The sequence below is a fragment of the Canis lupus genome, chromosome 25, assembly GCF_011100685.1.
Source record: "Canis lupus familiaris isolate Mischka breed German Shepherd chromosome 25, alternate assembly UU_Cfam_GSD_1.0, whole genome shotgun sequence".
Classification (NCBI taxonomy): Eukaryota; Metazoa; Chordata; class Mammalia; order Carnivora; family Canidae; genus Canis; species Canis lupus.
The window spans coordinates 331,157-578,050 of NC_049246.1; the positions used below are offsets into that span (position 1 = coordinate 331,157).

General features: G+C 40.0%; 2 protein-coding genes and 3 pseudogenes across 18 annotated transcripts; 2 read left to right on the forward strand and 3 right to left on the reverse strand.

Moving 5' to 3' along the window:
• Positions 1–13,197: 13,197 nt before the first annotated feature.
• On the reverse strand, positions 13,198–14,099 carry LOC100684545 (annotated as a pseudogene).
• Positions 14,100–43,936: 29,837 nt separating this feature from the next.
• On the forward strand, positions 43,937–204,339 carry LOC606856 (phosphatidylinositol 3,4,5-trisphosphate 3-phosphatase TPTE2). Of its 13 annotated transcripts, none has more exons than XM_038573132.1 (32): positions 43,937–43,956; positions 44,464–44,551; positions 45,369–45,458; positions 49,720–49,770; positions 50,803–50,856; positions 67,012–67,068; positions 77,786–77,839; positions 78,885–78,938; positions 79,715–79,765; positions 80,654–80,707; positions 81,554–81,607; positions 96,250–96,303; positions 97,667–97,720; positions 98,552–98,617; positions 116,528–116,578; positions 117,861–118,022; positions 119,317–119,436; positions 121,333–121,432; positions 121,573–121,636; positions 122,393–122,457; positions 150,134–150,194; positions 151,237–151,318; positions 151,422–151,510; positions 167,478–167,539; positions 169,078–169,158; positions 173,463–173,568; positions 192,308–192,399; positions 195,560–195,655; positions 196,974–197,044; positions 198,475–198,556; positions 202,903–203,102; positions 204,016–204,336. In XM_038573132.1, exons 3-31 carry the CDS (start codon positions 45,400–45,402, stop codon positions 203,077–203,079), a joined length of 2,223 nt encoding a protein of 740 aa, XP_038429060.1. In that variant the 5' UTR covers positions 43,937–43,956; positions 44,464–44,551; positions 45,369–45,399; the 3' UTR covers positions 203,080–203,102; positions 204,016–204,336. The 13 variants fall into 13 exon arrangements, with proteins under 13 accessions (XP_038429060.1, XP_038429061.1, XP_038429065.1 ...); XM_038573133.1 differs by lacking the exon at positions 43,937–43,956 and adding an exon at positions 43,959–44,049; XM_038573134.1 differs by lacking the exon at positions 43,937–43,956 and having other exon boundaries at positions 44,067–44,551; positions 49,723–49,770; positions 204,016–204,337.
• On the reverse strand, positions 71,096–72,047 carry LOC119877528 (annotated as a pseudogene).
• LOC102153262 lies at positions 123,614–124,566 on the forward strand (annotated as a pseudogene).
• On the reverse strand, positions 200,022–225,773 carry SLC25A15 (solute carrier family 25 member 15). 5 transcript variants are annotated; one of them, XM_038573147.1, is made up of 9 exons: positions 225,645–225,773; positions 224,328–224,466; positions 222,628–222,752; positions 215,677–215,792; positions 215,534–215,577; positions 209,085–209,222; positions 205,234–205,403; positions 203,962–204,120; positions 200,022–202,644 (listed from the first exon to the last, which is right to left on the reverse strand). In XM_038573147.1, exons 3-9 carry the CDS (start codon positions 222,680–222,682, stop codon positions 202,520–202,522), a joined length of 807 nt encoding a protein of 268 aa, XP_038429075.1. In that variant the 5' UTR covers positions 222,683–222,752; positions 224,328–224,466; positions 225,645–225,773; the 3' UTR covers positions 200,022–202,519. The 5 variants fall into 5 exon arrangements, with proteins under 5 accessions (XP_038429075.1, XP_038429072.1, XP_038429076.1 ...); XM_038573144.1 differs by having other exon boundaries at positions 215,534–215,792; XM_038573148.1 differs by lacking the exon at positions 203,962–204,120 and having other exon boundaries at positions 215,534–215,792.
• Between the last annotated feature and the right edge of the window lie 21,121 nt (positions 225,774–246,894).

A 246,894-nucleotide genomic window follows, 5' to 3' on the forward strand; every position in this document is an offset into this window, starting at 1 on the left:
AATAAATGAAGTTCATTGATGAACTATTATTAACTAGTAAACTCTTCATTGTCAAATCCCAGCAAATGTTTCTCCTTGGTGCTGATAATTCATTATATGGAAGATCCTATCATTTAACATGACATCTTATAAGTGATAGTTCATCTTCTGCAAATAATTTCTTGATATCAAGAGTTGTTTTTCTTTTTTGGAAGAATTTGTAATTTGTATGCCTCATATCTCCATCTAGTGAAGCAAATTGGTAATACAGCTATTAAAATATCTGTATAAGAACCACAGTTGTGAAAAACCATTTATGGGAAATTATCCTTGGTTCTCCGGATTCAAAAACCTCCCATTGTGACTACTTTGAACCTTCCAGAGTTCAACAAGTTTTTCTTTCCCAAGTGACCAGTTTCTAAATATCTGGACAGTGTCAATGCCACTGGAAAATAATATGGATGTATGAAAAAAATTTACAATTAGCCTGTCTTTCACCATTTTTAAATCAAAGAGCCATTGATATTTATTAACATGGATTGTTATTTAGATATTTTATAGAATAACAGTTTTGTAAATTATGCAAACAATGCCAGCATAAGTTAATTTAACTAATATTTATTGTGTGTTTTTAGTAATCAAGGTATGCTTCAAGGTAAATATTATTTCATAATGATATCCATTTTTATAAATTGAAATTAAACATAACAAAATAATATACTGTTTAGGTAAATCTCTGTCACTTATCTATCTATCAAGACTATAAAGAAAAGCAAAGGGTTTATGAACATAATAGTCAAATGAATGGTTACCTCTATGAAAAGGCAAGAGGAATGGATCAGGGAGGAACCTCTAATAGCTTCTCCAGAATGAAAAATGCTTTCATTGTATGTGAAGTCTTGGGTTTATGGATGTTTATTTTATTGTTATACTTCCTAACTTAGATGAATATATTCTCTGATCTAGAAATCCGACTTTTGAGAGATCTACAGAAACAAAACATTGGTATATAAGGATACGCATTAAAAAGGGAGAAGGAAGAAAGAAAAAATAAGGAATGAATACATTTGCTACATAAGCTCCATGTATACTCTACTTCTGTACTCTTATTTAAATGCAATATTTATTGGTTTTTCATAATGACAAAATTTAATAACTATTAAGAGTATTGTCATATGATATGCGTTAATAAAAATATTTGTTTTAAAATTTTAATTTTAAGCCATATAGAACTTAAATATTGAGATGAATAGATATATATGTATGCATAAATATAATAAAGTATATATATATAATATATATAAAAGTATATAAAAAGTATATAAAAAAGTATATAAAAGTATATATATATAATAAAAAAACATTGAATATGATGGAGTGGAGAAAGTCTAGTAGCATAAAAAAGAGGTAAATGAATTACAATGCTTTCACGTGATGATTCAAGAAACTTAAGTTTAAAATCATCTTTGCTGTATATTATAGAAACACAATGTTCCATAGTATTTTCTTCAGCCTGCCACTTTAATATGAATTGGTAATTGTTCCCACAACAATATTTTATATAAAGAATAAACGTCTCAGAAGAGTAGGATCTGGGTGCGGGGCAAGATGGCAGAAGAGTAGGGGTCCTCAACTTACCTGGTTGCACCAACATAACTAGATAACTATCAAAACATCCTGAACACCTACGAATCCAACATGAATTTTAAAGAGAGAACAGCTGGAATGCTACAGAGAGAAAAGTTTTTGCTTCTAGCAAGAATCATCTAGGCTGAAATTTATTTAGGTTGTGGTGATATTCTTGTCTGTGCCTGCTCTTACAGCCACTCTGCACTGAAAAAAATGACTAGAATGAAGAATTCACAACACACACAAAAAAAGAAGCAGAAACAGTACTCTCTTCCACAGAGATACAGAATATGAATTACAATTCGATGTCAGAAAGCCAATTCAGAACACAATTATAAAGCTCCTGGTGGATCTGGAAAAAAAAAAGCATAAAGGACTCTAGAGACTTCGTTATTGCAGAATTTAGATTTAATCATGCTGAAATAAAAGATAAACTAAATGAGATGCAATCCAAACTGGATATCCTAATGGCTAGGATTAATGAGGTGGAAGAAAGAGTGAGAGATAGGAGACAAGTTGATGGTAAGGAAGAAAGCTGATGAAAAAAAGAGAAAAACAATTAAGAGACCATGAGAAAAGGTTAAGAGAAATAAATGACAACAATTAAGAGACCATGAGAAAAGGTTAAGGGAAATAAATGACAGCCTCAGAAGGAAGAATCTACCTATAATTAGGGTTCCAGAAAATGCAGAAAGGGACAGAGGACCAGAAAGTATATTTGAACAAATCATTGCTGAGAACTTCCCTAATTTGGGGAGGGAAGCAGATATTCAGATCCAGGAGATAGAGAGGTCTCCCTCCCCAAAATCAATAAAAGCTGTTCAACACCTCGACATTTAATAGTGAAACTTGAAAATTCCAAAGATAAAGAGAAAATCCTTAAAGCAGCAAGATACAAAGATTCTTAACTGATAGAGGGAGAAATATCAGATTAATAGCAGACCTCTCCACAGAGACCTGGCAGGCCAGAAAGGGCCGGCAGGATATACTCAGGGTACTAAATAAGAAGAACATGCAGTCAAGAATACTTTATCCAGCAAGGCTCTCATTCAGAATAGAAGGAAAGATAAAGACTTCCAAGATAGGCAGAAACTGAAAGAATATGTGACTGCCACACCAGCTGTGCAAGAAATATTAAGGGGGGCTGTTAAAGAAAGAGGAAGCCCAAAGAAATAATCCACAAAAACAGGGACTGAATATGTATTACGATGACACTAAATTCAAATCTTTCATTAGTTACTCTGAACATGAATGGGCTTAATGATCCCATCAAAAGATGCATGCAGGGTATCGGACGGGAAAAAAAGCAAGACCCATCTATTTGCTGTCTACAAGAGACTCATTTTAGACTTAAAGACACCTACAGCCTGAAAATAGTGGAGAACCATTTACCATTCAAACGGTCCTCAAAAGAAAACTGGGGTAGCCATCCTCATATCAGATAAATTAAAGTTTATCCAAGACTGTAGTAAGAGATGAAGAGGGACACTATATCATACTTAAAGGGTCTATCCAACAAGAATACCTAACAATCATGAATATTTATGCTGCTAATGTGGGAGCTGCCAAGTATATCAATCAATTAGTAATTAAGTAAAGACGTACTTAGATAATAATACACTAATAGTAGGAGACTTCAAGACAGCACTTTCTGCAAATGACAGATTTTCTAAGGACAGCATCACCAAAGAAACAAGGGCTTTAAATGATACCCTAGACCAGATTGATTTCACAGATATATACAGAACTTTCCATCCAAATGCAATTGAATACATATTCTTCTCAAGTGCACATGGAACTTTCTCCAGAATAGACCCCATACTGGGTCACAAATCAGGTCTCAACCGGTACCAAAAGATTGGGATTGTCCCCTGCCATATTTTCATATGACAATGCTTTGAAACTAGAACTGAATCACAAGAAGAAATTTGAGGTGGAGGTTAAAGAGCATCCTGCTAAAAGATGAATGGGTCAACCAGGAAATTAGGGAAGAATTAAAAAGATTCCTGGGAACTAATGAGAATGGAGATACAACCATAAATCTTGGGGATACAGCAAAGCAGACCTTAGAGGGAAATACATCACAATGGAAGCATCCCTCAAAAAACTGGAAAAACTCAAATACACAAGCTAACCTCACACCTAAAGGACCTGGAGAAAGAACAGCAAGTAAAGCCTACACCAAGCAGAAGAGAGATAATAAAGATTAGAACAGAACTCAATGAAATAGAGACCAGAAGAACTGTAGAACAAAATCAACAGAGAACAGATCAACAAAACCAGGAGTTGGTTCTATAAAAGAATTAATAAGATAGATAAACCTCTAGCCAGCATTATTAAAAAGAAAAAAAACTCAAATTAATAAATTCACGAATGAAAGAGGAGAGATCACAACCAATACCAAGGAAATATAAACGATTTTAAAAACATATTATGAGCAGCTATATGACAACAAATTAGGCAATCTAGAAGAAATGAATGCATTTCTGGAAAACCACAAATTATGAAAACCAAAACAGGAAGAAATAGAAAACCTGAACAGGCCAATAACCAGAGAGGAAATTGAAGCAGTCGTCAAAAACCTCCCAAGACACAAAAGTCCAGGGCCAGATGGCTTCCCAGGGGAATTCTATCAAACATTTAAAGAAGGGGATCCCTGGGTGGCTCAGTGGTTTAGCGCCTGCCTTTGGCCCAGGGCGCGATCCTGGAGTCTCGGGATCGAGTCCCGCGTCAGGCTCCTGGCATGGAGCCTGCTTCTCCCTCCTCCTGTGTCTCTGCCTCTCTCTCTCTCTCTCTATGTCTATCATAAATAATAAATAAATAAATATTTTAAAAAAAACATTTAAAGAAGAAACAATACCTATTCTACTAAAGCTGTTCCGAAGGAAAGGGATGGAATACCTCCAAACTCATTTTATGAGGCTAGCATCACCTTGATTTCAAAACCAGACAATGACCCCACTTAAAAGGGGAATTATAGACCAATATCCCGATGAAGACAGATGCAAAAATTCTCAACAAGATCCTAGCCAACAGGATTCAATAGTACATTAAGAATATTATTCACCATGACCAAGTGGTATTTATCCTTGGGATGCAAGGTTGGTTTGACACTCATAAAACAATCATGTGATAGATCATATCAACAAAAGAAAAACCAAGAACTATATGATCCTCTCAATAGATGCAGAGAAAGCATTTGACAAAATACAGCATTCATTCCTGATCAAAACTCTTCAGAGAGTAGGGATAGAACATTCCTCAGCATCTTAAAAGCCATCTATGAAAAGCCCACAGCAAATATAATTCTCAATGGGGAAGCACTGGGAGCCTTTCCCCTAAGATCAGGAACAAGACAGGGATGTCCACTCTCACCACTGCTATTCAACATAGTACTGGAAGTCCTAGCCTCGGCAATCAGGCAACAAAAAGAAATCAAAGGCTTTCAAATTGGCAAAGAAGAAGTCAAACTCTCCCTCTTCACAGAATAACCTGAGGGGGGCACTTGATGGGATGAGCCCTTGGTGTTATACTATACATTGGTAAATCAAACTTCAATTAAAAAAATATTTAAAAAAAGAATAAATGTCTCAAAATCAATGGAGTATTGCTACTCATTAGTTTTTTGGATTTGTTTTATATTAATAGTAACACAATACTATTAGTGTTGTGAATAATCTAATATTTGCAGCTAGATGGATAATTATATAACTCATTAAATTATAAAAGGAAAACAATTGTGTTTCTATATGCTAGCAAGAAACTATTGAGGGGCGCCTGGCTGATTCAGTCAATGCAGCATGTGACTTCTGATCTTGGGTTGTGGGTTCAAGCCCCATGTTGGTTGTAGAGAGCACTTAAAAATAAAATCTTGAACAAAAAGAAACTATTGAGAAATGAAATAAAATTACCACTTGCAATATCATCAAATACATAGACCTATTTATAGAAGACACAAGCCTATGTAAATGGAGAGTTATGTCATGCTGATGGAGTGGAAGATTCAAGTTTGTTAGTCTTTCCAAAGTGATCTCTGGATTGAACACAATTCCAATAAAAATCCAAGCAGTACTTTTTTTTAAGATTTTATTTATTCATGGAGGCACACAGAGAGAGGCTGAGACATAGGCAGAGGGAGAAGAAGGCTTCTTATGGAGACCCTGATGTAGGACTCAATCCCAGGACCCTGGGGTCATGACCTGAGCTAAAGGCAGGCACTCAGCTACTGAGCCACCCAGGTGCCCCCCAAGCAATACTTTTTGTAGAAAACAACAAGCTGGTTCTAAAGTTAACATGGAAACACAAAGCAGAAGAATAGCCAAACCAATCTCAGAAAAGAAAAAAAGCTAGAGGATTATACTATTTAAGATTTCCTATTGAGATAGAGTAATCAAGACATTGTGGTTTAGTCATAATAATAGACAAAGAAGCCAATGGAACAGAATAGAGTCAAGAAAGAGACCCATACATATATAGTAGATGTTTTTTACAATGGTGCTAAGGTAATTCAATGGGGGAGAATATCTTTTCAACAAATGGTGCTGTTGAAAGTGGGTATACATATGCAAAATGAAAAAATGAAACTGGAAGCATGCCTTACACTACACACAAAAATAAATTTGAGATGGATCAAGTATCTAAGCCAATGTTTTGCTACCATTTTTCATTATTACCTTCTCCTCTTAGAAGTCTTTTAAGACATATTCGTCCCCTAATTACCCCTCCCCAATGGCCAAAATGAAAAAGAATAAACTATTTTAGTTTAGATTCCCACAGAAGTGGGCCCTGGAACAATTGGGGAATGGAAAAGTGAGAGGAGAAAAAAAAAAAAAAAAAAAAAAAGGAAAAGTGAGAGAAGGAAGGCAAAGCAGGGCAGGGAAACAAATAAGGGCTCCATTATCAAGCAAGTTGTCACTGTTGTCAGCTAGGGCTTAACTTCATTGGGAGACTCCAAGAGCAAGTTGTAGAAGAAGGAAAAGGATGTCTAGTCACGATAATATTGGGTGTCTTCTTACTATAGTGAATGTGGGTAAAGAGCCAGATTTAATTTCATTTGGAAAAATTAATCTGATGATTTTTGCATCTCAAGGTTGTGGAACAAATGCATGTTTTTAAAATTTATCATCTATGTATGCATTTATTTATTAAGATTTTATTTATTTATTATTTGAGAGAGAGAATGAATGAGTGGGAGGAAGAGGGAGAGAGAATCTGAAGCAGACTCCATGCTGAGTGCAGAGCTCAATGTGGGGCTGGATCCCACAACTGCCAGATCATGACCTGAGCCAAAAACAAGAGTCAGATGCTTAACCCACTGAGTCGCCCAGGCACCCCTAAATTGATCATCCATTTAACCATTCATCACAGTTGACAAAAAAAGGAAACTGAGGTACACAAAAGTTAATATTTATTTAGCAGGTTGGCTCAGAAGCAGGAGAAAACCTTCTGGTATTAAGGGGAATAATCTGGATGTAACTGATTCAAATATAGTTCAGTGTCCTAACACAAAAAAGACTATGACATATGTAACTGAAAAGTCTGAGTAAGGACTAGGTTTAGACAGCAGTGTTGCCAACCTTGTCAGGATCTTCAATTTATCAACCCTTCCACCTACATCAGCAACTTCATGTCTTAATTTCCACCCTCTGTAATAGATTTCAAGGTTTATCACTTAGCAGACGTCCTAAACACCTCCACCATTCCTTTTTCATCATTCCTACCTGGGAAAACCTCAACTCTGCTTCTTTGAGATCTGCCACTTCACAAAGGCACACCCATGAGGATACTGGTGCTAAACTATGGTCACAACTACCTGCTCCAACACCAAGTAAAAATCATTCATTCATTCACTACCTCATTTACTACATTGGTATTGACTACCTCCAGGGTGCTAGGCACTGTACCTAGCCCCTGTGAACCCAATAGGAAGCTTCCTGCCTCTGAAGTTTACATCACCATCTCTGTAGTCAATCCTTCCTCCATCCTATCAAGGCCATGTCAAATAGTCTCCACTTTCCCCAAATTTTTGTTCCTGTAGTAGATGGTTTGGATCTTCCACTTCACAGAAGAACCACAAGCTATCAGGTGGGAGCTTTTCATCAACAAACCTTCAATGAGTTTCACATCCTATCCTTCCTTTCCTCTTTTCTTCCCTTTACTGTGAAAGAGGTATCCCTCTGGGGGACCCTCCTTGCCCCTTGCTTTCTTCATCACACTGTATTGTGACTTTTGGCTTGGTTCTCTGTCGTGCACACTCACTGTCCTGCCCCCAGCACCTGGAGCTGCGCATATGGCTGGCACACTGATGACTCTTTGGGAAAATTAATAAACCATAGGAGGGATCCCTGGAAGGAGGCCTCGCCCAGCACGTACCCGGGCTGGGCCAACCAATGTCAGGAGCCCTGCCTTCTGGGTGCACTCCTCTGGCTTCCTGGTGGAGGTTTTCACTTCACCCTGTGAAGGGTGCTTCACCCCGCCACTGTCGCTTCTGTGAGATGAGAGTCAGGTACATAGCCTCCCAGAGCAGAATCAGGCAGGCTTTCTGGATGCCTGAGGATCCCTTCAGCCTGCATCATCTGGGAGGAGCCCTCCAGGGCTCCTGTGCTTCTGGCCCTCACACGCTGCTCCAGAAGCCTCCCTGGGGACTGGACCCCCAGGGTGTGGATTCCCTCTGCCTTGGAACTCCAGGGACATAGTGAGATAAGGTAGTAATCATACTGATTACTGTTTGTTGAACCCTCACTGGGCGGGGGTGGGGGGGGTGGGGCGGCTGTAGGGGATTGGGTGAGCCGGGAACCTAAGGCTCAGATTTCATCTGTCTGTTAATGCGGATCAAACAGCTGTGATAAGACAGGTGAGGGACACGAAACGTGCTTTAGACAGTGCCAGAGGTGAGGGCTTGGCCTGTGATCTTACTGCCCTTGCTGCCCTTGCCGCCCTTGCCATAGGGGCTTGAGGAACAGCCTCTGCCCACTCTGAGAGAAATCTGACCTGGTCCCAAGGATACAGAGATCTCACTCAGCCTTTGCCCCACACCCCAACCCCCTCGGCTGAGGGGTAAGTATCCCAAACTCTCTTTGCAGGACCCATGTTCAAAATGTGGAAGATCTGTGTTAGGACACAGCCCTGCTGGGCCTTGCTTCTGGGAAAGCTGATCTCCCATGATGCTCTCTATTGCCCAGCGAGGAAAAGCGTGGACAGGTGTTAAGGTTAAGACCAGAGACAAGACTACATACCCTACAGACTTCAGGACCACATCTGCTGAGGCTTATGTGACACCTGCAGTGTACCCAGGCAGAAAATCAGAGGCCACTTCCTTCATTCTTCATTTGATAGATTCTGCACTTAACTTGTGGAGGTCTTACCCAGCGTCAGACATGGTAGGAAGAGGATGTGTTTCTGTGTTTGTCTCCCCTGGGGGTGAGTGGAAATAAGGGTTTTTTAAAAAGCTCTTATTGACAAACCATAAGAGACTCTTAACTCTAGGAAATAAACTGAGGTTTGCAGGAGAGGAGGTGGGTAAGGGGAGTGGGGTAACCGAGTGATGGGCATTAAGGAGGGCATTTGATAGAATGAGCGCTGGGTGTTATATGGAGCTGATGAATCACCAAACTCTATCTCTGAAACTAATACACTATATGTTAATTAACTGAATTAAATAAAACTTTAAAAAATAAAGAGCTTTAATTAAGAGATAACTCATATACACTATGACTCACCCTTTTAAAGTATGCAGTTCAATGGATTTTAGTATATTTACATAGTTGCACGTTATCATCACAATCTAATTTTAGGACTTCTTCACCCCAAAAAGAAACCCCATACCTATTATTCTTCTCCCCACCCTCCACTGAACACCTGGGCAACCTCTAATCTATTTTCATTCCCTGTAGGTATGTAAGCCTATTCTGGGCATTTCATATAAATGGAATCCTACAACCTGTGGTTTTTTTATGCTTGGTTTCCTTCATATAGCATGTCATCCTCAAGATTCATCTAACTTGCAGCATATGTCAATACTTCATTCCCTTTTATTGCTGAATAATATCACATTATATGAATATCCCACATTGTAAATAACCATCAGTTGATCAACATTTGGGCTGTTTCTACTTTTTGGCTATTATGATTTTGCATGTCTTTGTGTGGATCTATGTTTTCATTTCTTTTACATATATACCTAGGAATTGCTAGGTCATGTGGTAGTTCTCTGTTTAACCTTTTGAGGACTGCCAAACAGTTTTCCAAAGTGGCCACACCATTTTAAAACATCTCCACTAGCGGTCTATGAGGATTTCAGTTTCTTCTGTCCTTGTCAACACTTGATACCATCTATTTGTCTTTATTATAGCCCTCCTACTGTGTGAGATATTATCTCACTGTGGAAAAATGCATTTTTAACAGTTGTTTTCCCATTATATAAATATAATTAGGGACAATTTTGAATAATTTGAAAACTTTTTTTAAAAAATAATTGCTTCTAATATATTTGTCTTTCCAACCTTGGCTATACATATTGTTGTATTATTTACACAATACATGCCTTTTTAAGTAAAGGTTAAAAAAAAAAAAACCTTAACATTTAATCAAAAACACATTGTGTTCATATTAACTCTTCCTACACATTACTTAAAAGAACTGATATTCTCTGAAGTGGATAAACTATATTAACTTAACCATTCTACCTTTCTTTGACATTTAGAAGGTTTTCAATATTTTGATATTATGGGAATTGTTTTACATTTTTCTGCATTATTGTTTTTGCCTAAAAACTGTCTTATTCCAAAAAGCACCAAGGGTTTCCTGAATTTCAGGAAAATCCAAGGTACTATCCATGGCTGCTATTTTTTTTTTTTTTAACCCTCTACACTTAGGTGAGTTATCCGCTCAAGTGGTTAGTTGTCAGTGCTGACTTCTCTGAGTTTCATATTTCAATTGTTTGTTAAACATTCCCAGCCTTGGTTTTCCACAAGCACCCCAAACCTAAAACTTTCAAAACTGAACCCATTATCTCTCTCTGCCACCAACCTATTATTCCTACTTATTTCCAGTATCAAGAAGGAGCAACTCATCATCTAGGGAAAAAACAGGGGAGCCATTTCCCCCTTTATCTTCCACATAACTAGCCATTCACAAGTTTTACAGATTTTTGTCTGCTATTTCTCAAGTCTATGTCTCCTCTCAATTCTTACTACTACCCTGGTTTTTCAGCCCTCAGTGTCTCTCACCTAAGCTGTGTAGTAGCCCACTACTAGATCTCTAATCCTTCAGTGTCATCCCTCCTAAATTCTTTCCTTCGCTGTTGCTCGATGGCCTGCCTAAAACATGAAATGCCTCTGCTTAAAATCCTTCAGTTGAGGGATCCCTGGGTGGCGCAGCGGTTTGGCGCCTGCCTTTGGCCCAGGGTGCAATCCTGGAGACCCGGGATCGAATCCCACATCAGACTCCCGGTGCATGGAGCCTGCTTCTCCCTCTGCGTATGTCTCTCCCTCTCTCTCTGACTATCATAAATAAAATTAAAAAAAAAATCCTTCAGTTGACCCTGTGTTGCCTACTAAACTCTGTGCTTTTTTATTTTTTATTTAAATTTGAGTTAGTTAACATACAGCATTATGTTAGTTCCAGGTGTACATGTAGTGATTCCACACTTCCATATAACTCATCACATCAAGTGCATTCCTTAATCCGCGTCACCTATTTCACTCATCCCCCTACCTACCTTCCTTCTGGTAGCCATGTTTATTCTCTTTACCTCTCTCCCTCTCTCTTTTTCCCTTTTGTTCATTGCTTTGTTTCTTAAATTCCAGATATGAAATCATGTAATATTTGCTTTTCTCTGCCTTATTTCACTTCATGTAATACTCTGTAGCTCCATCCATGTCATTTCAAATGGCAAGATTGTCTTCTTTTTATGGCCAAGTAATATTCCATTATGGAGATATATGTATTTCTCTCTCTGTCTCTCTCTCTCTACACAACCCGCCCCACGCACCCACAACTTTATCCATTCATCAATTGGTGGACACCTCAGCTGTTTCCATAATCTGAGTACATAATGCTGCCATAAACCTATAAATATGGGGGTGCATGTATTCCTGTGAATTGGTATTTTTATATTCCTTGAGTAAATACCTATTAGTGCAATTGCTTGATCATATAGTAGTTCCTTTTTTTTTTTTTTTTTTTTGGAATCTCCAAACTCTTTTCCAGAGTAGCTGCACCTGTTTGCATTCCCACCAATAATGTAATAAGGTTCTCCTTTCTCCATATCCTCAACAACACCTGTTAATTCCTATGTTGTTGATGTTAACTATTCTGACAAGTGTAAGTTGATATTGTAATTTTGATTTGCATTTTTCTGATAAATGATGTTGAGCATCTTTTATTGTGTCCATTGGCCATCTGTAGGCTCTTTGGAAAAATGTCTCTTCATGTCTTCAGCCTACTTTTTAATTGGATTATTCATCTTTGGGGGTGTTAAGTTGTATCAGTTCTTTATATATTTTGGATACTGCCCTTTATCACATATTTTACTTGCAAATATCTTCTCCCCTTCCATAGATTGCCTTTTAGTTTTGTTTATTGTTTCCTTTGCTGTACAGGAGATTTTTATTTTGATGTAGTTCCAGTAGTTTGTTTTTCCCTTTGTTTCCTTTGCCTCAGGAGACATATCTAGAAAGAAGTTGCTAAGGCCCATGTCAGAGAATGTACTTCTTTTTCTTTTTTAACTGAAATTAGTTTACTAATTACATTTTTTTTTTTAGATTTGAGAACGATTTCTTGTTATGATGAACCAGAAATACAAGATTCCACTGAAAATACTTAAACCTTCAAGAAAAATAAAGAGGTTCAAACAAAGCCAATGAATGGAGAGGCTCGGGATTGGTTTGGGATAAACATAAGGACAATAGCATTCCAGGGTGGGTATCTTCTGACTCCTAGAAGGTATGTGCTATCATTCTAGCCCTTTCTCTGAACAATCTGCCAAATCAAACGGCGATTTCCTCTCTATTGCAGGTGTAAGCCAACAGAACAGTAGCTCTTAGGACATGATACAAAGCCAAGAGCAAAGTTATTTCAGGGTCGAAGTGCACGGACCCAACCCACCAGCATACTTGTCATGTGGTGTCAACGTACACGGGAAGTTACTTTAATCAAATCTGAAGTGCTACCACGTGTAACCTGTTATGCGGCCCTGCGGCTATATCAGTGTCCCTAATTTACTACCCCAAAATATCAATGTGGCAGAATTCATTTTTGAGCTTCAGATTTTCTGAACAGTTCTAAGAAGCTATTAAAGATTATGTAGAACAGAACCGTTTCTCAGAAACCCAGGAAGTAACACTGATGAGCTCTTTCTGGGGCTTTATCCACGGGCACACAGAAATGACGAGAGGAAAGTCAGAATATCAGAGCATATGACAGATGAAGGGAGGCAGAGGTGGGAAGAGTGTGTTCTAGCCACAAGGCCACCACATTCATGTTCAAAGAGAAGTCAGAGCGATTGGGGAAAAAAACCCCAAACACAAAACAAAACCCAAATCAGAGGAAAGAAAGTTTTCATACAACAGTATCAAAAAATGTAAAAGGAACACACTAAATGCACAAACTGGTGGCAAATAAGTCCGTAGTCTATTGTGATAGGTCCTTCCAGCATCGATCAGGTTTCTTCTCCATCTGTTATCTCAAGGTTATTTACAGATGTGGTGACTTTTGAATAAGAGTCTCTCACAGTAGGGTGGGCAGGTTTCAATCATTGGCTTCGGGATCTGTTTGTGCCATGTAGGCATCCATCTGGCATCCAGGTGTCCTCTTGTGTTCGACATGTATGCATCCAACTGGTTGTCCGGCTGCTCCTTGGTCAGCCCAGGGCGAGTGAGGGCACCTCTCCCTCGTCCACGGCCTCGGCCTCGGCCTCCAAAGCCCCCTCTTCCCCGACCCATCATACCCCGACCTCTACCACCGATTCCGCCACGACCCATAGCTCCACGCCCTAGGCCGCCTCTCCCAGGACCTCCACGACCTCGAACACCGCCTCTTCTTAAGCCCATTCGGGGAGCTACGGCTCGTCCACCTCGGAGCAGGGTTTGACCCCGGAGCGACGTCCCGCCCCTAAGCAGGGTTCTGGTGGCGCGTCCCCCGCGCAGTCCTCCTCGGGGTCAGCCTCTCTGGATTATGGGCAGGCCTCGTCCACCGACTGCTGCCCTGGCCAGGGTCCCCATGGGTCGGCCTAACCGCGACTGGATGTTCCTCTTACCCAGGCGCTGCTTTAAGCTCTGCTTAAGTTTTAATGCCGCCCGGACCGAGGCTCTATTCTCCATCTGCTGGGCCAGCCTCGTTTCTGGCCCTGGCTAGCTGCTGCTGTTGCTGCGTCGAAGCCCGAGTATTCCTGGCATCGGCTGTTTGTTCTCCAGCATATTAGTAAAGCGCTCATGGAGAGACATCTTGGTGGTGCTTTGTAGCACAGCTCTCGGCGCCGACTGTGCAGCCATCCTCAAACCCCGGGCACGGCCGATCCGGGCCTGGAGGCCTCCGCCCGGGCCCCAGCGCCACGGAGCCTCCGCGCACACACGAGGGTCCGAAGGCCCAAAACTGATGACGTTAGTTTCAGGTGTGCAACACAGTAAGTGGACAAGTCTGTACCTTATGCTGTTCTCACAACGGTAGCTACCATCTCTCCCCATACAACATTATTACAATACTATTGATTATATTCTCTATATTGTACCTTTTATCTCCATCACTTATTCATTACATAACTAAAAGCCTGTATCTCCCACTCACCTTTAGTCAATTTACCCATTCCCATCACTCCCCTCTCCTTGGTAACCATCAATTTGTACTCTGTATTTATGGGTCTGATCCTTTTTGTTTACTTACTTTTTTTGTTTTTTTAGATTCCACATATAAGTGAAATCATGTATATTCATCTATTTGTGTCTTATTTCACACAATAAGCATAACATTCTCTGAGACCATGTTGTTGCCAATGACAAGATTTTATCCTTTTTATGGCTGAGTAGTATTCCACTGTGTGTGTACACACATACACCCCACCTCCTCTTTATCCATTCATCTATTGATGAATAATTGGATTGCTTACATATTGTGGCCATGGTGAAGTTAATAATATTGCAATAAACATAGGAGTGCAGAGTGCAGTATCTTTGAATTTGTGTTTTGTTTTCATTGGGTAAATGTCCAATAGTGGGATTACTGGATCTTATGGTATTTACATTTTCTATTTCTTGAGGAACCTCTATACTATTTTCCAGAGTGGCTGCACCAGTTTACACTCCCACCAAAAGTGCACAAGAGTTCCTTTTTCTCCACATCCTCACCAATACTTGTTTCTTGTGTTTTTTATTTTAGTCATTCTGACAAGTGTAAGGTGATATTTCATTGTGGTTTTGATTTGTATTTCCTTGGGTTGTGAGTAATGATCATCTTTTCATGTGTCTGTTGGCCATACATATGTTGTCTTTGGAAAAATGTCTATTCAAGTGTTCTGCTCATTTTTAAAATTGGATATTTTTTGGTATTGAGTTGTAGAAGTTTTATACACTTTTGATATTAACCCCTTTTCAAATATATCATTTGCAAATATCTTCTCCCATTCAGTAGATTGCCTTTTCAATTTGTTGATAGTTTCTTTTGCACGCAAAAGCTTTTTATTTTAGTGTAGCCCCAATAGTTTACTTTTGCTGTTGTTTCCCTAGCCTGAGGAGACCTATCTAGAAAAATGTTGTTACAGCTGATGTCAAAGAAATTACTGCCTGTGTTCTCTTCTAGTTTTACGGTTTGGGGTCTCACATTTAGGTCTTTAGTCCATTTTGAGTTTATTTGGGGGGTGGTGGTAATAAAGTGGTCTAGTTTCATTCTTTCCCATGTAGCTGTCCAGTTTTCTTAACACCATTTGTTGAAGAGACTGCCTTTTCCCCATTGTATATTCTTGCTTCCTTTGCTCTAGATTAGTTGACCATATGTGTGGGTTTATTTCTGGGCTCTCTATTCTGTTTCATTGATCTGTGTGTCTGTTTTTGTGCCTCTATGATACTGTTTTGATTATTACAGCTTTATTGTATATCTCAAAGTCTGGGATTGTAGTAACTCCAGCTTTGTGCTTCTTTAAAAAAAAAAAGATTTGTTTATTCATGAGAGATGCAGAAAAAGAGGGAGAGACACAGAGAAGCAGGCTCCCTACTGGGAACCTGATGCAGGACTCAATCCTGGACTTCTGGATCATGCCCTGAGCCAAAGGCAGACACTCAACCACTGAGCCACCCATGTGTCTCTGGCTTTGTTCTTCTTTCTCAAGATTCCTTTGCTATTCAGGATCTTTTGGGTTCTATACAAATTTTAGGATTCTTTGTTCTAGGTCTGTGAAAAATTGCTGTTGGTATTTTAAGAGAGATTACATTGAATCTGTAGATTGCTTTGGGTAGTAAGGACATTTTAATAAGATTAAATTTTCCTGAGGTGTCCTGCTGGCTCAATTGGTAGAACATGTGACTCTTGATTTTGGGGTTGTGAGTTCAAGCCCCATAGTGGGTGCAGAGATTATTTTTAAAAATCTTTGGGGGATCCCTGGGTGGCTCAGCGGTTTAGCGCCTGCCTCCAGCCCAGGGCGTGATCCTGGAGTCCCAGGATCGAGTCCCGCATCGGGCTCCCTGCATGGAGCCTGATTCTCCCTCTGCCTCTCTCTCTCTCTCTCTCTGTCTCTGATGAATAAATAAAATCTTTACAAAAAATCTTTGGAAAAATTAATCTTTTTTTAAAATCAATGAGCATGGAATATCTTTCCATTTGTTTGTGTCATCTTCAAATGTTTTAATCAGTATTTATAGTTTTCAGAGTACAGGTCTTCCATCTACTTTGTTAAGTTTATTCCTCACTATTTTACTGTTTTTGGTGCAATTATAAATGCACCAAACTTTTCTGGTACTTCATTATTTATATTATTATTTATTTATAATTTTTCAGGTACTTCATTATTAGTGTATAAAAACACAAATGATTTCTTTGTATTTATTTCTTATCCTGACACTTTACTAAATTAATTTATTTGAATAGTTTTTTGGTGGAGTCTAGGGTTTCCTATGTATAGTATTATGTCATTTGCAAAAAGTGACAATTAGACTTCTTCCATTCATTTTTGGATGCCGTGTATTTCTGGCCTGATTACTGTGGCCTGGACTTCCAGTACAATGTTGAATAAAAGTGGTAAGAATTGGACACCTTTTTTTTGTTCCTGATCTTAGAGGGAAAGCTCTGTTTTTCACCATTGAGTATGATGTTAGCTGTGGGTTTTCATGTATGCCTTTATAATATTGAGGTGTGTTTCCTCTAAACCCACTTTATTGAGTTTTTATCATGAACAGAAGTTGGTAGAGAAAAAGCATTTGACAAAATCCTATTGAGATGTTATTTTTATCCTTTTTTATGTGTATGGTATTGATTTGTGAATATTGAACCATCCTTGCATCTCCAGAATAAACCTCACTTGATGGTGGTGAATCATTTTAATGTATCACTGAATGAAGTTTGATAATATTTTGTTGAGAATTTTTCTATCTCTGTTCATCAGAGATTCTGGCCTGTGGTTTTCTTTTTTTGTAGTGTCTTTGCCTGATTTTAATATCAGGGTAATGCTGGCCTTGTAGACTATATCTGGAAACTTTCCTTCCTCTATTTTTTTAATATATTGAGGAGAATAGGCATTAACTCTTTTTTTTAATTCTATTTATATGATAGTCACACACACACAGAGAGAGAGAGAGAGAGAGAGAGAGAGGCAGATAGGGGGAGGAGCAAGATGGCGGAGGAGTAGGGTCCCCAAATCACCTGTCTCCACCAAATTACCTAGAAAACCTTCAAATTATCCTGAAAATCTATCAATTCGGCCTGAGATTTAAAGAGAGACCAGCTGGAATGCTACAGTGAGAAGAGTTCGCGCATCTATCAAGGTAGGAAGACGGGGAAAAAGAAATAAAGAAACAAAAGGCCTCCAAGGGGGAGGCGCCCCGCGAGGAGCCGGGCTGAGGCCGGGGCGAGTGTCCCCAGGACAGGAGAGCCCCGTCCCGGAGACGCAGGAGCTGCACCGACCTTCCTGGGGGAAAGGGGCTCGCGGGGAGGTGGAGCAGGACCCAGGAGGGCGGGGATGCCCTCGGGCTCCCGGGGACACTAACAGGCACCTGCGCCCCGGGAGATGCGCCGAGCTCCCTAAGGGCTGCAGCGCGCACGGCGGGACCCGGAGCAGCTCGGGGGGCTCGGGGGCGGCTCCGCGGAGGGGGATGCGGGGCGGGAGGAGCTCGGGGGGCTCGGGGGCGGCTCTGCAGAGGGGGCTGCGGGGGGGAGCAGCTCGGGGGGCTCGGGGGCGGCTCCGCGGAGGGGGGCTGCGGGGCGGGAGCAGCTCGGGGGGGCTCGGGCGGAGGAAGAGGCTCCGTGCGGAGGGGGCTGCGCGGTTCCAGGAGCAGCTCGGGGGGCTCGGGCGGCGGCTCCACGGAGGGGGTTGCGCGGCCCGGGAGCGCGAATCCACCAGCGCAGGCTCCGGAGCACAGGGCGCCGGGACACAGCCCAGGATCCCGCCTGCCCCGGGACAGGCAGAGGCCGGGAGGGCCCAGGACAGCAAGGACGCTCCTGCCCCAGCTGAGCAGATCAGCGCCCCGCCCCGGAGCCTCCAGGCCCTGCAGACGGAGTTCCTGCCGGAGCTGAATCCAGGTTTCCAGAGCTGCCCCGCCACTGGGGCTGTTCCTCCTGCGGCCTCACGGGGTAAACAACCCCCACTGAGCCCTGCACCAGGCAGGGGCACAGCAGCTCCCCCAAGTGCTCACACCTGAAAATCAGCACAGCAGGCCCCTCCCCCAGAACACCAGCTAGACTGACAACTTCCAGGAGAAGCCAAGGGACTTAAAGTACACAGAATCAGAAGATACTCCCCCGTGGTTCTTTTTGTTTTGTTTTGTTTTGTTTTGCTTTTTGATTTGTTTCCTTCCCCCACCCCCTTTTTTTCTCCTTTATTTTTCTTTCTCTTTTTCTTCTTTTTTTTTTTCGTTTTTTTTCCTTCCCTTTTTTTTCTCTTTCTCTTTTCTTTCCTTCTTTCTCTCCTCTCTTTTTCTCTTTTTCCCAATACAACTTGCTTTTGGCCACTCTGCACTGAGCAAAATGACTAGAAGGAAAACCTCACCTCAAAAGAAAGAATCAGAAACAGTCCTCTCTCCCACAGAGTTACAAAATCTGGATTACAATTCAATGTCAGAAAGCCAATTCAGGAGCACTATTATACAGCTACTGGTGGCTCTAGAAAAAAGCATAAAGGACTCAAGAAGCTTCATGACTGCAGAATTTAGATCTAATCAGGCAGAAATTAAAAATCAATTGAATGAGATGCAATCCAAACTAGAAGTCCTAACGACGAGGGTTAACGAGGTGGAAGAACGAGTGAGTGACATAGAAGACAAGTTGATAGCAAAGAGGGAAACTGAGGAAAAAAGAGACAAACAATTAAAAGACCATGAAGATAGATTAAGGGAAATAAACGACAGCCTGAGAAAGAAAAACCTACGTTTAATTGGGGTTCCCGAGGGCGTCGAAAGGGAGAGAGGGCCAGAATATGTATTTGAACAAATTCTAGCTGAAAACTTTCCTAATCTGGGAAGGGAAACAGGCATTCACATCCAGGAAATAGAGAGATCCCCCCCTAAAATCAATAAAAACCGTTCAACACCTCGACATTTAATAGTGAAGCTTGCAAATTCCAAAGACAAGGAGAAGATCCTTAAAGCAGCAAGAGACAAGAAATCCCTGACTTTTATGGGGAGGAGTATTAGAGTAACAGCAGACCTCTCCACAGAGACCTGGCAGGCCAGAAAGGGCTGGCAGGATATATTCAGGGTCCTAAATGAGAAGAACATGCAACCAAGAATTCTTTATCCAGCAAGGCTCTCATTCAAAATGGAAGGAGAGATAAAGAGCTTCCAAGACAGGCAGGAACTAAAAGAATATGTGACCTCCAAACAGCTCTGCAAGAAATTTTAAGGGGGACTCTTAAAATTCCCCTTTAAGAAGAAGTTCAGTGGAACATTCCACAAAAACAAGGACTGAATAGATATCATGATGACACTAAACTCATATCTCTCAATAGTAACTCTGAATGTGAACGGGCTTAATGACCCCATCAAAAGGCGCAGGGTTTCAGACTGGATAAAAAAGCAGGACCCATCTATTTGCTGTCTACAAGAGACTCATTTTAGACAGAAGGACACCTACAGCCTGAAAATAAAAGGTTGGAGAACCATTTACCATTCGAATGGTCCTCAAAAGAAAGCAGAGGTAGCCATCCTTATATCAGATAAACTAAAATTTACCCCAAAGACTGTAGTGAGAGATAAAGAGGGACACTATATCATACTTAAAGGATCTATTCAACAAGAGGACTTAACAATCCTCAATATATATGCCCCGAATGTGGGAGCTGCCAAATATATAAATCAATTATTAACCAAAGTGAAGATATACTTAGATAATAATACACTTATACTTGGTGACTTCAATCTAGCTCTTTCTATACTTGATAGGTCTTCTAAGCACAACATCTCCAAAAAACGAGAGCTTTAAATGATACACTGGACCAGATGGATTTCACAGATATCTACAGAACTTTACATCCAAACTCAACTGAATACACATTCTTCTCAAGCGCACATGGAACTTTCTCCAGAATAGACCACATATTGGGTCACAAATCGGGTCTGAACCGATACCAAAAGATTGGGATTGTCCCCTGCATATTCTCAGACCATAATGCCTTGAAATTAGAACTAAATCACAACAAGAAGTTTGGAAGGACCTCAAACACGTGGAGGTTAAGGACCATCCTGCTAAAAGATAAAAGGGTCAACCAGGAAATTAAGGAAGAATTAAAAAGATTCATGGAAACTAATGAGAATGAAGATACAACCGTTCAAAATCTTTGGGATGCAGCAAAAGCAGTCCTGAGGGGGAAATACATCGCAATACAAGCATCCATTCAAAAACTGGAAAGAACTCAAATACAAAAGCTAACCTTACACATAAAGGAGCTAGAGAAAAAACAGCAAATAGATCCTACACCCAAGAGAAGAAGGGAGTTAATAAAGATTCGAGCAGAACTCAACGAAATCGAGACCAGAAGAACTGTGGAACAGATCAACAGAACCAGGAGTTGGTTCTTTGAAAGAATTAATAAGATAGATAAACCATTAGCCAGCCTTATTAAAAAGAAGAGAGAGAAGACTCAAATTAATAAAATCATGAATGAGAAAGGAGAGATCACTACCAACACCAAGGAAATACAAACGATTTTAAAAACATATTATGAACAGCTATACGCCAATAAATTAGGCAATCTAGAAGAAATGGACGCATTCCTGGAAAGCCACAAACTACCAAAACTGGAACAGGAAGAAATAGAAAACCTGAACAGGCCAATAACCAGGGAGGAAATTGAAGCAGTCATCAAAAACCTCCCAAGACACAAGAGTCCAGGGCCAGACGGCTTCCCAGGAAAATTCTATCAAACGTTTAAAGAAGAAACCATACCTATTCTCCTAAAGCTGTTTGGAAAGATAGAAAGAGATGGAGCACTTCCAAATTCGTTCTATGAGGCCAGCATCACCTTAATTCCAAAACCAGACAAAGACCCCACCAAAAAGGAGAATTACAGACCAATATCCCTGATGAACATGGATGCAAAAATTCTCAACAAGATACTGGCCAATAGGATCCAACAGTACATTAAGAAAATTATTCACCATGACCAAGTAGGATTTATCCCTGGGACACAAGGCTGGTTCAACACCCGTAAAACAATCAATGTGATTCATCATATCAGCAAGAGAAAAACCAAGAACCATATGATCCTCTCATTGGATGCAGAGAAAGCATTAGACAAAATACAGCATCCATTCCTGATCAAAACTCTTCAGAGTGTAGGGATAGAGGGAACATTCCTCGACATCTTAAAAGCCATCTATGAAAAGCCCACAGCAAATATCATTCTCAATGGGGAAGCACTGGGAGCCTTTCCCCTAAGATTAGGAACAAGACAGGGATGTCCACTCTCACCACTGCTGTTCAACATAGTACTGGAAGTCCTAGCCTCAGCAATCAGACAACAAAAAGACATTAAAGGTATTCAAATTGGCAAAGAAGAAGTCAAACTCTCCCTCTTCACCGATGACATGATACTCTACATAGAAAACCCAAAAGTTTCCACCCCAAGATTGCTAGAACTCATACAGCAATTCGGTAGCATGGCAGGATACAAAATCAATGCCCAGAAGTCAGTGGCATTTCTATACACTAACCATGAGACTGAAGAAAGAGAAATTAAGGAGTCAATCCCATTTACAATTGCACCCAAAAGCATAAGATACCTAGGAATAAACCTAACCAAAGATGTAAAGGATCTATACCCTAAAAACTATAGAACACTTCTGAAAGAAATTGAGGAAGACACAAAGAGATGGAAAAATATTCCATGCTCATGGATTGGCAGAATTAATATTGTGAAAATGTCAATGTTACCCAGGGCAATATACACGTTTAATGCAATCCCTATCAAAATACCATGGACTTTCTTCAGAAAGTTAGAACAAATTATTTTAATTAAGATTTGTGTGGAATCAGAAAAGACCCCGAATAGCCAGGGGAATTTTAAAAAAGAAAACCATATCTGGGGGCATCACAATGCCAGATTTCAGGTTGTACTACAAAGCTGTGGTCATCAAGACTGTGTGGTACTGGCACACAGACACATAGATCAGTGGAACAGAATAGAGAATCCAGAAATGGACCCTGAACTTTATGGGCAACTAATATTTGATAAAGGAGGAAAGACTATCCATTGGAAGAAAGACAGTCTCTTCAATAAATGGTGCTGGGGAAATTGGACATCCACATGCAGAAGAATGAAACTAGACCACTCTCTTTCACCATACACAAAGATAAACTCAAAATGGATGAACGATCTAAATGTGAGACAAGATTCCATCAAAATCCTAGAGAAGAACACAGGCAACACCCTTTTTGAACTCGGCCATAGTAACTTCTTGCAAGATACATCCACGAAGGCAAAAGAAACAAAAGCAAAAATGAACTATTGGGACTTCATCAAGATAAGAAGCTTTTGCACAGCAAAGGATACAGTCAACAAAACTCAAAGACAACCTAGAGAATGGGAGATGATATTTGCAAATGACCTATCAGATAAAGGGCTAGTACCCAAGATCTATCAAGAACTTATTAAACTCAACACCAAAGAAACAAACAATCCAATCATGAAATGGGCAAAAGACATGAACAGAAATCTCACAGAGGAAGACATAGACATGGCCAACAAGCACATGAGCAAATGCCCTGCATCACTGGCCATCAGGGAAATACAAATCAGAACCACAATGAGATACCACCTCACACCAGTGAGAATGGAGAAAATTAACAAGGCTGGAAACCACCAATGTTGGAGAGGATGCAGAGAAAGGGAACCCTCTTGCACGCTTGGTTGGAATGTGAACTGGTGCAGCCACTCTGGAGAACTGTGTGGAGGTTCCTCAAAGAGTTAAAAATAGACCTGCCCTATGACCCAGCAATTGCACTGCTGGGGATTTACCCCAAAGATACAGATGCAGTGAAACGACGGGACACCTGCACCCTGATGTTTCTAGCAGCAATGTCCACAATAGCCAAACTGTGGAAGGAGCCTCGGTGTCCATCGAAAGATGAATGGATAAAGAAGATGTGAAAGGGAATAGAGGGGAAGGGAGAAGAAATGGATAGGAAATATCAGAAAGGGAGGCAGAACATGGAAGACTCTTAACTCTGGGAAACGAACTAGGGGTGGTGGACGGAGAGGAGGGCGGGGAGTGGGGGTGACTGGGTTGTGGGCACTGAGGGGGGCACTTGATGGGATGAGCACTGGGTGTTATTCTGTATGTTGGCATATTGAACAGCAATAAAAAATAAATTTTTATTAGAAAAAAAGAAAGAAAGAAAGAAGAAAGAAAGAAAGAAAGAAAAGGAAGAAATAAAGAAAGAAAAGAAGAAAGAAAGAAAGAAAGAAAAGGAAGAAATAAAGAAAGAAAAGAAAGAAAGAGAAATAAAGAAAGAAAGAAAGAAAGAAAAAGAAAGAAAGAAAGAAAGAAAGAAAGAGAAAGAAAGAAAGAAAGAAAAAAAAGAAAGAAAGAAAAGAAAGAAAGAAAGAAAGAAAGAAAGAAAGAAAGAAAGAAAGAAAGAAAGAAAAAAGGGATCCCTGGGTGGCGCAGCGATTTGGCGCCTGCCTTTGGCCCAGGGCGTGATCCTGGAGACCCGGGATCGAATCCCACATCGGGCTCCCGGTGCATGGAGCCTGCTTCTCCCTCTGCCTCTCTCTCTCTCTCTCTCTGTGTGACTATCATAAGAAAAAAGCAGTGGTTAATTTTTTGGAATAAGTTTAAAAAGGACATCAGAATTTTATGCTTTTTCAGAATTTCCTGCCTTATACTGAAATACAACATCCTTATTTCTAATGGTTCAGTTTGAATTGATATGCACAGCAAGGGACAAGAGGCCTAGGGGCCAAAAGCAAGACCGAGGGTAATTCAGGAGTGTCACAACCCTTCCAGGGATGAGTACCAAGTCAAAAAAGTGTTTTTCTCATCTCTTGAGAAGAGATGAAGAAATGAAACATCGTAAGTATGTCAGATGGGTTTTTTGTATGATACACTAGAAAACAATCTCTGAAATTTTATTCCAAGCTTTGTACACACTCCTTCAAATACTTCATCCACTCGAAACTAGCTAGGAGCTCAAAAGTATATTTGCTTGAATGCTAAGTGACCTCAACAGGAGCTATAGTCAGGGTGCCACCACCCAATTTATGTGACTGATAAGTTTTAAAAGGGGCAATATGAGAGTTTACAGACATCGATAATAGCTTCAAATATGACTCGCATATGTAAGGAAAACTTTTAAGGTATCTTAACCGGTCCAGAAACCCAGACAGTTAGTATTCTGTTTTCCATTTTCGTTTTCATTAAATCGTCATCAATCAGCAATGTGACTAAGATAAATAGACAGCAGTACACGAGATAAAAATAGGAAGGCTCCTCAAAAACTCTCCTTAAATTCTATGCATGATTCATATTCAGCTTGAAAACCATTAGTTAAGAATGAAATAGCCAAAGATTCTAGCATATGAAGTGTGATGTATACCAACTTCTTAACCCTACAATATAATGGTAGGAAAGCTAACTCTGAAACCAAAACTCCATACCTAAAATAATTAGTACCAATACTTAGAATATAGCAAGATTTATTTTTCTTCCATTGTCTCTTACTTTCCACACAATAAGACAGGATATTATCAGGGTTGCCTGAACTATGTATGAAGTCAAGTCTATTTTTTTCTATCTGGCTATCATTCATAAAAACAAAATTCAAGGTTCTATTTACTTTATTTTAAAAAATATATTTTATTTATTTATTCATGAGAGACACTGAGACAGAGAGGCAGAGACGTAGGCAGAGAGAGAAGCAGACTTTGTGCAGGGAGCCTGACGTGGGACTGGATCCTAGGACTCCAGGATAATGCCCTGAGCTGAAGGCAGACGCTCAACCGCTGAGCCACCCAGGCGTCCCTCTATTTACTTTCATTAATTCAGCTAATAGGAGCTTTTGGGGGAATGAGAAGGGTACTTAGAAAAAGAGAGAAAGATAACGGTTGTGCTTATGTGTCCCGGAGAAGTAATTCTCTTCCTCCTACTACTCCATATACTAGAGTTACTATAGTATTCTTTTCTCATGTTTTAAAGACTACTATTCAGCAATTTAGGGGTTTTAAGGATTTATAACCTCCAGTCAAAATAGTATTTCATGTATCAATTGTCATTTCCATATTGGCACTAGCTCCTAGTTTCATTCACAAAACTAGGGTTGTCAGGGCCTTAATGAGGCAATCCTTCTGCCTCCATCACCCCACTGGTTAGGCCAAACATATGCCTACCCATTCAGTTCTGAAACCACCTGCAGAGAGGAAGTTAAATGAAGAAAAGTAAAGCATCACACTGTCACCATCTTTAGATAAGCTCTAATTTTACCCAAAGGAGAAAACTTTAACCATGATAACAAAGCTGGCAATGACCATGATTAAATGATGTCTGTCATTCTGTCCTACCCCTGGGAGCTGCTCTCCACCCACTCCCAGGTGATGGATGTGTTTCTCTTGGTACACTGGGTTTAGATTGGCAAAGGAAGCAGACAGTTAAATTCATCAATCACCAGAGTGGGCAAAGCAGTATTTGATCTGCTCTGGAGAAAGGATGGGGACCTGAACAAAACTCATTGACAGCACAAAACCAAGGTCATCTCCCAGTACCATGAATACATCAAAGCAGGCTCATTTAGTCTCAAAGTGTGAGTCACAAATACTAAGCCTGGAAGAGATCTTAGAGAACCTGAAACCAATCCATTGACACACAAATCAGAGAATTCCCTCCCTCCACAACAATAAAACAAAACCAGACTCCATGACTCAGCATTTGTTATCCATACTCTTGAAATTTGTTATCTATTAGATGTCAATGTTCTGAATTCCAAAGCTATATCCAGTTACTGATTCCACATGGTATATACTTCCTGACCAGTAAATCTACATGAAAAAAAAAAGTTTAAATGTGAACAAATTTGCTGCTTATATCAACATGAAAAACAAAACAAACAGAATCCAACTTATCTCTGTCAACCCCCTCTTTTTTTTCCTTTTCCAAATTGCTTTTTAATGCCTGAAATTTGAAAACCAACAGCTACTTCTATAGGCTTTTTCAAGGCCCTGAAAACAATGACGTACTAGTAAATCTCTTATTAGTATCCTATAGATTCACAAGCTCAAGAAAACTCAAGATGACAGGTTTCATGAATATTTTCTTTCAAGAACTTTATAGTTTAACCATCCCATGAAAAATAAATCTCCTTATTATGATATCCTGCTAAAGAGATAGACCCAAAAGTGTGTCCCTTTGTACAAGTATGTACTTCTTAACAGTGGCCACAAAGGAACAATAGGCATACAAAACCAAATACTATATTTCCAAATATCTGAAAAGAAAAAAAAAGAATCATACCACCGCCTATTTTGTTCTCCTCATTACCTGTCACTCTTTTTTAGGGATAAATGGCCTGATGATTTTCTTACAATAGTTCCACAGCTTAAAGCAGCAAAAAAACATTTAAAATTTTTTTTAAAAAGCAAAAAAGTTATGATTTCAAAACTGAAATGAGAAATTCACTTTTGTTATTTGAATGTGTGCTGCATGGAAAATCATTATGATCCTTCCACTTGCAAATGTTTCGGACCCTTCGGTAAATATGTGTTTTCTAATTAAACAGTAACTCTCTGTTTAAAATAAAAATTGGTATGATAGGTCCATGTCCATTTTCAAAAAGTGTATTTTTCAATGACATCCAAGATAGGTCAGCATTTTCCCACTACTGCAAAAAACAGCAATGTGTATCCTCGACGCAGGTATTACAACACATAAATACACTGTTGCCCTGGCTCTCCCTCTGGTTCCATCTGCTCTCTTGCTGTGCAACAGCTATAGCATAAAAAAGCCTATTCTCACACGCTTTTGATATTACACTATTTAATCACATACAGCTGTGGCTTACAAGACTGCTACAAAACACAATTTTAATGTAGTACTCGAAGCCAATTGTGGATAAACATCAACCATTTACTCCGAATAAGAAGTCCAACACTAAAAAGATTTTCTTTTAAAGAAAGACTGGTTTTCTTAGAATTTGGCATGGACGTAATTGTGACTGAGCCCTCTCTCTGCCAAAAAGACTGATAATGTCAAAAAGGATTGTGTAAAATCATATTAGTGCAATAATGATGCTTTCCAGAATTCCTGGAGCCAGAAAGACCTGAAATGAACTTACATCCTACTTCTTTTCTTTTGTCTCCCTCCCTGCAAATCACCCCTACCTCCAACCCTCTAATAGATTTAATTACTTCAGAGAAATAATTTTGATTTATAATTCTATTGTTCTTTTCCCAAACTGAGAGAAAGCGAAAGGAAGCTGTTAGGAAGATACTGTTAGAACAAATTGACATGAGGTTTCTTTTGTTTTTTTTTTTTTGTTTTTTGTTTTTTTTTTTTAATTTTTTTTTTTATTTATTTATGATAGTCACAGAGAGAGAGAGAGAGGCAGAGACACAGGCAGAGGGAGAAGCAGGCTCCATGCACTGGGAGCCTGATGTGGGATTCGATCCCGGGTCTCCAGGATCACGCCCTGGGCCAAAGGCAGGCGCCAAACCGCTGCGCCACCCAGGGATCCCAATGAGGTTTCTTTTGAATTAAGAATGATTCTGGAGAGAAAGACAACAACAACATGAACTTTTTACATAGCTCCTCCTTTTAGCTAGGCACTAAACTTAGTACTGTGAAAACAATGGCTGCATTATAGAAAAGACAATTCCAAAGATAATTAAATATGGGGGAGGAGGTAAAGAAAACAGGACAACTAGAAAGGGAGAGTGGCCCCTTGTTACTATTTTTCTCTTATTCAAAACCAATTAAAATTGTGTACATTCTCAAATGAGACAAACAAGATTTATCATAGTTTCATGCTATCATATTACCCCCTGAAGCGAAAGAAATATTTGGAGTTGTACCTCAAGGTTCTATTGCTGGACAATTTTTAGAAAACCAGTTTTGTATGTTTCAGCCTTTCAAAGGAAAACAGAACTTGGGAGTTTTCAAGGCTGTTTTAAAACAGGCAAGTTACCAACTCTGGCTATCAATGCAAATCTGAGGCAGGAAGTACTAAGGAAATCGTAAACTCTTTCCCTCCCTCTGCAGGATTTTCTACATTTTCATGTGCAAGAAGCATGTTAAGGGGTTGTCCTGTTTTGCTTTTGAAGGATCTGTACATTCACATCTTTGAGAATATCCCTTGCCCCATAGGAGCCTCTCTCTTCCTTTCCCTACTCCTTAGTCCTTCGTGTTTCAAGTGTTTGCTCTTTCTATGGCACAATCAATCGGGCTCTAGCTAGACTTTGAGAGATGAGCAGCTGTCCAGGCTGCAGATGGTTGGAAACTCAGCCTGAAGTCAGTGTGCAGTTGATGAGTTACTCCCTATACCTGACCCCAACTTCACACCAGGTTCTGAATACGATCTGAGTACCAGCAGCCAGAAAAACTCTGTTGGGTCCCACAGATCTTTCTGCAAGATCTTCAGGGGAAGCAGATGGTCCAAGGTGGGAAAGCAATAGGCTGATGGAAAAGCAGCATGAGTAGAAACCATGCCCTGGATCGGTAGAAACATCGTGACCCGGTCAGGGTAAGGAAATGGAAGGAAGGACTAGCTTGCTGTGTGCGTTTGGATGCATTTTAAAGTTTTGGGAAGATGATAAAGTTTTCCAGATACCACACATGAGGGAAATATCTTTCTCAGCAACAAAGTATCAATTCACCAGGCTGTGACCATGTTTTACTCTTTTTAGCCTTCCTAGTTATGATTAAGTTGCTTTTCCAAGAAACCCTCCACAAAATAACTCAGATTGCGATTCACCCTGGGTCTCACAATGCAATAGCAACAGGTTGCTTGCTTTGAATGGGCTATAACAAAATTGCTGAGAAATATTAGGTTGTGACTCAATCAAACGTGATTATGGATATTATCATTAAGCTAATGAGCTATTTTTTGGTCCCCTTTCTCTAAAATTTGCTGATTATCCTGGTGGCCTTCAAAGAGCAAATTCGTTTTGATGAAGATTTTTTTTTTAAATCTGGCTATGGCTCTTATGTAAGTATTAAAACATGTCATCAAGATTGCTTCTTTTGGGATCCCTGGGTGGCGCAGTGGTTTGGCGCCTGCCTTTGGCCCAGGGCGCGATCCTGGAGGAGACCCGGGATCGAATCCCACGTCGAGCTCCCGGTGCATGGAGCCTGCTTCTCCCTCTGCCTGTGTCTCTGCCTCTCTCTCTCTCTCTGTGTGTGACTATCATAAAGAAATCAAAATTAAAAAAAAAAAAAAGATTGCTTCTTTTCTGCTCAATCACAATGTTTCTTTTTTAAATTGCTTCTTTTAATAGGGGGAAAAAATGGCCAAAAGAAAATTGACAAATGACAGCTTTTAATGCAAGGTCTTGGAAAGCATGCATCCTCGAACAATACCGCTACAAGATAGCTATCAGCTAGTCATTGGGTTTTCATTTTACTTCTATGTACATTTATCTAATATAATAATTTAAGCATTTGATGGGAAAATAAGAGGATCAGAGAAAGCAGGGAAGTGCCCCAAGTTTTTCTAAAACTTTAATTGCATTTGAGGAAAGGGAAACCTTTCCATTTATTTAGACACCCTACTCTCATTTTGTTTTATCATAAGAAAAGAGCAGCTGTATCTAACACACACATTTAAGTAGAAAGAAAAGGTTCAGTATTTTGTACTGTCTGAATAAATGCAATGATACACCTTGAGTTCTTTAAGAACCCCATAAAGATTCTTCACCCCAAACTAATGTCAGTAAATGGCTTTTGTTGATTAGTTAAGAACACCTGGTTTTACAGGACAGCTTAAGTTATGATGTCACCAGAATATGACTTTTATAGTCAACCACAGAACTCTATTTTTATCAACCATAAGTATTCTTTATGTATCAGTATCATTTTAAATAGCTCTGATTTTTAAAATAGATTATAACTATAAGCCAAGGCTAGGACTGTAGATTTTGTGAATTCCACCAAGGCTTGCTTACCAAATAAACATGAGCAGCATGTATTCCCCTCAGAATTATTATAGGTAATATTTTAAGATAAAAATATAAAAGGAGCAAAAAGACAACACTGAAATAACCCAGTTGTTTTCATGCTATACTGGGTCATGATAGTACTTTCTTACATAGTATTCATGCTGCCAGAAAGTCCCCACATTTTAAAGTATGATTGATCCTTATTCTTATTCCCTGTGTGCCCAAGTTTCAAAGCAGGGCAAGTTTTCACATCTTCAGCTTCCAGGAATGTTATTAATGTCTATCATTTCAGAGCCACCGAAACAGTATTCAACAACTTCACAGCTCTGTCGAAAGTTTGCAACATAATAATCAATATGAACTACCATGATAGCCAAAGTAGCTGATCCTATATTCCCCACCACCCTGATCTGATTGCCCGAATATCAGTTTAGGTCACCTAATGGATCTACCTTCTTTAAAAATGTTCCAGAAGTTGATGGCTTTGACTAGCTTGAAAGTAACAAGATCCAGATGCCGCCTGTCTACACACTAAACTACACAGGACCCCAAAACAGATTTTTTAAAAAATTCCCTCTATGTTTTTCAGGCTCTCCTCTTTTCCCTCACCACTGCACTTTCTTTACCTCAATCCCTCTCTCTCTCCCTCTCCCAGTCTCTCTCTTCACACACACACACACACACACACACACACACACACACACTTCCCATCAGTGTAGCTCATCCAACATCCTGTCCTTAATATAATGTGCAAGACATTATTTCCTGCTAGCAATAAGTTAAAAGAAATCTCAGGCAGGAAAGCAATTATTCCATTCATTTTTATCTAAAGTTTCCTTTCTGAATATGCTTCGTAGTCAAAAAAAGAACCAAAAAGAAAGCATGAATTTTGAAACATTTGGAAAAATTTAGCCAAATGAGTAAAAGGGATGGAATGTCCGATATTTTTCATGGAACCCTTGGGTTTGTTGTTTTTATTTCTTGGGGGGGGGGATGAGGAATGACTATAAATTTCCTCTTTTAGACTAGCCCTTGCTTTGCCATTTCCTTGAGGAAGGCAGACAGCATTCTCCACCCAATCCCCCAAAGAGTTAAAACACATTGCACTGCACGGGAGCAGGAGGGCTGGTCTACTAAAGCAGCAGCCCCACAAACTAAATGCTCACAAGGGCAAAAAGCAATGTGAGTAGACCTTGCAGGGGCAGGGCGAGTCATGGAGCGATTGAAAAAGAAAGAAAAAAAAGCAACAATTTTTAATAGAATTCGGAAAGTCTGCTGCCTCGTCTGGTTTACAAATAGGCATTGTTGGAGGAGACAGAATAAATAAGAGCTAACTACAGCATGAATTACCAAACACTAATCCCATCAACGAGTCCCGGTGGCAGCACAGATCACTCAGGCACGCCTTGGTCACTCTCCGCATATTTATTTATTAAGAAGACAGTGGAGTCTGGCTAATGCGATACAAAATTAATATCATCTGTAAAGAAACATAACCCATACATTCAAAGCGATAACTCTACCGACACCCTCCCCCCCAACTCAATCAAGTCCAATTTAACTGACAAATTGGAGCAGTGATTTCACACCTGAGAGCCTTTCAGGTCTGAACTGCAGGATCAAGTTCATGGTTGGCACTGCCCACTGCTTAGTTATGTGGGCTTTCCACTGGCCCCGTAATGGTCATTTGCGCACACACATAAAGACTAAAGTATTAAAATTTTTTTTTAAATTTTTTTATTTATTTATGATAGTCACACACAGAGAGAGAGGCAGAGACACAGGCAGAGGGAGAAGCAGGCTCCATGCACCGGGAGCCCGACGTGGGATTCGATCCCAGGTCTCCAGGATCATGCCCTGGGCCAAAGGCAGACACTCAACCACTGAGCCACCCATGTGTCTCTGGCTTTGTTCTTCTTTCTCAAGATTCCTTTGCTATTCAGGATCTTTTGGGTTCTATACAAATTTTAGGATTCTTTGTTCTAGGTCTGTGAAAAATTGCTGTTGGTATTTTAAGAGAGATTACATTGAATCTGTAGATTGCTTTGGGTAGTAAGGACATTTTAATAAGATTAAATTTTCCTGAGGTGTCCTGCTGGCTCAATTGGTAGAACATGTGACTCTTGATTTTGGGGTTGTGAGTTCAAGCCCCATAGTGGGTGCAGAGATTATTTTTAAAAATCTTTGGGGGATCCCTGGGTGGCTCAGCGGTTTAGCGCCTGCCTCCAGCCCAGGGCGTGATCCTGGAGTCCCAGGATCGAGTCCCGCATCGGGCTCCCTGCATGGAGCCTGATTCTCCCTCTGCCTCTCTCTCTCTCTCTCTCTGTCTCTGATGAATAAATAAAATCTTTACAAAAAATCTTTGGAAAAATTAATCTTTTTTTAAAATCAATGAGCATGGAATATCTTTCCATTTGTTTGTGTCATCTTCAAATGTTTTAATCAGTATTTATAGTTTTCAGAGTACAGGTCTTCCATCTACTTTGTTAAGTTTATTCCTCACTATTTTACTGTTTTTGGTGCAATTATAAATGCACCAAACTTTTCTGGTACTTCATTATTTATATTATTATTTATTTATAATTTTTCAGGTACTTCATTATTAGTGTATAAAAACACAAATGATTTCTTTGTATTTATTTCTTATCCTGACACTTTACTAAATTAATTTATTTGAATAGTTTTTTGGTGGAGTCTAGGGTTTCCTATGTATAGTATTATGTCATTTGCAAAAAGTGACAATTAGACTTCTTCCATTCATTTTTGGATGCCGTGTATTTCTGGCCTGATTACTGTGGCCTGGACTTCCAGTACAATGTTGAATAAAAGTGGTAAGAATTGGACACCTTTTTTTTGTTCCTGATCTTAGAGGGAAAGCTCTGTTTTTCACCATTGAGTATGATGTTAGCTGTGGGTTTTCATGTATGCCTTTATAATATTGAGGTGTGTTTCCTCTAAACCCACTTTATTGAGTTTTTATCATGAACAGAAGTTGGTAGAGAAAAAGCATTTGACAAAATCCTATTGAGATGTTATTTTTATCCTTTTTTATGTGTATGGTATTGATTTGTGAATATTGAACCATCCTTGCATCTCCAGAATAAACCTCACTTGATGGTGGTGAATCATTTTAATGTATCACTGAATGAAGTTTGATAATATTTTGTTGAGAATTTTTCTATCTCTGTTCATCAGAGATTCTGGCCTGTGGTTTTCTTTTTTTGTAGTGTCTTTGCCTGATTTTAATATCAGGGTAATGCTGGCCTTGTAGACTATATCTGGAAACTTTCCTTCCTCTATTTTTTTAATATATTGAGGAGAATAGGCATTAACTCTTTTTTTTAATTCTATTTATATGATAGTCACACACACACACAGAGAGAGAGAGAGAGAGAGAGAGAGAGGCAGATAGGGGGAGGAGCAAGATGGCGGAGGAGTAGGGTCCCCAAATCACCTGTCTCCACCAAATTACCTAGAAAACCTTCAAATTATCCTGAAAATCTATCAATTCGGCCTGAGATTTAAAGAGAGACCAGCTGGAATGCTACAGTGAGAAGAGTTCGCGCATCTATCAAGGTAGGAAGACGGGGAAAAAGAAATAAAGAAACAAAAGGCCTCCAAGGGGGAGGCGCCCCGCGAGGAGCCGGGCTGAGGCCGGGGCGAGTGTCCCCAGGACAGGAGAGCCCCGTCCCCGAGAAGCAGGAGCTGCACCGACCTTCCCGGGCGGAAAGGGGCTCGCGGGGAGGTGGAGCAGGACCCAGGAGGGCGGGGATGCCCTCGGGCTCCCGGGGACACTAACAGGCACCTGCGCCCCGGGAGATGCGCCGAGCTCCCTAAGGGCTGCAGCGCGCACGGCGGGACCCGGAGCAGCTCGGGGGGCTCGGGGGCGGCTCCGCGGAGGGGGATGCGGGGCGGGAGGAGCTCGGGGGGCTCGGGGGCGGCTCTGCAGAGGGGGCTGCGGGGGGGAGCAGCTCGGGGGGCTCGGGGGCGGCTCCGCGGAGGGGGCTGCGGGGCGGGAGCAGCTCGGGGGGGCTCGGGCGGAGGAAGAGGCTCCGTGCGGAGGGGGCTGCGCGGTTCCAGGAGCAGCTCGGGGGGCTCGGGCGGCGGCTCCACGGAGGGGGTTGCGCGGCCCGGGAGCGCGAATCCACCAGCGCAGGCTCCGGAGCACAGGGCGCCGGGACACAGCCCAGGATCCCGCCTGCCCCGGGACAGGCAGAGGCCGGGAGGGCCCAGGACAGCAAGGACGCTCCTGCCCCAGCTGAGCAGATCAGCGCCCCGCCCCGGAGCCTCCAGGCCCTGCAGACGGAGTTCCTGCCGGAGCTGAATCCAGGTTTCCAGAGCTGCCCCGCCACTGGGGCTGTTCCTCCTGCGGCCTCACGGGGTAAACAACCCCCACTGAGCCCTGCACCAGGCAGGGGCACAGCAGCTCCCCCAAGTGCTCACACCTGAAAATCAGCACAGCAGGCCCCTCCCCCAGAACACCAGCTAGACTGACAACTTCCAGGAGAAGCCAAGGGACTTAAAGTACACAGAATCAGAAGATACTCCCCCGTGGTTCTTTTTGTTTTGTTTTGTTTTGTTTTGCTTTTTGATTTGTTTCCTTCCCCCACCCCCTTTTTTTCTCCTTTATTTTTCTTTCTCTTTTTCTTCTTTTTTTTTTTCGTTTTTTTTCCTTCCCTTTTTTTTCTCTTTCTCTTTTCTTTCCTTCTTTCTCTCCTCTCTTTTTCTCTTTTTCCCAATACAACTTGCTTTTGGCCACTCTGCACTGAGCAAAATGACTAGAAGGAAAACCTCACCTCAAAAGAAAGAATCAGAAACAGTCCTCTCTCCCACAGAGTTACAAAATCTGGATTACAATTCAATGTCAGAAAGCCAATTCAGGAGCACTATTATACAGCTACTGGTGGCTCTAGAAAAAAGCATAAAGGACTCAAGAAGCTTCATGACTGCAGAATTTAGATCTAATCAGGCAGAAATTAAAAATCAATTGAATGAGATGCAATCCAAACTAGAAGTCCTAACGACGAGGGTTAACGAGGTGGAAGAACGAGTGAGTGACATAGAAGACAAGTTGATAGCAAAGAGGGAAACTGAGGAAAAAAGAGACAAACAATTAAAAGACCATGAAGATAGATTAAGGGAAATAAACGACAGCCTGAGAAAGAAAAACCTACGTTTAATTGGGGTTCCCGAGGGCGTCGAAAGGGAGAGAGGGCCAGAATATGTATTTGAACAAATTCTAGCTGAAAACTTTCCTAATCTGGGAAGGGAAACAGGCATTCACATCCAGGAAATAGAGAGATCCCCCCCTAAAATCAATAAAAACCGTTCAACACCTCGACATTTAATAGTGAAGCTTGCAAATTCCAAAGACAAGGAGAAGATCCTTAAAGCAGCAAGAGACAAGAAATCCCTGACTTTTATGGGGAGGAGTATTAGAGTAACAGCAGACCTCTCCACAGAGACCTGGCAGGCCAGAAAGGGCTGGCAGGATATATTCAGGGTCCTAAATGAGAAGAACATGCAACCAAGAATTCTTTATCCAGCAAGGCTCTCATTCAAAATGGAAGGAGAGATAAAGAGCTTCCAAGACAGGCAGGAACTAAAAGAATATGTGACCTCCAAACAGCTCTGCAAGAAATTTTAAGGGGGACTCTTAAAATTCCCCTTTAAGAAGAAGTTCAGTGGAACATTCCACAAAAACAAGGACTGAATAGATATCATGATGACACTAAACTCATATCTCTCAATAGTAACTCTGAATGTGAACGGGCTTAATGACCCCATCAAAAGGCGCAGGGTTTCAGACTGGATAAAAAAGCAGGACCCATCTATTTGCTGTCTACAAGAGACTCATTTTAGACAGAAGGACACCTACAGCCTGAAAATAAAAGGTTGGAGAACCATTTACCATTCGAATGGTCCTCAAAAGAAAGCAGAGGTAGCCATCCTTATATCAGATAAACTAAAATTTACCCCAAAGACTGTAGTGAGAGATAAAGAGGGACACTATATCATACTTAAAGGATCTATTCAACAAGAGGACTTAACAATCCTCAATATATATGCCCCGAATGTGGGAGCTGCCAAATATATAAATCAATTATTAACCAAAGTGAAGATATACTTAGATAATAATACACTTATACTTGGTGACTTCAATCTAGCTCTTTCTATACTTGATAGGTCTTCTAAGCACAACATCTCCAAAAAACGAGAGCTTTAAATGATACACTGGACCAGATGGATTTCACAGATATCTACAGAACTTTACATCCAAACTCAACTGAATACACATTCTTCTCAAGCGCACATGGAACTTTCTCCAGAATAGACCACATATTGGGTCACAAATCGGGTCTGAACCGATACCAAAAGATTGGGATTGTCCCCTGCATATTCTCAGACCATAATGCCTTGAAATTAGAACTAAATCACAACAAGAAGTTTGGAAGGACCTCAAACACGTGGAGGTTAAGGACCATCCTGCTAAAAGATAAAAGGGTCAACCAGGAAATTAAGGAAGAATTAAAAAGATTCATGGAAACTAATGAGAATGAAGATACAACCGTTCAAAATCTTTGGGATGCAGCAAAAGCAGTCCTGAGGGGGAAATACATCGCAATACAAGCATCCATTCAAAAACTGGAAAGAACTCAAATACAAAAGCTAACCTTACACATAAAGGAGCTAGAGAAAAAACAGCAAATAGATCCTACACCCAAGAGAAGAAGGGAGTTAATAAAGATTCGAGCAGAACTCAACGAAATCGAGACCAGAAGAACTGTGGAACAGATCAACAGAACCAGGAGTTGGTTCTTTGAAAGAATTAATAAGATAGATAAACCATTAGCCAGCCTTATTAAAAAGAAGAGAGAGAAGACTCAAATTAATAAAATCATGAATGAGAAAGGAGAGATCACTACCAACACCAAGGAAATACAAACGATTTTAAAAACATATTATGAACAGCTATACGCCAATAAATTAGGCAATCTAGAAGAAATGGACGCATTCCTGGAAAGCCACAAACTACCAAAACTGGAACAGGAAGAAATAGAAAACCTGAACAGGCCAATAACCAGGGAGGAAATTGAAGCAGTCATCAAAAACCTCCCAAGACACAAGAGTCCAGGGCCAGACGGCTTCCCAGGGGAATTCTATCAAACGTTTAAAGAAGAAACCATACCTATTCTCCTAAAGCTGTTTGGAAAGATAGAAAGAGATGGAGCACTTCCAAATTCGTTCTATGAGGCCAGCATCACCTTAATTCCAAAACCAGACAAAGACCCCACCAAAAAGGAGAATTACAGACCAATATCCCTGATGAACATGGATGCAAAAATTCTCAACAAGATACTGGCCAATAGGATCCAACAGTACATTAAGAAAATTATTCACCATGACCAAGTAGGATTTATCCCTGGGACACAAGGCTGGTTCAACACCCGTAAAACAATCAATGTGATTCATCATATCAGCAAGAGAAAAACCAAGAACCATATGATCCTCTCATTGGATGCAGAGAAAGCATTAGACAAAATACAGCATCCATTCCTGATCAAAACTCTTCAGAGTGTAGGGATAGAGGGAACATTCCTCGACATCTTAAAAGCCATCTATGAAAAGCCCACAGCAAATATCATTCTCAATGGGGAAGCACTGGGAGCCTTTCCCCTAAGATCAGGAACAAGACAGGGATGTCCACTCTCACCACTGCTGTTCAACATAGTACTGGAAGTCCTAGCCTCAGCAATCAGACAACAAAAAGACATTAAAGGTATTCAAATTGGCAAAGAAGAAGTCAAACTCTCCCTCTTCACCGATGACATGATACTCTACATAGAAAACCCAAAAGTTTCCACCCCAAGATTGCTAGAACTCATACAGCAATTCGGTAGCATGGCAGGATACAAAATCAATGCCCAGAAGTCAGTGGCATTTCTATACACTAACCATGAGACTGAAGAAAGAGAAATTAAGGAGTCAATCCCATTTACAATTGCACCCAAAAGCATAAGATACCTAGGAATAAACCTAACCAAAGATGTAAAGGATCTATACCCTAAAAACTATAGAACACTTCTGAAAGAAATTGAGGAAGACACAAAGAGATGGAAAAATATTCCATGCTCATGGATTGGCAGAATTAATATTGTGAAAATGTCAATGTTACCCAGGGCAATATACACGTTTAATGCAATCCCTATCAAAATACCATGGACTTTCTTCAGAAAGTTAGAACAAATTATTTTAAGATTTGTGTGGAATCAGAAAAGACCCCGAATAGCCAGGGGAATTTTAAAAAAGAAAACCATATCTGGGGGCATCACAATGCCAGATTTCAGGTTGTACTACAAAGCTGTGGTCATCAAGACTGTGTGGTACTGGCACACAGACACATAGATCAGTGGAACAGAATAGAGAATCCAGAAATGGACCCTGAACTTTATGGGCAACTAATATTTGATAAAGGAGGAAAGACTATCCATTGGAAGAAAGACAGTCTCTTCAATAAATGGTGCTGGGGAAATTGGACATCCACATGCAGAAGAATGAAACTAGACCACTCTCTTTCACCATACACAAAGATAAACTCAAAATGGATGAACGATCTAAATGTGAGACAAGATTCCATCAAAATCCTAGAGAAGAACACAGGCAACACCCTTTTTGAACTCGGCCATAGTAACTTCTTGCAAGATACATCCACGAAGGCAAAAGAAACAAAAGCAAAAATGAACTATTGGGACTTCATCAAGATAAGAAGCTTTTGCACAGCAAAGGATACAGTCAACAAAACTCAAAGACAACCTAGAGAATGGGAGATGATATTTGCAAATGACCTATCAGATAAAGGGCTAGTACCCAAGATCTATCAAGAACTTATTAAACTCAACACCAAAGAAACAAACAATCCAATCATGAAATGGGCAAAAGACATGAACAGAAATCTCACAGAGGAAGACATAGACATGGCCAACATGCACATGAGAAAATGCTCTGCATCACTTGCCATCAGGGAAATACAAATCAAAACCACAATGAGATACCACCTCACACCAGTGAGAATGGGGAAAATTAAGAAGGCAGGAAACAACAAATGTTGGAGAGGATGCGGAGAAAAGGGAACCCTCATACACTGTTGGTGGGAATGTGAACTGGTGCAGCCACTCTGGAGAACTGTGTGGAGGTTCCTCAAACAGTTAAAAATAGACCTGCCCTACGACCCAGCAATTGCACTGTTGGGGATTTACCCCAAAGATACAAATGCAGTGAAACGCCGGGACACCTGCACCCCGATGTTTATAGCAGCAATGGCCACGATAGCCAAACTGTGGAAGGAGCCTCGGTGTCCAACGAAAGATGAATGGATAAAGAAGATGTGGTTTATGTATACAATGGAATATTACTCAGCTATTAGAAATGACAAATACCCACCATTTGCTTCAACGTGGATGGAACTGGAGGGTATTATGCTGAGTGAAGTAAGTCAGTCGGAGAAGGACAAACATTATATGTTCTCATTCATTTGGGGAATATAAATAATAGTGAAAGGGAATATAAGGGAAGGGAGAAGAAATGTGTGGGAAATATCAGAAAGGGAGACAGAACGTAAAGACTGCTAACTCTGGGAAACGAACTAGGGGTGGTAGAAGGGGAGGAGGGCGGGGGGTGGGAGTGAATGGGTGATGGGCACTGGGGGTTATTCTGTATGTTAGTAAATTGAACACCAATAAAAAATAAATTAAAAAAAAAAGAGAGAGAGAGGCAGAGACATAGGCAGAAGGAGAAGCAGGCTCCATGCAGGGAGCCCGACGTGGGATTTTATCCTGGGTCTCCAGGATCGTGCCCTGGGCCAAAGGCAGGCGCTAAACTGCTGCGCCACCCAGGGATCCCGGTATTAACTCTTCTTAAAATATTTGGTAGAATTCACTGGTGAATTCATCTGATCCTGGCTTTGTTTGGGAATTTTTGGATTACTGATACAATTTCATTGCTAGAAATACAAAATCTGAACAGACCTATTACTCCCTGATTCAGTTTTGGAATATTATATGTGTCTGAGAATTTATCCAGTTCTTCTAGGTTGTCCAGTTTGTTGACTTATAAAGTCTGTATTTCTTAATATGAGGTACAGGGCTGTTTTTGCAACTTCTGCTACTCCCTCCCCATGTTATTTATGGGAGCATTAGATAATGTTTATGGTTTCCCCAAAAGTTCCCATACTGTCCAGGGCTTCCATGTAATCATTTTTTATGATTTTCCCGTGTGAAATATCCTCACCACTTTTTTCTTCCTAGCTTTTTTATTTTTTTTACTGTTCTTTAGATCTAAGCTCTAGTGTGATCTTCTTCAAAAAACCAGTTTTGAAGTTCCAGAGGAGGCCAATGGCCCTTCTTTCTGTTCCAGGGAGTGTTGACCTCTATCTTTCATTTCAAACATATTTTTAAACCTATTTCCTGAGCATAAACTTTCTTGCTTTAATATCTGTAGTCTTTCCATGTGTTTTTCTTTTTATAATTTCTTTTGACTTCTGTACATGAGGGTATGCATCCTCACATACTTCTTAGGTTGTGTTAAGAGTTCATATTTGGTTGAACTTTAGTTTTGGGAATCTTGAGGGATCTAAGTTGAGATGATTTGCCTTGGTTTCTGCTGGGTGCTAGGGTTACTACCAATAGAACCATTTCAATTTAATTGATCAGATTGGAGTTTCTTGGACTATGAATGTGGCATCAATTCAAATCTCAGGGAGAGTATAAAGCTGGTTATAAAACATTATGGAGACTATTCAAATTAAAATTATTAATATTTTAAAATCCAATGCCAACAGAGACAGAATGATTTGCTTGTAGGTCACTCTGTCAGCTTATAAGTTTTTTTTCAAGATCCAGGCATCTGAGGGAATCTCTATTCATTTATTAGCTGACCATTATGATAATCAAGCTGAGTTCAATGGCCACACTTTACAAAGAATAGAGACTTTACAGAATTTTGAATTAGAATTTTCTTTTTTTAATTTAAATTAAATTAAGTTTAATTTAATTTACTTTTATGAGAGACACAGAAAGAGAGACAGAGACATAGGCAGAGAGAGAGAGGCAGGCCCCTGCAGGGAGCCTGATGGAGGACTCAATCCTGGTTCCCCCAGGAACATGACTGAGCCAAAGGCAGACACTCAACCACTAAGCTACCCAGGCATCCCTAAATTAGAAATTTCTAATCAGAATTCAGAAAAGTCACTAAACACTTGGACAGCTATGTGCAGAAGAATGAAACTAGACCATTCTCTTACACCATACACAAAGATAAACTCAAAATGAATGAAAGATCTAATGTGAGACAAGAAGAATCCATCAAAATCCTAGAGGAGAACACAGGCAACACCCTTTTTGAACTTGGCCACAGCAACTTCTTGCAAGATACATCTATGAAGGCAAGGGAAACAAAAGCAAAAATGAACTATTGGGGCTTAATCAAGATAAGAAGCTTCTGCACAGCAAAATAAACAGTTAACAAAACTAAAAGACACCCTACACAATGGGAGAAGATATCTGCACATGAAATGTCAGATAAAGGGCTAGTATCCAAGATCTATAAAGAACTTATTAAATTCAACAGCAAAGAAACAAACAATCCAATCATGAAATGGGCAGAAGACATGAAGAGAAATCTCCCAGAGGAAGACATAGACATGGCCAATAAGCACATGAGAAAATGCTCCGCATCACTTGCCATCAGGGAAATACAAATCAAAACCACAATGAAAAAAAAAAAAAAACCACAATGAGATACCACCTCACACCAGTAAGAATGGGGAAAATTAACAAGACAGGAAACAACAAGTGTTGGAGAGGCTGTGGTGAAAGGGGAACCCTCTTGCACTGTTGGTGGGAATGTGAGCTGGTGCAGCCACTCTGGAAAACTGTGTGGAGGTTCCTCAAAGAGTTAAAAATAGACCTGCCCTATGACCCAGCAATTGCACTGTTGGGGATTTACCCCAAAGATACAGATGCAATGAAACGCCAGAATACCGGCACCACAATGTTTATAGCAGCAATGTCCACAATAGCCAACCTGTGGAAGGAGCCTCAGTGTCCATCGAAAGATGAATGGATAAAGGAGATGTGGTCTGTATATACAATGGACTATTACTCAGCCATTAGAAATGACAAATACCCACCATTTGCTTCAATGTGGATAGAATTGGAGGCTATTATGCTAAGGGAAGTAAGTCAGTCAAAGAAGGACAAGGATTATATGGTCTCATTCATTTGGGGAATATAAAAAACAGTGAAAGGGAATAAAGGGGAAAGGAGAGAAAATGAATGGGAAATATCAGAAGGTGACAGAACATGACAGACTCCCAACTCTGGGAAACGAAAAGGGGTAGTGGAAAGGGAGGTGGGTAGGGGAATGAGGTGACTGGTTGATGGGCACTGAGGGGTCACTTGGCGAGATGAGCACTGGGTGTTATGCTATATGTTGGCAAATTGAATTCTGATTTAAAAAATATACAAAAAAGTCACTAAACAAACAACAATAAACCCTGGGGAAAGGGAAAAATTAGAGATTTGCAGTTATTTTAAAAGTCCAGTTTTCAATAAAATATTGAGACATGAAACAAGTACTGTGATCTTCAAAATAGTTTCTTCGTCTCTTTTTCATCTTCTTATGGGAGAATGGAAGGCTAGAAGGAACTAAGGCTGTCTTTTTGTCCTTCCCTTAGGTCAGGCAAGGCTCTGGTAAAGTAGTTTCTCCTTAGGACAAGTCTTTCTCACATAGAACGGAATGCTCTGGGCATATTTCAAAATGGTATGGCCTTGAGGTCATCTGAATTGAGTGACCATGTATTACTCAGTTTTGTATCTTGTGAAGTACTTTTAGAAATATTAAACATAAAAAAAAAGAAATATTAAACATGACCTTAATTTCTTTTCCCTGCCTTCAGCTGTGACCATTTATTCAGCATCAGAACATGTACCAACACAGACTGTCAAACAGATGTTTCTTATTTCTTTTTGTGGTAATTCTTATATTGTAATTTTCATATAGAAATTTCTAATGTTTCATCTACATTTTTAAAATTTTCTTTTCACATTTTTTCCCTTTCTTTGGCATTTGTTTCCACCTTCTCAGATTTACTCTACCAGGAAAATGGGTGTTTTAAATTTAAAACTAATAACTAATTGCTTCCTCTCAATCCTATGAAATGATAGCTTGCATAAATAATTTTTGTTCTGAGTCCTGTAACAACTTTGCCTATTTTAGTCTTATTTGATATTTACCAGAAAACATTTGGCTCTCTGATCATTCTCTTTCTCGCAGAATAAAAGATATAAAATAAGACAGTCTGCTCTGAGATTATTATCCTGGGTTCTTTGATCTTGGTACTCCCCTATCCCCCATCTTTAAGGGGATCTGCATCTATTTTTAAGACCCTGTAGCCTGGAACCAAATTCACTGTATTCCCCACTCTACTACTATCTCAGGACCCCCTGGAATCTGTTGTTTGGGGTTGCCATGGACACAGAGTTCTTATTCCAGTACTGGCTTATTACCAGCACCAGGTAGAGACCTAGGGGTGGTGGGGGTCTCTGGACAGGGGCATCCTGTACTCTTCCCTCTATGTTAGCTATTGTTGCCCCTCATCCTCATAGAGAGTGAGAAGAACATAATGTTTTAGAGGGAGGGCTGGAGGGTGGGGGGAGAGGGCAGGATGGAGGTATTTGTGGCCATAGACAGGACGTTTTGCCTTGTGCTCATCTTTGGGGAGCATTGATAAATGTTTGTCTCTTTCCTGGAGACCTCCCAGAACCTCCTCACTTTCAGGGAACCAGAGTGGTGGGGGTGTGGGGTGAAGATATGTGGGCAGGATAGGCGTGCACTAGGCGGATGTAGGACCAAATAGCAGTAACCTTGTTGCTGGCCAGGAATTGGGACAAATATGACTTAACAGACTTGGTTTGGGAAATTAAAAATTTATAAAAAGGGAAAGAAGTTAAAGCCACTATCCTGAAAGGCAGCGGGAAAGAAGACTACTATTAGGAGCTCTAGTAATGTTTGCTCCCACTTAGGAAAAGTTGTATCCAAGGCACAATATCTGAGTTATTCTGTTCCTGCCACGCTTCTACTGCAGCTCCTCAGAAGCAGCCCTGTCTGCAGGTAAGCAGATCCAGGGTTTGTGGGGAGGAAGTATCCTTAGATATGCAGCTCTGCCTTGGTCCATCCCGCTTTTCTGGCCACCTCTGGAACAGAAGGTAGTAGCCTCAGAACTTTGGGGTTCCTCTTCCTGCTGCCTGTGAGGTGGTATTCCTTGAAGGCACAGAATTTACAGATGGCTGGCCCTTAAAGCCAAAACTCAAAATTAACATTTATGCCCAAACTGATGTGTTTATGAAAGTATTTTTTTCTATTTGTTTTCATTTTTCTCTCCTTGTCCAGAATTTAGGACCTTGTGGCACTCAAGTCTGCCTCCTTGATAACTTGGCAATGTACTTGGCAATGTCTTATTCTCCAATGACTTCTCATTGTTCTGTAAAATGTTGAAGGATGCATCTTTGCTTTCCTACTCCTTTGATTTATGCTAGATATTTCAGGATGGAAATATCATAAATCCCTATGATGGTGTAAAATTGGTTTGAAACAAATTTTGTTTCACTTGCAGGGTCCTATGTATTAAGAGAACAAACTTTAAAGTGTCCTGTCTTTGAACTAAACTTTAATTGCATGTTCAGAAAACTTTTTCTTCCATTTCTCTATCCAAAATTAAATACTGAGGGGAAAATACAAAAATGCATATTTCACAGGATTGATAAAATTGTACAATATTGTATATTTTATAACTTTGTGGATTCAAGATTTTAGAAATGCTGATCTATACCCAGTAAGTTCTATGTGTAATTTTCTTTATAATTGGGCAAATAGCTTATTGTTTTAAATATACTGAATATAAAATTCATATGTGCCTTTCTTTTTTTAGATGAATTGTAAGTTAAATATAAGACAACATCATGCAGAGATTAAAGAAGAACCCTTTATATCTCTGGCTCATGCATCAAAAAAATAATAAGTAAGTGATAAAACTCAAATTTACTAAATTTTGATCATAATTCTCAGCCTTGGTTAATAGAATAGGGAATATATGTATACCTTCTTTCATAATGAATGTAAACTGTATATAAATGAAATTTGACAAACTCGAAATTTAAAGACCTTGTATTATGCTTATAATTTCTGTAAAATACTACAGCTTAGGCAGTATGCCAGTAACAATATGCACTTGGCAGTCACAGTCACTTTTTTAAAAATTTAAATTCAATTTAATTAACAAATAATGTATTATTGGTTCCAGAGATAGAATTTAGTGATTCATCAGTTGCGTAAAATACCCAGTGCTCATTCCATCAAGTGTTCTCCTTAATGCCCATCACCCATTTAGAGCATCCTTCCCACTCTATTCTGCTCCAGCAACCTTCAGTTTGTTTCTTATAGTTAAGACTCTCGTATGGTTTGTCTCTCTTTTTCCTCTTATTTTTTCTTCCCTTCCCCTATGTTTATCTGTTTGTTTCTTAAATTCCACATATGAGTGAAAGAATATAATTGGCTTTTTCTGGCTTATTTCACTTAGCATAATACCCTCTAGTTCCATCCATGTCATTGCAAATGGTAAGATTTCTTTTTTTATGGCTGAGTAATATTCTACAGTATATATATCTATATATCTATATATACCTGTGTATGCATACATATATATGCATGTATATATATACACACCACATCATCTTTATCCATTCATCTGTCAGTGGACATCTGGGATCTTTCCATAGTTTGGCTATTGTGAACATTGCTGCTATAAATATGGGGGTGCATGTACTCCTTCTAATGTTTATATTCTTTGAATAAATACCTAGTAGCAATTGCTGGGTCATAGGGTAGTTCTATTTTTAACTTTTTGAGGAACCTCCATACTGTTTTTCCAGAGTGGATACACCAGTTTGCATTCCCACCAATGGTGTAAGAGGGTTCCCCTTTCTCCACATCCTCACCATTAATTTTAGCCTTTGTAACTGGCATGAGGTGGTACCTCATTTTGGTTTTGATTTGTATTTCCCTGATGCCCAGGGATGTTGAGCATTTTTTCATGTCTTGGACATTTGTACATCCTTTGGAAAAATGTCTGTTCATGTCTTCTGCCCATTTCTTGACCGGATTTTTTGTTTATCTGATAAGACATTTGCAAACATCTTCTTCCATTCCAGATGTTGCCTTTTAGTTTTGTTGACTGTTTCCTTTGCTGAGTCACTGTCACTTTAAGCTTCTCCTCTGGGACAGCTGAATGCTCTATTGGGGCTGCTCTGTCCATGGGGATATGTTTGACTATTTTGGGATAGCCACTACAGAGGCTTTAGTTGTCCCATCTCAATCAATACTTGAAACACTGTTAATTACCTCAGAGAAGGCCACAGATTTTTATTAGCAATGAGTGGCTTACAAATCAGCATGATGGATGTTGGAAACATATGACTATTCAAGATCTGTGAATTGGTTAAAACAAATAATAATAGTAACTATCACAAGGATTGTAATGAGGACCAATTAAAATATTTATGAAGCATCAGGACAATGCCTGGCACTTAGTTAATACCATTTAAATGTTTGTTAAATGAAACATCACTTTTATAATATTCTTTTTTAATTTGGGGAAATTTATTACTTTTCAAACATTTTCTTTTTATTTTTTCTTAGATATCTATAATCCACGTGTTAGAGATCTGTTTTTTTTTTATCCTATATATCAACTGGCTTTTCTGTTGTATGTTCTATCGTTTTCTACTATTTTCTGGGAGAGTTTCTCAATCTCCTCTTCCAACTCCAGATTAATTTGCTTTCCACATGTATCCAAACTACTATTTATCCCATGAAATGATTCTTTATTTCAACAATTAGACTTTTACATTTAAGATATCTTCTTGTGTGTGTGTGTGTTTAAAAGTTCCCTTTAATGAATATATAAGCAGAGGGTAGTAACCTGATATATATATATATAATTTAGTGATTTACCAGTTGTGTGTAACACCCAGGCTCATTATATCAAGTGCCTTCCTTAATGCCCATCACTCAATTATCCCTTCCCTCTACCCATCTCCCCTCCAGCAACCCTCAGTTTGTTTCTTAGAGTTCAGTGTCTCTTATGGTTTGCCTCCCTCTCATTTTTCATCTTATTTTATTTTTCCTTCCCTTCTTCTAGGTTCATTTGTTTTGTTTCTTAAATTCCACATATGAGTGAAATCATATGGTATTTGTCTTTCTCTGACTGACTTATTTTGCTTGGGTATTTCCTTAGGATTTCTTTTTTTTTTTTTTTTCCTTAGGATTTCTTATGCTCGTTTCCTTTAGTAACATCTTCCCCTGTATTTTTAAGTGTACTCTAATGCTTACTTAAAAATCTTGGTGAGTATGTTCCAGGAGGTCTGTTTCAGATGGTATATGTTGTTCAGTTTGTTGTATTTTTCAGTGGTTGTACCCCTCAGGTATCTAATTACATTGGCCCCTCTGTCTGGAAACTTGTATTAGGCAAGGGCTGAAGATTTGCGTGGGAAAATTTCAGTTTGTGGCTGTTGTCTGATCATAATTATTAATAGCATGTCCTTTCTGCTTTCAAAAGTATCCTGGGTTGGATGAGGTAATATAAGTCACTCTTGTTGAAAGCTAGGACTTAAGGTATGTTTTTCTCAGTAAATTTAACATGAGGGGAGGTGATAGTCTGGGGACAGAGAGTCTGTAGAACAGTGAAACACTGTAATCCAGGTAATTTCTCCAGTCAGAGTATGTCACTTCTAAGGTCTTGGGCAAAAGCAGCAATGGAGAAAGTAGCTTTCTGCATTATTCAACTGGGCTTTGGAAATAGGGGAGAGGTAAAGGCCCAAGAATTGCTCTTCAGCCCATCCCTGTTTTCATCAGCTAGCCTAATGCTACCCAAATTTTATCCTAACTGCATCTGGGTACTTGCTTCTAAGAACTGCAGTGATTGTCTCCAAGCATCTCAGAAGAAAGGCAAAACTTAAAATTTCCCCTCCTACTCAGCCCCTCAGGATTGTCCAGAGCAGCCCTTTTCCTATCTGTCTGCCAGTTAAGGGACAGCTCTCACTCCTTTGGAGACTCCCAGGGTTTGTGTTATTGTTAGTTTTAGAAATCCATACTTTGGTTTAATTTCTATAGTTTTGGGGGGAAGACTATCTTATGGATAGGAATCCAAAATTTCCCAGGAAATCATGAGAATGTAGTACTTTGAGAATCTTGAAGTGTTTTTGAAATTTAAATATGTATCTGTTTATATTGTTGTCACTGATTTTTTTTCATGTTGTCACTGATTTTTTTTCGTATTGTTTGTCACATTGATATTTTTGGTATAACATTTGGTGAAGAGGCAGGCTGCCTAAAAACCAGTAATGTTTGTGAAATGATGAACAATCAGCATGAAGCTGACAGATACAAAGAGCATTTTTAATGTGTCTTATTTTACAGATGAGGAAATTAAATGTAGAGAGATTAAATTATTGAACCCAGTAGTTTGGTGGTGGGAAGTCTTGACTTTAATAATTTAACCAGATACCTTTTGTGATGATTTGAGAGAAAAATCATTCTGGACCCTTGTTCTCCTTTCAGTTCAGAGAAATCTTTTAAACGTTATTTAGGTCTGTGGCGCCTGGGTGGCTCAGTGGTTGACAGTCTGACTTTGGTTCTGGCTGTGGTCCCAGGGTCCTGAGATGGAGTTCCACATTGGGCTCCCCTTATGGAGCCTGCTTCTCCCTCTGCCTCTGTCTCTGCCTCTGTCTCTCTCATGAATAAATGAATAAAATCTTAAAAAGAAACACATTATTTAGGCCATTCTTGACATACCTATTTCTTCTCTACTAAATGGTGACCAAGGACTAGCTCTTGACATTGGAATATTTATTGTTCTTGCATTTTCTTTATTTCTGTGTCCTTTGTTACCTATTACCTGGATCCAGCTCCTTGTCCCTATGCCCAGATCATTCACATTGCCCAAATTTATTCCAGAATGCATAAGTTGAAAAAATGGAGAAGAAAGGAGGTTTAATCATGAAAGCAATACCTCCCTTAATTCTTTCCTTCTCTTTCCAGTGAACACACAACACACAGCCAAGAGGCTGTCTCAGATGTTCCATTGCTGTACCCTGAAACTGTTTCTGCTGTTTCTGTCATGTTTCCTCATGATTTTACTTTTCATGTCCTAAAACTCAGGAAAAAGAACCTGATTGCTTTCCAAAATGTCTGACTTTATTTTTTGTATGCTTTTTACTCTTTAGCAGAGTTATGGATTCCTCTATAGGATCTGCTGACAACAGTGACGACAAGAGGTAAGTTGACTTGACTGATCTGAGTACCAAAAGCTAACAGAGAGCATTGGTGCCAATAAGAGGTTTCCATAAGAGATTGTAAGCTTCTGTAGGTAACTTTCTTTTGGGTTCTAAGTGGAAAAAAGAACAGGTCATAAGAGTGAGACTTTCTACTTAATGTTTGTTTGGGATTCTTAGTAACCAGTAACTAAAGCTCTTAGGAAACTCTCATAATGTCTGTGGTGAAACACTGATAGAGTGGGCCAGGTAAAGAGAGGATCCTATTGTTTGAGCATGGAGAGGTGGCAGTGGACAGGGAGATGAGTCCCTCTTGGTCTGTCCCCTTACCCTCTAGAGCTTTGCAACCATCTAAAGCTCATGTCCCAAACATTAGCCCATCATCATATTAAAAGAAGCCCCTGCCTCAAGCATGCAGTTTTTTGAACCAAATTGAGGAATAGAAAAGAATTTAGTGACACATGAAAAGTAAGGATATTTGATAATCAGGAAATAAGAAGCCAAAAGGCTGTGTACCTACAAACTAAGGTTATATTTTGAAGTAAATTCAACTTCAGGGATCCCTGGGTGGCTTAGCGGTTTGGCGCCTGCCTTTGGCCCAGGGCGCGATCCTGGAGACCCGGGATCGAATCCCACATCGGGCTCCCGGTGCACAGAGTCTGCTTCTCCCTCTGCCTGTGTCTCTGCCTCTCTCTCTCTCTCTCTCTCTGTGCGACTATCATAAATAAAAAATTAAAAAAAAATTCAACTTCAGTGTAGTTCCTTAGGAGAGTTGAGTTTAGCAATAAAGAATTGTTCTTGTCTTGATTTGTTAGGCTTTTTTGACAAGCCTGAGATTTTCAATACAACTATATAAAGCCCTATTCCTAAGGAAAATTGGGTACTGGTTTCCAAATAACTAATTTACAAATAGTTTTGTTTGTTTGTTTGTTTAGAATTCAATCAGTCTACAAATTGAACTACCTGTAACTAAATTCAAAAAAGTTTGGCTATGGAGTCACTGGGGTCTGATCATACATGTATTTAATTCTTTAGAAATGATTCCAATGAATTCATATCAGGAACCTCTAATGAAGCCATCACTGAAAGGTAAGATATATATTGGAGGGGGTGAAGAAATTCAATCTGGAGTATCCATAGCAGTATAGAATTTTCTGAACAGTGATCTAAAATTTATTCTGAAAAGTTAGGACTTGCTGCAAGCTAGGTCATGTTTACCATAACTTTTAGATTCAGTAAATTCTTGTTAATCAGATAAATTGATCACATCATAAGTCCATGTAGGAAATCTCTAATGATAATTTTTTCCATTTGTTGATGTTTAAAATAAGCTAAACCAACTCTCTAGCCTCAAAGATGGTGATGAAGGCATTGATTTTCCTAATTCATGTGAGTAAGTCAGGTTAAACTCTGGGAGGAGGGAACTATAGATGGATCTCTTATTTTGTTTTTTTGTTTTTTTGTTTTTTTGGATCTCTTATTTTGGAGGAGATACAGCTTATCCTGAGGCAGGAAGAAAATGGAAAACTACAAAAAGATATCAGTGTGTGTGTGGGAAGGATATATAATAATTCGTTCTAATTTAGAGGAAAGTACCATATTTATGTATTTATTTTTTAATAATAAATTTATTTTTTATTGGTGTTCAATTTGCCAACATACATAATAACACCCAGTGCTCATCCCATCAAGTGCCCCCCTCAGTGCCTGTCACCCATTCACCCCCACCCCCCATCCTCCTCCCCTTCCAGCACCCCCAGTTCGCTTCCCAGAGTTAGGAGTCTTCATGTTCTTTTATGGTCTCATTCATTTGGGGAATATAAATAATAGTGAGAGGGAATAGAAGGGAAGGGAGAAGAAATGGGTGGGAAATGTCAGAAAAGGAGACAGAAAGTACCATATTTAAAATTTTTTCCATTTAACATACTTAAATGATCTAGATTGAAAATATGAATATATCTTTGAGAGTAATTTTATCAGTCTTTTAAAATAGAGAAATGTAGACTACTACTGGCTCTTCAGTTGTGTTCCTTTCTCATTTTTTGCTGGATGTATTCTGATTCCCCATTTTGTTGATTTTGTCTAAGTAATGAGACTAATAGAATGTGAACATGTTTTGTTGATTACATTTTTACTCATTGGAGTTCATTTTGACTTCTTTCCAATTATTCTCTGACTGAGAATACTCAGAGCTATTGCTCTGATCTGAAGGCATTTTTACTGTGTACTCAAGCCAAGAAAAAAATACATTTAAAAAATCACATATGTCTGAGCAGAAATAGTCATGGGATTTTTTTGTTTCTCTCCTGGCCAGTTACTCAACCATTTAATGTCAATGTTGGAGAATGAGCAGTGCTAAAGAGGAAATTAACTGGTCACTGTTGGAATTTTTTCTGTCTAGACAGAGATTACATGGGAGATAAAGGACCAACTAATGACTACAAATACTTCTTCAAATTACCCATAATTTTCCCTTAAAATTTTTTAAAATTCCAGTATAATGAACATACAGTGTTACTAGTTTCAAGTATACAATATAGTGATTCAACAATTCTATACATTACTCAGTGCTGGTCATAATATACTCTTTAATCCCCTTCACCCATTTCGCCTGACCCCTTCCTACACATATTTAGAAAAATGTTTCTATGGGCAATATCACAGAAATTACTGTCTGTATATATACTCTTCCAAGATTTTTATGGTTTAAGGTTTCACATTTAGATCTTTAATCTCTTGTGAGTTTATTTTTGTGAATGGTGTAAGTAAGCCATGCGGTTTTCCCAGCACCATTTGTTGAAGATATTATCTTTTCCTCATTACTATTCTTTCCTCCTTTGTCAAGGATTAACTGATCATATAATTGTGGGTTTATTTCTGGCTCCTCAGTTTTGTTCTGTTAATCTATGTGTCTATTTTTGTCCCAGTACCAATACTACAGGCTTTGTAATATAACTCAAAATCTAGAGTTGTGATACCTCTGGTTTTATTTTCCAAAATCATTTTGGTTATTTGGGGTTGTTTGTAGTTCCACACAAATTTTAGGATTGTTTGTTCTAGTTCTGTGAAAAATGTTATTTTGTTTTGTTGTTGTTGTTGTTGTTGGCATTTTAATAGGAGTTGCGTTAAATCTGTAAATTGGTTTGTATATTGTATTGGTTTGTAAATTGTATATTGTAAAATGGACATTTTAACAATTATTTTTTCCTCTAAACATGAGCATGGAATATTTTTCCATTTCTTTTTGTAATTTTTAGTGTTTTTCATCAGTGTTTTATAGTTTTCAGAGTATAGATCTTTCACCTCCTGGTTAAGTTTATTCCTAGGTATTTTACTGTTTTTGATACAATTGTAAATGAGACTGTTTTCTTAGTTTCTCTTTCTGCTGCTTCATTATGAGTATATAAATTTGAAACATATTTCTGTACATTGTTTTTGTATCCTGTGGCTTTACCGAATTCATTTATCAGTTCTGGTAGTTTTTTGGTGAGGTCTTTATGGCTTTCTCTATATAGTATCATGTACAAATAGAGTTTTACTTCTTCCTTACCAATTTGGGTACCTTTTATTCTTTTCTCTTGTCTGAATGCTATTACTAGGACTTCTAGTATTATGTTGAATAAAAGTGGTGAAAGTAGAAATTCTTGTCTTATTTTTTAAAGATTTTATTTATTTATTCACGACAGAGAGAGAGAGAGAGAGAGAGAGAGAGGCAGAGACACAGGCAGAGGGAGAAGCAGGCTCCATGCAGAGAGCCTGACGTGGGACTCAATCCCAGGTCTCCAGATCACACCCCGCACCAAAGGTGGCGCTAAACCACTGGGCCACCGGGGCTGCCCCATCCTTGTCTTATTCTAACATTAGGGGAAGAGCTCTCAATTTTTCCCCATTGAGTATGAAGTTTGCTGCAGGTTTTTATATATGGCCTTTGTGATGTCGAGATATGTTGCCTCTAAATCTACTTTGTTGAGGATTTTTGTCATGAATGGATGTTGTACTTTGTCAAATGCTTTTTCGGTACCTATGGAGATGATCATATGGTTATTATCCTTTCTCTTACTGATGTAATGTATTATGTTGATTGATTTGCAAGTATTGAATCACCCTTGCACCCTGGGAATAAATCCCACTTGATTGTGGTGAACGATTCTTTAAATGTATTGTTGGATTTGGTTTGGTAGTATTTTATATGGAATTTCTGCATCTATGTTCATCAGGGCAATTGACCTGTAGCACTCATTCTCTCTCTCTCTCTCTCTCTCTCTCTCTGTGTGTGTGTGTGTGTGTGTGTGTGTGTGTGTGTCAGTGTCTTTATGGATTTTGGTATCAGGCCTCATAGAATGAATTTGGAAGTTTTCCTTCCTTTTTTTATTTTTATTTTTTGGAGTAGTTTGAAAAGACTAGGTATTAGTTAATACTAATTAACTAGTATTAATTAACTAATTAATTAACTAATTAATTAATTAATTAACTAATTAACTTCCTTAAATGTTTGGTAGAATTTACCTGTGAAGCTGTCCGGACCTGGACTTTTGTTTTTTGGAAGTTTGTTTATTTCATTGCTGGCAACTGGTCTATTTGAGAAACTCTTTATCTCTCCTTCTATGCTGAATGATAGCCTAGCTGGTTGGGGCATTCATGGCTGCTTATTTTTCCCTTTCAGCACATTGAATATATCATGAAATTTCTCCTGGCCTCTAAAGTTTCTGCTGAAAAATCTGCCAATAGCTTCTGGAGTTTTCCTTGTATATAACTGTCATCTTTTATCTTGCTGCTTTTAAAATTCTCTCCTTATCACTACCTTTTGCCATTTAATTACTTCCCTGGTCTTGATGTGTTCTTCCTTGGTTCATTTTAATGGAGGCCCTCTGTGTTTTCTGGACCTGGATTTGTGTTTCCATCCCCAGATTAGGGAAGTTTTCACCTATTACTTCTTCAAATAATTTTCTGCCTTTCTCTCTTTTCCTTCTGAGATCTCCATAATGTGAATCTTATTATGCTTGATGGTGTTACTGAGTTCCATAATATGTTCTCATTTTTTATTATTGGTTTTTTTTCCTCTATGGAGAGGAGTCCAGTTTGATTACTTTTCATTACTCTGTCCTCCCAAGTTGCTAATTGATCCGTTTCCTCCTGCTAGTATATTTATTCCCTCTAGTATATTTTTAATTCCAGCAATTGAGTTCTTTTTTTATTGGAGTTCAATTTGCCAGCATATAGCATAACACCCAGTGCTCATCCTGCCAAGGGCCTCCCTCAGTGCCCATCACCCAGTCACCCCAACCCCCCCCCCCCACCTCTCTTTCCACTACCCCTTGTTCATTTCCCAGAGTTAGGTGTTGCTCATGTTTTGTCACCCTCACTGATATTTTCACTCATTTTCTCTCCTTTCTCCTTTATTCCCTTTCACTATTTTTTATATTCCCCAAATAAATGAGACCATATAATGTTTGTCCTTCTCTGATTGACTTACTTCACTCAGCATAATACCCTCCAGTTCCATCCATCTTGAAGCAAATGGTGGTTATCTGTCGTTTCTAATGGCTGAGGAATATTCCATTGTCTACATAGACCACATCTTTATCCATTTCTCTATTGATGGACACCGAGGCTCCTTCCACAGTTTTGCTATTGTGGACGTTGCTGCTATAAACATTGGGGTGCAGGTGTTCTAGCGTTTCACTGCATCTGTATCTTTGGGGTAAATCCCCAGCAGTGCAATTGCTGGGTCGTAGGGCAGCTCTATTTTTAACTCTTTGAGAAACCTCCACACAGTTTTCCAGAGTGGCTGCACCAGTTCACATTCCCACCAACAGTGCAAGAGGGTTCCCCTTTCTCCACATCCTCTCCAACATTTGTTGTTTCCTGTCCTGTTAACTGTACTAATCTCACTGGTGTGAGGTGGTATCTCATTGTGGTTTTGATTTGTATTTCCCTGATGGCAAGTGATGCAGAGCATTTTCTCATGTGCATGTTGGCCATGTCTATGTCTTCCTCTGGGAGATTTCTCTTCATGTCTTTTGCCCATTTCATGATTGGATTGTTGTCTCTTTGCTGTTGAGTTTAATAAGTTCTTTATAGATCTTGGAAACTAGCCCTTTATCTGATATGTCATGTGCAGATATCTTCTCCCATTGTGTAGGGTGTCTTTTAGATTTGTTCACTGTTTCTTTTGCTGTGCAGAAGCTTTTAACTTGATTAAGCCCCAATAATTCCTTTTTGATTTTGTTTCCCTTGCCTTCAAGGATGTAACTTGCAAGAAGTTGCTGTGGCCAAGTTCAAAAAGGGTGTTGCCTGTGTTCTCCTCTAGGATTTTGATGGAATCTTGTCTCACATTTAGATCTTTCATCCATTTTGAGTTTATCTTTGTGTATGGTGTAAGAGAGTGGTCTAGTTTCATTCTTCTGCATGTGGATGTCCAATTTTCCCAGCACTATTTATTGAAGAGACTGTAGTTTTCCAGTGGATTCTCTTTCCTGCTTTATCGAATATTAGTTGACCATAGAGTTCAGGGTCCAGTTCTGGGTTCTCTATTCTGTTCCATTGATCTATGTGTCTGTTTTTATGCCAGTACCACACTGTCTTGAAGATCACAGCTTTATAGTAAAACCTGAAATATGGCATTGTGATGCCCCCAGCTCTGGTTTTCTTGGCTATTTGGAGAAAATATTTTTTTAGTATTCCCCTGGCTATTTGGAGTCTCTTCTTTTATCTTATTTTTTATTCTTTTATAAATTTATTTTTTATGGCGTTCAATTTGCCAACATATAGAATAACACCCAGTGCTCATCCCATCAAGTGCCCACCTCAATGTCCATCACCCACTCACCCCCAACCACTGCCCACCTCCCCTTCCACCACCCCTAGTTCCCAGAGTTAGGAATCTATCATGTTCTGTCTCCCTTTCTGATATTTCCCACTCAGTTTTTCTCCTTTCCCCTTTATTCCCTTTCACTATTTTTTATATTCCCCAAATGAATGAGACCATATAATGTTTGTCCTTCTCCAATTGACTTATTTCACTCAGCATAATACCCTCCAGTTCCATCCACATCAGAGCAAATGGTGGGTATCTGTCGTTTGAATGGCTGAGTAATAGTCCATTGTATACATAAACCACATCTTCTTTATCCATTCATCTGTCGAAGGACACCGAGGCTCCTTCCACAGTTTGGCTATTGTGGACATTGCTGCCATAAACATCGGGGTGCAGCTGTCCCAGTGTTTCATTGCATCTGTATCTTTGGGGAAAATCCCCAGCAGTACAATTGCTGGGTCGTAGGGCAGGTCTATTTTTAACTCTTTGAGGAACCTCCACATAGTTTTCCAGAGTGGCTGCACCAGTTCACATTCCCAAAAACAGTGCAGGAGGGTTCCCCTTTCTCCACATCCTCTCCAACATTTGTTGTATCCTGCCCTGTTAATTTTCCCCATTCTCACTGGTGTGAGGTGGTATCTCATTGTGGTTTTGATTTGTATTTCCCTGATGGCAAGTGATGCAGAGCATCTTCTCATGTGCTTGTTGGCCACGTTTTTGTCTTCCTCTGTGAGATTTCTGTTCACGTCTTTTGCCCATTTCATGATTGGATTGTTTGTTTCTTTGCTGTTGAGTTTAATAACTTCTTTATAGATATTGGAAACTAGCCCTTTATCTGATTGGTCATTTACAAATATATTCTCCCATTCTGTAGGTTGTCTTTGAGTTTTGTTGACGGTATCTTTTGCTGTGAAAAAGCTTCTTATCTTGATGAAGTCCCAATAGTTCATTTTTTATTTTGTTTCTCTTGCCTTCATGGATGTATCTTGCAAGAAGTTACTGTGGCCAAGTTCAAAAAGGGTGTTGCCTGTGTTCTCCTCTAGGATTTTGATGGAATCTTGTCTCACATTTAGATCTTTCATCCATTTTGAGTTTATCTTTGTGTATGGTGCAAGGGAGTGGTCTAGTTTCATTCTTCTGCATGTGGATGTCCAATTTTCCCAGCACCATTTATTGAAGAGACTGTCTTTTTTCCAGTGGATAGTCTTTCCTGCTTTGTCAAATATTAGTTGGCCTTAAAGTTGAGGGTCAAATTCTGGATTCTCTATTCTGTTCCATTGATCTATGTGTCTGTTTTTGTGCCAGTACCACACTGTCTTGATGACCACAGCTTTGAAGTACAACCTGAAATCTGGCATTGTGATGCCCCCAGCTATGGTTTTCTTTTTTAATATTCCCCTGGCTATTCGGGGTCTTTTCTGATTCCACACAAATCTTAAAATAATTTGTTCCAAATCTCTGAAGAAAGTCCATGGTATTTAGATAGGGATTGCATTAAATGTGTAACTTGCCCTGGGTAGCATTGACATTTTCACAATATTAATTCTTCCAATCCATGAGCATGGAATACTTTTCTATCTTTGTGTGTCTTCCTCAATTTCTTTCAGACGTGTTCTGCAGTTTTTAGGGTATAGATCCTTTACCTCTTTGGTTAGGTTTATTCCTAGGGATCTTATGCTTTTGGGTGCAATTGTAAATGGGATTGACTCCTTAATTTCTCTTTCTTCAGTCTCATTGATAATGTTTAGAAATGCCACTGATTGCTGGGAATATCCTGCCACACTGCTGAATTGCTGTATGTGTTCTAGCAATCTTGGGGTGGAGTCTTTTGGGTTTTCTATATAGAGTATCATGTCATCTGTGAAGAGGGAGAGTTTGACTTCTTCTTTGCCAATTTGAATGCCTTTAATGTCTTTTTGTTGTCTGATTGCTGAGGCTAGGACTTCTAGTACTATGTTGAATAGCAGTGGTGAGAGTGGACATCCCTGTCGTGTTCCTGGCCTTAGGGGAAAGGCTCCCAGTGTTTCCCCATTGAGAATGGTATTTGCTGTGGGCTTTTCATAGATGGCTTTTAAGATGCTGAGGAATGTTCCCTCTATCCCTACACACTGAAGAGTTTTGATCAGGAATGGATGCTGTATTGTATCAAATGCTTTCCCTGCATCTATTGAGAAGATCATATTGTTCTTGTTTTTTCTCTAGTTGATATGATCTATCATGTTGATTGCTCTACGAGTGTTGAACCAGCCTTGCATCCCGGGGATAAATCCCACTTGGTCATGGTGAATAATCTTCTTAATGTATTGTTGGATCTTATTGGCTAGTATCTTGGTGAAAAATTTTGCATCTGTGTTCATCAAGGATATTGGTCTATAATTCTCCTTTTTGGTGGGGTCTTTGTCTGGTTTTGGAATTAAGGTGATGCTGGCCTCATAGGACGAATTTAGTATTCCATCTCTTTCTATCTTTCCGAACAGCTTTAGTAGAATAGGTATGGTTTCTTCTTTAAACGTTTGATAGAATTCCCCAGGGAAGCCATCTGGCCCTGGACTTTTGTGTCTTGGGAGGTTTTTGATGACTGCTTCAATTTCCTCCCTGGTTATTGGCCTGTTCAGGTTTTCTCTGTCTTCCTGTTCCAGTTTTGGCAGTTTGTGATTTTCCAGAAATGCATCCATTTCTTCTAGATTCTCTAACTTATTGGCATATAGCTGTTCATATGTTTTTAAAATCGTTTGTATTTCGTTGGTATTGGTGGTGATCTCTCCTTTTTCATTCATGATTTTATTAATTTGAGTCTTTTCTCTCTTCTTTTTAATAAGGCTGGCTAATGGTTTATCTATCTTATTAATTCTTTCAAAGAACCAACTACTGGTTTTATTAATCTCTTCCACAGTTCTTCTGGTCTCGATTTCATTGAGTTCTGCTCGAATCTTTATTAACTGTCTTCTTCTGCTGGGTGTAGGATCTATTTGCTGTTTTTTCTCTAGCTCCGTTAGGCGTAAGGTTAGCTTTTGTATTTGAGTTCTTTCCAGTTTTTGGATGGCTGCTTGTATTGCGATGTATTTCCCCCTCAGGACTGCTTTTGCTGTATCCCAAAGATTTTGAACAGTTGTATCTTCATTCTCATTAGTTTCCATGAATCTTTTTAATTCTTCTCTAATTTCCTGGTTGACCCTTTCATCTTTTAGCAGGATGGTCTTTAACCTCCAGTGTTTGAATTCCTTCCAAACTTCTTCTTGTGGTTTAGTTCTAGTTTGAAAGCATTATAGTCTGAAAATATGCAGGGGACAATCCCAATCCCAAAAGGTATCAGTTAAGACCTGATTTGTGACCCGGTATGTGGTCTATTCTGGAGAAAATTCCACGTGCACTTGAGAAGAATGTGTATTCAGTTGCGTTTGAATGTAAAGTTCTATAAATATCTGTGAAATCCATCTGATCCAGTGTATCATTTAAAGCTCTTGTTTCTTTGGAGATGTTGTGCTTAGAAGTCCTGTTGATTGTAGAAAGCACTACTACATTCAAGTCACCAAGTATAAGTGTAGTATTATCCCAGTATGTCTTAACTTTGGTTATTAATTGATTGATATACTTGGCAGCTCCCACATTAGGGGCGTAAATATTCGTGATTGTAAGTCCTCTTGTGGGGTAGATCCTCTAAGTATGATATAGTGTCCTTCTTCATCTCTTACTACAGTCTTTGAGATAAACCTTAATTTATCTGATATGAGGATGGCTACCCCTGCTTTCTTTTGAGGACCATTTTAATGGTAAATGGTTCTCCAACCTTTTATTTTCAGGCTGGAGGTGTTCTTAGGTCTAAAATGAGTCTCTTGTAGACAGCAAATAGATGGGTCTTGCTTTTTTATCCAGTCTGAAACCCTGCGCCTTTTGATTGGATCAATAAGCCCATTCATGTTCAGAGTTACTATTGAAAGATATGAATTTAGTGTCATCATAATACCTATTCAGTCTTGTTTTTGTGGGTTATTTCTTTGGACTTCCTTTTTCTTTTACAGAGTCCCCTTTAATATTTCTTGCAGAGCTGGTTTGGTGGTCACATATTCTTTCAGTTTCTGCCTATCTTAGAAGCTCTTTAATCTTCCTCTATTCTGAATGAGAGCCTTGCTGGATAGAGTATTCTTGGCTGCATATTCTTCTCACTTAGTACCCTGAATATCCTGCCAGTCCTTTCTGGCCTGCCAGTTCTGTAGATAGATCTGCTGTTAACCTGATACTTCTCCCCATAAAGGTTAGGGATTTCTCGTCTCTTGCTGCTTTAAGGATCTTCTTTTTATCTTTGAAATTTGCAAGTTTCACTATTAAATGTCGGGGTGTTGAACGGTTTTTATTGATTTTAGGGGGGGATCTTTATATATCCTGGATCTGAATGCCTGTTTCCCTCCCCCCCAAGTTAGGGAAGTTATCAGCTACATTTGTACAAATACACTTTTGGTCCTCTGTCCCTTTCAGTGCCCTCTGGAACCACAATTAAACACAGATTTTTCCTTCTGATGCTGTCATTTATTTCCCTTAACCTTTCCTTGTGGTCTTTTATTTGTTTTTCTCTTTTTTCCTCAGCTTCCTTCCTTGCCATCAACTTGTTTTCTATATCTCTCACTCATTCTTCTACCTCATTAACCCTCGTCGGTAGGACCTCCAGTTGGATTGCATCTCATTTAATTGATTTTTAATTTCGGCCTGATTAGATCTAAATTCTGCAGTCATGTAACTCTTGATTCCTTTATGCTCTTTCCCAGAGCCACCAGTAGCTTTATAATTGTGCTTTGAATTGGCTTTCTGACATCAAATTGTAATCCAAATTTTGTAACTCTGTGGGAGAGAGTACTATTTCTGATTCTTTCTTTTGTGGTGAGTTCTTCCTTCTAGTCATTTTGCTTAGTGCAGAGTGGCTAAAAACCAGTTGTACTGGATGAAGGAAGAAAAAAGAGAAAAAAGGGGGGGGGAACAAACAAAAAACAAGGAGGGATATCCTCTGATTCTATATACTGTAAGTCCCTCGACTTCCCCTGGAACTTTTCAATACCTCTTGCTCAAGAACTTGCTCCTCCCCTATCCTTCCAGCTGGTCTTCTGGGGGAAGGGCCTGCTGTGCTGATTCTCAGGTGTGTGCACCTGGGGGAGCTGCCCCGCCCCCCCTGCCATGTGCACAGTTCAGTGAGAGCTCTTTATCCTGTGAGGCCCATGCTCCCTGGTGGCCCCACTCAGTCCAGGCACAAGGTGACACCAGAAGGAACAACAACAGTGGTGGCAGCCAGCTCTCTAGCCCTGGAGGCAGCAGTATCTACCGTAGTCTCCCAGTCCTCAGGGGCCTGGATGCTCCGGGGTCGGGGGTGCCAATCTGCACAGGTCAGGGCCACCCGGCGGCAGGAGCGTCCTCGCTGTCCTGTGTCCTCCCGGCCTCCGCCTGTCCTGGGGAAGCCCTGGATCCTGGGCTGTGTCCCCTGGTGCCCTGGGCTCCCGGGCCTGAGCCACTGGAATCGCGCTCCCGGGCCGCGCAGCCCCCTCGGCGCGGAGCCGCCACCTGAGCCGCCCCCCTAGCTGCTCCCAGGCCCCCCCGGGCACACGCTGCAGCCCTTTAGGGAGCTCGACCGCGGGGTGTGGCCGCTCTGCCCCGGGGTGCAGGTCCTCTGTTAGTGCCCCTGGGAACCTGGGGGCTCCACTGCCCCTCCTGGGATCCTGCCTGAGTTCCCTGCGAGCGCCTTTCCCTCCGGGAAAATTGGGAAAGCTCCTGCTTCTCCGGGCCTGGGCTTTCCTGTCCTGGGGCGCTGGCGGCGCGGCCTTAGCCCGGCTCCTCTCCTCGCGGGGCCCCTCCCCCTCGGATGCTTATTTATTTATTCCTCCCCCGCCCCCTGGCTTCCTACCTTGATAGAAGCGTGAACTCTTCTCACTGTAGCATTCCAGCTGTTCTCTCTTTAAAGATTTTATTCATTCATGAGAGACACAGGCAGAGGGAGAAGCAGGCTCCATGCCGGGAGCCCGACGTGGGACTCGATCCTGGGACTCCAGGATCACACCCCCGGGCCTAAGGCAGGCGCTAAACCGCTGAGGCACCCAGGGATCCCCGCTTCTCTCTTTAAATCTCAGGCCAAATTTGTAGGTTTTCAGGATGATTTGAAAGTTATCTAGGTAAGTTGGTGGGGACAACTCTTGGTGATCCTACTCTTCCACCATCTTGCCCCGCCCCGAGCAACTGAGTTCTAAAGATTCTGAGTTCTGTGGCTGATTTTGTTTTATGTTTTCTATTTACTTATTGAGGGTCTCAATAAGTCCTCCACTCTGCTTTCAAGTCCAGTGAATAGCTTCATGACCATTACTTTAAATTCTCTGTCAGTCATGTTTCTTCTTTCATTTAGCTCTCTTGCTGTGATTTTGTCTTGTTCTTTCTTTTGGGACATATTCTTCTGTCTCCTCATTTGTCCAACTCTGTGTCTGTTTCTGTGTTGGGAAAGTAGCTGCATCTCCTGATCTTGAAAAAAAGAGGTCCTGGGGCACCTGGGTGGCTCAGTAGTTGAGCATCTGCCTTTGGCTCAGGTCATGATCCTGGGGTTCTGTGATTGAGTCCTGCATCAGGCTCCCTACATGGAGCCTGCTTCTCCCTATGCCTGTGTCTCTGCCTCTCTGTATGCATCTCTTATGAATAAATACATAAAATCTTTTAAAAAAAGAAAAAGAAAAAAAAAGGTCCTGTAGTGCAGTGCAGTGTCTCCTGTTCACCAGAACCTGGCACTTCAGAGGTGTCTTCTATGGGTTGTGTGTGCCCAACTGTTGCAGCTGAGCTGTGTTTGCCTTCACTCTAATCATTTGCAACGACTCTCTTTGTCTGTTGTGGGTATCAGAGGTTTGACTATCTTAGTCAATGTTGTATAATAAAAAATTAACAGGAAAAGTGAAATGATGTATGTGAAAATCTAAAGCACCATAAATAAGTTTATGCTAATATTCAAAACAGAGGTAAAGATAAATAGAAGAAGCACAGAGGATTTTTAGGGCAGTCAGAATACTCTGTATGATATTATAATGATGGATCCATGTCATTATACATTTGTATAGGATGTACAACACCAAGTGAACCATAATGTAAACTATGGACTTTGGGTGATAATGATGTGTCTCTATATGTCTATCAATGATAACAAACATACTATTCTGGTGGAGGATGTTGCTAATAGAGGAGGCAATACGTATGTGGGGACAGGGGGCATATGGGAAATCTTTGTATCCTCCTCTTAATTCTGCTATTAACCTAAAAATGCTTTAAAACATAAAGTCTTTAAAAACAAAGCACAACTACCTCCTAATGTAGATGTCACCTGTTGAATTGGGATTACAGGGGTTGTTTCTTCTTCACTCTGGTATATCTGGAGCCACCAGAATCTTGACACAATGAAGCACTCCGAAAACTATTGTTGAAATAATAAATGTGCTATAAAGTGCTACAGCTTTTGTATTTTGGAATTGCCAGGTAACATTACTTCTAATGTTTCTGTGAGAGGAGAACCAGGCAATATATACATATATACATACAATAGCAGAAAGCTATTTTTTGCTTTTTTAAGGTAAGTGCATTGTTCCTCCTTAAAAAAAAGGCAAACAACACCATGAAAATTTGTTATAGCAAAATCAGAAAACACAATCAATAAATCCATCCACAAATAATCATTCTTAATTTCTGACACATATCCTTCTAGTTTTTTAAGGCATATACATTTTTTGTTTGCAGATAATAAATCACATTCCTTTAAAAATTGCTTAATGACGTATCATGAATATATTTCCTTGTTAATAAACATACATATGCATTTAAAACATTTTTTCCAGGTTTATGAAGGTATAATCAACAAAATATATTTAAAGTGTACAAAGTAATGATTTGGTATACATTGTAAAAAGATTATTCAATTGGATTAACATAGCCATCACCTCATATATATACTTTATGTGTGAGATCATTTAAGTCTACTCTCTTAGCAAATTTCAATTATACAATACAGTGTTATCAACTATAGCCACTATATTATACATTAGGTCCTCAGACCCTAATTTATTTTATGACTGAAAGTTTGTATTCTTTTACCAACTTCTGCCTATTTCTTTGATTTCCCACTCCTTGATAACTATTTTTTACTGTCTGCTTCTATGAGTTCAACCTTCCTTCCTTCCTTTATTTCTTCTTTCTTTTCTTTCTTTCTTTCTTTCTTTCTTTCTTTCTTTCTTTCTTTCTTTCTTTCTTTCTTTCTTTCTTTCTTTTCTTTCTTTCTTTCTTTCTTTCTTTTTTCTTTCTTTCTTTTCTTTCTTTTCTTTCTTTTTTTTTTTTCTTTTAAAGGTCCCACATATAAGTGACACCAAGAAGCATTTGTCTTTGTCTGGCTTATTTCACATAGCTTAATACTTTCAGGTTCATTCATGTTGTTACAAATGGCAAAAATTCCTTTTTAAGGTTGAGTAATACTCTATTTTATATATGTATATATCACATTTTCTTTATCCATTCATGCATAAGTTGTTTCCATATCTTGACTATTTTTTTAATCAATGCTTCAATGAACATGGGGGTACAGATGGCTTTGTGAGATAATGATTTCATTTCCTTTGAATATATACCCACAGGTGAGATTAGTAGATCATATTGTAGTTCCATTTTTATTTTTTTGAACCCTGCATACTGTTTTCCTTAGTGGCTGTACAGTTATATTCTACCACCAGTGCCCAAAGGCTTCCTCTTCTCTGAATCCTCACCAGAATTTTGTTATCTTTTGTTGTTTTGATAAAAGATATCCAAACAGGTATGAGGTACTATCTCATTGTGGTTTTGATTTGCATTTCCCTCATGATGATTAGTGATGTTGAGCACCTTTTTATGTACCTGTTGGCCTTTTGTAGGTCTTCTTGGAAAAAATGTTTATTTTAGTTCTTTGCTTATTTTTAAATTGGGTTATTTGGGGGTTTTGCTATTAAGTTGAATGAGTTCCTTCTATATTTTGGATATAAACCCTTTATCTGATATGTAGTTTGAAAGTGGTTTGTTTTTTTGTTTTTTTGGTTTTTTTGAAAGTGTTTTCTCCTACTCCATAGGATGCCTTTTCATTTTTAAAAAAGATTTTATTTATTTATTCATGAGACACACACACACACACACACACACACACAGAGGCAGGTCTCTTTCAGGCAGAGGGAGAAGCAGGCTCCATGCAGGGATCCCAATGTGGGACTTGACCCTGAGATTCCGGGATCATGCCTTGAGCCAAAGGCAGACATTCAACTGCTATTTCCTCTAAACCCTTCTTTTAATTTTTTTCTCTTTTTGCTCTCTGGTTAGATGAATTCCACTGCCCTGTATTTGAGTTCACTGAATGTTTCTTCCACTTGGGTGATGGGGGTCCAAAGTTACAACTCTCTAGTCATAAAATAAATAGATTATGGGGGGCAGCCCCGGTGGCGCAGCGGTTTAGCGCCGCCTGCAGCTCAGGACGTGATCCTGGAGACCGGGGATCGAGTCCCACATCAGGCTCCCTGCATGGAGCCTGCTCCTCCCTCTGCCTTGTGTCTCTGCCTCTCTCTCTCTAGCTGTGTCTCTATGAATAAATAAATAAAACCTTAAAATAAATAGATTATGGGGATGTAATATGCAGCATGGTGACTATAGTTAAAACTGTATTGCATATTCATAAATTGCTAGGAGAGTACATCTTAAAACTCCTTATAATGAGAAAAATTCTATAAGTATTGTGACAGATGATGTGCACCTGAACCTAGCATAATGTATGTCAGTTATATCTTCATATATCTTAATAAAATTTTTTTTAAAGAACTAACAGAAAGAAAAGTCATTCTGATGATATGCTCTCTACTTTCAACTTAAAAACTCTTGTAAACAAAATTTAGGCAAATTCTAATATAGAATTTAGGGCAAAATTCTTTCTGCCCTACCAAATAATGCGTAGGAACTGGTCTTGCCATGGAAATTCTCATCTGGCGTTTTCTTCCCATTCTCTTTATATTCTTTCATTAACTGTCACCTGGATCCACCTCCCCATCCCTACTCTCATGTCTCTGACTCTCTTCCCAAATTTATTCAACAGATACCAGAATGGTAAAAAATTTGGGAAAGAAGCAAGGATAACTTAATCATCACTGCTGCTTCTCTCTTGCTTCTTGCTATTTCCAGTAAATATGCATGCGCATGTGTACACACACACACACACACACACACACACACCCCAGAGAGAGGCTGGCTTACAGATCCCATTGTGGTAACTCAAAGCTATTTCTTCAGTTTCTGTCACCTCGCCTCAGGATTTGTGATGTGCTGTTTACTTTTCTTGCCTGAAATTCCTGTCAGGAAAGAGCATGATTTCTTTCCAGTTATCTGACTTAATTTTTTGTGTATTTTTTCCCCTTTGGCAGAAGTCAGAATGCTCGAGGGTCATCTTTGGTGTCCCCTGGCCACAATACCAACAATAGGTGAGTTGATTTTCTGTCATCTGAGTGGGAAAATCATATAGCTTGTTCAGATAGCCTGTCAGCTTCTATATGTAACTTTTTTTTTCTGTTTTGGATCTAGATGTAAAAAGAAGGAACAATCAAAGAGGGAGAACATTTACTAAGGGTCTGTTTGTGAGCTTTAGGGACTACCAGTTAAAATGCTGGGGAAACCATCAGAGTGTCTGTATGTGACATTATATTTGTGTGGGCCAAAGGAAGAGAGAATACTACTTGGAAGCAAAAAAGACAATAACAGTGGACAGGGAGCAGAGGAGCCCTTGTCAGAAAAATAAAGGAGCTAACCCACCTTCATATTGGATGGAGCCTCAGCCCTAGGCCTGAAATTAGTTGGCCATATCTGAGGAGCAAGAAAAACATCCATGAAGCATGAAAAGTAAAGAAGTGGTAGAGGGACTTGGAATCAGAAAATTAAATGGGGTAGGAAGGACAGGTACCTACAAACTATAGTTGAATTTGAAATCGATGCAATTGCAAAAGCAGATACACTTTGGGGTTAGGTTCAGTAGTCAAGAAATGTTTTAAAATCTTGATCCATTAAGAATTCTTTTACAGGTCTAAGAATTTTATTTCTACCAAAAAAAGAGCTGCATTTCTAGGGGAAAGTGAAATACTTCTTTTCAAATAACCAAATTATATTAGAATATTTTTAGTGTTCAACCACATTAACAGTTGTAGATAAATTATAGTTAATTTGAATGAGAAAAGTATGTAAGATGTCACAGGGTGTTTGATCAGATACATTTTATCCTTTAGTTCTGATTGGAATGAATTGACATCAATAACTGATAAGGCAGTTATCAATGAAAGATGAGAGAAATACATGTAAAGATACACCCAGAAATATTCAATGCAGAGTTTCTTAGACACTCTTCCTAATGCGTTGGCAGTGTCACCTTCTATATGTAACATATTTTTTATCTAGATGGATAGAAGAGGAACAGGTCCTCCTATCTGGGTTACCAGCAGTCAAAATTCTTAGAAAACTATTGGATTGTTGTATGAGATTCTACGAGATGGGGCTGTATTATTTGCTGGGGCTACTGTAGCAAAATATCACAAAATTTAATAGTTTAAACAACAGAAATTTATTGTCTCAGTCTCAGAGGCTAGAAGTTGATATCAGGGTGTCAGTAGGATTGTTTCCTACAGAAGGCTGTGAGAAAGAATCTATTCCATGCCTTTCTCCTAGCTTCTGGTGATTGCTGTCAATATTTGCTGTTCCATGGTATGTAGAACCAATCGCTCTAATCTCTACCTTAATCTCTACATGGATGAAGTATGTATGTCTGTGTTTAAATTTTTCCTTTGTATAAGGGCACTGGTCAAACTGGATTAGTAGCCCACTCTAAACTATTATGACTGTATCTTAAGCACATCTACAGCAACCCTATTTCCAGTAAATTCATATTCTAAGTTATAGGGGATAGGATTTCAATGTATCTATTTTGGTGGGACAATATTCAACTTACAATATGTGACAAGTAAGGAGAGATTCCTATTTGTAGCCAGGAGAATAATAGCAGTAGACTGGGAACAGAAGAGGCCTCTACAGGAAATAATGGAACTAATAGACATTGGTTTGCCCACAGCCTCCAGGGCTCTGCCACCATGTGAGAGATAGCCCTCAGACTCAAACCCACTATCATAGTGGGTAGAGTCACTGCCTCAGACCTATAGTCTGAGGGGCAGGGAAGATGACTATAATGGGTGAAAGTAAGGAGGTAATGGAAGGACTTGAGAATCAGGAATTTAGATGGAGTAAGAGGGTTGTGTACATTATAAACTGCAATTAAAGTGAAATAAATGCCACCACAAAAGACTGTTACATATTGGATTAGGGACAAGTAAAGAACATTACTTAAACCTTGATGCTTACTATTTTCACAAGCCTAAGATATATCATCATATGAAATCTTATTCCTTTTTTTAGAAAAATTAATTTCAGTATAATTAACATACAGCATTATGTTAGTTTCAGATGTACAACAGTGATTCCACAATTCTATACATTACTCAGTGCTCATCACAATAAGTGTGCTTTTAATTCTCTTTGACCTGTTTCACTCATCCCCCTGCCCACTTCCCCTCTGGTAACCTAGTTAAGAGTCTGTTGTATTGTGTGTGTGTTTTTTTAAGTTTTTTAGGGAACCTTCATACTGTTTTCCGGAGTGGCTATACTAGCTTGCATTCTCTCCAACAGTGTAAGAGGATTCCCCTTTCTCCACACCTTTGCCAACATTTATTGTTTCCCAACTTGTTAATTTTAGCCATTCTGACTGGTGTGAGGTGGTATCTCATTGTGGTTTTGATTTGTATTTCCCTGATGCTGAGGGACGTTGAGCATTTTTTCATGTCCATGGACAAATGATTGGATAAAGAACATGTGGTGTAGATATATAATGGAATATTACTCAGCCATAAAAAAAGAAATCTTATAATTTGCAATGATGTGAGTGGAACTAGAGGGCATTAAGCTAAGTGAAATAAGTCAGTCAGAGAAAGACAATCATCATGATTTCACTCATATGTGGAATTTAAGAAACAAAACAGAGGATCATAGAGGAAGGGAGGGAAAATAAAATAAGACAAAATCAGAGAGGGAAACAAACCATAAGTGACTCTTAACTATAGGAAACAAACTCAGAATTACTGGGAGGGGAGATGGGTGAGGGGATGGAGTAACTGGGTGATGGGCATTAAGGAAAACACATGATCTAATGAGCACTGGGTATTATATGCAACTGATGAATCACTGAACTCTACCTCTGAAACTAATGATACACCATATGTTAATTGAATTTAAATAAATTTTAAAATTCTCTTTTTCCTTTGTTGGTTTGTTTTGTTTCTTAAGTTCTACATATGAGTGAAATCATATGGTATTTGTCTTTCATTATACTCTCTATGTCCATCCATGTTGTTGCAAATGGCAAGATTTCACTATTTTCTATAGCTGAGCAATATTCGTGTGTGTGTATGTGTGTATTATATATATATAATGGTGGCAGGGCCTACACACACACACACACACACACACACACACATATAATCTCACATCTTTATCCATTCATCTATCAATGGACACTTGGATTTAGCTATTCTGAAAACTGTGAGATGATATCTCATTTTTCATTGTAGTTTTAATTTGCATTTCCCTGATGATGATATTGAGCATCTTTTCATGTGCCTGTTTGTCATCTGGATATCTTCTTTGGAGAAAAGTCTGTTCATGTCTTCTGCCCATTATTAAATTGGATTATTTGATTTTAGTGTTGGGTTGTATGATTCTTCACATATTTTAGGTACTAACCCTTTATTGGATATGTCACTTGCAAATATCTTCTCCTATTCCTTAGATTGTCTTTTAGTTTTGTTGATTTTTTTCCTTTGTTGTACAGAAGACCTATGAATCAATCTACTTTGTTGAGAGTTTTTATCATGAATAGATGTTGTGCTTTATCAAATCCTTTTTCTGTATTGACGGAAATAATAATATGGTTTTTATTTCTCCTATTGATGTGCTTTATCATAATGATTTTCAAATATTGAACCACTTTTGCAGACCTAGAATAAATAATAGTTGATTGGGATGAATGACCTTATTACTGGAATATTGGATTCATTTTGGTAATATTTTGTTGTGGATTTTTTTTAAGACACATTAATTCAGCGTCATGATCAGACTATTACATTTAGCAATCAACAGCATGGGTGCAAAAAAAATCTACATTAAAACCCCTTGTTGGAATGCTTTACACTTTCCACAGAACAGAAACTAAAATAATCTGTTATACAGTTAGTCACAAATACAGTCCTTGAGTTTTTTGCCCATACACATGAGTATTGTCTAAAACATGTCTTTTTTTGTATCAGCTAGGCCCTGCTTGGCTGAGTTCACAAATCTGTTGTAACCTGTAGCTTCCTTGTCACTTCTCTGGCTCTCCTCTTCTGCTAAGCTTTGTTTCCTGGGAGTAATTAAAAACCTTCTGCCACTGCCATAGCTGCTGCTGCTTCTGGAACTGCCATAGCCACCTTGGTTTTGTGGTTTGGCAAAGTATTGGCCTCCACCACCATAGGGGCCAGAGCTTCTGCCTCCAAAATTTCCTCCTTTCATGGGTCCAAAATTTGAGGATTGATTGCTATAATTGCCAAAATCATTATAGCTTCCACCACCTCCAAAGTTGCTTCCATCATTACCAAATCTGTTATAGCCATCCCCACTGCCACCATATCCACCACCACCTCCACTACCACCAAAGCCACCTCGACCACTAAAGTTCCCTCTACAACCAAAGTTGTCATTCCCACCAAAACCACCTCCATGACCACCACCAAAGTTTCCAGAACCACTTCGGCCTCTTTGGCTGGATGAAGCACTAGCTATCTCTTGCTTCAGTAGGGCTTTACTTAATTCACAGTTGTGGCTATTCACAGTATGGTATTTTTTAATGACAATCTTGTCTACAGAGTCATGGTCATCAAATGTCACAAAAGTAAAACCTCTCTTTTTGCCACTGCCTCAGTCAGTCATGATCTCAATCATTTCAATTTTCCCATATGTTCAAAATAATCTCTTAGATGGTGTTCTTCAGTGTCTTCTTTAATGCCACCAACAAAAATCTTTTTCACAGTTAAGTGGGCACCAGGTCTTTGAGAATATTCTCATGAGACAGCCCTCTTTGGTTCCACAACTCTTCCATCCCCCTTGTGTAGCCTTACATTCATGGCTTCATCCACCTTCTCCACGGTGGCATACATGCCAAACTCAAAGCCTTTGGAGCGCTTGGTGTTTGGATCTCTCATTACCACACAGTCCATAAGTGTCCCCCATTGCTAAAATGGCTCCTCAGACTCTCATCGGTTGTTTCAAAGCTCAAACCTCCAATGAAGAGCCTCCTCAACTGCTCAGGCTCTTTGGGAGACTCTGACTTAGACATGATGGCCGTGGGAGGGGAGACTTTAATGATGCTTACTCGAAGGTGTCCAGGGGCAGAAAGGAATAATCTAACGAACGTATCTTGTTGCGGATTTTTGCATCTATGTTCATCAAAGGTATTGGCCTGTAGTTCTCTCTCTCTCTCTCTCTCTCTCTCTCTTTTGTACTGTCTTTATCTGGTTTTGGTATCAAGGTAAGGGTAGCCTTCTGAAATGAATTTGAAAGCTTTTCTTCCTCTTCTATTTTTGGAATAGCTTGAAGAGAATAAGTATTAATTCTTCTTTAATGTTTCATTGGCGTCAACTGTGAAGATATATGGTCCTGGAATTTCGTTTGTTGAAAGATTTTGATTACTGAGTCAATTTAATTGCTGGTAATCAGTCTATTCAAATTTTCTATTTCTTTCTCATTCATTTTTGGAAGATTATGTATTCTAGGAATGCATACAATTCTTCTGGGTTATCCAATTTGTTGGCATATAATTTTCATAATATTATCTTAGAATCCAATGTATGTCTGTGGTATTGGTTATTATTTCTCATCTTTTATTTATGATTTTGAGCCCTCTCTGTCTGTCTGTCTGTCTCTCTCTCTCTTTTCTCTTTTTTTTAATGAGTCTGGCTAAAAGTTTATTAATTTTGTTGATCTTTAAAAAAAAAAAACAGTTCCAGGTTTCATTGATCTGTTTCATTGTAATCTTTATTATTCCCTTCCTTCTACTGGTGTGGGGTTTTGCTTTCTTTTTCTAGTTCTGTTAGGTGTCACATTAGGTTGTTTATTTGAGATTTTTCTTGCTTCCTGATGTAGGCCTGTATTAGCATAAACTTCTCTCTTAAGACTGGCTTTGCTGTATTCCAAAGATTTTGGACCATTGTATTCTTGTTTTCATTTGTCCCCATGTTTTCTTGATTTCTGATTTATTTTTTGGTTGACTCATTAATTATTTAGTAGCATGGTATTTAATCTCCATGTATTTGTGTTCTTTCCAGATTTCTTCTTCTGGTTGGTTTCTAGTTTCATAGTGTTATAGTCAGAAAAGATTCATGGCATGCATTCAGTCTTTTTAAATTTGTTGAGACTTGTTTTACGGCCTAAACTGTGATCGATTCTGGATAATACTGTATGTGCAATTGAGAAGAATGTGTATTCTACTGTTTTAAGATGAAATGCTCTGAATATATCTGTTCCATCTGATCCAATGTGTTGTTTAAGGCCACTGTTTCCAGGGCACCTGGGAGGCTCAGTCAGTTAAGTGTCCAACTTAATTTCTGCTCAGGTCATGATCTCAGGTTGTGAGATTGAGCCCTGCATTGAACTCCACACTCAGCACAGAGTCTGCTTCAGATTCTCTCTCTCCCTTCATCCTTCCCCCTTCTGGTGCTCTCTTTCTATGTCTCTATCTCTCCCTAAATAATAAATGAGTAGATAAATATCTTTAAAAAATAAAGCCACTGTTTTCTTGTTGATTTTCTATTTGGATGATCTGTCCATTGATGTAAGTGGAGTGGTAAAGTCCCCTACTATTATTGTATTACTAACAATTATTTTATGTTTGTTATGAACTGCTTTGTGTATTTGGGTATTCGCATGTTGGATGCATACATATTTTCAATTGTTATATATTCTTGTTGAATTGTTCCCTTTATGATTATTATATAGTGTTCTTCTATGTTTCTTATTACATTCCTTGTTTTAACATCTATTTTGTCTGATATGAGTATTGCTATCCTAGCTTTCTTTCTACTTCCATTTGTATGATAATGCTTTTCCATCCCTTCATTTTGGATCTGCACATGTCTTTAGTTCTGACATGTGTCTCCTATAGGCAGCAAATAAATAAGTCTTGCTTTTTTATGCATTCCATCATTCTATGCATTTTGACAGAAGCATTTAGCCTGTTTACATTCAAAGTCAATAGTGATGGATATGTACTTATTGATAGGTATGCCATTTGTTCCTTGTTTTATGGTTATTTCTGTAGTTCTTTTTTTAATAATAAATTTATTTTTTATTGGTGTTCAATTTGCCAACATACAGAATAACACTCAGTGCTCATCCCGTCAAGTACCCACCTCAGTGCCCGCCACCCAGTCACCCCCACCCCCAGCCCTCCTCCCTTCCCACCACCCCTAGTTTGTTTCCCAGAGTTAGGAGTCTTCCATGTTCTGTCTCCCTTTCTGATATTTCCCACTTATTTTTTCTCCTTTCCTCTTTATTCCCTTTCACTATTATTTATATTCCCCGAATGAATGAGACCATATAATGTTTGTCCTTCTCCGATTGACTTATTTCACTCAGCATAATACCCTCCAGTTCCATCCACGTCGAAGCAAATGGTGGGTATTTGTCGTTTCTAATGGCTGAGTAATATTCCATTGTATACATAAACCACATCTTCTTCTGTTTGTTGTCAAATTGAACACCAATAAAAAATAAATTTATTTAAAAAAACCCACATCTTCTTTATCCATCATCTGTAGTTCTTCTGTTCCTTTCTTGTTTCCTCTCATGGCTAGTTGCCTTTCTTTAGTGATATGCTTGGATTTCTCTCTTTCTCTCTATTTTTTTACATATCTATTACCAGTTTTTGATTTGCAGCTCCATTAGGTTTATGTATAACATCTAATGCATATAGCAGTCTATATGAAGATGATGGTTGCTTAAATTTGAATCCATTTTAAAAGCCCTAAATTTTTACTCCTCTCCCCACATTTTAGGTGTATAGTGTCATACTTACAACCTTTATATTGTGAATCCCTTGACTGATTGTATAGATATATTTTGCTTTTGTGCTTCTTACTTTTCTTATTCCTGGTTATGATCTCTTCTTTTCACCCAGAGTCCCCTTTAAATCTCTTATAAGGTTGGTTTAGTGATGATTAATTAGTTTAACTTTTGTTTGTCTGGGAAACTCTTGATATCTCCTTCTATTCTGAATGATAGCATTGTTAGATAGAGTACTCTTGGTTGCAATTTTTTTTTTCTTTCAGCACTTTGAATATATCAACCACTCTCTTCAGCCTGCAAAATTTCTGCTTAAAAGATCAGTTAATAGTTGTATGGGATTTCTTTTGTATGTAACTGTTTACTTTTCTCTTTCTGTTTAAAAATTCTCTATCACAATTTTTTTTTGCCATTTTAATTACTACGCATCTTGATGTGGACCTCCTTGAGTTGATATTGTTGAGGGCTCTATGCCTCCCTCCTGGATCTGGATTTCTGGATTTCCTCCTTAAGGTTAGGGAAGTTTTCCACATTATTTCTTCAGATAAATTTTCTGCCCCCTTTTGTCTCTCTTTACCCTTTCGGAATCCTTATAATGTGAATGTTATGCTTGATGATGGCATTGAGTTCTCTTAATATATTCCCATTTTTATTATTGTTTTCTTTCCTCTCTCATATTCAGATTGATTGATTTGCATTGCTCTGTCCTCCAGGTTGCTGATCCATTTCTCTTCCTTTAGTACATACTCCCTCTAACGTGTTTTTAATCTCAGCTGCTGAATTTTTCATTTTGATTGGTTCTGTTTTATGATTGCTTTCTCTTTTTTGAAGGTCCTACTGAAGTCCTGCACTCTTTTCTCAAGTCCAATGAGTGTCTTTATGACAATTACTTTATATTCTCTATTAGGCATGTTACTAATCTCTGTTCTGTTTAGCTCTCTTGCTGTGATATTTGTCCTGTTTTTTCATTTATGACATATTCCTTTGTCTTCTCCTTTTTGTATATTTTTTATTGGAGTTCAATTTGCCAACATATAGTATAACACCCAGTGCTCATCCCATCAAGCGCTCCCCTCAGTGCCTGTCACCCAGTCACCCCATTCCCTTGCCCACCTCCCCTTCCACTACCCCTTGTTCATTTCCCAGAGTTAGGAGTCTCTCATGTTCTGTCACCCTCTCTGATATTCCCCACTCATTTTCTCTCTTTTCCCCTTTAATCACTTTCACTATTTTTTATATTCCCCAAATGAATGAGACCATATAATGTTTGTCCTTCTTTGATTGACTTACTTCACTCAGCATAATACCCTCCAGTTCCATCCACGTTGAAGCAATTGGTGGGTATTTGTCATTTCTAATGGCTGAGTAATATTGCACTGTGTATATAGACCACATCTTCTTTATCCATTCATCTTTCAATGGACACTGAGGCTTCTTCCATAGTTTGGCTATTGTGGACATTGCTGCCATAAACTCTCATTTGTCTATATCTGTTTCCATGTGTCAGGAAAGTAGCTACATGTTCTGCTCTTGAAGAGGTCCAGTGGTGTGCTGCAATGCAGTGTCCCATTCACCAGAACCTGGAACTTCAGGGTTGTCTTCTATGTGTTGTGTATGCCTTACTATTGTGGCTGAGCTGTGTTTACCTTTAGTCCAGTCATCTGCAATGGCTCTCTTTGCCTGTTGTGGGCAGGGATTTTTCCCTGTGTTATTAATGGGCCAGTCTGGGGCCACCTTGGGCTTGAGTTGAGTTAGAACAGGCATTGCCAGAGTTGCTGTAGGACCAAATTGCAAGGTACTCTCTCTAGTTGTCCCCTGAAAAGCTTTTGTTGGTGGGCAGGGCTGCAGTTAGATCAGATGTCTATCCCCAGCCTAGTGCTGGGCTACAGTTAAACTGCTATGTGTGATTATCTTTCCCTCTCCTCAGGGCAAGAGTTACTTTGGAGTGGTGCTGGCACCTGTCAGGGCTGCTTCCATACTGTTTGTGACTCAGCTTTGGAGGGGCTCCTGCTATAGATAGTCTGCAGGACAATGTGAGAGAGAGGCACTTGGTCTGCAATGGTCTAGTATGGAAGGGCACCTACAGCCACTCAAGAAAAACTCCTGCCCAGTCTGGGATGGTGATGACACATCAGCAAGAGAACAGAGGTACAGGACACACTGCTAGTAAGCTAGGTATAGAGTGTGCTGCACTGGTTCCCACAGGTGTCCATGTAGCTTGGCTGGGAGGTTGGGGAGGGAAATAGCACCTGCCAGCACTTCTATTCTTTGAGACGTTTCCCAAAGGTCCCTTCCTCTCCACCACATGCTCTCACATTAGTAAATAAATCTTCCTGTATACCACAGGTGTTTTTCAAACTGCTGTGTCAATGCTCTATCTCTGGGAGCTCTTTGTTGTGCTGTTTCTCTAAGGGCAGGACTTAGTTACATATTGCCGTCCAGCTTTCCCAGTGCTGGGCCCACTGATTTTTTTAAAGTTCCAGGTGTTAAGTCCCACTGATTGTAAGAACTCGTGAAGTTGAACCCCTCTGATTTTCAAAGCCTAATGTTGTAGCGATTTGTCTTCCCTGTCCATGTTTCCCATGTCTGGGGTGCCTGGTGTGAAGTCTTCTCTACATTCTCCATGCCCACCACATCCTTTACTCCCATGGGGAGTCCTGTGGGTCCATTTAGCTCCTGACTTTGTCTCTGCCCTCTTTGATGTGCACCCTCCTCTACATTTAGGAGTGGAGAGACTGTTTTGCCACTCTCAGGTTATTTTGGCAGTTATTTATACTGATGCAGCTGTTATCTAGGTGTATCCATGAAATGAGGTGGACATAGGATCATCATATTCCACCATCTTGTCCAGAAGTCTAAAGCATTATTTCTAATAAAAATGACATAGCAGATTCAATTTACTGATACATGAATTTTTAAAGATCAACCAGCTCATAAGTATAGAGTATAATTGGGCAGAAAAAAGTAACTCTAGAATTACGTGGTATCTGACCATGTACCTTTTTAATCCTTTAGCCCAAACCATCATGAATTGGCATCAGACTCCTATGAGGAAGTCAGCAATGAAATGTGAGATTGAAAAGCATAAAGATATATATAAACATATATAATAATACATATATATACATACACATAGTCCTAGCAGCATAAAAACACATATACTCATACATAAGCACATATACAGAAAGACAACACAAAGAAATAGAGATTGAGATTTGTCAAATTCACTCTCAGGAGCATTCAAAGCAATACAGAGTATCTGATACTGTTTCTAAGTCTTCTCATAATAACATCTGATAACTCTTTTATCTTGTTCAGATTCACTTAAATAAAAGAGGACCAAGTCATGAAAGAAATGCTTCTTCCTCTAAGTATGTTTATTACCCTTAGTTAGTAGCAGCCAAACCCTTAAGAAATTATCATATTGCCTATATATGAGATTCTGCTAGGGTAGGCCAAGAAAGGACAGAATGGTATTTGAAACAAGGAGGAGTCAGCAGTGGACAGAGCAATGGAGCGAGTCCTCAGCAAAAAGAATGAAGGTAATACACTGGATGTGTCCATGAATCTCCAGAGTTCTGCTACTGCATTAAGCTGATCCTCCTATCCCAAATGCACCACCATACTGGGGGAAGCCTCTGTTTCAGGTTTTTAGTTACTTGACCCTGTTTGAGGGGAAGGAAATACCTCCATGAAGCATGAAGAGTAAGCAGGTGATGGAGGGAATCACCAAGCACAAAGCACAAAATTAGTTGAGGTCAAAGGGATATATACCTATATCCCTATACCTAGATACCTATAACTTTACAAGCTAAAGTTGAAATAAAATAAGTTCCACCACCAAAGATAGTTACACATTGGGTTAGGATAATAATGAAGAACACTTTTTACCCAAATTTCAATGTGTTAACTACTCATGGGCACAAGTTAATCATTACTACTATATAAACCTCATTTATAATATAAACTGACACACTAAGTTCCAGGTTATTGATTTGCACTTGGATTTTTAAAAATATATTAATTCATATCACAGATTAATTATAGCTTTTTGAGTGGGGGAAAGTGTATCTAGAATTACATATGTTGTCTATGTACCTTTTTTATTCTTTAGCCCTACCCCAAGTGAATTGACATTGGAAACCTATGAGGAATTCTCCAATGAAATGTGAGATTTGAATGCATAAATTTTAAATTATATGTACAATCTCAACACATACATGCATAAAACAATAAAGAAAAATTTATCAGGAGCATCCATGGCAATAGAGTAGCTTCAATACTACTTCTAAGCCCTCATTATACGTAGGTAACTTTCTTTTCTTTTTTTTCCTTTTTTTCTTTTTCTTTCTTTTTCTTTCTTTTTCTTTCTTTCTTTCTTTCTTTCTTTCTTTTTCTTTTTCTTTCTCCTTTCTTTCTTTCTTTCTTTCTTTCTTTCTTTCTTTCTTTCTTTCTTTCTCTTTTCTTTCTTTTTTTTTGATTTGTTGAATAAAAGAGGAAGTCCTAAGAGGAATGCTTTTTCCCCTGAGTAGGTTTATCTCCTTTAGTAGCAGCCAAAACCTTAGATGAAAGTAAAGAGAAGAGAAAAGGGCCTGAGAACCAGGAATTTAAAAGAATAAGATGGTTGGTTGCTTCCAAACTGAAGCTGAATTTGAAATAAATTCTATGATAAAAAGCTGTTAGACACTGGGATTAGGGTGATGGTATAGAACTTCTTATAGATTGATGTATTAATTATTTATAGGACTAAGTTATTAGCATCATATGTAATGCCTCATTTCTAATGAAACATGATTAGAAATGGTTCATTTAGGTAATATGTACATGAATTTTTAAAGGCTGAGTAATTAATAAGTATAGAACAATTGTAAGTATATTTAAATGGAAAAAAGTCAGTCTAGCATTATGTGTAGTGTCTGACTATGTGTCTCTTTAATCCTTTAGCACTGCCCTGTCTGAATTGATAGCACAGAGCTATGACACCACCAGTAAAATGTGAGATATAAATGAAAAAGATAAATATATATTTATATGGACATATATGTACATATGTATTTATAACAACACAGACACATACATAAATATAAATACAATGAATTAAAGGGATGACGTTTCCAAATGCATTCTTAAGAGCATCCATGACCATACCTTGACTATTTCTAAAGCTTCTCACTTTAGCACCTATAGATAACTTTCTTTTCTGGATATAGTTGGATTAAAGAGGAACAAGTCATAAGAGGACTCCTTCTTCTTCCTAGTGATGACCAGCCAAAACCTCCTGGAGATTTCCGGAGTGCCTGTATATGAGACTTACTAGATTGGGTGAAGAAGGGACAGGATGCTATTTAAGACAAAGAATGGAGGAGCCCTCAGCAGAAAGAAAGGAGCTAATCAAATCTGGTTCTTTCACTTTCCAGAGTTCTGCCACCATGTGAGGCTACTGCCCCAAACCTGTAGTCACATGGAGGGAGCCCCTGCCTCAGGCCTGCCAGTTACTTGACATTACCTGAGGGCAGGGAAGGCAAGCATGGGAGGTGAAAGAGGGACTAGAGAAGCAGGAAACTGAGCAGGAAAGAAGAATATATGCCTGCAAATTAAGGTTGAATTTGAGACAAATTCCATCATGGAAGGCTGTTACATACTAGCCAGGTTCAGTAGTAAAAATCTGTATTTGATTCTTGAATCATTCATGTTTTTGTTAGGTCTATAATACTTATTACAAACATACAAATCTTCATTTCTAAGGTTCAATAACTGACTTGCATGTGAATTTTTTCCGTGACAGGAGTTTATAAGTTCAAGAGTAATCGTAGCTAATTTGAACAAAAAAAGTAGGTCTAAAAGTCCTAGGGTATCTTACTGTGTCTGTTTTTAATCCTTTAGTCCTGCCCTGAGTGAATTGACAGCAGTATCCTCTGAAGGACTCTCCAGTGCACAGTGAGCTATGATGAGTACATTACATAGATATGTATCTGTACACACACACACATACATTGAGATTTGGGATGTTCACTCTCAGGATCATGCATGGGAATACAGAGTTCCCCTGATACTGTTTGTAAAGTCTTCTCATGATAAGCTTCTATTTTGAACATAGGTGGGAAAAGATGAACAGATCCTAGAGGGAATCTTTTTAATCCTAGTATTTATTTGTCCATCCTTAATTATTGTGGATGAGTCTCTACTAGAATGGGCAAGAGAGGAGGAAAATTTATTTGGAGCCAGGAGAAATCAGCATAAAGAATGGAGCTAATAGACCCTGGATCCTCACCCTTCAGAGCTCTGCCCCCATGTGACGTTGGTGCCCCAAACCTACCACCATACTGAAAGGAGCCTCTGCCTCAGGTCTTTAGTCACTTGACCCTGTCTGAGGGGCAGGAAAAGACATCCAGGAAGCATGAAGAGTAAGCAGGTGACGAAAGGAATTAAGAATCAGGAAATTAGTTGGGGTCAAAGGAATATGTCCCTATAAACTGAAACTGAATTTGAAGTAAATTCTATTGCAAAGGGCTGTTTACACATTGAGATTAAGGTAATAGTAAAGAACTTCTTATAGATTGATACATTAATTATATGTAGGCCTAAGATAGTCAAGGGCACCTTACATAAAGCCTCATTCATTTCTAATCAAAAATGACCTACCAAGTTCATTTAGGTGATATATACATGAATTTTTAAAGATGACCAGTTCATAAGTATAGAGAAGTTACAGCTATTTAAATAGAAAGAAGTCAGTCTAGCATTACGTGTGGTGTTTGACTATGTGCCTCTTTAATCCTTTAGCACTGCTCTGACTGAATTGAAATCAGACAACTATGAGGAAGTCATCAGTGAAATGTGAGATATAAATGAATAAGCATAAATATATATTTATATGGACATTTATGTACATATGTATTTATATACTTGTATTGACACAGACCCACAAAGACACATACACAAACAGCAGGAATCCATCAAAATCCCAGAGGAGAGCTTTGGCAGCAACCTCTTTGACCTTGGCTGCAGCAACTTCTCATGAGACATGACTACAAAGGCAAGAGAAACAAAAGTAAAAATGAGCTATTGGGACTTCATCAAGATATAAAGCTTTTGCACAGCAAAAGAATCAATCAACAAAACTAAAAGGCAACCCACAGAATGGGAGAAGATATTTGCAAATGTCTTCTCAGATAAAGGGCTACTATCCAAAGTCTGTGAAGAACTTACCAAACTCAACACCCATAAACAAAAAAATCTGGTCAAGAAATGTTCGGTAGACATGAACAGACATTTCACTAAAGAAGATACATAAATGGCCAATAGACACACAAAAAAATGCTCAACATCCCTTGGCATCAGGGAAATACAAATCAAAAGCACAATGAGATACCACCTAACGCCAGTCATAATGGCTAAAATTAACTCAGGAAACAACAGATATTGGTGAAGATGTGGAAAGGGGAACCCTCTTGTACTGTTTGTAGGAATGCAAACTGGTGCAGCCACTCTGGAAAACAGTATGAAGAGTCCTCAAAAAGTTAAAATAGAGCTACCCTACAACCCAGCAATTGCACTAATAGTTATTTATCCAAAGAATACATAGTGATTTGAAGGGGCACATGCACTCCAATGTATAGCAGTTCACAATAGCCAAACTATGGCAAGAGCCCAGATGTCCATCAACAGATGAATGGATGAAAAGGACATGATATGTACTCAGCCATCAAAAAGAATGACATCTTAACCATTTGCAATGACATGGATGGAACTAAAGGATATTTTGCTAAGCAAAATAAGTCTGTCAGAGAAAGACAAATACCAAATGATTTCACTCATATGTGGAGTTTAAGAAACAAAACAGATGAACATAGGGGAAGGGAAGGGAAGGGAAAATAAGAGGAAAACAGGGAGACAAACCATAGAGACTCTTAACTAAAGGGAACAAACTGAAGGTTGCAGGAGGGGAGGTGGGTGGGGAAATGGGATAACTGGGTGATGGGCATTAAGAAAGGCACTTGAAATAATGAGTACTGGGTGTTAAATGCAACTGATGAATCACTGAATTCTACCTCTGAAATTAAAAAAAGAAAGAAATGATGTTTCCAAATACATTCTTAAGAGCATCCATGACCATACCTTGACTATTTCTAAAGCTTCTCACTTTAGCACCTATAGATAACTTTCTTTTCTGGATATAGTTGGATTAAAGAGGAACAAGTCATAAGAGGACTCCTTCTTCTTCCTAGTGATGACCAGACAAAACCTCCTGAAGATTTCCGGAGTGCCTGTATATGAGACTTACTCGATTGGGAGAAGAAGGGACAGGATGCTATTTAAGACAAAGAACAGGAGGTGGGGCAAGATGGCAGAAGAGTAGGATCCCCAAGTCACCTGTCCCCACCAAATTACCTAGGTAACTTTCAAATCATCCAAAAAACCTAAGAATTCGGCCTGATATTTAAAGAGAAAACAGCTGGAATGCTACAGTGAAAAGAGTTCACTCTTCTATCAAGGTAGGAATATGGGGGAAAAAAAGATATAAAGAAACAAAAGGCATCCAAGGGGGACGGGCCTGCGAGGAGCCAGGCTAAGGCCTCAGTGAGTGTCCACAGGACAGGAAAGCCCCGTCCATGGAGAAGCAGGAGCTTCACCAACCTTCCCAGATGGAAAGGCCCTCGCAGGGAGTTGGAGCAGGGCCCCAGGAGGGCGGGGATGCCCTCAGGCTCCCAGGGACAGTAACAGACACTTGCGCCCCTGAGAGAGTGTGCCACACCCCGAGGCCGAGCTCCCTAAAGGGCTGCAGCACGAGCCGGGCTGGACCTGGGAGCAGCTCGGAGGGGCTCAGGTGGTGGCTCCGTGCAGAGGGGCTGCAGGGCCCCAGGAGCAGCTCGGGGGCTGCTCGGGCAGAGGCTCCGCACAGAGGGAGCTGTGCAGCCGCCAGCGCGATTCCAACAGGGCAGGCCCTGGAGCACAGGGCGCGGGGGACACAGCCCAAGATCCGGCGCTCTCCCTGGGACAAGCAGAGGCCAGGAGGGCACAGGACAGCCAGGACACCCCAGCCTCCGGGTGGCTCGGAGCTGAGCAGATCAGTGGCCCCCGCCCCCGGAGCATCAAGGCCTCTGCAGACTGAGAGCTCCAGAGTTACTGCGGGAGCTGACTCGAGGCCTGGAGAGCTGGCCGCTGCTACTGTTGTTGTTCCTCCTGGGGCCTCACAGGATAAACAACCCCTACTGCGCTTCACAGTGGCCTCACAGGATAAATAGGTTAAACAACTTACACCGAGCCCTGCACCAGGCAGGGGCAGAGCAGCTCCCCCAAGTGCTGACACCTGAAAATCAGCACAGCAGGCCCCTCCCCCAGAAGACCAGCTAGACGGACAGGGGAAAAACAAATTATTGACCAAGCAGCACAGGAAAGTTCCAGGGAAAGGAGAGGGATTTACAGTATAAAGAATCAGAGGATACTACCTCTTGTTTTTTGTTTTTTTGATTTGTTTGCTTCCCCCCCCCATTTTTATCTTCTCTTCTCTCTTTCCCACCCCCCCTTTTTTTTTCTTTTCCTTTTCTTCTTTCTCTCCTCGCTTTTTCTGCTTTTCCCAATACAACTTGTTTTTGGCCACTCTGCACTGAGCAAAATGACTAGAAGGAAAAACTCATCTCAAAAGAAAGAATCAGAAACAGTCCTCTTGCCCACAGAGTTACAAAATTTGGATTACAATTCAATGACAGAAAACCAATTCAGAAGCACAATTATAAAGCTACTGGTGGCTCTAGAAAAAAGCATAAAGGACTCAAGAGACTTCATGACTGCAGAATTTAGATCTAATCAGGTAGAAATTAAAAATTAATTAAATAAGATGCAATCCAAACTAGAGGTCATTACGACAACGGTTAACAAGGTAGAAGAACGAGTGAGTGACATAAAAGGGACAATTAAAAGATCATGAGGATAGATTAAGGGAAATAAGTGACAGCCTGAGGAAGAAAAATCTACAGTTAATTGGGGTTCCCGAGGGCACCGAAAGGGCCAGAGGGCCAGAATATGTATTTGAACAAATCATAGCTGAAAACTTCCCTAATCTGGGAAGGGAAACAGGCATTCAGATCCAGGAAATAGAGAGATCCCCCCCTAAAATCAACAAAAAACATTCAAAACCTCGACATTTAATAGTGAAGCTTGCAAATTCCAAAGATAAAGAGAAGACCCTTAAAGCAGCAAGAGACAAGGCATCCCTAACTTATACGGGGAGAAATATCAGATTAACAGCAGACCTCTCCACAGAGACCTGGCAAGCCAGAAAGGGCTGGAAGGATATATTCAGGGTCCTAAATGAGAAAAACATGCAGCCAAGAATACTTTATCCAGCGAGACTCTCATTTAGAATAGAAGGCTAGATAAAGAGCTTCCAAGATAGGCAGGAACTGAAAGAATATGTGACCACCAAACCACCTCTGCAAGAAATTTTAAGGGGGACTCTTAAAATTCCTCTTTAAGAGGAAGTCCAATGGAACAATCCACAAAGACAGGGACTGAACAGGTATCATGATGACACTCACTTCTTATCTTTCAATAGAAAGTCTGAGCGTGAATGGGCTTAATGACTCCATCAAAAGGTGCAGGGTTTCAGATTGGATAAAAAAAGCTGGACCCATCTATTTGCTGTCTACAAGAGACTCATTTTAGACCTAAGGACACCAGCAGCCTGAAAATAAAAGGTTGGATAATCATTTCCCATTCAAATGGTCCTCAAAAGAAAGCAGGGGTAGCCATTCTTATATCAGATAAACTAAAGTTTATCCCGAAGACTGCAGTGAGTGATGAAGAGGGACACTATATCATACCTAAAGGATCTATCCAAGAAAGGAGGTATCCCTGGGTGGTGCAGCGGTTTAGCACCTGCCTTTGGCCCAGGGCGCGATCCTGGAGATCCGGGATCGAATCCCATGTCAGGCTCCCAGTGCATGGAGCCTGCTTCTCCCTCTGCCTTTGTCTCTGCCTCTCTCTCTCTCACTGTGTGCCTATCATAAATTTTTTAAAAAAGGACTTAACAATCATCAATACATATGCCCCGAATGTGGGAGCTGCCAAATATACAATTAATAACCAAAGTTAAGACATACATAGATAATAATGCACTTATACTTGGTGACTTCAACGTAGAGCTTTCTACACTTGATAGGTCTTCTAAGCACAACATCTCCGAAGAAACAAGAGATTTAAATGATACACTGGACCAGATGGATTTCACAGATATCTACAGAACTTTACATCCAAACTCAACTGAATACACATTCTTCTCAAGTGCACATGGAACTTTCTCCAGAATAGACCACATACTGGGTCACATCAGGTCTTAACCAATACCAAAAGATTGAGATCATCCTCTGCATATTCTCAGACCATAATGCCTTGAAATTAGAACAAAATCACAAGAAGTTTGGAAGGATTTCAAACACGTGGAGGTTAAAGACCATCCTGCTAAAAGATGAAAGGGTCAACCAGAAAATTAAGGAAGAATTAAAAAGATTCATGGAAACTAATGAGAATGAAGATACAACTGTTCAAAATCTTTGGGATACAGCAAAACCAGTCCTGAGGGGGAAATACATCGCAATACAAGCAGCCATTCAAAAACTGGAAAGAACTCAAATACAAAAGCTAACCTTACACATAAAGGAGCTAGAGGAAAAACAGCAAATAGATCCTACACCCAGCAGAAGAAGACAGTTAATAAAGATTCAAGCAGAACTCAACGAAATTGAGACCAGAAGAACTGTGGAAGAGATCAACAAAACCAGGAGTTTGTTCTTTGGAAGAATTAATAAGATAGATAAATCATTAGCCAGCCTTATTAAAAAGAAGAGAGAAGACTCAAATTAATAAAATCATGAATGAGAAAGCAGAGATCACTACCAACACCAAGGAAATACAAACGATTTTAAAAACATATGAACAGCTATATGCCAGTAAATTAGGCAATCTAGGAGAAATGGACGCATTTCTGGAAAGCCACAAACTACCAAAACTGGAACAGGAAGACAGAGAAAACCTGAACAGGCCGATAACCAGGGAGGAAATTGAAGCAGTCATCAAAAACCTCCCAAGACACAAAAGTCCAGGGCCAGATGGCTTCCATCAAACGTTTAAAGAAGAAACCATACCTATTCTACTAAAGCTGTTTGGAAAGATAGAAAGAGATGGAGCACTTCCAAATTCGTTCTATGAGTCCAGCATCACCTTAATTCCAAAACCAGACAAAGACCCCACCAAAAAGGAGAATTATAGAACAATATCCCTGATGAACATGGATGCAAAAATTCTCAACCAACATACTAGCTAATAGGATCCAACAGTACATTAAGAAGATTACTCACCATGACCAAGTGGGATTTATCCCCGGGATGCAAGGCTGGTTCAACACTCGTAAAACAATGTGATTCATCATATCAGCAAGAGAAAAAAGAAGAACCATATGATCCTCTCAATAGATGCAGGGAAAGCATCTGACACAATACAGTATCCATCCTGATCATAACTATTCAGGGTGTAGGGATAGAGGGAACATTCCTTTTTTTTTAATAAAATAATTTTTTATTGGTGTTCAATTTACCAACATACAGAATAACACCCAGTGCTCATCCTGTCTAGTGTCCCCCTCAGTGCCCGTCACCCACTCACCCCCACCCCGCGCACTCCTCCCCTTCCACCACCCCTAGTTCGTTTCCCAGAGTTAGCAGTCTTTATGTTGTCTCCCTTTCTGATATTTCCCACACATTTCTTCTCCCTTCCCCTCTATTTCCTTTCACTAATATTTATTCCCCAAATGAATGAGACCATATAATGTTTGTCCTTCTCCGATTGACTTACTTCACTCAGCATAATACACTCCAGTTCCATCCACGTTGAAGCAAATGGTCGGTATTTGTCGTTTCTAATGGCTGAGTAATATTCCATTGTATACATAAACCACATCTTCTTTATCCATTCATCTTTCGATGGACACCGAGGCTCCTTCCACAGTTTGGCTATTGTGGACATTGCTGCTAGAAACATCGGGGTGCAGGTGTCCCGGCATTTCATTGCATCTGAATCTTTGGGGTAAATCCTCAACAGTGCAATTGCTGGGTCGTAGGGCAGCTCTATTTTTAACTCTTTGAGGAACCTCCACACAGTTTTCCAGAGTGGCCGCACCAGTTCACATTCCCACCAACAGAGTAAGAGGGTTCCCTTTTCTCCACATCCTCTCCAAAATTTGTTGTTTCCTGCCTTGTTAATGTTCCCCATTCTCACTGGTGTGAGGTGGTATCTCATTGTGGTTTTGATTTGTATTTCCCTGATGGCAAGTGATGCAGAGCATTTTCTCATATGCATGTTGGCCATGTCTATGTCTTCCTCTGTGCGATTTCTCTTCATGTCTTTTTCCCATTTCATGATTGGATTGTTTGTTTCTTTGGTGTTGAGTTTAATAAGTTCTTTATAGATCTTAGAAACTAGCCCTTTATCTGATAGGACATTTGCAAATATCTTCTCCCATTCTGTAGGTTGTCTTTGAGTTTGGTTGACTGTATCCTTTGCTGCGCAAAAGCTTCTTATCTGGATGAAGTCCCAATAGTTCATTTTTGCTTTTGTTACTTTTGCCTTCATGGATGTATCTTGCAAGAAGTTACTGTGGCCGAGTTCAAAAAGGGTGTTGCCTGTGTTCTCCTCTAGGATTTTGATGGAATCTTGTCTCACATTTAGGTCTTTCATCCATTTTGAGTTTATCTTTGTGTATGGTGAAAGAGAGTGGTCTAGTTTCATTCTTCTGCATGTGGATGTCCAATTTCCCCAGCACCATTTATTGAAGAGACTGTCTTACTTCCAATGGATGGTCTTTCCTCCTTTATCGAATATTAGTTGACCATAAAGTTCAGGGTCCACTTCTGGGTTCTCTATTCTGTTCCATTGATCTATGTGTCTGTTTTTGTGCCAGTACCACACTGTCTTGATGACCACAGCCTTGTAGTACAACCTGAAATGTGGCATTGTGATGCCCCCAGCTATGGTTTTCTTTTTTAATATTCCCCTGACTATTCAGGGTCTTTTTTGATTCCACACAAATCTTAAAATAATTTGTTCTAACTCTCTGAAGAAAGTCCATGGTATTTTGATAGGGAATACATTAAACGTGTATATTGCCCTGGGTAACATTGACATTTTCACAATATTAATTCTGCCAATCCATGAGCATGGAATATTTTTCCATCTCTTTGTGTCTTCTTCAATTTCTTTCAGAAGTGTTCTATAGTTTTTAGGGTATAGAACCTCTACGTCTTTGGTTAGGTTTTTTTCCTAGGTATCTTATGCTTTTGGGTGCAATTGTAAATGGGATTGACTCCTTAATTTCTCTTTCTTCAGTCTCATTGTTAGTGTATAGCAATGGCATTGATTTCAGGGCATTGATTTTGTATCCTGCCACGCTACCAAATTGCTGTATGAGTTCTAGCAATCTTGGGGTGGAGGCTTTTGGGTTTTCTATGTAGAGTATCATGTCATCGGCGAAGAGGGAGAGTTTGACTTCTTCTTTGCCAATTTGAATACCTTTAATGTCTTTTTGTTGTCTGATTGCTGAGGCTAGGACTTCCAGTACTATGTTGAACAGCAGTGGTGAGAGTGGACATCCCTGTCTTGTTCCTGATCTTAGGGGAAAGGCTCCCAGTGCTTCCCCATTGAGAATGATATTTGCTGTGGGCTTTTTGTAGATGGCTTTTAAGATGTCGAGGAATGTTCCCTCTATCCCTACACTCTGAAGAGTTTTGATCAGGAATGGATGCTGTATTTTGTCTAATGCTTTCTCTGCATCTAATGAGAGGATCATATGGTTCTTGGTTTTTCTCTTGCTGATATGATGAATCACATTGATTGTTTTACGAGTGTTGAACCAGCCTTGTGTCCTGGAGATAAATCCTACTTGGTCATGGTGAATAATTTTCTTTTTTTTTTTTAATTTTCTTAATGTACTGTTGGATCCTATTGGCTAGTATCTTGTTGAGAATTTTTGCATCCATGTTCATCAGGGATATTAGTCTGTAATTCTCCTTTTTGGTGGGGTCTTTGTCTGGTTTTGGAATTAAGGTGATGCTGGACTCATAGAACGAATTTGGAAATGCTCCATCTCTTTCTATCTTTCCAAACAGCTTTAGTAGAATAGGCATGATTTCTTCTTTAAACGTTTGCTAGAATTCCCCTGGGAAGCCATCTGGCCCTGGACTCTTGTGTCTTGGGAGGTTTTTGATGACTGCTTCAATTTCCTCCCTGGTTATTGGCCTGTTCAGGTTTTCTGTTTCTTCCTGTTCCAGTTTTGGTAGTTTGTGGCTTTCCAGGAATGCATCCATTTCTTCTAGATTGCCCAATTTATTGGCATATAGCTGTTCATAATATTTTTTTAAAATCGTTTGTATTTCCCTGGTGTTGGTAGTGATCTCTCCTTTCTCATTCATAATTTATTAATTTGAGTCTTCTCTCTCTTCTTTTTAATAAGGTTGGCTAATAGTTTATCTGTCTTATTAATTCTTTCAAAGAACCAACTCCTGGTTCTGTTGATCTGTTCCACAGTTCTTCTGGTCTCGATTATTTGAGTTCTGCTCGAATTTTAATTAACTCTCTTCTTCTGCTGGGCGTAGGGTCCATCTCCTGTTTTTTCTCTAGCTCTTTTATGTGTAAGGTTAGCTTTTGTATTTGAGTTCTTTCCAGTTTTTGAATGGCTGCTTGTATTGCGATGTATTTCCCCCTTAGTACTGCTTTTGCTGCATCCCAAAGATTTTGAACAGTTGTATCTTCATTCTCATTAGTTTCCATGAATCTTTTTATTTTTTTTTTTTCCATGAATCTTTTTAATTCTTCCTTAATTTCCTGGTTGACCCTTTCATCTTTTAGCAGGATGGTCCTTAACCTCCACGTGTTTGAGGTCCTTCCAAACTTCTTGTTGTGATTTAGTTCTAATTTCAAGGCATTATGGTCTGAGAATATGCAGGGGACGATCCCAATCTTTTGGTATCAGTTCAGACCCGATTTGTGACCCAGTATGTGGTCTATTCTGGAGAAAGTTCCATGTGCACTTGAGAAGAATGTGTATTCAGTTGAGTTTGGATGTAAAGTTCTGTAGATATCTGTGAAATACATCTGGTCCAGTGTATCATTTAAAGCTCTCTTTTCTTTGGAGATGTTATGCTTAGAAGACCTATAGAGGGTAGAAAGAGCTAGATTGAAGTCACCAAGTATAAGTGTATTATTATCTAATTATTTCTTCACTTTGGTTATTAATTGGTTTAAATATTTGGCAGCTCCCACATTCGGGGCATATATATTGAGGATTGTTAAGTCCTCTTGTTGGATAGATCCTTTAAGTATGAGATAGTGCCCCTCTTCATCTCTCACTACAGTCTTCGGGGTAAATTTTAGTTTATCTGATATAAGAATGGCTACCCCTGCTTTCTTTTGAGGGCCATTTGAATGGTAAATGGTTCTCCAACCTTTTATTTTCAGGTTGTAGGTGTCCTTCTGTCTAAAATGAGTCTCTTGTAGACAGCAAATAGATGGGTCCTGCTTTTTTATCCAGTCTGAAACCCTGCACCTTTTGATGGAGTCATTAAGCCCGTTCACATTCAGAGTTACTATTGAAAGATATGAGTTTAGTGTCATCATGATATCTATTCAGTCCTTGTTTTTGTGGATTGTTCCACTGGACTTCTTCTTAAAGGGGAATTTTAAGAGTCCCCCTTAAAATTTCTTGCAGAGCTGGTTTGGAGGTCACAGATTCTTTTAGTTCCTGCCTGTCTTGGAAGCTCTTTATCTCTCTTTCCATTTTGAATGAGAGCCTTGCTGGATAAAGTATTCTTGGTTGCATGTTCTTCTCATTTAGGACCCTGAATATATCGTGCCAGCCCTTTCTGGCCTGCCAGGTCTCTGTGGAGAGGTCTGCTGTTACCCTAATACGCCTCCCCATAAAAGTCAGAGATTTCTTGTCTCTTGCTGCTTTAAGGGTCTTCTCTTTATCTTTGGAATTTGCAAGCTTCACTATTAAATGTCGAGGTGTTGAATGGTTTTTATTGATTTTAGGGAGGGATCTCTCTATTTCCTGGATCTGAATGCCTGTTTCCCTTCCCAGATTAGGAAAGTTTTCAGCTATGATTTGTTCAAATACATATTATGGCCCTCTGGCCCTTTCGGCGCCCTCAGGAACCCCAATTAAACGTAGGTTTTTCTTCCTCAGGCTGTCATTTATTTCCCTTAATCTGTCTTCATGGTCTTTTAATTGTCTGTCTCTTTTTTCCTCAGTTTCCCTCTTTGCCATCAACTTGTCTTCTATGTCACTCACTCATTCTTCCACCTCGTTAACCCTCGTCGTTAAGACTTCTAGTTTGGATTGCATCTCATTCAATTGATTTTTAATTTCTGCCTGATTGGATCTAAATTCTGCTGCCATGAAGTCTCTTGAGTCCTTTATGCTTTTTTTCTAGAGCCACCAGTAGCTGTATAATAGTGCTTCTGAATTGGCTTTCTGACATTGAATTGTAATCCAGATTTTGTAACTCTGTGTGAGAGAGGACTGTTTGATTCTTTCTTTTGAGGTGATGTTTTCCTTCTAGTCATTTTGCTCAGTGCAGAGTGGCCAAAAACAAGTTGTATTGGGAAAAGGAGAAAAAGAGAGAGAGAGAAGGAAAGACAAGCGAAAAAGAAAAAAGAAAAAAGGAAGATAAAAGGAAAAAAGAGAAGAAAAAGAGAAAGAAAAAGAAAGAAAGGTGGAAAAAATGGGGGAAGCAGTCAGAAAATCAAAAAGAAAAAAACAAGAAAAGAAAAAAACACGGGGTGTATCTTGTGCTTTTGTATACTTTAAGTCCCTTGACTTCCCCTGGAACTTGTCCGGCTAGCTGGTCTTCTGGGGGAGGGGCCTCTTCTGCTGATTTTCAGGTGTTAGCACTTGGGGGAGCTGCTCAGCCCCTGCCTGGTGCAGGGCTCAGTGGGGGTTGTATACCCCGTGAAGCCGCAGGAGGAACAACCGCAGTGGCTGCGGCAGCTCTGGAGCCCTGGAGTCAGCTCCCGCAGTAACTACAGAGCTCTCCGTCTGCAGGGCCTGGAGGCTCCAGGGCGGGGCCGCTGATCTGCTCAGCTCAGGGCAGGAGCTTCCTTGCTGTCCTGGGCCCTCCCGGCCTCTGCCTGTCCCGGGGGGAGGCCGGATCCCGGGCTGTCTGGCTCGAACTGCTCCGGAGCCTGCACTGTTGGATTCGGGCTCCTGCCACACAGCCCCCTGCGGAGCCGCCGCCCGAGCCCCTCCCAGCTGCTCCGGGTCCCGCCGTGCACGCTGCAGCCCTTAGGGAGCTCGGCGCACTCCCCCGGGGCGCAGGTGTCTGTTAGTGTCCCCGGGAGCCCGAGGGCATCCCCGCCCTCCTGGGTCCTGCTCCAACTCCCTGCGCCCCTTTCCGCCCGGGAAGGTTGGTGCAGCTCTTGCTTCTCCGGACGGGGATCTCCTGTCCTGGGGGCATTCGCCCCAGCCTCAGCCCAGCTCCTGGGGGGCCCCTCCCCCTTAGATGCCTTTTGTTTCTTTATTTCTGTTTCCCCGTCTTCCTACCTTGATAGAAGCGCGAACTCTTCTCACTGTAGCGTTTTAGCTGTTCTCTCTTTAAATCTCAGGCCGAATTCGTAGATTTTCAGGATGATTTGAAGGTTATCTAGGTAATTTGGTGGGGACAGGTGATTGGGGACCCTACTCTTCCGCCATCTTTAGAGGGAACATTCCTCAGCATCTTAAAAGCCATCTATGAAAAGCCCACAGCAAATATCATTCTCAATGGGGAAGCCTTTCCCCTAAGATCAGGAACAAGACAGGGATGTCCACTCTCACCACTGCTATTCAACATAGTACTAGAAGTCCTAGCCTCAGCAATCAGGCAACAAAAAGAAATCAAGGCATTCAAATTGGCAAAGAAGAAGTCAAACTCTCCCTCTTCACCGATGACATGATACTCTACATAGAAAACCCAAAAGACTCCACCCCAAGATTGCTAGAACACATACAGCAATTTGGCAGTGTGGCAGGATATACCCAGCAATCAGTGGCATTTCTAAACACTGTCAATGAGACTGAAGAAAGAGAAATTAAGGAGCCAATCCCATTTACAATTTCACCCAAAGCATAAGATCCTTAGGAATAAACCTAACCAAAGAAGTAAAAGATCTATACCCTAAAAACTACAGAACACTTCTGAAAGAAACTGAGGAAGACACAAACAGATGGAAAAATATTCTATGCTCATGGTTTGGAAGAATTAATATTGTGAAAATGTCATTGCTACCCAGGGCAAGTTACACATTTAATGCAATCCCTATCAAAATACCATGGACTTTCTTCAGAGAGTTGGAACAAATCATCTTAAGATTTGTGTGAAATCAGAAAAGACCCCGAATAGCCAGGGGAATTTTAAAAAAAGAAAACCATAGCTGGGGGCATCACAATGCCAGATTTCAGGTTGTACTAGAAAGCAGTGGTCTTCAAGACAGTGTGGTACTGGCACAAAAACAGACACATAGATCAATGGAACAGAAGAGAGAATCCAGAAGTGGACTCTCAACTTTATGGCCAACTAATATTCGACAAAGGAGGAAAGACTATCCACTGGAAAAAAGACAGTCTCTTCAATAAATGGTGCTGGGGAAATTGGACATCCACATGCAGAAGAATGAAACTAGACCACTCCCTTGCACCATACACAAAGATCAACTCAAAATGGATGAAAGATCTAAATGTGAGACAAGAGTCCATCAAAATCCTAGAGGAGAACACAGGCAACACCTTTTTTGAACTTGGCCACAGTAACTTCTTGCAAGATACATCCATGAAGGCAAGAGAAACAAAATCAAAAATGAACTATTGGCACTTCATCAAGATAAGAAGCTTTTGCGCAGCAAAGGATACCGTCAACCAAACTCAAAGACAACCTACAGAATGGGAGAAGATATTTGCAAATGTCCTATCAGATAAAGGGCTAGTATCCAAGATCTATAAAGAACTTAATTAAACTCAACAGCAAAGAAACAAACAATCCAATCATGAAATGGGAAAGAGACATGAAGAGAAATCTCACAGAGGAAGACATAGACATGGCCAACAAGCACATGAGAAAATGCTCCACATCACCTGCCATCAGGGAAGTACAAATCAAAACCACAAGGAGATACCACCTCACACCAGTGAGAATGGGGAACATTAACAAGGCAGGAAACAACAAATGTTGGAGAGGATGTGGAGAAAGGGGAACCCTCCTGCACTGTTGGTGGGAATGTGAGCTGGTGTAGCCACTCTGGAAAACAATGTGGAGGTTCCTCAAAGAGTCAAAAATAGACCTGCTCTATGACCCAGCAATTGCACTGCTGGGGATATATCCCAAAGATACAGATGAAATGAAACGTCGGGACACCTGCGTTTCCAGCAGTGTTTCTAGCAGCAATGTCCACAATAGCCAAACTGTGGAAGGAGTCTCGGTGTCCATCGAAAGATGAATGGGTAAAGGAGATGTGGTTTATGCATACAATGAAATATTCCTCAGCCATTAGAAATGACAGATACCCACCATTTGTTCTGACATGGATGGAACTGGAGGGTATTATGCTGAGTGAAATAAGTCAATCGGAGAAGGACAAACATTATATGTTCTCATTCATTTGGGGAATATAAAAAATACTGAAAGGGAATAAAAGGGAAAGGAGAGAAAATGAGTGGGAAATATCAGAGAGGGTGACAGAACATGAGAGACACCTAACTCTGGGAAACGAACTAGGGATGAGGGAAGGGGAGGTGGGTGAGGGGTGGGGGTGACTGAGTGATGGGCACTGAGGGGGGCCCTTGATGGGATGAGCACTGGGTGTTATTCTATATGTTGGCAAATTGAACAGCAATAAAAAGTAAATTTACAAAAAAAAAAAAAAAAGACAAAGAACAAAGGAGCCCTCAGCAGAAAGAAAGGAGCTAATCAAATCTGGTTCTTTCACTTTCCAGAGTTCTGCCACCATGTGAGGCTACTGCCCCAAACCTGTAGTCACATGGAGGGAGCCCCTGCCTCAGGCCTGCCAGTAACTTGACATTACCTGAAGGCAGGGAAGGCAAGCATGGAAGGTGAAAGAGGGACTAGAGAAGCAGGAAACTGAGCAGGAAAGAAGAATATATGCCTGCAAATTAAGGTTGAATTTGAGACAAATTCTACCATTGAAGGCTGTTACATACTAGCCAGGTTCAGTAGTAAAGATCTGTATTTGATTCTTGAATCATTCATGTTTTTGTTAGGTCTATAATACTTATTACAAACATACAAATCTTCATTTCTAAGGTTCAATAACTGACTTGCATGTGAATTTTTTCCGTGACAGGAGTTTATAAGTTCAAGAGTAATCGTAGCTAATTTGAACAAAAAAAGTAGGTCTAAAAGTCCTAGGGTATCTTACTGTGTCTGTTTTTAATCCTTTAGTCCTGCCCTGAGTGAATTGACAGCAGTATCCTCTGAAGGACTCTCCAGTGCACAGTGAGCTATGATGAGTACATTACATAGATATGTATCTGTACACACACACAAACACACACAAACATTGAGATTTGGGATGTTCACTCTCAGGATCACGCATGGGAATACAGAGTTCCCCTGATAACTGTTTGTAAAGTCTTCTCTATAAGCTTCTATATACCCTTTGTCTTTTAAAAAGAGATAGAAGACGAATAGGTCATAGAAGGAGTTCTCTTTCCCCTAGTCTTTACCCTTAATACTAGTAGCCAAACTACAGAAAACTTAGATTGCCTATGCCTGTGACTCTGTTGGAGTGGGTCAAGGGAGGAGAAAAACCTTTTTGGAGAAAGGAGAATAATAGTAAATGATAAACAGTAAATAGTATCACTGGACAAGCTGCAGAGGATGCCTCAACAGAAAAGAATGGAGCTAATAGACCTGGATCTGTTTGTTTTTCTACCATGTGCAGCTGGTCCCCCAAGCCCAGACCTACCATCACATTGCATAGAGCCATTTGCTCAGACCTGTGGTGACTTGATACTATTTGAGGGTTAGAAAAGACATCCATGACTCCTAAGGAGCACAGACGGATTGGAGGTACTTCAGGAAATTAGGTTATTCAACTGAAATGCATACTTTTTTTTTTTTTAGATTGATTGATTGATTGATTCAGAGAGAGAGAGAGACAGAGACACAGGCAGAGAGAGAAGCAGGCTCCTTGCAGGAAGCCTGTCATGGGACTCAATCCCCGGTCTCCAGGATCACACTCCGGGCTGCAGGCGGCGCTAAACCACTGCGCCACCGGGGCTGCGCTGAAATGCATACTTACACTGATGTAAATCAATCAATCAATCAATCCCACCTTAAGAAGATGTTATACTTTGGGTCAGATTCAGTAGTAAAGAACTATATTTAAATCTTGAGTCATTCGTTTTTTGACAGGTGTAAGGTATTCATTACATATAAGGCCTCATTTCTGGGGGAAATGACATATCAGGTTTCAAATAACTGATTTACATGTACATTATTAAAGAGTCATCTATTTTGCACGTTAAAGAGTAATATTAACTAGTTTGAACCAAAAAATATTTAGAAAATTATGTAGTGTCTATGTCAATTTATTAATTTTTTCCATTGAACTAAGATTTTCATTATTTTCATTACATAAAGTTCATTTCTAGGGTAAAATTAAAAACCAGGCTTCAATGAGCTGATTAAGATCTTATTTTTTAGGTCAACTAGATTATAAATTAGATTGTAGATTGTAGAGTAGACAATCTACAATCTAGTACAACTAGATTGTAGAGTAATTGTAGCTGATTTGCATTTAAAAATAAGTCTAGAAAGGCAAGGAGTCTTACTATATACATTTTTAATCCTGTAGCTATAATGCAAATGAATTGGAAAAAGTAGCCTGTGTTAGAGCCACCAAGGAAAGGTAAGATATAAATATATGTAGAGAGAGGAAGGGGAATACTGAAGTTTAGGAGATCCAATTAGTTATGAAGTCCTGTCTCTAACAATTATTTAGATCTTATCCAAGGAAAAGATATCCATGACATGTGAGAAGTAGAGGTGGTGGAGGGACTGAGGTTCCAGATAACTAATTGACATATTTTTTAAGAGTTCAATCAGTTTAAAAAAAAAAAGAGTTCAATCAGTTTATATATTGTAGAGTAAATATATCTAAATTCAACCAAAAAAAAAGTAAGTCTGTGAACCCACTTGGTTCTATGTACATTTTTAGTCTTTCACACTGACCTGAATAAAGTGATGTCAGAAGTATTTGACTACTTAGATATATTTTACCTTTCAATAATGATGCATTAAAGACTACTGATATCATTTATTTGGGTCAGTGCTATATATACATTGATCTCTCTACATATAGAGAGAGCCCAATAAAGGCAGAGAGACACAGAAGAAGACAGAAGCAGAAGACAGAAGAGGGGAGGGGAAATGGGGAAGGGAGAGACAGAAAAGGACAAAGGGTGGAAGAAGGAAGGGGGGTGAGATGGCAGGGAGATGAGTGGGGGAAAGGAAGCTAGAGAGATTTGTAAAATTCAATCTTGGAAGTACTCATGAGAATGAGTTTTCTGGACAATAAATCTAAAATTCTTTCTAAATATTTAGATTATCCAGTGAGCTAAGTCATGTTTACTATGTCCTTTAGATTCAAAGACTTATTTTTGTTCAAATAAATTTTCACATCACTGTTCCATGTAGCAAATCTCTAATGACATGTTTTTGCATTTGTTGGTGGTTAAAGTATAATAGAACGACTCTCCAGAATCCCTGATGATGGTGAAGACATTGTCTTTCTCAATTCATATGAGTAAGTCAGTTTGAAGTTTGGAGGAAGGGGGCCCTTAGTGGATCTCTTATCTTTGCAAGGTAGAGCTTGTGCTAAGGCAAAAGTAAAAAAACTGTGGAAAAGTATCAAAATGTTTGTGAGGGAGAGTACACAATAATGACTTAAATTAAATTAACAGATAAGTACCATGCTTGAAAAAATATTTCCATACATTCACAGGTAAATGTTCTTGTAGTTTAATGGGTTTTGTCTATGAGCAAATGGGACTGAGAACAAAAGTGAACACATTTTTCTAATTAAGGGTATCTTTCATGCTCATTGGGATTTTATTAATTTTAACTTGTTTCTGAGTAATCTCCCTAAGAGTACTTCCTATTGCACTGACTTGAAGGCATTTTTACCATGTACTCATTCATGGCAAGGAAACAATACATTCTTAAAGTCACATGTGTCTAAACTGTAGAAATATTGATGAGATTTTTCTTCTGCTTTTCTTTTCAACACTTATTTAGGCATTCAGAAGCTTGTGCCATTGTTAGAGAGTGAGTAGTGCTGAAGAGGAAATTAGCTGGTCACTGTTGGAATTTTTTTGCTGTCTAGACAAAGATTTACGTGGAAAATAAAAGGGAGACTAATGAATCCAAATAGATTTCCAGATTATCCATGAATTAATTTGCATTTTCTATGACTTTTCATCATGGGCCATCAATGAAGAGTGCACTCTGACATCCTAACTCTGGGAAACGAACTAGGGGTGGTGGAAGGGGAGGTGGGCAGAGGTGGGCGGGGGTGGGGGTGACTGGGTGACGGGCACTGAGGGAGGCACTTGAGGGGATGAGCACTGGGTGTTATTCTGTATGTTGGCAAATTGAACACCAATAAAAAATAAATTAAAAAAAAAAGGAGTTCACTCTGCTACTTAATTGCATTACAGATCTACATATTAGCTATACATTTTCTGCAATGAGGCTGCCCAGAACTGGAGCAAAATTTGTTTTGTTTTTGTTTTTTTTAAGTTTTTAATTCCAGTATAGCTAACATATAGCGTTATATTGGTTTCATGTTTAGAGTACAGTGATTTAAAAAAAATACAATATAGTGATTTGACAGTTCTATGTATTACCAGGTACTCATCATGACAAGTGCACCCTTAATCTATTTAACCCAACCCCCACATACTGGGTCACAAATCAGGTCTTAACCGATACCAAAAGATTGAGATCATCCCCTGCATATTCTCAGACCATAATGCCTTGAAATTAGAACAAAATCACAAGACGTTTGTAAGGATTTCAAACACGTGGAGGTTAAAGACCATCCTGCTAAAAGATGAAAGGGTCAACCAGGAAATTAAGGAAGAATTAAAAAGATTCATGGAAACTAATGAGAATGAAGATACAACTGTTCAAAATCTTTGGGATACAGCAAAACCAGTCCTGAGGGGGAAATTCATCGCAATACAAGCAGCCATCCAAAAACTGGAAAGAACTCAAATACAAAAGCTACCTTACACCTAAAGGAGCTAGAGAAAAAACAGCAAATAGATCCTACACCCAGTAGAAGAAGAGAGTTAATAAAGATTCGAGCAAAACTCAACGAAATTGAGACCAGAAGAACTGTGGAAGAGATCAACAAAACCAGGAGTTTGTTCTTTGGAAGAATTATTAAGATAGATAAACCATTAGCCAGCCTTATTAAAAAGAAGAGAGAAGACTCAAATTAATAAAATCATGAATGAGAAAGCAGAGATCACTACCAACACCAAGGAAATACAAACGATTTTAAAAACATATGAACAGCTATATGCCAGTAAATTAGGCAATTTAGGAGAAATGGACGCATTTCTGGAAAACCACAAACTACCAAAACTGGAACAGGAAGACAGAGAAAACCTGAACAGGCCGATAACCAGGGAGGAAATTGAAGCAGTCATCAAAAACCTCCCAAGACACAAAAGTCCAGGGCCAGATGGCTTCCCTGGGGAATTCTATCAAACGTTTAAAGAAGAAACCATACCCATTCTACTAAAGCTGTTCGGAAAGATAGAAAGAGATGGAGTACTTCCAAATTCGTTCTATGAAGCTAGCATCACCTTAATTACAAAACCAGACAAAGACCCCACCAAAAAGGAGAATTATAGACCAATATCCCTGATGAACATGGATGCAAAAATTCTCAACAAGATACTAGCCAATAGGATCCAACAGTACATTAAGAAGATTATTCACCATGACCAAGTGGGATTTATCCCCGGGATGCAAGGCTGGTTCAACACTTGTAAAACAATCAATGTGATTCATCATATCAGCAAGAGAAAAAGAAGAACCATATGATCCTCTCAATAGATGCAGGGAAAGCATCTGACACAATACAGCATCCATCCTGATCAAAACTCTTCAGAGTGTAGGGATAGAGGGAACATTCCTCAGCATCTTAAAAGCCATCTATGAAAAGCCCACAGCAAATATCATTCTCAATGGGGAAGCCTTTCCCCTAAGATCAGGAACAAGACAGGGATTTCCACTCTCACGACTGCTATTCAACACAGTACTAGAAGTCCTAGCCTCAGCAATCAGACAACAGAAAGAAATCAAGGCATTCAAATTGGCAAAGAAGAAGTCAAACTCTCCCTCTTCGCCGATGACATGATACTCTACATAGAAAACCCAAAAGCCTCCACCCCAAGATTGCTAGAACTCATACAGCAATTCGGCAGTGTGGCAGGATATGCCCAACAATCAGTGGCATTTCTAAACACTATCAATGAGACTGAAGAAAGAGAAATTAAGGAGCCAATCCCATTTACAATTGCACCCAAAAGCATAAGATCCCTAGGAATAAACCTAACCAAAGAAGTAAAAGATCTATACCCTAAAAACTACAGAACACTTCTGAAAGAAACTGAGGAAGACACAAAGAGATGGAAAAATATTCTATGCTCATGGTTTGGAAGAATTAATATTGTGAAAATGTCATTGCTACCCAGGGCAAGTTACACATTTAATGCAATCCCTATCAAAATACCATGGACTTTCTTCAGAGAGTTGGAACAAATCATCTTAAGATTTGTGTGAAATCAGAAAAGACCCCGAATAGCCAGGGGAATTTTAAAAAAGAAAACCAGAGCTGGGGCCTCACAATGCCAGATTTCAGGTTGTACTACAAAGCTGTGGTCATCAAGACAGTGTGGTACTGGCACAAAAACAGACACATAGATCAATGGAACAGAAGAGAGAATCCAGAAGTGGACTCTCAACTTTATGGCCAACTAATATTCGACAAAGCAGGAAAGACTATCCATTGGAAAAAAGACAGTCTCTTCAATAAATGGTGCTGGGGAAATTGGACATCCACATGCAGAAGAATGAAACTAGACCACTCCCTTGCACCATACACAAAGATCAACTCAAAATGGATGAAAGATCTAAATGTGAGACAAGAGTCCATCAAAATCCTAGAGGAGAACACAGGCAACACCTTTTTTGAACTTGGCCACAGTAACTTCTTGCAAGATACATCCACGAAGGTGAAAGAAACCAAAGCAAAAATGAACTATTGGGACTTCATCCAGATAAGAAGCTTTTGCACAGCAAAGGATACCGTCAACAAAACTCAAAGACAACCTCCAGAATGGGAGAAGATATTTGCAAATGACGTATCAGATAAAGGGCTAGTTTCCAAGATCTATAAAGAACTTCTTAAACTCAACAGCAAAGAAACAAACAATCCAATCATGAAATGGGCAAAGGACATGAAGAGAAATCTCACAGAGGAAGACATAGACATGGCCAACATGCACATGAGAAACTGCTCTGCATCACTTGCCATCAGGGAAATACAAATCAAAACCACAATGAGATACCACCTCACACCAGTGAGAATGGGGAAAATTAACAAGGCAGGAAACAACAAATGTTGGAGAGGATGTGGAGAAAGGGGAACCCTCCTGCACTGTTGGTGGGAATGTGAACTGGTTCCTCAAAGAGTTAAAAATAGATCTGCCCTACGACCCAGCAATTGCACTGCTGGGGATATATCCCAAAGATACAGATGCAATGAAATGCCGGGACACCTGCACCCCGATGTTTCTAGCAGCAATGTCCACAATGTCCAAACTGTGGATGGAGCCTCAGTGTCCATCAAAAGATGAATGGATAAAGGAGATGTGGTTTATGTATACAATGAAATATTCCTCAGCCATTAGAAACGACAGATACCCACCATTTGCTCTGACATGTATGGAACTGGAGGGTATTATGCTGAGTGAAATAAGTCAATCGGAGAAGGACAAACATTATATGGTCTCATTCATTTGGGGAATATAAAAAATACTGAAAGGGAATAAAGGGGAAAGGAGAGAAAATGAGTGGGAAATATCAGAGAGGGTGACAGAACATGAGAGACACCTAACCTTTTGAAATGAACAAGAGGTGGTGGAAAGGGAGGTGAGTGGGGGGTGGCGGTGACTGGGTGACAGGCACTGAATGGGGCACTTGATGGGATGAGTACTGGCTGTTATGCTATATGTTGGCAAATTGAACTCCAATAAAAAAAAATCTGTGTTGTTTGATTAAAAACTTAAATATATGAATGTCTTGTATCCTATATAGGGCAAGTAATTTTTCTGTTTGTCTATCTTTTCACTATGCAGAAATTTCTAATCTTTAGGCAATAGAGTATATCTATACTCATCTTTATACTGCATGCCTTTATTTTTTTAAGAAATTAATTTTGAACTGTTTTTTTAAGATTTTATTTATGTGTTTTTTCATGAGAGACACAGAGAGAGAGGCAGAGACAGAGGCAGAGGGAGAAGCAGGCTCCATGCAGGGAGCCCAATGTGGGACTTGATCCCAGGACTCTGGGGTCACGCCCTGAGCTGAAGGCAGATGCTCACCCATTGAGCCACCGAGGCATCCCTAACTCATGCCTTTAGAGTAGAGCTTAGAAACCTAACGTATATAACAAAATTTCTTCTATGTTTTGAATTTGTTTTCTACATTTAAATAAAACATCTTCCCAGAATTTATTTTGTATTAAGGTATAAAGCATAGGAATTTATTTTTCTCCTGAGTGACTACTGGTTTTTCAACATCAAAATTGCATCACCCTCTATTGTCTTTGCCCTATTTTAATGATCTTTATTATGCCTATCACCTTATAATTTACTAGGCTATTTATTTATTTATTGTACTTATGGTCTATCTTCACAATAAAAATGTAAGCATCATAAAGGAATAACATTTTGTTTATTTTAACTGCTTCTCTCCAGTGCCTACAGCAGTACCATGGCACATAGTAGGCATTCAATGAGATTGGTTGAATTAGTTAACTTGTTATTGAAAAAATTTTCCTTTTCAATGATTTTTAAACCCCTCTCTATTATATTATGAATCTTTACAGACTGCTTGCAGGATCTATTTTATTCCATCATTTCACTAGCCTTTTTATTATAGCATATTTTTCACACATTAAGGTATAATTTACAGCACACTAAAACATTTTTCAACTTAAGGTACAATTTATATATAATGAATTTATGCATTGTGTGGCAGTTCTGTGAGTTTTGACTAATACATTCATTTAGCCACCACCATAATTATGATAAGAAAAATTATATCATCTCCCTAAAATTTCTCAAGTCTGTTTAGCCCCTCCCACAACCTCAGGCTGTGGCAATCACTGATCTGTTTTCTGTCCTTATAGTTTTACATTTTCCAGAATGTCATTTAATGGATTTGAGTGGAATTATAGCCAATTGAAATTGGCTTCTTACATGCAGCATAATGATTTAGAGATCTATGCATATTAATACATGTATCAGTAGTACATTTCTTTTTATTCCTGACTTGTATTCCATTATTTGAATATACCATATTTCCTTATTCATTCACCCATTGAAGGACATGTGGGTTATTTCAACTTTAGGCCTACTATTTGTAATGTGGCTATGAACATTTGCAAGCAAATCTTTGTGTGGACATAAGTTTCATTTATCTTTGGTTAATGCTGAGCAATAGAATTGCTGAATCTTATGGTAAAGAGTATGTTAATTATAATAGAAATAATTTACCAAAAGGATACCATTTCATGTGTATGAGGGTTCTGGTTGCTGTGTATCCTCATTTGTACTTGGTTCATCCTTCCATTTTGTTTATTTTTTTAAGACAATTAATAGATGAGTAGAGATATCTCATTGAGACTTGAAATTGTACTTTCTTAATGATCATGATGTTATCTTTTCTTTTTTTTTTTTTTATTTATGATAGTCACAGAGAGAGAGAGAGAAGCAGAGACATAGGCAGAGGGAGAAGCAGGCTCCATGCACCGGGAGCCCGATGTGGGATTCGATCTTGGGTCTCCAGGATCACGCCCTGAGCCAAAGGCAGGCGCCAAACCGCTGCGCCACCCAGGGATCCCTGTTATCTTTTCTTATGCCTATTTACTTCTATAGATTATTTTGATGAAATGTCTGTCCAAATCTGTTTTTGTTTTTTTCTTATTATTGAGTTTTGAGAGTTCTTGATATATGCTGGATACAAGTTCTTTATCAGATGAATGTTTTACAAGTATTTTCTCTCAATCTGTAGCTTGTCTTTTCATTCTTTTAATAGTGTTTTTTGCACAGTGGAAATTTTAAATTTTGATGAAATCTAATTTTTTCCATTGAGATTGGGGTTTTGATGCTGTAAGAAATCTTTTCCTAATCCGAGGTCACAAATATTTTCTGTTTTTTTCTTGAAGTCTCATAGTTTTAGGTTTTACATTTAGGTATATGGATCCGTTTTGAGTTAATTTTTGTGTATATTGTGTGATACAGGTGGAAGAGTATTCTTTTTGCAAATGTATGCCCCATAATTCTACTACAGCTTCTTGTAAGGTTCTCTTTTCTCTATAGAATTGCCTTTGCATCCTTGTTGGAAATCAATTGACCATATACAGGGTCTATTTTGTTCTACTGTTCTGTGTGTCTATTCTTTAAACCATATTGTCTTATTAACTTCGGAGTAAATATTTTTACAGGTAGTGGTATCACTCTGCCTTTCCATATAAATTTTAGAATCAAGTTGTTTATATCTACAAAAAATTATGCTGTGATTTGTCTTATTAAGATTATGTTGAATCTATAAATTGGTTTGAGGAGAATTGACATCTAACCAATATTGAATTTTCTAATCTATGAACATGCTACATTTCTCATTTGGACCATGTTTTCTTTCACATGTTTTTATAATTTTCAGCATGCAAATCCTTCACATATTTTGTTAATTTATACTGAATTATTTCATGGGTTTTAGTGCTGATATAAGTAGTACAGTTACTTACATTGCTATTTTTCAATTGTTAATTACTAGTCTACAGAAATATAATTGAATTTTGTATATCAGCCTTTATTTGGAACTTTATTTATTAAGTCTTTCATCATTAAGGTTGATATCAGCCATAGGTTCTTTTTGTAAATTGTCAGGTTAGGGAGCTCATTCTATTTGCAGTTCACTGAAGGTTTTTATTATGAATGGCTGTTAAAATTTTGTTTAAAAACTAGTATTTTTTACGTTGTGAACATTAATAAAGGGAAACATCACTAAAATGAACTTGGGAGGCTTGGCAGAGGGAGTTCTTATATTCTACATTTGCTGCCAATTGCAAATCCAATGGGAAGAGACTTTGCAAATCAATACTACTTTACCAGCCCAGCAGGAAGAAGAAAGACTTTCTTCCTCCCCTAGTAACAGCTCAGCCAATGAGACAACTCACAACTTAGTCAATGAAGAGCCACTTATACTTCAACCTCCCAGTTTACTCCAGTGTACTTTTAGTTTATGACAGACCCTTCCAACTTTCCACTTTCCTCTATAAAATAGTATTTCTCTTCTTCATGGTTTTGCCATAGCTTGCTTGTCCCAGATTGCAATTCTCTGCTATTCCCAAATGAACACATTTTTTGCTGCGAAAATAACTGTCAGTGTTATTTTTTAAAAATATTTTAAAATTTACATTCAATTTAATTAACATACAGTGTATTTATTAGTCAAAGGGAGAGGTCAGTAATATATCAATTGCATATAACACCCAGTGCTCATTACATCAAGTGCCCTCCTTAATGCCCATCACCCAGTTATCCATCCCCTTACACACCTCCCCTCCAGCAACCTTCAATTTGTTTCCTATAGTTAAGAGTCTCTTATGTCTCTTATGGTTTGTCTGTCTCTCTGTTTTCATCTTATTTTTCTTTCTCTTCCCCTATGCGTGTCTGTTTTGTTTCTTAAATTCCACATATGAGTGAAATCATACGATAGTTGGCTTTCTCTGACTGACTTATTTCACTTAGTGTAATACCTTCTAGTTCTACCATGTTGTTGCAAATAGCAAGTTTTCATTCTTTTTGATGGCTGAGTAATATTCCATTGTTCATATATACCACTTCTTCTTTATCCATTCATCTGTCAATGGACATCGGGGTCTTTCCATAGTTTGGCTATTGTGGACATTGCTGCTAGAAACATTGAGATGCATGTGTTCCTTCGAATCACTGTGTTTGTAATCCTTTGGATAAATACTTAGTAATGCAATTGCTGGGTCATAGTGTAGCTCTATTTTTAACTTTTTGAGGACCCTCCATACTGTTTTCTAGAGTGGTTTCACCAGTTTGCATTCCCACCAACAGTGTAAGAGAGTTTCCCTTTCTCTACATCCTTGCCAACATCTTTTGTTTCCTGGGTTGTTAATTTTAGCCATTGTGACCGGTGTGAGGTGGTATCTCATTGTGGTTTTGATTTGTATTTCCCTGAGGGCAGTTTTATGTTTAAGGTTAACATTACTTGGTGATCTCAAATGGAATCCAGAGAAGACCCTCAACAGCTCTGAGGCTGGTGAGCAAACAGGTGCTGGTACCCACAGAGCTAGTTGTACTCACTGCTTTCTCGCCCACCCTGGAGTTTGAGGGTAAGTTTTCTCCTAGATTTTGACTCTGCACTTTATGTTCAAGCTCTTCAGACTTTATTCAGGACCTGTTTTAAGGTCTTGTTTTTTTTTTTTTTTTAATTTGAGAGTACTCATTTGACCTTTGGTCCAACTCTTTTTCAGAACCAGACTGTTCCTGTTGGAATTGTGCCAGTTTGAAATGTTGGTCTGACCCCCTTTGGGGATTGGACCATTCCATCTAGAACTGCCTATTGGAACTACACTAGCCTTTAGTCTGACTCCTGTTTGGAATCAGACTGTTCCTATTAAACTGTGCTAGCCTTTGGTCTGACTCCTTTTCAGAACCACATTTTTCCTATTGGAAGTTTGCTGGCTTTTGGTTTGATTCCTTCTAGAACCAGGCTGCTCCTATTGAAAATACTGTTGAGGGATTTTTCTCTTTATTCTAAAGAAAAAAAAATTCTAAGAAATGGGATTTCAGTCATCAAAATGCTCTGAGGGTTGCCTTCCCCCTCCACCACCACCACCACTGGGACTCTGTGGGTTTTATGTTTTAAAACTATGGTTCCTTCAAATGTGCATTTATAACTATGTGGACTGACCTAACCAAAAAATAATTTAGAACTTCAATGGTCTTATAAGAAATTTCAATCTCCCCCAATTTTTTTTACTCAAAATTAAGTTAGAAAGCCATGGCTCTACTACAAACAAATAAAAAACTGAATGGGATACCTCTTTTAAATGGTATTTCGAGGCTTCCAGATGTTTTCAGGATTCTGTTTGCTTCTTTGTAAAATACTGTTTCTAAATTAATTGAAGCAAACAAACAATTGAAAGGAGTCAAAATGGCTTCTGAGGCCTCTCCCTGCCCGACTCCCCTGCTGCAGACGCCTCGAAGCCACCTTGTGCTCAGTACCCCCCCACAGAACTTGCCTTTTCCTCCCCCTCTCCCTACGCCTCCTCTCCTGAAACCATTAAAACCTGCCTCTTCACAGTTAAGTCTTGTGAGTACCTAAATAAACCTCAAGTTTCCCACATTCCCTGGACTGAGACCAAATTGAGAACCATAGTTAAAAGAGTTTCTTTAAAAAAAAAAAAAAAGATTTTATTTATTCATGAGCGCAGAGAGAGAGAGAAAGAGAGGCAGAGACATAGGCAGAGGGAGAAGTGGGCTCCATGCAGGGAGCCCCATGTGGGACTCGATCCCAGAGTCCAAAGGCAGATGCTCAACCACTGAGCCACCCAGGCATCCCTAAAAGAGTTTCTTAAAGTGATTAATACCTCCATAAGTTTACTGAAGAATTTAGTGTAATTATTCAAACTTCCACCCTGGTTTCTCAGATTTCTATCAGTTTGTCCACATGCTTGTCGGTGACCAGGCCAAACATTGGATGAAACTAGCTAGGGCAGCCTGGGTGGCTCAGCGGTTTAGGGCCTGCCTTTGGCCCGGGGTATGATCCTGGAGACCCAGGATCGAGTCCCGCATCGGGCTCCCTGTATGGAGCCTGCTTCTTCCTCTGCCTGTGCCTCTGCCTTTCTCTCTGTGTCTCTCATGAATAAATAAAATCTTAAAAAAAAAAAAAAAAAAGAAAGAAACTAGCTAATGTGCAGCCACACCCCAGCAGACTTAGTCTAGAAGGGATGATGGTCTAGTGAGGCCAAAGAAAAGACCCAGAAACAGAAATTGAAATTGGGAGAACTTATGTATAGGGAATCCATGAGTACCCAACTGTACAAAGCATCCACTGCTGGGAGCTATGTACAGCAAGTTTTTATATCATAGCAATTTACTCTACCAACTATCAGTGGCCTTTCCCCACCTTGCATGGACAGTATTTCCAAGGAGATCAAGGCCTGCCACCTGGAGACACTTAATTAGAAGAGAGATGCCCCCAGAGCCCCTGAGCTTGAACACTGAACAGTGTTTTTCTGTACATTCTGCTTGATGGGAATATAGAGAGAAGACAGGATCTCTACATTCTCCAGATAGTGCTTAACAGGGGCACTTGGGATATGCTTGCATGATCTGGCTATCCAGCATGTACCCTGCATCCCAGCACACCTTGAATGGCCGGCACATTCTTTACATGCCCCTCTTCCATGATGTCTCTGGAGCCAGATATGCCGAGGTACACTGCAACCAAATCCCACAGCAACAGTATAAGCCACAGCATTCAAATTATAGGAGAACACAAATAACTAAGAAACTATAAAAAAAACATTCTGCCAGGAACAAAGCAAATGATTTAACCAAGCACTAACAAGGTCAGTAGCCAGGGAATCAGTAGCTTTAATATGTTCAATTAAACTAGTCATGACTTGGGAAATGTGAGAATAATCAGGTACATACATACAGCACTCTGTCTTGATGACAGCACATGTCAGTAACCATTCTACTCTGCAGATCTACTTGTCCCATTTGGAAACTCCCTCCAGTAAGGAGGGTGGTTGCCTTATGGGTGGAATTAAAGGTAGTAGTCATGTGTCTGGTTAAAGCCTATACCTGCCATTCTATGTCAGTGGTGGGCCACAGAAGGGTAGAGAGTGGACAGGGATTGGAATCACCAAGATGTTCTATTGGTTTTATGTCAGGTCCTGACCACTTCCCAATTGGTAGGCTTCTAAGTGGGTAAATATACAGCCTGGCAGGTAGGGGCACCCCCAAATCCACCTAGTTTAGGTATAGGGTAAGTAGGGCCAGCCATGGGTACCATATGCCCAGCTCCATCCCACAGAGAGGGGAAGGTATCCACAGGAATGGATGTTTGTTGTCTCCAAAGCCAGGTCTCAGCAGTGATGAGTACAGTGTAATTGCATTGTTGTGTGGTTATCCTTCCTACATTCTGACCTGTAGCATTGTGGTCCTATTGTGCTTCTCTATGAGGCCACTCCCATAGTTTGTACCTGGGTTGCATTTAATCACTCCAAGCCATCCCAAATGGTATATTCTATTGGCAGAGTCTTAGTTATCTGTTCCAATATCAATTGGAAAAATTTGCTCTTTGTGTCTTCCTGGGCAGAAAGCCTAGCTACCCAGTGAATATGGGTCAGTCCAGGTAGGGGATTGAAAGCGTTACATCAAGCATAGAAATATTCCTTTTTTTTTTTTTTTTTTTTTTTTTTTTTAGTGTAGAAACATTCCTAAGTGGATAGCAGCTTGGATTCCTCAGAGGAGACCCATAGTCACTGATAGGAGGAGTTCACTACACACCCAACAGTTGGTCTTATTCTATATAGGAATTGTGTTCAGAGCTCATTTGGTAAATAGGTTTCCTATGCAGAATCTAAGGGCAAAAAACAAGATGTTGAGTAGGCACCAAAAAAGGCAAGTCCCAATTGTCTAATAGAATGCAGGGGTGGTGGTTGTCTGAGATAACCTTACCCCTCACTACAGTTTAGCTCCAGATTTACAGTACCAAATCATTTCTTCCCTTTCTGCTACATGGTGGGACAAACCTAAAATTGTTTTAGGATTGTGGGGATATAACAATGCTCCATAGGGCAATTATGATAGTATCCCTTTCTATAAGAGGCCTAGGGTTATGGATCTTCATTGTTTTCAGTGGAGTAGGGTGAAGAAATGGGATGATGGTTAGGGCCTGTCCTATCCCTATCCTACAGGACTGCAAACCTTAAATACTGTGGACTCGTTTGCCATTTCCAGGGCCACTTAGTTACATGTTCCCCTATAGATGGATCTTGTGGCAAGAGCAGTAAAAGGTTACCTGTGTCCCTACCTGCAGCAAAGAGCATCCTTCTTGCATGCTGTTTACTTGTATTCTAAGGGTATCAGTCCTTAAGCGAATAGAGTATAGGCACTGAGTCAACTGGAATGTTCATATTTATTTAATGTCCATATAGCTGTTGACAGGTGATATGTCCAAACGGCCAGTGACTGAGTTTCTTGTCCAGTTGTTTGAACAGTCCACTCATGCATCCTATCAACTGAGCTGCAGTGGGATTGTATGGTGGATGGAAATGCCAAAGGATGTCTTGAGCTTTGGCCCACACTTGCAGTATATATCCTGTGAAGTGGGAGTCTTGGTTGCTCTCAGTGACACTGGGCACCTTATATGCAGCACCCAGCTGTTCCAGGCCACAGATGGTGGCTTCTGTGTAGCATGCTTGCTGGGGTTGGCTTGCAGGAGTCCTGAATAAATGTCACACATGTCAAAGCATAATGATAGCCATAAAAGAGGGGAAGGGGACCAATATAGTCAATCTGCCATCTCTGAATTTGGTGGCTACCGCCCCCCTCCATCTATCTAGTGTCTCTTGACAAAGGGCATGGTCACTCTGGGCACAGATTGGGCACTACTGGCAGATGATTACAGTATCTCTGTAATACAGTGGCAACCCCCAGTTCTTAGCAATTTCCCACAGAGTATGTTGTCTTTACTTTGTTGTATATGTTGTATTTGTTGTATAGCTAAGCGACATTATCTTCTGTTGGCATATCTTATAGGAGGGAGATGTGGCCCTATTCATCAGCCTGTTGATTACCAGGTGGGGTGTGTGCAGTGTGTGCATCTATATGGTAAACAATAGTGTTCATATCTTGTATGCACTGGAGTTCCACATGTTGTTTCCCCAGAGTGGATGGCCTGCCACCATCTAGTCCTGTGCCTCCCACTGAAGAAGTCATGTAGTTGGTCCCTTATAGATTTCCAGATATCTGCATAGAACAATGGAATCAGGCTCATGAAGCTATACCATCTATGGTACTTGCAGTTTGGCCCATTGACTACTGTGTCCAATTCCAGAGTCTATAGATACTTTCAGTTGAGGGTTGGTTGGCAATGGCTGTCCAGGTGCAGGGGTCATCCTTTGTTGTGTCTTCAGCGTACAGTCATGCTCAGGGATTGATCCATGTCCTTCCTACGTAAAGAATGGCAGCTATGGTAGCTCTGCTGCCTCAGTGAGTGGCTGTCCTTCAGAGGTGACAGGCCAAGAATGGAGTGCTGCTCCACACTAAGAGGGCTGTTTGTCAAAGCACTCTGTGGTTGCAAGTAAACATGCGCTTGGCTATAGTCTGGATTTGGGCAATGACTGACTTGGGCTCTTGAAATGTATCCTTTAGCCATCCTACTATAGGATACTGAGTGTAAATGGTCACTGGGATCCTTTTAGTCATGTCTTCTACTTGCTGTAAGACATGGTAAGTAACCCACATTTGTTCTAAAATTCAATATTGCATTTCAGGTATACATATATACCACCTCTTCTTTAGCCATTTGTCTATCAATTGACATTTGAGCTGCTTTCATAATTTGGCTATTGCAAATAATGCAATAAGCATAGCAGTGCATATATCCTTTGGATTCATGTTTTCATATTTTTGGAGTACATACCCAGCTGTGGAATTACTGGATCATATGTAATTCTGCTTTTAATTTTTTGAAGAACTTCCATCTGTTTTCCACAGTGACTACACCTGTTGGTACTGCCACCCACACCCTTCCTCACCAACACCTGTTGTTCTTGTTTTTTTTTTTTTTATTTTAGCAGTTTTGACAGACATGAGAAGATATGTCATTGTGGTTTTGATTTGAATTTTCCTAATAGTGAGTTGATGTTGAATATCTTTTCATGTGTTTGTTGGCCATCTGTATGTCTTCTTTGGAGAAATGTCTATTCATGTCTTCTGCTCATTTTTAAATTGGATTATTTGGAGGTTTTGGTGTTGAGTTGTATAATTTCTTTACATATCTTGGATAACTCTTTATCAATATGTCATTTGCAAACATCCTCTCACACTCAATAGGTTGTCTTTTCATTTGGTTGTTTCCTTCACTGTGAAGAAGCTTTTTACTTTGATATAATCCCAATAATTTTATTTTGTTTTTGCTTCCCTCACCTTAGGAGATATACTTAGAAAAATGCTGCTACAGCTGGTGTCAAAGAAATTACTGCCTATATCTTCTTCTATGAATTATATGGTTTGAAATCTCACATTTAGGTCTCTAATCTATTGTAAGTTTGTTGGCTCAACCCCTTTGCTGAGGCTGCAATCACACTGAACTCAGGGCACCCTTCCCCCATATTGTACCTTGAGAGTCTTCAATTGGCGGATGGGGCCTGCAGACTACCTAGATACCTGCCCCCAATCCCTCTACCAGAACTGCAGTGACCCCAAACTGTTGGTCTCTCTCCCTGTGCTGTCCCTTGGGAGGTTTTTGTTGGTGGATGGGGCCAGTAGTTCAGATGCCTGCCTCCAGTCTATCTACTTGGGCAGCATATGAATTGATTGACAGGGCACTCTGCACTGCCAGTTAGTTATAAGGTTCAGCTACTGGGACTGCAGTGGAACTGGTGTGTGTAGTTATCTTCCCCTCTTCTCAGGGCACTTGTCCCTTTGAGGGGAGGCCCTCTCAGTGGGGCATGTTGGACGTGGCAGACCCACAAGAGAACATGAGGGTAGGGCACACGATATTAGCAAGGTAAATGTAAAGTGTTCTAAGTAGTTCCCACAAGTGCCAGGTTATCTAGGCTGCTCTCTAGCACATACTCCGAGATTAGTAAATAAATATTCACTATACCCCAGGTACTTTTCAAACTGCTGATTCTATGCTTATCTCAGTCAGATTGTTATTCTGGCTCCTTAAGGGCAGGAACTCAGTTTCCTATTGCCCTCTGACTCTCCCAGAACTAAGCCCACTGATTTTTAAAGTGCCCTGAGTTAAGCCCTTCTAGCTGTACAAACCCAAATCTAAGCCCTACTGGTTTTCATAGCCAAATACAATGGGACTCGTCTTCCTATATTGCAGGTCCCTCATGTCTGGGGTACCTGCTGTAGAGTCTACTCCTCTCCTTCTTCCATGCTTGTGGGGTCCCTCTTGTTTGTGGTTAGTCTCAGCAAGAGTTTTATTTCTGACCACATCTCCACCCCACCTACACTTTTAAAAAAGATTTTATTTATTCATGAGAGATAAAGAAAGAGAGGTAGAGACACAGGCAGAGGGAGAAGCATGCTCCTCACAGGGAGACCCATGCAAGACTTGATCCCTGGACCAGGACCATACCCTGAGCCAAAGACAGAAACCTTTCTGCTGAGCAACCTAGGTGCCCCCACCCACCCTTTTTAATGTAGCCTCCTCTCTACAATGAACTGTGGAAGATCTCTCCTGCCAGTCTTTGGGTCATTTTCTGCATTAGTTACACTGATGTGGTTGTTATCTTGGTGTGCTCAACATGAGCATAGGATCCTCCTACTCCACCATCTTCCGGGAAGCCACCTGAAAACCTGCAATATTAAAGCCATACTATTGTGAAGGATTTCATATTATTTATCCTTGTTTTTAGAATCCTTTGTTTATATTATCACACGCTACATTATCAACGGTTATTTAGACAGTTCTGAATTTTTATGATTTCTTAACACCTTGTCTCTATAAGATATCTTCCTTATTCCTGAGTTCTTCATTTTGATTCATTGTTCAGTTGGTACTTCTTTGAGTAATTGTTTTTAGGAGAGGCATGTGACTGCTATGCTTAGAGTCATGGCATGCTGGAGGGTGTTTGTTCTTTTCAAATACAAACAGTCCTCCTATATATAGAATTACTGAGTCACAGTTCTTTCCCTGCAAATTCCACCCACATTGTTTGAAGGTGCACATGCTTAGCACACTCTTTAAAAAAAAATCTCAGCTATATATTTACTTGGAGTAGTTTTGGGAGGCACTCAAAAGGATAGGAGAGTTAAAGCCTCCCCTTTGTGCCTCGTGATTCTGTCAGGCATGGATTCTGTATGGGCACTTTGTCAACCAAGTTCAGATTTATTTTAACATTTCTTCACTACATGGAGATCCAGTCTGTGTCAGATCAAAAGGGTGTGGTTTCTTGTTTTTTGTTTTATTGTATATTTTTTTATTGGAGTTTGATTTACCAACATATAGTACAAATCTTGTCAAGTGTCCCCCTCAGTGCCCATCACCCAGTCACCCCATTCCCCAAGAAGGGAATGTTTTAAGAAAATGGCAACCTCGGGGCAATCCTCTCTTTTGGCCAGTCATGTGTCCATGTTAGCCTCAGCTTCCTAAGCCTAGGCTGAGGTGGTAGATGCAGGTGGAGGAGGGAGAATTTGAGAGAGCAGGGAGCTCTTATATTTTGGGTTAGCCTAATAGCATTCATCTGTAGCCAATTTTGGCAATGCTCAGTTCTATTCAGCATCTGTTTCTCCATTTTCCAGTCCAGTCTTGGGTGCAGATTATGAGCACTGCTTTGGCGCTAATGCCACTTTGGGTGGAATCTGGGTCCTATGTTGCAGGCCTCAACAGGACAATAATATGCTCCTCAGTGGCTACCTTGTCTCCAGCCATAGGGTAAAATAAGGCTAACTGCAGGCCCCATCAGACAGGGTCCTCCTCCTCCTATTAATGGAAGGAGCACAGTCTCTACAGTGTTTCTCCTTTGAAATGTATCTTACTAAGATTCCTTGTCTCCAAAGTAAACTTGCAGCCCCAATGTGACTCCCATTAATGATTACGTGTTGTGGTCATGGGTGTCTTTTTTCAAGAGATGAATATCATAAGAGTATCATCTACTCTCCGACCATCCCTTAAGTCCTTTATTTTACTGCAATGGAAACAGATTTGGCCAAGGTTTGATGACTTGCACAGAATCCCACAGCTCATTAATAGGAGAAATGGAACAGTGATCTCTTCTACCATACCTTTCTGTCTCCATGTTATCTTGCTTTAGTTGATGATCCCAACTTTAATAAAACCATACACTTGGGATTGGTGCTTTACAGGCGAGGGAAATATTACTAAACACAGTTTAGAGTTTTATTTGCATTTATTTGACATATGAAAGTTTTTTTAAAAATCATGAAGCTGAACAGTGAAAATCTTAGTAAAAAACATTTTGTTGTGTAGCCTCTGAAGAACTTTCTTTCAAACTATATTTATAAAGGCCTGTTTTATTGACTAAATTCATATTCTATATTAGAAGAAATCTGTGGTAAACTTGAAAACTCAGGAATTTAATTTTTACTTCTTTTTGCAGCAACTTGATTAAGAGAGTGGTATACTCACTTGTATCATCACTCATGTTCAGGTATGTGAAACTCCTCTAAAAAAAGGAGGTAATTACACATAATATTTAATATTTTTATTGATAAAGGATCTGGGAGGGGGGAAAACACATTTCCACTGTCAGTATATTGGTAAATAGCCCTTGTGTCCCATTTAATGTAATATAATTTGTCTTGAGATTTTGGTTTAAGCTTAAATTAAGAATTGTAAAGAAATGGGGATGAGAGGTAGGGTGATGGGGTGAGTGGGTGATGGGCACTATTGAGGGCACTTGATGGATGGATGAGCACTGGGTGTTACACTATAGGTTGGCAAATTGAATTTAAATAAAAAAATTTAAAAATATATCTATAAAAAAGAATTGTAAAGAAATGGTATCTAAGCCTAATAATAACATATTTTTCCTACCTGTAAAAGTAGAATTAATGAAGCATGCTTTTTAAAATTCTTTAAATGTTTTTATTAAACACTTTATTTGCCTAGAAGTACTCCTTAATTGTGGAATCATTCTATTTAGGCTTCTCCACATGACAGTAAGATTGCATGTTATGATATAGAGTCACACAAAATACTTGCTCCCTTTTAAATTTATATTTTAATTTGCATTGCAATTATAAAAAAGTAGTTTGAAAACAAATGAATTTATCTTTATAGATTATACAAGTAGTGTAATTAGTTTATGAAGACTATTTAGAATATATGAAAGAAAGCTTAGGAGGTACTTTAGAGTTCAATCATATATATATTTATGGAATTTAATTCCTTTTCATGTGCCTAGCACTGTGCTAAATACATCTATTAATATATAATCATATACATGTTGAAAATATCACTGATAAAACATCTTGCTGGTCAAAGTGGTCTTTTAAGAGCTTATGTTAGTCATGTTCTCACTTGGTTTTTATTGCTAAATTTGTCAAAATTATCAATATGAATGAGATTTTGTTTATTATAAGTTGGTAGAAGCCCCTTAAAGAAATTCTCGGATTTAAGAAGAGTTTACAAGTGTAGATGTGTAATTTTAATTCAGGTTGCCTGTGCTATCTTGGAGTATTAGTGTGACCTGTCTTTTATAAAAGGGCATGATAATGTGAAATGGTGGTGTGGGAATTTTAATTCTCTAACAACTGCTTCCATTGGTGAAAACTTAATAATTTTTTTTTTGAGATTCTAAGGCAACCCAGTATTCCCTACCAGTGGACAATTTAATCCTAAATGACATCATGGTATCATATCATTGGCCTAATTTAGTCTAACTTTAGGAGTGCACACCACTTTATTTTTATTCAATTTTTTTGTTGCAGAATATTTGGAATTTTGCTGATCTTTGTGGATCTATCCCTCATCATCACAGATCTACTTTTCACTGAGAGAACAATGCATATTCCTTTGGAATATCGTTCAATTTCTTTAGCTATTGCTTTATTTTTTTTCTTCGATGTTCTTCTTCGAGTATATGTAGAAGGGTAAGTTTGATTCATTTTTTTTAAAAACATGTAAAGCTCTTTTGTACTGCTATGAGAAGCATCCCAAAGTAATTATCAAGTCAACCCAATAAATGTGTCCTTCTTTATCAAAATAATTCTCCTCTGAGGCATAGTCAACAAGAAAGTAATCCAAATCCCCATTTCAACTAGATTAGGCTTTAATATTATTGTTGCAACTGGCACTCTAGTTTGTAGCAATGTGTTGTAGATCCTTTAACAGGTAAAGTTTAAAGGGTTTGTAGAGTAGGGCCAGGCAATGAACGTGCGTGCATGCACATTATCAAGAGGAACATGTGTGTGAAGTATAAATCTAAATCTCAGGAAGAGTTGAATCTAAATAAAAGCTGACAGTATATCAAATACTAGATAATAGATCATGAAAACCTTCTACCTCAGTTAAAATAAAAATTTGTGGTAAGGTACACAAAAGACCTGAGGCATCTTTATTCCATTGATGAAGCTTGGTGGTGAGGCAGCAGCTAATTTTCTCTGCTTGCTGGCTTTATGAAAAGGTGAATGAAGTGAGCCAAGCCCTGGAACATGTCAGCTGTGGGAGTCAGGGACTAACTCCCCAACCTCATTTCATCCAAAGCTTTTCAGAAGGCTACTCGTCTCCACTCCTGCTGAACTTATACTTTGGAGCCAAGGACAGTTTTTACCCAGGTTACTCAGAGTCTGAGAGGGACTACCCCAAAATTGGAAGAAGGGTTCCCTTGAGCACCTGTGCTCTTGGCTGAAGGAGCCAGTGTTGGGGAGGAAGGCAAAGCAGATGGAAGTTCAGCTTTGCACGGGAGAGGCCACAAGCCTCCTGGAATTCTATGTAGGCACAAAGCCAGATGATGAGTTTGCAAGCTAAATTACTAGACCTGTCTCCCTCTCACAAATTTCTCTTATATACTCCTCACAGCCCAGTTGCTCTAAGGCTATGACACATTTAATTTCTGTTGTTCAGTAGTCCTGCCACACAGCCCACCCTTCTCACCCAACATGTGAAGGGAATGCTTGCCTCTTGTTCGGTGGTTTGGTTATATCTTTTACTATACTTAAATTGCCATATTGATGCTTTTGTCATTTGTATGTATAAATGTATGTATGTATCTTATTTTATAAGATAGAATTTGGATGTTTTCCCCCTTAGTCTAGTCTTGTATGCATTTTAAAGAATCCATTAAAGTAGAATTCTTAATAGGATGAGTCAAATAATTTCTTAAAATATTCCTATCTCTTCTTTGGGAGAGCATAAACTACTATTTTTTGTTGTTTTATACTACAGGATTCAACGATATTTTTCTGATATACTTAACTACTTAGATGCTGTCATTATTGTAGTGACTCTACTGATTGATATAATTTATATGTTTTATGACTTTAAGTTTCTTAAAACTATTCCCAGGTAAGAAACATATGTTCATTTCTCTTAAAGTTTTGATTTTTTTCTATTTCTGGGGAGGGTCTCTTCTGTAGTTTTATTTTTTTATAAACTTTCTAAGTCTGAATGTGCTGATTCTGTGCCAAATAAGCTGCCAAAAAGGAAATATTTTGGTAAATTTAAGTATTTGGAAACAAAAAAATGGTTTTATTTAAGGAAGAGTAAAGGGTGTATAGATTCAGTACCTTTAGCTGACTAAAGAACATGGAGCCCCTAAGGAAGAAACTTGGGACTTTGCCTATTGTGCTCACTTTAACTTCTCAACTTTTTGAAATTCCCACTGAATTCCCACTGAGCTTCAATCATAAGTTCCTGACACATGGTTTTTTCCTGTAATCAAGAGGATAAATCAGTTAGTTTGAGCATATTAAAAATTTGAGTGACTCAAATATTCTTCAAGTACAAGTAGAAGAGTAAGTTTGATTCATTTTTTAAAAACATGTAAAGCTATTTTGTACTGCTATGAGAAGCATCCCAAAGTAATTACCAAGTCAACCCATGCTCTAAGAAAGAGCAAATGGAACCAGGAAACAAGGTAACATAGGTAACATCATGGAGGTGGAATTCTGCAGTATGGCTAAAATGAGGAAAGCTGAGGCAAAGTTAGAACTGTTTAGGTATCAGGAAACTAAAATGTGTATGAGAGACTGATGGCTCCCTCCCCCCAGGACCCCTCACCCCTGTTCTTCCTCTTGCTACTGTGGCAATGGAAGAAAAGGAGCAAGTGTATATTGGGATACAGATGTTAGGCAGCTCACTCATTAGTCCAACAGCTTGCTTCTTCCTGTACTCCAGCAGCTCAGGACTTAAATTCAGGTCCCAAAAAAATTGATATTATATGACAGGCTTGCAGTTGTTTTAAAATAACTGGATCTAGTATGGTCCTCAGGCTGACAGCCTCAGTATCACCTAAGAACTTACTAGAAATGCAAGAAGAAAAACACCTCAGGCCCCACTTCAGACCTACTGAATCATATGTACACTCAAGTTAGAAAAGCATATATCCAAATTGCCAATTCTCTGCTGCCAATTCTCTGCCATCATGTTTTTGTTTTTGTTTTTTGTACTGATGGGAAGAGAGACACCAGCTAGCACACTTGGGAAGTATCTCAATCTGCTGCCTGCCTGATATATTTTAGCAGGTATAGTGAGCCTCTGTTACTGATGGGAATAACAAAAGTGAACAAGAGCCCTTCTCATGGGAAAATCTTTTGATGGGAAATGAACCTTTTATTGGGAAAATGATTGAAAAATGCTCATCTTGAATCACAGAAGTGTAAGCCACAAATTCATATAACTATTTCTCTCTACCAGAGTTTCTCAACCTCAGCACTATTAACACTTTGGACCAGATAGTTTGTTAGAAGGATTGTCCTGTGCATTGATTGGTGTTTAGCAGCATTCCTGGCTTCTACCCACTAGATACAAGTAGCACACCCTCATACACAATGTGACAACCAAAAATATCCCAGACATTGCCAAGTATCCTGTAAGTGGGTGGATAGGAGGCTTAGTGAGGGTTTGTGTGTGTGCATGTGTGTGTGTGTGTGTGTGTGCAGAATCACCCCTGGTTAAGAACTACATCTCTAGGGATCCCTGGGTGGCGCAGCGGTTTAGCGCCTGCCTTTGGCCCAGGGCGCAATCCTGGAGACCCAGGATCGAATCCCACGTCGGGCTCCCGGTGCATGGAGCCTGCTTCTCCCTCTGCCTGTGTCTCTGCCTCTCTCTCTCACTGTGTGCCTATCATAAATAAATAATAAAAAAAAAATAAAAAAAATAAAAAAAGAACTACATCTCTAGACTTGATCCACGTTGGCAAAATCCTGTCTCTAAAGCAAAGATTAATCTTTTTGCTATTAGATTGACAATTTTATTTCGACCTCTACGACTTATCATTCTGATAAGAGTTTTTCATCTGGCTCATCAAAAGAGACATCTTGAAATGCTGACCAGAAGAATGGTAAGCAGACAAAACATGTTTATGATTCAGGAAAGATTTGTTTCAGGAAATACTGACAAGGGTTATAGATAGCTATATTATAGTCTTTATTTTTATGTGGATTTTTGTGCTACAAATTAACGATTGTTTTAAACTCTCAGGTTTCAGGAAACAAACGGCGATACAAAAAGGATGGATTTGACTTAGACCTCACTTATGTTACTGGTTTGTAAAGTTTAACTGTTGATTTACTTATATTAACTTCAGATCTTTCTGGTGTGTGAATAATGTTCATTTTGTTCTTCCTTTTTCTAAGTCATATTCTTTCAAAGCATTCTTTGTCCATGAAGACATGAGCCTCTATGGTAGCACAATATATTTGTAGTTTACCCCTGACAATGGAAAATCTGCATTGCCCTCTTAAATCAGGACTACCTGATACCATACAGGAAATTGAATGGATTTCCAGTTGGCTCCCTTTGTTTGGTTTAGAATTTGAGTTCTAGAAGTTTTCCTGGGTCACAAGGATTTCAGACAGACCTGTTCTCTTTCTAAAACCCTAAAGAATAAGAGGTCTCAGTTTTCTGAGTCAGGAGCACTGAAAGGCACCCTGGGAGTTCTCTCCATTGCTGGAGCTCAGATCTCTCATTTTTGTTTGGTATGTATGTATGTATGTATGCACTTATTTATTTATTTTCTTTGGTATTTAAATAGGAAATAAATTCTCATGACCAGTCAACACAAATCTGTCCCTTATGGTTGGAATCATTTGATTCTTAGGAACATTATGTAAGTTTAATGGTCATTATATTGGATAATTTAATATGTTATCTTCATTATCCTGAGAGGTAGCTTTTTTCCCTATCATTCTCAATCCAGAAAGTCCTTTTCTATGAAAAAGGAGTCTAATTATATATAAGTCCTCATATATTGTTTCACATTTATAATGACATTCATAATAGTGACTATTTTGACTTCCAGAGCGTATTATTGCCATGTCATTCCCATCTTCTGGAAAGGAGTCTTTCTATAGGAATCCCATTAAGGTAAGGGTATTTAACAAATACTCATAATTCTCGGTAAACATAGGCTGTGGAGTCATAAGTTTAATATTAGCCCACAGTGTTTCAAGTTTACTCTCTCAGGTAAAGAATTATAATGGATTGATAGCAGTTGCTATGTAATGAACCACCAAAAAACCTAGTGACTTATAGCACAAACCATTTTCTTAGTTCATGATAGTGTGGTTTGTGAATTTGGGTTGGGCTTAAGTGGGTGGTTCTGCTGGTCAGGGACAGGTTTGACAATCTGGATCAATGTATACATCTGTGGGCAGCTCCTTGGTTGGCATCTGAGGATCAGCTATTCTAAAATGGCACAGTCCGAGGGGCCCCTGGGAAGTGGCTTAGTCAGTTGAGCATTGACTCTTGGTTTCAGTTCAGGTCATGATCTCGGGGTCATGAGATCGAGACCTGTGTTGGATTTCATACACTCAGCACAGAGCCAGCTGGAGGTTTTTCTCTTTTTTCTTTTGCCCCTCCTCCTGCTCACTTGCATGTGTGTGCTCTCTCTAAATAAGCAAACAATAAATAAAATCTTAAAAAATTAAAAAATTAAATGGTTGGATGGTTCCATGTGATGTCTCACACTCCAGCAGACTAATTCAGGCTTGTTCCTAGGGTGGTGGTGTCAGAGATCCCATAAGCAGCAAGCAAAAAAATGCATAGCCCCTAAAGGAGCAGGTTCAAACCTAGTATAATGTGGCTTCTACCTCATTCTGTGATACAAAGCAAATTACAATTCAGTCCAGATTCAAGGAGCAGAACAGACTGCATCTCTTGATGGCAAGAATTGCAACAAATTATGGACATTTTTATAGTCTAGCATAGGAGAGAAAGATGAGAATTCTTATTTAAAATATGTGTTCGGGATCCCTGGGTGGCGCAGCGGTTTAGCGCCTGCCTTTGTTTGGCCCAGGGCGCGATGGAGTCCTGGGATCGAATCCCACGTCGGGCTCCCGGTGCATGGAGCCTGCTTCTCCCTCTGCCTGTGTTTCTGCCTCCCTCTCTCTCTCTGTGTGACTATCATAAATAAATAAATAAATAAATAAGTAAATAAATAAATACATACATACATACATACATACATACATACATACATAAGATATCCTAAAATATATGTTCTCCTCCGCCGCCCCTCCGTCCCGCCGGCCACCCGTCCCGTCCGGTCCCGCCGGCCGTGAGCTCCATGCAGTTCAATAAGGGGCCCTGGTATCGGCTGTCCGCCGAGGTCAAGAACCGGCTGCTGTCCAAGTATGACCCCCAGAAGGAGGCGGAGCTCCGCAGCTGGATCGAGGGGCTCATGGGCCTCTCCATCCGGCCCGACTTCCAGAAAGGTCTGAAAGACGGAGTCTTCTTGTGCACACTCATGAGCAAGCTGCAGCCAGGCTCCGTCCTCAAGATCAACCGCTCCCTGCAGAACTGGCACCAGCTGGAAAACCTGTCCACCTTCATCAAGGCCATGGTCAGCTACGGCATGAACCCCGTGGACCTGTTCGAGGCCAACGACCTGTTTGAGAGCGGGAACATGACCCAGGTGCAGGTGTCTCTTCTCACCCTGGCGGGGAAGGCCAAGACGCAGGGGCTGCAGAGTGGCGTGGACATTGGGGTCAAATACTCGGAGAAGCAGGAGCAACTTCAACGACGCCACCATGAAGCGGGCCAGTGCGTCGTCGGGCTCCAGATCGGCACCAACAAATGTGCCAGCCAGTCGGGCATGACGGCCTACGGCACCCGAAGGCATCTGTACGACCCCAAGAACCATATCCTGCCCCCCAGGGACCACTCAACCATCAGCCTCCAGATGGGCACAAACAAGTGTGCCAGCCAGGTGGGCACGACAGCTCCCGGGACCCGGCGGCACATCTAGGACACCAAGCACCAAGTGCGACAACTCCTCCATGTCCCTGCAGATGGGCTACACTCGGGCGCCAACCAGAGTGGCCAGGTCTTCGGCTTGGGCCGGCAGATCTACGACCCCAAGTACTGCCCGCAGGGCCGGGGGGCGGATGGGGCTGCAGGGGCTGCGGGCGGCGGCCCAGACCCGGGGAAGCCCCGGAGCGCACCCCCTACCCGCAGGAGGAGGCCGACTACTGAGGCGCCCTGCGGGGGCCTCCCCACGTCAGTCTGGGCGGTGTCGGGGTTCTTCTATTTTTCATCTTGATTTTCTCCTTGTCTGCGCGCTGCCCGCCCAAGGCCTGTGGGTCAGGGGTACGGGGGCACGCGGGGGTCTGCCTGCCAAGGTTCCCGCCGCAGATCTGCCAGCAGGCTTGGGGCTGAGCTGGGGGGGGGGGCGGGGGGGGAGACACCCGCAGGCTGGGACCAGCCCTGAATGGTTTCCGGTTGCTTCTCCTTCTCTTCCCTTTTCTCTGATCAGTTTGTGGTTTCTGTACCCACAGAAGTTTCAGGCAGTTTTAATGAAAGAAAAATGATGTTCTTTTGCAGGGCAGTGGTAGGGGTGGGGGTGGAAGGAAGGGGAGGGCCGGGCCATGGCCTGAATCACTTGAGGGCTTGTGAGGGACCGGATTTCTTTAGCACTCCCCCCAATGGCTGGTGGGGAAACTGAGGCCCCGGGCAGAATGACAGAGTTCAGAGTGGTTGAGGCAAAGCCACCGGGGGTCCCCCTCCGCCCCACCCCCAACCCCCTACTTGTCCTCATTCCTCTGCCAAGTACTGCACAGGGACCCCCAGTGGAGGTCCTCCCCAAGGACTGGCCCCCATCCAGCAGCCCTGGAACCAAGAGATCATGTGAAATGTGACTGGACCAAAGGCAATAAAAACCTCTTTTTAGGAAAAAATAAATAAATAAAATAAAATAAAATAATAAAATAAAATAAGTTTTCTTAGGTGGAGTTATAGTGGAGGCATACTGCTTTAGAGTTTGTGGATGAAATTATTTCATCCTCTAATGAGGATGGCACCAGACAAAGAAGGAAGCCGCTTACCCTCCCAAAACCAAGGCAAAGGCTTTGAAGGTCAAAAACGTGGTGCTGAAAGATGTCCGCAGTCACCAAAGAAAGAAGACCCACAGATCACCTACATTCTGACAGCCCAAGACACTACATCTCTGAAGACAGCCCAAATATCCTCAAAAGAGTGCCCCCAGGAGAAACAAGCTCGACCACTGTGCCATCAGGTTCCCCCTGACTACTGACTGAGTCAGCCATGAAGAAAATAGAAGACATCAACATATTTGTGTTCATTGTGGATGTCAAAGCCAACAAACACCATAGTCAGCCCGGGTGGCTCAGCTCTTTGGCGCCACCTTCAGTCCAGGGCGTGATCCCGGAGATCTGGGATTGAGTCCCGTGTCAGGCTCTCCGCATGGAGCCTGCTTCTCCCTCTGCCTGTGTCTCTGCCTCTCTTTGTCTCTCATGAATAAATAAATAATTAAAAAAAAAAAAAAAAAAAAAAAGCCAACAAGCACCAGATCAAACAGGCTGTGAAGAAGCTCTGTAACATTGATGTGGCCAAAGTCAATGCCCTGATCAGGCTTCATGGAGAGAAGAAAGCATATATTCCACTGGCTCCTGACTATGACACTTGGATGTTACCAACAAAATTTCGGTCATCTAAACTAGGTCCAGATGGCTAAATCTAAATTTTTTCACCATAATTATTTAATTCAAACATAAAATGCTGTTTAGTTTGAAATTCCAGTTAAAAGCCATTATTTAAAAAGTTTTCAGGGATCCCTGGGTGGCTCAGCGGTTTAGCGCCTACCTTTGGCCCAGGGCGCGATCCTGGAGTCCCGGGATCGAGTCCCACGTCAGGCTCCCTGCATGGAGCCTGCTTCTCCCTCTGCCTGTGTCTCTGCCTCTCTCTCTCTCTCTGTCTATCATAAATAAATAAATCTTTAAAAAAAAATAAAAAAAGTTTGCATATGTGTATTGGTACATATTAGTGCAATTTGTAGTATCTGTTATATGATGTAATTATATCTTATATACAGATGTATACACACACATATATATATACACCTAAGTCTACATATAAACATGCATATATAATTATGCTTTTGTTAAGACATAACAAATACTATAAATTGCACTTAAGTGGATCTTGATAAAATTATATATAGGTGTATATGCATGTAACCAACACCCCTATCAATATGTAGAACATTTCTTGTTCTTTTTCAGTCAATATCCCAACACACTGGAAGTAATTATTATTCTAACATCTTTTACCACAGATTCATTTTACCTTTTCTTGAATTTCACATAAGTGGAATCATATAATACATCTTTTTTTGGCTGGCTTTATATGCCTAAAATCTGAGGTTCATTCAATATTGTTGTACAGTTCTTACAACATTTACATATTACTTATATTTATTCATTATAACATTAATATTCACTGCTTTCTAAAATCCTGTATTAAAAGCCAAGTATTCAGGGGCACCTAGGTGGCTCAGTTGGTTAAGTGTCTGCCTTCCCAGGGTCCTGGGATTGAGCCCCACATCATGCTCCCTGCTCAGTGGGGAGCCTGCTTCTCCCTCTCTCTCTGTTGCTTCCCCTGTTTGTGCTCTCTCCCTCTTTCTCTGGCAAATAAATAAATAAAATCTTAAAAAAAAAAAAAAAAAAAAGGCCCAAACATTCAGGTGCACCTGGGTGGCTCAGTCGGCTAAGCAGCTGCCTTTAGTTCAGGTCATAATCTGAGGGCTGGGGGGGTGTCCCTCATCATCGGGAAGTCTGCTTCTCCCTCTCCCTCTGCCCCTACCTCATTCGTGCTTGTGTGCTCTTGCTCTCATTCTCGCTCTTAAATAAATAAATAAAATCTTTATATTAAAAAAAGCCCAAGCATTCAGTTTATATACAGAAGTGATACAATTATACACCACTTCACAAAGACAGCAAAAGTGTTACATTCTAAACATCTACCCTACAGCAATTTTTAAAAATCAAAAGATATAGCTGAAGAAATAGGTATAAATTTGGCAGCCAGTAATTTTGACAAGGAAGTTGTACAAATACCTTTAAATATGTGAATTAAAAATAATGCATTTTGAGTAATCATTATGTTTTATGTTGATAAAAAAAGAATACTGGCTGTTGAAGAATCACGTTAAAAATATTTAGTGCACTTCAAAATGTTATACAAATTATGGTGGTTTCTATGCACCCCTAAACCTTAGTCATTTAGTTTAAGTATATCACTAAAATGACCATTAATTCTTCCAGTACAATGGTATATTTCATCCTTTTGACCTTTGCATACTCTAGAATATGTTAGAAACATATGAGATTCACAAATGTTTAGAAAAGCAAGCAGAAGACCAGTGAACCTGCCCAGTTCTTCTGAGATGGTCTCATGTCTGCTTAATAAGTATTCATTCTGCAAAACAGTAAGCTAATGTTTGAACATAATTTCCAAGATAAAACACATTTTCTCATAAATCATGAAGTCTTTTTCTCAAGCACCACAACAGTAGACAGAAGAATTTTAGTTTGAACAGATTTCTTGGAATGTGCTTAACCTGATATTTCAACTTAGTTTCCAAGATTTCACAAGGAGCAGATTTTGAATTATAGACAGGCTCTGATTTTAAAAGGTTCAGCTTTTGGATTCTTTCCATAATTTGGCTATTGTCCCTTGCTGAATGGATAAAGAAGGTGAGATATATATATATATATATATATATATATATATATATATATATACCATCGGTGAATATTACAATTACAATAATTACAATATTACAATGGAATTTTATATTTATATATATATATATGTATGTATGTAATGGAATATTACTAAGCCATCAAAATAATGACATCTTGGCCAGATTTACAGCAATGTGAATGGAACTAGAGTGTATTATGCTAAGTGAAATAAGTCAGAGAGGCGATCCCTGGGTGGCTCAGTGGTTTAGTGCCTGCCTTCAGCCCAGGGCATGATCCTGGAGACCCCTGCATGGAGCCTGCTTTGCCCTCTGCCTGTGTCTCTGCCTCTCTCTCTCTCTCTCTCTCTCTCTCTCCCTCTCTCTCTGTGTGTCTCTCATGAATGAATAAATAAAATCTTTTTTTTTAAAAAAAGGAAGAAAGAAAGAAGTCAGAGAAGACAAATATGATTTTGCAGGCAATTGTTTACAACCATAAAAACCATTATCTCTAATGTGAATTTAAGAAACATATATGTTATATGTGAACATAGGGGAAGGGAAGGGAAGGAAAAATAGTATAAAAACAGAGAGGAGGGGATCCCTGGGTGGCGCAGCGGTTTGGCGCCTGCTTTTGGCCCAGGGCGCGATCCTGGAGACCCGGGATCGAATCCCACGTCGGGCTCCCGGTGCATGGAGCCTGCTTCTCCCTCTGCCTGTGTCTCTGCCTCTCTCTCTCTCTCTCTCTGTGACTATCATAAATAAATAAAAATTTTTAAAAAATTAAAAAAAACAGGGAGGCAAACCATAAAAGACTCTATAGTTAAAAGAACAAACTGAGGATTGCTGGAGGGGAGATGGGTAGGGGGTGAGCTAAATGGGTAATGGATATTAAGGAGGGCACTTGTTGGGATGAGCACTGGGTGTTATATGTAAACAATAATCACTAAATTCTACTCCTGAAACCAATATTACATATGTGTTAACCAACTTGAATTTAAAATAAAAATAAAATAAAAATAAAATAAAATAAATAAAATAAAATAAAAATAAAAAGGCTCAGTGATGTGAAGGTGATACAATGGTGTGAAGGTGATAAATATTCAGGAGACCTCATACTCTGAAGTTTGAATTTGATCCTTTCTCAAGCTAGTGATCTGTGGTGTGATAGTCTCAACAGCTGCAATTCCCAGTCAGCCACATGATCATAAGGTTGAACAGTTACATACCCTGACAACCACTGTGTGCCTCTATAGCCACTCTTGTTTTTCCCATTCAGTACAGTATTCAGTACATTACATGAGACATTCAATACTTTATTGCAAAATAGGTTTCATATTAGATGATCTTGTCCAACTGTAGACTAATGTGTTTTGAGCATATTTAAGAAGGCTACGCTAACCTATGATGTTGGATAGGTTAGATGTATTAAATGTATTTTTGACTCATAATATATTCAACCTGAAATGGGTTTGTTGGGACCTAACCCCATCATAAGTCAAGGAATATATATACTCAGAAAGAAACTGCCTGGAGAAAGATGAACTCCAGCATTATCAATAGAAAAAAAGTATCCACTGTATTCATCTCTTATACAAACAGAAAAATAAAGCATTTCCCCCCTTGGAATAATATTTATACAATAATATATAATAATATAATAGATATTAGATATTAGATAATAGTTATACATATTATATAATAAATTGATATTAATATATTAGAATAACATTTGCCTCTTAGAATAGTACATATTTAAATATATACTATGCAGTAGCATAGTACATAATTTTATATAATATAAAATTACAAATAATATTAAATATTATATTTTATTCTATTTATAGATACATATTGCAAATATATTTGTATATATACACATCTCTTATAGAAACACAAAAATATAACATTTTCCCCTTAGAATAATATGTGTATTTACATATAATATATATTACACTACACAATATATAATATATAATTACATATATAAATTATACAGTTACATACATTTAGTGTATGTTATATATTACATGTAAATATACATTTATTTATAGAATATATAATACAAATTCATCTTTTATAGAAACAGAAAAATAAAACCTTTCCTCTTAGAATAATACACGTATATTTATATATAATATGGTATATAATGCTCACTTTGGCAGCACATATATATAATATAATATGTTATATAAATATATATAATATAGTACATGTTATATAATATATAAATGTAACATGTATATATCAATATGTGAATATAATCAAATTTGTATAATATATACAATATGTAACATATTATATCTAACATATAAGTATATATATTTTTTAAAGATTTTATTTATTCATTAGTATTTTTATTTATTTATTTATTTAAGATTTTATTATTCACGAATAAATTTATTTATTTATTTATTTATTTATTTATTATTATTCATTTTATTTATTTATTCTCAGACACAGAGAGAGAGAGAGGCAGAGCACAGGCAGAGCTAGAAGTAGTCTCCATGCAGGGAGTCTGATGTGGGACTTGGTCCCGGGTCTCTCACACCATGGGCTGAAGGCGGCGCTAAACCGCTGAGCCACCCGGGCTGCATATATAAAAGTATATATTTTTAGTTTGTTATGTAATTATATATAAATTATGAATTCTATAAATTATATTTATAAATTATAAATTAGATAACATATATAATTATATATAATATAATTGAGTGTGTATTACATATAATAGTTTCTATAATCCTATAACATGTTATATATGTTATATATTATGTTACACAATATGTATTATATTGCATGCTATATTATGTATGTTATATATTATATGGTATATACTATATTAGATTACATATAATACATACATATATTATTCTAAGGGAAAATTTTTCTATCTTCCTGTTTATGTAAGAGAGCCATATATGTAATGTATAGTTATAAGTAATATATAACTAACCTGAAACCATATAATTCATATGGTAAAATGTTGGACCAAAATATGAAAACTACTAGAGCTTTCAGAAAAAGACAAGACAAAAAGCTATCTGGCATATATATAAAGGAAATGTAATACTCTCCAAAGGTTTAAAAATAGTAATTGATACCTCTATTTAAAAATTCTAATTCTAAAAAAAAGAAATCTAATTCTAGGGGCACCTGGGTGGCTGAGTCAGTTAAGCACCTGACTGTTGGTTTTGGCTCAGGTCATGATCTCAGGGTCCTGGGATTGAGTCCTGGGTCAGACTCTGGCCTCAGTGAGGAGCCTGCTTGAGGATTCTCTCCTTCTCCCTCTGCCTATCCCACCACTCATATACACAGCCTCTCTCTCTCAAATAAATAAAACCTTTTTAATAAATAAAATAAAACTCTAATTCTAAATTTTGAAAAAATCTATATACATAAACCACTAACTTAATGAGAGGCCCCCTGCCTCTCCCCCAAAAATCAGTACTAAGAAAACCCAGAACAGCTGATAATTCACAGTTGTATATGAACAACTCTTTTATAATTCATCCTGTAAAGTACTTTATTTTACAATCTGCTTATCTTGTGTAACTAATATTATCTACTTTATTATATTAAAAATTCATACAGTGTTAAAGTAGGACTGTATATGAAAGGAGGACTGCATCTAATATTTCTGTAGCATTGTCATCTTCTTCTCTAGATGATTCTGAGAATGTCCCCAGTTCTATTGGTATTGGATCCTACTCATTCTTTTGTCTCCTGGTAGTTAGAATTGCTGCTTCCAAGGCCTGTATTTTTTATTTCCTTCAGAATATAAATCTTTCTCAGCTTGAGACATATGAAGTTCATCCATTTGATTGTTTTCCTCAGAAGTCTCTTCATTCATAAAATCTCCCAGTCTTCCACCTTTGAATATGATATTAGCTATGAGTTTCTCACGTATAGACTTTATTATATTGAAGTATGTTATCTCTAAACCTACTGTATTGTGAGTTTTTATCCTTTCTCTTGCTGATGTGATGTATCACATTGATTTGCAAAAATTATATCACCATTGCATCCTGAGAACAAATTCCACTTGATCATGGGGAATGGTTTTTTTAATGTATTGTTGGATTCAGCTTGCTTATATTTTCTTGAAGATTTTTGCATCTATTTTTCATCAGGGCTATTGACCAATAGTTCTCCTCTTTTTTGTAGTATCTTTATCTGATTTGAGTATCATGGTAATGTTGGCTTCATAGAAGTTTTCCTTTTCTTCTATTTTTTGGAATAGTTTGAAAAGAATTAACTCTTTTTAAAATGTTTGGTAGAATCTATCTGTGAAGCCATCTGGTCCTGGACTTTTGTTAGGAGTTTTTTGATTACTGATTCAATTTCATTGCTTATAATTGGTCTGTTCAAATTTTCTATCTTCCTGATTCATTTGGAGAGGTTATATATTATAGAGTTCTACAAACTTATCCATTTCTTTTACATCGTCAAACTTGTTGGCATATAATTTTTCATAATATTCTCTCATAATCCTTTGTATTTCTATAGTGTCAGCTGTTATTTCTCCTTTTTATTTCTAATGTTGTTTAAGCCCCCTCCCTTTTTTTGATGAGTCTGGCTAAAGGCTTATCAATTTTGTTCATCTTTTTAAAGAACCAGCTCCTGGTTTCATTGATCTACTCTATTGTATTTTAGTTTCTATTTCATTTATTTCTGCTCTAATCTTTTATTTATTTTATACCTTTAGGTATAAGTTTAGGTTGTGTATTTGAGACTTTTCTACTTGAGATGGGCTTGTATTGCTATAAACTTCCCTCTTAGTATAGCTTTTGCTGCATCCCAAAGATTTTGGACTATTGTGTTTCATTTTTATTCTGCTCCATGTATCTTTGAATTTCCTCTTTGATTTCTTGATTAATTCATTCATTCACTGTTTAGTAGTGTGTTATCCAACCTCCATGTATTTGTGATCTTTCCAGATTTCTTCTTGTTTTTGATTTCTAGTTTCATAGTGTTATAGTCAGAAAAGATGTATGGTATGACTTGGACTTTGTGAATTTGTTGAGACTTCTTTTTAGCCTAATATATGCTCTCTTCTGAAATGTTCGATGTGCACTTGAAAAGAATGTGTGTTCTGCTGTTTCAGGATGGAATATTCTGAATACATCTGTTAATTCCACATGGTTCCATGTGTTACCCAAAGCCATTGTTTCCTTAATGATATTCTGTTTGGATGATCAGTCCATTGATGTAAGGAGGGTAAAGTCCCTTGCTATTATTGTATACTATCAATTACTTCCTTTATGTTTGTTATTAGATGTTTTATGTATTTAGCTGCTTCCATGTTGGGTGCATAAATATTTACAATTGTTAAATCTTCTTGTTGAATTGTTCCATTTATGATTATAGAGTGTCCTTCTTTGTCTCCTGTTACAGTCTTTGTTTTAAACTCTATTTTGTTTGACATAAGTATTGCTACCCCAGCTTTCTTTTCATATCCATTTGCACGCATTCTCCATTCCTTCACTTTCAATATGTATGTGTCTTTAGGTTTGAAATGAGTCTCTTGTAAGCAACATAAATATGGGTCTTGGGGTTTTTTTCCATTCCATCAGCTTATGTCTTTTGATTGGAGCCCTTAGTCCATTTACATTGAAAGTAATTATTGATGGTTATGTATTTATTGTCATCTTTTACTTGTTTTGTGGTTGTTTTTGTAGTGCTTTCTGTTCCTTTCTTCCCTTGCTCTCTTCTCTCATGATTAGTTGACTTTATTTAGTGACATATTTGGATTCCTTTCCCTTTATTCTTTGCATATTTGTTACCAGTTTTGATTTGTAGTTGCCATTAGGTTTATATATAACATCTTTTGCATATAGCAGACCGCATTGAGTTGATAGTCACATAAGTTTGAATGCATTCTTTACTCTTCTCTCCACATTTTAGGTATATGATGTCATAATTTACATCCTTTTATTTTTTTAGTCTTCTTACTGATTTTTGTAGATATACCTACTTTATTTAACTGCCTTTGTACTTCCTACTTTTCTTACTCCTGCTTACATTCTTCCACAAGAGTCCCCTTTTGCATTTTTGTAGGGCTCCTTTAGTGGTTGTGAAACACTCTCTCCTTGCTGGATAGCCTTGCTAGAGTATTCATGGCTGCAGGTTTTTTTCCTTCCAGCACTTTGTTTTTTTGTTTTTGTTTTTGTTTTTTTTTAGATTTTATTTATTTATTCATAGACACACAGAGAGAGGCAGAGACACAGGCAGAGGGAGAAGCAGTCTCCATGGAGGGAGCCTGACGTGGGACTCGATCTGGGGTCTCCAGGATCACACCCCAGGCTGCAGGCAGTGCCAAACCGCTGTGCCACCAGGGCTGCCCCTTTCCAGCACTTTGAATATATCATGCCATTCTCTTCTGGTCTGCAAAGTTTCCACAAACAATCAACACATAATCTAAAGGAGTTTTCTTTGTATATAACTGCTTTCTTTTTTCTCTTGCTACTTTTGAAATTCTATCACTATTTTTGCCATTGTAATTACTATGTGTTTTGGAGTAGACCTCCTTGGGTTGATTTTGTTGGGTGGGCTCTATGTGCCTCCTGGATCCAGGTTTCTGTTTCCTCCCCAGAATCGAGAAGTTTTCAGCTATAATTTCTTCAAATAAGTTTTCTACCCACTTTCCCCTCTCTTCTCCTTCTGGGATTCCTGTAATGTGGGTGCTATTATACTTGATGGAGTCACTGAATTCCTTAAGTCTATTCCGATTTTGCATTTTTTTTCCTCTTATCTGCTCAGCTTGATTACTTTACATTACTCTGTCCTCCAGGTTACTGATTTATTCTTCTCCTTCTTCTAGCCTATTGTTTGATCTAGTGTATTTTTATTTTGTTTTTTTAATTTTTTTTAAATTTTTATTTATTTATGATAGTCACAGAGAGAGAGAGAGAGAGGCAGAGACATAGGCAGAGGGAGAAGCAGGCTCCATGCACCGGGAGCCCAACGTGGGATTCGATCCCGGGTCTCCAGGATCGCGCCCTGGGCCAAAGGCAGGCGCTAAACTGCTGCGCCACCCAGGGATCCCCCTCTAGTGTATTTTTAATTCCAATTATTGTGTTCTTCATCTCTGATGATTCTATTTTACCTCTTTGTTTTAAGGGTCTCACTGATGTCCTCCACTCTTTTCTCAAGCTCATTGAGTATCTTTATGACTATTACTTTAAATGCCATATTGGGCACATTACTTATCTCTGTTTTGATTAGGTGTCTTGCTGTGATTTTGTCCTGTCCTTTCATTTGGGACATATTCCTCTGTCTCCTCATTTTGTCCTCCTCTGTGTCTATTTCTATATATTAAGAAAATCAGCTATATGCCCTACTCTTGAAAATAATGGCCTTATGAAGAAAAGGTCCTGTAGTGCTCTGCAGTTTAGCGTCCCCTCTTCACCAGAACCTGGTAATTCAGGGATGTCTCCAATGTGTGTTGTGTGTGCCTTCCTGTGGTGTCTTGGCCACTTTTTCCATCAGTCATCTGCAGTGGCTCCCTTTGTCTGCTGTGGGCAGTGTTTGTTCTTTGTGGTATTAATCAGCAGTCTGGGGCCATCTTGGGCTTGAGTTAAGTTAGACCAGATGTTTGCCAGAGATGCAGTAGCACCAAATTGCAGGGTGCTTTTGATATTTGTCCCTTGAAATGCTTTTGTTGGTGAGCCAGGCCAGCAATCCAGACCAGCTGTCTGCTTCCAGCTTACTGCTAGGTCCACAGTTTGACTGTTGTCTGTGGTTATCTTTCCCTTTCCCCAGAGCAGGAGTTCCTTTGGAGTGATGCTGGCCCCTGTTGGGGTTGTTCTCACACTGCCAGGCTTGTGGCACCCATCTGGATGGCCCTGTCAAATAGCACATTAGAGGGGGCAGATCCATAATGTGCCTGAGGTTCAGAGGGGACAGTGGTATTAGCCAGTTAGGTAGTGAATATCAGAGCTGTGCTGGTCCTGCAGGTGGCCATTTGTTTAGATGGGGGAAGGAGGGCAGGGCAATGGTACCTGCCAGCTCCTTTGTTCCTGAAGGAGTCTTCCAGCAATCTCTGTCCCTCTGGGATGTGCTCTGAGATGAATAAACTACTGGTTTTCAAAGCCAAATATTCTGGGGATTCATCTTCCCTACATCGGCTCCCTGGTGTAAGAGTTTGTTTCTTTCCCCCTCTCCATGCCTGCAGCACCCCTTCCTCCTACAGACAGTTGTATGGGTCTTCTTAGCTCCAGACTGTGTCTCTGCCCTTCCTACCCCCTTTGTTGTGGTCTCTTCTCTACATTAGTTGTGTGGAGATTATTCTGCCAGTCTTCATGTTGTGTCATCATGTGGGCAAAAAGGAACCTTGTGCACTGCTGATGGGAATGCAAACTGGCACAACCGCTGTGGAAGTTCAATGGAAAGTTCCTCAAAAATAAAAAAATAGACATATTCTGTGATCCAGGAATCACCCTCCTGGGTATTTACCCAAAGAAAGCAAAAACACTAATTCAAAATGATATATGCACCCCTTATTTTATTGCAGAATTATCTACAATGGCCAAACTGTGAAAGCAACCCAAGCATCCATCAATAGATGGATAAAAAAGATTTTATATATTATATAATATTATATATATAATATTCCATTGCATATATGCATATATACATATGCAGTGGAATATTATTCATCCATAAAAAGAATGAAATCTTGCCATTTGCAACAACATGAATGGATCTAGAGAGCATAACGTGAAGCAAAATAAGCCAGTCAGAGAAAGACAATTACCATATGATTTTACTCATGCAGAATTTAAGAAACAAATGAACAAAGGGAGGAGGGAAAGACCAATCAAAAATGAGACTCTTAATTACAGAGAACACATGGGTTTTGTGAAATAGGTAAAGAAGATTAAGAGTACACTTATGTTGATGAGCACTATTCCATATTAATATGGAACTGCTGAATCACTATTTTGTACACCTTAAACTAATATAACACTTCATTAAATACACCAGAATTTAAAAAATAAAACATTGGAATGAATAAATGGTCACAAAAGATTAATTCATGCATTCATTTTAATAAGTTGTGTGTTCCTTGGGCTTTTTATGTATATAATCATGTAAAATTACTACTTTTTTAATTTTGAAAGCTTTTTATTTTTTTCTTTCTTTATTGAATTGTCTAGGACCTCCACTGTCATGTTGAATAATAGTAAGAACAGACACTCTTTGCTTGTTCTGAAACTTAGATTGAAAGAATTAGAAATCCCACTATTAGAATAGTGTTTTCTAGAGGCCTTTTATACCTGCTCTTTACCAAATTAAGAAAGTTTTATTTTTTAAGATCTTATTTATTCATGAGAGACACACAGAGAGAGGCAGAAACATAGGTGGAGGGAGATGCAGGTTCCCTGTGGGGAGCCTGATGTGGAACTTGATCCCAGGACCTGGGATCATGTCCTTTTTAAAAAAAAAAAAAGTTTTATTTTTTATTGGTGTTCAATTTGTCAACATACAGAATAACACCCAGTGCTCCCTGGGTGTTAACCTCCCCTTCCACTACCCCTAGTTCGTTTCCCAGAGTTAGGAGTCTTTCATGTTCTGTCTCCCTTTCTGCTGGGATCATATCCTGAGCCGAAGGCAGATGCTCAACCACAGAGCCACCCAGGAATCCCTATTTTTTATTTTTAAAAGATTTTATTTATCTAGTCATGAGAGACTCGCAGAGAGAGGCAGAGACATAGGCAGAGGGAGCAGCAGGCTCCCCGCAGGGAGCCTGATGCCAGACCCTGGGATCATGACCTGAGCCAAAGGCAGATGGTCAACCACTGAGCCACCCAGGCATCCAAGAAACTTTTATTTATTTCTAGTTTACTAGGAGTTGAATCATGAATGAGTGAATTTATCAATACTTTTTCTACATGTATGGAGATAATCAAAGGTTTTTCTGTTATTTTCAAATGTAAAGCCAACCTTTTTTTATTCCTGAAATAAACCCCTCTGGTCTTAATGTGTTATTTATTATACTACAACTGTCTATCTGCTAATATTTTATTTACAACTCTTTGTATATGTTGATGAGAGATCTTGACCTTCATTGTTCCTTTTTTTAAATTGAGGTGTAGTTGACACACACAGTGTTACATTAGTTCTAGGTATACAACATAGTGATTTGACAAGTCTATCTGTTACACTATGCCCATCACAAGTGTAGTTAGTGATAGAAGTGTCACCATAAAACACCAGTACGATACCATTGACTATATTACGTTGCTATACCTTTTATCCTTGTGACTAACTCATTCCATAAACGGAAGCCTGTATCTCCTATTCCCCTTCATGTATTTTGTCTATCCTTGAGTCCTTCTCTCCTTTGGCAAACATCAGTTTGTTCAGTGGATCTGGCTCTGCTTTTTGTTCATTTCATTTTTAGATTCAAAATATGGTATTTGCCTTTCTCAGTCTGGTTTACTTCACTAAGCATAATACCCTCTATGTTCATCCATGTTGTTGCAAATAGCAAGGCTCAATGATATCCTTTGTATATATATGCCACCTCTTCTTTAGCCATTTATCTGTTGATAGACACTTGGGTTGTATCCATATCTTGGCTATTACAAATAATGCTGCAATAAACAGAGATACAGATACCTTTTGGAATGTGTGTTTTTGTTTTCTTTGGGTAACACAGTAGTGAAATTACTGGATCATACGGTAATTCTATTTTTAGTTTTTTAAAGAACTTCTGTACCTTTTTCCACAATGGCCGCACCAATTTGCATTCCCACCACCAGTGTACATCTCCACATCCTCACTAACACTTAATTCTTGTCTTTGATTTTAGCCATTCTGACAGGTATAAAGTGATAGCTTGTGGTTTTGATTTGCATTTCCCTAATGATTAGTGATATTTAGCATTTTTTATGTGTCTGTTGGCTATCTCTATGTCTTCTTTGAAAAAAATGTCTATTCAGATTTTCTCCCTATTTTTAATTGAATCATTTATTTTTTGGGTGTTGCTTTGTATAATTCCTTTATATATTTTGGATATTAACTCCTTATCAGACATATTATTTGCACGTATCTTCTTCCATTCACAGGGTGGCTTTTTGGTTTTGTCACTGGTTTTCTTCACCATGCAAAAACTTCTTATTTTGGAACAGTCCAATTCATTTATATTTACTTTTGTTTCCTTGCCTAAGGACACATATGTAGAAAGATATTACTATGGCTGATGTCAAACAGCTTATTGCCTATGTTTTCTTCAAGAAGTTTTATGGCTTCAGGTCTCGTATTTAGGTCTTTAATTCAATGTGTTTATTTTTGTGTATGGTGTAAGAAACTGGTCATTTCATTCTTTTGCATGTAGCTGTCTAGTTTTCCCAGCACCACTTATTGAAGGGAATGTCTATTCCCCAGTGTGTAGTCTTGCCTCCTTTGTCCTAGATTAGTTGTGCCTGTTGAATGTGGGTTTATTTCTGGGCTCTCTAATCTGTTCTATGTGTCTATTTTTGTGCCAGTACTACACTATTTTGACTACAATCGCTTTGTAGTATATCTTATAATCCGGTTTGTCTTCAATTTCTTTCATCAGCACTTTATAGTTTTCAGAATACAGATCTTTTACCGCCTTTGTTGCAATTTGGTGCAATTACAAATAAAATTATTTTCTCTTTCTGCTACTTGATTATTAGTGTACAAAAATCAATTTGTCTATATTATATATCCTGAAACTTCACTGAATTCGTTTATTCTAATAGCTTTTCAACTGGGGCCGTGGGGTTTTCTCTGAATAATATCATGTAATCTGCAGATAGTCATAGTAAGTTTTTCTCTATCAACTTTGAGGCCAATTTTTTTTCTTGTCTGATTATGGTGGTTAGAGCTTCCAGGAATATGTTGAATAAAAGTGGTGACAGTAGACATGATTGTCTTGTTTTTGATCTTAGAGGAAAAGTTCTCCAGTTTTCACTATTGAGTATGATGTTACCTGTGAGTTTATCATATATGACATTTATTATGTTAGGGTATGTTCCTTCTAAACCCATTTTTTAAACTGAGATGATCATGTGGTTTTTATACTTTGTTTTGTTGACTTGGGGTGATTGATTTCCAAATACTGAACCATTCTTGCAACCCTGGGATAAATCCCACTTGATTGTAGTGAATCTTCCTTTTAATATATTGTTGAATGTAGTTTGCTGATATTTTGTTGAGAATTTTTGCTTCTGTGTTCTTCAGTGATATTGTTTGTAGTTTTGTTCTTTTGAAGTATGTTTGTTGGTTTTGGTATCAGGGTAATAAATGCTGGCCTCATAGACTGTACTTTGAAGCTATACTTCTTTTGTTATTTTTTAGAATAGATAGATAATAACAGATAATAGGTACTAACTCTTCTTTTTTTTAAATTTTTTTTTATTGAAGTTCAATTTGCCAACATATAGCGTAACATCTAGTGCTCATCCCACCAGTGCCCCGCCCCGTGCCCATCACCCAGTCCCCCCAATCCCCTGCCCACCTCCCCTTTCACCACCCCTTGTTCGTTTCCCAGAGTTAGGTGTCTCTCATGTTTTGTCACCCTCACTGATATATTCACTCATTTTCTCTCCTTTCCCCTTTATTCCCTTTCACTATTTTTTTATATTCCCCAAATGACTGAGACCATGTAATGTTTGTTTTTCTCTGATTGACTTATTTCACTCAGCATAATACCCTAAAGTTCCATCCACGTCGACGCAAATGGTGGGTATTTGTCGTTTCTAATGGCTGAGTAATATATTCCATTGTATACATATTTGGTAAATTCACCTTTGAATTTGTCTGGTCCTGGAATTGGTTTGTTGGGAGTTTTTGTTGTTGTTGTTGTTGTTGTTGTTGTTAACAATTCAATTCTGTTAGCAATAATTTGGTTTTCAAATTTGTATTTCTTCCTGATTCAGTTTAGGGAAATTGTGCCCTTCTAGGAGTTCATCTATTTTTCCTAGGTTATCCGATTTGTTGCCATATAATTTTTTGTATTACTGTTATAATCCTTTGTATCTCTAAGGTGTTCTTTGTTACCTCTCTTGTTTCTGGTTTTGTTTGCTTTTTTTCTTTTTTTTTTTAAAGAGATTTTATTTATTTATTCATGAGAGAGACACACAGAGAGAGGCAGAGACTCAGGCAGAGGGAGAAGCAGGCTCCCTGAAGGGAGCCTGATGTGGGAATCGATTCCAGGACCCCAGGATCACACCCTGGGCTGAAGGCAGGTGCTCAACCGCTGAGCCACCCTGACGCCCCTGTTTGTTTTTTTTTCTTGATTGGTCTGCTAGAGATTGATTCTTTAAAAATCTTTTGAAAGAATCAACTCTGTCTCATTGTCTTTTCTGTTCTTTAAGACTCTCTCATTCATTTCTGCTCTGATTTTTATTAAATCTTTTCATCTACTAATTTTGGGCTTCATTGTCTTTTTGTAGTTTTTATAGGTATAACTATAAAATTTAGACTGTTTGAGGTTTTTCTTATTTCTTCAGGTTGGCTGGTATCTCTATAAATATCCCTCTGAGAACTCTTTTCTCTGGGTCTCAAAGACTTCAGACCATTGTGTTCATTTTCTATTTGTCTCCATATATTTTTTTTATTTTCTCTTCATTTTCCTTGTTAACTCATCTGTTGTTTAGCAGCATGTTGGTAAGCCTCCACATGTTTAGTTTTCCAATTTTTTCCCTGTGATTGATTTCTGTTTCATTCCATTGTGACTGGAAAATATACATGATATAATTCAATCTTTTTAAATTTATTGAGATTTGTTTTGGCCTAACATTTGACCTATCTTGGAAAATTTCTGTGTGTATATAAAAGGAATGTGTATTCTGTTTTTTTTGCATGGCATGTTCTATATTTATTTTATCTATATTATATTTAATAAGGAAAGACACTTTCCTTATTGTTATTCTTCCTATATAATCTATCTATTAATGTAAGTGCTGTGTTAATATCTCCTACTATTGTTGTTTTACTCTTTCTTCCTTTATGTCTATTAATATTTGCCTTGAGTATTTAGGTGCTCCATTGTTGGGTGCATAGATATTACAACTGTTGTCTTGTTCAATTGGTTCCATTATCCTTATACAATGGCCTTCTTTTTCTCTTGTTAGTCTTTAAGGTCTACTTTGTGTGGTATAAATAATGTTACATAGAGGTTTTTTTCACTTCCTTTTGCATAAAATATCTTTTACATCTTTTCACTTTCAATCTGAGTGTGTCCTTATATCTGAAATGAGTGTCTTCCAGGCAACACATAGATCAGTCTTGTGTTTTTATCCATTCTGCCACCCTATGCCTTTTGATTGGAGAATTTAGAGTACTTAAAAAAAAGAAAGAAAGAATTTAGAGCACTTAACATGTAAGTAATTATTTTCTTTATTTTTTTTTAAATTTTATTTACTTATTCATGAGAGATACAGAGAGAGAGAGAGAGAGAGAGAGACGCAGAGACACAGGCAGAGAGAGAATCAGGCTCCATGCAGGGAGCCCGATGTGGGACTCCATCTGGGGTCTCTGGGACCACGCCCCGGGCTGAAGGCAGGTGCTAAACTGCTGAGCCACCCAGGCTGCCCAGTAATCACTTTCAGTATGTACTTATTGACTTTTTGATTGTTTTCAGGTTTGTTTGTGGTTTTTCTCTGTTATTTCTTCTTCTCTTGTTCTCTTTCCTTCTGATTATAACTGTATGTAGTGTTATGCTTGACTTTCTATTTTTGTGTATCTATTGTCAGTTTTGGGTTTGTGTTTACTATGAGGTTTATATATAACATTCTAAGTATATATCAGTCTATATTAAATTGATGGTCATTTAAATTCAAGCACATTCTATTTTTTTTATTGACAATTTTTTCATTTGTTTTTAAATTAGATTTACCAACATATAGTATAACACCCAATGCTTATCCCATCAAGCGCCCCTGTCAGTGCCCGTCACCCAGTTACCCCAACCCTCCCACCCACCTCCCCTTCTGCAACCCTTTGTTCATTTCCCAGAATTAGGAGTCTGTCATGGTTTGTCTCCCTCTCTGATTTTACCCTATTGATTCCCCTCCTTTTCCTTATAATCCCTATCACTATTTCTTATATTCCCCATATGAGTGAAGCCATATAATAATTATCCTTCTCAACTGACTTACTTCACTGAGCATAATACCCTCCAGATCCATCCACGTCAAAGCAAATGATGAGTATTTGCCGTTTCTAATGGCTGAGTAATAGTCCATTGTATATATATACCACATCTTCTTTATCCATTCATCTGTCAATGGACACCAAGGCTCCTTCCACAGTTTGGCTATTGTGGACATTGCTGCTATGAACATTGTGGACATTGCTGCTATGAACATTGTGCAGGTGTCCTGGCATTTCTCTGCATCTATCTTTGGGATAAATACTCAGTAGTGTAATTGCTGCCTCTTTTTACATCTTTGAGGAACCTCCACACAGTTTTCCAGAGTGGCTGTACCAGTTCACATTCCCACCAACAGTGCAAGAGCGTTCCCCTTTCTCCACATCCTCTTCAATTTTGTTGTTTCCGGTCTTGTTAATTTTCCCCATTCTCACTGGTGTGAGGTGGTATCTCATTGTGGTTTTCATTTGTATTTCCCTGATGGCAAGTGATGCGGAGCATTTTCTCATGTTTGCTGGCCATGTGTATATCTTCTTTAGTAAAATTTCTGTTCGTGTCTTCTGTCCATTTCTTGACTGGATTTTTGGTTTCTTTGCTGTTGAGTTTGATAAGTTCAAACTCTAAGATCTAAGCTATAGATCTTGGGTACCAGTCCTTCATATGATATGTCATTTGCAAATATCTTCTCTCATTCTGTAGGCTGTCTTTTAATTTTGTTGACTGTATCCTTTGCTGTGCAGAAGCTTTTTATCTTCATTAAGTCTCAATAGTTCATTTTTGCTTTTGATTCCTTTGCCCTCATAGATGTATCTTGCAAGAAGTTGCTGTGGCCAAGTTCAAAAAGGGTGTTACCTGTGTTCCCCTCTAGGATTTTGATGGATTCTTGTCTCACATTTAGATCTTTCAACAGTTTTGAGTTTATCTTTGTGTCTGGTGTAAGAGAATGGTCTAGTTTCACTCTTCTGCATGTGGCTGTCCAATTTTCCCAGCACCATTTATTGAAAAGACTGTCCTTTTCCCAGTGGATAGTCTTTTCTGCTTTGTTGAATATTAGTTGACCATAGAGTTGAGGGCCCACTTCTGGGTTCTCTATTCTGTTCCATTGAGCTATGTGTCTGGTTTTGTGCCAGTACCACACTGTCTTGATGACCACAGCTTTGTAATACAGCTTGAAATCTGGTCTTGTAAAAAAAAAAAAAAAAAAAAAAAAAAAAAAAAAAACGAAATCTGGTCTTGTGATGCCTCCAGCTCTGGTTTTCTTGTTGAATATTCCCCTGGCTATCCAGGGTCTTCTCTGGTTCCACACAAATCTTAAGATTATTTGTTCCAACTCTGTGAGCAAAGTCCATGGTATTTTGATGGGGATTGCATTGAACGAGTAAATTGCCCTGGTTAGCATAGACATTTGACAGTATTTATTCTTCCAATCATGAGCATGGAATATTTTTCCATCTCTTTGTGTCTTCCTCAATTTCTTTCAGAAATGTTCTGTAGTGTTTTAGGGTATAGATCCTTTACCGCTTTGGTTAGGTTTATTCCTAGGTTTATCTTATGGTTTGGGGTGCAATTGTAAATGGGATTGACTCCTTAATTTCTCTTTCTTCATTGTTGGCGTATAGAAATGCCACTGACTTCTGGAAATTGATTTTGTATCCTGCCACACTGCTGAATTCCTGTATGAGTTCTAGCAATCTTGGGGTGGAATCTTTTGGGTTTCCTATGTACAGTATCATGTCATCTGTGAAGAGGGAGAGTTTGACTTCTTTGCCAATTTGAATGCCTTTTATTTCTTCTCATTGTCTGATTGCTGAGGCTAGGACTTCTAGTACTATGTTGAATAGCAGTGGTTTTTGTGCCAGTACCACACTGTCTTGATGACCACAGCTTTGTAGTACAACCTGAAATCTGGCAATGTGATGCCACCAGATATGGTTTTCTTTTTTAAAATTCCCCTGGCTATTCGGGGTCTTTTCTAATTCCACACAAATCTTAAGATTATTTGTTCCAACTCTCTGAAGAAAGTCCATGGTATTTTGATAGGGATTGCATTAAATGTGTAAATTGCCCTGGGAACATTGACATTTTCACAATATTAATTCTGCCAATCCATGAGCATGGAATATTTTTCCATCTCTTTGTGTCTTCCTCAATTTCTTTCAGAAGTGTTCTATAGTTTTTAGAGTATAGATCATAGATCAATGGAACAGAATAGAGAATCCAGAAGTGGACCCTCAACTTTTTCGTCAACTAATATTCGATAAAGGAGGAATGATCATCCACTGGAAGAAAGACAGCCTCTTCAATAAATGGTGCTGGGAAAATTGGACATCCACATGCAGAAGAATGAAACTAGACCACTCTCTTTCACCATACACAAAGATAAACTCAAAATGGATGAAAGATCTAAATGTGAGACAAGATTCTATCACAATCCTAGAGGAGAACACAGGCAACATCCTTTTTGAACTTGGTCACAGTAACTTCTTGCAAGATACATCCACGAAGGCAAAAGAAACAAAAGCAAAAATGAACTATTGGGACTTCATCCAGATAAGAAGCTTTTTCACAGCAAAGGATACAGTCAACAAAACTAAAAAACAACCTACAGAATGGGAGAAGATATTTGCAAAAGACGTATCAGATAAAGGGCTAGTTTCCAAGATCTATAAAGAACTTCTTAAACTCAACACCAAAGAAACACACAATCCAATCATGAAATGGGCAAAAGACATGAACAGAAATCTCAGAGGAAGACATAGACATGGCCAACATGCACATGAGAAAATGCTCCGCATCACTTGCCATCAGGGAAATACAAATCAAAACCACAAGGAGATACCACCTCACACCAGTGAGAATGGGGAAAATTAACAAGGCAGGAAACCACAAATGTTGGAGAGGATGTGGAGAAAGGGGGACCCTCTTGCACTCTTGGTGGGAATGTGAACTGGTGCAGCCACTCTGGAAAACTATGTGCAGGTTCCTCAAAGAGTCAAAAATAGACCTGCCCTACGACCCAGCAATTGCACTGTTGGGGATTTATCCCAAAGATACAGATGCAATGAAACGCCGGGACACCTGCACCCCAATGTTCATAGCAGCAATGTCCACAGTAGCCAAACTGTGGAAGGACCTCGGTGTCCATCGAAAGATGAATGGATAAAGAAGATGTGGTCTATGTGTACAATGGAATATTCCTCAGCCATTAGAAATGACAAATACCCACCATTTGCTTCAATGTGGATGGAACTGGAGGGTATTATGCTGAGTGAAATGAGTCAATTGGAGAAGGACAAACATTAAATGTTCTCATTCATTTGGGGAATATAAATAATAGTGAAAGGGAATAGAAGGGAAGGGAGAAAAAATGGGCAGGAAATATCAGAAAGAGAGACAGAACATAAAGACTCCTAACTCTGAGAAATGAACTAGGGGTGGTGGAAGGGGAGGAGGGCGGGGGGTGGGGTGACTGGGTGACGGGCACTGAGGGGGGGTACTTGACGGGATGAGCACTGGGTGTTACTCTGTATGTTGGCTAATTGAACACCAATAAAAAATAAATTTATTATTTAAAAAAAATGAATAGCAGTGGTGAGAGTGGACATCCCTGTCATGTTCCTGATCTTAGGGGAAAGGTCTCAGTGTTTCCTGATTGAAAATGATATTTGCTGTGGGCTTTTCACAAATCTTAAAAGATATTGAGGAATGACCTTACCTGGGGTAACTCTTATCTGCTCCACATGTTTTCATCCTCCATTAGGCTAGTCGGATGAATTCTTATAATGGCAAAAGGCAAAAGCTAGAGTAGACTCTTACAAGGGCTTTTGCAATCGCCTGCTCTATGTCATTCCATTGACCAAATACACTTATGTGATAGAGCCCAATATTGAAGTACAAGAGCACTACAAGGTAGATGCAGGGAGGATAAAGTATTTGGATCATTAAGGAAATCATTTTTTTTATTCTAAGGCAAGGAAACTTTTCTATACATGCAAAAAATTATGAACAATAACTAGTATATATTCATAGTCTTGAGACTTGGGCAGTCAAATAAAATCGGTTTGTAAATGTTCAAAAGGTCTTAAAGAGAAGAGTGTGAACCATATCTTATCTAGTTTATGCTATTTATAGGTAAGACATGATTCTACTCCCCTGACCAATTTTGGGAAATCTTCCAAACCTCTATTTAATGTGGAAATGACTTTATCCATTCCATAATGGGAAGAGTTATGGAGTAATTTGACCAGGGTCCATTGGATGGATTATGGCACTTCAGGATAGCCACCCTCAAATTGCCAGAATCCATCTCTAGAAATAAAGTATCCTTTGCCAAAATTGCTTTTCAGTAGGTTGAGCTGAGAACTGTGAGTTAATTACAACTTGTCTAAATTGATTCATTTTCCTTTTGTAGATTGGTGTGATAAATATAAATTTAGCAACACTATTGGCTGGGGTGTTAAAAAGCCACAAACTTCATTTAGCATATAAATCAAAGCAAAAACATTACTCTTGACTTCTTGGGTGTTCTCTAGACCATTGAGGTAGAGTTTTTTCCAGTTCTTAACACTTATCTCCTTGGGATTTTGAAAAAGTTCTTATAAGCCATGATATTTTTACCATTTTTAATTAGCATATGTGAAGAAGAGGTAATAAATTATCAGTTTTTATAAAATTCATGAATTATAAACTACCTCAAAAATCATTTCTACTATCCATATGAATATTTACTTTCATCTTTTGTCTGAATGCAGGCTCATGTCTGAGCTATTTGTTCAGCTACCTGGGCAGACTGAGAATTAGGCAGTGGAGCTGTGTTGGTGCTTACATGTTCAATTAATAACAACATATCCTACACAGAGTATGCCTTTGTTATATTTTAAATGAAAGCCATCTACAAACTAAATTAAATCCAGTTAGACTAAAGGATACAAGATTCAGATATGGAAACAATTAATTCCTGAGAGAATGCTAAGTGGTCATGTGGTTCCCCTTCACTCTTAAGAGGGAGTAAATTTGCAGGATTAGATTTTTAATAACAATGAATAGTAATATGCAGAGCAAACAGTAGGATTTCACACATGGTAAATTTGCTAATATAAATGTCAAATGTTGCCTAGAAGTAGCAAGAGTTGTACATATGTGGGAATGAAGAAGCAAGCACTATGGTGGAAGTGTCAAGTTTGGCCAGTGCCACCACCACATGCAAGCAATGAGGATGTATCTTCATCTCCAAATCAACGAATGTGCTGATAGACAATCACATCGAGTGTAAACTATTCTGTTAATATTGTGTGAACACACAGAGACTGTTATGAGTTACTAGTTTATACTAGCATAACTAGTTTATAGATAATACTAGACATAGTCCTCTTCACTCAATTTTACTGAAAATTATTCTCCTCTGTTATGTGTTTGTTATATGTACCATTTTTTTAACAGAAATTTCAAATTTTTATAAAGTTGAACCTAAATCTGTTGATCTTCCATTGATTCAACACTTTGTTTTTCCTTATCAAAAGAATTGATTAATGTTCACTTCTTAGAGATATTTGTGGGTTTTTTTAGATCTTATTCCTCAGTCTATCTGCATTTTATTTAGTGTGAAGGATCTCATGAATTTTGATGTGTATAAGTCTATTTATTTCCCCATTCCAACATTATGCAGACTCACAGTTCACCTTTTTGACTATTTCCTCCTGATAATTTAACCAATTGATCATTTTGATATCTTTTCTTTTTCTTAATATGAACCTAGTAAACATGATTCAGGGTTCTATACTCATCAATTTTTTAGCTTTTTTAGTCATTTTGTTGTTGTACAGAGAGAGACACATGCACATGTGTGTATGTTTCAGATGGATAAATTTGTTGAAAATATTGTATTGGTTATGGTGATAGTAACTGTTTTTTAAATCACTATTTCTTATTTGAAAAGTTATGCATATATGCATATATTTGTGTGTATATATATACATATATGCACATACACAAACATATGTATTCACTTTAGAAAATATGCAGGAGATCCAAAAAAATCTCCATATTGCTACCACTTAACTAAAATTTAATATATTTATCTTTTTCTATCATGCATATATACACACACAATCATATTATGATATGAATCATAATAGTTCAGTTTTGAATCTTTTATTCATTTAAATGGTGCATAGGAAGATTGTAATATCCAGATCATTATCTTAAAAATCTATCTATTGCAGTGCCTGAGTGACTCAGTTGGTTGAGCCTGTGACTCTTGGTTTTAGCTCAGGTAATAATCTCAGGGTCGTGGGATAGAGCCCTGTATCAGGCTCTGCACTCAGCAGGAAGTCTGCTGGAGATTCTTTCTCCCTCTTCCTCTGCCCTTCCCCCTGCTCATGTGTGCTCTCTCATTTTCTAAATACATCTTTTCTTTAAAAAATATAAATAAGAATACCTATCCAGAAAACATATCTAGATAAGAAACATATATTACTGTGAATTCAAAATTTGGAACAAATTTACTTATGGCTAGTTAACTATCTCTAGTAGCTTTAAGCAATGTGTATTTATAGTAGAGGTTAATCAGAGTAGTCAAGTACAACATTTTGCGCTTTTTGAAAACCGTCAGTGGATGAGATAGGATTGGAATGTACATACTCCAGCAGGATTAGAAAATATCTGCATATTACTATTCATTGTTATTAAAAATCTAATCCTCCAAACTTTTGAAGTTTAAGGAGCCAACAGTAATGCTATTGCAAAACCCAAAAATTATAGTGGAATTTTTATAGTGTAGAGATACAGAGGAGCTTATTCCCTAAGTCTTCCCTAGAAGGTGCTAAGTGAAGGACAAGTGAATAAAAGGTAATGACCATTTTGGCTTACTCCTAAAGAATGGCTTAAATTGGTGCCATGTGGATTTATATATGATATGTGTCTATTTGTTCTAGGAAGTTGTGCGGTTCCTAGATACCAAACATCAAGACCACTATCAAGTCTATAATCTATGCAGTATGTACATGCGCAGATACTTTGCTACTATTGATAGAAAACAGATCACTACATATAAGATGTTTCAGTTTTTACATTTCATTTAATCATAAGTATTTGGTGGGTGGTGGGAAGTGAGTTTAAAATCTCCATCTTGCACTGGCTCTATTTTGTAGGAAAAAATAGCTCAATAGCATAAATACCCAGTGGGGGAGGCAGGAGGCTCCAGTGGCAGCAGACCCATTTTGGGCAAAATCTGCTCTAGTGGTCTTAGGTTTAGGAAAATACTTCCGTTTTTCCTGCCACCTTGTGTTTTGAAGACAGACAATTCAACAAATATATTTTCTAATTCACTAGGAGTGAAGTGTAAGGAGAGCATTACTCAAATGAAAAAAATCCAAAGAGTCAATAAACAAGGGAAAATATGCTCCAAGAGCAAAACCTTTTATAAAACAGATTATATCCTGGCTTACTACTTTGTGTGTTTTGACTTTTCCTCTTCCTGTATATTAAATAGACAGTTTCAGGAGGCAAGCAGTCTGGTTGGCCACATTTACTTCTGCTCTGTGGTGTCTATCTATTATATGTATGATAATATGATGTAGCCTGCTGGAAAATTAAAAGTAAGGCCTGTGAAACCCAAATAAATTGGGCTTAGGTTACTCAAGATGGACAAACTACTACTATCTGTGTTTTTCATACTCTTAATATTCTGAAAAATAAAGCAGCAAGAGCCAGTCAGAAAGCTCGCTTTAAAGGTGGATAAGGGAGATCCCTGGGTGGCTCAATGGTTTAGCCCCTTCTTTCAGTCCAGGGTGTGATCCTGGAGTCCTGGGATCGAGTCCCATGTCGGGCTCCCTGCATGGAGCCTGCTTCTCTCTCTGCCTGTGTCTCTGCCTCTCTTTCTCTCTCTCTGTGTCTCTCATGAATAAATAAATAAAATCTTTTAAAAAGATAAAGGCGGATAAGGAATTTATAAGAAAAAAATAGAACTTCTTCATAACTTGATTATTTACTATGTTTATTAGGCATAGATATATGACATAATTATCATTTATTTTAGGTGAAAGAGCTTATGACCCTAAGAACTTCCATTACAGGGTCCGGCGAGTCAAAATTGATGATCACAATGTCCCCACTCTAAGGTAAGTTTTATGCCAAGATGACTGTCAGAAGAAAGCTAAATACACTGGGCTGGATTTTTTTTATGTATTTTAATTCAACTAAAAATTTTACATTTGAAATCAGTGAGATGGTGGCATTCACTAAGGAAGTAGATGAGTGGATGGCTCAAGATGACGAAAACATCGTAGCGATTCATTGTAAGGGAGGCAAAGGTAAAAACGTGTTTTTTTTTTTTAAATTTCTCTTTTTCTAAATAAATATTAATACATTAAAGTACAAGAACAAGATACAAACTGATGTTAGTATTAATAGTTGTTAAAATCTTTGGGGTGCACCTAGGTGGCACAGTGGTTAAGTGTCTGACTCTTGGTTTCAGCTCAGGTTACAATCTCAGGGTGATGAGATTGAGTCCCTTGCCAGGTTCTGTGCTTCAGTGCGCGGATTCTGCTTGAGTTTCTTTCTCCCTCTGCCCCACTGCCCCCTACTCTGCTTTGTCTCAAATACATAAATAAATCTTTAAAAAAATTGTTGACATTTTTTTATGTCAGCTTCAAGACTGAAGGAAAGGAAGGAAAGAGGAAGGAGGGGAGGGTGAAAGATAAAGAATAAAGAAAGGAAGAACAAAACTAAGGAAGGTTGAACATATTTTTTGTTTACTGACTACTTGGGTTTCTTCATTTTTGATTTCCCAAAATATCTATGAAAATAAAAATGTGTAATTTTAGAAACTGTTAGAACACTTTTACCTAAGATTATTCTTAAACTTTGTGAGAACTTTTTGAAGTTTAAGGAGCCAACAGTAATGCTATTGCAAAACCCAAAAATTATAGTGGAATTTTTATAGTGTAGAGATACAAAGGAGCTGATTTTGGTGTGGTAAAATGGAAAAAAAGTGTAAATTCATTCAATTTAAATTGAGTTAGATTTTCTCTCATTCAGCTTTAGGCTTTCAATAATCATCTAAGCATATTTCACTATTTTTGACCAAGAACTGCATTTTTGGTAGGCTAGAAAACAGTTTTTTTATTGCATTCCAGGAAAACACAATACTTTAAAATTGCCTTATTATAATTGAGTAGAATCAAGTTTTAGTCTTACCTGAAAATAAGTTTCAAGCCCATGAATTAGTAGATAGATAGCTTCTATCTTTCACTCTACAGGTTGAAATATTCTGAATAGTCAATTTCCATACCATGCATAAATGAAGACTGTAGAAGTGAAGCCATAAGGAATTGCCAGTTTTTTACTCTTTTAATTATAAACATAGTCATTTCAAGTAGCTCAACCTAAAATACTATAATCCAAGCAATCAACTTCAGTTTTCTTTTAATTAAAGCTAATTCCCTGCTTGAAAGAGAAACTTCATTTCAAATTTCATTTTTAATTTTTTTCTGAGAAGGGACTTCAGTTACTCTGTTTTCACATGTGTTTCATTGATTCTCCTGTAGAATTATTTGGCAAGCTGGTATTCAGCCGGTATGCACCAGAGTAGCCTCTTTTTTCAAGTTTTTTTTTTAAATTTCATGTTTTATTAATAGTACAATGGTCTCCCTAGTATAGGTGTAGACTAACTTATTCATTTTGGGGGAGGTTCTCTTTTTTTTTAATTGAAGTTCGATTTGCCAACATATAGTATAACACCCAATGCTGATCCCATCAAGAGCCTTCCTCAGTACCCATCACCCAGTTAACCCTGCCACCCACCTCCCCTTCCTCATACTGGTTTTGCTCATTCTTGATGGTTGGTGCCTGCACATTACCAGTAGTATTATGATAATCAAAATATTTTATTTTTTATTTATAGGACTGCTTTAAATAAACTGGATGCTAATTTTTTTAGTATAGTTGACATACAATGTTAAAATGAAAATACTAATTTGAAAAGATCTATGCACCCCTATGTTTATTCAACATTATTTCCAATAGCCAAGTTATAGAAGAAACTCAAATGTCCATGAGTAGATCAATGGATGAAGGAGATATGCGGTGTGTGTGTATGTGTGTGTGTGTGTCTACACACACAATGGGATATTACTCAGCCATAAAAAATGGATGCTGTTTTTTTCTCTTAGTAGTTTATATTACAAATATTTCCTATGTGCTGCCTTTTAATTTGATTATGATTTGTCATATAGAAAGAAATATTTATAATTTTGAATGGAGTCAAATTTATCAGTCTTTTTGTGTATGTATGTGTGTGTGGCTTGTGCTTTTGATCATGTTTAAGAAATCCAGCCTGCACACTGACGGAGTGAAGGTATTATGCTTTATAAAATGATAACGTTTTATTTTTTACATTTAGTTTTTAAATATAATTGTGATTTGGGGAGGAAGTTTTTTTCATATGGATAGACAAGTCCTAATACCATCTATCACATGCTCATTTATTCCCCTCTGATTTATAATCCCTTCTCAGTCATATGCCACGTTTTGATAGTGTTTGGGACTGTTTCTGAGTTCTTTATGCCACACTACTGAATTTTTTTTTTTAATTTTTAAGTATAGTTGATACACAATGTTACATTGCTTTCAGGGGTATGATATAGTAATTTGACAAGTCTATATGTTATGCTACACTCCCAACAAGTGTAGCTACCATCTGTCACTATGTAGTGCTTTTACATTACCTTTGATTACAATACCATTCACTATATTCCTTGTGCTGTACCTTTCATCCCCTTAACTTACTCTATAACTGGAAGCATGTTTCTGCCACTTCCCTTTGCCAATTTTATCCAAAGCCTCACCTCCTTCCCTTTGGCACCAACCACTTTGCTTTTGTATTTATTTTTTTATTTTTATTGGAGTTCGATTAGCCAACATATAGTATAACACTCAGTGTTCATCCTGTCAAGTCCCCCCCCAGTGCCTGTCACCCAGTCACCCATCCCTTTGCCCACCTCCCCTTCCACTACCCCTTGTTCGTTTCCCAGACTTAGAAGTGTCTCATGTTTTGTCACCCTCACATTTTTCCCACACATTTTCTCTCCTTCCCCCTATATGTTTCTCTCCTTTCCCTTTAACTATGTTTTATATTCCCCATATGAGTGAAACCATATAATGATTGTCCTTTTCCAATTGACTTACTTCATTCAGCATAATACCCTCCAGTTCCACCCACATTGAAGCAAATGGTGGGTATTCGCCGTTTCTGATGGCTGAGTAATATCCCATTGTATATATAGACCACATCTTATTTATCCATCATCTTTCAATGGGCACCAAGCCTCCTTCCACAGTTTGGCTATTGTAGACATTGCTGCTATAAACATTGGGGTGCAGGCGTCCTGTGTTTCACTGCATTTTGGTGTAATACCCCAGTAGTGCAATCGCCGGGTTGTAGGATACTCTATTACTAACTCTTTGAGGAACCTCCATACAGCTTTCCAGAGTGACTGTACCAGTTCACATTCCCACCAGCAGTGCGAGAGGGTTCGCTTTCTCCACATCCTGTCTAATATTTGTTGTTTCCTGTCTTGTTAATTTTCCCCATTCTCACTGGTGTGAGGTGGTATCTCATTGTGGTTTCGATTTGTATTTCCCTGATGGCAGGTGATGCGGAGCATTATCTCATGTGCTTGTTGGCCATGTCTATGTCTTCCTCTGTGAAATATCTGTTCATGTCTTTTGCCCATTTCTTGACTGGATTTTTTGTTTCTTTGCTGTTGAGTATGATAAGTTCTTTTAAAAATATTTTATTTATTTATTCATGAGAGACACACAGAGGAGAGAGAAGCCGGCTCCACACAGGGAGCCAGATGTGGGACTTGATCCCGGGTCTCCAGAGTCACACACAGGGTCGAAGGCAGGTGCCAAACCACTGAGCAGCCCAGCACTAAGTGCCTTGATAAGTTCTTTATAGATCTTGGGTACCAGCCTTTCATCTGATATGTCATTTGCAAATATCTTCTCCCATTCTGTAGGTTGTCTTTTTTTTTTTTAATTTTTATTTATTTATGATAGTCACAGAGAGAGAGAGAGAGAGGCAGAGACACAGGCAGAGGGAGAAGCAGGCTCCACGCACCGGGAGCCCGACATGGGATTCGATCCCGGGTCTCCAGGATCGCGCCCTGGGCCAAAGGCAGGCGCCAAACCGCTGCGCCACCCAGGGATCCCTGTAGGTTGTCTTTTAGTTTTGTTGACGTATCCTTTGCTGTGCAGAAGCTTCTTATCTTGATGAAGTCCCAATAGTTCATTTTGGCTTTTGATTCCTTTGCCCTCATAGATGCATCTTGCAAGAAGTTGCTGTGGCCAAGTTCAAAAAGGGTGTTACCTGTGTTCCCCTCTAGGATTTTGATGGATTCTTGTCTCACATTTAGATCTTTCAACAGTTTTGAGTTTATCTTTGTGTCTGGTGTAAGAGAATGGTCTAGTTTCACTCTTCTGCACGTGGCTGTCCAATTTTTCCAGCACCATTTATTGAAGAGACTGTCTTTTTCCCAGCGGATAGTCTTTTCTGCTTTGTTGAATATTAGTTGACCATAGAGTTGAGGGCCCACTTCTGGGTTCTCTATTCTGTTCCATTGAGCTATGTGTCTGGTTTTGTGCCAGTACCACACTGTCTTGATGACCACAGCTTTGTAGTACAACCTGAAATCTGGCATTGTGATGCCCCCAGATATGGTTTTCTTTTTTAATATTCCCCTGGCTATCCGGGGTCTTTTCTGGTTCCACACAAATCTTAAGATTATTTGTTCCAACTCTGTGAGCAAAGTCCATGGTATTTTGATGGGGATTGCATTGAACGAGTAAATTGCCCTGGTTAGCATAGACATTTGACAGTATTTATTCTTCCAATCATGAGCATGGAATATTTTTCCATCTCTTTGTGTCTTCCTCAATTTCTTTCAGAAATGTTCTGTAGTATTTTAGGGTATAGATCCTTTACCGCTTTGGTTAGGTTTATTCCTAAGTTTATCTTATGGTTTGGGGTGCAATTGTAAATGGGATTGACTCCTTAATTTCTCTTTCTTCATTGTTGGTGTATAGAAATGCCACTGACTTCTGGAAATTGATTTTGTATCCTGCCACACTGCTGAATTCCTGTATGAGTTCTAGCAATCTTGGGGTGGAATCTTTTGGGTTTCCTATGTACAGTATCATGTCATCTGTGAAGAGGGAGAGTTTGACTTCTTCTTTGCCAATTTGAATGCCTTTTATTTCTTCTCGTTGTCTGATTGCTGAGGCTAGGACTTCTAGTACTATGTTGAATAGCAGTGGTGAGAGTAGACATCCCTCTCGTGTTCCTGATCTTAGGGGAAAGGTCTCAATGTTTCCTGATTGAGAATGATATTTGCTGTGGGCTTTTCATAGACGGCTTTTAAGATGCTGAGGAAGGTCCCCTCTATCCTACATTCTGAAGAGTTTTGATCAGGAATGGATGCTGTATTGTGTCAAATCCTTTCTCTGCATCTATTGAGAGGATCATATGGTTTTGTTTTTTCTCTTGTTTATATGATCTGTCATGTTGATTGTTTTACGAGAGTTGAACCAAACTTGCATCCCAAGGATAAATCCCCACTTGGTCATGGTGAATAATCTTCTTAATGTATTGTTGGATCCTGTTGGCTAGTATCTTGTTGAGAATTTTTGCATCTGTCTTCATCAAGGATATTGGTCTATAATTCTCCTTTTGGGGGGGGGGTTGGTTCTGGAATCAGGTGATGCTGGCCTCACAAAACGAGTTTGGAAGTATTCCATCTCTTTCTATCCTTCGGAACAGCTCTAGTAGAATAGGTATGGTTTCTTCTTTAAACGTTTGATAGAATTCCCCTGGGAAGCCATCTGGCCCTGGACTTTTGTGTCTTGGCAGGTTTTTGATGACTGCTTCAATTTCCTCCCTGGTTATCGGCCTGTTCAGGTTTTCTATTTCTTCCTGTTCAAGTTTTGGTAATTTTTGGTTTTCCAGAAATGCATCCATTTCTTCTAGATTGCCTGATTTATTGGCGTAAAGCTGCTCATAATATGTTTTTAAGATAGTTTGTATTTCCTTGGTATTGATGGTGATCTCTCCACTTTCATTCATGATTTTATTAATTTGAGTCTTTTTTTCTTTTTAATAAGGCTGGCTAATGATTTATCTATCTTATTAATTCTTTCAAAGAACCAACTCCTTGTTTTGTTGATCTGTTCTGCAGTTCTTCTTGTCTCTATTTCATTGAGTTCTGCTCAAATCTTTATCATCTCTCTTCTTCTGCTTGGTGTAGGTTTTATTTGTTGTTCTTTCTCCATTTCCTTTGGGTGTGAGGTTAGCTTATGTATTTGAGTTTTTTCCAATTTTTTGAAGGATGCTTGTCTTGCAATGTATTTCCCTCTCAGGACTGCTTTTGCTATATCCCAAAGATTTTGAATGGTTGTATCTCCAATTTCATTAGTTTCCAAGAATCTTTTTAATTCTTCTCTAATTTCCTGGTTGACTCATTCGTCTTTTATTAGGATGCTCTGTAACCTCTACATGTTTGAGTTTCTGCCAAATTTCTTCTTGTGATTCAGTTCTAGTTTCAAAGCATTGTCGTCTGAAAATATGTAGAGGACACTCCCAATCTTTTGGTATTGGTTAAGACCTGATTTGTAACCCAGTATGTGGTCTATTCTGGAGAAAGTTCCATGTGCACTTGAGAAGAATATGTATTCAGTTAAGTTCCGATGCAAAGTTCTGCATATATCCGTGAAATGCATCTGATCCAGAGTATCATTTAAAGCTCTTGTTTCTTTGGAGATGTTGTGCTTAGAAGATCTGTTATTTGCAGAAAGTGCCATGTTGAAGTATAAGTATATTGTGTATACTTGTGTATACCAGTATAAGTGTATTATTATCTAAGTATGTCTTAACTTTGGTTATTAATTGATTGATATACTTGGCAGCTTCCACATTAGGGGCATAAATATTCATGATTTTTAGGTCTTCTTGTGGGATAGATCCTTTAAGTATGATATAGTGTCCCTCTTCATCTCTTACTACAGTCTTTGGGATAAACTTTAATTTATCTGATGTAAGGATGGCTGCCCCTGCTTTCTTTTGAGGACTATTTGAATGGTAAATGGTTCTCCAACCTTTTATTTTCAGGCTGTAGGTGTCCTTAGGTCTAAAATGAGTCTCTTAAAAAATAAAAAGATAAATAAATAAATAAAATAAAATAAAATGAGTCTCTTGTAGACAGCAAATAGATGGGTCTTGCTTTTTTATCCAGTCTGAAACTTTTGTCTTTTGATGGGATCATTAAGCCCATTCATGTTCAGAGTTACTATTGAAAGATATGAATTTAGTGTCTTCATAATACCTATTCAGTCCTTGTTTTTGTGGGTTATTTCTTTGGACTTCCTCTTTCTTTTACAGAGTCCCTTTAATATTACTTGCAGAGCTGGTTTGGTGGTCACATATTCTTTCAGTTTCTGCCTATCTTAGAAGCTCTTTATCTCTCCTATTCTGAATGAGATCCTTGCTGGATAGAGTATTCTTGGCTGCATGTTCTTCTCATTTAGTACCCTGTATATATCCTGCCAGCCCTTTCTGGCCTGTCAGGTCTCTGTGGAGAGGTCTGCTGTCAATCTAATATTTTTCCCCATTTAAGTTAAGGATCTCTTGTCTCTTGCTGCTTTAAGGATCTTCTCTTTATCTTTGGAATTTGCAAGTTTCACTATTAAATGTCGGGGTGTTGCGTGGTTTTTACTGATTTTTGGGGGGGATCTATCTCCTGGATCTGAATGCCTGTTTCTCTCCCCAAGTTAGGGAAGTTCTCAGCTATGATTTGTTCAAATACACTTTCTGGTCCTCTGTCCCTTTCGGCACCCTCTGAAACCCCAATTAAACATAGATTTTTCCTTCTGAGGCTGTCATTTATTTCCCTTAACCTTTCCTCGTGGTCTTTTAATTGTTTTTCTCTTTTTTCCTCAACTTCCTTCCTTGCCATCAACTTGTCTTCTATGTTACTCACTCTTTCTTCTACCTCATTAACCCTCATCATTAGGACCTCCAGTTTGGATTGCATCTCATTTAATTAATTTTTAATTTTGGCCTGATTAGATCTAAATTCTGCAGTCATGAAGTCTCTTGAATCCTTTATGCTTTTTTCCAGATCCAGCAGTAGCTATATAATTGTGCTTCTGAATTGGCTTTCTGACATTGAATTGTAATCCAAATTCTGTAACTCTGTGGGAGAGAGTACTGTTTCTGATTCTTTCTTTTGTGGTGAATTCTTCTTTCTAGTCATTTTGCTCAGTGCAGAGTGGCTAAAAATGAGTTGTACTGGAAAAAGGAAAGAAAAAAAAGAAAAAAAGAAAAAACAAAACAAAACAAAAGACAAAAACAAAACAAGGAGGGGTATCCTCTGGTTCTATATACTGTAAATCCCTTGACTTCCCCTGGAGCTTTCAGCACTGCTCTGTGGAGAACTTGCTCTTCCCCTGTCCTTCCAGCTGGTCTTCTGGGGGAGGGGGCTGCTCTGCTGATTCTCAGGTGTGTGCACCTGGGGGAGCTGCCCTGCCCCTCCACCAGGTGCATGGCTCAGTGGGAGCTATCATGTGAGGCCTCTGTTCCCTGGCAGCCCTGTTCCATCTCAGGCACAGGGTGACACCAGTAGCAACAACCCCACTGGTGGCGGCCAGCTTTCCAGCCCTGGAGTCAGCTCCCGCAGTAACTACCACAGTCTCCCAGTCTGCACTGGCCTGGATGCTCCAGGGGTGGGGGTGGGGGCGCTGATCTGCACAGCTCGGGGGCACCCCACAGCTGGAGTGTCCCCCTGTCCTGTGCCCTCCCCACCTCCGCCTGTCCACGATGGAGCGCAGGATCCTGGTCTGTGTCCCCTGGCGCCCTGGGATCTGGGGCCTATACTGCTAGAATCACGCTCCAGGGGCACACAGCCCCTTCCACCTGGAGCCACCACCTGAGCTGCTCCCGAGGCCCTGCCGGGCACACTCCATCTTTTACCGAGCTCAGCGCGCAGGGTGTGGTGTGCGCTCCCCTGGGGCACACTTCCTCTGTTAGTGACCCCGGGAACCTGAAGGCCCCACTGGGATCCCCTCCTGGGATCCTGCCCAAGTTCCCTGCTAAGTGCCTTTCCGTCCAGGAAGAATCCGGTGCAGATTTTTAAAGTTCTTGCTTCTCCAGGGCTGGGCTTTCCTGTCCTGGAGGCTCTCGCCGCAGGACTTTAGCCTGGCTCCTCGTGGGGGCCCTCCCCCATTTGATTCTTTTTTCTTTCTTTCTTTCTTTCTTTCTTTCTTTCTTTCTTTCTTTCTTTCTTCCTTTCTTCTTTCTTTCTTTCTTTCTTTCTTTCTTCTTTCTTTCTTTCTTTCTTTCTTTCTTTCTTTCTTCTTTCTTTCTTTCTTTCTTTCTTTCTTTCTTTCTTCTTTCTTTCTTTCTTTCCTTCTTTCTTTCTTTCTTCTTTCTTTCCTTCTTTCTTTTTCTGTCTTCCTACCTTGTTAGAAGTGCAAACTCTTCTCTCTGTAGCATTCCAGCTGTTCTCTCTTTAAATCTCAGGCCGAATTCATAGGTTTTCAGGATGATTTGAGAGTTATCTAGGTAAGTTGGTGGGGACGGGTGACTTGGGGACCCTACTCTTCCGCCATCTTGCCCCGCCTCCCCTAATATTACATTCTATTTATATACCACCTCTTTTTCCATTTATCTATGGTTGGACATTTGGGTTGCTTCCATATCTTGACTTTTGGAAATAATTCAAATTAGTGTTTTTGTATTCTTTGGATAAATACTCAGCAATGGAATTACTGAATTGTATGGTAATTCTTTTTTTTTTTTTTTTTTTTAGGAAACTCCATACTATTTTTCACAGTGGTTGCACCATTGTGCAAATGTAAGTTGCACCAACTTATTTTCTCATCAACAGTACACAAGGATTCCTTTTTCTCCACATTCTTGCCAACATTTGTTATTTCTTGTCTTTTTTATTCTAGCCATTCTGACAGGTATAAGGTGAAATCTCATTGTGATTTTGATTTGCATTTTCTTGATGGTTAGTGATATTGAACATCTTTTCATGTGTCTGTTGGCCATATGTATGTCTTCTTAGAAAAATTTCTACTCAGGTCCTCTACCCATTGCTTATTTGGATTGTATGGAGTTTTTTGGTGTTGAATTGCACAAGATCTTAATATACTTTGGTATTAATCCCTTATCGGATATATTATTTGCAAATATCTTCTCCTATTCAGTGCATTGCCTTTTCAATTTGTTAATGGTTTCCTTCATTATGGAAAACATTTTTATTTTGGTTTACTCCCAATAGTTTATTTTTGGTTTTGTTTCCCTTGCCTAGAAGACATATGTAGAAAAATATTGCCGGGCAGCCCCGGTGGCGCAGCGGTTTGCCACCGCCTGCAGCCTGGGGTGTGATCCTGGAGGCCCAGGATCGAGTCCCGCATCAGGCTCCCTGCATGGAGCCTGCTTCTCCCTCTCCCTCTGCCTGTGTCTCTGCCTCTCTCCCTCTCTCTGTGTGTCTATGAATGGATAAATAAAATCTTAAAAAAAAAAAGAAAAATATTGCTAAGGGTAGTGTCAAAGGGCTTACTGCCTATATTTTTTTCCAGCAGTTTTATGGTTTCAGGTGTCATATTTAAGTATTCAATACATCTGGAGTTTATTTTTGTGCATGGTGTAAGACAGTGGTCCAGTTTCACTCTTTTGCATGTAGCTGAGCAGTTTTCCCAGCACCATTTATTGAAGAGACTGCCTTTTCCTCATTGCCTTTTTTTGCCTCCTTTGTCATTAACTAATTGACCCAATAAGCTTGAGTTTATGTCTGGGCTCTCCAATCTGTTCTATTGATCTGTGTATCTACTTCTGTGCCAGCACCATACTATCTTATTGCTATAGCTTTGTAGTATATCTTGAAGACTGAGATTGTGATACCTCCAGCTGTACTCTTTCTCAAGATTACTTTGGCTATTTAAGGTCTTTTGTGGTTTCTTTTTTTTTTTTAAGATTTTATTTACTAAAAAAAAAAAAAAAGATTTTATTTACTTATTCATGAGAGACACAGAGAGACAGAGACACAGCAGAGGGAGAAGCAGGCTCTATGCAGGGAGCCTGATGTAGAACCCGATCCCAGGTCTCCAGGATCATGCCCTGGGCTGAAGGCAGGTGCTAAACCACTGAACCAGCCAGGCATCCCATGGTCTTTTGTGGTTTCATACAAATTTTAGAATTCTTTGTTGTAGTTCTGTGAAAAATGTTACTATTTTGATAAGGATTGCATTAAATCTGTAGATTGCTTTGGATACTATGGACTTTTTAATGATATTAATTCCTTCAATCTATGAGTATAGAATATCTTTCCACTTATTTGTGATGTCTTCAATTTCTTTCATCAGTATCTTGTAGTTTTCAGAGTACAGATCTTGCACCTCTTTGGTTAAGTTTATTCCTAGGTTTTTTATATTATTTTTGATGCAATTGTAAATAAAATTATTTTCTTAATTTCTCTTTCTGCTACTTTGTTATTAGTGTATACAAGTACAACTGATTTCTATGTTAATTTTGTATCCCATGACCTATATGTTTCTAGGAATTTTTCTATTCTAGACTATTTAACTTGTTGGCATATAATTTTTTATAGTACTCTCATATAATCCTTTGTATCCCTGTGATGTTGGTTGTTACTTCTCTTTCGTTTCTAATTTTATTTATTTGGGCCTGGGCCCTATCTTTTTTCTTGATAAGTCTAGCTAAAGTTTCCTCACTTTTTTTTTTTAATTTTATTTATGATAGTCACAGAGAGAGAGAGAGGGGCGCAGAGACACAGGCAGAGGGAGAAGCAGGCTCCATGCACTGGGAGCCCGACGTGGGATTCGATCCCGGGTCTCCAGGATCGCGCCCTGGGCCAAAGGCAGGCGCCAAACCACTGTGCCACCCAGGGATCCCAAGTTTCCTCACTTTTGTTTATCCTTTCTAAGAACCAGTTCTCAGTTTCATTGATCTTTTCTATTTATTTTTTAGTGTCTATTTTATTTATTTCTGCTCTAATGTTTATTATATCCTTTCTTCTACTAGCTTGGAGTTTGTTCTTTTACTAACTCCTTTAAGGCATAAGCTTAGATTATTTTAGATTTTTCTTATTTCTGGAGGTATATTTGTATTGCCATAAACTTCTTTCTGCTTTTGCTGCATCCCAAAGATTGAGGACTATTGTATTTTCATTTTTGTCTCCAAGATTTTTTTTTATTTCCCTTTTGATTTCTTCATTGACCCATAGGTTGTTTGCTAAAATGTGATATACCCTCCACATGTTTATGTTTTTCCACTTTTTTTTTCTTATGATTGATTTCTAGTTTTGTACCAATGTGGTCCAAAGGATTCATGATGTAATTTCAATCTTCTTAAGTTTATTGAGGTTTGTTTTGTGTTCTAACATGGCATCTGTCGTGGAGAATTTTTCATATGTATTTGAAAAGAATGTGTATTCTGTTGATTTTGGATGGAATGGTCAACAGATATATATTTATATATAAATATAAATATTATATTTATATAATACTTATTTATATAAAATATATATATATAAAGTCCATTTGTCCTAATATGGCATTCAAAGACACTATTTTCTTATGTATTTCTGCCTGGATAATTTCTCCATTGATGTAAGGGGTGTCAAAGTCTCCTGCTATTATTGTATCATTATCAGTTTATCCCTTTGTGTCTGTTACTATTTGCTTTATCTATTCCTTTCTCAGGTTAGGGAAGTTTTCAGCCATTATTTCTTTTTTTTTTATAATAAATTTATTTTTTATTGGTGTTCAATTTGCCAACATACAGAATAACACCCAGTGCTCATCCTGTCAAGTGCCCCCCTCAGTGCCCGTAACCCAGTCACCCCCAACCCCCGCCCTCCTCCCCTTCCACGACCTTTGTTTCCCAGAGTTAGGAGTCTTTATGTTCTGTCTCCCTTTCTGATATTTTCCACACATTTCTTCTCCCTTCCCTTATATTCCCTTTCACTATTATTTATATTCCCCAAATGAATGAGAACATATAATGTTTGTCCTTCTCCGATTGACTTACTTCACTCAGCGTAATACCCTCCAGTTCCATCCACGTTGAAGCAAATGGTGGGTATTTGTCATTTCTAATGTCAGCCATTATTTCTTCAAATAAGTTTTCTGTAATGTGAATATTTGTTTTCTTGAAGCTGTCTAAGGGATCCTTTAACTAATTCATTTTTTTAATTCTTACTTTTATTTGCTGTTCAGGTTGTGTGTTTTCCATTATCATGTCTTTTACGTTATTGATTTGTTCTGCTGCATCTGCTAATCTGTTGATTCCCTCTAGTGTATTTTTGTTTCAATTATTCTGTTCTTCAACTCTAGTTGATACTTTTTCGTTAAAACAACAACAAAAAAAATCTTTTTATTGAAGTTCTCCCATTCTTCTCTCCAGTCCAGTAAGCATCTTTATGATCATGACTTTAAACTATTTATCAGATATATTATCTCCATTTCATTTAGTTCTTTTTCTGAGGTTTTGTTGTACTCTTTTGTTTAGAGCAAATTCCTCTATCTCCTCATTTTAGTTAACTTTCTGTGTTTATTTCCATCAATCAGGCAGATCAGCTACTTCTTCTAAACTTTGAAGGAATGGTCTTGTGTATGGTCATCCCCTGTGTAGACAGTGTGTGCCTGGTGACTTTGGCTGACTGGAACTGTGAATGGCTTAGGCTTTGGGTCCCAGAACACTCCATGCTGGGATGTCCTGGTACAATGGCCAGAGCTGTAGTAGGCATTGGCCAGGGTGGTCCCTGAGCTCTCTGCAGAGGAGGCATACTGACAGAGTGGCTGAAGCTGAAAGAAGTACAATCCAGGGAGTACCTGGGCTCTCCACACAGAGGGTCTTTTTCACAGAATGGCTGAAGCTGAAATAGGTGCAACTGTAGTAAACCTGGGGCTGTCCCCATAGAATGTGCCCTGATGTGGTGGCTGGAGCTAAGGCAGAGGCTGGAGGTCCCAGGGCACTCCATGTGGGGTGGCTGGAGTTTAGGTGGCATGCAACCCAGAGGGTGGCCCAGTGGTTGAGTATCTGCCTTTGGCTCAGGTCATGATCCCAGGGTGCTGGGATAGAGTCCTGCATTGGGCTCCCTGCAGGGAGCCTGCTTCTCCCTCTGCCAGTGTCTCTGCCTCTCTCTGTGTGTCTCTCATGAATAAACAAATAAAATCTTTTTTAAAAATGCACTGTGGAAAAATCCCAGTAGTAAAATCTAAAAGGTTTCTTCACCTAGATTGCTTTAAAGAATCTGAAACTAGAAATTACAGATGATGCAGTGGTTTATACCATAGGCCTGGCCTTTCCAAGAAAGAACTCCAATTGGGAGATTCATACTTAAAAGGTTAAAACCTTTGTCTAATATCAGAAGTAGTAAATAAGTGTAGGTTTATGTTTTAAGTTAAGATAAAATATTGAAGGTAAGTATGTATCATTTTTATGATTCCCTGCTATACCTACTTGATTGGATGATAGGCCATCTACTGTGTCTGTGGTTGGACACAGCCACATGGACATGGAATCTGCAAAAATGTTTTTCAGATAGGAAAACACCAGTTCTAGAGACCCAGAAATGTCCTCCAGAGCTGAAATGTTAACAGTGTATATACGACTGAGAGCTAGGTTGTTATTAGTCAGGATTTCCATTAGCAAGAAGCCTTTATGTATCATAGCATAAGGTGGTAAAAGGTCTTTTTGGAAATACTGGGCTTAGAATGTTTTTCAAACTATGGGTTGCAAAATAAGTTTAGTTGTTCATTGAAAAAAAAAGGAAATATCAGAGAGGGTGACAGAACCTGAGAGACTCCTCATTCTGGGAAATGAACAAAGGGTAGTGGAAGGGGAGGTGGGAGCAGGGATGCGGTGATGGGCACTGAGGGGGGCACCTGATGGGATGAGCACTAGGTGTTATACGGTATGTTGGCAAATCAAACTCCAATAAACAATATACCAAGAAAAAGGAATAGACACTGAGGGGGGCACTTGACGGGATGAGCACTGGGTGTTATTCTGTATGTTGGTAAATTGAACACCAATAAAACATTAATTTATTTAAAAAAAAAGAAAAAGGAATAGAATAGAAAATAGAATGTATCTTGAGTTAAAAGGGTAAGCTTGAAATTATACAAAGTAAGTTCAGCATATACTGGCTAAGACAAAAAACTACAGATAGTTATAGAAATAAAAGACAACATATTTTTGAAATCAAATCTTATATAACAAGACAAAAATATAAATTTGAATATAACATAAACTTTGATGATGAAATGACATGAAATCAAGGATTTGCTTTAAAATGCTATAGATGGAGCCTGGGTGGCTCAGTCAATTAAGTATCTGACTCTTGGTCTCCGCTCAGATCTTGATCTCAGGATCTTGGGTTCAAGCCCTGCATTGGGCTCTGTGCTGAGTGTGGAGCCTAGTCAAAAAAAGTTTAAAAAATGGAATGCTGTAGAAGAAGAGAGGAAGAAAAACAGGGAGAAGGTGTAGAGGAAAGAAACAAGTACAGCAATACAACATACTCTAGGGGACAGATATATGAGGTTCATTACACTGTTCTCTTTCATGTATGTTTTATAACATACTTAAAAACTCAAAAATAGAAGGGGAAATGGGTGTTATAAATGCTACATCATGTTTTGGGTTCTGGTCATGTTTTATCTTTTACAGGAACTTTTATTTATGATAGTTAGAAAAACAGGGTGTGTAAGTAGACTTCACTGCTTCTGTCTGTTACTACAATCCCCAGCAGTAGTGATTTAAGAACAATATACACATGTACTTGTGCCTCTGTGCACACAGGACAGAATTCAGGTAGAACCTCAGAGCAGTGAGAAAGCTTTGGCTATTCCTGATTTGGAATATTTTGAACAAGCACTCTGAAAAGGAAGGAAAATCAATCTAAATGGAGCTCTTTGACTCCTAACTGGGAAATAAACAAGGGGTAGTGGAAGGAGAGGTGGGTGGGGGGATGGGGTGACTGGGTGACGGGCACTGAGGGGGGCACTTGACGGGATGAGCACTGAGTGTTATACTATATGTTGGCAAATCGAACTCCAATAAAAAAATATATACAAAATTAAATTAAATTTAAAAATTAAATAAAAGGAACTCTTTGAATATTTCTGACAGCATTTTTATACCAAGAACTGCCATGAACAATGGTTCACTTACTAACTTCTTTTCTCTTCCAGGAAGAACTGGAACTATGGTTTGTGCCTACCTTATTGCCAGTGAAATATTTATAACCGCAGAGGTATGAAAGATGTTACTACAGACTCTGTGTCTTGTGCGATTGAATTTGAATGTGATAGTTCTGAAACCTCACTGGTAGGATGTTAAGAGGATTCTTTGCGCCATGGTATTTAATGAAGTTGTAATTGAAGATGCACATATGAGAAAGTTTGGTTTTGATACTTCCTCATTTATTTTTTTTCAAAAATTTATTTAAATTCTAGTTAGTTAACATACCACATTTCCTTGTGTAACTTGCACTGGTTAGTAACTGTGACCTGAATGCCTCTTACTCTGGGCCAGGACTAGGGGGAGGTCAGTGAGACACTCACCTCAGGCATAAAACTTAAGGAAATACCAAAGTTTTCAGTAATTAAAAGAAACAGTCTAATGCAGTATTTTTTAAAATTAATGCAAAAAAAATCCTTGACATATACAGTAATAACAATATGTTAAATAAAGATAGGGCCCAATACGGACAGGAATAATGTGGGGTAAGGTCAAGCTGTCCAAGTGCAAAACAACTCTATAATCATAATGCTTTGTTCACCTCACTGCATCCCAGCCCTGCTCTCATGCCCCCAGTTAGGGGCCTTCCTCCTTCCTCACAAGAATAGTATCAAGACTGGTTTGGTAAGTTCTCCAGAGGACTTCCAACATCCTTAGAAGCACGAGGTAGATGAAAGGTACATCTTCCAACATAGAACAAAGTCTCTCCTGTATGTTATTAACCTCTCATAGTCAAGATCCATGGGGTCTGTTGGAGTCTGTGCCCCTTGAAAATTTCCGCAAAGAGAGGGAGGGCTATATCCAGTTCTTAAAGCATGCTTCTTGGTCTCATTTCTGCCATGATTGTGCTGAGAAGCTCCTACTGAACAGATTTGCCCAGCCTCTCTGCTCCCCACTTGGCCTGCAATCCGAGAAGAGAAGCTTCAGATTGTCTACAGTGCCCCACACTCTGGCACCACCATCTGCTTTCTTCCTAATTTGAGACACAGAGGTTAGGAAAGTGAATATTCCAGGACAGTGTTTTTCAAACTGGGTCCAATCCAACAGTCAGTTGCAAAGTCAACTTATTGGATTGTGACTAGTGTTTTGTGTGGGTTTTTTTTTTTTTAAGATTTTATTTACTCGTTCGTAAGAAACACAGAGAGAGGCAGAGACATAAGCAGAGGGAGAAGCAGGCTCCTCACAGGGAGCCTGAGGCAGGACACAATCCCAGGGTCCCGGGATCATGCCCTGAGCCGAAGGCAGAGGCTCAACCACTGAGGCACCCTGGTGTCCCAGTGACAAGCATTTTTTTAAATAAAGTAGAATAGATTAGAATAGGAAATATCAAAAGGTAAGTATTATTTTGTGAAACTTTGGCTTCAGTTGTGTGTGAGTGTGTGTTTGTGTAAAAAGCCTTGACATGACTTTTTCCATCAACTTTATTTTGGGCGGCCTCAGCCCAAAGGCTGCTAACTTAAGGAAATAATGTGCCCTTTGAAACTTTACGAATGCCTCACATGGGAAAAGAAAGTGCAGATGAACTATGATTGCATTGCCCCCTTTCTGTAGGATAGCCTTTACTATTTTGGAGAACGGCGAACAGATAAAAGCACCAGCACTAAATTTCAGGGAGTTGAAACTCCTTCTCAGGTAAGTTGTCTTTCCTAAAAGGGGGTTCTTTGGGGAGTTCGGTTAAAATTGGCACCTATTTGGTTGCATTTTGGACTCCTCCTCTGCTGCTTGACTCTGGTGCCTGTGACAGGCCATGATCCTTCCCAGGGCCTGAGGGCCACACCTGTGGCCCTGCCCATGTGCTGCAAGCACCGAGTTCCCCCAAGACATCCTGCTGTCCGGTTTACATCTGTCATTGCTACAGAGTTCAAAAGTTGATTCCCTTTCCAAAGTAGAAAGGTCTAATTTCTAAGATTCTAGACTCTTGAAGATTATGGAAAGTCACTAGCATTTGATTTCCCTCTGAGAGGGATCGAGTCTTTCACAAACCCCTACTAGGGCAATTCACCTCTTGCAGAAAGAACATCACATGCATGTGTGACAGAGACAGAGGAGGGGACTGCTGCATTTTGAAAGAAAAAGAAAGGGGGAAATTAACATCTTTCAAAAACCTATTATAGTCCAGACATTATTGCACTTTGACATATATTATCTCATTTAATACTCAGAAAACCCATGTGAAACATATACAGTTACTGTATTTTTTCCTTTTAAAAATGTTTTGTGATGAATAATATCAAACATAAAAAGTTGAGACAGTCCTATAACAAATTCCCCTATAGTCTTCATGCCACTGCAATCAGAATTTTATCATGTCTCATTCATTCCCTCCCCACTGTCCTCACACTTCTCGTCCCCACTGTCCTCGTCCCTTCTCCACTTCTTCTTGAAACCCGAGCTACTATGGAGAAAATCCTGTCAGATCATTGTATCCACAGTATTTCACTGTAACATCTCACATAGATTCTTGGGGAGGAAAACAACTTAAAACCATTGACCATATCTAAAAATATTACATCTCAAGGGGCACCTTGGTCACTCAGTGAATTAAGCATCCAACTCTTGATTTCAGCTCAGGTCGTGATATTAGGGTGGTGAGATTGAGCCCCATGATGAACTCTACACTGCACAAGGTGTCTGCTTGAGATTTTCTCTCTACCCCCCCACCCCTCCCTCTAAAACAAATAAAGAAATCTTTAAAAAAAATATTATGCCTTAATAATACCTTAATAATATCCAATTTCCATAATTAAATGTTTCTAAAATTTACTTTGTTTCAATCAGGATCTAAACAAGGGCCACACATTTTATTTGGTTGCTAGATCTCTTCAATCTCTTTTAGATCTTCCTTATTTATTGCAGTAACCAGGATATTTATCCTTGAGAGTTTACAAAATTCTAGACTTTGTTGCAAAAACCATGCTACGAGTATTATATTCATTATCTCATTTAATATTCTGAAAAACTTGGGTGGGGGGTTGAGGTGACTGTCACAGAGGGGGCATTTGACAGGATAAGCACTGGGTGTTATGCTATGTGTTGGCAAATCGAACGCCAATAAAAAATATATACAAAAATATATATATTCTCAAAAACTCTAAGGAGGCACCATTATGGTTCCCATTTTATAGATTGAGAAATTGAGGTTCAGGGAAAATCAACTTTTTGAACCAAGAACTCAAATCCAGCTGTGTCAGACTCTATAGCCCATTATTTCCCATCCTGTGCCTTTTCTATATTGCTCCTCAAGCTGAAGTAAGACCTAGTTAGGAACACTTAAGTAGACCTACGTGGATATGGCTGTGAATGAAAGTTTGAGTTAGGCGCTGGGAGCTGGATAGATACCCTTGGCCTTCATTAGCAGCAATATTATAACTGCTGACTCTAGACATTGAGTTTGAGGCAAGAGAATGCAGCCTTATCCACTGATACTTTTCTGCCACCCTCAAACAAAACAGGAAGAAAAAAACCATAAACCATAAACTAAAAATAATAGATGAACTTACTAAAGCCTAGCTATAGTAATGGACATCATGCCATTTCCATGCTCAAGATCCATACCAGTTTCTGCCAGTGGCAACAAATCTAAACGTTTCACCTGGCACTCAGTATCTTTGAGAATGTGATTTTTCCACTCATTTCTTGCACTATGTGCCTCACATTGTCCCATACTCCACATTTGGACTGTTTGTGTTTTCCCACCCTGTCCACATGTTGTAATCACGTGCCCTTGCTTGTGGGGGTCCCTTTCCTGGAGCCACTTTCCCTTTGAGCATAAGGAGTTTCTTACTTTTTCAGTTATTATACCCCTTTGTGTTTTTCGGGGGCACTAATTTACTTCGCATTATTCTCTAGCCGTTTGAAGTGGTGACTTTATCCCTTTTGCAGGCAAGGCCCATGTCTTATCCATCTTTGCACCATTTGCCTCCCAGAATGTCTCACAGTATCCCCTTTGTTTGTAGATAATGCTTACTAAACACATGTTCATCATATTAACTCCTGCTCCAAACCCTTGTTGTTTTAGGCTGTAGGAGAAGCAGCTTGAGAGCTCTGGTGTGTTACGAGCCTTTTGTGGAAAGTAGAGAATCTGGTGGCAGGGGCCAAGGACATGTTAGATATAACTCCTTCAAGGACTCTCTCCCTGTACATCTTCCCTTCCCCACTACTTCGACACCATGTAGTTTCTCTAACTTCAGTCTAGAACTGGCACACCACAGGCCATGATGGACTCTCTTCTGATTCACTGGGGTAACAGTACAAGGACCTGGCAGCAGTGTGAGCGCTGGGTTGGCAAAGCCCCCAGACAGAGTTCCCTCCATGGGAAATGGTGGTAAATCTGATACCGTCATATTTTGACTGTGTTTTGTGGCCCACTCTGTGGACTCCATTTCATCCATTCCCCAAGTTAAGAACTTGCATGAGCCTTTCTTTTGACTGGCCCTTTCCAACGGAAAATATGGCAGTTAATTTTATTAACACATCCCATTGGGTGGGAAAACATCTGTGAACTTTGAAGTCCAGTTGATTCAGTACTAGAACTCTTCCATTTCTTTTCTTTTTTTTTTTTTTTTAAGGTTTCATTTATTTATCTGAGAGCGAAAGTGTGCCAGGTGTGGAGGGAAGGGGGAGGTACAGAGGGAAAAGGAGAGTCTTTTTTTTTTTTTTTTAATACAGTTTATTTTCTTAAACAAGTGAAACACATCCCAAGACTTATTAGCTTTCTGGCCTTGGGCAAATTGCTTTATTTCTCTGAGACATTGTCTTTCATCTTTATTTTTTAATTTTTATTTATTTTTAAATTTTTATTTAAATTCAATTAATTAACATATATTATTGGTTTCAGAGGTAGAGTCCAGTGATTCATCAGTCTTATATAACACCCAGTACTCATTATATTACATGCCCTCCTTGATATCCATCACTCAGTTACCCCATCCCCTGGCCCCTCACCCCTCCAACGACCCTGTTTGTTTCCTATGATTTAGAGTCTCTTATGGTTTGTCTCCCTCTTGGATTTCGTCTTGTTTTATTTTTTAAGGGGAGAGGGTCTTAAGTAGACTCCCCGTGCTGAGTGCCAACACAGGGACTTGATTTCACAACCCTGAGATCACACCCCTAAGATCATGACCCGAGCCAAAACCAAGAGTCAGATGCTTAACCAACTGCATCACCCAGGTGCCCCCAGAATTCATCCACTTCTTGAGAGTCAAGGAGGGGGTGCCTGGTTGGCTCCGTTGGTAGAACATGTGACTCTTGATCTCAGGATTGCCAAGTTCCAGCCCCATGTGGGTGTAGAGATTATCTTTAAAAAAATTTTTTTAATCTTTAAAAAAAAGCAGAAAGAGCCAAGGAGAGCCCTTGTGAGCAGCTTGCCACAGGAGAAAGACTAGGCTAAGAGGATCCAGGGCTTCCTCACAAAAAATAGAATTGGGGACATGAAAAGTGAATACACTCAAACTGGCCATGGAGATTAGGGCATATGTATCTACTAGTGGCATGTGGAGGTCTTCTTAAATTCTTTCATGACTAAGAGGCTACTTAGTCAAGATTGTGCCAAACCATAAATCTTCTTTCAACTCAGTTACAGCCAAGCCTCCACCCCCAGATGGACCTTTTCCACAGTTGCATTAACTGCATCTTGATGTAATGTTGTAGCTCTTTCACTGGTTCTGATTAGGTGCCCACTCAATCATAAGTAGCCTATAAGCAACACCTGGCTCCTTTTGTGTTCCCTCCTTGCAGCGCTGTGTTCAGTATTTTTCTTCTAAGGGATATTTTCAGTCATGAGGCAGCAAATATAAACATGCCTAGTTATATAATGGCACTCAGTAAATGTGTCTTTAATTAGTGATTCTCCTTAAGTTCTATATAAAAAAAATATAAGGAATGCTGAATGTAGGCTTTTTATCTCCACTTAAATTGAAGCTTCTGTTGTTTTGCAGAATAGGTATGTTGGATATTTTGCAGATGTGAAAAATATCTACAATATGACTCTCCCTCCAAGAAAAACACTCAAGATAAAAAAATTCATTATTTATTCAATTCATGGTAAGTGCTTTATATATAATTGGAGAATTTGGCAAAGGACAATGTTCTGATTTTTCAGGGGTAAGAAGGTTGCTCCTCAGCCTCTATACCGACAGTCTCAACCCATGGCTGTCCTTTTATGCATCCTCACATATGAACACCCCTCCCCGGAAGAGTCCAGCAGCCCTTAGGTATCCTCTCTTTTCCTTTCCCATCACCAATTTGTGGGGCTCCATCCTCTTCCCTTTTCTCTTGTTCTCATTGCTGCTTTGGCCTCAGCCCAGGATGGACTTTTCAGAATTGGACCTCCAGTGGAGAGGAGAGAAAGGGCTCATGAGCCCTGGATACCACCCTTTCCACATGCCTGCCTCTAGTGCAGGGTTCATCTTGGCAGAGGCACCCCTGTATCATTTTCTTACATGTTCCCTTCAGAGACCCTTTTTTTTCTCTCATCACCTGGCCTCTCCCTCTCCCCTCCTCCACGCATGGCCCTTTCACCCCCAGCAAATCAAGGTGTCTTAATATGTCTTAAATGCCCAAAGATGCCTTAAATACCCAAACAGCAAGTGAATTTTGTTGCCACAAATTCTTTTTTCACGAATAACTACCAAGTGCCTGCTCTGGGCCCCCCATGCAAGCGTTTCTCTGCCCTTAAGAAGGAGAGGAATGCGTACACATAGATAAAGATCCGACCACAGTATTCAGGCACACACAGATTGGGCCCTGCTCAGCTGGGGATCAAGGAAAGCTTCCTAGGGAACAGCACCCAGGTCTTCCCTATCTGAATCTACACGAACACAGAAAGTGTTGGGAGTCACCATTTGCTTCGACGTGGATGGAACTGGAGGGTATTATGCTGAGTGAAATAAGTCAATCGGAGAAGGACAAACATTATATGGTCTCATTCATTTGGGGAATATAAATACTAGTGAAAGGGAATAAAGGGGAAAGGAGGAAAAATAAGTGGGAAATATCAGAAAGGGAGACAGAACATGGAAGACTCCTAACTCTGGGAAACGAACTAGGGGTGCTGGAAGGGGAGGTGGGCGGGGGGTGGGGGTGACTGGGTGGCGGGCACTGAGGTGGGCATTTGACGGGATGAGCACTGGGTGTTATTCTGTATGTTGGCAAATTGAACACCAATAAAAAACAAATTTATTATTTTAAAAAAAAGTGTACCACACATGCAAAAAAAAAAGAAAGGGTTGGGAGAAACCTGGACTCTTGGCGGGGAGGTGGGGGTTCAGCTATTGGTTATTACCAGGAGTAAAAATCCTTTTAAACCTTAAAAAAGCTGACTGATTGCCTGCTTCAAGAATGTCAGGAGAGGTAATGGGATCCACCATCATCCAAGGAGGCAGGAAAATTAGTCAAATCACCCATCTCTGGGACTTAATAAAGGATGGGGAAGGGGAGCAGTGGAAGAAGGAGGGAGCCATCCTCAGGTCTCTAATTCTACATCACCCACCTCACTTTCTGCAAAGCTCACAGGGGAGTTGCAGAGCAGGGCCACCTAGTGGGGATGAGATAAGACCTCTCTCACTGCCAGAGGCGCAGCAGGGAGTGAGTGATGCTCTGACTCCCCAAAGTCAGATTGTGGACCATGAGGAGGTGCCAGGTCTCTCATGGGTGGTAGGGTGCCAGGGCATTGGTATCCATTCAGACAGCCTAGTATTTTTATTTTTCTGGAGAGTTGCACAAAATAAGATCTAGATTTTTTTTTTTAACATTTCATCCAATTAGTCAGAAATAAAAGAATCCTTTAAAATATATATAAAAACTGCATAGTCAAAAAAGTACAGTTAGTTCAAGTATAAAATGCTTTTTCTCAAATTATTTCTATATCCCTTCTCTTTTTTTTAATGATAAATTTATTTTTTATTGGTGTTCAATTTGCCAACATACAGAATAACACCCAGTGCTCATCCTGTCAAGTGCCCACCTCACTGCCCGCCTTCTCAACACCACACACATAGAGGTGGTGGTGAGGAATTTTAATGAATTACCACAAACACATTGCACAGGTTTCTGGCTTGTGAAAACAAGTGTCAATCCAGTAGCATTGTTTCTGTGGGAAATATTGGTCTAGGTCTCCAAACAAGCATTGTGCAGGCAGACCCTCGAAACACAGTATGTTCTGGCAGAAGGCTGCTTGTGTGTATAAATGAGCAACTGTCTGTGAAAAGGCTTTGCAGACTGCAAAGTCCTCTGCAGAGTCCATTATGACTGTTTCATGGGCTGTGTGTGAATTAGGAGGGACAGGGTTGCCATGGGTCCTAATGGGTGACCTCAATCAGAATTCCAGCTGCTGTCAGACCCCACCAGAGCAGAGCCAGGCTTGTCCAACAGGTGTCAGAAGGTAGGGGATAGCAGTATTTTGCTTTGTTCCCTTTCCATGTTCAATGGGATCTTACAAAAAGGGTAGACCACTTTATTCTCTAATGAGAAGCAACACAGTCAGCCATTGGAGCATTTTCTCCCACTGAGAAATATAAACCCAGCCATAAAACCAACTTGGTGGCATGATAGTATTGTATCTGAGTGTATACTCTGCTTCAATTTCCTCTTTGTTAACAATTAGACCAACAGTATCTATACAAACCTCTGTGAGTATTAAACTGTTCCAGATAGGCAAATAGGCACTTAGTCCAATGGAGTTTTAATATATTTTCTAACATGGATAATGAGAATGGGAATTGTTTCCCAAATTCTAAGCTTAACAAGGTTTTTAATATGTTCTAGAATTTTGTGTGTTTCTCAGTCTGATATTATATCCTAAGACTGTGATTTTTCTGTTAACATTTTAAATTTTATAGAAACTCTGTAGAAACATTGTTTGTTTAAACTGTAAGTTGCAGATGTGGCGAATAGAGGAGCTAACCCAATGTACAAATACTGCAGGGGAAAACTGGTAGAGGGTTTCATGGGTTTGGTTTGCTAGTCTTGGGCTAACATAAAATAGATGATAAAAGTCTACTTTGAGATTCTTCATGAAGACTTCCAGGCAAAGTTATAATCTTAGCAATTGTTCAATACAGTGTGAGTCCAGGCTTGAGAACCAACTTCAGTAGGGCTACATGGTAAGTTAACATTCTTTCTGTACCCACATAAATAATCAGGCCAAAGCTAAAGGCCAGCCACCTTCTTTTTCTTCTTTTCTTTTTAAATTTTACTTACTATCCTCTTATCCCCTTATTATTCTCTTATAAGCCTGTCCTTCAAGTTGTACCCTCTAGGCTAAGAAGTGCTGTTAGCCCTTGGGGGTGGAGACTCTTGATGCCCCATCAGGATCCCCTTAGATCCCTTCTACCAGCCAGCTCTGTGCTCCCATCCCCCTAGCCTCCACCCCCTTTGCTCTAATCTTTGGAGAATTACCACTGAAGCCAACTCAACTTTGGTTCCAACTTCTTCCTTTCAACCCTGAACTTCTAGTCATCAGCCAGACACTCCACACCTCAGAACAACCCATTGGATCCTGAACTCATTCATGGCTCACCTACTTCTCAGCCTCATTTCTGTTTTGTGGGTTTTTTTAACCGACTTTGCCGAACCCTGAAGATCCAAGCTAAGTAACCTCAGGACCTGTGAGGCAGTAAAAAAAAGCCTGAGCCCCCAAGTTAGAGGCCTGACCTGAGGCAACTCACTCAAGCTGTCTGAGCTTCACTTAGCTTCCTCAGATTTAAAATGGGGGACAATTATACTATGTACCTCCCCAGAATCCTCCCAACACGACTCTTGCTTGCCTTTCCACATCAGCCATCGTCACTTTCCTTTGAGTGGCCTTTGCTCCAGACATGCCAGCCTCCCTGCCCTTCCCAAATCACAGCAATTATGTTCGTTCATGCCTCCATGCATCTGCGCGCACTGGTGTTTTCTGCCTAAAATGGTTTTGCTTTCCATGCCCACCTGGCGAGCTCCTACCATTCTTTACATCCCGGTTCAAGAGTTCTGTTCCTTAAGCTTTTCTTGGGTTTTCCAGGCAAAGTTAGGGATTCTCTTCTTTACTGTCTCACAATACTGTCCTACCTATGGTCTATTTTTAATATCCTTATGCTTTCCTTTTATATTTTCTGTGGTTTCCTCCATCTGATTTTCTAATTTACCATTTCATTTTTCTTCAAATTTATCTTGCCATTTATCTCATTATTTAATTCAGTTATATTTTTTATACTTAGATTTCCAGTTGGTATCTCTTATTGGTTTCTTGTTCTTGCTTCATGTTCCTACTATGTAGTCCCATGTCTCCTGGAGGGTCTTTGGCATGGTTATTTCACATTTTTGGATCATTTGTTTCAATAAATCTGCTTTCAGTGTTAAAAAAAAAAAGTTGGAACCAAAAATTACTAAGAGTGATACCATCCCTGTTGGGCAGCCCATAGGCAATGACCAACAGTTGTACAAAAACTCAACTCCATTGCTTCAAAGTGTGACAAACTCTGCAGTATGATTTACACTAAAGAATCCCCTCCCTCCCCGGATCAAGCTGAATACACTGAATCCCACCCTTCCTTGGCTCTTATGAATGAATTCCTCCTAGGAGCACTTCCTTTATAAATCACTAGCACCCAAAGGGTTGGCTCAGGGTCTACTTCTGAGAGAACTCAACCTAAGACCACCTATTATACTGAGATATTTCTAACATTGTATTTACTTAGCCTATATCAGGGGATATACTCTATATTGCAAACTGCATGAGGATAGAGACCATTATACATTCGTCTTTGAATCCCCCAGATCATAACACATTGGAACTCAGTAAATCTCTGTTGACTTAACTTGAACTAAAATGTCTCTGGCATGTCTCACTACACCATGGCCATCCCTCACCACCCACTTCTCAATTTTATCCCTTACCTCTCTGTCCCTCCATAAATCAGCTCCAGCAACAGTGGCTTTCTTCTTCATTTTCTTTGTTGTCATTCTTTTATAGTAACAATTCTTGGACTTCTTTGTATTGTCTCCCCATATTTTTATAAACTTTCTTTATTGAGGTATACTTGACACAAAATGTTACATTAATTTCAGATACATAACCTTGTGATTCAACAAGTCTACATGTTATGTTATGCTCACCACAAGTATAGCTACCATCTATCACCATACAACACTATTACAGTACCACTCACTACATTTCCTATGCTGTACCTTTTACCCCCATGACTTATTCATTCCATGACTGAAAGCCTGTATCTCCCACTCTCCTTCACCTATTTTGTACATCTTCCCATCTGCCTCCCCTCTGGTAACCACCAGTTTGTTTTCTGTATTTACAGGTTTGATTCTACTTTTTTGTTTGATCATTTTTTTATTTTTTATATTCCACATAAAAGTAAACCCATATGATATTTGTCCATTTTTGTCTGACTTATTTCACTTAAAATAATATCCTGGAGGTCCATCCATGTTGTCACAAATAGCAAAATATCATTCTTTTTATGGGTGAGTTATATATCTATATCTATATCTATATCTGTATCTATATCTAATCATCTCTTTATTCATCTATCAATGGACACTTAAGTAGCTTCCATGTCTTGGCTATTGCAGTAAAGAGAGAGGTGTAGATATCTTTTCAAATTACTGTTTTTGAACATGGAAGACTCCTGACTCTCGGAAACGAACTAGGGGTGGTGGAAGGGGAGGAGGGTGGGGGTGGGGGTGACTGGGTAGCGGGCACTGAGGTGGGCACTTGACAGGATGAGCACTGGCTGTTATTCTGTATGTTGGCAAATTGAACATCAATAAAGAATAAGTTTATTATTTAAAAAAAATACTGTTTTTGTCTTCTCTGGGTAAATACCCAGTAGTGCAATTGCTGGATCATATGGTATTTCTATTTTTTATCTCTTTTTTTTCCCCTATTTTTCATCTCTTAAGGAACCTCAATACTGTTTTCCACCATGGCTGCACCAATTTACATTCCAACCAAAAGTGTGCAAGTGTTCCTCATTCTCCACATCCTTGTCAACACTTATTATTTCTTGTCTTTTTTATTTTACCCATTCTGACAGTGTCAAGTGATATATTATTATGGGTTTTTTATTTACATTTCTTTCATGATTAGTGATGTTCAGAATCTTTTCATGGGTCAGCCATTTGTATGTCCTCTGTGGAAAATGTCTATTCAGATCCTCTGCTCACCTTTAAATTAGATTATTTGTATTTTGGTGTTGAGTTTTATAATTTCTTCATATGTTTTGGATATTAATTACACATCAGATATATCATTTAAAGTATCTTCTCCCATTCAGGAAGTTGCCTTTTCAACTTGGTGGTGGTTTCCTTCACTGTGCAAATTTATTTTGTAGTCCCAATGGCTTATTGTTCCTTTTGTTTCCCATACTGGAGGAGACATACTAGAAAACAGTTGCTAAAGCCAATGTTAAAGACCTGAAAGGAAAAAAACTGCAATCAAGAACACTCCACCCAACAAGGCTGTCATTGAGAAGGAGAGAGAAAGAGTTTCCCAAACAAGGGTGCCTGGGTGGTTCCATTGGTTGAGTGTCTGAATCTTGATTTTGGCTCAGGTCATGATCCCAGGGTCCTGAGATCAAGCCCTGCATCAGGCTCCATACTCAGTGAAGAGCCTGCCTCTTTGTCTGCCCCTCCCTCTGCTCTCATGCTCATGCTTTCTCTCCCTCTCATAGATAAATAAAATATTTTTTTAAATGGACACTACCAAAAAAGAAAACTCCAGGTCAATATCTCTGATGAACATAAATGTAAAAATCCTCAAAAAATATTAGCAAACTGAATCCAACAATATATTAAAAAATTCACCATGATCCAGGGGAGTTTATGCCAGAGATGCAAGGATGTTTCAGTATTTTCAAATCAACAACATGATACATCAAGAGAAAGGATAAAAATCATATGAGCATTTCAATAGATGCAGAAAAAAGCATTTGACAAAGTACAACATCCAATCACAATAAAAATTCTCAAAAAGAAGGTTAGAGGGAACATACCTCAACCTAATAAAGGCCATATATATTTAAAAAACTGACAGCTAACATCATCCTCAATGGTGAAAAAGAGAACTTTTGCTCTAAGATCAGGAACTAGACAAGGATGTCTACTCTCACTACTTTTACTCAACATAGTATGAGAAGTCTTGGCCACAACAATCATACAAGAAAAAGAAATAGGGATCCCTGGGTGGCGCAGCGGTTTGGCGCCTGCCTTTGGCCCGGGGCGCGATCCTGGAGACCCGGAATCGAATCCCACGTCAGGCTCCCGGTGCATGGAGCCTGTGTCTCTGCCTCTCTCTCTCTCTCTCTCTCTCTCTCTCTGTGTGACTGTCATAAATAAATAAAAATATTTAAAAAAGAAAAAGAAAAAGAAATAAAGGGCAGTTAAATTAGTAAGGAAGCTGTAAAACTGTCAGTATTGGTATATGCCATAATATGATATATAGAAAATGCTTCACCAGGGTACCTGAATGGCTCTGTCACTTAATTGTCTGACTCTTGGTTTCAGTTCAGGTCATGATCTTAGGGTTGGGGGATCAAGCACAACATTAGTGCTTGATCACTTAATGTGAATCTGCTTAGAATTCTCTCCCTTTCCCTCTGTCTCACTTTCTGCCTCTCCCTCTGCTCACACATGCATGCACTCTCTCTCTAAAATAAATAAAATCTTAAAAAAAAGAAAATCCTCACCAAAAAACATCCAGAACTGATAATTTAGTAAAGTCACAGAATACCAAATTAATATACATAGACCTGTTGTCTTTCTCTACACTAATAATGAAGTAGCAGAAAGAGAAGTTAAAAAAAAAACAGTCCCATTGTTAAAATTTTAAATTGTTAAAATGTCCATGCTACCCAAAATGGTCCACAGATTTAATGCAACTCTATCAAAAAACCAATAATATTTTTCAAAGAAATAGAATAATCCTAAAATGTGTATGGAACCACAGAAGACCCCAAATAGACAAAGAAATTTTGACAAAGAAAAACAAAGCTGGAAATATCACAATCCCAAATTTCAAGATATACTAGAAAGTTGTAGTAACCACAAAAATAGACACACCAATGGACTGTCAGAAAAAATAGATACATCAGTGGAACAGAATAATGAGCCCAAAATAAACCTATGCTTTTATGGCTAATTATAACAAAGGAGGCAAGAATATACAATGGGAAAAAGCATCTCTCTAACAAATGGTGTTGGGAAAACTGGACTGCTACATGCAAAAGAGTGAAACTGAGCCACTTTCTTACACCATACAAATTCAGAGTGGATTAAAGACCTAAATGTGAGACCTAAAACCATAAACTGATAGAAGAGACCATAGAGCATAATTTCTTTAACATGGCTATAGCAATGTTTTTCTACATATGTCTCCTAAGGTGCGGGAAACAAAATCAAAATTAAACTATTGAGACTGAACCAAAATAAAAAGCTTTTGCACAATGAAGAAAACCATCAACCAAATAAAAAGACAACCTATTGAATGGAGAGGATATTTGTAAATGATATATTTGATAAAGAGTTAATATCCAAAATATATAAAGAACATATACAACTCAACACCAAAAAACAATCAGATTAAAAATTGGACAGAAGACTTGAATAGACATTTTTTCAATAAAAGACATACACGTGGCCAACAGACACATGAAAAGATTCTCAACATCGCTAATCATCAAGGACATATGAATCAAAACCACAATGACTTCACACTTGTCAGAATGGCTAGAATCAAGAACACAAGAAACAAGTGTGATGAGGAATTCGAGAAAAAGGAACCCTTGTACATTGTTGGTGGAAATGCAAATTGCTGCAGGCACTGTGGAAAATAGTATAGGGTTTCCTCACAAAAATTAAAAATAGAATTACAATATGATTCAGTAATTCCACTACTGGTTATTTGCCCAAAGAATATGAAAACACTAATTTGAAAAGATATATACACCCCTATGTTTATTGCAACATTATTTACAATAGCCAATATATGGAAGCAACTCGAGTGTCCATTAATAGGTAAATGGATAAAGAAGAGGTAGTATATATGTGTATGTATATTTATGTATAATGGAATGTTATTCAGCCATGAAAAAGAATGAAATCTTGCCATTTGAACATCCATGAATGGCCCTACAGGGTATATTTTTAATTGCAATAAGTCAATCAGAGAAAGACAAATACCATATGATTTCATACATATATGCAATTTAAGAAACAGAACAAACAAACAAAAGGACAGAAAACTAGACTCCTAAATACGGAGAACTGGTGGTTGCCAGAGGGGAAGTGGAGCGGGGAATTGGTGAAATAGAAAAAGAAAATTAATAGTACATTCACCTTGATGAGCACTGAGTAGTGTATAGACTTTTTTGAATCATTATATTGTACACCTGAAACTAATAGAGTACTTATGTTAATTATACTTGAATAAATAAATAAAGTGCCCAGAGTTGAACTCTGATGGCCATAAAGACCTATTAAGTCCCACTAGTTTTTAAAGCCAAATGTTATGAGGTCTTGTCTTCTCAGTGCAGCTCCCTTGTGCCTGCTGTGGCGTCTGAGCCTCTTGCTTCTTCATGCTTGGGGGTTTGGTTGTGATTAGTCTTACTGGGGGTTTGGTTCTCAACTGTGCCTCCACCTTACCTACCCTTTTCAATGTGGCCTCTCTACTGTACAAAGTCTGTTCTGCCAGTCTTTAGGTCCTTTTCAGAATTCGTTGCCCTGATGTGGCTGTTATCTTGGTGTGGCTGTGGGACAAAGTGAGCTCAGGATCCTCCTACTCTGCCATCTTCCCAGCAACAAAAAACAACCAGCATAGAATCTTTACCCTCCTTTTGCTCATGTAGTATATACCATGTTGAATGATTTGAAAATACTGAACCATCCTTGCATCCCTCTAATAAGTCCTACTGATCATGGTAAATGATCCTTTTAATGTATTGTAAGAGTGTAGTTTGCTAATATTTTGTTGAGGGTTTTTATATCATTGGGAATGTTGGCCTGTAGTTCTAATTCTTTTTTAAATTTTTTCTATTTATTCATGAGAGACACACAGAGAGAGGCAGAGACACAGGCAGAGAGAGAAGCAGGCTCCACAGGGAGCCCGACACGGGACTAGATCCTGGGACTCCAGGATCACACCCCGGGCTAAAGGCAGGAGCCCAACTGCTAAGCCACCCAGGCATCCCTCTAATTTTTTTATAGTGACTTTAGTCTGGTTTTGGAATGGGTAATGCTGGCCTTATAGAATATATTTGGAAGTTTTTCATTCCCCTTCTGTTTCTAGGGATAGTTGGAGGAGAATAGGTACTAACTTTTCTTTAAATGTTTAGTAGAATTCATCTGTGATTCCATTTGGTCCAGGGCTTTAGTTTGTTGGGTGTTGTTTGATTACCAATTTAGTTTCATTACTAGTAATTTATCTGTTCAGATTTCCTGTTTCTTCCTGACCCAATGTTAGAAACATCAGCTTTCTTTTGGAATAAGAATAATCTTCCTTTCAGATTGTTATGATTATGATCAAAACAGAAGGGAGATGAGCCTATCAGAAAAAAGGGTGAGGGACCTTGAAATGAGCAATATTTTGTCTAGCGCACCATTCTGGGATTATCCCTTCTTCTCATGGTCTGCAAGTTCTTTATTACTCTGTAATTTGTAGAAAACTAATAATACTGTAAATAATATCTGAACATAAAAATACAAATTAGTTTTGTCTAGTGGAAAGCAATTGATTATTGAGCCACTTTGTATCTCTTTGTAAACTCATGTCATCAGCCCTTATCCCCCTATAGACATGCAGTACTTTTTTTAAATTGAAGTATAACTAACATACATTAGCTTATATTAGCTTCAGGTATATGATATTATGATTCAACAATTTTATACATTACTCAGTATTCATCAAGATAAGCATATTCTTTAATCCCTTTTATTTCACCAATCGCCCCACCCACCTCCCTTCTGGCAGACTCCAGTTTGTTCTCTGTATTTAAGAATCCTGATTTTTTTATCTTTTTTTAATTTTCTTAAATTCCATATATGAGTGGAAACATGATATTTGTCTCTCTTATTTCACTTAGCTTTATATCCTCTAGGTCCATCCATATTGTTGCAAATGGCAAGATTTAATTCTCTTTTACAGCTGAGCAATATTCCATTGTGTATGTATACTATTCACCTATCAATAGACACTTGGATTGCCTCCATATATTGGCTACTATAAATAATGCTGCAATAAATATAGGGGTGTATATATCTTTTCAAAGTAGTGTTTTCATATTCTTTGGGTAAATACCTAGTAGTAAAATTACTGGACCACATGGTAATTCTATTTCTAATTTTGTGAGGAGCCTCATAGTGTTTTCCCTGGTGACTTGTATACTTTACTTTGAACCAGCTGTAACATTTTACTGATTTTTATGAATGAGTTAAATAAAATTTATGACATGTATTTTAAAAATGCAAGGTACAGGACAGTGCTATGGTATGCAACAATTTCTGTAAAACAGAAGTGCAGAATACTATATATTCATATTTGTGTGTACATATATAAAAAAATACCAGAGAATGTATATATTCATATTTGATTCGATGTGCATAAAAACAATCATATTTATGCATTTGGAACTGGAGAAATAAACAGGTGGGGATGGTTGAGGAGATTCTTCATTTTATAAATATATTTTAAAAGTTTTAAATGTGAGCACTAAGCTTATAAATCACTGCCCTTTCCTGTCATGTGATAAGTATTTGAATTAATTTAGAGGTACATTTCACTGATTCCTGGTAGACATCAGGGGAAAGGAGTTCTGCAACTGGAATGAGATGGAAGAAGTAGGCTAAGAAATGATGATGCTTTTTTTATATAATAAATTTATTTTTTATTGGTGTTCAATTTGCCAACATACAGAATAACACCCAGTGCTCATCCCGTCAAGTGCCCCCCTCAGTGCCCGTCACCCAGTCACCCCCACACCCCGCCCTCCTCCCCTTCCAGCACCCCTAGTTCGTTTCCCAGAGTTAGCAGTCTTTATGTTCTGTCTCCCTTTCTGATATTTCCCACACATTTCTTCTCCCTTCCCTTATATTCCCTTTCACTATTATTTATATTCCCCAAACGAATGAGAACATACAATGTTTGTCCTTCGCTAATTGACGTACTTCACTCAGCATAATACCCTCCAGTTCCATCCACGTTGAAGCAAATGGTGGGTATTTGTCGTTTCTAATGGCTGAGGAATATTCCGTTGTATACATAAACCACATCTTCTTTATCCATTCATCTTTCGATGGACACTGAGGCTCCTTCCACAGTTTGGCTATTGTGGACATTGCTGCTAGAAACATCGGGGTGTAGGTGTCCCGGCGTTTCACTGCATCTGTATCTTTGGGGTAAATCCCCAGCAGTGCAATTGCTGGGTCGTAGGGCGGGTCTATTTTTAACTCTTTGAGGAACCTCCACACAGTTTTCCAGAGTGGCTGCACCAGTTCACATTCCCACCAACAGTGCAGGAGGGTTCCCTTTTCTCCGCATCCTCTCCAACATTTGTGGTTTCCTGCCTTGTTAATTTTCCCCATTCTCACTGGTGTGAGGTGGGATCTCATTGTGGTTTTGATTTGTATTTCCCTGATGGCAAGTGATGCAGAGCATTTTCTCATATGCATCTTGGCCATGTCTATGTCTTCCTCTGTGAGATTTCTGTTCATGTCTTTTGCCCATTTCATGATTGGATTGTTTGTTTCTTTGCTGTTGAGTTTAATAAGTTCTTTATACATCTTGGAAACTAGCCCTTTATCTGATATGTCATTTGCAAATATCTTCTCCCATTCTGGAGGTTGTCTTTTAGTTTTGTTGACTGTATCCTTTGCTGTGCAAAAGCTTCTTATCTGGATGAAGTCCCAATAATTCATTTTTGCTTTTGTTTCTCTTGCCTTCATGGATGTATCTTGCAAGAAGTTACTGTGGCCGAGTTCAAAAAGGGTGTTGCCTGTGTTCTCCTCTAGGATTGTGATGGAATCTTGCCTCACATTTAGATCTTTCATCCATTTTGAGTTTATCTTTGTGTCTGGTGCAAGAGAGTGGTCTAGTTTCATTCTTCTGCATGTGGATGTCCAATTTTCCCAGCACCGTTTATTGAAGAGACTGTCTTTCTTCCAGTGGATAGTCTTTCCTCCTTTATCGAATATTAGTTGACCATAAAGTTCAGGGTCCACTTCTGGATTCTCTATTCTGTCCCATTGATCTATGTGTCTGTTTTTGTGCCAGTACCACACTGTCTTGATGACCACAGCTTTGTAGTACAACCTGAAATCTGGCATTGTGATACCCCCAGCTATGGTTTTCTTTTTTAATATTCCCCTGACTATTCAGGGTCTTTTCTGATTCCACACAAATCTTAAAATAATTCGTTCTAACTCTCTGAAGAAAGTCCATGGTATTTTGATAGGATTGCATTAAAGGTGTAAATTCCCCTGGGTAACATTGTCATTTCACAATATTAATTCTGCCAATCCATGAGCATGGAATATTTCTCCATCTCTTTGAGTCTTCCTCAATTTCTTTCAGAAGTGTTCTATAGTTTTTAGGGTACAGATCCTTTACCTCTTTGGTTAGGTTTATTCCTAGGTATCTTATGCTTTTGGGTGCAATTGTAAATGGGATTGACTCCTTAATTTCTCTTTCTTCAGCCTCATTGTTAGTGTATAGAAATGCCTTTGATTTCTGGGCATTGATTTTGTGTCCTGCAATGCTACCAAATTGCTGTATGAGTTCTAGCAATCTTGGGGTAGAGGCTTTTGGGTTTTCTATGTAGAGTATCATGTCATCAACGAAGAGGGAGAGTTTGACTTCTTCTTTGCCAATTTGAATGCCTTTAATGTCTTTTTGTTGTCTGATTGCTGAGGCTAGGACTTCCAGTACTATGTTGAATAGCAGTGGTGAGAGTGGACATCCCTGTCTTGTTCCTGATCTTAGGGGAAAGGCTCCCAGTGCTTCCCCATTGAGAATGATATTTGCTCTGGGCTTTTCGTAGATGGCTTTTAAGATGTCGAGGAATGTTCCCTCTATCCCTACACTCTGAAGAGTTTTGATCAGGAATGGATGCTGTATTTTGTCAAATGCTTTCTCTGCATCTAATGAGAGGATCATATGGTTCTTGGTTTTTCTCTTGCTGATATGATGAATCACATTGATTGTTTTACGAGTGTTGAACCAGCCTTGTGTCCTGGGGATAAATCCTACTTGGTCCTGGTGAATAATTTTCTTAATGTACTTTGGATCCTATTGGCTAGTATCTTGTTGAGAATTTTTGCATCCATCTTCATCAGGGATATTGGTCTGTAATTCTCTTTTTTGGTGGGGTCTTTGTCTGGTTTGGAATTAAGGTGATGCTGGCCTCATAGAACGAATTTGGAAGTGCTCCATCTCTTTCTATCTTTCCAAACAGCTTTAGTAGAATAGGCATGATTTCTTTTTAAACGTTTGCTAGAATTCCTCTGGGAAGCCATCTGGCCCTGGACTCTTGTGTCTTGGGAGGTTTTTGATGACTGCTTCAATTTCCTCCCTGGTTATTGGCCTATTCAGGTTTTCTATTTCTTCCTGTTCCAGTTTTGGTAGTTTGTGGCTTTCCAGGAATGCGTCCATTTCTTCTAGATTGCCTAATTTATTGGCATATAGCTGTTCATAATATGTTTTTAAAATCGTTTGTATTTCCTTGGTGTTGGTAGTGATCTCTCCTTTCTCATTCATGATTTTATTAATTTGAGTCTTCTCTCTCTTCTTTTTAATAAGGCTGGCTAATGGTTTATCTATCTTATTAATTCTTTCAAAGAACCAACTCCTGGTTCTGTTGATCTGTTCCACAGTTCTTCTGGTCTCGATTTCGTTGAGTTCTGCTCGAATTTTAATTAACTCTCTTCTTCTGCTGGGTGTAGGATCTATCTGCTGTTTTTTCTCTAGCTCCTTTATGTGTAAGGTTAGCTTTTGTATTTGAGTTCTTTCCAGTCTTTGAATGGCTGCTTGTATTGCGATGTATTTCCCCCTTAGGACTGCTTTGGCTGCATCCCAAAGATTTTGAACGGTTGTATCTTCATTCTCATTAGTTTCCATGAATCTTTTTAATTCTTCCTTAATTTCCTGGTTGACCCTTTCATCTTTTAGCAGGATGGTCCTTAACCTCCACGTGTTTGAGGTCCTTCCAAACTTCTTGTTGTGATTTAGTTCTAATTTCAAGGCATTATGATCTGAGAATATGCAGGGGGCGATCCCAATCTTTTGGTATCGGTTCAGACCTGATTTGTGACCCAGTATGTGGTCTATTCTGGAGAAAGTTCCATGTGCGCTTGAGAAGAATGTGTATTCAGTTGAGTTTGGATGTAAAGTTCTGTAGATATCTGTGAAATCCATCTGGTCCAGTGTATCATTTAAAGCTCTCATTTCTTTGGAGATGTTGTGCTTAGAAGACCTATCGAGGGTAGAAAGAGCTAGATTGAAGTCACCAAGTATAAGTGTATTATTATCTAAGTATTTCTTCACTTTGGTTATTAATTGATTTAAATATTTGGCAGCTCCCACATTCGGGGCATATATATTAAGGAATGTTAAGTCCTCTTGTTGGATAGATCCTTTAAGTATGAGATAGTGTCCCTCTTCATCTCTCACTACAGTCTTCGGGGTAAATTTTAGTTTATCTGATATAAGGATGGCTACCCGTGCTTTCTTTTGAGGACCATTTGAATGGTAAATGGTTCTCCAACCTTTTATTTTCAGGCTGCTGGTGTCCTTCTGTCTAAAATGAGTCTCTTGTAGACAGCAAATAGATGGGTCCTGCTTTTTTATCCAGTCTGAAACCCTGGGCCTTTTGATGGGGTCATTAAGCCCGTTCACGTTCAGAGTTACTATTGAGAGATATGAGTTTAGTGTCATCATGATATCTATTCAGTCCCTGTTTTTGTGGATTGTTCCACTGAACTTCTTCTTAAAGGGGAATTTTAAGAGTCCCCCTTAAAATTTCTTGCAGAGCTGGTTTGGTGGTCACATATTCTTTCAGCTCCTGCCTGTCTTGGAAGCTCTTTATCTCTCCTTCCATTTTGAATGAGAGCCTTGCTGGATAAAGTATTCTTGGTTGCATGTTCTTCTCATTTAGGACCCTGAATATATCGTGCCAGCCCTTTCTGGCCTGCCAGGTCTCTGTGGAGAGGTCTGCTGTTACCCTAATACTCCTCCCCATAAAAGTCAGGGATTTCTTGTCTCTTGCTGCTTTAAAGATCTTCTCTTTATCTTTGGAATTTGCAAACTTCACTATTAAATGTCGAGGTGTTCAACGGTTTTTATTGATTTTAGGGGGGGATCTCTCTATTTCCTGCATCTGAATGCCTGTTTCCCTTACCAGATTAGGAAAGTTTTCAGCTAGGATTTGTTCATATACATATTCTGGCCCTCTGGCCCTTTCGGCGCCCTCAGGAACCCCAATTAAACGTAGGTTTTTCTTCCTCAGGCTGTCGTTTATTTCCCTTAATCTATCCTCATGGTCTTTTAATTGTCTGTCTCTTTTTTCCTCAGTTTCCCTCTTTGCCATCAACTTGTTTTCTATGTCACTCACTCATTCTTCCACCTCGTTAACCCTCGTCGTTAGGACTTCTAGTTTGGATTGTATCTCATTCAATTGATTTTTAATTTCTGCCTGATTGGATCTAAATTCTGCTGCCATGAAGTCTCTTGAGTCCTTTATGCTTTTTTTCTAGAGCCACCAGCAGCTGTATAATAGTGCTTCTGAATTGGCTTTCTGACATTGAATTGTAATCCAGATTTTGTAACTCTGTGGGAGAGAGGACTGTTTCTGATTCTTTCTTTTGAGGTAAGGTTTTACTTCTAGTCATTTTGCTCAGTGCAGAGTGGCCAAAATCAAGTTGTATTGGGCAAAGGAGAAAAAAAGAGGAGAGAAAGAAGGAAAGAGAAAAAGAAAAAAGAAAAAAGGAAGAAAAAAGAAAAAAAAAGAAGAAAAAGAGAAAGAAAAAGAAAGAAAGGGGAAGAAAAGGGTGGGGGAAGCAAACAGAAATGAAAAAACAAAACAAAACAAAACAAAAAAACACGGGGAGTATCTTCTGATTCTGTGTACTTTAAGTCCCTTGGCTCCCCCTGGAAATTGTCCTTCTAGCTGGTCTTCTGGGGGAGGGGCCTGCTGTGCTGATTTTCAGGTGTGAGCACTTGGGGGAGCTGCTGTGCCCCTGCCTGGTGCAGGGCTCAGTGGGGTTGTTTACCCCGTGAGGCCCCAGGAGGAACAGCCCCAGTGGCGGGGCCAGCTCTGCAGCCCTGGAGTCAGCCCCCGCAGTAGCTCCGGAGCTCTCTGTCTGCAGGGCCTGGAGGCTCCGGGCGGGGCCGCTGATCTGCTCAGCTCGGGGCAGGAGCGTCCTCGCTGTCCTGGGCCCTCCCGGCCTCTGCCTGTCCCGGGGGGAGGCCGGATCCTGGGCCCTGTCCCGCGCCCTGTGCTAGGGGCCTGCGCTGGTGAATTCGCGCCTCCGCCCCGCAGCCCCCTCCGCGGAGCCGCCCCCGAGCCCCCCGGAGCTGCTCCCGCCCCGCAGCCCCCTCCGCGGAGCCGCCCCCGAGCCCCCGAGCCGCTCCGGGTCCCGCCGTGCGCGCTGCAGCCCTTAGGGAGCTCGGCGCACTCTCCCGGGGCGCAGGTGCCTGTTAGTGTCCCCGGGAGCCCGAGGGCACCCCCGCCCTCCTGGGTCCTGCTCCAACTCCCCGCGAGCCCCTTTCCGCCCGGGAAGGTCGGTGCAGCTCCTGCTTCTCGGGGACGGGGCTCTCCTGTCCTGGGGACACTCGCCCCGGCCTCAGCCCGGCTCCTCGCGGGCCCCTCCCCCTTGGAGGCCTTTTGTTTCTTTCTTTTTCCACGTCTTCCTACCTTGATAGAAGCGCGAACTCTTCTCACTGTAGCGTTCCAGCTGTTCTCTCTTTAAATCTCGGGCCGAATTCATAGATTTTCAGGATGATTTGAAGGTTATCTAGGTAAGTTGGTGGGGACAGGTGGCCTGGGGACCCTCCTCTCCCGCCGTCTTGCCCCTCCTCTGAGAAATGATGATGCTTAAGACAAATTACTAATGTGGTGTTAGTGAAAACAATGAAAACATGAACATCAAGAATGATTAATATATGACTTTGTTAGAATGTCTTTTTAGTTCTGTACCTTTACTTCTGTGTATATTTTTCACATGCATGGTTAAAAGGTAAGCAATACGAAATTAATTGAAGGCTTGAGAAACCAGCCCTTTTAGGAACTACTAAAAGAAGGGGGTCATTTGAATTGAATAAAGAGCAAGAAACCATTTGTCTGTAGATGTATCCTGAACGCCACAGGAATGTTTAGATTACAGCTGTCCAATATTTCCATAGAGATTGATTGCTCTAGGAACTGAAGTTAGATGAAGCAAGAGGAATTTAGACTATTTATTATTGAGAAACATTATCAGATGTCTGAAGCAAGTAACACATTAGCAGGAAATGTTGCAAGTTACCTTCCCTGATTTTTTTTTTCTAGAAAGTTGAAGAAATGAGATTCTAAGTCTTCGAAGCTGAACTATGTCTTTTTCTGCCCCCCAGCCTTATGAGTTGTGCTTTAGGAGACAAAGTTGGGCTCAAAGCTTTGTCTTTTGAAGATGGAATCCAAGCAAGACCTAAATGATTCATTATTGACACACTGTTAGCTGGAATAGTTTCCTCTTTTTAATCCATAATGTTAATTGGTGATACATTTGTTCTTTGCTCTAACTAGCCTAACTTTATTTTCTTCAGGTGTTGGAAAAGGCAATGGAAATGATCTAAAAGTACAAGTAATAATGCAGCACAAGATCATCTTTTTCTGTTCTGCTTCTAAAAACTGTCAGGTAACAGCATGTAACCTGAAAATTCTGGTATTTTTAAAATTTTACTTAAATTCAATTAATAAACATATAATGTATTATTGATTTCAGAGGTAGAGATCAGTGATTCATGAGTCTTATGTAATACCTGGTGCTCATTACATCACCTGCCCTCCTTAATGCCCATCATCCAGTTACCCTATCCCCCCTACTCCCTCCCCTCCAGCGACCCTCAGTTTCCTATAGATTGTCTCTTATGGTTTGTCTCCCTCTCTGATTTCATCTTATTTTATTTTTTCCTTTCTTCCCCTATGATCCTCTGTTTTGTTTCTTAAATTCCACATGAGTGAGATCATAATTCTCTGACTTATTCCACTTAGCATAATACCCTCTAGTTCCATCCACATCATTGTAAATGGCAAGATCTCATTTTTGGATGGCTCAGTAGTCCATTATATGTAAATATATAAACATATATAAATACATAAATATATATACCACATCTTCTTTATCCATTCACTGTCAATGAACATCTGGGCTCTTTCCATTGTTTGCCTATTATGGACGTTCCTGCTATAAACATTGGGGTGCAGGTGCCCCTTTGGATCACTACATTTATATCTTTGGGGTAAATCCCTAGTAGTACAATTGCTGGGTCATAGGGTAGCTCTATTTTCAACTCTTTGAGGAAACCTCCATACTGTTTTCCAGAGTGGCTGCACCAGCTTACATTCCCCTAGTGTTTGTTTTAAATCTCAATGTCAAATCAGCATGTTGACTTCCCCAAACCATCAGTCATCACAAAGAAAGACCATGTTGTTTTCTGGTTACCATCCAACTTGGTGTCCTTGAGCAAGTCAGAGCTCAAACTCATTATTCAAAATCGTTTTTCAGGGCATTTTCCAGAATATGTTTTCAGTTCAGAGTATTGCTTTGCCTGTCACTTTTCCATACATGCCAAGCATGTCCCCAGGAATCTATCTGAATTTTAAATTCATGCATCTGGTGATTTTTAGCCATGTCGTCTTCTTCTTGGTTATTTTATAATATGGCACTGATTCTAAAATTTTAGTGTGCATGTGAATCACCTAGGAGCTCATAAAGATGCAGATACCTAGATTGTACCCCAAAAATATATTCAGGAAATCTGGAATGGGGCCCAGAAATATCTAGAGTTAGCAATGTCCCAAGTGATTCTACCTCAGATGTCCTATGGGACTGCACTGTGAGAAATCATGCAAGGGTGGTCAGACGGGGGATGTATTTCTTTGCCCAAAGCAATGGGTCCTGATAGTCTTGTTTTCTTTTCTTTCTACTTGAAGAAGTACCTTAGACTACCCACCTTTTCTGAAGTAATAAGAAACCTTCCTGGGTCTCAGAAATATAAACTCTCAAAATTCTCTCTCAGGGTTTTGTCTCTCTTCTTTCTCCAACACCACTCCTTCACCTTTACCCAACTGAAGGCACTCACCCAGACCTGATTGACTTTCTGTTCTTATCTCTACAAATACTCTACTCTTGGTTTTGCTCATCCATTCCCCTGCTTTAAAGCTATTTTTTTTCTCTCACTCTGCACACATTTATGAGCACCCACCACCTGGCAGGTAGACAGCCTCTACTCCCACAATGCTACCACATTTGTTGATCCAAATGTGTCAAATGAGCTTTTCCTCGGCTTCTGCAAATGACACCAGAGTTCTCTCACTCAGGCCTTAAAAGGTAGTAGTATCTTTGATTCTTTCTTTGCTGTGCCCCTCGCCCCCCGCGTCCCCCACCCCCAGTCCAGTCAGTCACCAATTCCTGTTGATTATATCTTTGGAATCTCTCTTCACTTTCTCCATTCCTTTCTGTTCCCATTGCCCCTGCCTAGTCCGGCAGCTCATCTGCTCATTGCCAAATTTCTACAATGCTCTCCCTCCTTCCCTTTCTTCTCATACAGTACAGTACAGAGAGTCCTAAAATATGCAAGTATTTCTCTGCTCTTACTGTAGAGCAGAAGACACTCTGTGTGCCTGTAGTCAAAGCTGGTTAGGATCTTCAGCTCTGTGTATTTATAAAATAAAGATCAAATCTCAAGTGTTATGAGTATTAGATAACATACGTGAAGTTGCTTTGTGAGCTATAAAACACTGAAGAAGTGTTACATGTGGAAATTTTCAGGCCACTTTGTCACCAGGAAATGCCCCCACCATCGCCACCACATGCTTCAACAACTTACTTCCCTGGCTCTTGAACCTTTATGATATAGCCCTATCAGATCTGAGACCTGAGCGAATTTCCATCAGTAATTTGACCTGCAGATTCCATTCAAAGTGGTTGAGTACCTTCTGACCCTTGGAACACAACACTTTCATTTCTGTTTCATGTGTTTGCTGGTTTTTCCTCTCCCTACCCCACACCACACTGTCTGCACTGGATGCTCTCTTCAGCGCTCATGATACAAATCCATGCCCAGCTGTTTCCATGCCTCTGTGAAACCTTCTTATTCTATGCTTCCTGTTAACCTCCCCAAAGCACACACACCAGTCTTCATCATCCAGCTTGACATGTAATTTATGCCATTCTAATTGTTTATGTAAATAGCTCCCTGAAGCATACCAGAGTTTGCACTTTCTTTTGTATTTTACACAGGGCCTAGCACAGACTTTTCTCATTGTGCATGCCATTATTATACCAGGGTAAATCGGTAACAAAGAAATACTCAGTATAGCTTCAAAGTCCTTCATTCCAGAAACTTGGCCAATCTTTGGTCACTCCATCCAGTGGTCGGCTATGGACAAGGCCTATGATCCCAAAAGCAAACACCTTTTTGATAAAACATGACCAATTAGGTATTACTTCTTAAATGTGAATGCCAGCTTTAAAACTGAGCTCTGTGTCCCAGCATATGAAAATCAAATGACACACATTCAACAGTAATGTTTACTAAAACTCTAATAGAAAACCAAATACTTCACTTTTCAACAGTGCATTACCATAACCTCCAAGAATATTGGCCTTTTAAAAGTGTAAACAGTATTGCAACTTTACAGAAATGATTCACATTTATTTATATGGGTAGTGACTGGGCTTGAAGACCAAGCATACTTGGTAAATCCAGAAGCCTTGATAAGCAGACTGAACTTCACTGTTATTCTTCTACTGGGTAGGGTTATAGTTCTGAATTCCATGTGATTATTCACAGATATTTCATGATGTTGAAACAGACAGTGTAATAATTCAGCTATCCAACTGCCCACCTCTGTATGACGATGTCAAAGTGCAATTTTTCTCTTCTTCGGTGAGTAATCAAGAAAGAACCTATGCCAGTATTCTCATCTGGACTTTTGAATGATTCTGATTTAGGATTTCCTTTGCTACAATTCTCAGCAAGGAATATGATAGGAAATATCAACCCCTGGCCAGGGAGGGGGAGAAAAACAGGTCAGGTCTGTAACAGTTTATAAAAAGAACACAGGTAAAGAGTTTTTGGTTTAGTTTTTTCTAAGTTCTATACAACTTACATCATATTTTCAAATAAGAAAAAAACCAAGGCATATCTACTGCATAGCAGTGATCACATTTTTGTTTTGTATCTTTAAAACACATGCTCCCCACAATTTTTTTTTAAAGATTTTATTTATTCATGAAAGACACAGAAAGAGAGGCAGAGGCACAGGCAGAGAAGCAGGCTCCATGCAAGAAGCCCAATGCGGAACTTGATCCCAGGACCCCAGGATCATGCCCTGAGCCAAAGGCAGATGCCCAACCGCTGAGCCACCCAGGCGTCCCTGCTCCCATAATTTATAAAGACTTTAAAATGAGGGAGATTTGACTTTCCTTTGAGTTGATAATAGTATTTTAATCCAATATTTAACTTACGAAAAGAATGTTTGCCATTGTCCTTACTCTGAATAACATGAGTAATTTCCCCTGAGCAGTCACAAAGTATACAAGTGTTATTCTGTATATAACAAATTTCTAGGCCTTAGTGGTTGTTTTTCTATTAAAATCATCAAGCAGAACTGCCTACAATTAACGAGGTTGATCAATTTAAAGTTTGTATCCCTTGCCCTCCTTCACCACCTGCTTGCTCCATGGTGAGAGCATCTGTTCCATAGTGAAATGTTATGTCATACCGGATGGCCATCCTTTGATTACTGAAGCCAGTCTGAACTCTCTCAATCAGTGGTCTCTAAGCAGCAGCACCAGTACAAGAAGTACTGGTCCAGGCAGTGTTGCTAATTTTGTGATTTTTAGGGGCCATGAAATGAAAACACTTTCAGAATATGTAGGTATTCTTATTTAAATACTGACAGTTATCAATGTAGCTGTTCCTTGTGGAAGTGGACGATCTCTTTGAGCATAAATGGGCATCAGTCTCTGGTCGACACTGTAAACTAGGAGACTACTGACTATTTCCTTAAATTTTGATAGAAAGAGCAAGAGAAAGAACCAGGCATTTCTTAAAGCCTCCTCTGCTGTGTCATGAAAGATTACAGACTATTAAATGCTACACATTTAATGGCTCTAGTTGATCGACAAATACAGAATTTTAACCCCTTTGTTATTTTTCATAGTAGAAATGATACTAAAAAAATTTTTTTTTTTAATTTTAGGATCTTCCTAAATACTATGACAACTGCCCATTTTTCTTTTGGTTCCACACATCTTTTATACAAAATAACAGGTATGGCTCTGATACAATCCAGTAGAAACCCCTTAATCTCCAAGGTCTGTGTAAGGCATAATGGCAATCCTATGCTCAATTTACAGAAACCAAGAAATCCTCAAGTCCCCCATTCTTCATTGTCTTTTTCCTCTGAATCTGGTCATGTAAAACATGGGCTATTCTTAAGAACCACTGTTGCATGATCCTCAAGGCCCATGCCATGGACTGTCGCATAAGTTAAAACATAATCTAATCAGATCTTGAGTATGGTAATAAATCCCTCCCATGCAAGTTTAATATGAGTCTGCTCAGTCACTCTGACTACAGCAGGTTCTCTGTATGTTAATTTACTGACCATCCACCAAATTCTATGCCAAAAAGTCAGGCATCCTCAAGGAAGGCTTCAGCTAGTTTAAAGGTGGTATGTAGATCTAGAGTGGCAGAAATTTATGACACAATAAGCATCAATGAAGACAGCTTCAAGAGAATCCTAGTATCCCAGTTAAAAATGATTTTCTAGTGGCTAAATTGGGAAACCATTTTTTAAAAAGTAATAACTACTATTCCAAGGAAACTTCTTCCCTATCTGGAAACTCATTCCTGAGTCTAGAGGGTCTCTAGAATTCTAGTACTTTAAGGAGTATTCTTTGGCACTGAGAATTTGAGATGTATTGGTATCACCCCAATACATCTCATGTATCATCCAATACAAAAAAGGAAAAATATCCAAAGAAATGAGTTTTGAAGTAGTTGTGATTGTATGTGGCATGAATTAATAGTTCTCATTATATACAACCCTAGTCTTTTCTTCAAATCTGAACATCTCACCATACCTCATATTCAGTAAGGCAATAATAAATGGAACATCTGGTCTACATACTTACAATACACATATTTCATGGGTAGAGAAACTTTGGCTTTGATGGAAAATTTTTAACAATTTTTCCCGGGGTGTATATAAACTTTTACTCATAACATGGATGAAGTCCCTCAGGTAGAACTTCATCTGGTGCTGCTCCTCCAGAGTAGTTCTTGGTAAGGGGTACAGTTTTTTCCTTTATAACCCCACAATCATATTGGAGAGGCAGCCCATTAGGATCACTTTTCTCCTCACTTTCACAGGTTTCTAATTTTCCCTACTACTAGGGAGAACAGTTTTATTTGTTCCACAGAGGTTAATAAGTCAAAAATGCCCCTATCCTCATGTAAGAGACACTATTTTACTGCTTGATTTTAATTCACATCTAGTCTAATTAATAAATTGCCATGTGAAAAGTCAAATGTCACTACTGCCATAGAAGGCAATATGAGAAGAATCAGGGACAAGTTGTTACTGATGATTAAGATTTTGTTCGCTATGGAAGGGAGGAGTGGGTTCTCAGCAGGCTTCCTAGGAGCCAAGACAGGGGCCATGGTCATCGATTGAAACGAGGTTTCTTCTTTTCTAGGCTTTATCTTCCAAGAAGCGAATTGGATAATCCCCATAAACAAAAAACATGGAAAATTTACCGTCCACAGTTTGCAGTCGAGGTATATTTTGATGAAGTAGTAGCTGGTACCTGATCAAGTACAGTTCCCTTTCTAGGACAGAATCATGTTCTCCACCCCACCGCCACATATTTATATCTTCTAAACCTACTTCCTTCCTGGTATACTTACATTTACATTTATGTACATATGTTTTTGAGAAACCTTAAATATATACAAAGTAAAATGTCAGTGGTGCATTTTATTTTTTGAAGGAGTTCTGTCAGGTTGAGATAACTACTGTTCTGTGTCCAAATTTAAGAGCTTTGAAATAACAGACTTTCATATCAAAATAGCATTTAAAAATTGTGACTCCTCACAATATTGAGTGAGGTTTATTACATATTTTTAGATAAGAATTCCCTGCTTTACATTTGTAATTTCAGCTAAGAAAAGTTGTTTCTATTTTCTTCCTCTACTTGTTTGTTAATAGCTTATAAACCATCAGATTGCCATCAAAACTTGTTTTAAATCCCTAGAACTGTTCCCATAAGCAGTCCCACCAGTGCTTAGGCTACATGCTTCCTTTAATTATACAGTTTTTGGGGAAGGCAAGACAAGTTTGGTAAACATAAGCAGAAGTTACTGAAGATTATCTTTTTCATAACATGACAAGTGAAGTCAAAGGAAATGTTTGCCTAGAAAAATCTAGATGATTTTAAAATCCACCCCCTCCCTTACCACAACTTCACTTACATTTAGGGAACTCTGAGAAGGAAGGTCAACTTCTCATTATAAACACTTAGTCCTGGCTGCACATTCTAAGTATCTTCACTGTATCTTAATTGTCCTTATTTATGGACACGCCCTGGATGCAGGTGCTCTTTTTCCTTCTAAATAGTCCTCAAAGGGTCTTAGCTGCCAGTGCAACAGCCCACCTAAAGGCTTTTTGCTTTTCTAAGTTATTGGGCTCCCCTTGGAGGAACATGCTTTAAGTTCTTTCCATGGTCTGATTACATTACTTGCTGTAATTTGTGTCACAGAAACATGTTGTGGCTGAACAACTTGTACTGTTCCCTTGAAAATGCATGAGCCATAAGCCAGAGAGGGCAGACCAGGTGGCAGCCTTAGGTAAATAGAGGGGAAAATACTTTGTTGGCCATAAGGAAGGAAACCCCAATTTTTAAGACTCTTGCTTTTTGAAATAAGATTATATTTAGGATTTCTCTTCCCTAACCCTCCAAGATGCATTATGGAGTTGCCACATTCTTGTGCTTTTACTCATAAGAGAATTATGGGAGTTGCCCCCTTAGAACCTGATGTAAACACTTCCTTGGACACTTCAAGAATGTTATTATCAGAATGATACTGGTTTTCTCAAATGGAATTTACTACCCTGGAATAGTATTATCCGAAACTTAATAGCAAGTTTAACTATTTAAAAAAAAAAAAAATAGAACAGCATCCTGCCATGTCAGTCCCATCACACGCATAGCCAGGCAGAGAAGAATAATGCTAGTGGGCCAACTTTCACAATTGTAGTGTATATTTAAAAACACATTTGTCACTTTACTTGCAGTGAAATTATTTTACATCAGGAATACTGCTGACGAAAAAACAATGCTCAGGGGCGCCTGGGTGGTTCAGTGGTTGGGCATCTGCCTTTGGCTCAGGTCATGGTCCCAGAGTCCTGGGATAGAGCCTCACATCGGGCTCCCTGCTCAGTCTGCTTCTCCCTCTCCCTCTGCATGTGCGCTTACACTCTCTCTCAAATAAATCTTAACAAAAAGAATGCTCACTGCAATAAAACCACCACCCTGAAATATTACTATACATAACTGAAACATTCTGGACAGTTGGTTCCTAGCATGTCAAGTACTTAAAACAACTCATCATATACTCAAATATTAGGTAAATAATTTAATGACAGAACAGAATTGCTTTAGACACGATTTCAAGTTACTGTTTTTGTCTGGAGTACAGAGCCAAAACATACAAATCGTATCCAAATACCAAACCATGAATTAAGCAAACAATAAAAAAACAGTAATTCCCTTGATTCAGATTTCATTCCTTACTATTCCTTTTACTTGCCTCAGATTGTTGCTATTACAGATATTTAGTTAAAACTTTAAAGGATAGCATATGAGAAGGTCCCCTGCCAACGGGCCTTACTCAGATGGGCTCACAGGCACCAGGCAGAGGCTCACAGATTCTGAAGTAATTCACTTCCTGCTGGAAGCCAGCTCCATTTTCTCTTTTGCTTCAGTCCAGGCCTGTCCAGATGAAGCACCACTCAGTAGCTACTATTTAAGAATGGAAAGAAAAGGTAGAAAAATGGTTTTCTTTCAAGGAAAAAGCAGAGGGCAGACCAGCCACTGCTCCGGACCATCAGCAGCTCACTTCCCGGACCGTCCTGCTTTTGGCACATGGCTAGAGTTAGCACAGGGGCTCCGCAGAGAACAAAAAGCTGAAGGGAACCAGAGATTTCACTCAAGGCTTAACACTGTGCCAACAATGACAGACACACGGGACAGACATTAGCAGGGTCAGCCTGCTTGCTTTCAGCCTTATAGGCTACTTAAGAACACTTGTTACTGAGGAAGCCCTTGCTGGTCTTCGAGCAGCATGGAATGAGGAGGCTTACCTAAGTGGTGACAGGAAGGATCCTCTTACACCAGGTGACCTGGGATCTTGTGGTTGCTGTTAGTGCATACATATGCCATAGCTTAATAAAATCACTGCTTATTTCATTACTTTATGAAGTCACCCCCTGTATGCAATCATCATGAAAATCCACGGACTGCCAGTACCAAATGTAAAAGGCTCCAGCACTATAGGAAACACGGCAAGCCGTTATGGATCACAAGATAAACTTAAGGGTCAGCCCCAACATCACTCACTGTGGAGGACAAGCACTATGCTCTGTCCAGTTCCATCAGAGGAGGACTTTGCCCACAAGTGCTGTCATTCAGGCACCAGACAGGGAACAAGGGCTTCTCAGCTTTGGCACTCTGCTCCCTGGAAGGGTATCTGATTGTGGAGGCAGTGAGTAGTCCAGAGTGGATCAACAGCCCGGAGACGGTCCAAAGAAATACTCTGGAATCCTACTCAGACCAGGACCCAGAGCCAGAAACTAAGGGCTACCACCAGGCAGAGGTCTTCACAAAGCATAGTAGTATCATCCCTTCCCCTCCAGCCTTCCCCTCAACCTAAAGCAGCCCAGCAGAGGGGAAGTTCTTTGGGAGAAAAGGGAAGCTGCCACAGGTAAAGGTCGTGCTGCTCTAGCCACACCTGACATGCAACAGGTGTAGAACATGATCCCATCTAGAAAATGAATGGCACTATTTTAACAGTAGGACATCTTGGGAAAATCCAAGGTGCTTACTCTCAACTTAAATCATAACATGGAAGCCATACCGGTACACAGGTGTGTTCTCCTCTACAAAATCTACATGGATATTTTAGTTTTCAAGCACCACAGAAAAACTAAAAAACTTTAGCCACTTAGTGCAGTACATGTACTAAGCACATTTTAGGAGACCCTACATCTAGAATGAGTTAAGTAATCATTTACAGTCATCTCCATGAAACATGATTACTTCTGAGTTTACTAGTGAGATCTGAGATTAAACATGGAACCAAATTGTGCTTTACTAACAACATGTAACCATCCAAACTGCATGGAAACATACAGGTTTATGCCAAAGCCCTGACAGAACTATATTTAGCCTTTCAGATTATCATTAGGGCCAGCAGCTCACTCTCAATGTCCCACCAAGGACAAGTGCAGCAACTTTTCTATTTCAATACAATTACAGACAGAAATTATAGAATATAAAATAGAGCCCCTTACATAAAGTTTAAGATTTAGGGTAGAATAAGGGAAGACCAAAAAAAAAAAAAAAAAAATCAAAATTCATATGAAATCAAACTAATTCCACATTGGTCTTGTACTCCATGAAACCCTGAGATGAACTGTAGTCCTCAAATGCCTATGCTTGGAATTCAGTTCACTAGGACACTTCAGTAGGCTTCAAACTGGCTCATCATCAGCTTCCTGCTGTATTCATAGGCCAAAAACAGTGCCCCGTTGGCAGGGAACGCTCGAATCATAGTAGGCTTCAGTCCAGAATATAAGGCTGTTATTCCTAGAAGACAAAAAAGTGATCAAAGACTGAGATGCCCTTCCTTAGACCCCGTGAAGCCGCAGAGCATGAGGCTGGACACCTACAAATCCAGACAACACACTGAACACCAACAAGTAATAGGATTTCTCTCTAGGATTCCCTGGACTAATGGGAACAGAAGAGACTAATGGAAACAAAGACAGGAGTCAAGTCTCCCAGCAAAGCTGGGTGATGCTCAGGTACTATACACTAATCCCATGCCTGGTTCACTCCCTGTAGATGTATCAAGCAGAGCAGAGGCCTCACTGGGCAGACAGAAGGAACCCCAGGGCCACATGGGGTGGCAGCTCCACAGTGTCACCTGGGAGGAAAGGACCTGGAGACATCAGGCAAAAAGCAATGGTGCTCAAGTCAGAGTCTGGTGTCTACTGCTGGTGCTGCCCAAGGTGGTTATGAAGATCCAGGTGGCTGAGGGAGGTGTAAGTACTTTGTGAGACTATGAAGTGTCATGCAACTTTGGGATATGAACTTAACTGTTTTCACACACTGTGACTGTGCTCGCTCTCAAAATCAACACATCCCGAGGTATAACATGTATAGTGGATGCTGGAAGGCCAGGTCTTTACTCACTAGTGGCAGGACACTGGCTTTATACAAACATCACATAGAAAATCTTTATCCTCTTGCCTAAGTCTCAAAATTAACAACAAATCACCTTCAGAAAGTCTTAGCTTAGGGATGTGTTGCACGTTCTTTTAAGTCCCTTAGTATTTCTGTTGGAAATCATTTTCTGATAGTACCTCTATTCTATAAAACAAGTGGTGCTGACCTCAAAGCATGTGGCCCCTCAGGCACCGTTTATATTGTAAAAAACTCCCTCTATGCTATTTAGAAGAATCCTGGCCCAGAAGTGAGGAATAACAACTTTTTTTTTTTTTTTTTTTTTTTTTTTAGGAATAACAACTTTAAATATTCTTGAGAATGGAAGTAAGCTAAAGGGGTTTGGATACGGAAACAGCACTAGAAAAAGGATAGGAGGGGCACCTGGGTGGTTCAGTGGTTGAGTGTCTGTCTTTGGCTCAGGTTGTGATCCTGGGATCGAGTCCCTCATCAGGCTCCCTGCATGGAGCCTACTTCTCCCTCTGCCTGTGTCTCTGCCTCTCTCTGTGTCTCTCTTATGAATAAATAAAATCTTAAAATAATAAATTCTAAAAAATTAAGAAAGAAAAAGGAGAAGAGACAGGGAAGAGGTACACACACGACCTCAACCTTACAAGGCTTACAGGGAAGTGACCAGTCTATGCACACCTACTCCGTTTCTGCCATGAGCAGACTCACCTTCATTTTTCACAATGCTTATAAAGGTTCCAATAAATCCTGCCTGTTTTCCAGACATGGAAAGAACCTGAATTCTGGATTTGACGCAATCCACTGGGTAAACAGCAAGCCAGAGGCAGACTCCACCAACTCCACCACTTAACATCAAAGGGACAGGGCCTAGAGGAGGAAATTAGCAAACAGCACTTTGTCTCAAGAACAGCATTTCCAGAGGTTAATGTAGTAGTGGCTACAGGGTACAAATAAAAATGCCGATGCTTGGGATGCCTCAGTGGCTGAGTCGGTTGAGTGTCTGCCTTCGGATCAGGTCAGGATCTCAGGTCATAATCCTGGGGTCCTGGAATGGAGCCCCGCGTCAGCCCCCTGATTAGTGGGGAGTCTGCTTGTCCTTCTTCCTCTGCCCTAGCCCCTCTTCCATGCTTTTCTCTCAAATAAAAGCTTTTTAAAAAAATGCTAATGCTGCAAAGCACAATTCTCTGAGGAAGCAACCAAAGCTCTGAGAACACAAGGACCCATGTGGCACTGTGGTGGCACTGTCTGCCCCTCATCATGGTGGTCACTGTGGTGCTATGGGGCCCTCTTGGCCTGTCCTCCAGAGGGCTGGCTCACACAGAACCAGCAGGCCCCCAGCAACATGGCAACACTCTACCATGGGGAATAACAACAGTGGCCACTGAAACATAGACCATGTTTTTTCCAAACTTCTCACTTGGCAGTATTTCAATATTTCAATGCCCCACAGCCCTGACTCTTCCTTTATCATGAAAACCAGAGTTGTCTTATTAATCACAATTGTTCAGCCTGGAAGCTTGCCTAATCCGAGAACAAGTCCAAAACACTGAAGGGAGGGGTTTGAGGGGAAAAAAAGTAATCATTCACACAAGCTAAACGTGGACATGGTTGTGTCAAGCAGCAAAACAGGATAAAAAAACAAATTTTTCCCCGTGCTCTGGAAACTCTCAAGATTTATCACCAAGTTTTAAGCTTATTGCAAAATGCTTCACAGGTGACTTACCCATTACTAGAGATTTCCCACAGGGAAAGTCATCTCTGTATTCTCCCCCAAAACATTATTCCAGTAAAGATGTTTGGAATACACAGCTTCAGCCCTGCCCTGAGGACATTAGCATACCCAGAGGAAGGCACCAAGGTCCTTCCCAGGCTCCAGGAACCCCAGCGAAGGGCAGGGCAGACCCCCACAGCCTCCACAATGAGCACGCCTCTGCAGGGCTGAGCCCAGCCCAGCCAGCTGCGTCCCTGTGGCGCGCTTACCTAGTTCATCCTTGGATTTCCCTGATGCAAAAAACGACCTGCTCAGCTCGTAGCCTCCAAAGAAGAAGAAATAGCCGGGCACTTCTCGGAGTAGAGTGCTGGAGAGGCCATGGTAGAAGCCCAAGGGGCCGTCCTTCCTGAGGACAGTCTTCACCACAGACCAGACGGTGCTGCAAGGTGACAGGGAGCGAGCTTAGGGCAGGTGGGGGGAGGGGCATTTCCTGCCAGTGGTGGGCCTGGCTCAGCCCTGGGCAGGGCTGATTCTAGAAACCCAGGGACCGGAATCCTGAGAATATAAGGCTTCTGCAGGGAGGAAACCTCAGAGGAGCACACGTACATTTATTTTAGGACAGCTGTTCTCACCTGAACTATCTGATGGCAAGGACATTTCATTAAAGTGCACATTCATACAGAGCTGGGTGTGCCCATTGCACCTGTGGCCAAGATTTCAAGAGACCGCGCCAGAACCCCATCTCAAATGGAACCACATTCACATTTCCCCAGTGTGCTGGGGATCAAGACTACTCAGCAGAGGAGGACCTAAGAGCACACCTAGAAAAGGAGTTCCCTGGATTTTTAGAAAATCAGACCTCCTCGGGCCATAGACAAAACAATGAAGGACCTGGACTGGTGCCAACAGGACCAAGGGGACTCCCAGAGCTGCTTTTCACTAACTGCTAGGCTCACCACTGCATGCGATGCTTATTTTGTAGTACAAATGAAGCAAAAGGAAAAGTAGGAAGCACTAAGCAACACTCCTGCTGGATGACAGTTCTCCAGAAGGGGGTCTTCAGAAACCTGTCCCCCAGCTTCTCCCTGTATAAGGATTCCATGAGCAGACCCTCAGAAAATATACAAATTGGACACCTGAGTGGCTCAGTGGTTGAGCATCTGCCTTCGGCTCAGGTCATGATACCGGGTCCTGGGATAGAGTCCCACATCAAGTCCCAACCTGCTTCTACCTCTGCCTGTGTCTCTGCTCCTCTGTGTCCCTCATGAATATAAATATTTTAAAAATAAAGAAAATATACAAATAAAATCCAACCCCCATTTGACAAGCAGAGAAAAGTCAGTGAAAGCCAGACAAGCTCTTGATTTTGTTGGTTGCATTCTCTTGCCCTCAATAAACAAATTCCATTTGAATTTGTTTCAAATTTGTTTCAAAAAGTTCCTCATTTGAAAAAAAGTGCATTCCTACATTCTAGATGTCATTATCAAAGATGTCAAGTAGCCAATACCCACTTTTTTCCAACAATGAATAAGTGAAATGACAATAAGGAGCTGTCCAAATTCAGCAAGAATAAAATGGCATAATGTTTGCCCAGTTCCCAATTCCCCTCAATGACTACCCTCCTCAACCTTTCCTTCTACCTGGTGTTTACTGAAGGAATGTGTTCAGGTTCTTAGGGCTTGTTTGGTCTTGCACTAGTGCACAGAATGAGCAAGGAGTAGATGCTACTGGAAGGTAAGACAAAGGAAATTCTTAGAAATTCTGTAGGGCAAGAAGCACCGAGAATTTAGTTCTGAGAGAGTAGATATGCAAGAATTTTTATTTCAAGCTGATCAGAGCCCTGTAGCAGTTGGAATGCATGACATTTTCCGCTTAGACCCCTCTTCCTGATGGTGTGCACCATGGCAGGCTTTATCTGTCAGAAAAACAGCACCAGAAACCACATCCTTGGTGTTTAGAGAACACTTTGTCCTCACTTGGCTCTCAGCAGGTGACCTTACTTGGACCAAGGAATAACTGAGCCCCCAGTAATAAAAGTCACTTCAGAAGGCTTCGTCAGGCATCACTCATTATCCAGGTCCTTCCTGCAACTCGGCTCCCATTCGATAATGGAAATGTGACACAGTATCCAACTCAACATGATCAGCCTGCTTTCTGACGCAAGTCTTAATCCCAAGCTACCATATACCTGTGTGGGCACTGCCACACCTAAAATATAGTCAACCAATACTTTTGTGAAAGGTGTCCATTTGCTTGTTTTTAGAGACAACAATTTCTTTAAAATACCTCATGGTACAAACTGAGGATTGCTGGAGGGGAAGTGAATGGGGGATGGGGTAATTGGATGATGGACATGAAGGAAGGCACTTGCTGTAATGAGCACTGGGTGTTATATGCAACTGAAGAATCAGTAAATTCTATCCCTGGAACTAATAATACATTATATGTTAACTAAATTGAATTTAAATAAATTTTTAAAGATACTTTAAAATATTTCTAAGGGACAGGAGAGCAACTTTCTAGGTGCTGTTAATATTCTACCTCTTAGAGGCACCTGGGTGGCTCAGTGACTGAGCATCTGCCTTGGGCTCTGGTTGTAATCCTGGAGTCGTGGAATCAAGTCCTGCATCAGGTTCCCTGCAGGGAGCATGTTTCTCCCTCTGCCTGTGTGTCTGCCTCTCTATATCTCGCTCATGAATATATTTTTAAAAATCTTTTTTTTTTTTCTATTTTAAAGATATATTTTCCCAACTTTATTTGGAAAATTTTTTGAACCTACGAAAAAAGTTGCAAATATAGTGAAAGACAAACATGACAAACACCCTCATACCTCTTATCTATGTATTTAGTACCTGTTGAATTTTACATGTTTTTTCTTTTAAAAATTTTTTAATTCATGGGTTTTTTACATTTTTTTTTTAATTCAAATTCAATTTGCCAACATATAGTAGAACACCCAGTGAAACACCGGGACATCTGCACCCCGATGTTCATAGCAGCAATGTTCACAATAGCCAAAATAAATAAAAATCTAAAAAAAATTCTACCTCTTAATCTGGACACTGGTTACAAACGTGTTTATGACTATCAGAACCCCACACTTATGATTTCTGTGGGTACCTTGTATATTTTTTTAAGATTTTATTTATTTATTCATGAGAGACAGAGAGAGAGAGAGAGGCAGAGACACAGGCAGAGGGAGAGGCAGGCTCCATTGCAGGGAGCCCGATGTGGGACTCAATCCCAGGACTCTGGGATCACACCCTGAGAAAGGCAGACGGTCAACCACTGAGCCACCCAGGTGCCCTGTCTACATTGTATTTCTATAAAAAGTTTTAGAGACTTATGCTTTTGGACCTCCTAACTATGAATACATTCAAACTGGTTGTAGGGAATCTCAGGGGTACAGGAAACCGAGCTCTATTAGAAACCCCATCCTTACCGGAAGGACACTAATTCTGTAAATGGTCAGTTTATCTGGTTTTTCCCATCAGACTTATAGACTTTGAGTTAACCACAGTGACAAAGGCTTTAGTCAGCCAGATGTTAAGATAAAATAAGTATTGAGATTAATAAAAACAATAAATTGTTTTACCATCCAAACAAATCATCCTATATACAACTGACTCATGTAACATCTGTTTCCAAGACTGAGGGGGACAGTGTTTTGATGGTTACAGGATAGCTCACAAGGGCTCTGAGTGTCCTCATAACCCCAGGCCCTCTGCTGATACATGTGAAGGATCAGGGTAGGAAGGTAAGGAAGTTATCCCAGGATCTGGGGTGATCGGCCCATGTGAAACTGGAAACAGGCATCAAATACTCATCTTGGAACCCAAATTGGTACTTATGAAGGCTCACCTCCCAGCCTCTCCATTTCCCAGGTAGTAAATATCTGCCTACAATGTTCTATTGTGGGAGCGGGGGTGGGTCCAACCCTCATAAGGTTCATTTAGAAAGCTATCCTCTGACTGGTAAGGGAAGGAGTTCTAAACACACAGTATTTTGGAGTAGACCAATCTCTTTCTCTGCCACTTAGTTTTAGTACAACATAGAATTTATAAATATGTGCTGTATCAAGGAAACAGAGACCCAAAGTCTGTGCCCAAGCAGTGCTTACTTCTGGCTGTTGGCTATCTTTCCCGACGATGCCATCTCATGCATGGTCTGCAGCCGGCACTTCACAAGCTCAGTGGGGCAGAGTACCAGAGCAGCAAAGGCAGAGGCAAAGGAACCAGCAGCTGCATTCTGCAGATCACTGGAAGGAAACAAGCACAGGAGTCAGGTTACTCATTCATTCAGCTCTCACCATGCAAAGCACTCAGCTGGGTGAGGGAGAGCAAGGATCAAAGGAGATGAACACTTCCTGAGTTCCAAGAACTTGCACACGCTGTTTCATCTAAGGATCCCACAGCCCTATGAGGCGGACACCGACACCCCAATTTTCATGTGGAAAACCAATGCATAGAATACATGATGCACAGAGCACCTGGGTGGCTCAGTGGGTTAAGTGCCTGCCTTCAGCTCAAGTCATGATCCCAGGGTCCTAGTATCAAGCTCTGCATCAGGCTCTCAGCAGAGCACCTGCTTCTGCTGCTCCCTCTCAGTTCCCTCTGCTTGCTGCACTCCCTGCTTGTACCCTTGTCAAATAAATAAAATCTTAAAAAAAAAAAAAAAAGAAAAAGAAAAGGGACGCCTGATTGGGCTCTGTGAGTGGTTTAGCATCTGCCTTCGGCCCAGGGCATAATCCTAGAGATTTTTTTTAAATCTTAAGAGAGATAAAAGACTCCACCCCAAGATTGCTAGAACTCATACAGCAATTTGGCAGTGTGGCAGGATAAAAAAAATCAATGCCCAGAAGTCAGTGGCATTTCTATACACTAACAATGAGACTGAAGAAAGAGAAATTAAGGAGTCAATCCCATTTACAATTGCACCCAAAAGCACAAGATACTTAGGAATAAACCTAACCAAAGAGGTAAAGGATCTATACCCTAAAAACTGCAGAACACTTCTGAAAGAAATTGAGGAAGACACACAGAGATGGAGAAGTATTCCATGCTCATGGATTGGCAGAATTAATATTGTGAAAATGTCAATGTTACCCAGGGCAATGTACACGTTTAATGCAATCCCTATCAAAATACCATGGACTTTCTTCAGAGAGTTAGAACAAATTATTTTAAGATTTGTGTGGAATCAGAAAAGACCCCCAATAGCCAGGGGAATTTTAAAAAAAGAAAACCATATCTGGGGGCCTCACAATGCCAGATTTCAGGTTGTACTACAAAGCTGTGGTCATCAAGACAGTGTGGTACTGGCACAAAAACAGACACATAGATCAATGGAACAGAATAGAGAACCCAGAAGTGGACCCTGAACTTTATGGTCAACTCATATTCGATAAAGGAGGAAAGACTATCCACTGGAAGACAGTCTCTTCAATAAATGGTGCTGGGAAAATTGGACATCCACATGCAGAAGAATGAAACTAGACCACTCTCTTGCACCAGACACAAAGATCAACTCAAAATGGATGAAAGATCTAAATGTGAGACAAGATTCCATCAAAATCCTAGAGGAGAACACAGGCAACACCCTTTTTGAACTCGGCCACAGTAACTTCTTGCAAGATACATCCACGAAGGCAAAAGAAACAAAAGCAAAAATGAACTATTGGGACTTCATCCAGATAAGAAGCTTTTGCACAGCAAAGGATACAGTCAACAAAACTCAAAGACAACCTACAGAATGGGAGAAGATATTTGCAAATGACCTATCAGATAAAGGGCTAGTTTCCAAGATCTATAAAGAACTTCTTAAACTCAACAGCAAAGAAACAAACAATCCAATCATGAAATGGGCAAAGGACATGAAGAGAAATCTCACAGAGGAAGACATAGACATGGCCAACATGCACATGAGAAACTGCTCTGCATCACTTGCCATCAGGGAAATACAAATCAAAACCACAATGAGATCCCACCTCACACCAGTGAGAATGGGGAAAATTAACAAGGCAGGAAACCACAAATGTTGGAGAGGATGCGGAGAAAAGGGAATCCTCTTACACTGTTGGTGGGAATGTGAACTGGTGCAGCCACTCTGGAAGACTGGGTGGAGGTTCCTCAAAGAGTTAAAAATAGACCTGCCCTATGACCCAGCAATTGCACTGCTGGGGATTTACCCCAAAGATTCAGACGCAATGAAACGCCGGGACACCTGCACCCCGATGTTTCTAGCAGCAATGTCCACAATAGCCAAACTGTGGAAGGAGCCTCAGTGTCCATCGAAAGATGATGGATAAAGAAGATGTGGTTTATGTACACAATGGAATATTCCTCAGCCATTAGAAACGACAAATACCCACCATCCCACCATTTGCTTTGAGGTGGATGGAACTGGAGGGTATTATGCTGAGTGAAATGAGTCAATCGGAGAAGGACAAACATTATCTCATTCATTTGGGGAATATAAATAATAGTGAAAAGGAATAAAGGGGAAAGAAGAAAAAATGTGTGGGAAATATCAGAAAGGGAGACAGAACATCAAAGACTCCTAAGTCTGGGAAACGAACTAGGGGTGGTGGAAGGGGAGGTGGGCAGGGAGTGGGGGTGACTGGGTAGCAGGCACTGAGGTGGGCATTTGACGGGATGAGCACTGGCTGTTATTCTGAATGTTGACAAATTGAACACCAATAAAAAATAAATTATAAAAAAATAAATTTATTTTAAAAATCTTGAGATATATTTTTATATTTTTACATATATTTTATTTTTACATATATTTTATTTTATATATTTTTATTTATATTTATATTTTTATATTTTATATTTTTATTTTTATTTATATATAGTCACACCACTAAGTGGCAATGCTACGATTCAAACCCAGGTCTGACTGCAAAATCTATGCTCCTCTTATTAATCATAGGTGCTATGCACAGAATGTATCCCCCATCACTAAATCTCTATGCTGATGCCTTAACCCCACAGTGTGATGGCATTCGGAGGGGACCTCTGGGGGATAACTATGTTTAGATGAGGTCGTGAGGGTAGAACTGGCCATGATGGGATTAGCGTCCCCCTATAAGAGACCGCTGATCTCTCCACCCTTTGAAGACACAGCCAGTAGTTGTCCCTCTGTAAATCAGGAAATGGGCCCTCACCAGATACCAAACCAACCAGTACCATGGATCTTAGACTTTCTGGTCTCCAAAACTGTGAGAAACAAATGTTTAAGCCACCCAGTTGACAGTACTCTGTCATAGCAGCCAGAGCTAAGACACAGTGATATACAAAACCAAAAAAGATCTGGAGAAAAAGATCACCCATACTCCCCTCCCCCTCCAAGACACACATCAATACTTGAGCATATCTGCCACTAAGCTTTATAAAATAAGTTTTTGAGGCCATCCCTGCATGCCCAAAATCCAACCCGAAGCAACCAGATGTGTAATGTGACTGTTGTAGATGAAAGTCCAGGATAAATTTTTTTTTCAGGATAAATTTTTAACCAAAAAGCCGCTCATTGCAAAAAGATTTCCCAGTTCCACTGATGACCTCCTGACCTCAGCAACAGAGGGCACTAAGAGGGTGCAACAGTGGTGGGGGGGTGGGGCTGGGGGAGGCCAGTTCCCATCAGCAAGTTCAGTTCCTGCAGGTAAAATGGCTAAATCAGGAATCTAAATGGAGGAACTAATGCATATAAATACAACCCAAAGTATTCATTTCGCCTCAAGAGGGTTTGGTACTACAGCCACTATCACCAGCAGGGCTGTGAAAATGAGGTCCAATCAGAGTTCAATATGAGGAAAAGTCTGAAAAATCAAATGTGAACTCAGGGAATTCTTCCCCAAGTGTTCATGAGGGTCAGAAAACAAGATCCCTTCCAATTCAGGACCGTGTTCTATCACAGGAACATGGCTGGCAGGGCTTGGGGTTGGACAGGAAGGAGCAAGCTGCTCAGAGCAGGACCACTGGCTCCCGACTCTAACTTGTTCACTGCCAGCAGCCCACTATCACCAACCACCAGGATGACACCTAAGCTGATTGCCCTGGTAGAGAGGGCACCTCACAATTTTTCCCCAAACCATGACCAAAAGCCTAGTAGACCTAACATTCAACTGTCCTAGAGTTAAACAGTTATAGTAAACTGATATCAGACATTAGTATAAAGTTGACGGTTGCCTCCAATCTTAGCCCCAGTCTTCTATTCCCTTCCCTGAGATGAAGGGTGAGTGCCTGGGACTAGCTGGCCTGCTACACACCCCAGTCCCAAAAGAGTTGGCTAGGAACAAGGCTCTCTCTTCCAGGAGAAGACCTCTGCTTATAGTATGGACTTGCTATTCATTTTAGAGAATTAGGTATCAGACCAGACACACGACTGTACTTGCCCTCAGCTTCTGCATACAGAAACTGTCCAACAGTTCACACTGTTCCTTCCCTTCCTGCTTCACTCCTACTTAGCTGCTTGTCAAAACCAAAGATTAAAGTGGTTTCTGTGGTCTCTCAGCCAGCCTGCGGATCCACACTTTGTCTCCCTCAGGGACTCTCCATCAACTCGCTGACCGGCAACAGTCAATGAGGGTCATTAGCCAGAGGTGCCGAGTCTGTTGGAACAGAGGTGGCATCAGTAAATGTGGACATCTACTCAACCTCAGATGCTGTAACGAGTCAGCCACCTGAATGAATACCAACCAAGTTGTTCTAGTGCAGCAACAAGGCCAAATCAGATCTGCAGTGGACTTTGGCTCTCTAATAAATATGCTTGTCTACCAGGGCACTAAATGAGGGGCAAGGGGCCCCAGGCTGCACCTGCAGTAGAGGCGTTCAGACCCAGAACTGAAACTGCAGCAGGTGTAGAAGCACCTTTGGTAAGGACCAACTAACTGTCACCCATTCAACAAACATGTACCCAAACACTCCTGAGGTCAAAGGAACACACTACCAGGGGGTGGCATTCAACCAAGGACAGATAAATATTTACGGGGTTATTGCTGAAATTCACAGCAGGATCATCCAAGCAGTGCTTTCCTTTTACTGACTCTACTTACTACTCTTTCTTCTACATCTGCCCCCTCCCACATAGTCCAGAGCCCCAACTCTGATCTTACGGAAAGAGTACTGGGCAGAGACTCAGAAGACTGGCTTTGGGTCTTGCTCTTGGTTGTGAATTCAGACAACAGTATCCTAAGCAAGCCAGTTTTCTGCACTTCAGAGTCCCCAACTATAAGACCGGTGATACCACAGGCTTGGCTGCTCACACAGGACCATGATGAGGACTAACTAACACAGGAAGGCCATGGGTGTCACAGCTCTGTAAGCTCTAAGATAGCATTGCCCCACCAGGTAATAAGCAAACACTGCCCTGCAGGATGAAGACGCCGCCATCCCCCATGCCACAAGGATCAAAGAAGAGGGTACCAGGTTAGGCCAAGTCAAACAGGGTGGCTTCTTGGCTGCAGGACTTCCTCCAGGACCTCACATGGCTGCTTGCTGTGCCCATCTTCTCTTCAAGGCATCCTCCTCTAGGAATTCTGCAAGGGACCTAAACCTCTCATCTCCTCCCAGAGAAGGTCTCCCCCTTGACTGGGAACAGTGGCAATCGCTACGGTCTTCTTTCCATCCATCTCTATCATTAGATCCCACACTCTCCTGGTTGGCCTCCTGCTCCTTTCTTTATTTCCTCCTCTTCTTTGTGACCCTTCTGTGGTGGAAGGTCCTAGAATCTGTATGCAGTCCCTCTATGAGTGCTATCTTCCTAGGTGATTTCATCCAGTCCCAAGCTTTTAGAAAACAAATTCCATCCATGAAGATACAGTTCTGCCCATAAAAGGGCATATCTTTAAGACGAGGCACCTCTAGAGAATATTTCTGTACAAAAGGGGCCTGTGCAACCTGAGTTGCAATAGGGTTTCCAATTCCTACCAGAACTAGGTCTACCAGATGGCGGTCTACCCTCTGCAACCGTGAAGCTGATAGGATTTTAAATGACTTAAAATAAATCAACATTCAAAAAGGATGGCTACACATCCCAGTGGTTCCTAAATTCTTTTTAGTCTCTGTGCAAATAAATATCCAAGGGATGACTGCACACAAGCCAAAGTCGGAGGTTTGGGCTGACTTGGCCAAACAGGTTTATCTGCATCTGCACAGATGCTTCCAACTCTTCCTAAAATTCCAAGTTTTTCTTAAGCCTATCTGGCTCAGGCAAATTCTTCCAATCCTCTGCATTTTGCTAATGAAGTGGAACCCAAACTTGCATCAGCTCATAACTTGCATCTATGGCTCCGGTCCAGCACTCATGCCCACAAGACAAGTAGTACCACCAGCAGCATCTGAAAAGCAGCTCTCTGAAGCATACTGACACGTAAGGGGGAGCTCATTCTCCATGGTACATTACAACCCTTCTGCATAATACCAGTTTTCCAAGTTTAATATGATGAGAACATAAGACTTCATGACAAGAAAGTGGCTATTTAAAAAAAGGAAACACTCTTCCGAGAAGATAACATAAAACTCTTGACTACGTAACAGTGTTGTCTTTTTAAACAAACCGAAAACTCACCTCAGCTTGGCCTGCTTTTCCAATCCAACCACTTTCCGCACCACCTGTTGGCAGAAGCCGTAGCACATGAAGAGGACAGAGTTCTCGGCGATATTGGCAATCAACGCTGGGCTGGTCCCCTTGTAGAAGCCCCGGAAGCCCACCTGTGAGTATGTCTTCAGGCAGCAGTCGGTGAGGCCCCTGTACAGGTCGGGGAATGTCTGCATCTTCACTTTCAGTGTGTCAAAGGGCTGCCCAGTCAGTACACATGCTGTGCCCCCTAAAACCAGGACAGAATTCTTCTCCAGCACAAGTCGATGTGTGTTAGAATGTAGATTCAACTACCCGAGGAAAAGAAAGATAATCAGCCCCCCCAGGGCTTGCTTCTGTTTCAGTTCATTTCTACCTCTGTCCCCCCAAAGCTTCTAGCCCAGTCCAGTGAACAAAGCGTCCCTAGTATGCCTGGAGCACCGAGCTCCAGTCCTGAAGGGGCCTGCACTCAGCAAGAGAGACAGACGTGGTTTGACAGTCAAAGCCACAGGATACAAAAGTATGGTGTGTGTTCTGGGGTGTTAGCATTTTCACCATTAAGTATGATGTTATCTGTGGGTTTTTCATATATGGCCTTTGTGATATTGAGGTATGTTCCTCTAAACTTTCCTGAGAAATTGTTTTTCATTAACAGATGTTGTATTTTGTCAAATGCATCTCTGCATTTATTGAGATCATATATATGGTTTTTATCCTTGTTAATATGGTGTATCCCATTGATTGATTTCAAAATATTGAAACCATCCTTGCATCCCTGAAATCCTGCTTGATCTTGCTCTAAAGGATTTTTTTTTTTTTACTGTATTGTTGAATGCCATTTACTAATATTTTTTGTTGAAGAGGATTTTTTGCATCTATGTCAGAGATAATGGCTTGCAGTTTTCTTTTTTGTAGTGTCTTCATTAGAAGATGAAGGAGCAATATTCATCTTGGCAACAACTGGACATTAGTAAGCAATGGAGTAACATCTTCAACATTCTAAGGGAAAATGATTTTGAACCTAAATTTCTATACCAAGTTAAATTAGCATGTAAGCATTAAGCATGGTGAAGCAGCTCTTCCGATATGCCCCAAATTTACCAGCCAAAAATCATTTAAGAATTACTAAAAGATACATTCCCATAAAACAAAAAAAGAAAAGGAGGAAGATACAGAATTCAAGAAAAAAAATGGATAAAACTAATAGATTCAAAGCATGGAACTGGGGAGGAGACTGGTGATGGCTTGAGCTTTCTATTTGTTGAAGAGGTAAATATTGTTGAGCCAGAGAAGACGAAGAACTTGGAGACTCCGGAAGAAGAGTCTTCAGAGTGGAAGGAAAAACAAGCCCTCAGGTAAGAAGCTTCAGAGATAGAAGAGGAGGGTGGAGAGGCCTGAGGAGGAGGGCAAGAGAGGCCTGAGGAAGAGGGGGGAGAGGCCTGAATGCTAGAGGAGGAAAGAGAAGACACTTTAGTATTATTTAACGAACAGGATCTAACCTACCAAAGTCATACTGTGGTAAATACAAAGCATGGAGTTGAGGAAATAACCAAAAATGCCTTGGAGATTATTTTAATTAAAGAGGGAGAAGATTCTGAGCCACAGGAGGAAGATAGTTCAGAGTGGGAAATGGAAATAATTTCATTGTGGGGGGAGGAGAAGACTCTGAAGCAGAACATGTAAAGACCGCCTCCCAGATTGAGAAAAGAGAGGCCTCAAAAGTGGACTTAAAGAAATTGCCTCTAGTTATGTGGTTTGGGAGTCTGAGGAGAAAAATTTGCCAAAATGTTGGATAGGAAAAAAAAAAAAAAAACAATAAAGAGGAAACAGCTATGCTCATAAATCAAGGAGTTGGGATAGTATGTTCGGCGCCTCTCCCTCAAAGTCACTAGAGCTACGTTCTGATAAACAGAAAAGGCATCTATGTACAAATTTGAGTATTCCATGAGAAATCACTACACTTTTAAGGAAAACTAAGACAGATACAAAACTCTGCAAAAGAGGAGCCAACATCTAAAGAAACAGACTTAAAATAAGAAAACTTTACCAGAAGTAATTAATAACTCAGAAAGATACAAGAGATTAGAAATAAAAATCATACAGAAGTCTTAGAAATAAAAAACTCAATAGATGCTCAGAATAGACATACTTGAAGAGACAAGAGACAATCTAGAAGATTGACTTGAGGAAATCTCTAAGGATACAATGTAAATGGCCAAACAGTTAATAAAGATCAAGAGACAGGATAGATCCAGAAGTTCCAACATCCATTTGACAGGAATTCCAGCAAAAAATAAAGGGAATGGAGCAGAGAAAATAAAATTAAGGAAATGATTGAAAAAATTTTCCAGAACTAAACAAAGATTCAAGTCTTGAGATTGTCAGTACTTACCCAGTACCTAGTAAGATTGATGAAAAGAGACTCACTCCTACAAATCTAGGAATCCCAAAGATAAAAATATAACGGCTTCCAGAAAAAGAGAGAGCCTACAGAGGAACAAGAATCAGGTTGACAGATTTATCATTAGATACTCTGGATGCTAGAAGTAAATGGGGACAGGATCATAAAAGTTCCACAGGGAGGTTTTAACCTTAGAATCCTACATCCAACCAAAGTGGCATCTGATTTTGAAGGTAAAACAAAGACATTTTTTGATACTAAAGAATTCGGTTTATTTCTTGCATACCCTTTGAAAGAATTACTGCAAGATATATTTTAGCTATCTAGGGTGACCCTAAACACATACACACTATATATATTATCTTCCACACCAAAAATCAACAAGGAAAACAGGAAAATAAAATGCCACGTATCTACCTAGATAGATAAACAGCTAACAGTGTTAGGGGACTAGGGGAAAGGAAGGTTACAGATACTGCCTAAATGTTGGTAAAGTAAAAGAGGGTGTTAAAATTAATCACGGAGGGATCCCTGGGTGGCGCAGTGGTTTAGCGCCTGCCTTTGGCCCAGGGCGCGATCCTGGAGACCCGGGATCGAATCCCACGTCAGGCTCCCGGTGCATGGAGCCTGCTTCTCCCTCTGCCTGTGTCTCTGCCTCTCTCTCTCTCTCTCTCTCTCTCTCTCTCTGTGACTATCATAAATAAATAAAAATTTAAAAAAATAAAAAAATAAAAATAAATAAAATAAAATAAAATTAATCACGGAGCTTGGGTGACTGAATTAGTTAAGCGTTTGCCTTCAGCTCAGGTCATGATCCCAGCGTCCTGGAATCCAAGCCCTGTGTCAGGCTCCCTAGTTTGTGGGGAGCCTGCTTCTCCCTCTGCCTACCAGTAGCTCTCCCTGCTTGTGCTCTGTCAAATCAATAAAATAGTTTTTAAAAAATTAATGTTAATCATCATAGCTTGTGTTGGAGTATACTTTCTAAACTATGAGGGGGAAAGAGGGGATCAGTCAATATAACCATAGACAAGAAGAGGTGGGGTGAAAGTAATAGAAAAGCACAGGTTAAAAGATGGCAGAAAAGAAAAATGCAAAACTGGAACTCTTATCAAGAAAAGGGTAATTTTATCATCTCTACTGATGTGAATCTTGCCACTTTATAGTAAACCTCTTCCTTTAAAAAAAAATATATATATATACTTTAAAGCTGTAGTAATCAAAATAGTATGGTACTGGCACCAAAACAGACACATAGATCAACAGAACAGAATAGAGAGCCCAGAAATAAACCCAAACTTACAGGGTCAATTATTCCACAACAAAGAAGGCAGGCATATATATGCAATGGGGAAAAGACAGTCTCTTCTATAAACCGTGCTGGGAAAACTGCACAGCTACATGCAAAAAAAAAGAAACTGGGCTACTTTCTTTCACCATACACAAAAATGAACTCAAAATGGATTGAAGACCTAAATGTGAGACCTGAAACCATACAACTCCTAGAAGAAAATACAGGCAGTAAGCCCTCTTGACATTGGCCTAGCAACATTTTTCTAGATATGTCTCCTAAAGTAAGGAAAACAAAAGCAAATATAAACTATTGGGACTACACTAAAATAAAAAAAGCTTTTCCACAGTAAAGGAAACCAATAAAACAAAAAGACCACCTACTGAATGGGAGAGGATATTTGCAAATAATGTTTCTGATAAACGGTTAATATTCAAAATTATATATAAAGAACTTCAACTCAACACCCAAAAAAAAAAACAAAAAAACAAAAAAACAAAACACATTCTGATGAAAAATACAGGCAGAGGACCTGAAGAGATGTTCTTCTAAAGAAGATATCCAGATGGCCAACAGAAACATAAATTTTGGTATGAGGGGATAAATGTGAATGGTCTCAAATGTCACATTCAGAAATTAACACTAGTTAAGGCACATAGCAACAGAGCAGTCAAAGCAGGCAGTGTGTTATTTTATAGTTGTCAACTACTGTATCTTAAAGGGAGACCAAGTTTCCTCATTAAGGCAATTTAACTTTAGAGCTCCACACTACTCATTTCAATATTTTCCAATTACCTATCTTCTTCAAATCCTCTCCCATCCTAGCTGCTTAGAATTTCTGGAATTTCTTTCCTGGAATTTCTCCTCTACTAGCTGCAGACAGGCATGACAGCTTCCCAGTACTTTATAGTAGATGAAGTGGACCAAAAACCTGCCAGATGGGAGAAGTTTGTTTCAAAGAAAAGGAAGGATACAGAAAAGAACATATGTATCTAACCTATATCACCACAGGCCACGATGGTCCAATGTCCCAACCTAGACGGCTGAGCATCAGGGGCTTCAGACTAATCTCCACCCCCAAGAGTGCTGTTGGCCCATTACATAGTATTAAAGACAACGACAGGACTGGTCAAGGAACCAAGCAACCAACGTCCTAGCCCTGTCTTGACATAAACTAGCTGTGCAATCACTGACAAATCCACTGTCCATCTCCAGATCTCCTTTCTACATATACAGTGCGCATTAGAGCCAACAGTCTCTAAAGGCCCTTCTAGCTCCATCATTGAGAGACTGAGACCCCTCCAAAGCAGGGCTCTGGCTTCCTGTTTGCATTCCATGCACCTCCCAGTAGAAATTCTCAGGTCACTAACAGGAGCCTCCTCTGCCAGCACCATGGAAGAGACTCTAACCTAGTTTAAAGCATGGACACCGCCCCCCCCCCCCCAAATAAATAAATAAATAAATAATAATAATAATAAAGCATGGACCCCTGCAAAGGAGCCTTCTCTCCTCCAAAGTTAGAGGATGCAGGACAATGCTATAGCAGTGAGGGGTGACCCTCTGTTACCACTGCAGGAAGAAATCCCATCTAGTCATCAGGAGAATTAAAAGCCATATGTTTTCTGGCCCAAAACAGATCAGTACTATGGGGGGAGAGGAGGGGGGAGAACATGTATACCAGCAAATACCCTACACAGTGGACTCCCAACAATAAATACTCTTGCAATTTGTATCCTTAAAATTCACCATAGGGGCACCTGGGTGGCTTAGCGTCTGCCTTCGGCTCAGGTTATGATCCCGGGGTCCTAGGAACAAGGCCCACATTGGGCTCCCCGCTCAGTGGGAAGCCTGCTCCTGCTTCTCCCTTTCCCCCTACCTTGTGCTCTGGGTCTCTCTCAAATACATAAAATCTATAAAAAATAATAAAATTCACTGTAAAGTATATATGTAGCACCCAAATACCTGTCACACAGAAATGCCTTTCTAGGGAAAAGAAAATTCTGTCACAACAGATTCTACATCTTTGGCAGACTCACTAAGGGACATTTAATTTCAAAAGTTGAGAATCTCTCATGTGGTTAAATACCCTCTTGTGGGAAAAACTGAGCCTAGAGCATTCTCTGGACTGGTAAGAGGGTGCCAGTAGTCGACAAATGGGTCCGCCATTCCCATGGTCAGTGCCTTCACAATGTGGCACACGGTTGGGGGTGGTGATGGTACACGTGGCCTAAGGGCTGCAGCTGGGTAAGAGACTGACCCAAGGCACTCGGCAGACAAGAAGCCAGCAGGGCAAAACCTAGGCAGCCCTTAGTTTTTCCTACAACTGGGCCAAGACACTCCTGTGGTCTCTAACCTGGGAGCTAGTGCCTGCACTTCTTACTAGTGTAATGCACTGTCTGTAGCCTTTCTCACTAGCCTACCTTGGTCGACCTTTGGTTCACCAGAAAATACTTTGTTCTCTGAACTGGGACTTCTTTTTTTTCCAATTAAGGGAATGACAGGATGACAGGTGGTGGCCCTCTGACTGCACTCGATCCACTGACCCAGGAGGTCCTACTGGATAAGAGGACAATGGCCACCGCCCCTGGCCTCTCCACGCCTAGGAGCTATGACCCTGATAAGAATCAGTATAAGGGGCAAGGGTAAACCAGGGTTTTCATCTGAGAAATGTAAGCATTACAGCATTCTTCTGGCTCTAAAATAATGCAGGAACCTAGAAAACCAAGTTACTATCCATACACTTCCAGTTACTGACCTCAGGCTAAGTAAAGGTAATCTTTCTAAAAAGAGGCCTATGTGTTTCAAGCATTGCCCAGGAGTGCTTACCTGTGCCCTATGAGGCTGCAGTCTGTCCTGGGGCTCAACCCCTTCCCAGCCCACCATTCCCTGGCAAATTCTAGGGCCTCTCCTTTCCTTTCAGGGCTTTAGATATCACCAAATACCAGTCTCATTTACCAAAGACATTTCTAAAGGGTGTCCTCCTTTCTTTCCTTGGCAGTAATAAGGACAGTAACTAGAACTTCCCTGGAGAGATGGCACAGTGTGATTCTTGACAACAAGGGCTCTCTAGACTGCCAGGCTTGGAATAAAACCCCATGTCACCTGCATACTCCAGCGTGGGACAATAAACAAATGAGTTCAGCTCTGAGCTGTGAGGTGTTCCAGCTGTAAACTGACAATATTCCCACATTGACTCAAGAGTTTTCCTATAAAGGAACTACTCTACCTTCTACTGTTCTTGGAACATAATATTGTATTTCCATTAAATGGATTCATTCCAAGGTGGAAAGCATGTTGCTTCTGGAGTGGCAAAGGTAGTATTTTCACCACCCTTTCGCTGGATCTCATTTGTAGCAGTACTTGAAGAAGAGAAGATGGGGTTTCCCCTGGAATTACCTGCAGCCCCTGCTGTGAGGTCAATGGCAGCTTGGATAGCAGGATTGGGCTTCATGTTCGCCCACTCCTCTGCTGGGCTCCGTGGAAGGCAACTCTCTGGAACTTATGACAGGTGTCTCATATCCCTGAAAGGAGAGGAGAGGAGAGCTCACCATCAGTGGGGCCTCTGCAGCCTCCCTTTCTCTAGAATAGCCGCCCAGTTACTGGGACCTCAACTTCTGGGAGCTCTACATTTCTCCAAAGAAAGGCAGTCAAGATGTCAGTGGAGCCTAGCAACTGGCATCCCCTTCTCCCTGCCCATTATCTCCCCATAAAAATCTCTCAAGTCATAAACCTTCCCTGAGTATCAAAGCTACAGCCACTAGTAGGGGGCATGTCAACTGTCTTTCTGAAAAACTTAACAAATGAATGCCAAATGCCAGACACCCAAGGCATATCAAACTAGTTTTTCAGAGGCCTAATTGGAACTCTGAGTCAATTAGGTCAGTTCTAAATTCACACAGCAGCCTATGTCCCCAATAGGAGGTCACAAAACAGAAGTCTGGAAAGGAACGGAGAAGAGGCTCTGCAAAGTGACACATGGTGGAGGGGTGGGGGGGGGGGTTTGAATGCCTACTCTGCCACCAGCAGGGTGGGCCCCTAAAGCTGGGAGTCTCCACATATAAAAGGTGAAGAAGTATTATCATAATACAAAGGCAATCACAAATAGCCACGTGAGACAGATGTTCTTATAACTACAGAACACAGCACCAAATGTTACTAATTATCAGAGTCCTCTCTAGAACTTCTCAACCATAAACGTGTACATTAATCACATGGGGACCTTGTTAAAATACAGATTCTGATGTGATGGGCCTCAGGTGGGACCAGAAACCCTGTCAGTCATGACAAGCTCCCAGATGAGGCTGATAATGACTGGCCACCAACCACATTTTGAGAAGCAACACTTGGTCCAGTGTGTCCTAAATTTGTTTGATAAGAATTACTGGGATGCCTATGAAATATTCAAATAAGCCACTCTCCTAGTGATCTTGATTCAGCATGTTTGAGCTAGAGCCTAAAAAGTTTGGGAGGGGATCCCTGGGTGGCTCAGCGGTTTGGTGCCTGCCTTTGGCCCAGGGTGTGATCCTGGAGACCCAGGATCAAATCCCATGTCAGGCTCCCAGCATGGAACCTGCTTCTCCCTCCTCCTGTGTCTCTGCCTCTCTTTCTAGGTCTATCATAAATAATAAATAAATCTTAAAAAAAAAAAAAGTTTGGGAAAACGAGAGTCTACTCCTCTACCTTTAGACAAAAATCAACTATTGCAGAGGAATGGACTTTATAAATATGGATTTTTTTTCATTTTTTTTAAATTTATTTATGATAGTCACATAGAGGGAGAGAGAGAGCACCCCCCGGCGTGGAGCACCCCCCGGCGTGGAGGCCCCCGGCGTGGAGCGCTGCTTGTCGGCGTTCCCCAGGCGGTCGCCGTGCGGTTGGCGGCGCTGCTGGTCTCCCGGGTCGCCGGGCCCGCGCGCGCCGCCCCCACGGGAGGGCCGGAGAAGGGACGCCGAAAGGACTCCGCTTTTCTCTTCAACGGGCTCGGGGAATGAGCTTTACCCCGACCAGGCTCGCCTACTAGCCCCAAGCCCTTTGTACTTTTCAAGCCCTCCGAAGCCTTCTTAAGCTACACAAGAATTTTGATCAGTTGCCCTCACCTTTTGAGTTTTAGTCCTCGCCGTCGTTTGGTATCCTAACGATTCTGTAAGTCGTCCCTCGTGGGATTCACGGTGTTTAAGTTTGGCTTATCTGAAGGGGTTGAATTCACACTGACGACACGGAACGATCCAGGCCTCTCTGATTAAGGAATGTTACACATCCAAAGAATTGAACGCGTGGAGAAGCCACTTCGCTTACACCCTGGGTGACTCTCCCCCACTTGCCTCCACTTTTCCTTTAAAATGCACCGTTGGGTGTTTTTGGTTGTGGTCAGGAGTTAAGTATTGATTGGTAGGCAGAGACCCAAAAGGCAAGACTAGTTGAATCCACTACTTGTATGACCTTGGAAAAGCTCATGCCCTCTGGCCTCAGCTTTCCACGTGGAAAAGGGAGTTTGGATTAGGACCCTCCTATCCTTCTCTAGGTACAGGATGGCCACAACCTTCTCAACGCGAGTTACTACTGATTTTGCCTCTCCAGTCCTGTCAATAACATAAAATCCATGTCTTGTCGGGTTCACTTAGTTGCTTTTTCAAGTCCAGGACTGTGCCTTTGTGGTTGCTGGTTTTACAATGTTTTGTAAGGAAAGCAAGATTCTTGGTGTCTGGTCATTGGCAACATGTGTCAACTGGCCAAACTTCTTAGTGGATAATTTTTTCTTTCTGCTGATGTTAAGGTTGACATTGATCCAACCAGCCCACCCCCCTTCTGAGAGGTGGCCCCAGTGGGAGCACAAAGGTCTTTAGTGTGAAGACTAAAGATTGCACTTCCTTACTCATGCATAAGTCACTCACATACTCTGAAAACCAACCAGAATTGGTTGTTGAATTATCTTAATATTCTGCTAATGAACCATCTTTCATTTTTTAAAAAAATCCCGCCGCTGCTCCACGCCGGGGGGTGCTCCACGCCGGGGCCCTCCACGCCGGGGCCCTCCACGCCGGGGGGCCCCCACCGCCGAGCGTCCAGCCTCGGGCCGCGGGGACCAGCCCGCCGGCCGCCGAGACGCTCCTGCCGCGGGGCTCGGGGCCGGCGGGCGCAGGGGCGCTCTGAGGCCGCCTCCAGCCTCCTCTGCGCGGCCTCACCGTGCACGAGCTGGCCCGGCAACCCGCGAGCGTCCCCCTTCCCTGCGCCCCCGCCCCGGAGGCCGACACTCCGGGGGGCCACGGAGGAACACCCCCCGCAGCACGTGCGCGCCGCGGACCCCGAGCCCCGGCCCCCCCGGCCCCCCCCGGCCGCCCGCCCGCCCGCCCGCGAAGCTCCCGCCGCGCCTCCTCCCCGCGGGCCCCCGGAGCACCGGCCGGGGCTGCGCTCACCGCCACGCCAGCTGGCCGCGTCCCGCTCGGGGTCAGGCGCGGGCTCTCGACGCTGCCTCCGCGGCCCGGGCGGCCGCTTAACACCCACGTCGGCCGCGGGCCGGCCCCCCGCCCCGCCCCGCCCCGCCCCGCCCCGCCCTCTCCTGCGGGGGCGCTCGGGCGGCGGGGGCGCTCGGACCGGGCCCCACGAGCCCAGGGGCGCCCCGCGGCGGGGGGCTGCGCGGGGCGGGGGCGGGGCGGGGGCGGGCGGCGGGGCGGGGGCGGGGCGGGGGCGGGCGGCGGGGCGGGGGCGGGAGCGCGGGGGGGCTGCGCGGGGCGGGGGCGGGGGCGGGGCGGGAGCGCGGGAAGCGGAAGTGGCGGGTGAGGCGGCGCGCCCGGCCCGCGCAGGCCGCAGGAGCCGGCCCCGGAGCGGCTGCGGGTCTCCGCAGGGCGGGGGAGCCCTGTCCCTCCTCCAGGCTCCGGGGGGACTCCCGAGAGGCTCGCCCCCCGCTTAGCGCTCAGGACGCGGGCGGGGGGGTCAGGAGGACCCACCGAGCGAGGTCTTCAGGCTGATTGACCTTGCCGGACCTCAAGGCCTCGATTTTAGATTATATTTGAATACAAAAGTGCTGGAAACGCAGTGATGAAAAGTACATTCGCTTATTGCCAGAGAAAAACCCCACAGAGCACACACTTCCCGTTCTGCATATCGCAAGGAAATCCATCCTCACTTGACCCCTTCGAGAAAGTAGGCCCACCCATGAAAACGAGCTCTAAATAGCTCCTCTGATCTTTTAGTTCCTAATGAATTATAGGCTCTCTGGCATTTTATTCAAAAGCACAATTCAAGGAATCTTGCATACCAGGAGTAAAGGAATTTTCTCTAGTTCCCTACTAGGGACAAAGAGCTATTATTACTGAGAGCTGCTCAATATAACGCAGTCCTAGTCTTTGGGTTTCTTTGGTTCAGTGTTCATGCATTTTTCATTTTCTATGCTGTATTTTCCTCCTTAAACCATGCTCTCTTTTCCTTTTACAGTTGGTTTTTGCCCGTTTGATTGTGGTGGTGGATTAGTGACAATGTCAGTTAAGTGATGGGGGGGGGACTTAAATATTCCATGTGACTTGTGTTTGTGCTTCATGAGAACGCCCAACTGCATAGACCTTCATGAGGTGGAGGTGCTATGAAGGCATCAGAACTCCTGATAAATGAGGCATTCATCAAAACAGCACAAAACTGTCTTTTCACAAAATTAGCGCTTTAGAAGTCAAGTTTCTGAAACAATTCAATTACGGAAACAAGCGAAGGAGTTTGAAATACTTGCCCAAAGTGACTTGTGACCTAACTGGGGGGAAGCTGACTCAGGAGCAGAACCTACCCTTAAAAAATCCCGGAGGACAAAAGGACTTTCAGTATCCCCTGTCCAGTGGCTTTAGCAAGCTAGAAAAATTAGGCCCAAAGGAAACCTCATTAAAGAAAGATCCAGATCTTCCGTTGCAGATTGGAAAGAGCACTGGAACTGGAACCAGGATGCTTCTGTAAAAATCTGGGTGACTTTTAATGAGTTATTTAACTTTTTCAAAGCCCAGCCTTCATGCAACTGCATCATGGCCTCCGATCTTCTGGATCCTGCTGGGGCCATCCACCACTTGGGCCACTGCTGCTCTGGGAGCCTACTGGGGCCATCCACTGTGAGGACAGGTGCTACTCCAGTCCACTGTGTGCACCTCGTTCTTTGTGTGGTCTCCCTGAACCCCTTCTCCTACTCTCACAAGGGCTACTCCAGACTCTCACCACACCATTTCTTCTCTCCCTCACCTCTCTTCAACAACCTTAGCCTCAGTTTATTCGTACACTCAAAAACAACCAGGAAACATTTCTGCAAGTTTTTAACCCCTAATTTACAAAGTTATCTTTTTTTGGAAAAAAAAAAAAACACATCCATTTGCCTCTATCCTGTTGTCTTGTTTGCTGTATCTTGCTGGCACCTCGAACCATGGCTGGCACCAATGATGCTAGTGAAGGCACAGAGGCTCCCAGGGGTCAAATCGTGTGCCCAAAGTTATATAAGTACTAATAAAAGAGCTGGAACTCCACAAAATTGTGTTCAATTCTGAAGTTCATGTCCATAACCTCCTAGACAGCCTCCTTTTAAAAGCAAGAGGGTTGCAGGAACCAGTTCTTTCTCCTGAAATAGATCTCCCTTCATATCTTATAAATTCACCTCAGCAACTTAAAATCCCTCACAGGAGTGGCTCTTTCTGTTATCTTTGCTTTAGGAATAGAAACACAAATATAAAATGTTGAAAAGCTTAACATCTCACAGCTCAGAGAACTGATTGGAAAACCACCTGCTTGGTATCCACACAAACTTTGTTTTATGGCTAATTCCCCAGATATCTGATGGCCTGGAGAACAGGACTTAAAAGAGTCCTGCATTATGCTTTCAGTATAGGTAGGTTAACCCAATGGCATTTCTGAGCTGGGTTCCCAACACCAAGCAAATACAATGCACTGACCCCTTTGCTCCAGTTGGTTGATTATTACACTTGGACTGCGCAATCCAGGGACATTAGTGCAGCTGACTGTGATGGAGGGCAGGTGTGACGCAGGTCAGAAGAAAGGGGGCAGAGTAGCTAACACAGAAAAGGGAGACTTTGCTATTTCAATAGTATTTCACAATGCAATAGTTAATGACACCAAAAGGAGAAATAATTTCATCACTTGAAGCATTTTGGCCCTAATACCATGTGGATGTGTCTTAACAAAGTGTTAATTGGAGTTGTAAATAATTTAAAAATGTAAATCATTTCCAATTCAAGGGTACTTTTAATTAGTGAGAAAGGAAAAAAATGCTTTGATTACACAACTCCCATTGAATATTATTGGCTGCTGATGTAACCTTTATTGAAAATTCTCTCAAATCTTTTATGAAATTAGGTAGACTTTGTATTTGAAATAAACGTGGATTTTTATTTTTTGTCATCTATATGGAATAAGGGAGTATTTTGTATCCCATGAAAAAGTTAAGACAATGTTTTAAATGAGGGCAATTTCTTTTGTCTTTTCCTTGACAGCTTTTTAATAGTACAAGGGTACCAGCAAATGGTACAAGCAAAAAAAAAAAAAAAAAAAAAGTAAGAAAATCAGCTGAGATGTATATTTCATGAGCCTTAGGATTGAATTTGTCATATATATATATATATATATATATATGTATTTTAAAGACATAATTTATAATAGCAAGGACTTAGGATAAATGCCCATGAGTGGATAAAACTTAATGGATCATCATCAGTAAGAGGAAATACTATGACATAATTTTAAAAATCATTTTTTAAATGACATGCTTTAGGAAATACTTGGCTTCCAGTAGCAGAATGCACAACTATTAATATATTTATTTTGAATATAAAAAGAAATCTAGAAATAGGAAGTTCCAGAGTTGCTTAATTTAACAGCTCAAGGGTATCCCTGGGTGGCTCAGTGGTTTAGCACCTGCCTTCAGCCTGGGGCGTGATCCTGGAGTCCCAGGATCGAGTCCCGCGTCGGGCTTCCTGCATGGGCCTGCTTCTCCCTCTGCCTGTGTCTCTGCCTCTCTCTCTCTCTCTCATGAATAAATAAATAAGATTAAAAAAAAAATTTAACAGCTCAAAAGTATCTGGGATCAGCTTCTCTGTCATTCTCTTGACTTTTCTCTCATGATCACAAAGTGGCTGCCATAGCTCTGTCACATCCTCACATGTAAAATCCAAGTGCAGGAAGGAGCTTTCTTTACAAAATTTTTTATCACATGCAAAAAAACTTTCCCAGAAGCCCCCTGTCCCTTGTATTCCATTAGCCCAGAACTGAGTCTCGTGCTTGCCCAAACATAAACACTGGAAAGAGATTGGAGTTACCATATTTGGTTTAGAACCAGGGTCATCAAACTTCTGAAAATGATCAATCAGCTAGTAAATATTTTAGTAAATATTTTTCAGGGCATGCAATCTCTGTCACATCTACTCAACTCTGCTGTTGTAAACAGAAGCAGCCATAGATACAGTAAAGAGAAAAGTGTGGTTGTGTTCCAAAATAAAACTTTTACCTGTGAGTGTTGAAATTTGAATTTCATATAATTTTTACCTGTCACAAAATATTATTTTGACTTTTATTTTTTTCAACTTTTTAAAACTGTTTTTAAAAAAATTGTATGGCTCGTGGCCATTCAAAAAGAAATGGCATGCCTGATCTTGCTGGCAAGTTGTGTTTTGTCAACCTCTGGTTTTGACCAATGATGACTTCTCCCCTTGGGACTGTGGAAGAGGCCCACCTTTTCTGCGACATTACCACTGCAGACCTGGAGGGAAGCTTGGGGGAAGCAGGGTTTTAGTAGGTCCCCTACAGCATATTAAGCATATGGGAAATGCTTAGGGATATAATCATTTTTAAAAGCAGATTGTATGTCAATATGGACTGCAATTGGACAGTCTCAACCATTCTGGTTTCATTTTGAAATCCCTATTTACCAAGACCTGTATTTGACACAGGCATCTCAAACGCCTTTTCCTAGTTTTCCTAAACATGTCTGTTCACTGCTTCCTATCAATAACAAATTTTCATTTAGCACTGATCAGCTCTGTATCAACCCGCACTAAGAAATACAGAAATGGAAGACAATGGGTAGCCTCAAAGAAACCTCAGCCCAAGTAAAGGAGGAAGAAACAAATAATTAAAATTTGGGGAGGACTTGCAGCAAGTGGGGTGTGGGTAGTGTGGCATCTCAGAGCAGGAAATAAAGAATGGAAAAGCGAGTTTCATAGGAGACCCCCAGGGGACACCCATATCAGAGTGGGTTTTGAAAGACAAATGGCTCTTTCTTAAGAGGAAAGCTCAGTTAGAATCAGCAGAGAAGCCAGCTCTGGAGTACAAGAATAACTGATTAAAATGATACCGAGTAACTTTTGGAATCTCTGAAAGAGGAGATGGAGCACCCTGAAGGACTTGAAACAGTCCCCAAGCCGCTGCAGAACAGCCATGGAAACTATGCTGCAACTCCTTCAGAGCCCCTAGATTTTATAGTTCTTACTACTGTCCCATTTGTACCAGAGCCTCTGCATCATAACTACTGTTCTTCCAAAGGTGGGCACCTTCATTACCAGCCTTGCGTGATAGGTCACTGCCACATCCTGTCCAGTGCCTTGTATTGCTTATTTCCAAATTGATAAATCACATAGAGACAGTGGATGGAAGGAGAGCAAGTCATGTGCCTGTACCCCGACCTGCAAAGGGGACTGGGATCCTGAGATTTCCGGCTTGTTTTGAAGAGGAAGGAATCACTTGGTAGGAAACTCCCTGAATGTAGGCAGGGCTTTAAAACAATGCCAAGTAGCCAGAAAACATGACACATGTCCACTCCAGGCAGGCTAAGCATTCCCATCAGGGGTGTTAGAAAACAAAATCCAGCCAAGTGAATGTGAAGATTTAATTGGCTTTATTAAGCAATTCATGAATCGGGCAGCATTCCATCTAATAAGTAGAGGGGAACATGGAGAGGAGCTGTGCAAAATAGAAGTTTTTTAAAGGAAGGAGGATGGAGGGAGAAGTTATTTGCAAAAGAAAAGAAAGGATTGTTTCAGGCCAGGTCAGCTTCTTTTATGGTGAAAGAGAAAAACAGGGTTTATCATGGAGATAACCTCACTAGTGCTGATCAGGAAATTTCATATTGACTGTTAAAAGGTCACATTCCTGAAATAAGTTGAAACTATAAGTCTGGGTTTACTGTTGTAGGGGCAAATGATTCCAATTTGGGCTTTAAAAAAAAAAAAACAGAGAAGACTGCATGTGCAAAGGTACAAATTCAAATGCAGAACTGCAGCAGTCTGGCTCTCCGGGGGTGGGGGTGGGTATAAAGTAAGAGTGTTGGAAGATTCTGCTGGATGGGTGGGAATAGCCACTTGCTGAGCCCTCAGGGATCCTATAGTAGAATCTACTCTATGTCCCCTGCTGAGGCACACAAACTGTGGCTTACTTCTCACCTGGCTGCGGCCTTGCCCATGATGGGTTTTAGGCACTGTCAAAATGAATCATTGTGAGAGGTGCCTGGGTGGCTCAGTTGGTTAAGTGTCTGACTCTGAATTTTGGCTCAGGTCATGATCTCAGGGTTGTGAGAGGGAGACCTGCATGGGGCTCTGCTTGGTAGGTGTGCACTTGAGATTCTCTCCCTTCCACTCCCCGCCACCTGCCGCTATTGTACATGTGCTCTCCTGCTCTCAAATAAATAAAATCTTTTTTTTTTTTAAGATTTTATTTACTTATTCATGAGAGACACAGAGAGAGGCAGAGAGAGAGGCAGAGACAGGAGAAACAGGCTCCATGCAAGGAGCCCAGTATGGGGCAGCCCAGGTGGCTCAGTGGTTTAGCGCCGCCTTCAGCCCAGGGGATGATCCTGGAGACCAGGGATTGAGTCTCATGTCAGGCTCCCTGTATGGGGCCTGCTTCTCCCTCTGCCTGTGTGTGTTTCTGCCTCTCTCTCTCTCTCTCTCTCTCTCTCGAATAAATAAATAAAATTAAAAAAAAAAAAAAAGGAGGGCAGCCCTGGTGGCTCAGAGGTTTAGCGCTGCCTTCAGCCCAGGGTGGGATCCTGGAGACCCGAGATCGGGTCCCATGTCAGGCTCCCTGTATGGGGCCTGCTTCTCCCTCTGCCTGTGTCTCTGCCTCTCTCTCTCTCTATGTCTCTCATGCATAAATAAATAAAATCTTTTAAATAAATAAATAAATACATACATACATACATACATAAATAAAAGGAGCCCAGTATGGAACTGGATCCTGGGACCCCGGGATCACACCCTGAGCCAAAGGCAGATGCTCAACGGCTAAGCCACCTAGGCGTCCCTAAAATCTTTTTTTTTTTTTTAAGAATCATTGAAATAAATTTGTTGAATTGCCTCATTGTCTTAAAATTCACCAGTATGACTGTTGTAGGTGTCTTCTTTCCCACAACTAGGCCTGTCTATGTCTATAATGGATACTTTTCTAAAGGCTAATTTGATTTAGATATGGAAGTATTCAGTTGCTAACTTTTAGAACCACATCCCTGTTCCTCAGTGATGCTTTCATTTAGATGCCAGATCAAAACGATTTTAAAAAAAATATTTATTTATTTGACACAGAGAGAAAAAGAGCACACACACAAGCAGGGGGAGTGGCAGGTGGAGGGAGAAGCGGGCTTCCCGTGGAGCAGCGAGCCCTATGTAGCACTGGATCCCAGGGCTCCAGGATCATGACCTGAGCCAAAGGCAGACAGTTAACTGACTGAGCCACCCAGGCACTGATCAAAACCATTTTTAAAAATGGTAACAAAGGGGCACTTGGGTGGCTCAGTGGTTGAGCACCTGCCTTCAGCTCGGGTTGTGATCCCAGAGTCCTGGGATCGAGTTCTGCATCCAGCTCCCCGCAGGGATCCTGTTTCTCCCTCTGCCTTTGTCTTACCTCTCTTTCTGTGTCTCTCATGAATGAATAAATAAAATCTTTTTTTTTCATGGTAATAAAATATGGCTTGAGAGCCAGAATGAACAATAATCTGTTTTATGGTAAAAAAATGAAAGAATTACCAACTTTGCTGATCTTTTACACTTACCAAATAAATCATCAAAGTAAGCATTACAAGCATTTTATAAATACTTTTTAAATAATAATTGTTTTTTAAAATTTTTTTATGATAGTCACACACACAGAGAGAGAGGCAGAGACACAGGCAGAGGGAGAAGCAGGATCCATGCACCGGGAGCCCGATGTGGGATTCGATCTGGGGTCTCCAGGATTGCGCCCTGGGCCAAAGGCAGGTGCCAAACCGCTGCGCCACCCAGGGATCCCGGAACATATTTTTTAAAGGAAAAATATGTGTATCTTGAAAGCTACTTAAAAATAAACTTACTTAGGGGCACCTGGGTGGTTCAGTCAGTTAAGCATCTGCCTTCAGCTCAGGTCATGATCTCAGGGTCCTGGCATCGAGCCCTCTGCTCAGTGGGGAGTCTGTTTCTCACTCTCTCTCTATTCTCTCTCTTAAATAAATAAATAAAATCTTTAAAATAATTTTTAAAAAATAAAAATATACCTATTTAGAAAGAGAAAAAATAATAATTGTAAAGGGTATTTCTCTTTGCCCTCCTTTTTCTTTTATGATCATTAGAAGCTGCAAAATCTATAATTGCTTCTATTTTCTTAGAAGTGCAAACTTATCAGAAATTTACAAATATATTTTCTCCTTCAGGTTCTTTTCATCCCTTATGTTCACATCCGACAGCAATCAGATATATCCCTTCAAATTTTCAGAGTCAATAAACACCAATTCAGCTTGAACTAACTACTGGCAAACGGGGAGGCGGGGGGAGACATGACAGATGACACTTAATGTATAGCTTCTCCATAAAATAGGGAGGAATAGTTCCTCCTTTGGTCACTATGAAGCAGTAGGTCAAGTGACACGAATTGTGGCAGAACAGTTGCCTTGGCAACTATCATGCTAGACTATCTCAACCCTACGGTTCTTAGATCTTTTCTCTTCTCTTATGTATTTTGGTCACTGTGGTCAGTGGGAGATTTGAAGTTTATCTTCTGGTGGTGGACCCCTTTTTGTGGACTAAACAAGATGACCAGAAAAGGAAGTCTTTATATTGTATCCCCAAGGATGTTGTGTACACTGATCATTTAATACATGGTTAAAAATTCACTTGTTTTTATTTTTTAAGCTTTTTTTTTTAAACAAGAAGCTTAAAAAAAATAAACAAGGAGCTTAAACTCAAGACCCTGAGATCAAGACCTGAGCTGAGATCAAGAGTCTGACACTTGTTCAACTGAGCCATGCAGGTGCCCATGTTAACAATTACCTTGTGATATAACACCAGAAATAAGAGGAGGCTGAGGTCTCTTATCCTAAAGCAGTGCTAAGACTCAAAGCTTAAGGGGGACCACCTGGGTGGCTCAGTTGTTAGGCGTCTGCCTTAGGCTCAGGTAATGTCCCAGGGACCTGGAATTGAGCCCTACATTGGGGTCTCTGCTGGGCAGAGGGCCTGCTTCTCCCTCTCCCACTATGTACTGCTCTGCCTATTTGTGCTCTCTCTCTCTCTCTCTCTCTGTCAGATGAATAAATGAAGTCTTGGGGGAAAAAATCTGAAGGGAAAAGGTGGTAAGTCCCATGTATTCCAGACAGAGTCACCACAAGTGGATAACAATACTTCCTGGAAGAGTTAAATAAGAGGTTGGCATAATCTGCTGTCTTCCCTTTTTTTGCACAATCTGCTGCCTTTCCTTTTTTTTTTTTTTTTTTTTTTTAAGATTTATTTATTCACAAGAGACACAGAGAGAGGCAGAAACACAGGCAGAGGGAGAGGCAGGCTCCATGCAGGGAGCCCAATGTGGGACTCAATCCCAAGACTCCAGGATTACACCCTGAGCCAAAGATGGATGCTCAACCGCTGAGCCACCCAGGCATCCCAGTCTGCTGCCTTCTCATCCATCAGCCCAGCTCTCCTTTCCCAGGCTCCACCATCACAGTCCATAGTAGGAGAGAAATTGAATAGGCGGTAGGGACATGTTTGTCATTAGTCCTAGGCAAACTATGAGGGGCAGGGAGAGCATAGGACTCTTGTCGAGATGCCTATGCTCCCTGTTGCAAGATCATTTAGGTCACCAAAAGATTTATGGAGGGATGGGAGAAATAGGTGAAGTGGATTGAGAGGTATAAACTTCTAGTTATAAAGTAAGTCATGGGCAGCCCCGGTGGCTCAATGGTTTGGCGCCACCTTCAGCCGAGGGCCTGGTCCTGGAGACCTGGGATCGAGTCCCACGTCGGGCTCCCTGCATGGAGCCTGCTTCTCCCTCTGCCTGTGTCTCTGCCTCTCTGTGTGTGTGTGTGTGTGTGTGTCTATCATGAATAAATAAATAAGATTTAAAAAAAATAAGTAAGTCATGGCGATTAAAAGTACAGCATAAGCAATATAGTCAATAATGTTGTAATAACATTGTATGGTGACAACACTTACCATGGTGAGTGTTGTGTGATGTACAGCATTGTCATTGTCAAAACCCTATGTTGTACCTCTGAAACTAATATAACATTGTATGTCAACTACACTTCAGTAATATATTTTTTTAAATTGAAGGGAATATGTATAGCTCTCTTCCCAGCTGGCAGATTGTGAGCTGCCAAGTCTATACCCAAAATGGTGCAGTTACCATCCAAGCAGAGTCAAGCGTGAAGAGGGGATCTCAGGAGGACTTGGTGTGTGTCTTGGGGGCAGCCAGAGCACAGAGGTCTCATGGACATAAGGACTGGTGCCTATTTCTCATATATTTCTGAAGATGGAGAGGCTTAGCCAGCTGTTTGAAGGGATAGTGGCCTGGAAGGACTCAGGGCTTTCAGCCATTCCCATAGCCCCACATGAAGGAAAATATCCCTTACAGGAAGGGGAGGAGCCCAGGGACAGCCCAAGCAGCCAGAGGAGGTGATACATCACCTAAAATGGCCTTGGGGGTAGGCTAACTGCAGCAGAAAGGAAAGATGGCTGCCCTAGTCTGAGCCGGTGCTTCACCATGGAAGGGGACAGGGCAAACCTCCATATTATCCCCTAGAGAACCCCATAGCACAGTCTCTGAAGGGCTCTCATCCACCAACATCAGATGGAACAAGAGCAAGGCTAGTTTAAAAGGCATACTTGCCTTTCCTATCCTCTTCCTGCCCCGTCTTTGAGGAGCTAAACTCTGATGAGGAAGGGGAGGAGGGAAGGAGAGAGATTGGGAGTTGGAATTGGATCAGACCAAATTATCCTAACCAAGGGATGAGCAAGTTCTAAGATTGATGTGCCCTCCCTATTTTAAAATGCAAGCCAGCCCCTATTTACTGTGCTGTACTTTTAAATTTTCGGTAGTGTATCACATGCTATATAATTTATTTATTTATTATGTCTCTTATTTACACTCTTTCTCTTTCCCTCTCACCTCTGTCCCCATCCTAAAATGTAAACTCTGTAAGATCAAGTGTCTTTGCTTTTTATTGTTTCCCTAATGTCTGCAATGACACTGTCCATTTTGTTAGCCCATCACGACATGTGGCTGCTTAATTTGAACTTACAATGAAATAAAGTAAATGCATTGCTTCAGTTGCACTAGACACATTTAAATACTTAATTACCCTCACGTGGCTGGTGGCTACCATATTGGACAGGACAGATAGGGAACATTTCAATATCAATGAAAGTTTTTTTTTTAAGTAGACTCCATGCCCAGCATGGAGCCCAATGGGGGGCTTGAACTCACAACCCTGAGATCAAGAGTCAGATGCTTAACCCACTGGGCCACCCAGGCACCTAACTGAAAAGTTTTACCGAATATTGTTGATCTAGAACAATAGCTGGCGTGCTATGACACTCAATAAACATTTGTAGAATGTGTAGTTGAATGGCTGAGTTTTGGGGTTTTTTTGTACTTTAAATAAGGACTTTATTAGATTTTCATGAACATTCAAATTGAAGACCACCAGACTAAGGAATTCAGAATTCAGTCAGTCCTCAAGGTACCTGAGGCTCTTCTGTCTTTGAGTTGCATTAAACCTGTGTGGAGATTAACTACAACTTCACCGTATGAAATAGTAGCTTGATTTAAAAGTGTTTCAATGTTAAAACATCATCTTTTTTATTTTAGTGACTATCACAATTATGTGATTTCTGCTTCTGTCTTTACTATAAAAATAGCTAGAAGGGCACTGCTAGTATAACACCCAGTGTTAACTCTCTAAGAAATCATTTGAATTCATTTTCCTAATTATAAAAACTGTTATTCATAACATCTCCCCTTTCTCCTGGGCTGCCAGAAAGCTCAGGACCAAACCAATGCCTAACTACAGCAGTCAGCATGTTTGTTTCTTCTTTTCCGTTGACTTGTCTTTAAGACAAGATAGTATTGGTTAAGAGAACAGGGCCTAGAGGCAAATTGGTCTAATATTAGTAGTGTGTAAACTTGGGTAAATTACTTAATCTTTCTGTGCACCCATCACTAGACACTTAGCCATTTATTAACATTTAAAAACTGCTTTTAGAGAATTGATTATTTTGGAAAAACACAGATACAACCAGGGAAAGGGTATATGAATAAAGAGACACACCCATTCTTTGGAAGGCCCAGTATATCTGAGGCAATACAGCTTAGAGATTATTGCAGGCTCTGGCGTCAGATGGCCTAAGAGGAAAATCCCAGCATCTATTTTTCCAGCCGGCTGAATAAGTTTTCTGGGGTGAGAATGAGGGAAAGATATGGTTCTAACAACTGATGCTCTGTGTGCCTGCCACCCCCATTCCCACTATCCCCAATGCCCATGTGATCTCACAATGAAGACTTCCACATGCCATATTCCACATAATAGGATTCTTTCCCTGCTGTGTGTTAAATACTAAAACATGGGATTCAGTCAATCCCCAAATGAATATCCATCATTCAAAGCAAGTAGTCAACATCTCTGCTCCAAGCTTTGCACTAAACACTAGAAATTTGGAGATGAAATGCAAAACCTCATCTCCCAAATACCTGGGACTGCAGCAAGGGAAGGAGTTCACTGAATATTGCAGATGCATGTTTGGGATGCTGGGGAGCAACAGGGAAAGGGCCCCGGATCAAGCCCAAGGAATGAGGAAAGATATCTGGAGCAGGTAACCTGAGTCTTGAAGTATGAGAAGGAGTTGTGGGTAGGAGTTTGAAAGGAGTGAACAAACCATGCATTTGCAAGAGAAGAAAGGAGAAAGAAACGTGACATCTAGGAGCCCAGGTGGTTCGGTGCAGGATAAGAGGTGAGGGTGATAGGAGAAGAGGCTAGCAAGGAGCGGGGCTGGTCTCTAGAGGTCCCACAGGCCCTGAATGTTGAGTTTATACAGAGGGTGGAAAAGGGAAATGGTGAGTTATTCATTCATATGATATGAATGTGGACAGGTGGAGAGATAGCATGGAGAGGAGGTTGAAAGCATGGACTTCGGAGCCAGACCATCCTGTCCTTGAAGATCGGCTCTCCCATTCGATAGCTTTGTGATAGTGGACAACCTCTTTAAGTCTGAAATTCCTCATCTTAAAAAGGAGAGAGTCGGGGATAACAGGGTGGCTCAGTCAGTTAAGCAGCTGCCTTCAGCACAGGTCATGATCCCAGGCTCCTGGAATTAAGCCCAGCATCAGCTCCCTGCTCAGCAGGGAGCCTGCTTCTCCCTCTCCCTCTGCTGCTCCTCCTGCTTGTACTCTCTCTCCCAAATGAATAAATATAATCATTTTTTAAAAGAGGAGGGGAGAAAAATTGTACCTGGGTCATGGAATTTTGTAAAGATAAGATAAGGTAACATGTATAAAGCACTTATTATAGTGCCTGACACATAGTAAGTGGTCAATAAGCTAACTATTGTTATTATAGGTCATTGGAATAATTGATAAGTAGGTTTCTTGTTTGCCTAATTTTTCTAGTAAATAGTAATCAAATGAATTAACTTTGTCACAATGATAGGAATTTAAAATGTTGTCTGTGTACCCTAATAAAGATATAAACACTTTATTCATTTAACAAAAATCAATTGACCATGAATGATGTGCTAGGCAGTTATAAACTCTGAGAATAAAGTAGTAAACAAGGCTGACCAAGGTCTCTGCTCTTGTGCAACTTATATTCTAGTAGGGGAGGCTAACAATAAATAAGTAAACAAAAGAGTTGACAAGATCTGTAAGCCCCAAGAGGCAGGGAGCTAATCCTTTTGTATCCTGACAGAGCCCAAGTACATGAGAGGGTGTCTACTGTGGGCACTCAATGAATGCCTTGAGTGGATGAAAGGAGACCATTTCAGACGGTGATGAGTGCTAGCAAGGCAAAGAAACTGGGCAACACGATAGAATGGGAAGGTTGGCTCCACCAGGCGTGGTGTGGCTGAGAAGGTGGCTGTTGAGCTAAGTGAGAAAGAGATGAGCGAGGCAATCATGGGATAATCTTTGAGACGAATATTCCAGGAAAGAAGATTTTCCATGCCAAAGCTGAAAGTCCTAGAGCAAAGCTGTGTTGTGTCTGGGAAGAACAGAAAGCAGACCCAAGTTGCTGGAACTGCAGGGAGCAAGGGGAGGGGAGGTGGGGGGATGGAGGTGGGAGCCGCTGGACATGTAGGGCATTTAAGCCCATTTTCTGGCACCGCACAAAACCTACCTGGAAAGCTTTTCTATTCCTCAGCTCAGCAAGTCTATAGAGTAGATTGCTTTGTTTGCTGCCCTCGCTTTTGTATAATAGAATTAGCTTTCCAGGCTGGGGACCTGGAGACAGACTGGATTCCTCTCTTCTTCTGTTGCCAGGCCTCTGGGCTGTGGTTTAGCAGCTCAATGTTTCTGGCTGTATTGGGTTTATCTGTGAGATTGATGAAACAATAAAAGGAAATCTTACCCTCTGGGGGAAAAAATTCAAAGTGCAATGGGGAGCCAGTTCAGGATTTTAAGCAGGTGAAAAAGATGGTCTGAATTAAATTACTGATAGCTTTAGTGGTGGCTAGGTAGGGAAGAAATTGCAAGAGAATGGGAATGACGGGAAGGGGTCCAGTTAGTTGACCACTGAAATAGTCAAAGCTCAGGACAATGGTGACTTGGACTGGGATCTAGAATAGGGGTGGCAGAGGAATGAGGGAACCCCCAGCTCAGGTTCCAATCGTTTGTAGTCTATTAGTAAGGATGCACATGCACACACACATACCGCACACCACACCACACATACAGATCCTCCATACCACATGCACACACACACTACACACACACATGATGGACATACAGACCCTCCATACCATATGCACACACACATACCACATACAGATCCTGCATACCACACACACACACACGCACCACATACAGACCCTATATACCACATACACACACACCAAACACAGACCCTACATACCACATACATACACACCACGCCACACACGCCACACATGCCACACACAGAGACCCTACATACTACATACTCACACAGAGACCACATGCTACATATATATAGCACCACACACATGCTACATACTACATACACACACTCCATACACATATTACATACCACATACTACACACATACACTCCCCAACCCCCCAGACTCCCACACATATATACCAACACAAACAGGAGCACCACATACCGCCTCCCCCACACACACTATGGTATAAATGTTTTATGTGACATGAGATTGTTTCTGCCTCCAGAGGGCACTTGAGCCTTACAAATACACCCCAGGGGCAAATCGAATTAACTCTTAGAGGAGCAGTTTCCCCAGGGCATAATTTGAGAGGGCCAGGAAAGCAAAAACAAATAATCTCATCTGGAGGTACAGTCTTTGCTTTTTGAAATTTAAAGATCTTCTTTTAAAAATCAAATTTTTGGTGCACCTGGGTGGCTCAGTGGTTGAGCATCTGCCTTTGGCTCAGGTGGGGATCCAGGATCCTGGGATAAAGACCCACACGGGGCTCCCCGCAGGGAGCCTCCTTTTCTCTCTGCCTGTGTCTCTGCCTCTCTCTCTGTGTCTATGAATAAATAAATAAAATCTTAAAAAAAAAAAAGAGTCAGACACTACCAACTGAGCCACCCAGGCACTCCATTATCACTAATTAATTATCATATTGCAGGGATATATATGATACCTCCCAGTTTTGCTGGAAAAAAATTTTATGCACTCATTTACACAAAGTATTGAAAGTTCATTTAGAGTTGATATTTATTTATTTATTTATATTTATTTTTTAGAGTTGATTTTTAGAGAAGGGATTATTTTGCACGTAAGATAACCTTTTACTTACATATGAAATCAAGATTCTAAGTATTTAGTAATGTCTACCAGCCCTAAAGATAAAATATAAAATCTATGGGCATGCCTTGGTGGTTCAGTTGGTTGAGGATTCAACTCTTGATTTCAGCTCAGGTCTTGATCTCAGGGTCCTGGGATCAAGCCCTGCGTCAGGCTCCACCTTCGTTGGGGAGTCTGCCTCTCTTCTCCCTCTATCCCTCTGTGTGTGCTCTTTCTCTCTCAAATAAATAAATAAATCTTTAAAAACGTTCTTAACAATAATAACGATACACTCTTCCTGGACTATCTAGTAAGAGCTGACTGATGAAAGTTCACTGTTAGATCCAGAAGTGGTAATTGCTGAAAAAAGTGGCTTCAGTGTTCTCTAGAAGTGCTATGTTTGAAATCAGAAGACATCCTTATAAAGGACAGTGTTTACTAGCCTTCTAGATAGTTCAACATCCTCAACCAAAGTGGTTTTCTGCAGGAGCTTCAAACTTGTCAAACACATCTATGTGCCAGGAGAATGGGTACACCCCAGGTCAATGGGACAGAAGCTCCTATGCCCACAACCCTTCTAGACCTTGCCCTATGTACCTCTTAATCTAGCTACTATTCATTTTGAATACCTCTAGTAATGGAAGAGATAAATACCAATGCCTCTTGATATACAGCACAGTTAAGATTATAATTTCATTTCTGTAGTTCTGCTAAAAAACTAATAACTTCAATCTAATCACTAGGAAACAAGAAAAAAAATTGGGAGTGTGCTACAAAATAACTGGCCTGAACTCTTCAAAAACCTCAAGGTCAAATACCTGAAACTAATGTAACATTGTGTGTCAACTCTACTTCAAGTTTTAAAAAAAGTCAAGGTCATGAAGGACAAAGATGGACTGAGTCAAAATAGATGAAGAGGCATGGAGTTAAATGCAAACTGTAATCTCTGATCAGGTCCTGGATGCGGAAAAGAGTTTCTTCTGCTTTTGCGATAAAGGACATCACTGTGACAGTTGGTGGAATTTGTTTTTTGTTGTTGTTGTTTTTTGTTTTTTAAATATTTTATTTTATTATTTATTCGTAAGTGACACGGTGGGGCGGGGGAGCAGAGGGAGAAGCAGGCTCCATACACGGAGCCCAATGTGGGGACTCGATCCGGGACTCCAGGGTCATGCCCTGGGTCAAAGGCAGGCATCAAACCACTGAGCCACCCAGGGATCCCCAGTTGGTGGAATTTGAATAAGGTCTGTAGATTTAGTTGTAGTACTGTATTGATGTTATTTCTTAATTTTATAATTTTACTGTACTTAGGTAAGAAAATGCTCTCTTTTTTTTTAAGATTTTATTTATTTACTCATGAGAGAGAGAGGCAGAGACATAGGCAGAGGGAGAACGAGGTTCCCTGAGGGAGCCCAATGTGGGACTCGATTCCGGGACCCCAGGATCACGCCCTCAACAGCTGAGCCACCCAGGCATCCCGAGAATGCCCTTTTAAAGCAAACACACCGGGTGCCTTGGGTTGGCTCAGCGGTTTAACGCTGCCTTCAGCCCAGGGCTGATCCTGGAGACCTGGGATCGAGTCCCACATGTGGCTCCCTGCATGGAGCCTGCTTCTCCCTCTGCCTGTGTTTCTGCCTCTCTCTGTGTGTGTCTCTCATTAATAAATAAATAAAATCGTTTAAAAATTTTTTTAAAAATAAAGGAAACAAAAAAATAATAAAAAAATAATAAAAATAAAGGAAACACACCCCAAATCATTTAGAGGTAAAGGGAATCATCTCTGTAGCTCTAGTTTAAGTGTTTCATGAAAAAATAATGGGTAAGAGAATGAAAATAATAAAAACAAATGTGATGAAATGTTAACATTTGGGTAGTATGGGTTAAGGATATAAGGAAATTATTTGTACTGTTTTTGCAACTTTACTGTACGTCTACAATTATTTAAACATAGAAGATTTATTACAAAACAAAATTGTCTTCTGTACAGCTTCTGTGATTTTTAAACTTTCAAAGGATATTAATGTTCAATTTTTGCTCTAAAAGTAGCAAAGGCTTATATAGTGCTTACTGTGTGGTAGGCACTGTTTTAAGCACTTATACACATTTTAATCCACTTAATCCTCACAGCCACCTTGAGGGTAGGTGATATTATGATTTCTTTTCCACAGATAAGGCATCTGAGATCCAAAGATGGTAAGAAAATTTTCCCAAGGTTCCTTGGGCAAAGCACTGTCCTTTACTCTGCCCATCCCAGAGCAACCACATTCTGCTATGTCTATTATACCTGAGTCATAGAGTTGTTTTTTTTTAAGATTTTATTTTTAAATGGATCCCTGGGTGGCTCGGTGGTTTGATGCCTGCCTTTGGCCCAGGGCATGATCCTGGAGACCCAGGATCGAGTCCCACATCGGGCTCCCTGCATGGAGCCTGCTTCTCCCTCTGCCTGTGTCTCTGCCTCTCTCTCTCTCATTCTGTGTCTCTCATGAATAAATAAATAAAATCTTAAAAAAAAAAAAGATTTTATTTTTAAGTAATCTCAACACTCAGTGTGGGGCTCAAACTTAAAACCCCCAGATCAGGAGTCCTATGCTCTGCCAAGTAACACTGAACTATAGAGTTCTAGTGTGATTGCTTTATTCTTTATTTCTTTGCTTTCAATTTTTTAGAAAAATTATAATTTTAAAAACATATATTAGAGTTTATTTTTCTTTAGTTATGTGAATTTTGTGGGTGGTCTATGTCACATGGCATACTTCAAATAGTTTTGTCTGCTTAGAGTACTGGGCCCTGTCTCAGTCTGTCCCCAGACTGTTCCCTTGCTACCCCCTTACTAGGGGAGGTAAGGAGATAAGGAAGTAGAAAGGGGACAGTCTGGGAACCGACTGAGGAGGTAAGGAGGTAAGGAGACCCTTCAAGTTAACTCTCTAACATGTAGCAGCATATCCTTCTTTTTTTTGTTAACTTCAACATTTGCTTGGCATTGTGAACCAACACTAAACAATGTCATCAATATAAATATTTGAGACCTGGGGCGCCTGAACCGCTCAGTCAGTTAAGCATCAGACTCTTTGATTCAGGATACTGGGACTGAGCCCTGTTTCAGGCTCCCCCACTCAATGGAGAGATTGCTCCCTCTTCCCTCTCCCTCTGACCCTCCCACTGCTCTCTTGCTCTCTATCAATAAATAGATTTTTAAAATAAATATTTAGGGCAGCCCCGGTGGCGCATCGGTTTGGAGCCGCCTGCAGCCCGGGGTGTGATCCTGGAGACCCCCGGATTGAGTCCCACGTGGGGCTCCCTGCATGGAGCCTGCTTCTCCCTCTGCCTGTGTCTCTGCCTCTCTCTCTGTGTCTATGAATAAATAAATAAAATCTTTTTAAAAATAAAATAAAATAAAATAAAATAAATATTTAGACCTGAAAACGTAGAATATCTTTTTCATGATCCTTTGAACATTCATGACTTGTCTATGTAGTATTTTAGGTTACCTCGGCATCAACTCTAGCATTAGTGCATAAAGGAAAATTTATTACTACTCTATTCAAAAGGATTATCTCATATTTTACAAAATCAAAATCAGTTTGAAGAAGCCCTTTTTAAAAAATAGTACAATCAACACCTATAATCTTCATCTGAAATAGATTCTCATTAGAATCTCTCTAGTGGGAAAAAAAATAAATGAAATAAAATAAAATCTCTCTAGTGGGGATGCCTGAGTGGCTCAGCAGTTGAGCATCTGCCTTTGGCTAGGGCATGATCCCAGAGTCCCAGGATCGAGTCCCACACTGGGCTTCGTGCATGGAGCCTGCTTCTCCCTCTGCCTATGTCTCTGCCTCTCTCTCTCTCTCTCTCTCTCTTTGTCTCTCATGAATAAATAAATAAATAAAATCTTTAAAAAAATAAAATAAAATAAAATCTCTCTAGTGGATAGCTCTCTAAAAGTTTCTTTGCTTTTTCTTAATTTGTCTTACCATACTAATCTCAGAAGCATGATTTGCCAAAACCAGCACTTGGATGTTGTCAAGTGAACTTCAACATTCAGGCTGGAATGATGCCAATGGAACCCAAATATACAATTGAGCAGGCATGAGAGCCAGTGAAAAGCTCTGGTTAAAAGTCAGTAGGCTGTGGGCTGGTACTTACTAGTCATTGACTTTAGGTGACTCAGCTAACTTCTCTGAGGCTCATTTTTCTTATTAGTACATTGGGGAATAAAAATTATTACCCTGCCTACCTCAACTATTACCACAATGATCAAATTAAATAGTGTATGTGATAGTTCTTTGTAATAGTTTATATAAACTGAAATATGAAGTACTTAAAAGATCATCAAGATGGTTGGAAATTAAAAAAGACAAAACAATATAGCAGAGTGGCTAATAAAGTGAATGGACTTAATTTAAAGTTTTCTGGGAGGTGGTAGCAAGTCTCCAAAGGTGGTCCCAATGAGCCACTCCCCCTAGTATTCCTTGAGAGGTATAGATAGTTCCCTTCCTTTTGGCTGGTCTTCTGGCTCATTTTTTACCAATGGAGTACCATGGAGTGATACTATGTGATTTTCAGTGCTGGGTCCTAAAAAGTTGTGCAGCTTTAGCCTGCACCTCATGGAACACTCACCACAAGGCAAGCTAGTTTCTGCGTAAGAAATTCAAATACTCTAAGATGCCACACTATGAGGAAGCTAAGCTAACCAGGTAGACAGGTATAGGAGAGGAAAAAGATCTATTTTCCCTCTCTCTATCCATCTTAGGTTCAATGGCCAAGAGCCTGTAAATTAGACTGACAAAAGACAGGTTAACAAGAGAAAAACAAATAGAAGTTTATGAACACATACACCACACAGACACATGAGAGCACTCAGAAATGAGTAATTTAAAGGAGTGGTTGGGGCACCTGGGTGGCTCAGTAGTTGAGCATCTGCCTTTGGCTCAGGTCATGGTCCCAGGGTCCTGAGATCAAGTCCCTCATTGGGATCTCTATAGGGAGCCTGCTTCTCTTTCTGCCTGTGTCTCTGCCTCTCTCTGTGTGTCTCTCATAAATAAATAAATAAATAAATAAATAAATAAATAAATAAATAAATAAAGGAGTGGTTAGAATTTTGGCTTATATATCATCTTAACGAAATAGCGGTAAATTTTCAGGGAAGTGATTTTCAGGCAAAGGATTTTCAGTTTCCAAGGGAGCAAGTCACAAAAAGGCAAATATATGGGGGAACTAATGTAAAATAAGGACTAGTTAGTAAAGTTGGGTATGTAGATTCCTTTAGTGCCATCTCCGGGATGACAAGGATCTAGAGTTGCATCCAGTGCTGGTAGAGAATGGAGAAGGAACACCTTCATAAATTTATGTTCTGCTTTTAGGCAAATAGGGGGAGGGCAGAGAGCTCGACTTGTATTTCGTTGTTAAATATCCATAGCTCAAAATGATCTTTATTATCAAAGTGGTATATTTTAGGGTGGCAT

Bases quoted from the DNA above. Each gene is read 5' to 3' on its own strand.
- SLC25A15 (XM_038573144.1), bottom strand. From the start codon at position 222,682: ATGAAGCCCAATCCTGCTATCCAAGCTGCCATTGACCTCACAGCAGGG. The intron at 204,121-205,233 runs GTAAGCGCGCCA...TTCCTCCTCTAG, and splicing joins GAAATCCAAGGATGAACTAG to GCCCTGTCCCTTTGATGTTA. The intron at 202,645-203,961 runs GTGAGTCTGCTC...TTTGTCTTCTAG, and splicing joins AAGCATTGTGAAAAATGAAG to GAATAACAGCCTTATATTCT.
- LOC606856 (XM_038573132.1), top strand. From the start codon at position 45,400: ATGCAGAGATTAAAGAAGAACCCTTTATATCTCTGGCTCATGCATCAA. The intron at 121,433-121,572 runs GTAAGCAGACAA...TTAAACTCTCAG, and splicing joins AAATGCTGACCAGAAGAATG to GTTTCAGGAAACAAACGGCG. The intron at 169,159-173,462 runs GTAAGTTGTCTT...GTTGTTTTGCAG, and splicing joins GAGTTGAAACTCCTTCTCAG to AATAGGTATGTTGGATATTT.